We start from the raw sequence: 286,111 nt of genomic DNA, 5'->3' as shown, positions 1-286,111 counted from the left end.
AAGGAAGAGAAGGAGGGGGAAGAGGAGGAGAGTTATATTAATTGAAAACTCAGTGCATAGCGATAACCACTATATTTTTTACTATCTGGCTACAGTCCAGTGGGGTCTCAAAGAGTCAATCACGGTGGAGCGACTGAGCACGCACACATGCCCAACCATTCTATATGCAGATACAGGACAAATGTATACAATGCTATTGTGTAAACATAGATTGTATTTAAGTCTCCCCCATGCAACTGGACAGAACGCATCATATACAGCCTTAAACCCAAGCAGAGTGTCTTCAGGTTCTTGAACAATCCTTGAGTAGTTCAGGTGACCCCACCTGACAGCTGACCGACGGGGCAGGTTCTCCGGTGGCAGATACTCGGCAACATCACTAGGATGCACCGCCAACCCTCACAGTGATGTCTGATCCAGTAACTTCTTTCCAGCGCAGCTAAAATGGACACACACAAAGAAAGCTTTGTCACACATGCACACAGACACACAGGTGAATGAGCACGTGCAGGGCAGCTGCCTCTCCCATCCTGGGTTCTCAGATGCTGCTTGAGTGGGAGACATACTTCCCGGGTCTAATGGGAAAACCTCCAGAATCCCGACTCATCTGTGTACTTCCTCAGGGTTTCAGTGAGCTACAGCTGGGGAATAGTTTTCTAAGCACCACATCAAAAGAGAAAGTCGGTGGGACTCTTTGCTCTCCTTCTCTTTAAAAGTTGTTAGAGTTTTGTAAAAGTAGAGTAGGTCTGTGGAAGCAAGTTAAACACGACATCCTTTGTTGGTTTGTGGACAGGTGTATGTCTCACAAGTAAATGGAGTGTAGAATGTAGAATCTTCCCTGGAATTGCCCCAAATCCACGGATCTTCAGTATTTAAAGCAGGGGTTATGTGGCCACTGGAAGGACTAAGGTTTTACAAAAATGCTAAATACCTTCTGTTAGTGAGATGGTCTTGCTTGAGCTGGTTTGGGTTTTACTTTTCCCGTCCCAGAGGCATTGGGGAAAACCGTTAGAACATCATTTACCCTCCAGGTATATGGATCACGAGGACCAGAAAGAATGATGGAAACTCCCCCTGCTTTCTGATTTTCAGTGCACTGTGATTGGTGGGCTTGGCGTGGAACAAACGTGAGTTCAAACCCTGGTTCGCAGCTTGCTGTCTGTGAGATCTGGAATAAGCCATGTCCTTCCTATGAAGGCGTCTCCTTCCTCTGTCCTACGGAATAAGAAAAGAAAGCCTGATTCCAAAATCAAATCTCCACAACTAGTGCCAACGTCCTTACACGCCAACATCTCACAGACCCAGTGCCTCTTCTCCCCAGTGCAGAAGCTTAAACTGTTCACAGTGGGTCTTGGAGTCCTGGGATGCACCTTCTGGCTCTTCTGCTGAATCGTCTGGAAATCTGCCAGGGACCATTCCGCAGCCACAGCTGTCCCCCGCCCTGCTTCCGTCTCCTGCTCGGCCCTTGGCCACAGCCTCTCCTTATGCTCCGTGGCTGGGGACCTGACAGCCCTTTGACAATGATTCGCTATGACACAGGCCTTGGTGGGGAAGGGACCCCAGATAGGAAATGAAAGAGATGGTGCTGGTACCTCCCCTCAGTCCTCCCTGGCTGGACTTGCCAGCCCATGTCCCTGACCCCAGGACCCCCAGCACTCCGTGGGCACTGCAATTTCCCACAGGGAGCCTGGTTCCTTCCTAGGGACATACTTCGCTGTGTGATTTGTCTCCTCCCTTGATTGTGTGAATGCAAGTGAAAGTCACTCAGTCGTGTCCGACTCTTTGCAACCCCATGGACTATACAGTCCATGGAATTCTCCAGGCCAGAATACTGGAGTGGGTAGCGTTTCCCTTCTCCAGGGGATCTTCCCAACCCAGGGACTGAACCCAGGTCTCCTGCATTGCAGGCAGATTCTTTACCAGCTGAGCCACCAGGAAAGCCTGACTATGTGAGAAGCAGATCCAAATTTGTGCAGCTACCTCTCGGGTCCTGTCCCCCACTCAGCAGATGGCAGCTTTTTACTCCACAGCTCCATCAGCCAGCTCCCTACATTCCTCCCCAGGTCCCTCCTAACATGTATTTGGCTCAATAGAAGGCAAGTTATTGGTAGCTAATATCCTGTGTATAAAAAACTTTTTTTTTTTTTTAAATTACTAATTTCAAATGTATGCTCAGTTGCTTCCAACTCTTTTTGACCCTATGGGCTGTGGCCCAGCAGACTCCTCTGTCCATGGGATTCTCCAGGCAAGAATAGAAAATGGGAGTGGGTTGCCATGCCCTCCTCCTGGGGATCTTCCATACCCAGGAATCAAACCTGCATCTCTTATGCCTCCCACATTGGCAGGCAGGTTCTTTACCACTAGCACCACCTGGGAAGCTATTCTTGAAGACAGAGCATTGGCTGGACTAGGCAACCTTTGGAGAAGGAACTTCAAATTGTTACCATAGAAACATTCATTCACAACACTGCGGTTCTTCAGCCTTGGGGAGAAAAGAGTCAATGTAGCTGTGACTCACCTTCTAAGAGTTGGAAAGACTTTCTGATAATTTGGGGGAAATATTTCTTTGATGCTACCTCAAAATTTTGAATGAGGACTATGAGATTCAAATATCAAAAGCAAACTTCTTATTTTGAAGAATAACTTTTACCCCCTAAAATTAAAAAGAAATCTAATAGGTTCCTTGGGAGGCAGTGAGCTTCCTGCCACCTTTGATTTTTCAAGTAGAACTGGGATGGGCACCATGTAACTCTTGGAGGAAAGCCTTTGTTCATGATTCATCTATGTTACCACCTTGTAGCAATTCTCGCAATGTTGACCTCTTTAGAAACATTACGGAAGGGTGTAAATGATTCAGTCATTGAAGCCAGACAATCTGAATTCTCCTTGAATAAGCTCTAAAAATGGGTTATTTCAGGTGTACACCAGGGCTCTAGACAATGTCCTTGCTAAACCTCAAGGTGCTTGTCCATAAAAAGAGGCTGCACAGGTGCCCCTCTGGTCTCTGGCTGACGTTCTGAAGCTGTTCTCACTCCCTGCTAACCTGGAACGGAACTCATCCTCATGGGCGGCTCTGAAATAACCCATCTGCACAGAAGCCTCACTGAGCACAGCAGACTTCCCTGAAGTGTCAGGGTGGAGGAAGGCTTATAGGGCATCCTCCGTACAAAACAAGTCACAGAAATGGACAAACATCTCCCAAACTCCCTTCTCACCCGTGCCTCCTCACAGGCTGGTGGGCTGTCTTTGTTTCTCCTCGCTCCTCTTTCTACCTCCCCCCTCGCAGATACTTATTCCAGCTCCCCTTTCTTTCCAGATTCCAGCCCCACACCTACCTTCAAATCCCTCTGCTCTAATGCAATTCCACTTTCATGGCTGTCTCAGACCATCAGATGCTCTTCAAAGAAGGGATGTACAGAGGACTCCCTCATCGGAGAGTTTTGTGCATGCATGCTCAGTCATGTCTGATTCTTTGTAGTCTGCCAGGCTCCTCTGTTCATGAATTCCCCAGGCAAGAATACTGGAGTGGGTTGCCATTTCCTTCTCCACAGGATCTTCCCAACCCAGGGGTCAAGCCTGCATCTCCTGCATTAGCAGGCAGAGTCTTTACCCCTGCACCACCTGGGAAGCCCCTAGAAGGCTTTATACTGGGTTGTTTTTGTGATTTCACTTCTACCTCAGAAAACTCTTAAAAATATTTCTCCTGAATAAACATATTGCCATATTCATAAGAAGACTTTTCTTTCTTTTCTTGATTCAGTGAGTTAATACTAAGATGCCTCAGCTGTCTTGTTCATAATATGATTCATTACTATAATTGAATCCTGTAAAATGCACAGCACCCATTGTTCTGTGCTCCTTAGAAGAAAGAGATAAAAAAGGAGGATGACGATATGTATAAGTGCCAAAAAAACTTTCTGAATAAATGAGTGAATTCATGAATGCCATGAGGAAATTTCAAGTCAACCAAGGTGCTCTGGACTGAATTATACCCCTTGCCTCATTCATTGTTGAATCCCTAACTCCCATTGTGATGGCATTTGGAAATAGAGTCTTTGTGAAGCTATTAGGCTTAGATGAGGGTGGGGCCCTTGGGATGGGATTAGTACCCTTATCAGAAGAGGAAGAGACACCAAATCTCTCTCCATCCTATGAGGACCTCTTGAGAAGGTGGCCATCTGCAAGCCAGGAAGAGAACTCAACCATGATGGCTCCTTGATCTTAGACTTTCAACATCCAGAACTATGAGGAAAACATGTTGTTTGTTGTAAATCAGTTATACTTCAGTAATTTTTTTAATGTCTGTCATTTAAGCCACCCAGTCTATTATATTAAAAACTGCTTGCTCCTTGGAAGAAATCCATGGCAAACCTAGACAGCATATTAAAAAGCAGAGACATTACTTTGCTGACAAAGGTCTGTATAGTCAAAACTATGGTTCTTCCAGTAGTCATGTAGAGCTGTGAAAGTTGGACCATAAAGATGGCCAAGCAGAAGAACTGCTGCTTTTGAACTGTGGTGTTGGAGAAGACTCTTAAGAGTCCCTTGGACAGCAAGGAGATCAAGCCAGTCAATCCTCAAGGAAATCAACCCTGAATATTCATTGGAAGGACTGACACTGAAGCTGAAGCTCTGATACTTTGGGCACCTGGTGCAAAGAGCTGACTCATTGGAAAAGACCCTCATGCTAGGAAAGATTGAGAGCAGGAGGAAAAGGGACGACAGAGCATGAGATGGTTGGATGGCATCACCGACTCGATGGACATGAGTTTGAGTAAACTGCGAGAGATAGTGAAGGACAGGGAAGCCTGGCATGCTGCAGTCCACGGGGGTTGCAGAGAGATAGACACAATTTAGCAACTGACCACTCATTCAAAGGTTGAGGAGCAGTATCAATGGGATAATCCCATGTGTCTAGAAAGAAAAGTCTTACCTGAAAAGGTCCAGAATGAAGCACAGGAAGCTGGGTGAGTGACAGGCGTGGCTGGCTCATGTCAGCCACCAGAGGAGGCACCACAGGACTGACATGGCCTGCAGCTCTGGAAAGGGTTGGATCAGCCTGCATCTGTGCATTTAATTTCCTGGCGAAAGGCACCTTTCTACTCATCACATTTTCAAACACACACATACAGACCAGGGAAGTATTTGTAGGGAGTTGCTGTTCAGTCGCTCAGTCACTCACTCTTTGCGACCCCATGAACTGCAGCACACCAGGCTTCCCTGTCCTTCACTGTCTCCCTGAGTTTGTGCAAACTCATGTCCGTTGAGTCGACGATGCCATCCAACCATCTCATCTTCTGTCGCCCCCTTCTCTTCCTGCTCTCAGTCTTGCCCAGCATCAGGGTCTTTTCCAATGTAGGGAGAAGGCATGCTACTCCAGGGGGCCGACCCCCGTGCTATGCTGTCTCCACGTGGGTTTGATCGTGAAGGTCTGCAGCTGCTCCCAGGCCTGATAATCAGATTATTCTGGAAGAAGGACATTTCATTGCTAATTAGCACAAGGAGATCTTCCAGGCTTCTCGGGTTGGGGCCTGGCGGATGATAAAAGGCCTGGGTCCTGAATGGTGCCCTTTGAGATGTTTAAATGGGTTTGGGAGAGAGCCTGTCACATCTGGTTGCTGTGATAATTAGATTATGAAACAGGGAGGGAGAGAAGGTGTCCAATATAATCTGCAGAGACTCTGCCAGAGCCTGGAGCAGGAAACTGGCCATGAAGTTGACCTCCAGAGGGTCACAGTCAACGTGGGCCCCAGGGCTGGAGCTGGGGGCACCAACTCAAGGAAGCTCTTTTTGGTGTCTAAGGGCTGTTGAGGACATCTTGTCGAGTGACTTCCAAATATCAGGCACTTGGTGTGTTCATTTGAAAATATAGGTTTCCAGGCCCTGTCCCTGCAAATTCTAGGTCACTGGACTTGGCTTTGAACCAGGGGTGAGGCCTGTATTTTTTAAGTTCTTAAGTAGCACTTTTTAATGTCTACAGTTTAGTAGTCCCTCACCTAGTTCAGCATTGACATTTGGCAGATGGAAATGAAGAGACATCCTGGAGACGGTGGTAACAACGGAACACACGTATGCTTCCTGGCAGCCCTGCAGTGGTGGCTGCGTTTGCCCAACTTGACAGATGAGGATACCAAAGGTCTGAGAGGACCAGGGACTTGTCCACAGTCATCGGCCAGTCAGCGATGAAATGAGACTCAGCAGTGCCTCCCAGGGGGGCCACTGAAAGCACTCGGGCAGAGCCCACAGGCTTATCACCATCTGGTCCCTGCAGGGTTGCCGAAGGTAGTCACTGGACCCCAGAGGGAGGGGGCGCTGCGTGGGGAACAGCATCTAAGATGGGCTGTGGTTGCCAAGGACACCGTCGACCTGCAGAGATCTTACTGGGAGAGGCAAAAGAAGGAAGACCCTGATGTTGCCACCTCCCTGTCCTCAGATCTCTGCCAGGGCTCCCCTGTGAGCTTGGAGCAAAGTGAGAGGAGTAGAGAGAGCAAGCAGGGAGGGCGGTAGACAGAAAATTTACAGCACACAATTTGCAGGAGACATCAGAATGCAATCAAGTAGAATTTTACAGAGATAACCTTGAATTGCTCTAAGTTATTTATAAAGTCTGTAATTTGCAAACCTCAGCGTGTTAATGGTTATTAGTCTCAAAGTACTTGGGGCACATCTCTGCATCATTGGAGGTACATCAAAGGAGGCTCACCATGTTTACCAGGATCATCAGAGAAGCAGAAAAAAGATCATTTAACCAGAACACATATGACCTGCTGTGTGCCTGACAAACATTTCTACAATGTAAATATGTCAGTTGGAAAGAGTATAATTATCTAAACAGTATAATTCACTTGTAGGATCATCTGCATATATCCTGTTAGGTTCTCCACCCATTATAGGAAATGAGAGACATGACATATAACATATATTTACACAATTTGCAATTCAGCGACTCCAAGGGCTTGTTATTTACTGACCACAGAAGCACCTGAAAACAATCACAACCCTTGTATTACCATCAAAACTACTGTTATGTAATGCACTTTATAGGATCTAGCCTGCCTTGTCTTTACTGAACGATTGGATTAATGGGGCATGGTGTCCAATTACTCAGGAGATTTCAATCTTATCGTTCTTCCAGTCTATGCCATTCACGAGGGAAAACTGTTCTTCAATTATATTTGCACCTCTGATGTGAAAAGGCGTTAGGCCAACACTCCTTCCAAGAATACCAAGAAGAGTTTAAATATATATCATTCCATTTCACATTGCAATTCTATGAATGTGTAATAAACCACCCAATATATTCATATGCACACATACACACATATATTCCATGAGTGTATAAGGAACTACTCCAAAATTTAGAGGCTTAAAATAAACAAAGGAATTCATTTTCTTGAGCGCTTCAGCTGGGCACGTGTCTCCAGCTGGGGGAGCGTGAAGAGTGCTGGAGGGTTTACTCACAGAAGGGTTCACTCCCGGGGCTGGCAAGTTGTGCTGGTTGTTGCTGGAACCTCAGCCAGGTCTTGGGGCCTGCACAGACTCTCCAGATGGCTGGGTTAGCTTCTCACAGCACCCCAGCTTCTCCTAGGTTTGAGAAGGAAGCATCCCAAAGTCAGTGTCCCGGGGACCAAGCATCAGACTACATGATTTTGCTGTTTCAGGAGCTAAAAGTTAGCCTCAAGGCCAATCCAAGCAGGAGTCAATGTGACAGAGGCTACAAAGAGCATATATTCCAGGGAGCACAACGCACCGGATGAGTGTGTATTTGTTGATTTACTGGCATAGATAATTTGTCAAGGAAGTTAGAATTTGGGGCCGTAAATCATAGGAAAATTAAAAACAAAATGAGGTGAATCCAAAATCAAATCGCATATTGCTTCTTTCATCTGACTCATTTTTATGTAATTACAAGTGATAAAAATAGCCAAGACAATCTTGAAGAAGTAGAACAAACACGGAGAACTTTTATTACCAAACACTAAGATTTATATAAAATTAATACTTATGACAGTACACTAATCGATGCAGAAATGGGCAAATAGAGGAATGGAATACAATAAAAAGTTTCACCAAACACACACACACAAATGTAATCAAATAAATGAATTATTCTGGATAAATTGGATATCCATATTTTAAAACACTGAATATTGATTCCTTCTATGTTGGATCCATAAAATTCATTCCAGATAGATTATAGATCTAAATATAAAGAGAAATTGTTATAAATTCTAAAAGGTGACTTGAAGAATGGCTTAATGCTATGATACAGGCATCTTAAAAAAGGATTTTTTTTTAAAGCAGGAAAAACATGCATAAACTATTAAGTATTTTTTAAAGATAACTTGTCTAGGATGTAATTAAGAATTTCTATTCATCAAAACACTCCAGTAAGAGAACTGTGCAAACCATGGATAGGAGGAGATGATTATATCTTCTGAAGGACTCATACTCAGAATAAAGAAATCTTTTAAATCAGTAAGAAAAAGAAAGAAAATTCAATAAAGAATGAGTAAGAAATTAACTAATCAGTTTGCAAAAAATTCTATCCAAAAGGCGAATAAGTATATGAAGTGTGTTCAACCTCTTTGCATGCTCTGTTGCTCAGTCATGTCTGACTCTGTGACCCCACGGACTGTAGCCCACCAGGCTTCTCCAGCCATGGGATTTTCCAGGCAAGAATAGGGGGTTGCTATTTCCTACTCCAGGGATCTTCCAGACCCAGGGATAGAACCCAAGTCTCCTGCATTGGCAGGCAGATTCTTTATAGCTGAGCCCCCTGGGAAGCCTTCAACCTTTTTATGAAAATTTAATGTGCAATGAGATCCCAGTAAATGTCTTCTCACCTCCCAGAAGATAAGACAAAAATGACTGACAATACTAAACTCTGGTAGCTGACTGAGAATTTGTCAACTGCAATCTTCACCAACAGGAGGATAAACACAATTGCAGAGGTCCTCTCCAAGGAGTGAGGGGTCTCCAACCCCCACACTGGGCTCCCAGCAAAGGGATCCTAAACAAGGAAGATGAGCCCCTGGAACATTTGGCTTGTGAAGGCCAGGGGGCTTTTGTACGATAGATCTGGTGGGCTGTAGGAAAAAGAATCTGCTCTTGAAGGGGCTACACAAAACCTCATGTGCTCTGGGTCCCGCAGAAAAGCAGTAGTTTGAAAGGACCCTGGGTCAGAGCCACCTGCTCATCCTGCAGAGACTTTTGGAGGGGAAGGAGGCAAATTGGGTTCCCCATTTTAGGGAGCACGTCCTACCCCAAGGACACTGATGCTGGCAATTGCTATTTTAGAGTCCTCCCTCTAGCCTATAAGAGCCAGGAGCTTGAACTGAGACAAGGATTCTAAATATGGAAACTCACAGGATTGGATTAAAGAAACATTTAGAGATGACAAATTATCAAGCTACAGTGATTGGCTGGATATGAGAGGCTTAGAAGAGAAGACAGATAAGGGATGAGTTTGGAGATGAGATGATGAGTGTGAAGGGCCCTGGACAGACTCAGAAAAGCCTGAAACTCAGAGAACAAAGAGAGGCACTGAAGAATCACAGAGAGGAGAATTAGATCATCAGGGATGTGGTTTTATCCTAAAGATACTGACAGCTCCTGCGAAGCAGTCCTCCTGGTAGACTCCGACCTAAAGCTCCATTAGAGTTTTAAGGTCAGTGGCCTTCATGAGTGATCTATTTGAAACAGCAACATATTTCTGCAAAAAGAAAAAAAATGGCTCAATTTCAAAATATCTAGCAGTGAGATTCAACACATTTGCATCCTAAAGGAGAGGAAAGGACTGAGCAACTTAACAAGATTAAGGAAATGAAAGATGTATTCATGTTGAACACTATCTCTAAGGTAAGAGTATATAGGGGAGGAAAACTCATTTCCCTCCACCCTCCCAGGTTTTTGGCTGAGAATCCCATAAAAGACACTAACAGGAGAAAAACCGATGTTTAGTAGTGATTTCTCGTGAATATATGGGAGAGACCCAGGAAAATGGAGTAACCTATTGAAATGGCCCACCCACCACCTTCAGTGCTGTGCTTAGGACAGTGACCATGGCTTAGCGGTGACGAGCATTAGTGGCCATTGACGTTATTGTGTGTAAGTCTCCCGTGTGCACAGGTTGGCATTTAGGACCTTTGTAAATATGGCCTCAGCCGGGCTCCCAACTTCTCCTTACCCGTCTCTGGCACCCACCACTGGCTCCTCTGCCCTGCCCGTTCCTGGGGTCCCTGCAGCCGGGCCTCTGCCTGCCCAGGGCTGTCCTTGGCGTGTTGCCTGGACTGTCTCCTTATCCGGCTGCATCGTGCCTGACTTCTGTGCCTTCTCCTTGGAAACCTGCCTCTCCTGACTCCTGGGAGGCTGTCCTCACCTGTCCCCCTCACACCGGCCTAGGCTCACCTGTCTCCCCTGTACCTGCCCAGGGGCCTTAAACCCTTGAATGGGCAGTTCCTGTCTCACTGTCCTCTTCTCCACCTTCATTCTAACCCACCATTTACTCATCTGTTCGGTCATCTCTCTGGGTGACTCTCATGACCCTCTGGACATAGGCTCCTTCTGGTCACTGGCCACTCTCAGACCCAGTCTCCCTCCTCAGGTGGATGGGGTCCTAGGCGGGCCTGCCTGCCCCTGGGGGGAGCAGACTGTTGCCTCCCTGCAAACCTGATCTGTCTGGTCTTGGAGAATGGCCCACCCACCTCCCACCTGGCGTTCAGCCTCTCGCCACCATCCTGTGAACCAGACCACAAATGTCTCTGTAATTACAGTGAAGATATTACTAATCGTTAACACTTAATCAATAGTTAAGCACTTGGCAGACATCACACTAAGCACTTTAAGTGGATTAATTCATTCAGTAACAAGTATGAAGTGGATCCTATCACTCCTCCCATTTTGCACCTCCCATTTGGCCTGGAGGGGAAGATGTTTGCCCGGCAGAAGGAGAGGAAGACCCTTCCTAACAGGCTACCCCCTCTCCCCAACCCACCCCATTTCATTGCCAGAACCTGCCCTGCAACTGTTACAGCGAGCTTCCGAAAACAAGAGAGGGCTATTCTGTTTAGGAACTCCCCATCTTCTGCGACTGAAAGCCCACCTGTGACCTGCCTACGGACCAGCCTCCAACCGATGCTCCTAGGCGGTCAAGCCCAGAAACGCCCCGCGCGATGCTTCCACCGGCTCCCATCACCTCCACACGGCGCGGAGGATGTCGACACATGGAAGCTCTTTGCTGCCCCCTGCCGGCTGCCGGCCGCTATAAGGGAGCCCCATGGGAGGAAACCTGCAAACCTCCGTAACCATCCCGTCCACGGGGGTTTCAGCCCCAGGATTCTGGGGGGTCTTACTTCGCACCCGGTTCCTGTAACATCCTCCAAACATGAATCCCAGAATCCCCAGCTGAAGGACCCTAGCATCTGTAAAGTGCCTTGGCTGATTTTTTGTTGTTGTTTTAAAAGTGCCTTTGCTGACTTTCATTATCAGGCAGGTTTAGAGAAATCCCGTTCCAAACACATTTGAGATCCAGACGAATGGGCTTCGCCTGTCAGCTCTGCCCCTCCCGCCCCCCATCGCCAATCTGAGCATCTCTCTTAGTGATTGCTGTGTGTGCAAACAGCCCCTGATTCAGTGGGGAAAAAGAGGTACCCACTCTTTGAAAAGTATAGTGTTGCACACACAGGGGTTTATATGTGCATATTGAATGTTAGCTGTTATTACTGTCCTCTGGCATTCTTGGGGGGGGGGTGGGGGGTTGCTTAGATGATAGTGGGGAGTTTGACTCTTAACATTATAGAAAGGAATACAATTGGCTAGGTGGGGGAGGGGGTCTGGTCCCCTTTGGATGGATAGCACAAGATTTCTTTGTTTCTTATTTCTTCTCTCATCTTTGTCTTCCTCCTTTTCTTTTCTATCTCCTTCTATGGAAGACCAGCCTCAGGGCCCAATACAGGCTGAGGTCACATGGCGGAATGAGACCAGGTTCCTCCCATCAAGAAACTTCCCATCACCTCAGGTGGAAGAGACAAGGAGGAGTCAGTGTGTGGTCCTCCATGGAGGACACCCAGCTACTCCCCACCTGCTGCTGCCCCAGGAGGACCACCCTCTACCTCAGCCACAGTGGACAACCCACAGTTCCCAGGGTGAACGTGCTCCCACCCCATGCCCTGAGTCAGACCCAGACATCCAGAACAGACACTCATGCCTACAATACGAAACTTTACTTTCCCCCCCAAACTATGTTTAAGGCTGTTAAAGTAATTGGGTGCCCTCGCTTAGACTGGATTACAAAATTTTGAAGATAGGAGAATAGTCTTTTTAAAAAAAGTGAGTCAATTCTTTATTCTGAGAGGAGACCAAATTGACCATTTTTAGGGCAGACTCGACTTTGTTCTGTTAAACCTACTACTTGGTGGTGCATTGTAGAGAATTTCTTATCCTCATGCCTTGGGAAAAATTTTTAATTCAGCAAAGTGACCCAAATGAGTTCTCTGAGACAAAATGAAAAAGGACAAGTTCTGCTTAGTTATGGGAATTAATTGGATGTGGTAATTGGATGTGGAAGAATTCCTGCAGACTTTGTTGCTTCAGTTGGAGCAAAGTCACTTTTCTCTGCTGGGTTAGACTGCCGTAGGCCTGAACTTACGTTGTGTTCTTACAAGACTGCATGGGTTCTCACAAAATGAGTTGTGAGGTGAGACCTTGAGGCCCCAGAAAAAAAATCAGACATGTTTAAGATTCAGCGCATCATGCTGGAGGAGGAATTTAGGCAAAGCATCTCGAAAGATCTGTGTGGTGCTTCTTCTGGTTGAGCGCTGGATCAGTGGGCCTGGGGTGCCTAAGGTCTGAAGTCAAGGCCCTTTACATTTTTCATCATGAGATAGCCCTAGCCTTGAATCGAACCCACAAATAAGAGGCGCCATAAACTCCAAGTCTCTTAACAGGAACTCAGAGCTTATAACCCCCGGCCCAAAACAATCTTTGCAGCTTTATTTCCCATCGCAGCCATAATTGTTTCAAATTGTCCCAGTCAGGACCACGGCCCCTCACTGTAGTCTATTTCCAGGTGGCTCTGGTGGGAATGACTGTGCCATTACTTCTGTTTCTCTTGGTTGTTTGAAGGTTACGTGAAACGCACATCTCTGTGATGCTTTTTCAGACTTGTCCTGCTCTGTGGAATTGCAGGTCTCCTTGCGTCCCACCCCTGCTGGCATGTCACATCCTTCCATAAGAGCAAATCACATTTTGGAAAACAGGGCACAGTGAGGCAGGTGAGCAAAGTGGTTGGCAGATCCCACTGTGGAGCAAAAGCGCTAACATTAAAATCTACGTTTCACAACTGGCTGGGAATGTGATTTCGAGCCATTTCCATAAACTCTCTAAATCTCAACTCCCTCTGCACAAACATTCAGATAATTGTGGTAACTGTTCTAAGCGTTTTGAAGAAAATGCAGCAAAATATGTAAATATCTAAGAAGAGTGCTTGGCACTGAAGCTATGCTCAATTCCTATCCACTATCATCATCACCATCACATCACGATCGTCATCATCAAGATGCCATCATTCCCATTAGAAGCAGCAGCAACATCATCACCAGTAACATTATCATCATCCTCACCATCCCCAGCATATCATAATTAACATCACCACCATCATCACCCTCATTGTTATTCCTGTGATGGTCATCATCTTATCACCATCATCTCATCATCCCCATCATCAACATAATCATCAACACCATCATCATCGTCATGCCCGTGATGGTCATCATCTCACCATCTCCATCATCTCACCATCTCTATCATCTCCATCATCTCACCATCTCCATCATCTCATCGTCTCACCATCTACATCATCTCATCATCTCCATCATCTCCTCATCTCCATCTTCTCCATCATCTCCTCATCTCTATCATCTCACCATCTCCATCATCTCATCATCTCACCATCTACATCATCTCATCATCTCCATCATCTCCTCATCTCCATCTTCTCCATCATCTCCTCATCTCCATCATCTCATCATCTCCATCATCTCCATCATCTCACCATCTCCATCATCTCATCATCTCCGTCATCTCACCATCTCCATCATCTCACCATCTCCATTATCTCCATCATCTCATCATCTCCATCATCTCACCATCTCCATCATCTCACCATCTCCATCATCTCACCATCTCTATCATCTCCATCATCTCACCATCTCCATCATCTCATCATCTCACCATCTCCATCATCTCATCATCTCCATCATCTCCTCATCTCACCATCTCCATCATCTCATCATCTCCATCATCTCACCATCTTCATCATCTCACCATCTCCATCATCTCACCATCTCCATCATCTTACGATCTCCATCATCTCCATCATCTCACCATCTCCATCATCTCATCCTCTCCATCCTTCTTGTTATCATCTTCATTAATGCCATCATCATTCTTATGATGCTCCTCATCCCTATCATCTTCATCACTGTCATCAGTATCAACATGACTACTGTCATCATCTGTGTTCCCAGGTCTAGTTCAGTTCTTGGCCTTAGGATCTCCTTGAGGTTGCCATCCAACAGTCACATGAGTGAACTTGAAATTTGAGATGATGGTGGCCACGCACTCAATGGTTACCTCCTGAGGGACCTTTAGCCAGAACTACCCAGGGAAGCCACTGCAGATTCCAGGCCCCTGGAAACCGTGAGATGATGCTATCATCTCTCTTTTCTTCAGAGATAAATGAGCCTGTAATTTCCTTATTGTCTGATATATGGAACATATTTTGTATCTATTTTTTTATAATACCCTTTTTTAATATAATACCTATTTTTAATACCCTTATTTTTAAATAAATATCTAAATATATTTTAATTAAATTTCAGTTACTATTAAATATTTCTATGTTAATTTTTATTCTCTTAAAGACATTTGTACATTTTTAACTTCTCACTGAACACCCTTCTCCCATCACAGTATTCAAGTGTTTTTTTCATTTATTTTTAAACCTAAATTATAGTGTGAAGTTGAAGTGAAAGTGTTAGTTGCTCAGTGATGTCCGACTCTTCACGACCCCATGAACTGTAGCATGCCAGGCTCCTCTGTCCATGGAAGTCTCCAGGCAAGAATACTGGAGTGGGTAGCCATTCCCTTCTCCAGGGGATCTTCCCAACCCAGGGATTGAACCTGGGTCTCCTGCATTGCAGGCAGATTCTAAGCCACCAGGGAAGCCCAAATTATAGTGTATAGCCTCCTAAATGTTCTCATTTAAAATCATTTTGCACTGTCCTATAGGAATAACAACTAGAATGGGCAGTTTTTGTTTACATTATTGATTTTGCTGGCCTTCTCTCTTCGCTTGGATGAACTTCGTTTATTTCTTGTTTGTTATTTAGTGAGCTGTTTTACTAAGGAGCTGATTTTGATCCAGTGTAGCTCATTCTACATAGGTTTACAGTCTCCGTGTTCACCCTTACTAAAAAGTCAACAGAAATGTTCTTATCCTCCTGTTTGCCGTCATGTTCCTATTAGTTATTTCGGATTCTGACCTTACGGCCCAGCTCCCACCCCTTCTGCTGGGCTTTTCTCTTCCTTCTTAGTCCCCCATGTCCTTAAGGAGAAGTTAAACTGAGAAGATACATTGGTGGCAGCTTCATTTGGCTTAATTCCCTGAGTGCCGCAGGAGCGTGCTTGGGAGTTGGACTTGTCTATCAAAGATGCGTTTGGTGCCCCAGGTGGCCTTGTCTTTGGCTCTGATGTCAGCCTCACCTGTAGAGACTTGTGAATAGCAACACACCTTGGAGTCTTTCTGCAGTCTGCCTTAGGGCCTTCTTGGAAGCCACCGGAGTTCACTCAGCACTTTTGTTCTGTACAAAAGTGCTGTCAGGAAGTGTCTGTGGGTCTGGCTTTTCATCATTGATTTTTTAAAGTGTTCTTTATTGTGTGGATTTTCTCAAAGACTTAAGTCTTTTGTCATGTAGGCACTGCCTGACTCTTTTTTCCCCAGCCTGCAGCTTACCCATCAATTTACTTACAGATGTCATTTGATGAGCACATTGAAACAACAGTGTGTTGAAGCCCAGTTTTTCTCTTGATTTCTTTTATAGGGCTGGTGCTTTTGTGTCCTCAGAACCCTTTGCCTATGTGAAAGTTGCATATATATGACATGTGTTCTTTTGCAAGTTTTAATGGCTCTAAAAATTTTTTAATTTAGTCTATGATTCATTTAAAATGTATACTAGATAGTGTGTATGAGGTAGAGATTTCATTTTTTTTATTATGGATACTTGATCATTTAGCAAGTTGACCTTATGAAATTCACTTATCTGTTATATTCTTCTTTTTTTACAGCCCTTAGATTTTTCTGTAGATACAACCATATCCTTGAGAATAAAGAGTTTGAATTCCTTCTTTGTAATGTTTGTCTTTTTCCTGTTCCTTGCCATTGCTCTAAGATGCCCAGTTCAAGGTTGGGTATAAAAAGTGAGGATGGGCATCTCTGCCTTATACACAATGAGAGAAGACAAGCATTCACTATTTTATGATTAAGTGTGATGACAGTTGTGGGGTTTTGTAGATGCTTGCTATCTATTTCTTATTGATGTTTATTATCATAATGAATAGTTATTAAAATATATAAAATAATTTTTATTCTTTCATTAAAATGGTCAGATGATTTTTCTTATTGATACTCTTTTATAATTGAGGTATAACTGATTGATACTCTTAATCTGGTGAATTACCATGGATTGTTTCTCAAATGCTTGAAAACACCCCAACAGTCCTGAGATAAACTTCTTTTGGTCATATTTTATATACTTCTAGATTCATTTTACCAACATTTTGTTACAAATTTTTGCATATATAATCCATTCCTTCCTTCCTGATTTTGTGCTCTATATTTCACTTACAGATTTTACAGACTCTACAATACTGTGTTATTTTTGCTTTCTACAGTCATTATGTTCTAATGAAAAATGTACAGAATAAGATTTTTCATATATTTATGTACATACTTATAGTGTCTGATATCCTCTTATTTTTCCTGTAGATCTGAATTTCCATCAAGTGTCTTTTCTATACCTTTTCCACTGTATTTTCTTCACATATTTTTCACAGCTGTGTTGAAGTCCCCATCTGCTAATTCCAACCTCTGAACTACCTATCCTGCTTCGATACAAGGTTGTGCCACCTGATTTGGGTGGGTTTGCTTCTTTATGGGGAGGGGGTGCTTCCCAAGTGGCTCAGTGGTAAGGAATCCGCCTGGCAATGCAGGAGGCGTGGGTTCAACCCTTGGGTCAGGAAGATCCTGTGGAGAAGGAAACGGTAACCCAGGGGGCCGCAAGGAAATGGTCCAGGGGGCCGCAAGGAGTCGGACACACCTGAGTGACTGTGAACAGCAGTCTGGGTTTGTCATGCTGGACTTGAGTCATCAGTAGGAACATGAGTTGGTAGACCAAAACAGATCCTTAGAGGTCAGCAAGACAAGCCCCCTCACATTTTAGAGTATAGAAAATTGGCTCAGAGAGAACCAGTCCATGTTTACCCAGGAATTAGCTACAGGGTCAGAACTCCAACTCACCATCCATCCATCTCTCTGCTTTTGAAGCACCTGCCTCCCGGAGACTTGGTTCCCTCATTAGTAAACTAAGCGAGTTGGACTAGGTTAACAGCCGGTCCCTTCCAGCAACATGATTCTATTTTTACCTTTCATTGTGCCTGTGAAAGCTTTCAAGGGTGTCAAGGACATGATCCATGTTACATCATCAGAGGACCTTTTCTATTTACGCTTAAAGGTTTGTCAGACCATGTTTAGATCACAATTCCAGGAAAAAAATAATAGCTTCATGTAAAAAAGTAATAAAAACTAAAAGCGAAACATTTTTTAAAAAATTGATTCTCATCAAATCCAAATGTGTTCGTGTGAAATATTTATTAGGCATTGTCAAGTATAATAAAAACACTATAATTTTCTCCTCCTTCCATCCCCAGATATAACCGCTATAAAGAGTTTGATACACAATTCTCACAATACTAGGGGCTTACATTATATCTATGCTTTATTCCTTCTACATATGCTCACTGATGTCCTCCTGTCTGCTGGAATACTCTGGTAGATCCGAGAGTAAGGCAACAAGACTCACAGTCTCTCCTCTCATGAACTTCATATTCCAATGATGAAGGCAGACAGGAAGTAAGCAAATGAATAAACGGCAGCCTCCCACAGGTGCAGAAGGGGGCAGTGTCTTGGAAGAGGGCTGCTCTGGAGAGGGTGGTCAGACCGCATCTGTCTCCAAAATTGAGATCCAATGATACAGAAGAGTTAGACGTTACAAAGCGTGGGGTAAAAGTAAGCTGATGAGAAAAAGCTAACGCCCCGAGGAAGATCAAGCTAAATGCATTCAGCCCCCAAGCAGAGCCCCCTGGAGTGTGGAGGGCAGGGAAGAGTAGAATGAGGCGCAGGGCAGCTGGGGTCCAGGTCATGCAGGGCCTCAGCCAGTGAAGTAGGTGCAGTCTAAGTGCAGCACAAAGTCAGTGAACAGTGTTAAGCAAAAACCTGAGTCTAATTCATAACTTAAAATGTGGTTAAATATAGACTCACACATAACACACGCTTATACCAAAATAGATACATATTCATTCACACATCCATTTCATTGCAGAGATGATTCCTTCTTGTTTGAGGAGGGTAGGACCTTTCTACACATGCCCTCTGACACAACTTTCAGTCCATGTCTCTCAGACTCTTCACTTGTCAGCATCTAAAGGTCACACATGGCTCTTTTCAACAGCGTTTCTCTGTTTTTAATCACCTTTGCAGAGCTGATTTGCAAAGGTTTTAATCACCTTTGTTCCTTTGTGTGAAATGACCATGTGTGTATAATTTCAATTTGCTTATTTTAGTCACTAACGACTCACCTATTCAGTTATCCAGCACATGTTGTTTGAGCCTCTACAGTGCCTAAATCTCTAGGTATTCATAGGAATACGAAAGAGAGAAGGGTCCTTGCCCTTAAGAAGCAGCATTTGGGGGAAAGGGTGCAAGGTGTATGACCACATCCTGGCGGGTTTCACGAGGTCTGGAGGGAAGACTGCACAGAATCACAGAGGAGCACAGGTGGGGAGGACTCCAGTCCCGGGATGCTGGGGGTCGGGGGGGACCTTGCAGAGTGGCTGGCTCCAGAGGGGTTCTGAGACGTCAGTAGGAATGTGCACCTCAGAGCCAGCAAGGGGAAAGCGCGGGGCAGGATGCAGCCCCACGGGTGAAAGGCATTGCCATTAACACTTGAGAAGGCTTCACAGAGAGGAGGAAAAAAGGACTCGCCCTGGTGGTCAGGACACCTGGGCTCCGACTTGCTTTTTCCTCTAATCCCTGTGTCTTCCTCGCTCAGTCCTTTCCCTTCTCTGTGCCTCAGTCTCTGCATCTCAAAGGAGCACCCTGGCTTTCACATCCTGGGGCCTTAAGTAAAAATATGACATAAGCAAGACAGTTGTGGGGTGGGGAGAATCTGTTTTGATGGCTCCCGAACTCTGAAATGCTGCCAAGTCTTTTTCCCAGCAGGCAATATTGAAACAATTAATGGAATGAAAAATACTGATCTCACAGAGGGCATCTTCGACAAACTAAGGGGAATCATTAAATAATACTGTAGTTAAAGTTTCAAATTAGCAAGGAGGTTGTTTGGTCCCACGCCCAGTTGATAATTTGTTAATCCTCAACAGCGCCACCTAGTGGTCATCCAGCTTGGGCTTTAATGAAGGAAAGTGTCCCTGGTGGCTCAGTGGTAAAGAACTTACCTGCAATGCAAGAGATGCCAGCAATGGAAGACACGGGGGTTGGACCCCCTGAGTGGGGAGGACCCCCTGGAGAAGGGAATGGCAACCCACTCCAGTATTCTTGCCTGGAGAATCCCATGGACAGAGGAGCCTGGCAGGCCACAGTCCATGGGGTCACAAAAGAGACAAGACATAGAGACTAAACAACAGCAATGGAGGAAGCCCACCCTCGGCAGGATTTGTTCTAGGTGCCTGCCACAGCCGAAACTCTGCTGAGACCTTCTCAGGCTGGAGCCCTGAGCTGGGGTGTTCATGATCTTTACAAAGTGACTCCCTACAATCTGAGCCGAAGCAGCCTGGACCAGGGAAGGGTCCTTCCTTGGGGACATCACCCTCCAGCCTGTAGAAGAGTTCAAACAAGGGTGATGGAATGTAGCTGAAACGGGTTCCTTCTTTGAAGAATTTGAAATGGGGATGTAAACAGACAACTGATGAGAAGAGCAGAGGTACAGACGTTCACCATGCAGGACACCGTGTTTGCCCTTCCGTTACCCAACCTGCTTTGACATTGGGACTGGAAGTGAGTTTGCAACTCTTTCCTAAGCTCCAGGGGCACTTAACTGGAAAGATTATTTCTCCCCTCTTCACTGTGTTGACCAGCATAGGCCAATAGATGCCTTATTTCCCTCCCAGACACAGGGAGTGGCTTATGAACTTAGGATTTTACAGGCAATTTTGAGAAACAGTCTCCTTATCTGGGGTTTAAAAATGCAAGACTTGGAAACTGAATGGCTGCCATTGCCTCCCCATTATGAGAAAAAGCAATATGAGAAGAAAGCAGACTTGCAGAGATGAGCAGAATACAGGAAGCTGCAGAGAAACAGAGGCAGTGCTCTTCCTCTGGTCCTCAATCCACTCTCTCTTATTGTCTAGGCCAGTTTGATTTGGAATTTCTGTTACTTATTAAAAATGTATCCTCAAAAACAAAAAAAGAAAATAAAAACAGTGTCCTCTCTAAGACACCAAGGCAGGGTGCATGTACTGTCAGAATCCTACACCCCAAGTTCTCCCTGCGTTGGGGGCGTGATGATCTGGACCAGACTTTTGTGTTAACTCAGACCTTGGTCATTCCAGACCCAGGAACCTGCTTGTATTCCAGATTCCAAGTTGTATCTGTCACTATCTTTTCCTGGTTACCTTACTTCACAACATATATTTGACTACATCTGCCATCCTTGCTTCTGTGCCTGCTTAGTCGCTCAGTCGTGTCCAGCTCTTTGCAACCCCATGGACGGTAACCCATGGGCTTCTCTGTTTCTGGGATTTCCCAGGCAAGAATACTAGCATGGGCTGCCCTTTCCTTCTCCAGGGGATCTTCCCGACCCAGGGATTGAAGCCAGGTCTCTTGCATTGTAGACATATTCTTTGCTGTCTGAGCCACTAGGGAAGACCATCACCCATCTTCACTCCTGCTTAAAACCTTTTCTTTGGGTTTTCAGTGATCTGAGGATGCGGAGCCAAATCTCTCCTCTGGCCCGTAGGGGCCCCGCGTGGTCTGGCACAGAAGCTCACTCCCGGGTCTTCTTGACCGATGTCGCCTCCTTCTCAAAGCTCAGTGCTCTGGTCGCCGTGCAGCAGACACCCCCTGCCCCTAAGACAGCCCCTCCCGTCTCCAGCTCCTGGTGTGTCAGAGGATTCTGCCAGTGGGTGTGTTTGGGGAGCCCTGTGCATGCAGACCCCGAATCTGCTTCTGCTCAACCATTGCCTTCCGTCTCTGGCAAAGAGGAGGCGGGACAGAATTAACAGACACGTGAATGAATTCCTACCACTAACAGAAAGGGTCAGTTCTCACTAAGCCGAATCTCTGCAATTAATCCCTTCCAGCAAGTCAGAACATGATATAGAACTTCTCGAACCACCAAATCAGGTGTCATGATGTCCCCAGGAGTCTCACACCATCAGAGTGGGGGGTGGAGAGCACTCCTCCTCAGTGGATACGAGCAGGATCAGCTGCTCAGTGATGCCTTGAGAATTGCCAAGGCATGGAGTTACTGCTGTTGTTTCCACTGGATTGAGGAAAAGACTGCAGCAGACACACGCCTCTAGCCTAAGAAATATGTCTAATTGATTTCAGGGGTGGTGTGGGGGTGGCTTTTATAAGATGCATTGCCAAACCCTTGAAATATATGTATATTTGAAGTGACAAAGTGTGCTGTGCTTCCCAGGCAGCTCCCACCCCGTCTGGATGGATGGAGGTCGCGCTGAGCCGCAGGTTGCCTCAGTGGTACCAGCGCTGAACTGTGCAGTCAGAACCCTGAGTTTTAACTCCAGCCTCACCACTTGGGAGCACGGATTGTCACACTTTAAGCACACATTAGAAGCTGACCTATCCTCTCCGCTCATCTTTAGTAGATGCTGATTTGGCTGGCTGGCCGGCTTGGCATTTGGTTAGCACTCTTCCGTGTGGCTCAGACAGCAAAGAATCCATCTGCAATGCAGGAGACCCGGGTTCAATCCCTGGGTTGAAAGGACCCCCTGGAGAAGGAAATGGCAACTCACTCCAGCATCTTGCCTGGAGAATCCCATGAACAGAGGAACCTGGCGGGCTACAGTCCATGGAGTCACAGTCAGACACGACTGAGGGGCTAACACACACGGATACTTCCCAGATCACAGATCACAGTGGAAGGTATCCCTTCATGTGAGTTAGAGCTAGGCTCTGGCATCAGGCTAGTTTGGAGCCCTGACTCTACCCTGCGCTTGGGTTAGAGGTCTGAGGCATCATTAAACTCTCAGCTCTTTCCCGATCTATAAGGAGGTGTGGGCGTAGGGGGCATGGAATCTGCTGTAGGCCTCAAACAAAAAGCAATCAGCAAGACACCCTTCAACAAGTGTTGAATATATCTTCCCCAGTGCTTTTCCCCATGAAGTCAAAATCCAGCTCCAGGTCTTGTTACCCAGCTCAGAATTCCACATTCTACATCACAAAGACAGGCCTGCCTGGGAGACCCACTGGAGGCAACAGCCAAAAGCGGAGGAGCCACGCACATTTCTGACATTGGAAGTCTTGCCAACCAGAGGAGAGGGCCCTGGGATCTGCTGCCTGTGCTTCTCCATGGGCTGAAGGGAGCCCGGGCTGGGGTCAGACCCCTCCATCCAGTGGGTTCCATGTCTCCATGGGCTGGAGGAAGCCTCAGATGTCGGGCCAGGCCCCATTCAGTGGGTTCCAGGTGTCTTCAAGGCAAGCAGCCCAAGACCCATTTCCTCTCCCTGAAGCTCGGCGGACACCTCGTTGGCCTCTCAGGGTAAATGAGAATGGGCGATGGTATCGTTTAGCTCCCATGACGATGTCAGACACATAAAGAGCAAGACATTTTGTGAGATTGGAGAACAGGTTCTTTGCTGAACTGAAACCTAAACTGCTGAAGTTCAGAGATGGAAGGGATCTTAGAGAGACTTTTGTGCTTTCCTGAGGCCAGAGAGGGAAAGGAGTTTTTTCACACAGTGAGTTGGAGGAGTGACGGGAGAAAAATGCTCATCTTGGCCCTGAGTTCAGTTATTTTCCATTATCCCACACTGTCTTTGCCTGCTCCCTCGGATAATTTATACCGCAGCTATTTGTGAGAATTAAATGTTGGGGATAACTGCAGGAGGCCTGCAGTGAGAAGGCCCCAGCTGCTCTGACTGTGTAGCTTGCTGGGGGCAGCAGGGATGCTGAGAGAGTCAGGAGGGCTGGTCCCCACCCTGCCTCTGCCCAGCCCTGCCACTCTGAGACTCTGGGGAAGTCACTCTGCCTTTCTGCATCCTTGTTTCTAGGTTAACGGGGGTGGATGACATTCTGAGGCATCCATCGATTCTGAAATACCTGTGGTCCAATTCCCCCAGTGATCAGAGACTAAGACGACTGGCTTTCTTCCAAACAGCCCATCCTGGACATAACAGTAAACACTCGAGAGAGATTTGAGGATAAATTAACAAAGGACTGAAAGCTTTTTTTTAAAAAAAAAAGCTGCACCAAGTGAAAGAAGCCAGCCGCAAAGAACACAGAGCTAGCTTCCATTTGTATAAAATGTCTAGGAGGGAAAAACCCACAGACAGGAAGTAGAGCAGCGGTCGTCAGAGTGGCCGTGCTCAGAGCAGCGTGGTGTCTGAAAGGACCGCCACGTGTGCATCTGATAGAAGCCGCAGAAGGACGGTGCATGGAATGCTAATCACCGGTGTTTCATCCCCACAGAACTGGGATCCGGAGACGAGAAGTGACTTGAACGGTGACCCGCATACCCCGACAGGGGCAGAAGGGGGAGAGGGACCCCTCGGTCTCCCCTGTGGCTCTCCACAGCCCCTGACCACACCCCCCAAACCCAGGCACCATCTAGTAAGAAGAGCCAGAGATCCTGGACAAAGGCAGGAGGTGGTGTCTGCCCTTCCCTTGCGGGGTTCTACGCCGTCTCCAGCGCTGCTCGCTCGGCACCCCCAGAGACACTTGACCCCAGAGTCACTCTTCGCCCCCCTCCCCAGCGCCTTCACCCTGCAGCCCCTTGGTTTTCTGTTTCCAGCCTGTTGGCGACCGGTGCTCTCAGCCCCCAGACAGGCCGCTAGGGATATCTCCCTCCCTGGGGGACCCTTCCTGGGCTGCGTTGGGCTCTCTCTCCAGATTCTCCCCTCTCACGATCTCTGGTCACACCTCTCCACATGCTTCCTGAATTTCAACAGCTGCAGGGCCCAGGCCCATGTCAAACGCAACTTCCTCAGTGTCTCCTCCGCTGGACCATCTCGGCCCCCGCCCTGGAGGGTGCAGGAACCTCAGGTGCAGAGAACGGGACTGGCTATGTTACTCAGCCCCAACTCGCCAGCATCCGCAGCAAACGTCGCTTCAGGCTTGTGCTGGCCTCTCTGCTCTCTCCTCTCCCTGCTCCCCATCTTCTCTCTCTGTCTCCATCTCTCAGCGTGTCTGGCTCCTCCTCTGGTCCTTGCTCACGTACAGCCCTTGTCTCCCAAGGGGTAACTGCTGGGTGTTTGCTGTCATCCCCTGCAGATGTGGGTATCTTCGGGAAATGTGTCAAGTTGTTTTCTGCGTACGTAGTATTTCGAATGTGCATTAACGATGTCTTGCTGACGCTTCACTCAGCACGTCTAAGACGTAGCTGTGTTATGGGGTGTTCCTCTGGTCTGCGTTTCTGACTGCCCCGTGTCCACAGTGTGTTCACACAGCTCGCCTGTCTGTTCTGCACAGATGGGCAACTGGGCACCTTCTACCCCCTGCTACCGCAAATGGACAGCCGGCCACGCGCCGTCTTATTTCTGCTGGTTCGCCCGCCTTCCCGCCCTCAGAGGCCGTCAGCGTCCCTTCCCCCACGCTCCCTCCCACACGCCCCATCATACCTCCTTGTCGTTGTTGTCAGGATAAAAAGTTGTACCTTTCCTTCCATTAGCATTTTTAAATTACTGAGTCTCGATGTTTTCACTAAACACGTTAGTAATTTTGACTTCCCCATCTGTCAGTAGCCCTATTTATAGCCTCAGCTCATATCTGTACTCCGTTTAGTGTCTCTTTTATTTTCAGGAATTTTACCTTTTATTACTGATATTAATCATGTGTCTGTTTTGGAAGTTGGGGAAAAAATCTTTTCCTGGCCTGTCGTTAATTTAACTTTTTTTTTTTTTTGAGTGGGGATTGTTATGTTCATGTTGTAAGACCCATTCTTGCTCCCCTGAGGCTGGGGCTTCCTGTGGCACCTGTCCTGTCGCTCTGCATCCTAGCTGACCGCCCCAAAGTGTCCTGTCTCAGCTAGGCACCGCTCGCTGTCCTCCCCGAAGGCCCCCTCTCCCCCGCCAGCCCACCGCCGTCCCCGCCGGCCGTGCGATCTCCTCTCCCGGCACCATCGATGCCCCAGTTTGTTGCTCAGCGGCTCTCACCTACACTGTCCGCCGGCCCGCTCTCCCTGCCCCGGACCCCACCTCACCCCACTCCACGCTCCCAGCTGCTTTAGGGAAGTAGTGCTAGTCAGTCAGCTGTGTGCACTCTTCGTGACCCTGTGGACTGTAGCCCACCAGGCCCGTCTGTCCTTGGGATTCTCCAGGCAAGCATACTGGAGTGGGTTGCCAGGCCCTCCTCCTCCAGGGGATCTTCCCAATCCAGGGATCAAACCTGGGTCTCCTGCATTGCAGGCAGACTCTTTACTGTCTGAGCCACCACGGAAGCCCCCCAGCTGCTTTAATGCAGTTTAAAAAAAAAAAAAAAACCCAAGTTAATTATTACTGCTACTACGACTCGTAATGCTATGACTTCTGTTGGTCTGGGGCCGAGTGGACTCAGTTAGAGGCTCTCACTGGGAGGTAGCCACTCCGCTGCAGCCAGACGTGGCTGGGGCAGTCTGTCTGGAGGCCCCCTCGCTCCTGTATCTGCTGGCTGGGGCTGCTTATCGGCTGCAGCACCTACCTGAGGGCTCTCTGTGTGGCCTGGGCTTCCTCAAGGCATGGTGGCTGAGCTCCAAGAACGAATGGCTCCAGAAAGAGTTAGGAAGAAACTATTTCCTTCCACAAAAGTCACACGGGTCACTTCTGCCTCAGTGTCTTGGTCCAGGCAGTCACCGAGATCCGCCTGGCTTCCAGGGGAGGGGACGGACACTCCTCCTGCCTGGGGAGCCGTGGGTCACATGGTCCAGAGAGCACATGGACTTTTGTTATGACCCACAGTTGGAAACTACAAGCTGCCTCACCAGGAAGCTGGTTAACTTCTCCGAGCCTTGGCTTCCCCATCTGTAAAATATGGACACCAGCACAGACATCACGGGAAGGCTGGCTGAAAGGCTTTTCTCCAATGAAACCTGACTTCTCTTAGTAAATACTGAGCATATGCTGAGTGAAAGCAGAAACGGATTGAACACGCCTGAGGTTCATGATCTTAACAAGCCCACAATAACTATTAGCTTCAAGTTCCCTGTAGAAAATGACAACGTGCAATGTTCCAAGTCGGTATCTCCATTTGGGAGTGGGCCTTTGTGAAAAACATCAGAGCAGGAAATTGCCCGCCTGTGTACTTTTCCCCAAGCCACTACTTACTGCTCCCTGTCTTCCCTGTTTTCACCCTTGTTCTGAGCTGCTTTCAACAGATCTGGGCGTATTTCCAGCATCCAACACCCTTAACTGTTTTGTCTTCAAATATTTCATTTTGGAAGAAATCCATGTTTAATTAAATAAACAGCCCTGTCTGGGGTAAGGAAAAGACAAAATATTCCCATTTTTACTACAAGAAGCCTTATGTATCTCTCTTCTTTTTATCTGATTATGCCTCTCATATTCACAAATTTCCCCCCATTAATGTCACCATACAACATGTACAAATTTTATGAAATACAAGGCTTAATTTTTTTATCCCCTTCCCCTTTCCCCTTTGGTAACCATAAGTGTGTTTTCTATGCCTCTGGGTCTATTCCTGTTTTATGTATAAGTTCATTTGTATCACCAGGGGGTTGAAAAGAGTTGGACATGACTTAGCAACTAAACAACAACCAATCGTTTTCTTTAGATTTCATATGTCAGTGATATCATATGATATTTGTCTTTCTCTGACTTACTAAGTGAAGTAAGTCACTTACTTAGTATGTGACTTCTTAGTATGATAATCTCCAGGTCCACTCATGTTGCTGCAGATGACATTATTTCATTCTTTTTAATGGCCAAGTTATATTCCAATGAATATATATGTACCACATCTTCTTTACCCGTTTATCTGTCAATGGACATTTAGATTGCTTCTATGTCTTGGCTATTGTAATAACTGCTACTATAAACAGTATGCAGTGTGAAGCCAGAGGGAGTATGGACTTTGGGGTCAGACAGATAGAAGTGCAGTTTAAAGGGATGGAATTTACTTGTTGGCTTTACACACATCACCTTGCCCCCTGGGTCTCATTTTTCTTATCTGGAATGATTAGTTAGTAGTTTGTTTTTAGTGCTTAAAATATCAAAATCTATTCCAAGAAATACCAGCTCCATGATGCTAATAGATATTGCACATATTAACTGATGCATTATCAAACATGGTTCAACATCTCTAAGAAGAAACTATTCTTTTAAACTTTATGACTCCTAAAGGGATCTTTCTGGTGACTATTCTAAATCTCCAAGGAAATACTAGAATATTCAGTTTTTCAATACATCTCTGACATACTGGAAGCATTTTCCACAGAAAACCCTAGTGTTGTAGGAACACGCCTGGCACAAGGATGGTGTAAGACAGAACACACATTCTAAAATGCTCCCTCCTATTATTATTACTACTACTATTATGGCTAACATAACTATTATTCAGTTATTAATTATTACTTAGCAGCAACAATAATAATGCAAGAGGCCCAAATCTGAAGAAATCCAAGTTACAGTTCAAAATTCAGAGTTTTCCAAACAAAATTTTGCATGTTGGACTTTCCTTGGTGCATCTCCTCTGAATTCTACTGGTTGTAGAATAGACAACTTGAAAACAGACAAATCCCTCTTCCCCTTGCTAATTAACAAGTTGGATTGTTGACATGGGACTGCTCCATCACAGCCGAGATGATGCCATTGTTTTTAATTAACCATACAGGGACTTGAATAGATTCAAAAAGAAAGGAAAGTTCTGAACATGCCCACTACCTGGGTTAAGGACCAAGGAAGTCAAAGAAATAGCAGCTGTGGGCATGCATTTCCTATTGAACTCCTTACATGACAACAAATTTACACATACAATCCATGGGGTTGCAACGAGTCAGACACGACTGAGCACCATCACCACCACCATGACTTTGAATATTTATAACCGTCTGTGTTTTCATAACATGGGGCTAATGATAACATGGACAGAGAAAGTGGTACACTCACATAATTCTGCAGTGCCAGCTTTTTTGTCTAGTGCCTTCCTGGATTATGCTATTAATTCCTTGAGAAGTGTGAATCACACTAGTTGCTAGGTGATGAGTGATTTTCCATTATTCATGAATGCATTCTTGTATATAAACAACAGCCTCTTTATTCACTGAGACAGAGGCCCCCACCCTCTGCACTCTGGTTCTAGCCCTCCAGCATACCTAGGTCTCCAGGATGAATGGAAAACCAGAAAGCACCCAGGCCTTGGGGTCTTTCTTGCCTCTGAGTTCTTGTCTAGACTCTCCCTGTGTGGGAGTCTGGGCAAGATTCACCATCGTTCCTCTTCTCTTTCCTAAGATGAGCTAGATGCCTTCCGATTCCAAGACTGCATGACTCCATGGCTTCAGGTTAAGAGAAAAATGAAATCCTTGGGTTGGATGGAGAATACAGGAATATTTACTTTGTCACTGGCCCTAGCTATCTTTTACAACTACTCAGCAGACATTTACTGAGCACTTAGTTACTAGGCTGTGGGCTGGACGCTGGAGAAATAGAGCTCATGATCAAATTGGGGAGAAAAACATATGCCAATAAAATAACGTGGTTTGTGGTATTCAATCCTGATGTGGACATGCTACCAAAGAGATTACAAAAGTCAGGGTGGTCGCAGCAGGCCTCACAGAAGTGCTGTTCTCTCTACCCAGAGCTCCCATCCCTACTCAACTGCCAAACACACATTCAACCGAAGGTAGAATAGCACATGAAAAAGTGCTGTGAGACTCAATATAGAAAAGGAAATACACACACACAGAGTAACTATATATAGTAACATCAATCTACAGGCCATCCAGAAAGCCAGCTCAAGGGCTTCCCAGGTAACTCAGTGGTAAAGAATCCGCCTGCAATGCCGAAGATACAGGTTCAATCCCTGGGTTGGGGAAGATCCCCTGCAGAAGGAAATGGCAACCTACTCCAGTATTCTTGCCTAGGAACTCCCATGGACAGAGAAGCCTGTCAGGCTACAGCCCATGGGGTCACAAAGAGTCAGACACGGACTGAGCAACAACAACAAACAGGAAACCAACCCGCGACCTACAGGAGGTCAAACTACTGTCTCTAGCAACCAACTCAGGAAGCCAAACAGTAACCCCATCACAATCAGCCCCACATGGCCAGGTCTTGTTTAATAACTGACAGCTTCCCTAATTATTGCACCCATTTCCAGCTTAGGACCCAGTGGAATAAAACAATAGTCACCCCTAAACTGTCCCACTGGAGGGAGGTAGTCCACCTCCAGCTTCTCCAGGCCAACAGCCTCCAATCAGGGGACATCTGAACTTTTGTGTTTCCTCCACTATAAAGCTTTCCCACTCCTCTGCCTTGATTCTCTGCCAAATGTAAGAGATGGTGGTTGCCTCCCTTGCTAGAGCAAGTTCAAAGTAAATAGCCTTTGCTTATTTTCATTTGGGAAATCTTCTTTTAATGTCAGAGCACAGAAGCATGAAACCATATGTTTTCTGTAAAGAATGAAAATGTGTATTTACTGTAGGTGGCTTTGTGTGTGTGTTTCTGTGAATGTTAATATGCACTGGTTGAGGGGAGGATGATGGCAGATGGGTTTGGAAAACAGGCAAGACCAAAGCCACTTAGACTTTTGTATAATGTATCAGTTAACCATCGCTGTAGAATAATATTACCACAATCTCAGGTGCTTCAAGCAACACACATGTACTATCTCCATTCATGGGGCTTAGGAATCCAGGCGCCCTCAGCTTCAACCAAGGTCTCTGTTGGGACTGGACTGAGGCTGGTCTGGGGACGGTTCTGCTCCTGGCCCACGCGGCTGCCTGCAGCATGCTGTTCCTTGAGGACTGTCAGCCTGAGGTCCTCAGTTGCTTCCCAGCTAGTGGCTAGAGGCCACTGGAGGAGGCAGGGTAATAGTCCCTCAAAGATGCCCATGACTTCATAACCAGAATCTTGAATATACGCCCTTACATGGACAAAGAGACTCTGCACATGTGATGACAGCTAAGGAACTTGAGATGGAGTTGGGGGTGTTACCCAGGCGGGCCCAGTCTCATCACGTGGATCTTTAGTGCCAGGGAACATCTCCTAGTTATAGTCAGAGAGAAACGTGAGAACACAAAAGAGACGAGACTGTGGCTGGACTTGAAGATGGAGGAAGAGGGTCATGAGCCGAGGAGAGCAGGCGCCTCCAGGACCTGGAAAAGGCAAAGAACAGATTCTCCCCCAGAACCCCTGGGAGGAACCCAGCTCCTGATCTGTGCACTGCACAAAGATGCCCCCAGCCTGAGCCTGTGGCCACTGAAATCCTGCCTGTGCTCTGCTCACCAAGCAACACCCTGTTAAGGGGTGTCCACCCATTGTGAGTCATCTGTCTAATCTGTCCAGCTGAAGATGGTGCCACTTCCTGAATATCTCTAGAAGGAGCATCCCTGTGGACTCTGACCAAGGTACCAGACAGCAAGTTCTCTGTTTTCACAAATGCCTCCACAAAGTTACTGTTACTTGCTCCCTGGGAACGAAGCTTAGAAATAAATGACATTTTGCTCTTAAGTCCAAGGGATCTAGGCTCTAATTTTAGAGTCCAAGCTCACTCCTGCTTCACGCCGTTGAGCCCCTGTGCGTCCCCAGATGGTCATTCTCCCTCCCTGCTGAGTCTATGCCTGTGCTTCCTCTTCCCCGGCTGTCTACTGAAGCCACCAAACTAGCCACTCAGCTGTGACCTCAGAGCTGAGAACCAGGCAGGCAGCCCCTGGCCTCAGGCAGGCCGTGGGCTTTCCTGCTGAACCCAAACATTTCACAGAATGTCCACTTTAGGCAAGGCCACTCTGCCCATGATGGATCTAGACAAACAAGATCATTGGGCAATCATTAACAAGAACTTTGTCGAAACCACAAAAATGTGCACACGTTCCCCCACCCTTGTTATCAGAGCAACTGCTGCTTTTTTTGAGAATCACAGTTGTAGCTGTCACCCTCCCGGCCCCTGAGAGCTGAAGGAGCCTTGCCTCGATTTACCTCTGTGCTTGTTCCAAAAGCACCTGGGATTTGATAGAGATGTTTGCAGCCGGACTGCAACTGCTCTGAACTGACTCCGACTTGACCATAAGAAGAAGCCTGTGCAGACCTGAAGGTGTCTGAAAGCCCCAGAACAGAGCTCTCCTCACCTCTTTCCACCCTGTGTCACTGCAAAGCCCATGAACAATTCCAGGGAATAGAAACTTAGTCTTGGTGATAAAATAAAGTCTAACCTTTTCTTTTCCTTTGTGCTTGGTCTAGTTTCACTGGCTCACAGGGGGCCACGTGCAGAGGCCTTGCCTTAGTCCAGAGTTCCTGATGAAAGATGGACGTGTGTAGGATGCTGTGTGTGACACCACCTTAACCAAGATGGTGGCGGCGGTGGGCCATGTGCAGAGACGCCACACCTGGCCCTGCAATCTGGGACATCAGAATTCTACTCACCCTCCAGGGCCCAATTCAAACGGCACCTCCTCCACGGAGTCATCTCTGGAATTCGCCTTAAGAAGGAGTCACTTCTTCCTCTACCTGAGGAAGAAAGCTAATCCTTATGGAGAAATGAAGACATGGAAATGAATGAAGACCAAATCCCTGGTATGGAGACACTTCTAAAAAGCTCACCTTGATTTTGCCCTTCCGTTCCCTTTCTTGCCCAGGTAAAATAATAAAAATGAAAAATATCATTTTGTTTTGGGGGTTTGCCCCTTCAAGAAGCAGCTGGTAAACAGTAAACCTCATTACATAACACACATTCCAATTAGAAGCTTAAGGCCCAGGAGTGGAAGGATGGGTCAACCCCCTGCCATTGTGAATAAACAAACCAGTAATAAACCCAGCTAGCCAAGAGGAATGGGACTTGAATATCTCTACTTACTCTTTCTAGCCCTGCAAATGGGCTTGTGGGGTTGGCATTCAAAAGGAAAAAAATAAAGTCAGTTTAAATTTGCAGTGATTTATGTCTTGCCAGGTAAGTTATTTTAAATTGCTCAGGAGTAACATGAGGGCAAGTAATTATAAAATCAGAAAGGTTATAGCTATATATCTATAGCTACACATCTATATGACAGTATCTTCTTATAGACAACAAATACCGATATAATAGAAAAGTCAAGAAATTTGTTGTAACCAGATCTGGTGTTTATAATTAAATTAATTATAGTAATTATAATTATTCTATCACTTTTCAGATGGATGATATCAATCTGGCTTTTTGAACCTAAATGCTGTCATCCTGTAGAGTGGTGGTGGTTTAGTCACCAAGTCGTGTCTGACTCTTGCGGCCCCATGGACTGTAGTCCACCAGGCTCCTCCATCCATGGGATTTTCCAGGCAAGAATACTGGGGTGGGTTGCCATTCCCTTCCCCAGGAGATCTTCCCAACCCAGGGACTGAAATGAGATCTCCTGCATTGCAGGCAGATTCTAAACTCGATCAAGGCCTTTCTCAAATATTTTTTTGTGCATGTGTCCATGTCACTGCTCCCTACTGGAATGCCTTCTCCAGTCACGAGCCTCACAAACCGTCCCCATCTTCCCAGACCTGGGTCAGAGCTCATCCCTGCCACGGAGCAGCCCTCAGCCCTCCCTGCTCTGGGCCCAGGGAGCCCAGGCAGCTGTCACAGAGCTTTGACGTCAGGTCATCCTCTGCCCTCTGGGTTGGCAAAGGCAGAAATGTAAACAAATGATTACAGTGAACTGAGACAGTGTTCTGAATGGAGATGAAAAGGAGTCATTCTGTCTGTGGTTAATGAAGGGACCGCAGAGCCTCGGGTCCATTGAAAGGGGGTGGGGGGCGCTGTTTATAGGAAAATGGAATCTGAGATGCCTGTACGGTGATTGGTGCTGACCAGGAGCAGGCAGACCACCCGGAGGGCCCTGGGAGGAGCAGAGTGTCAGCTTGGTCCAAGACCCACAGCAAGCGTCGCCAGTGCTTCAGTGTGACCCCGGCAGGCAGTGCCCGGCAGCCCTGAGCTTGGTGCTGGGCAAGATGACAACAGGGTTTGGTCTGAACACCACATCACCCCTCCCTCAGCCTTCTTGCTCCTGCTCTGCATGGCCCGAGGCAGGGCAGGAGGTCCCGAGAGCCAGCTAGACAGGCAGGCAGCCCCACTGGACCCGGGGAGCAGGCAGATCTGACCAGCTCTCTGCTCCCACTGGGCCAGACCTTAGCCACTCTCTGGAATCGACTTGAAAACTTGGCCGGAAGAGCATCACCCAGGCTTATGCAGTGGCTGGCACATGGCTTGGATGTCAGGGACAGGGGAGGCAGCATTGTAGCTGGAGCTTTAGAGAAAAATGCTTATACTGAGGACAGTACAAAGAGCCGTCAGCACACGACCAGGTCCGGTCCAGCCTCCCGGACACCACCGCCTCCACGCCTCTCTCCAGGTTGGTCATAACTTTCCTTCCAGGGAGTAAGCATCTTTTAATTTCATGGCTGCAATCACCATCTGCAGTGATTTTGGAGCCCCAAAAAATAAAGTCTGACACTGTTTCCCCATCTATTTCCCATGAAGTGGGACCAGGTGCCATGATCTTAGTTTTCTGAATATTGAGCTTTAAGCCAACTTTTTCACTCTCCTCTTTCACTTTCATCAAGAGGCTTTTTAGTTCCTCTTCACTTTCTGCCATAAGGTTGGTGTCTAAAGTAATTAGCCTCCAATTAAAATAACTTAATTAATTTAAAACAAAAATACGGACTTGATTGCACGTACTCCTCCTTCACCAAAATCACATGTATACTGATCTCCCTGCCTCTTTGGAGCAGGTCTTCAGAGCTATCTCAGGTGCTTGCTGTCTGTCTCCTGGGCTGTGGTCCTCATTTTGCACCAAACAAAATTTAACTTACACCTCTCATTATGCATTTTTTAAGTCGACATATGGTATATGGATCATATCTCAATAAAAAAGATCAATTTCTTTCGACATTCAGGCTGCACATTGGGCTCCAGACGTTTATGTGCTTTAATTTTTTTCGTCTACCCTGGATCTGAGGAGGAAGGATAAGGGAGGTCAGGCTCTGGCACCTTAAATCCGGATTTGTGTCAGCATTTCCCCACACGTTAAATTGTTAAAACTTGGCCTCAGATCTCTGAGCCTGTATAGTGGTTCTAATTTTATCTGCAGGAACCTGAACTCGGAGAGGGGTGAATTTAGCGGAGGGTGACGTGAAGAAGCAGCACTTGGCAGCCTTAAGAAAACAGGCAGGTGTCAGGGGAACTGCCCGTGACGGTCATTAACAGCAAAATCCTGAGAGCGCTGCGGTCACGCTGACCCGACAGTGTGCAGAGGGTGCTGTATTCCCCAGACCTGTGGTCACTCCACACCTGCTGCTCACCGAAGTGTGTGGATCAGCTCTATGAGGCAGGAGCTGTTCTCATCCTTTCCTTCTTTTTTTTTTTTTGGTTTTCTGGGTCTTTTATTTGAACCTGTGTATGTCTGTCACCCCATGAAAGGGCCTAGGAGAATCCGATGACCTCCCTGAACACTTCATGCAGTGAGGGGATGGGGTGAAGAAAGAAATAAATAAGTGATTCTCATGAATAAGTGATTCTCACCCTCAACCCCTCTTTACTGGCGTGGTGGGTAGGTAGGATCCTTTCCTTCTGAATGAGGCTCAGAGGTTCCAAGACTTAGCTAAGGTCACAGGCCCACCTGGAACCTACAAGAATGTGTAGCAACAGCGTGCTCAGAGGATCCCGACTTCAAACATAGATGGGTGTCATGGAGAACGTACACAGTTGGGAAGACAAGGCTCTGTGGGTAAAACCACAGAGGAACCGCCCTCTCCAATGAGACGCATCACTTTCTGGCAGCTCAAGTTGCCCCAGAAGGGAGAGGCTGTCAAGAAAAGAACTGAGCTCCCCATTCCTGGAGGCATTCAAGCTGAGGCCACCCAGAAAGGGAGGCTGAGGAGCAGACTCCCAAGGAAGGGGTATAGGTTGAAGCAGATGAGCCCTAAAGCCCCCCATCATTCCTGCATCCCGGGATCCCAAGACAATACACAGATGTCTCTGGGTGTCTGAGGCTCCAGAGTCTTACATATCTCAGCGGGCCCCGTCTTCTGTCCAAGTGAAGACTGCGGTTCGTCCACTGGTTATGTTGGCAGAGCAGCTGTATTCATAGCTTCCTTTTAGAAAACACAAGAATAACAAAGTCCAGCATGACAAAGGGACACTTTTTCTTAAGGAAATCAGAAGCTCTGCTTCACAATGAAACCCCAAGCAGAAGACTGGACGGTGAATTTACGGACTGTTCTTTGTGGCTGTGAGCACTGGCCTTCTTTGGTGGGGAGCTGGTTGTGTGTATACTGAAGGGTCTACATGGGGGCTCATTGTTAAGATGGCTCATTATGTTGACCTCGCAAACAAAGAGTAAAATCACAGTGACCCTTCAGACTGACCAAATTGCCCAAACAACATTCTTTTTCTCACTGGCACCTACCTTCTCAAAGCTATGAGACCTCCAGATTCCAGACCTCCAGCTACGTGGCCACAGGACTCAACTGCAGGCTAAAAATTAAGCATCCCTTCAGAGAATTTTTCATTAGTGGGGTATAAAGAAAGACCTCATCAGAAAGGGAGGACGCTGGTTCTCCTCAAGGGCCAGTTGCCCTCTCATTTCCCTCTAATAAATTTCCCTTTTCTTGCCTGACTGCACAGTTCGCTGTCTTTTTCTCTGCACTCGTCTTCCATATGCAAGCTCTGAATTTTCCCCAGAGGCTGGACAGACAATTAAACTGTAAGGGTATCTCTATGCACCAAAGCTACACCAGCAGATCCTGGGAACCAGGGCTTTCGGGAAGCAGCCAAAGCCACGGTAGATGCCCTGGGACAGGAGAGGAGACACAGCGTGGCCAGTCTGTGCCCAAAGGAAGAGAAAGGGGGAAGCACCCGGCCTCCCCTCCTCCACCTGCCCTCCAGGCTGGCTCTTGGGGCCTCGGGGCACGCCCCCACTGGTAAGTCAGGACCAAATCTGTCCGGGGAGTGCAGGTCCCCGCCCCGCACGTGAGGGTGTGCCGGGGTGGGCGGACGCGGGAGCACGCAGACCCCAAGACCACAGCCGTGCCCACTCTCACACGCGTGCTCCCACAACCCCTGGGGAAAGGACCCACAGCCCCGGGGTCACACACAAGGAGACTGAGGCTCAGAGCCGAATGACTCACTCATTCAACTCCCGCAGCTGGGCGGCGTCACAGCAGAATTCCAATCCTCGGATCTTTCTGCTGCAGCCGTCGGCCCCTGAACGGCAGGGTCGTGTGTGGTTCACTTTGTCATCCCTCCTGGGACCACAGCATCCAGCCTACGTCTGACACCCGTAAACACTCGCAGGACGTCAGTGGCGGCGGATGAGTCACGACCGCGTGGGGAGCACAGGCTGAAGTGGCCCGGGATTTCGCGACGACAGGACTGTGACAGACCAGCGGCTTCGGGCCCTGGAGTGTGGGATTGGAGCCGAGGCTCGAGGGATGCAGAACCGCAGAGTCAGCGGCCTGGGGTCCAGGTCAGCTCAGATGGTCCTCACGGTCCCCGCCAGGCACTCATCTCCCCCACGGGATACAGCAGGGGTGTTTCAAAGCAGCTGTTGCAAACTCCAGTGTACAGAAGGGCCAGGTGCCGCCCGAGGGTGGGGAGACACCGGGGCGGGGTGGGGGGTGCGCCACGCCCTTCCTCCTGGGGCGGGGGCTCCTCGGCGCCAGTCCGTCCTGCCCGCGGGGGACGTGCGTGCTCACTGTGGCTTCACAGAGAAGCTAGGTAGGCGATGCGCACGTGGGCTCACTTGCTTCAGTTGTGTCCAACGCTTTGAGACCCCATGGACTGTGGCTCGCCAGGCTCCTCTGTCCATGCGATTCTCCAGGCAAGAAGACTGGAGTGGGGTTGCCATGCCCGCCCCCAGGGGATCTTCCTGACGCGGGGATCGAACCTGCATCTCCTGAGCCTCCAGCATTGCAGGTGGGTTCTTTACCGCTCAGCCATCTGGGAAGCCCTGGGTAGGCGAGCTTGAATGCGAAATTTCAAGATGTTTAAATGGTAATCGTGAATTCAGATTTTTGTTTAATACCACACAGCTAATAATAATAACAACATTGAGAGTGAAAACGTTAAAGGTGGAGTCTGACCAGCAGGCCACTAGTTCTGTCCTTCCGCCCTGGAGAAGCTGACCAGGCTCCAGGTCCGCAGGCCTGTCCTGGCCGTCATCCCCCGGCCCTGCCAGCAGGGGGCGCTGCGCCTTCTGTTAACGTATTTGCTTTCTGCCCACCTGTGCCCCTCCCCGGGCAGCTTTTTGGGGGGCACTCGTGAAAGGCCGTCTCCAGCCGTGGCCTTCCCTTTCTGAGAAGGCGGTAAAATCAGAGACGCCGAGAGCCGCTCTCAGACCAAGGGAGTGCGGGGAGGCAGCCAGGGCAGGGGCCTGGGGGATGCTCGGGGGGCAGTGTGGGGGTGGTGGTGTGTGTGTGCTCGCGTAGGCGCACGCAGCCCGGGGGCAGGGACGCGACATGCAGGGGACTCTGGCGAGCGTGTGTCTGTGCCCTGCTCCCTTCGGGGATCTGCACTCTGAGCCCGGGGCCTCCTGAAGCGGAGGGGACTCACCTGGGTGGGGGAAGGCTGGGAAGGAAACTCAGCTGAGAGTTGTTTAGCTGACACTGTCGGCTTTCCACCTGAGAGGGGAGAGAGAGAGAGAGAGAGGGACAGAGAGAGACAGAGGTATAGAGACAGACAGACAGACAGACAGAGGGAGACAGAGGCACAGACAGAGATACAGAGACACAGGGAGAAAGACCCTCCAAGAGGGAGCACTCCCGGGGAGTGAGACGGTGCCGCCTGGAGCTGGTCCCTGGGTTCAGCTGGCCTTCAAGCGGCGATCACTGGTCTCTGGGCCCGGCCCAGGGAGCACTTGGCTCTTTGCTCGCTGCCAGCTTACAGATTTTGGACGCGTTCTCCTTGAGTGGCTCAAGCTCAGAAGGCAGCCTGGGCTCAGCGTGCGGGCGGCCCTGGTGTCCAGGAGGGCCCGGGTCAGGAGAGAAAGCCCAGGAGGACCGGCGAGGCAGGCAGGAGGAAGGACGTGCGTGGCAGGGCCTCGGCCACCAGCAATCCTGCTTCAGCCCGCTATCCCCGGGATGGGGTGCCGGCTCCACGTCAGCCCACAGCCCGCGTCACCCTGGTCAGTCCTCGGATACTCAGGCAGCCCAGGCATTGCTATCACCCTCCACTCCCCCACCCCGACTGTCCAGGGGATGGAACGAAGGGCAGAGAGGCTAATGCTGTGCCCGAGGAGGCACGATTTCTAACTAGCAGAGCTGCCAGGACGAGGCACTCTCATGATCGCCAAGAGGATTTGCAGTCTCAGGACGCTGAGTGCTGCCCTCAGCAAGATGCTGGCCTGGGCACGGTCCTGCCTCCCCACATCCCCGCCCCGAGGCCCGCCTCCCTCCCAGGCTGCCGAGGGAGTCCTGGGGGAATGAGTGACCCCCTCTCCAGCCCCAAGGAGCGTGGGGTCCGACCCTGGCCCCTCCCCTCACTCACTGAGACTTCGTAATTGCCTCCCCCTCTCCACTGACCCTTTTGTAACTGTTGGTTATTCCTCTTATTTCATTTTTCAAATTGATATTCAACGTGCTCTGAGTTTTTGAGTTCTCCACATGGAAGTTTGGGTTACTGCTTTGACAGTTTTCCCCTACCTCTTACTGAACAGCGTTCTTTTCTGACTCTCTGTCCACTGAGTTTTTCGATGAAAGAAACCACAGCTGGTCCTCCGCGTGCCCCCAGAGCCTAGAGTAGCACCCAGCACCCAGCACCCAGCACCCAGCGCCCAGCACCCAGCGCCCAGCCTGTGTTGAGGACACACTGGAGCCACAGGCCCAGGGGTTTGGGGCAAGATGAGTTATCAAGGGGTGTCAGAGCCTCAGATTTATAGACCCTGCTGAATCAGCCTTTCAAATTGGCTTAATAAGTTGGTTGTCTTAAAGGTTTGAAGTCAGATTTAATGCTCACTTTTTATAGAGCAAGAAAGGAAGGGAACTATTAAAATAATGACAAAGGAAATCTCAGTGAAGTGACATTTAAAGGGCACTGTCAGACATCCAAATTGCACAACAGAGCTCCTCGTGTGACATTATCAAGTTTGCAGTTGCCTGGCCTTAGAGAACTAAACAGGGCCTTGATGCTGGTTTTTATCCCATGTCAAGGATGAGAGGAAGGCAGAGAAAGCAGCTGAGGGACCCTGGGCCATGAAACCACAAGACTCACTCAGACGCTGCCTACCTCCAAGCTCCGTAGGAAAAAGAGCCTTGTCCTTTGGTTTAAGCCTTAAATGCAGGGGAAAGCAGTCAAATAATGTAATGTTTGTGATGTTTTTTCCTAATATTGGAAATCAACCAAGATGGAGAATGATTTGCTAAGATGATTATATAATTTATACTCTAAATAATATTTATATCAAGTGGGACTTTTTAATAAGAATTTGAAATAATATTTAGGACATGTTTGTAATGATATTGGCCAATACTTATAAAATTAAGAATCAAACCATAATATAGTTGGACACTTCCTGTATATTCTCAGTAACATTCAAAATGGCTTTTTCTTAATTAAACAAAAGTCTAGATTAAAAATACTCCAAATTGTTCATAATGAATATTTGCAAACTTATTATTTGGGAAGATTTTAATTTTAAACATTTTAGTAGACTGTTTTTCTACTAAATATGCATAGACATATTTTCTATGGCATCTGTTTTGCAGGAAGAGAAAAAATAAAAGTGTACACATATGAGAAAACTAAAAGCAAACATCTTCCTTGAGTCTCTGCAGATTCCTGTATTTCTTCTGGAATTTATTTATAAATATGAATCTATCAATTTAGTTGTCATAAAATTAAAATATAGATATTTATAAGTTACAGATTTATAACTTGTAAATAAATATATGTTATAAATTTACTCATAAATATAAATTCAATAATGCCTTCTTAAAGCAGACTCAAAAATAAATATAAATAAGAAACAATTGAATTTCATACTATAACGTGGAACTGGTTTCTGAGAAAACTGAGGTAGCTTTTGTGACCTGAGTCTCATACCGTGTTGGTCACACAGAAAACTTTCCACATTGGCTTCTTGGCCTCCTCTCGTCCTCTCACTGACACCAGTGAATTATCATCAGGTTTGCTGTGTTGCATGAGGAGCAAGTTATTTTCCTACAGAAAACCCCTCTATGAAGCCGAGTGACTGCAGACACCCCGGGCCCTGTGCTAACATCATTCCCCAGCCAACCTGTCCTGACCTACCCTAGGTCACCACTCTACTCCTAACTCATGTGACTGTGAGAACTGGTTCATGTAATTACAGAGACTGGCAAGTCCAAAATCTGCAATGTGGGCCGGCAGGCTGGAGATGCAGGAAGAGCTGCTGTTGCCATTCAAGTCCCAAGGCTGCCTGCTGCAGAATTCCCTCTTGCTTGGAGGAGATCAGGCTTTTGGTCTAGTCGGGCCCTCAACTGATTGCACAAGGCCCACCCACACGAGGGAGGGCAACCTGCTCCCTCAAATTTCCACCAGTTTAAATGTAATTTAAAACATCCCCAAATACCCTCACAGAAACACTCAGAGTGCTTGACCACATATCTGGGCACCATGGCCCAGCCACACTGATGCAAAGGTAATCATCACAAGCTGAAAACATAACCAAGTGCATCTCCCCAGCCTTATGCATGCCTCCCTGTCTGCACATGGCTCTTCAAAATTGGTACCGGCAACACATTGCTTGGTCCCAGCTGGGCTCTTGAAAGAGAGAAGCTAGCTGGCTGGATATTGGCAAGGTCAGCTGCCTGGACCATTGGGGCACCCTGAGCCGGCCACAAGCAGTGCACGTGTCTGTCCTGACTGGAAAATGTGGTGGTGGGCAGGGTGGTTGTGGTGGGCACTTCCCCTGTTAGCGTGGACCATGAGCAGAAGCTGGCCCTGACTGGAAAATGTGGTGGTGGGTGGGGTGGCTATGGTGGGCACTTCCCCTGTTAGCATGGACCATGAGCAGAAGCTGGCCCTGACTGGAAAATGTGGTGGTGGGCGGGGTGGTTATGGTGGGCACTTCCCCTGTTAGCATGGACCATGAACAGAAGCTGGCCCTGACCGGAAAATGTGGTGTTGGGCGGGGTGGCTATGGTGGGCACTTCCCCTGTTAGCATGGACCATGAGCAGAAGCTGGCCCTGACTGGAAAATGTGGTGGTGGGCGGGGTGGTTATGGTGGGCACTTCCCCTGTTAGCATGGACCATGAACAGAAGCTGGCCCTGACCGGAAAATGTGGTGTTGGGCGGGGTGGCTATGGTGGGCACTTCCCCTGTTAGCATGGACCATGAGCAGAAGCTGGCCCTGAAGGGGGCAGGTGCCTGCAGGAGCACGGAGTCCTGAGCACCATGGGAAGCAGGTGGTGGTGAGAAGGTTCAGAAAGAGTCTGCCAGTCCCTAAGGGTGCCCATGTACTGCCAGCCTCGTCTGTTAAAACAACGTGCCCGCCGTCAGGAGTCACAGTGCCTACCATGCAACAGGGAGAGAGAGCCATTCACTAGGTCTGCAGCTTTGGGCCTGAGCGTGACTCAGTCTTTGACATCAGAAGTCAGAGCCCAGCGTGGGAGACAGCAGATGTCCTCGTGAGCAATGGAGGGAGTGAGGAGTCCTGGGAACAGAGGGTGGATTTCCGGGAAGAGTCCACTCCAGAGTCCTCGGGGTGGGAGTCCGTCTGGGTCTTCGGAATACAGCAGATTAACCTCCTCCCCTCCACAGTTCGTTCTGGTGGCTTGTACCTTTCCCCGTCCATCGTAATAACGCATGTGCTTTGGTATCTAAGAGCGCACCGGGCAGTCAGACCCAGACAGACCAGAACGGGGCCGAGTGCGGGGCCGGGTCATTACCCGAGCCGGCCACCAGGGGGCGCGCTCCTGTCGGGAATCAGCCCAGGCAGAAGCATTGGCCCCTTGTCCAGCACTCACTCCCTTTTACCCTCTTTGCTGCTGTCTTTTGGGATGGACCTTTCCCCTGCGGCTCCCTCTCCCGGCCCACCTGTTGCCCCTGCACTGGCTTGACTTCCGGTGTGAGCCCAAGGAAGAGCTCCACTCTGGGGGCCAGCCTGTGGTCAGAGTCCCAGGCTGGACTGGGTCCCTGAGTGACAGGAGGGAGCCCAGAAGCCCCCTTGAGCGGGGCCCATCACCTCCTCCCCTTCATCACCCCCCTTCCCTTCGCTGTGCTCACAGGCTTCCTCCAGGCAGCTCACTGTATCCAGAGGCCGCTCCACCACAATGAACTCTGAACTCAGCAGCTTCACCCTTTCAGGTGCAGCCATTCAAAGGGTGAGTGGGTGATTAGCGTGGTAATTGATCATGTCTGCGTCTTACAGGCAAGAACCTGAGGTTTGCACTTGTTGAGGAAGTGGCCCTCAACAATTGAGGGAATCGAGAATGCTATGATTCAGATAAAGATTTGCCAGGATTCGTGCCTCGCCTGTGTGATCCTTTGTCCAAATGCTTCCTTGTCCATGTGTTTGAACCTGCTTTCTCCTGAGCGGACGCCTGTCTCTTCCCAAGGTTCAGGTTCTCCCCTTGGGAACCAAATAAAAGAGCCCAGGCCAACGTTTTCCCATATCATTTAGCACTTCATCACGGGATGAATGTGCTGGATAAGAGCTTCTGGCTCTTTCGTTTTCTGCGTACGGACTCTGAGGCTCACCGAGGGGCAGAGAGCTCACTCAGTCTCCCCAGGTGCTGACGTGAATGTAGAGCACCAGGCAGTGCCCTGGGCTCCAAGGGAGGAGAAAGAGAGTTTCTTAGAGACAATGGGCCAGCAAGAGTGCCACCAAGCGACCGGCCACTTTCCTCAAAGACAGCGCCTTCCCAAAGAAGTCTGGGGCAGGGGGAAGGTCCACGATGCCCGCCCCCGGCCCCAGGATTGGAGAGGACGGCTGTGGGATGCTGTGGACTTTGCCCTGCGAGGAGAAGGCATCTGCTTCTGCAGAAGCAGAGCCAGGTCTTGGGAGGACTGGCGAGCTGACGGGGCAGACATCCCTGGACTTGGGCGGGGTGGCTGTCAGGCTGGCGTGGGAACTAGACGTGGCCCTCCCGGGAATGCCCCACTGCCTCTCATGTTTGATGTCCCTGCCAGCCTGGCTTCTGCGGAAGGTTAATGACCACCTGCAACCCTGCATCATCAGATGTGGCACCCACGCCAGCGTCTTCCCCAGAACAGTGACCTACACGGCTCCTAGCAGGCTGCCTTTTCCTCTCCTGCTTTCAAAACTCTGGGTCCCTCCAAGGGGTGTTAAGAAGGGGCTCCCCGCCGGCCCCTGCTCCTCTGCCTGGCTAGCCCAGACGTCCCCACTGAGGGTCCCAGCCTCATCAGAGCTCCATGGTATTGGAGTTGCCTAACTATGCTCTGCAAAGTGTTTTCCAGAAAATGGTGCCTGTGCAGATGGGTCTGGGACTTCCTGTCGGCAGTTCACAAAGCTCTGGAGTCTAATAATGATGCTGTGGGTCTCCATGTATAGAGTTTGTTGAAATTTAACTTGTTATTCTCCAAATCATCATGCTGCTTTTGTTGTTACTGTTTCCCTCCTCCCCCCTCCCCCTCTCCCCCCTCTCCTCTTGCTCCTCCACCCTCTTTCACTCCCTCCTCCCCTCCCTCCTCCCCTCTCCCTCCTCCCCCTTGCTCTTCTCTCCTCCCCTCTCCCTCCTCCCCCTTGCTCTTGTCTCCTTCCTGTCTTCCTCCCCCTCCTTTCCCCCATCTTCTTCTTCCTTCTTCCCTCCCTCCTCCTCCTTTTTCCAAGAAACGTGTATTTTCACCTCATGGAAGACAATTAGAGAAGTATTCCTCTAAGCCATCCTGACAGGGAGCAGGGCTGGACAGATGAACACAGTGTCAGCAGGAAGGGGTCCAGAAGCCATGTAGCCCCTCGTGCTTAACATCCGACGCTGTCTGTGGTGGGGCCGGGAGAGTCTCGGGCATCTGCATCCCTAGCCAGGGTCTACACCCGCCATCTGGTTTCGAAACTGAATTTCTGCCTCAGTTTTCTGTCCAGCACCTCAGCTGTGTGCAGGGCTGGAGGCCACTCTAGGGAGCCAGAGAGACAGACTGGGATCCTGCAAGCTGCGTGGTCCCCGTGAACTTGGACAACTCTCTGATCCCACCTCAGATCAAGCTTTGGAACCATGCCTCTGCCCTGCCTGACTCAGAATCACTACAGACCCTGGGCGCTTGCTGTTCTTCCCCACGCGCCTGGGGAGATGCTCTTACTTAGGATAATTATTAAAGCAAGAGTTGCAGTATGTGCCAGATATTTTACAGGTATCGTCTAGTTTAACTGTCCTAACAGCAAAGAATGTTCTCAAGGTGAGGAAACAGGCTCAGAGATCCCGCCACTCTTGCATGTAACCCCCACGACTGATGGAGTACTGTCAGGAGCCCCATCTCGCAGGTGAGAAGGAAGATGAAACTCAAGTGTGCAAGGCGTTTGTGTAAGGCCTTCCAGCGCTGGGGGGATGTGTGTGTCCTTGTGGCAGCCGGTGCAGGGCCTCATACAAGCCGGACCAGACAAAGCCCCCAGAGGAGCAGCAGTGACTGGCACCAGGGGCCGGGCCAGCCTCACACAGGACCCCACCGCCAGAAGGGCCTCGTGGTGGTGGATTTTCTGTACTGACCTGGCTGGACTGCAGATAGCCTGCTATCTAGTTAAACGTTATTCTGGGTATGTCTGGGAGGATGTTTCTGGAAGATACTGACATTTGAATCCGTGGACTAACCTCTCCAATGTGGGTGGGCATCACCCAATCCACCGAGGCTGGAATAGAACAAAAAGGCAGAAGAAGGGACAGTCTGCTCTGTCTGACCCCTTGAGCTGGGCTCTGGGTCTCCTGCCCTTGGACTGGATTTGCACCACCGGGTTCCCTGGGTTGGTATCCAACTTCAGACAGTAGGTCATGAGACTTCTTAATCTCCATAACTAGTAAGCCAGTTCCTTGACAGATAGAGATAGATAACAAGGCACCCTGCGTGGGTGCATGCTAAGTCACGTCCATCAGGTCCAACTCTTTGCAACTCCATGGACTGTAGGACTGTAGCCCACCAGGCTCCTCTGTCCAGGGGATTCTCCAGGCAAGAAGACTGGAGTGGGTGGCCATGCCCTCCTCCAGGGGATCTTCCTGACCCAGGGATTGAACTTGCATCTCTTATATCTCCTGCATTGGTAGGCGGGTTCTTTACTGCTATTGCCACCTGGGAAGCCCCAACAAGGCATCCTACATTTTCATCTTGAGCTAGAATCTGCATAAAATGTAGCCATTCCTGAGCAGCATGTTTTTTAGTTGAAAGGGAATTGGAAGGACTTTATTCTAACCCTCTTTTCACAGTTCAGTTCTCTCGCCCCAAGCAGTCCGGGCTCCAGCCCCACGCATGCCCTTCCCAGCCTCTAGGGGGCTCACCAGCTACCCAGGCCATGCCCAGGACACAGGCTCTTCTGGGAAGCTGCCAGGGGCTCCAGCCAGGCTGGCCTCCTCTAAGGCACAGGCTGTGTTTAACTGTTTTCTGAGAAAGTCCCAGAAACTCCCTGCTTCTTCCCCAACAAAGTCTCTCTGGCCACGTGAAGCCCCATGCTGGGAGGCCCGTGGCCCACGGAAAGCCCCTCATTGTGGCCGGCACAAAGCCTGAATGCGCCGCCCGGCCCGGAGTCCCGGCCTCATTCACTGCATTGTACCCAGAGAAAGACGGGTGCCTTGAAGTGTGCAGAAAAGGGGGAGCACGTCTCTCCTTGAGCATGGAGTTGGCGTCCACCCTCTGGTTTGTGGGGCCTCCACTTTCCCACGGCAACTCCCCCAGACCCCCCTGCTTTGGCCTCATCCTGCCGGCTTTGAATCCAAAGGTCATTTCCAAGGGCCAGCCGATCAGGGCGTCTCGGCTCAGTGGAAAGGAAAGGTGCTTCTGCGGGGAGGCGACAGGACTGTGGGTGTCGGAAGCTGGGCTGGGCTTTGGTGGCAGAGGGGCTGGGGGCTGGGCGGGCAGCAGGCCTTGGAAGTGCTCTGATGGGCCTGCAGCTGGACGCCGTGCAACTGCCCTCTCCTCAGGAGAGCCTTTCCTCCCAGGTCGGAAGCATTGCGTTCATTCTGCCCCCAACTGAATCTGGACATGCCTTAAAGTCGCCCACCCTCGCCTCTTCCTTCCCCCACCTCACCAGCCTCCTGCGTTTGGTTGACTCAAGGCAGCAAGGAAGGGCTTCCCAGGTGGCTCAGGGCTAAAGAATCCACCTGGCAATGCAGGAGATGTGGGTTTGATCCCCGATCCAGGAAGATCCCACATGCCTCAGAGCAGCTAAGTCCATGCGCCACAACTATTGAGCCTGTGCTCTGGAACCTGGGAGCCGAAACTACTAAGCCCACATACCCCAGGGGGTGTGCTCCGCAACAAGAGAGACCTCAGTGAGAAGCCGGAGCATCCTGACTAGAGAGCAGGCCCTGCGTCTGCTCCTAACTGGAGACAGGAGCAGGTCTTGGCTCCAGCCGACCCTGCATGCTAACTTCCATGCTGTCAGGCTAGTCAGGCTTCCTGGCTAGTCTGGTGCTGACCCTGGGCCTTACCTATAACATGTACTCACTTAGCCCTGACCCTTGAGCGGGTGAGAATTGCAGGTACCTTGCTGGCTCAAGGTGGTAAAGCATCTGCCTACAGTGCGGGAGACCCGGGTTCGATCCCTGGGTCAGGAAGATCCCCTGGAGAAGGGCATGGCAACCCATTCCAGTACTCCTGCCTGGAAAATCCCATGGACGGAGGAGCCTGGTGGCCTACAGTCCATGGGGCCGCAAAGAGTCGGACGCGACCGAGCGACTTCACTTTCCTTACCTGAGAGCATGGGCAGGGCCGGGAAGGAGCACCAATCACTGAGTTGCATGGGTTACCCAGGGGTGTCTGAGTTTTCCTTGTACCCACAAGCATCTTCTCTTTCATCCTCAGGACCTCGCACATCCCACGTGCAGACCACTCTCCTGAGACTGTATGGCTCAATAGAGGACCATGACTAGCTTTTCTGAGCACCTACTAAGTGCGGGCACTTGTGGCTAATTTCACAGAGGGGATGTCATTTACGTGAGGGAACTACTGAAGCCTCGTAGTCACCCTCGGGCAATTTGCATGAACCCACGGGACGGGTGCCACAAGGCAGGACCTGGGAGATGGTGGGTGTTTCAGCCAAGGTTACGCAGCCGGGTGAGCGGCAGCACAAGGGTTCCGGGTGGTCTCCCCTCTCTGCCCCGTGTCCTTGAAGCGGGTGATACTGAGACTTTAAGGCGTCTCTCTGAGACCATGTATGGGTCCCCCTCACCAACCCCTGCAGACAGAAGGCGGCTTCTTCCAACCCTTTCCTTGTCCAGATAGCCTGAGGGTGGGGCGTGTCCCGCGGGCAAGCTCCAGTCCACTGCCGCTCTGTAAATATGTGTCTGTGCCTTTCTCACCGCCTGCAAAGGTGGGTGAGTGCAAAGCCAGACAGGGCCTGTGAACACAGGCAGTTTGTCAGCATAATTGATACTTCGAGGCCAGAGGCCCGGCTCAATGGATGCCTGCCGAGCAGATGGGCGAGGATGTGTAATCCCTATAATACAGGCAGGCGTGTAATTTAGGAAAGTGGATTTGTTTTTCTGGAACAACGGGGACAGATAATGCCACTCCACGCGGCCAAGACGGTCTCTGGAGAATTCAGACCCGCACCGCTTCTCTGGCCTGCATTTGGAACGCTTGCTCCGCAGGCATCCATCACCAGATGGCGGCCCTGTGAGTGCGCGCTCTGTCCTCGCTTGTCTCCCCTGCCCCCTCCCAGCTGCCCACAGGGGGACACAGACTGACCTCTGGGTGGCAGCGGGGCGTGGAGGAAGTCGTAAACCAGCTTCTGTTTCTCCTCTCTGCAGCGGGGACGATGGTGCCTCCTGAATCGTCACTCATTCAGCCACATCAGGCATCCTCGTGGAGCCCCTGTCTGCCCACTGTGGGCTGGGCGTAACCAGTTCTGACAGTGCCAAGCAGATAGTAGACGCTCCACACACGCACCTTCCAGACTTTTCCTTCTTTCCTAAAACTCCAGTTTATAAAGCAGCCTCCCGTCTCCAAACCCCCTCCCCCCCATCACTCTTGTCCTGTACAGAGTGACATCCCTACTTCTTTATTGGGCTCTAACATTGAAGCTATCCAAGAAAAATAAGTATCAGAAAATATGGCGTACACATCCTGTAAGCACCTGGGAGCATTTCTAGGACCCCTCCTGTCTGATTCACAAGCACAGGTGGAGGACAGAGTGAGACGTACATACAAAGATGTTTACTGTGGCATGTTGTCAGTGAATAAAGACTTGGGGATAGCCATCTATCCGTTGAGGAATCATGATGGAAATGACTGTTCTTCATTCACTAAGCTTAGTGAAATTTGCTCGCATGTGACGGCGTCTAGGGTGTGTGTGAAATGAAGGAACAGATGGAAAATCAAGGTGGCCGTGAGCAGAGTAAAGTCAGTCTAAAGAAAGTGACGCTGACAGGCGCCCAAGATGCAGGGTCAGACGGAAAAATAACTACACAATAGGGTGTGTGAGGGGCTTCCAGGTGACGCTAGTGGTAAAGAACCCCCACCCCCACCGCTGATGCAGGAGACACAGGTTCCAACCCTGGGTGGGGAAGATCCCCTGGAGGAGGGCATGGCCACCTACTCCAGTATCTTGCCTGGAGAATCCCATGGACAGAGGAGCCTGGTGGGCTACAGTCCCTGGGGTCGCAAAGAGTCGGACACGACTAAAGTGACTTAGCACACGTGCAGGGTTTGTAAAGAATATGTTCTCATTTTACAAAATAGAATGTAGAAAATATTGAGAAAGCTACAGAAGCATCTCTTCAATAAAGACTTTTGGAAAGAGAAAGGGAAAGCCTGCTTTTTACTTCCTCCAACTCTTCTCCTGCTTTATTCTCTCCCCCATTTAACAGTGCAGCACGGGTTTCTTACCTCGTAATGAGGTAAATCTCATTAAATTCCCTAAATCTCCACTTGAATGATTTTCCATCATTTGTTTCGTCCGATCCCCCAGCGTTGGACATTGTGACTGTTGCCCATCTTTCACTTTTGTGGACAGTGCTGGTCTGAACACTCTTGGGAACATATCTGTGCTGATGAGGAATGCATTCCGGGAAGTACAATCACTCCCATTTTTACTAATGTTCCTTCCAGTTGTCTTTGACCCACTGCACATGATTTAACTGATTTCACAATCAAGGAATGGTTCGACCTTTACTAGCTCTGACACAGAGCAAGTGACCCTCCGAAGCTCACTTGCCTCACCTGGAAAAGGGAAGTTTGTGGCTTGAGATGCTGCCAACCAACAGAGAAGATCCCTGGACGTGGGCAGTCATATCACCTGGGGTGCCCAGGAATCTTAGCAGGGGTCTTCACAGAAAGAAGGAGTTACTGATGTTGGTGTAACTGGCTCAATTTCTGAAACAGGGAAGCCTGGGAATGGGGTGTGAACCCAAGGGCAAGCAACTGACCCAGGACTTGCCTAGGTGGCTTTGGCAGGATCACACCGTGAGTGTGATGGCCCTGGTTGAAATCACCCTGAATGGGACACTGGGCAAGACCCAGGAAGAAGGAGGTTCTGAGTTGCCAGGAAACCAGCATTTGATTTCTCAGCAGATAACTGCGACCCACTTTTCAGAAATCAGAGCATTTTTGTGCTAAAAAGGGAAAATTTCAAGTCATATTTCAGGCTGGGATATGTAGAAGAAAAGCTTCTAGAAGAAGACCTAGATTCATAGGCAGGTGGACAACTCTGGCAGGATTCTCAGCCACCAAGCCTCTGTCTCATATCCACGAGAGCAGGCTGGCCCTGTCACCCTGCCAGTTGTGCTCAAAGTGACACACGTGTGTCTGGAAGTGTTTCTAGCACACAGGTACCTAACTCACGGCCATGGTGGCTGACGTCATTGCTGTTTAGTTGCTATTATTATCTGTTGTCTCTCCTGCAGAATTCCATGAACAGAGGAGCCTTGTGAGGCTCCGGTCTCTGGGGGTCACAAAGAGTCAGACATAGCTGAGCGACTAACACTTTCAATTTCATTGGAGATGTCAGGGCGTCTCAGGAGGAGACATCAGCCCAGGGACTAAGTCCCCTCACTCACCAGCTCCTCTCTGCTCTGGACCAGGTGCTGTCCTCATCAAAGGATGCAACAGAATTTCCTGCCCTCTTGGGTCTTGTTTCTGGCTGGGGAGACAAAGAGGAAACACTCAAACATAAAATACACTGTCAGAAAGTACGACAGACCTGTGCTTAGTCGCTCGGTCATGCCCAGCTCTTTGCAACCCCATGGGAGCCTGCCAGGCTCCTCTGGCCAGGGCAATTCTCCAGGCAAGAATACTGGAGTGGGTTGCCATGCCCTCCCCCAGGGGATCTTCCCAACCCAGGAATTGAATGCAGGTCTCTCTCATTGCAGGCAGATTCTTTACTGTCTGAGCCACCAGGAAGCCCGTGAGAACCACAAAGCCAAGTAGGGAGCAGGGACAGATGTGGAGCTGGTTTGCATTTTTTTTTTTTCAATTTATTATAGTCAGGACCCTTAACATGAGATCTACCCTCTTAACCAATTTTTAGGTGTGTAATACCATCCTGTGCGCATCACTGTAGAGACTAGAACTGACTTATCTTGCTCAAGGGAAACTTTGTACCCCATGAACAGGGCCTCTTCCTTCCTTCCTCCCCGAGATCACGACAACCACCATTCTGTGCCCTCCCTCTGTGCGTCTGACTAATCCAGGTGGGATCACACAGCGCCTGTCCTCCTGTAACCTGCCCGTTTCACCGAGTTGTCCCATATGGCAGGATTTCCTTCTTTTTCAAAGCAGAATGACACCCCCTCACATGTCCATACGGCACTGTCTTCATCCATCCGTCCACAGTGGACATTTCGGTTGTTCCGAAATAACCTTGGACATCATGCCCAATAAACGCAGATGCAGTGGGGAGGGGGCTTGCTGAGGAGGGGCCTCTGACCCCAGCCCTCTGTGGGGGAGCACTGCACGCCCAAGGTGGGCCCTCGTGGGAGGGAGGGCCGCCGAAGCCCCGAGTGCGCCGGGGGCGGGGGGGGGCCTCCAGGCGGGAGGGGAAGCAGGGAGGCCACTGGGGCTGGCTCTCTGGGACGAGTGTCCAGGGACAGAAGGTGGGGAGGACAGGGTCCTGGGCAGTTTGTGAAGGAACACGGCCTGGGGCCTTCAGAGCCGATTCTAAGCAGAAGGGGAAACCCACAGGAGCATTTCCAGCAAAGATAAAGAAACTGGATTCGATTTTCAAAGGATCCCCCTGGAGGCTGGTGGGTGGAGGGAGGGAGGAGGGTGCCCAGAATCCTTTCCAAACATGCCCCCCCCACGCCCTTCCAATCACGGCAATCTGGCCCCATTGCTTTTCTGCGCCGTTCATCCTGTCAATTGTATTTGATTTGTAACCTACAGCTGACCCCGTGAGAGTCATTTAGACCACCATTCCTTCATTCCTCCCCTCATTCATGCATTTCAGACATCGTTGGTACCTGTTACATGGCAAGCACCACGCTAGGCTTGGGGTCACAGCAGTGAACAAGAAGATGTATTACTGCCCTCATAGCTGCTGCTGCTGCTGCTAAGTCGCTTCAGTCATGTCTGACTCTCTGTGACCCCATAGATGGCAGCTCACCAGGCTCCCCCGTCCCTGGGATTCTCCAGACAAAAACACTGGAGTGGGTTGCCATTTCCTTCCCCAATGCATGAAAGTGAAAAGTGAAAATGAAGTCGCTCAGTCATGTCCAACTATTAGCGACCCCATGGACTGCAGCCTACCAGGCTCCTCCATCCACGGAATTTTCCAGGCAAGAATACTAGAGAGGGTCGCCAGTGCCTTCTCCGACCCTCATAGAGATTGAAGTAAAAAAGAAATGCAGGAAATACCCCAGTTTTTTTTTAACAGGAAGGAAAAGAATAACTACAAATTTCAATAAGTGCAGAAGTTTGATAAAAGGGCGTAGTGGGTCAGAATGACTTCTCCCAGTCTAACGTCCCTCTCTAACCCCTAGAACGTCAGCATGTGGTGGGATATCACTCTCGGGATTGTATTATGCTATGGGGCCTATTTGACAGTAATAGAGGGAGCTTATTGAGATTGTCTGGGGGAGCTTCCTAATCCCATGAGCTTCTGAAATCAGCCAAACTTTCTCTGGCTGGTGGCAGAAGAAGGCAGAAAGAGACATGAGAGTTGTGCTCCCACTGAGCTGGCCCAGGAAGAAACAGACGGCTGATGGAGAGTGCTGACCTCTCAAAGGGATGCTGGGGCCACGCTCGGCGCTGACAGGGAGCCAAAAAACAGGGATCTCTGTGCCGCAAGCCAGCAAGGCACCACAGCCAGCAACCCCAATGAGCTCGGCAGCCGACTCTTCCCCAGAAATTTCAGAAGGAAATGCGGCCTGCAGCACCTGAAGTGCAGCTCTGAGAAGCTCTGCATAGGTGATCCCGTGATGTTTCCACCCAGAAATGTGATCCATGACTGGCAGTCACCTTAAAGTTATTCCATATGTTTACCCATGGCGTTAATTATCACCATGATGGAATGGGCGGAAGAAATGAGAAGGAAATAAGTCACAGGGGACATTTTCTAACTCTTTGTCTAATGGATATCCATATACTTTTGTATGCGTAATGATGTGTGTTGTGTCTGACTCTTTACAACCCCATGGACTGTAGCCCACCAGGCTCCTCTGTCCATGGGATTCTCCAGGCAAGAGTACTGGAGTGGGTGGCCATGCCCTCCTCCAGGGGATCTTCCCGACCCAGGGATCGAGTCCAGGTCTCCTGCATTGCAGGCAGATTCTTTACTGTCTGAGCCATCAGGAAGCCCATGAGTAATGATACCCATGCATATTTTCTATTTCTGTTGAACACATCTTGAAAATGTGAGCAGCTTGGCATCAGAGTTGGACTCAGCAGAGAAAGAGTCCAGAAGGGAAGGAGGCGAGACAGAGCTTTCTGGAATTGTCTTTGCAGAGCCCTCTGCTCACTTCTCCAGGCTCTCAGCCTCCCTTCGGAGAGATGGAGAACAGAACAAGTACTAGTGTCCATTTCTCAGAGGAAGGGCATGACCTTGTGAACCCACGGATCCGTTTTTGTGAAGAGGTTTGGTTTGGAAGATCAGCAGCGAGGAGGGGCTGGAAGGCAGTGCCAAGGATGCCCAGGCTCCAGCCTCCTCTCTGGGCCTCGGGGTGCTCAGGTGGGAAGGGAGATAGAAGTGGAGGCCGCTGGTCTCTGGGGGTTTGTCCAGCCTGCAGAGGCCTTCATCCTGGTCTAACAGTGGCAGCAGGGATTTCCCTGGCAGTCCAATGATTCACATTACATGCTTCCATAGCAGGGGCAAGGGTTCAATCCCTGGTCAGGGAACTAAAATCCCATATGCTGCTAGGCGCTACAAAAAAATAAAAGGTTACAATTGCATTTGATAAAAATTAAAAAACAAAGTAATTAAAAAAAAAAAAAAACATTGGCAGCAGCAGAAGGGAAGATGGGAGATTGAGGGCTAGGTTGTGTGGTGGGGGCTGTGGGCTCTGGCCACAGTTGGTGGTCAGGACACACTCATCACGGCGAGGCCTGGGGCAGGGGTAGGGGGAGAGCCCTGGGCGCCAGGACCACTGCAGGGCAGGGTCCCAGAGACAGTCCCAGGGGTGGGAGGGGCCCTCTGTCCCATGAGCCAGACCTCCCTCACTAGGTCTCAGGGGTCTTCAGAGGGGAGAGGTTGTTCGGGGGACCCCGCTGGGGTTGCCCCTCAAATGTGCAAGCTCGTTTTCACCATGGGGCTTGGCACTAGCTATTCTAGGAGCGTGCTCTCTCTGATCTTGGATGGTTTCCCAGCTCACCTCCCTGCCGTGGCCCATGGGCTCTAGAAAGCCCCCCACTGGCCAAACCCCTGCCCCCCAAGCACTCCAGACACTCCTGATCATCAGGCTTGAGTCCACGCTCTTCTCAGGCCTCCCCAGCTCCATCAGTCACCTGGGCCCTGCTCCCCTCTCTAGCCTGGCCCCTGGCCACAGCCCGCCATGAACGCCAGGCCACAAGGGGCCCTCAACTCCAAGCTCAAGTCCTTCACTGCCTGGACAGCCTCTTATGCCCTAGTGACCTCTGGGCACCCTGCGAGCCTTGACCCTGGGTGCCCTCCTTCACCAGGCAGAGTAGAGGTGCTCTCATCTCTAGTCATGGTCTCCTGGTACTGATTCTGGAGCCCAGCTCCCTCCCCATTCACTCTCTAATTCATTTTCTTCTCTGTGTCCTTCACAGCACGTAGGACAACCTGGTCATTCAATGTGGTGGGCTGCATCCTTGTTTTCTGTCTCCCTGTGATGATGGACACAGGCAACCTGCCCCTCCTGACCGGGCTCACCATGATGCCTGGCACCTGGGCCCGTGACGCCTGTGTGTTAAGTGACTGGGCCCTCTAGTCCTTTCACGCAGGTGTGATGACTCTCTTCCTAGCCTCCCTACCCTGCCTGTGACTCTGATAACCAGGGCGCCCATCTCAGTTCCTTGCCATCTCATGCCAGGACAGCGCCCTCCCCGCCCCCAGCATGCCTCCTGTGTTCCATCTACCTGGCACCTGACACTCTGCCTGGTACCTGGTGGGTCCCCGGTCACCACACGTGGAATGAACTGCCACAGGGACAAAGAGAAACGAGGAGGAGAGGAAGGAAGCGGTTGGATGGCTGAGAATTCCCTGGGTCACAGATGAGCCCCACTTTGTCTGTTTATTAAATCCCTGCTGCCGAGCAGGAGGCCAAATAAAGACACCCCCGAGTTTGGGAGTCTGATTTGGGTCGAGTGGGGCTGAGGGAGGTCATTCAAATTAAGCCATGTTCTCATCTAGTTCAAAATACCCATGCCTGGCCCATTTTTAGGAACAGAGGTCAGCAAGAAAAAGTAGAAGAGCCCCTGGGGCCAGCACCTGTTCACTCTCTTCTTTTGGAGGCTGGGCAGCCCTTGAGGAAGGAAAGTGTGCTCCTCACACCCACCTGGTCCCGCCCCCCCCCCTCCTGGGGGACCCCGGCGGGCGGATGACAATGGCTCTCCCTGAACCTTCCTAGTCCTCATCTCAAAATGAGGACATCAACCCACCCCTCTCCCAGGATGTGCTGAGAGCCGGGAGACGGGCCACCTGTAGTGAGAGGCAGGCAGGTGCTGGGCCAGGAGAGGGGCTCACAGAGCGCGGCAAAAGCGAAGCCCCCACTCCCGGCCCCCTGCCCCCCCAAACTTGCAGGCAGCTGCTGCCTAGCGAGGGGGCTATTTCAGACCAGGCTCTAAAAGGGACCGAAATACCCGCTGAAGTCTATAATTGGACGAGAGTTGTCAGGCCCTGTCCGGGGCTTCTGAGCGACTCCTCTTTGCCGCCTGGAGCCCGACGCTGTTCCTGCTGCCCTGACCCATCCCCAGCCTCCTGCCCCCCAACCCCGCCCCACCGCGACCCCCAGAGGGACACCCCATCCCCCCTCTGCTCTTTCTTCCGGGAGCCTCCCGCCCCTCCCGCCCCTGGCACTCCAGGGGACCTGGCAACTACTTCTCCGCTAGCCCCACCCCCGCCCTCCTCGCCCCGCCCCTCCCCGCCCGCTGCCCACCTCGCCCCGCCCGCCGCCCTCCTCGCCCCGCCCACCGCCGGGCCCCGCCCTCCGCGCTCCGGGCTGGGGATCCCACCGCTCCGGTTGCTTCGCCCCTGGGGGGACCCGAGTAGCTTTGTTCTTGGGCAGCAGCTGGACTGGCTGCCGCTGCTGCATTTTTTTTTTTTTCTTTCCAAAGGAGGTGTCTCCTGTTTCCTTATTTTTCTGTTTCTCACAAACTTTCTGTTTTATCCTCTAAGTGCCAAGCCTCACCTTTTTTTACGGTATTTATTTAGTTAGTGGTCGGATAACTAGCTCTCTCTCCGGACCCCCGGCCGGGGCCAGGGCGCCAGAGCTATTACAGGTCTAACCTAGGGAATCAGTTTGCTAGATTGGGGGGAGGGTGGGCGGGGTCGCTGGCAGGTGACACCCCCCGCCCCGGAGGGGGCTGCCTGGGGCCCGCGGCTTCTCCAAACTCGCCTCTTCTGGATCCGCCTGGACTGGGACTCTGGCCGGCATCCCCCTGAGCCTCGCCGCTGCCAGGTAAGGCCGGCTTCTCTTCTCTGCTCGGGGCTGCCGGGGGTCACAGGGCCTCAGGCTTCCCCCATCTCCCCGTGACCAGCAGGGGAGCGTCCTGGGGGCGTGAGCCCCGGAGGCAAGGCCCTCTCCTCCCTGGGATTTAGCTCCTTCTGGGGAGCCAGCACACTGATCTCCTCAGGCAATGACCTCCGTCCTGACAGGTGGGCCGTTGCTGGGCCCAGGTTCAGAGTGGGATGGAGCAAAGTCAGTGAGAAACACCTGTTTGATTCTAGCCGAGCGGCCCTGGGAGACACGAGCACAGGGTGGCTGACGCCTGGCAGCCTGTCAGATGTGGGTTGGTTTCTGAGTTGCTACTTTTGAGTTGTTGAGACATCCTAGCTTCTTTCAACTTTCCAATAAGAAATTTGGAGCAGGAGCCAGAAAGATTAAAAAAAAAAAAAAGACAAACAAAAGATCACAAAGAGAGTGAAGTGGGGAAGAATAGCGTCCCTTTGGTTTTGCATTCAGTGTCCAGGAGCTTTTTGCCTGTTGGTCTCAGCTGACAACATCTCTTTCCTATCTGAGCAGTGTGTCTCCCTCTCCCAACTTTCTCTGGCCCAGGAAGGTGTTTTTGTCCCCTTTCTGCAAAGCCAGTCTCTGCAGCAGACCTGAGCTGCTTGTCCCAGGTTATAAAGTGTAATTGGAATTAGTCACATTTTTGGAAAAATGTGCCCTCCCTTCTTCCCACTCAAGTCCAGACTCAGAGATGACAGACAGGGGAGAGGCTTATCAGGCATGCCCTGAAGGGGGCGACCCCCCGGCCCCTCCCCAGAACATCATTCCATTATTTGTCATCTTCCAGCACCTTGTGCAGCACCCCTGTTGGAACACAGGTCATTCCAGCCCCGTCTGTCTGTGTCTCCTTGAGGATATACAGCCGGCAACATCCGAGGAAGCCAGACTTGTGCTGTGAGAGCCCCTGGTGATGGGCTGCATCTTCAGACCCTTCTAGTTTATTTCACCGAGTTGTTCTGGGGAAGTTCTAAAGCCCAGAGCTTCTGTGTTGCTTGCGGCTGGGCTGAGTGGGGTGTGCTGTCTGGTTGGCACCGATGCTGGTGAAGGGCAGGAGCCTTGCTGCTCATCTGGCCTCCTGGTCTTAACTCCGTTGCTCTCTCTGGCTGCCGTGAGCTGGAGGAGCTGTGCCCAGGGAGGTTTGGGTTCCTTATCTGCCAAGTGGACATGATGAAAGCACGCAGGGAGAACTCTGAGAGTGCCCGGGACCTCTTCGGCATGTGGTGTATCTAAGTTAGCTTCTGCTTCACAGACTCAGGGAGGGGGTGGCATCAGTGATTGTATCCCCAACCCATCCTGCATCTACTTGTCTCTCTGCTGCTCAGGGGCCAACTGCGTGATTTGGAGGAAATTGTCATCTTGTGTCCGTTGGGTGTGTCTGTCAAGAGGCTGGAAGGGCTGAGGGGTTCCTTTCCTGGGGATCCAGAAGTGACTCTGGGGATCCATGGGGCCTTGAAGGGGCTTCCAAGGTGGTACTAATGGTAAAAAAATCCACCTGCCATAGCAGGAGACACAAGAGACTCGGGTTGGATCCCTGGGTTGGAAAGATCCACTGGAGTACGAAATGGCAACCCGCTCCAGTATGCTTGCCTGGAAAATCCCATGGACAGAGAAGCCTGGTGGGCTACAGTCCCTGGGGTAAAAAAGAGTCAGACACAACTGACTGTCGGAGCACATGCACACCTCCCTGGGGCCTTGAAAATGTTGGGAGCAGAAATTTGTAACTTTTTTTTTCCTGGAGCTTCTTCAAAGTTTCATCAGATTCTCAAGTTTTTTCATATTGACAAAACGGTTAAGGAAGTGGCGCACAGGCTGATCCAGCCCACAGACAGTCTTAATGCTTCTTAGGTGCATTTTGCATTTGTTTGAATTACTTTTCAACATGAACTGATCAGGAGATTTCTTGTACACATCTCAATTTCTGGCTTCTCTTGAGAAATGAGAAGATTGGACAGCCTTTGCTTGTGTCCCAGGGAGGCCGTCCATGTGGCCACCCACCAGCCAGGCAGATGCCCCCTGATCATCCACGGTCATTGGTGTGACCAGCAGGGGGCTTGACCCCTCTGGACTGGCAGGTCTGGGTTATCTCTCTCCCTCTGATTTTATTCTAAGAGGGTTGCAGATAAGCGGAGTCACTTTCAGAGGAGAGAACGCAGGCTGCCCTGGGAACAGAGCTGTGGACTATAAGAAAGAGCCTCTGGTGTGGAGGAATGAAGACCCGTGGCCAAAGGAATCTGGGGGATGCCGTGGAGAAGAGACAGCTGACCCACTCTCTTGGTCCCCAGAGGGTGGAAGCAGGAGAACCGGTGGATGAAATTTCACTGGACGCTGGATTTCTGTCCAGTGGGAAGGAAGATCGGGTCAGAGACAGGAGGGGTCCCCTGGATCCACTCACTGGGGGACGCGGCTCCAAAGCTGGGGGTATTTAAACAGAGATTGGATGGCCATTTCACAGGGCCGGCAGGGGTGCTGATCTGAATGTTGATGGCCAGGTGAACATTTAAGGTCTTCTCCCAGCTTGAGGTTCTGCACTTCCTAAGTGCTTCCTTTCCACCCCTAAAATTCTGCTCATCCACTCTGGCCCCCTGCTCTTCTTCCTTCAGTGCTGCTGCTGATGGAGGCCAGCAGGGGTGTGTGGTCACTCGCGTCAGGACTGTGAACTCTCTGTGGGTCATTTGTTTCTCGGTTTTTGTGAACAAGAAATGGAAGGTGAGAGTCTGAATGGCTCACCTCAGGACAGGTAGAGGGAATACAAGAGCCAAGATTCAAAGGCACATCTGGGGATCAAAGCCCTTATCAACCAACAGAAGGAGCTACCGTTACAGATGAAGGCAGCTGAGGAAAGACAGAATGAGAAAGGGCCACGGGGACCTTCGGCGTGGGAAAGGTCCCTGAGGATTTCCTAGCCCATCTTCCTACTCAGGAGTGGGAGACATGGTGGCTTGCCTGACAAAAACAACTTTAATCATTTTTATTAAACAAAATGAAGTAAATATTTTATTAATAAAAATCCAGTGACAGCAGAAATCAAGGAAGATATATCTGGTAAGATGAGAAGAGTACAGTTGCCCCATTTTACAGATGAAGGAACAGAGTCCAGGAGAATGTGAGTGACTTGACTGTTTTGTATTTAGAGACAGAGATGGGTCTCAAATGCATGTCTACTGAGAGATACCTGCGCATAGAGGGCTTGCCCTTGGTCTTCCTGCTCATTGTGCATGAGTGTGCACGCGTGTGCACGCGTGTGTGTGTGTGTGTGCATGTGTGTGAGTCAAGGCCAGGCGGCCACACTGACCTCTCCTCCTTGCACTTTGCAGTGAGTAAGTGAACAAATGTCCACAGGAATTGCAATGTTGAATGAGTGAATGACATGTACCACTCCTCAGCCTTATGATTTGGCAAAATTGGTCACTTTCTTTGTGGTTAGTAAGCACCATTTTTTATCGCTTCTTTGAATCCCTTCTGTGGATGCACCCTCCATTCCCACTTGCTGCCTCAGCGAGCATCTTTCTGCACGTGACTTCTGCCCCTCATAATGCCATCCCTGAGATTATTCCTAAAGAATAGGCATTCTGGGTCAAAGGGCATTTTAATGGCTCTCAGGAGGTTTTGGGGCTGAGCCTTCATGAGAAGCCGAAAGCTGGGTAACACTGTTGCCTGAACAGAGGGAAGTCTCGGCCGAGATCCAGGGAATGCGCCGATCAGCCTGCCCGCTGTGGTCGTGGAGCCTGTCAGAACCCACTGGTGACAAACCCCATCTGATGGGGTTAAGTTCTCATCTGCTGTCCGCCTACCTTAGCTTGGACACTCCCAGTTACTGGGCGCTCACTACTTCTAGCTAATTCTGCCTAAGTTCTGATAGAGATGAGAATATCATTTTAATTTTTTAAAGTTGGGTTCATAATACAGTTTTGGGGAAAAAAAAAAAAGCAATTTGCACATCCTTTTTGGTTGGAGCTCTCTAAAGAGAAGACTTTCTTTTAACTGCATCCTGACAGGAGCCAGTTGGAACTGGCCTTGACTGCCTGGCAGCCAAGTGGCTGAAGCCAGAGTGTGCTGTATACAAACAAGAAAAGGCAAACTGAGCTCAACAATACAGTCAACAAAATCTCACTTGAAAATCAAGCAGTGCTGCAAGCTTCTTTGGGGTGATAGATTCATGACCACGCAGGGCTTTATCAAATAGCCATTCCTTTAACAGGCTGTTTCATCTGAAGACTGTGAGATGACCATCAAAGCCACCTTGCCCCATCTCCTTATCCTGTGCCTGACCCATCTCTGTCCCAGCCTTTGCCCACCTCCTCCTGTCCTACTCCCAGGGGCAGGGGAACTGCCATCTTCCAAGGGGAACCAGTGGTTTGTTAGTGGATATCTCGTTAAAATGAAGGCTTTCTCCCTGCCACTCTGTCTGTCAGCCCTTACTTCATGATTTTGGCGGTACTTAGAATAATTAAAGGGGATTTCTCTGGCAGTCCAGTGGTTCAGACTCTGTGCTTCCAATGCAAGGGGTTAGGTTCCATCCCTGTTCAGGGAACTAAGATCCCACATGCCATGCGGTGTGGCCCAAGAAAAAAATCAAAAAGAAAAAAAGTAGAATAATTGAAATCTCCTTTCCCATGACATTTTTTCGGACCTCTGTAAAGACAAACTAGTGTGACCCTGAGCCTGAGATTGGACCCCAATTGGTCCCAGGCTGTATAATCTGCATTCTCCCATCACTCCTGGGGACCAATTATGCTGCTACCCGCTGTGCAGACGGACGGCCTGTCCATCCCAGGCTTACAGATGTTTAGTCCCACAGTAAGTAAGAGGCAGAGCTGGGACTCAAACCCATGTCTTCGGGCAGAATCCATGGCCTGAACCAAAATTCCGATCTGCCTTAAGTGTGTAAGGTAAATGTATAGACTTCATCCAATGAGGCATACATACCATATGGACAATCTTTGTTCTTTTTAGAAAATATTTTTCATTAGAATGTCTTAAATTATGAAAGCATGTTTTTTAGCATTTAAATACATGAATGTTTATTTTTTTATTAGTGTACAGTTGCTTTACCCTTGAAAGTGTATTTTCACAAGGGCAAAGATACTGACAATGCCCCTGTGTCTTCATCTCCCCAGCTTATCATATAGTAACATTCTGACAAATACCCTTTCAGAATCTTACCCAAACATACACATCAATCAAAAATCCAACATTTGAACAGACTACTACAACAAGTTTACCTACCACTGTGTCTGGCTCATAGGAGGGGCTCTGTTAATAACTGAAAGGTTGAATTGTCTGTTTGCCTGGTCTAATGGCTCCTCTGAGGCCGCTGGGCTGTGGGGCAACAGTCTCCATTGGCCTTCAGCAAAATGGACGGGCAGGAGAAGACCCTGGATGGCATGTTTGCAGGTCTCTGAGGAAACACCTAATGCAGCTCAGCTTTTTCTCTTGCTCCTGAGTTGCTGTGGGAGAGTCCGCATGGGCTTTCCTTGCATCTCGGTCCCCCCCGCCCTCCCGGCGTTCCTCACCCCCAGCCTCCCATGCTGCCGACAGCTTCACATCCTCAACTTCTGTAATCGCCTGAGGGCTGGTCTGTTTCTGCCTCTTGCCAATGAGATCCTGGAGTTCATGGGTTTTGTGTTTCTTATCTCTGAACTACTAGTGTCTGCACAATGGTGGGCAGAGTAAGGAACTCGATAAATCTTTGTGGAAGGAAGGAATTTCCAAATGGTGATAATCAAGTGCCTGGCACATAGTATCCGATTAATAAAATTACAGCTTGGTTTAAATCACAAATAAGGGAGTGAGATATCAAGATTGGAAAAGTGGTACCGATATTTGCAGTGTCTGGCACAGCGTTTCACATACAAACATGCATGGCAGATGCTAGTCCTTCCCCATCAGCGGTGGCATGGTCGGTGGCGGGGGTGGGGGCGTGGGTTGAGCTTTGAGTGATGACCAGGCAGCTCTGGACCTTAGGCATTGCTGGGGGTCCCACTGAGCCCTAGGGGCTTGGATTCATGGGCCGGGCTGTGTTGGTGGGTGTAAGTCTGGCTTGGGTCTGAATTTGGCCCTTCTCTTTCTTGGCTGTCTGTGTGGTCCAGGGCCATTTAGAGCATTTCTACCGGAGCCAAGGGGATGAACTCAGAAAACATGGTGAGGGACAGCTCAGGGCCCAGAAATCTCTGGTCAGTGAGTAGATCTGACATCCTTAATGCCTGGTAGGTCAACTTGCTAGAAAGTTTAGAAGGTCGTACAGGCCCCAGGATTCCCTGTTAGCCACACCAGCCTGTTCTTATGCTGGAAAAGAAAGTCCTCACCACCTGATCACCCCTCCCTCAGACGATGCCCTGGCCGCAGAGCGCATATTGAATGTACTGTGCTAAGTCAGTCACGTCTGAATCTCTGCAACCCTGTGGACTGTAGCCCACCAGGCTCTCTGTCCATGGGAATTCTCCAGACAAGAGAGTGGGTTGCCATGCCCTCCTCCAGGGGATCTTTCCAACCCAAGGATCGAACCCAGGTCTCCCACATTGCAGGCGGATTCTTTACTGTCTGAGCTACCGGGGAAGCCCAAGAATACTGGAGTGGGTAGCCTATCTCTTCTCCAGGGGAACTTCCTGACCCAGGAATCCAACCAGGGTCTCCAGCATTACATACTGAATACAAATACCTATATCTCTTTCCTCTTTGGTTGGTCATTTCCTGAGAGCCCTGCCCCCAGGTCTCTGCCCTGAGGGTTGATGCTCTGAATGCCTGCTGCGGGTCAGATGTGCTTGGGGCATCAAGGGGCAGATACCCCAGTGCCCTGAGGCCAAGTTGCCCCCGGTGTGTTCAGGTGGGGGTTCCTAGCCAACCACTCACCATGCAGCAGTACTTACTAGAACACAGACCATTGGCATTTTGTGTTTACATACTCCCCCCAGGGAATTTTTGCAAAATACTGGAGGGAGTTAGTAATCACTTTATGTAGGAGAAGAGACCTAGAGCCTTAGGTGACCTGTCCAGGGTCAAGTGGCCAGATAAGAGCAGAAGCCTCTTTCCTTTATGCTCCCCCCACTGTCTCCTCCCCGCCCCTCCCTTCCCTTCTCTGTGTCAGCGTGTTTTCTGTTAAGGTTGGGCTTTCACATCCGACTTCTGAGAGGGTAAACGCCGAGTCTTGGAGGAAAGTGGAGTATTCCCCAAACTATTTTTATCTGTTTTTATTTTTTTAATTGGAGTATGATTGCATCTCAATGTTGTATTAGTTTCTGCTGCGCAATAAAATGGATCAGCCGCACAGACATATCCCCTCCCCCTTGAGCGTCCCCCTACCCCACCCCTCCTAGGTCATCACAGAGCAAGCACCAGCTGAGCTGCCCGCACCATGCAGAAGCTTGCCCTTAGCTATGTACTTTACCCGTGGTAGTGCCTATGCGTCACTGCTCCTCTCTCAGTTCGCTCCACACTCTCCTTCCCCCGCAGTGTCCACACGTCCGTTCCCTGTGTCTGTGTCTGTCTTCCTGCGCTGCAAACGGGTTCATCAGTGCCATTTTCTAGATTCCACATATACGCATTAATATATGGCATTTGCTTTTCTCTTTCTGACTTTCTTCACTCTGTTCATCCACATTGCTGCAACTGACCCACACTATTTTGAATGCATTGTTCCTCTTTGGGGCTGTCTTCCTACCATGTACAGTCCCGGAGGCAGGAACTCTGCCTGATTTATCTCCATTGCTGAAGCTCTGGTGTGGGCTTGGGTGGGAGTGGGGAGGGTACCGGGCCTGCGGTGTGAGTGAGTGCCTGTGTGGGTGAGTGGTCGGTGGTGATGAGGTGGGGACGGAGGGAGGGGTGCAGAAATGCGTGACTCCCTGGTGGAGGGCGGGCGAGAGAGCCAACTGGTGAAACAGTGAGTGAGAGGCAAGCCCGCGGGTGGATGGGTACACGAGGGCCTTGGGATGCATTGACGTCACCATGTGTTGATCGGCCACGTGTGGACAGTTCTCAGGTGAAAAGGAAGGAAAGAGGATGGGGTGGCAAGGTTCAGTCCTCAGAACCTTTCAAGAGCCTCTTCTCTGTCGCTCCTGCGAATCCTCCCACCGAGAAATGCTCAGACTGGGTTTGAAAAGCCTGACTTCACTGGACATAGCAAAGCACAGAGGTGATGAGCTGAGCCCCTCCCACTGCCCCACTCCCAAAGGGGAGAAATTCTGGGCGCTTCCTCTCCGCTTGGTCCTGGAGTCCCCGCACAGTGATGCCAAAGCAGCGGGTCCTTTGAACAATGAGCCGGGGCCCTGGGTCACGCTGGCCACGGACCTCCCTGGTCCCACTGTGTCAGGCACATTTGTGCATTGATTCTCTGAGAAGGCAACTCACCCCTTGGGCTCTCTGTTCCTAGTTCCTTCCCAGGCATCCCTGCCCCCACCCCCTCCACCTACTCACACCTGCAGAGCAGTGGGCCGTGGAGATCTGAGACGCTCTCTTAGAAAAAAAGAAACGCCCTTCGGGACGAGACACAGACAGTAGCTCCTGTGCCCATAAGCCACGTGCTTGCTCTGTTCTCAGGACATAGAAGTTTTAAGATTATATCTTTCAGTATTTTTTTCAAAAAAATAAAAGAGAATGTGCTTTTATTATCTAAGTCAATATAGAGTTAAGTTAGTGGAGAACTCTACCGTTGTTATGCTGATACATGGAGCGCCTGCTCTCTGCCTGCCACCCTCCAGGCGCTGAGACAGGACCCTAAGTCCAAGGAGCTCCATGGAAAAGACAGACCAATACGTTGTTGTGTTTAGTCACTTAGTTGTGTCCAACTCTTTGCAACCCCATGGATTGTAGCCCGCCAGGCTCCTCTGTCCGTGGGGATTCTCCAGGCAAGAATACTGCAGTGGATTGCCATGCTCTCCTGCGGAGACCTTCCCAACCCAGGGATTGCACCCAGGCCTCCCGCCTTGCAGGCAGGTTCTTTACTGTCTGAGCCACCAGAGAAGCCCAGGAATGCTGGAGTGGGGAGCCTGTCCCTTCTCCAGGGGCTCTTCCTGACCCAGGAAGAAGAAGGAGAAAAAGATCACAGGGAATAAGATAAAAGAACATAAACACTAGATGAGGGGATGGGATGAGTCAAAGCTGCCTGAGCTCACCTCTGCCCACCCACAGAGGCCTGGCCAGAGGGGAAATGCCTTAAGTTCAGCTCAGTCACTCCTTAGGCTCATGGATTGATGGGCCAAGAGAGACAGAGAGAGAGAGAGAGACAGCTATGCTGGAGCCCATCACAATACAACCTGAAATCAACCCTGAATATTCATTGGAAGGACTGATGCCGAAGCTGAAACTCCAATACTTTGGCCACCTGACGTGAAGAGCTGACTCACTGGAAAAGACCTTGATGGTGGGAAAGCCTGAAGGCAAAAGGAGAAGGGGGTAACAGAGGATGAGATGGTTGGATGGCATCTCATGGACATGCTCAATGGACATGAGTTTGAGCAAACTCTGGGAGATAGTGAAGGACAGGGAAGCCTGGCGTGCTGCAGTCCATGGGGTCACAAAGAGTCAGACCCAAATGCGCTACTGAACAGTGACAACACACTACAATATCAGCTTCCCACTTGACAGGATTCAGAAGATAAGTAGGTCAGTTTTAATATTGTTTGTGAGATGATAAAACAATATCACCCCGGGGCCTGGGGGAGCCTGAAGAAGGTAGTGACACTCTCTTCGTGGGAAATCAGGGAAGCCTTCACAGAGGAGAAGACGCATCCTAGGGGTTTTGAAGGATGAGTAGGAGTCTGCCTGGCAAGGAGAAGACTGTTATCATCTCAGAGGTAACGACGGAGGCAGTAGCAAAGGGTTAGGGCAATGGTGGGGTATTAGAGAAAGAGAGGAAAGTCGCCGAGGCTGGAGAAAAAGGCTCATGAGGAGTCGGTGGGGACCATGAACCTGGACAAGGAGATGGGGACCAGATTGAGGAAGGCCGGAAGGAGAAGGCTTTCTGCTGGGGATGATGTGAACAGACCTGAACAGACCTGTGTGCTCCAGGACACATCTGTGCCCAAGGCCCTTTACAGACTCACAGAGCTTAACCCACAGGGTTACAACCTGCTTCAGATGTCGGAGTCTCACCCTCAGAAGGAGAAGTGTCTTCAGAGACTCTGGGGTCCTGGGTGCCCCCAGGGCTGAGCCAGGAGCTTGGGTGCTAAACTACAGCATCTCTTAAAGTAGGGGCTCCAAGCGAGGGCTTGATCCTCCCTTCAGCTTCCTCACCCGAAGACGGTTAACATCTCTCAGACACCTTCCTGCTCCTAGAGTGCAGGATTCTGAGATGTTCTTAGTGCCTTGTGAGGTTGCCAGCACCTGGTTACTGGGGGCACTCAGGCTTAGGTGGAGGCATGAGAGGGGCTAGAGTGGATTCAGTTCAGTCCAGTTCAGTCGCTCAGTCGTGTCTCTTTGCGACTCCATGGACTGCAGCATGCCAGGCCTTCCTGTCCATCACCAACTCCCGGACTTTACTCAAACTCATGTCCATTGAGTCAGTGACGCCATCCAACCATCTCATCCTCTGTCACCCCCTTCTCCTCCCACCTTCAATCTTTCCCAGCATCAGGGTCTTTTCCAATGAGTCAGTTCTTCACATCAGGTGGCCAAAGTATTGGAGTTTCAGCTTCAACATCAGTCCTTCCAGTGAATATTCAGGACTGATTTCCTTTAGGATGGACTGGTTGGATCTCCTTGCAGTCCAAGGGACTCTCAAGAGTCTTCTCCAACACTACAGTTCAAAAGCATCAATTCTTTGGTGCTCAGCTTTCTTTATTGTCCAACTCTCACATCCATACATGACTACTGGAAAAACCATAGCCTTGACTAGACGGACCTTTGTTGGCAAAGTAATGTCTCTGCTTTTTAATATGCCCATCTAGGTTGGTCATAACTTTTCTTCCAAGGAGTAAGTGTCTTTTAATTTCATGGCTGCAGTCACCATCTGCAGTGATTTTGGAGCCCCCCAAAATAAAGTCAGCCACTGTTTCCACTGTTTCCCCATCTATTTGCCATGATCTTAGTTTTCTGAATGTTGAACTTTAAGCCAACTTTTTCACTCTCCTCTTTCACTTTCATCAAGAGGCTCTTTAGTTCTTCTTTGCTTTCTTCCATAAGGGTAGTGTCATCTGCATATCTGAAGTTACTGATATTTCTCCTGGCAATCTTGATTCCAGCTTGTGCTTCATCCAGCCCAGCATTTCTCATGATGTACTCTGCATATAAGTTAAATAAGCAGGGTGACAATACTTGACAATACAGCCTTGACATACTCCTTTTCCTATTTGGAACCAGTCTGTTGTTCCATTTCCAGTTCTAACTGTTGCTTCCTAACCCACATACAGATTTCTCAGGAGGCAGGTCAGGTGGTCTGACATTCCCATCTCTTTCAGAATTTTCCACAGTTTGTTGTGATCCACACAGTCAAAGGCTTTGGCATAGTCAATAAAGCAGAAATAGATGTTTTTCTGGAACTCTCTTGCTTTTTCGATGATCCAGCAGACGTTGGCAATTTGATCTCTGGTTCCTCTGCCTCAAGCATGGGGCAATGGGGGAGTTTGGAGTGGACCACTCTCTCAGACAGAGGTCTTATATGGTGGTACAGAAGGTACTGGCAACTTGAAACAAGTGCTAAGAAGGGCTCCCTGGTAACAACAACTTCCTTCAATTGAGTGCTCGTAGTCTTTTTGTTTTTTTAATTGACTGGCAACCAGGCATTGTGGTAGGGACCCTAATCCTTCCCATAAGCTGGTGGGGTAGGCTAATCCCCTTGTTACCGACGAGGCGCAGAAGCTTAGACAGTAGCTGAGATCATGCAGCAAACCCGACAGGTGCTGGACCCGGGAACCAAACTCCAGTCTGTCTGGCCCATGGCCCGTGGCTCTCCGTCGACTGTCAATCTCAGCTCTCACTGCTTATGGCTCCTCACTGTCCTTCCCCCCCAAAATGGGGACTCTACTGGGTCGGCACCTCCCAAATCAGAGTGGGTGCTGCAGCACTATTTATATGCATTGCTTCATCAGACCAGATGCTACTCAAAATAAGTTAAACAGAAATATCTCTCTGTGTCCTCAGGACCCTGTAATCTGAGATACTCTCTTGTGAAATGAACTGCGACAGTCTATTTGGGGTGGGGCGGTGGAGAGAGAAAATAACAAAATCAAGAAGAATTCAGTACTGAACATGAAAGAAAGAAGAACGAGGTTACGACAGCTCTCGGATGTTTGCATAGACTCACAGAACCATCACGAGCGATGAGTGGTTTCTGGTGCGGATGGTGGGGCTCTCTCAAGGGATGGCATCCTTCTCTGTGCCACCCCATTGGCCCGGGAAGGATGCAGGGGTGGGGTATCTGGATGGACTTTGGAAGTCAGCCCTTGGAAAAGGATTCTGGGAAAGCCAGTCTAAGCTGAGTTGTCAATCAAACATGAAAGGAGGAAGAGGGGAAAAGACACAGAGCAAGGAAGGAGATTAAGGACCCGGAATGGGGAGGGCACTTGGAAGGGCCTGGGTGAGCTCCAGAGATGGAGCCGTATAAAGTCCAAGGCCTGTCTGTGGTTTGCAAGTGAAAGAAGCCCAGCTCAGACTGGCTTAGATTTTTTTAAAAATGGGGCTGGAGAAACATTGATCCCCAACGCAAAAGCTCTGAGTGCTTGTGGACTTTGGGCAACGCTAAGGTGCTCAAGTGACAAATCTCGTCTCGTCCCCCTCAATGGTGGCTTCCTTCTCCATCAGGATCCCCCCCACCCTGCCCCGGGTCATGGCAGATGGCCCTCCACATCTCCAAACTTAGCATCTCTAGCAGAAACACATCTCTCTTCCCGGAAACTCCAGCAGAGTTTCCAGAGATGCCGTGGCTTGAGTTTCATTCACAGTTTTTAGCAACTGGCAGAGAAATGCGACTGGCATCTGGACTCTTGATAAAAAGAACTGATAGGAAATATTTTTGAATTCCACAGCACAAAGAAGGAGGTTAGAAAAGCACATTTCTCATTCTATTTCCATCCCCTGCAATGAAATTAATCCTGCATTTTGGTAGCCTGGGGTTTAAGCAGATTCCATGTAAGTCTTTCAATGTCTGAATGGAAGGAGGGCTGGGTGGATGTTCTTGCTGGTAATTAGGACCAGACTCCTAAAGTCCCGAGTTCTTTGTTTCCTCCTCTCCTATGAGACATCAAACTAGTGCTTTCAGTCTACAGAGGACAGGGAGCAATCCTCTGTGGTTACGGATGACATCTGTCTAGGACTGAATCCTAGTTCTGCATGTTCCTGGGTGTATGATTTGAGACACATTTGTTAACTTTCCTGAGTTTGAGATTCCTCGATTCTAACCACCGTTTGGTCAGCTTGTTGTGAGGAGATAAAACAATTCAAGTGAAACTACAGCACGGCTCTGGCTACTGTTTACATCATTCATGCCGCTGTATGTTCACCACATCTGTTATCGCATAACCTGTTGAACCAGCTGTCATACTGTGAGTTTGGACATGTATTTTCACTGCCCTAAAAATCCTCTGTGCTCTGCCTGTTCATCCCTCCCTCCCTCCCCCCACACACACTCTTGGAAACCACTTAATTTTTAGTCTCCATAGTTCGGCCTTTCTCATAATGGCATAGAGTTGGAATCATACTGTATGTAGCCTTTTCAGATTGGCTTCTTTCACTTCGTAATATGCATTTAAGGCTCCTCCAGGTCTTTCCATGGCTAGCTGGCTCATTTCTTTGTAGTGATGAATAATCTTCCATTGTCTGGATGGACCACAGTTTATTTATTGATTCACATACTGAAGGCCATCTTGGTTGCTTCTACATCTTGAAAGTTATACACAAAGTTCTATAAACATCCATGTGCAGGTTTTGTGTGGACCTAAGTTTTCGATTCCTTTAGATAAATACCAAGGAGGGTGGCTGCTGGATCATATGGTAAGAACATGTTTAGTTTTGTAAGAAAGCACCAAAGTGTCCTCCAAAGTGGCCGCGCCATTCTGCATTCCCACCAGCAATGATTGAGGGTTCCTGTTACTCCACATTATCACCTGCATTTGGTGTTGTCAGCGCTCTGAGTCTGGACCATCCTAACAGGTGTGGAGGGGTGTCTCACTGCTGTTTGATTTTGCATTTCCCCGATGACGAGTTGATATGGAACATCTTACCATGTGCTTATTTTCCCTCTGTATGTCTTCTTTGGTGAGGGGTCTGTTAAGAACCTCAGTTTGTTTTTAAAATCAGGCTGTTTTCTTATTGCTGAGTTTTAAGGGTTTTGGGTATATTTTGGAGAACTGTTCTTTATCAGGTGTATCTTTTGCAAATATTTTCTCCTGATCTACGACTTATCTTTTTATTCTCTTGAAGATTTTGTTTGTTTGTCTTTAGTTGAAAGTACACAACAGAGGATTCTCCACCATGAAAGTCACAGGAAAACATTAGATGACAGGAAGCAAATCAAAGGCACGGAAGTACCCTAGCACTTCTGTGACTAAGTGCAATAGTTGAACGTGAGGCTGACACTAATATGTCAGCGGGGCAGTGGGGGCTGGCACTTGGCTTCTCTGCCTGCCCCCACCCTGGCTGCACACTGCTTTTCCTCAGGGCTCTGTCCTCCACTCCCTCTTCACTTTTCCAAGAGGGTCTCCTGCCCCAATTTCTCTTCTGAGCTTTGACTTCTCCACCTGGGTGTCTTCCAGGCGACTCAGACTCACTCACAATGTCCTGCTTATCACCCCCACCCACTCAGTGACTGGCTCCCAGATGTTCAAACTGGAAGTGTAGTGCCATGGAATCTGCAGCTGGACCACTTGAAAATGATAGCATTAGTTGCTCAGTCGCGTCTGACTCTTTGAAACCCCGTGGACTATAGTGTGCCAGGCTCCTCTGTCCATGGGTATTCTCCAGACAAGAGTACTGGAGTGAGTTGCCATGCCCTCTTCCATGGGATCTTCTCAACCCAGGGATCAAACCCTGGTCTCCTGCATTGCAGGCCGATTCTTTACCATCTGAGCTACCAGGGAAGCCCAAGGACCACTTGACCTCCTTACTGTCTTAGGAAAGATTGTCAGCATCTCTTTGGATGTTGCACTAACTTCCTTGTTGGTCCCTCTGCTCCATCCATCCTTTCTCAATAGGGTTTTCGAAATTGCATCAATGTAGGCCACTCCCTTGCATGAGGACATCCACTGCTTCCAAGGGCAAAGTCTGACCCCTTTTTCTAGGTCACTGCCCAAGTCCCTTGACTGCCTTTATTAAGATGAATAATTCTTATTAAGATGAATTATTCTTGCCTTCTGCTCCAGCCTGTTGCTTTTGCTTCCTCATCTAAATTCTTTTCTTATTGCTCATAAGTGATCCTGGAAGGGAGGCAGGCTATTCCTGGTAAAGACAACCCTTGTCTCCCTGCCTGCTCTCCACCCATCTTTCCGGGCTCGGCTCAGGTGTTACCTCCTCCAGGAAGCCGTCCCTGACTCTCAGGCCTAAATCAAGTGCTTTCAGAGCACTGACCCTAAAGAAATGGAAGCATCTACTTGCTTCTCTGTGTCCACTATTGGGTCGGAAGCTTTTTGGACAGTGTCCTGTTCTGTGTGCCTGGCACTTAGTAAGTGCCTGACCTGCCTTCAGGGCATGATTGAATTGGGGAATAATTGGACCTTAAAGGCCTGGGACCCCTATGCAGTTAACACTGGCCTGTGACATAGGTGTTGTTATACGTGAATGGGCTGAGGTCCAGAGAGGTTAAGTGACTTCCCCGGTTTGCACAGAGAGCCACAAGCAGAACTGGACTCTGAACACAGGGTTCTGAAACAGAAGCTCTGGTCTATGGCCATACCACCCTGAATGCGCCCGATCTCATCTGAAACAGAAGCTCTGTCATCGTGCCAGCTGCTGCAGGAAGAGTCAACGCCCCTGAAGGTGCTCGGTCTGTGTGGTGACTGAGGAGGACTTGTTGCAGGTCCTACAGGGCAGGGATTTGAATCCGGGAGGCAGGCTCCCCAGCAACCCCCTGGGCTCTTGGGCTTCCATAGCGACAGAAGCCAGCCAGCTCCCTCTGCCCCTCTGCACCTGCAAGTGCGGTCTTCATCAGACAGCACAGCAGAAGCTCAGAAGGACCCGGCTCAGTGGCCTGGGCACAGCCACGCCAGGCTTTTATGTCTCCACCAGATTCCTGCCCAAGAGCTTCGTCCGTCGCCCCAGCAACACATCCGCGGTGCCTCAGTCCATGCAGTCTCTGCCCTCCGTGGGCAGCGGCCAGCCCCTCTGCAGCAGGCAGCGCTTGCACTTTGCCCAGGCTGCCTCGCCATGTGCCAGATCTCATTTTCTCCCTCTAAATTGCCTTCTGCTCACTGTCTTTCCTCCCCCACCTCTGAGTCCCTGAATAGGGAAGGCTGGTTACTATGGCAATGGGCTGGCTTGTGGAAGGAACTCAGCTCAGTAAATTAATTGCTGGACTTTTGGAGACTAATGGCACAGCCCTGCCTCCCAGGGACAGGGTGTGGCCTGCGTCGTGCCCACTTGGCAGCCAAGTCCTAGACAGAGCTGATGAGAGAAATGGAATCATGGTACCCATGCTTGCTGCTGGGGAAGCAGGGCACACAGATCTCACCAGGTACAGTGGCTGTGGCCCTGGTCTGTGCCGGTATCTCTGCCACATGCTTTGCAGAAACTACTTCATAGAACCCTCACAGCATCCCCTATGGAGTAGGGATGATCCCCTCTTATGATGGAGATTTAGTGGCTCCTGAGCATAAAGGTGCCTTACCTGGCCTGCCTCCTCAGTGGGCATTTTGCTATAAACATTTCATTCATTCTCTTCTCTACAACATCTTCCAGAAGTAGAAGCACAGGGAACATCTATCTCATTCTGTGATGCCAATCACAGATGATCCTAATCCCAAATAAAGCCATTCGAGAAAAGAAAATAGCAGACCAATATCTCTCGTGAGCCTCGATGCAACAACTCTCTACAAAATATTAGCAAATAAATATGACAGTGAATAAAGGGAATTCTAGGTCATGGCCAAACAGAGTGTATCCCAGGCATGCAAGGCTGGTTCAATGTTTGGAAATCACTTAATGGAATCTATCACACCAACAAGCAAAGAAGACCCTTCCTTCTCTGTCCTCTGGAGGATGCATGGCTTGGTTTTGGCTATATCCTTTGCTATATCCATGTTGTTTCTGTGCTTAAGAAAGAGGTTTTGCTCCAGCCAGATTCCAACATCCTGAGAAGCTCTGTTATGCTTGATTATACCCATGGGCCTGTGATTGCCTGGGACTGAATCCTGGCTACTGGGTGTGTGTCAGGGGCAGTTTCCTGAGCCCTTTGTGCCTCAGTTTCTTAATCTGTAAAATGGGCCTCATGATATCTGCCTTCCAGATTAAATGAGTTATTATTTATTAAGTCCTGGGAATGACTCTTGGTGTTTAGTAAGCATGTGATACATGTTAAAAAGGTGAGTGTTGGAGAGTGTGGACTTTGGTTATTCAGGCCTGACGGCAGGTCCAGCTCCAAGTTTACTGGCCTGGGTGCCTAGCAGAATTGTCTGTGCTCCCTGATCCCAGGCTCATCTTCAGGAGGGTGGGGCTTGCAGTACTGCCTTGCAGAGAAGACGTTGCAGAGGGGCCCGGCTCGCAGCACACACGTTTCCTCAGCCTTTTCTTTAGAGGACCAAACAGCAAGCCTGTGCACTTTCAACTCCACACACACACTCACCGGGACAGAGGTCGGCACAGACTGGCCCTGGGGGGGCTTGGTGTGCTGCTGCTGCTGCTGAGTCACTGCAGTCGTGTCCGACTCCACGTGACCCCATAGACGGCAGCCCCCCAGGCTCCCCCGTCCCTGGGATTCTCCAGGCAAGGACACTGGAGTGGGTTGCCATTTCCTTCTCCAATGCATGAAAGTGAAAAGTGAAAGCGAAGTCACTCAGTCGTGCCAGTCACTCAGTCGTGCCCAACTCTTAACGACCCCATGGACTGCAGCCCACCAGGCTCCTCCGTCCATGGGATTTTGCCATGGAAAGAGTACTGGTGTGGGGTGCCATTGCCTAAGGAGTAGTTATTTCTGAGTCCCGTGGACCTGCTTTCACATGCAGCTCTACCCTTCGCCAACGGGGTGTGCTGGGGGCATCTCCCTGCTTGTCAGCCTTGGCTTGCTGGCCTGTGAATGGGAGGCGCAGGTGTCCACACCATGGGGCTGCTCTAGAGATGGGCCCTATGATATATACAGCGTGGAGGCTCTACAGTGAGGCCGGGTTTTACCCAGGTACAGGGGCCCGCGGGCTTCCCAGGTGGCGCTAGTGGTAAAGAACCCACCTGCCAATGCAGGTAGATGTAAGAGACACAGGTTCAGTCCCTGAGTTGGGAAGATCCCCTGGAGGAGGACATGGCAACCCACTCCGGTATTCTTTCCTGGAGGATCCCAGGGACAGAGGAGCCTGGCGGGCTACAGTCCATGGGATCACGAAGAGTCACACTTCACACGACTGAAGTGACGTAGCATGCACACACGCACAGGGGCCCTTGGATGGTGATGGGCTGAAGAAGCAGGTGTGGTTGGAGTCCCTGCCCTGGCTTCTGTTACTGATGTGGCCTTAAGGTCGTGCTAAAGCTTTACTTGCAGGTTTCTTTCTTTCCTTTTTTAAGATTTATTTGTTTATCTTTGCTTTCACTGAGTCTTTGTCACTGTGCGCCAGCTTTCTCTAGTTGCAGTGAGTGGGGGCTGCTCTCTAGTTGCGGTGGGCTGGCTTCTCATTGCCGTGGCTTCTCCTGTTGCATAGCACAGGCTCTAGGCACACGGGCTCAGCAGCGGTGGCCCTCCGGCTCTAGGGTGCTGACTCAGCAGTTGTGCACATAGACTTAGTTGCCTCGCAGCATGTGGGATCTTCCCGGAGCAGGGATTGAACCCGTATCCCCTGCATTGGCAGGTGGATTCTTAACTGCTGGACCACCTGGGAAGCCCTTACTTGCAGTTTTCTTATTTAATCCCCTTGCAGCAACCCTGTAAGGTGGGTTCTGTCTGTATCTCACTCCTCAGTGAGGATGCTAAGGCGCGGAAAAGTTAGGTCGCTCTCTGAGATTGCAGAGCTGGTGACTGACGGGGATTCACACCACCAGGCACTCTGGGTTGAGGCTCCACCCTCCTGACCTCCCTGCAAGATCTGATCCCACCTACATCTGCCCCCATCAACGGAAGCTGCTTTTCTCTTAATGGCGCTGGCGGGTGATGGAGCTCTGAGAGGGCTGAGCGTGCTGACCTGTGGCCTGGGATGTGGGGTCAGGCGGTCCTCAGCCCCGGTGTGGGGATGCTCCTGGGTTGTTACAGAATCTGCTGCCTGTTTCACAGTCAGGCCAACCAGTCCACCCTCACTAGAGAGAGCCACTCCTGAGATCTCTTCTTCTCATAAGGACACTAATTTATCGTGGGGAACACAACCTCATGACCACCTGTAAACCTGCGTATCTTCCAAAAGGGGCTTCCCAGGTGGCTCAGACCGTAAAGAATCTGCCTGCAGTGCAGGAGACCTGGGTTCAATCCCTGGGTTGGGAAGATCCCCTGGAGGAGGGCATGGCAACCCACTCCGGTATTCTTTCCTGGAGGATCCCAGGGACAGAGGAGCCTGGCGGGCTACAGTCCATGGGATCACGAAGAGTCACACTTCACACGACTGAAGTGACGTAGCATGCACACACGCACAGGGGCCCTTGGATGGTGATGGGCTGAAGAAGCAGGTGTGGTTGGAGTCCCTGCCCTGGCTTCTGTTACTGATGTGGCCTTAAGGTCGTGCTAAAGCTTTACTTGCAGGTTTCTTTCTTTCCTTTTTTAAGATTTATTTGTTTATCTTTGCTTTCACTGAGTCTTTGTCACTGTGCGCCAGCTTTCTCTAGTTGCAGTGAGTGGGGGCTGCTCTCTAGTTGCGGTGGGCTGGCTTCTCATTGCCGTGGCTTCTCCTGTTGCATAGCACAGGCTCTAGGCACACGGGCTCAGCAGCGGTGGCCCTCCGGCTCTAGGGTGCTGACTCAGCAGTTGTGCACATAGACTTAGTTGCCTCGCAGCATGTGGGATCTTCCCGGAGCAGGGATTGAACCCGTATCCCCTGCATTGGCAGGTGGATTCTTAACTGCTGGACCACCTGGGAAGCCCTTACTTGCAGTTTTCTTATTTAATCCCCTTGCAGCAACCCTGTAAGGTGGGTTCTGTCTATATCTCACTCCTCAGTGAGGATGCTAAGGCGCGGAAAAGTTAGGTCGCTCTCTGAGATTGCAGAGCTGGTGACTGACGGGGATTCACACCACCAGGCACTCTGGGTTGAGGCTCCACCCTCCTGACCTCCCTGCAAGATCTGATCCCACCTACATCTGCCCCCATCAACGGAAGCTGCTTTTCTCTTAATGGCGCTGGCGGGTGATGGAGCTCTGAGAGGGCTGAGCGTGCTGACCTGTGGCCTGGGATGTGGGGTCAGGCGGTCCTCAGCCCCGGTGTGGGGATGCTCCTGGGTTGTTACAGAATCTGCTGCCTGTTTCACAGTCAGGCCAACCAGTCCACCCTCACTAGAGAGAGCCACTCCTGAGATCTCTTCTTCTCATAAGGACACTAACTTATCGTGGGGAACACAACCTCATGACCACCTGTAAACCTGCGTATCTTCCAAAAGGGGCTTCCCAGGTGGCTCAGACCGTAAAGAATCTGCCTGCAGTGCAGGAGACCTGGGTTCAATCCCTGGGTTGGGAAGATCCCCTGGAGGAGGGCATGGCAACCCACTCCAGTGTTCTTGCCTGGAGAATCCCATGGACAGAGGAGACTGGTGGGCTCCAGTCCATGGATCGCAAAGAGTCGGACATGACTGAGCAACTACCACACACACACACCTTCCAACGACCCCATTTCCAAACACCATCACACTTGGGATTGAGGTTTCAACATGTGGATTTGGGGGGACATGATTTAGTCCAGAGAAAAGGGCCTGGACAAACATTTGTAGATGGTAGGTGAAGAGAAAGGGAGGGTGGGAGGTTGCCAGGAGGGACCACTCAGCACGCCCCAGGATCCACTGGGCCCTCCATTCCCCTAAACTGTCCTCTGCATTCAGTGTCCTGTGGATGCTGTGACAAATCATAGAACAATTTAAGCAATGCAGATTTATTATCTTAAAGTTCTCAAGATCAGAATTCCAAAATGGGTCTCACTGGGCTAAAATCAAGGGGTTGGCAGGGCTGTCCCCTTCGAAGTCCAGAGGGGAGAATTCATTCCTTGCCTCTTCCAGCTTCCAGAGGTCACCTGCATTCCTTGGCTTGTGGACCCTTCCTCTGTCTTCAGAGCCAACAATGGCTGAGCAAGTCTTTCTCAGGTTGCCGTCTCTGTGTTCTGACCCAGATTCTTTCTTTTGTAAGGACCCTTGTGATTACATGGAGCCCACCCAGATACTCCAAGTTATCTCCATGTTTTAAGGTCAGGTGATTAGCTATGTATATTTTTTAGCATTAACTTATTCTTTTTTTTTTTTTAATTTCCTTACGTATTTATTTGCTGTGCTGGGTCTTCGCTGCGATGTGTAGGCGTCTCCAGTTGCAGCGCACAGGCTCTCTAGCTAATAGGCGTGTGGGCTCAGCAGTTGTGGCACACAGGTTTAGTTGCCCTGTGACATGTGGGATCTTCAATCCCCAACCAGGGATTAAATCCATGTCCCCAGTGTTGGAAGACAAACCCTTAACCACTGGCCCACCAAGGAAGTCATGATCTGCAATCTTAATTCCACCTGTAACTGTCATCCTTCCTTGCCAGGTAGTGTAACATATTCACAGAGATAAGGATATGGACATCGTTTATTAGGTTTATTGTAATAAAAAGTATATAACTTAACATTTACCATTTTAAGTGTGTGACTCAGTAGCATCAGGTTCATTCAGATATTGTATAAACACCAGCACTATTTCTGGAACATTTTCATCACCCCAGACAGAAACCCTATAACCATAAAGCAGTAACAGAAGATGTCTCACTGCGTATTTAGGCCTTTCTTTAATTCCATTCAGCAGTGACTTGTGGTTTTCAGTATACAAGTCTTGCACCTCCTTGGTTCAGTTTATTCCTAAGTATTTTATGCTATTTTTTGATGCTGTTGTAAATAAAATTCTTTTTCTTAATTTCTCTATGGATTGCTCAATTGATATTGGACAGAAATGCAGCAGATTTTTGAATGTTGGTTTTTTTTTCATTCTGCAACTTTGCTGAATGTGTTTATTGGTCCTAATGGCTTTTTGTGAGTTGTTAGGGTTTCTTACACGTGGGAACCATCATCTCACCTTCTCTTGAAGTGGTCACAGGGCGGTCCCCCTCCTGTTCCTGAGCCCCGTACCCACCCCCTCCCCATCAGAGTCATTGAGCCGACCTTGCCCTGGCCTATGTCTTACCTGTCTCCCAGGTGTCAGTGGGCATGGATTTGGTGACATTCATCTGCCTGCCCTGAGAACCTGGCACTTGAGGGCCACGGGCAAATATTTTTGAATGAATAAAGCAGTGGTAACATCTATAAGCAGTTTCCTTTTCCTGGATCTTGGTGTCAGCAATGACAAACAGTTTTTGAAATGGCCATCCACATGAAAATAAAATACACAAAATGGGAAATAATTTAGCTAATAAACCTCAATGGATCAAAGAAATGCGTTGAAAGCAAGAAGGGATGTTGAGTTAGCAAAGATGAAAGGAGTGGTGCCACTCTGTGCGGCCAGGTACGCAGTGAGGGGGGCACCCACACACACCCCTGGCCGGAGGCAGCAAAAGCAGTGCAGCCTTGTTGCAGAGCAGTTTGACAGTTCTTACCAGGGCCCTTTCAAAACCAAGTATTTTCCTACAAATACTTACAAATTTCCTACGCCCCAAGTATTTTCCTACAAATCTATTGTAAGAAAGTAAGTGAGTATGAGCAAAGAGATGTCCTCTTGTGACATGCTAAACAAATAAAGCAGCCTATTAATGTCTAAAAGTAGAAAATACGATCAGAATAATGATGTTAGTGTCACAGGTCATAGCCTTAGGGAGCAGATAACATGAGGCCTGTAGGTTCTTAATTAATTTGCATCTGCTAATGGATGGATGGGGACGGGAGAGATGGATGAATCAGGGATCAGGAGGTAACACTGAGCTTTGTTCTTAGAAAGTCACACCTTTGGCTGTGTGAAAAGTTGAGTCTCAGCAGTGAAGAGGGTTGGGAGGCTGGGTCTGAGGAATTCCTCCCATGAGGGGATCCAGAGGTTATTTCTGCAGCTTCTCAGCTCAAGGGCCCTCCTGTAAAGGTGTTCTTTCTCCACACAGGACATGTTCCAGTAGACCCTCACAGCGTCTCTTTCTGGCCAAGAAACGCTTGTTTCCAAGCACGAGAGAGCCATGGGTTGCCCGCGAGGGAGCTTCGAGGCCTGCCTCCTGTGGATGCTGCTGCTTTGGAGTGGGGACTGCGGCTGTCAGGCCCAGAGGGCAGGTGGGGCTGTAGGCAGCATACAGAGCCGTGAGTGTGTGTCCATGCGTGTCTGGGTGTGGGCCGGGGCTGAGCTAGTGTCAGTGTGTGTGAGAGTGTGGGTCATCCCAGGTATGGTGTCCACTGTCCCCCAGCCAGTGGGAGTCACAATCAGCCATGCCGCTGGGGCGTGTGCACTTGTGTGAGAGTGAACACACGTCTGCAGTCGATCACATAACATGTTGTGCCACAGCCTGAGGGGCACTGAGTGCCCTGGAGTCCAGCCTAAAGGGGTGGCTGGGCAGTGAGCGGCCAGGAAGTGGGGAAGTTATGGGAGCAGAGACAGCCCGGGTGGGAGGGGTGAGAAGTGACGGGACGGCTTGCCCACCCGTCTGAGGGCCTCCTGGGAGGAGTCACGGTCCGTGGGGGACCTGGGGAAGGAGTCCGGGATGGGAGCGGGTCGGTCTATCATGGCACCCAGCCCCGAGCCTGCACGCCGCGTCCTCAGTACACAGCTGGACCTGGTGAGACCAGGGAGAGAACTGTCCTGGATGGCTGGGTGTGAAACGCTGCCCCATTTTACAGATAAGGAACTGAGGCAACACATGCACAGTATTGGATAAAAACTATGTAAACTGCAAGGATTTACTGTGCAGTCCAGGGGACTATATTCAATATCTTGTAGTGACTTATAATGGAAAAGAATTTTTAAAAAGACTATAGATCAATACATAAATATGCATAAGCAGATCACTTTACTCTAACCCCTGAAATGAACACAATATTGTAAATCAACTATACTTTGATGTTTAAAAATGTTGGGAAAAAAAAGAGGCCCCCCCATACCCCACCCCCACCCCTGTGAGGTTGAAGGAATGGGCAGGGCTGAGCTAGAGTCAAGCTGTTTATCTGGGCCCTCCAAGGAAGAGGAAAAACAAACAACAAGCCCCGAAGGCTTGCATTTCTCCATCACTTTACAAAGGTCTATTCTGCCTGCGACTCACAAAGCCCGGGTAGCTAGAAAGACAGTGAGGAGTGTGGGCATCCTGTTTTCCATGTGGGGAACACAGGCCTTCTGAGGAGATTTCTGTGCCCCCCGGAACAGCCGCAAGTACCCAGTTGGCACCAGGATTATCAAAGTTAGAAGTGGGAAGGCCCGAGGACCTTCTGTCTCCTTTCCCCTCAGAGTGGAAAGCAGTCTGCGGGGTCACAGGGCCCCTGCGGGGTCACAGGGCCCCTGCGGGTGGCAGGACCAAGGCCAGAAGCCAGGGCCCCTCCCGCCGCATTGCCCTTCATTCTCATCTGCCTGCAACCCCGCCTGTGCCCTGGCCTCCAGGAGAAAGTGGCCCCGTGGTGAGGCCTCCCGCACGAATGAATCTTCTGCTGCCTACAGCCACATCACCTCAAGGGTTAGAGCCGTGGACAGCAATCATCCTGATCAGGCTGGGACATCACGGTCCCAAAGGCAAAAGGATGACCTTTTGTGTCCAGGGGAAAAACTCCCCAAGAGTTTTCTCTGAGTCCACACATCTGGGCAAACACACTTCAAAAGCTCTAATCCTGTTAGGGGATCCGTTCTGTGAAGGCAGGGGATCACCTCGGCTTCTCAGCCAATTGGCCTTGGATTTTAAAAAACTAGAGGGGAAGGTAGACGTGGCAAATTCAAAGGGAGCATTAGAGCAGGGTGGGATAAGGACGTATGTGTGTGTGTGTGTGTGTATAAATATACCTAGCTTTATTATTTCTGTTTTTTGAACTCAATGCATTGTGTGTAAACCTAGGATCATAACTACACAGAACTACAAGGTAATACAATTCACTCATGGCTCTGCTTGCCAGAAAGAAGCAATGGTTCTTTTTGGAGCTTCTCTCCTCAGTACACAGTTGTATACACACACACACACACACACACACACACACATGCTTTTCATACCTAATGATAGATGATAGAGTGGAAAATGTATCCACGTTGGTAAATACGGCAATGATAGAGTGGAAGGTGTATCCACGTTGGTAAATACGGCCATCACTGTGGTGGCCGCCTGGCATTCCACTGAATGATGCAGGCGGAATATTATTTAAGTGGTCCTTATGCGTACCCATGAAGGCAGGCTCCAGGATTTTGCTTGGCAATGCTGCCATGAACTTCCTTACAGCTTTATTGTTGCCCTTTCTATTTATCTGCTGGTTTTCTTTGAGTAAATCACTGAACCTGGAACTGGTAGATTCAAAGATACAAGGCTTTTAGGACTCTGATGATGGGGGTGACAAACCCTAGTCACTTCTTGAGCCCACAAAGGCATTCTCCTTACATCCTCACTGGCCACCACAGTTAATATTTACCAACTGGACGTTTTAACAAAGCGAGATCTCACTTTTTTTTAAACTTTTATTTTCACTGATCAACTGTCTGTGCCAGGTATTTCCAGAAGCCTGATCTGCTGCTCCTGTTGTCATGGCCAAGACTCAGATTCTGGAAAAATCGAGGCAAGGGCATGTTGATGATTCCCCTGTCTACTTGTGCAGCACTTTGAAGTTTAGAAAACACTTTTCCTCCTATTATCTAACTGTAAAATGGGGACCAGCAAGCTCTCCACACAGGGCTGCCCTGTGGATCAGAAATAAATTATAGTGCTGCATTTTATTTAATCAAAAGTGTCATATAGCTTATATAGAGTTTATATTTGTAAAAATATGAGCATATTTTTATAAAGCACCGTAGACTTTCTAAAATATATGAATGCAATCCATTTTATATGATTTCTAATAGTGAGACACTGTGAACTGTTTGACTATCTGACAGGAGAGGACTGGCTAAATAAATTATGTTCATCCCTGTGGCGGAATCTCTGCAGCCATGGAAACCAGCATTATCACACTGGAAATGGGCTCCTGGCCTATCGAGGGATGCTGGGAACCAGCTTATATATCAGTGCCACTGGTACAGGCCCACTTCTGCCAACAGCATAAATAAATACACCGTGGGTTAGCAGTAGCTATCTCTGCCCAAATGGAAATATGAGCGTTTGAAGATTTTTTGGATTGCCTTCTGCAGGTTTGAAAGACAATGAAGTCACTTTTGAACGAACATAGTAGGAGGAGTTAAAGAAACTGATAACAGTAGTCAGTAGTGTTACATGACTGTTATTCACTTACATGAGTATATCTATAAACTATATATAATCACATATACTTATGTACAGTAAATAATATATAATACATATAGTTATGTTATTCACTTATATAAATACATATTAACTATATAATTATCTATGGTATATAATATATAATTATATGTTATTCACTATATATATATATGTGAGTGTACATATTAACTATATATGTAGTCAGGTGAACTTGACAGCAATCTTGGGGAGACTCCCCATCACATGGCCTTTAGGGAACCGAGGTTGGAGCTTTAAGGCTGCAGCCCAGCCCCCCTCCTTTCCCTCCGCCCCCTTCACCCCGCAGAGTGCGCGGGGCCTGGAGGCAGGTCTGGGGGACCCGGATGACCACGCCCCAGCCCCCCGCAAAGACCCTACCTTTCCCGTTGCCCCTGTAGGTTGCAAAACCGTCCACTACGACCTGGTGTTCCTGCTGGACTCCTCCTCGAGCGTGGGCAAGGAGAACTTCGAGAAGGTCCGGCAGTGGGTGGCCAACCTGGTGGACACGTTCGAGGTGGGCCCGGAGCGCACGCGGGTCGGCGTGGTGCGCTACAGCGACCGCCCGGCCACGGCCTTCGAGCTGGGCCGCTTCGGCTCGCGGGCCGCGGTGCGCGCGGCAGCCCGGCAGCTGGCCTACCACGGCGGCCACACGCACACGGGCGACGCGCTGCGCTTCATCACGCGCCACAGCTTCACGCCGCGCGCCGGCGGCCGCCCCGGGGACCGCGCCTTCAAGCAGGTGGCCATCCTGCTGACTGACGGCCGCAGCCAGGACCTGGTGCTGCCCGCCGCCGTGGCCGCGCGCCGCGCCGGCATCCGCATCTTCGCTGTGGGCGTGGGAGAGGCGCTGCGCGAGGAGCTGGAGGAGATCGCCTCCGAGCCCACCGCGGCGCACGTCTTCCACGTGTCCGACTTCGACGCCATCGACAAGATCCGGGGCAAGCTGCGGCGCCGCCTGTGTGAGAGTGAGTCGGGCCGTGCCCAGGACGGGCGGGGCAGGGGGAAGACCCGGCTCTCGGGCAGAGGTGGGCCTGAGGATACCCGGCGGCTGCTCTGCTGCTCAGAAACCAGGAAACCCATGCGCACCCACCCCCAGGGCCCCCTGGGCCCTGCGGCTTGGGCCCTGAGTCCAGGCAGTGGGTGCGCACCCACCCCCAGGGTCCCTTGGGCCCTGCACCTCGGGCCCGAGTCCAGGAAAAGAAAATTCAAGAGGGCTGAGTCCTAAACCCTGCCCAGTCTCAGAGTTTGGTTACGTGTCTCTGGTCGGAGCTTCATGCATACTCAGAGTTTGGTTACGTGTCTCTGGTTGCAGCTCCATATCTGCCATGGGGACCATGCACTGGCTTCTCTGGGCCCTTGAGTCAGAGCAGGTGCTTGCAGAGGCCTCGCCCAAGCACCTGCTCACAGAGGTGAGAGATGTGGGGTCCTGCCCCCCTCCTGAGGTGTCACAGTGAAAGATCATGGAAGAACGGGGCACAGACCGCCTCTAGGAACTGTCCCCAGGAAGCCCGAGGCAGCCATTTCAAGATGATGGCGCTGCTGGTCCCAGAGGCCAGGGGCTCTTAACCTGTTGCTCTCTGAGATCACCCGGGGCCTCCGAGTTATTTGTCTGGAATCTTGACTGTGGCTGGGGCTGGGGGGATGAGAGAGGGAAGAGTATGTGGGTGGGGGGGACAACTGCGCAGAGAGCCAGTGGCCCCTAGGGCTCTGACCTGGGCGGCTGACCTCAAGATTCTAGTGGGGTCATCCTGAGGCCAGCCCCCTCTCCAGGACAGGAGGGGCTGGAGTGGGTTTCTCCTGCGCCAGCCTTTCCCCAGCTTCAGCCTGTGCCTGCTTCACTGGGGTGACGTTCCTTCCTTGCTGATAACTTCTCCCTCCAGGGCCCCGGTGGGGGCAGGGAGCAGTGTCAGCCTCTGTTGTACTGAGCCCTGGATCAGAGAGCCCCGAGGGTCCCACCTAGGCAGGGGCAGGAGTCTGGGGCGATGGAGGAGGGACTGACAGTGGGAACAGCTGGCTGGGGCTGCAGGGACCTGGTCTCAGGGATGGGCTGGCCTTGCAGCTAAGCCATGTCTGAGACTTGATGCTTCTCTCCGTTTCTTTAGCACTCTGTGGCGTTTTCTCTGTGTTGACTCTCTTAATCTCTACTTACTTATTCATAGTTACTTACCGGGAATCTGTTTTTTGTATAGCTTTGTGCCGATTTCTGGGTCGCTAAAAAAAGATAAAACACAGCCCTTGCCCTCAGGCTTTCCTCATCTGTTGTTCAGTCTCTTAAGTCATGTCCGACCCTTTGCGATCCCATGGACTGCAGCACGCCAGGATCCCCTGTCCTTCATCATCTCCCGGAGTTTGTGCAAACTCATGTCCATTGAGTCGGTGATGCCATCCAACCATCTCATCCTGTCATACCCTTCTCCTGCTGTCTTCAATCTTTCTCAGCATCAGGGTCTTTTCTAACGAGTTGACTCATCACATCAGGTGGCCAAGGTACTGGAGCTTAAGCATCTGTCCTTCCAAGGAATATTTAGGATTGATTTCCTTTAGGATTGACTGGTTGGATCTCCTTGTAGTCCAAGGCATTCTCCAAAGTCTTCTCTAGCACCACAGTTCAAAAGCATCAATTCTTCGGTGCTCAGCCTTCTTTATGGTCCACACATGACTACTGGGAAAACCATATCTTTAACTATATGGAACTTTGTTAGCAAAATAATGTCTCTGCTTTTTAATATGCTGTTTAGGTTTGTCATAACTTTTCTTCCAAGGAGTAAGTAAGCGTCTTTTAATTTCATGTCTGGAGTCACCACCTGCAGTGATTTTGGAGCCCAAGAAAATGAAGTCTGTTCCTCATCTAGATGTTGGTAAAGACACCAAAAAAAAAAAAAAAGAAATGTGGTGGGTGAGGTCCTGCTGTGGTTTTGGTGGATAGTGACCTTGAGAATGAGGGAGGGCTTCCTGGAGGAGGTGGTGCTTAGACAGTGTAGAAGAAAGAGTGCGAGCTTCAGGATTAGATGGCAACGTTTAGTCAATGAACTATAATGATTGGAGGAAAGGAACAGAGTGGGGGCTGGTGGCTTTGTGTGATTGTCAAGGCCTGGATAAAGGGGGCCTTGTGTGCATGGGGAGGCATTGAGGATTCTGGGCAGGACACGACATAGTCAGATCTTTGTGGAGAAAGGAATGCTGGCTGGATAGCAAGCCCACTCACAAGACAGCTGTGCAACTTCAGAGAATGGTGTTAGGGGTGGATGCCCAGGCCCATTTTTACAGATGAGGAAAGGGGTGCCCAGAGGGTTAAGGGACGCTCACCTGCTCCATAGGGTGCAATTCACTGGCCGTGGACTTCCATTGTGACTTCATTTGACCCTCGTTACAGCCTCCTAAGATACAGATGCTCCCCTTCTTGCAGAATGCTGAGATCCAGAGGGGCATAGCTGCAAGGCCTATGGGGCCCTCAGCAGAAGTCCAGAGAGATGAGTGCACCACATGGGGAAGAGGAGGAAGGGAGGATGAACTGCTCCGGCAAGGCCGGGTGGAGACTTGATCTAGGTGCATATGGCATATGGCCAGAAATATGCTGACAAGAGGCAGGCGCTAGGACCCAGGTCCAGCCAAGTTGCAGTCATCCAGCCTGGTGGCTCAGGGTCTGTGAGCACCCAACTGACCCCCCACTCTGGCATTTCTTCATCCTGGCAGCCTGGGTTCAAAGTGGTTCTTTATCTTGGCAGAGCAGAATCTAGATTTTGAAGAGGTTCCCCCTCCCAGGGAATGGTTTGAGGAATGGTTTGGAGAACCCTGGAGAGGTCAGGTCACTGGATCGTGTTGCCCAGTTAATAAAATGGCAGTGTGGGCCCAGAATCTGGGCCGTCAGCCTCTGCCCTCATCCCCCGGTGCCCCTGGAACACAGATTTCACTACCACTGACCCTGGGTCTGAGTCAGGGAGAATGATCACAGGTAACAGCAGACCCTGCGTTAACTTGCTTAAAGAGTAAGGCACATGGACGCCACCCAGGATGCAGAGGCTAGCGGTTGGGTGGCCCCGAGCAGAGACCAGACCCTCTTTCTCTCCTGTTGCTCTGCCCGCTCTCCGTGTTAATTCTGTTCTTGGCAGACTTGTGTGTCAGGGTCCAGCAGTGACCAGTGTGGACGGAAGAGATTCTGATGAGGTTCTGTTTGGAGAAGACTGAGGTTGGGGGGAGAGAGGGAGGCCCCAGGAACCAGCGGCGGGAGCGGGGACAGCAGGGAGCCGGGGCCCCTGGGTGGGGAGGGCCTGCCCATCACGAGCTCTGGTCTCCTCGTCTCGGGGAGGATCGTGGCTGCCCACTCAGCAGTGACCCAGAGGGAGCAGGAAGGGGGTCCCTGCCTCACTCCCTCCTGCCTGGCTGGCTGACCTCATCCCATAGCAGCCAGTGAAGGGGCCAGGTGACATGGGCCCTAGCAGGACAGAGAAAGAGCGGGTGTGAGTTGGACCCAGGAGAGGAACGGGTGACCCCACAGGCCTGGAGTCACCTAGCTGGATGCCTGTAGGCTCTGTGACTGTCCCCAGCCGATCATCGTAACCTCGGAGTGAAAGCAGGCTGACTCTCTGGGCCTGAACCACAGGACCCTGTTTGACATTGTGGAGTTACCACCTCTCCTTCCCCAAGGAAAGGGACAGGAACACCAGGGACCAGACCCCAGGGGAAAGGATGCCGGTCCAGCCCGCCAGCATGTCGCACGTCTGCTGTGGAAATGTCAGGAGAAAGTCAGGACTCTCCTTCGGCAGGCTTCTCCACTTGCCTGAATGGAGGGAAGAGTCGAGTTATTCTTAGTCATCTGAAGGGAATCCGGCTTGTAAATACAGCTGGAGGCTGAGAGGGTCCGCTCTATTCTGGAGACTCAGGAAGCAAAATCTCTTCACAATTGCTTCAATTAGAAACAAAGCAAAACAAAACAGAAGAGCGAACAGTAACATAGTGGAAAGCATGTGGTGGATTAATCAGGGAGCCCCACAGCGTCCAAACAGCCAGAAGCCCCCTTGGCACAGGGAGGGCACCTGCAGGTGATTCATGGTCTGAATCCGGGCTGTTCCCACAGGGGCTTCTCACTGATGACCTGGGAGATCTGAGGGTAACGATACGGGTTTCCAGTGTCGTGATCATTCAGTCTGTCCAATCCACTCATTCATTTATTCATTCAACAGCCATGGTGGATTCACACTAATCTGTCCATTCATTCAGCTTCAACCCAACCATGCATTGTAGTCTGCATTGGTTCACTTTAGTCCATCCGTCTGTCTGCGCATTCATTCATTCATTGAACAGTCACACGCTGGGTGAGTCCTCTGCCGGGCACATACCAGGTACCCAGGATGCGGTGATGCAGCTGATGTCCTTCTTGTCCTCGGGAAGCTTTTTCTCCTGGAGGCAGCAGGGAAGTGACAGATTATTATACCACAGACTGTGCATGCTGGTTGCCTCCTGCAGTTTGAAATTTCTGTTAGTTTGTCTGTATCAGAGCTGCCTTCACCCACGGAATAGAATCCTCACCAGGGAAAGGCTGTTCCTAGGGGTACCAGTGCCTGGAACGGAGCCTAGGATGGGGGAGGAGCTGCCTGAATGTTGTTGAAAAAGAAATCAGGGGCAGCAGCCTGCAGTGGATTCTGTGCTGTGCATGTCGGAAGCAACTCACGCAATGATCTACTGCCTCCCAAATGCAAAGATGAAGCATATTCAGCAAATCTGAAATCATAGCCAACAATAACTGTTTCCCTTGTGTGTATGTTGGTGAGCAGAGAGGAATGACTAGATGCTGAAGGTTGATGAATGTCTGGAAAAGGCAGGCTGGGGAGTTGCGGGGGGGTGAATCATACTTGCTCCCTACAGCAGATTAGATCCAGGGGAGAAGGACCCCAACCTGACTTCCCAGTGTGGGGGGAGAGGTGAACAGCGCTCAGAGAGCCCGCTGTTCTCTGAGCACCAAACATTTTGAAGGCTGGGGAGGATATTCACGTTACACTCACGCTGTGTTCTCACCCAGCCCAGCTGGGGTGGGGGAAGGGGCGGTGTCAATGCTCACATTTTGCATGTGGGGAAACTGGTGCCCTAGTCCCGCGCTGACCATCACGTGTGGACAGTGACCAGTCTGGGGCTGGTCCAGACTGAGAAGTGCCTGAGTGACATACCCACCGGATTTTGTAGACAAGGTGTGAAAAAAGAGAGTAAAGCATCTTATGTGTATTTTTATATTAATTACATATTTAAATGATAGTATTCTGGAAATTTGGGGCATCCCTGGTAGCTCAGTAAGAGTCTGCCTGCAATGCAGAAGACCTGGGTTGGATTCCTGGGTCGGGAAGATTTCCCCTGGAGAAGGAAATGGCAACCTACTCCAGTATTCTTGCCTGGAGAATACCATGGATAGAGGAGCCTGGCAGGCTACAGCCCATGGGGTCGCAAGAGTTGGAAGTGACTGAGAGACGAATCACACAGCACACACACATTGTAGAAATTTAGGCTTCAATGCAACATATTCCTAAGAGTAATTTCACCTGGTTCTTTTTACTTTTTTAAAATTGTGGCTGCTAGGAAATTTAACTTTATGTATGAAGCCTACATACGATGTTCCTCCGTCTTCTATGACACTGATGCTGCAGGTGGGAGCTGAGGTCTGACTGCTTCCAGAGCCGGTGCTTTCCAGCCAGCCCGGCTACAGGAGGGAGGCAGGGCAGTTCGAGGGGACAGAGGGGAAGCTGAGTCCCAGCTCAGCGCACAGGAGGTGAGGGGCCAGTGTCCGGTGGGTGCCCAGCCCCGGCCCTCAGGCAGCACGGGCTGGGGTGTGGGGGCCGTGGCTGCCCTGCTCTGGTCTGGGAGCCCAGCTGGGAGTGACCGTGTGAGCAGAGGAGGGGTGATGCGGGGACAGGACCAGCCCTGGGATTAGACAGTGCTTTTTCAGAGTGGCCGCTGCGAAAGCTTCTCTTTGTCCAAATTGCTCCTGGAGCAGCCGTGGATCCGAACTGTCCTTCTGCTTCTCAGGCCTCAGAATGCCATCATCCCTCCCTGCTTGGAGCAGAATTCCTGTAACCTGCCTCCTAAATCACAGCAGCAAATAGGATAACTTAGTGTCGTCAGCTGATTTCTTTTTTCTAATGCATTTATGGTTTCCTTTCTGCGTCCGTCCTTTCTCAGAGTTCATATTCACAACGCTTAGGTATGTATGTTGGATTTTACCGCATGGCCCCTCCTGGTCCCTTGGTGAGGCGGCTGGTTCAGGTCACTCCTGAAGTGGCCCCGCGGGCTGGGAGCAGACCTGGGAGTTTGACCTCACTCTGTTTGACCGCAGGGCCTGAGCTCTTCCCACTAACTTTGGATGTTCAGGAACCATCTTTAAACTGACCATGGCTTTGAAGTCTCACCCCAATCCCCTCAGTAAGTTTTTCTTCTGTCGCTGATGGCATTGAGGTGCTGAGTGGCTTATCCAGGGTCACAGGGAATCAGGCCTTCGACTCTTCACCCAGCTCAGCACCCAGTGCCCGCAAGTCTGAGCTTTTCCGAGCTGTCCTTCCTTAGTAATCCTATCAGGTGTCTAATTATTGAACCCTACCAGGGCCTGGTCCAGCCCCGGCTCCTGCATGGTGACCAGTGGCTGTTTGTTCAATAGACAGATGAAGGTCATGGTAGCTGAAGAAATCTTTATCCTCATTTTATCCTCATTTTATAAATGACAGAGCTGATCTGCAAACTCAGGAGTGGGCCAGCAGCAGCAGCAGCAAGCAGGCATGGCAGTGTTGTCAGAGACGTGTTTCTAGCATCATGACCTCCGTGGCCTTGCCCGGTGACCTCCCCTGAGGTCTGCTCTGGCCTGTGGCTCACTGTCCCCCTGGCCCTGCGCTCACCCAGGGAAGCACCTCCGTGTCAGGGCGTCAGCTCCTGCCCCTCCGTGGCCCGACGAGGTCCCCAGGGGGCTGGATCTCAGCCTGGCTTCCTGCAGAGTGTGGGGCGGAGGCCCAGCCCCAGAGCCGCGGCTGTAATTAAGAGCCCTCTCCACCCCGGGCTTGGCCGTGGCCACGACACAACCTTTATATAGCTGGTGGTGTGACCTTCAGTGATCCTGTGGCCTGCCAGTGTCCACAGCCGGGGAGCCTCCGCCTGCTTCTATTCTGGGGATGCTCTCTGGGGGTCCTGCCTCCCCTGGGGAGAGGGGACATGGCCCTGGACTGTGTCCTTTAGCTCTTGGATGTTGGCGAGACTGAGGGTTCAGGAGGAGCCTCTCGAGTCTCTGGTTCATGACACGCAGCCTCCTCTCTCCCTCCCTCCCCTGTGCTGTCCCAGTGGGTTTTGACTACTGGATGCGATCCTTACCATGACAACACACACACAGACACACACACACACACATACGCACACAGAGGGGCTTTCTTATGTGTGAGGTGGAATGCATGTTATTGTTCTCCTGCAGATCTCACTGGGAGCATGCTAGCATCCCCTCCCCAGCCATGCATTTCACCAGTTGGTGATTTTATGCATGTCCTCAGCCCCTGCAAGAAGGGTCCCAGCATCCTGTACTCGTTAGACCTGCTCACAGACTCGGCTGCCGTGAGGATGGGGAAGGTGGGCCCGGGGGCTGGGTGCTGAGATTCCTTGTGAGGCTCTTTCTTGCTTTTGACTGTATTGGCCACAGGCCACTTCACCTTCAGGTGAGGGAATCACTTGAAACTTGGTTCTGTGCTTTTTTTTTTAATAGCAGAAAGCAGTGTGAGTAAATCACAGGACTTGCTTGTGTAACTGGAAACGGACCAGGTAGGCCTTTGAAGACAGCAGCTCACGGCAGTGCGAGTCTCCAGGCCTCTGTATCATACTTGTGGGTTACTTTCTCAACACGCATTTTTTGTTTCCCTCTAATCTCCTGGGCTTTGTTCTGAGGCAAGGGGATCATGATGGTCAATGATCGCATCTGAGATTCTACTTTTAGGGCGATACTTTCCAGAAAGGAGATGGAGGGGAAAATATATCAAGTGAACATGAATGTGATTTCATAGAGTGGTTAAGTGCTTTGAAGAAACGAGGAAGGGTCACATAATAAAGGGTCTTAAGTGGGAAGGTTATAGGAAGGCCTTTGAGAAGAGAAGAGCTGAGCTGAAGCTGGGATTACATGAAACAGCCATTCACGCCAAGGTTGATGGGCCCAGAGTTCCAGGCAGAGGCAAGTAGGAAGCCAAGGGCCTGCAGGAGGTCTGGGCCTGATGCTGGTGGAGGAGGGGCTGGGCCCGGCGGGCGCAGGGCAGTAATGCTGCCCAGGAGGGGAGCATCAAGGGCCTTACTGTGAGGGGCCCTTACCGTCGAGGGGCCCTTACCATCAAGGGGCCCTTACTGTCGAGGGGCCCTTACTGTCGAGGGCGGATGCTGAGGCTTGACTCGGGGGCTTGACTCTCCAGAGTCCACCCAGCTGGGAGGGGGCTGAGAACCAGCCAAGGGCAGAGCGCACCTCAGTGCCCAGGAACGTCCCCTTGAGGACCCAGAGAGCCTGTCCAGGGAGAGCCTGGGCCCAGCTGATGGCATGTCTGGGCGGCGTGTCCGGGCTGGGAGTTTGTTTGGGCCTGTATCCCTCGGGGCCTGAGTCTTGTGGTCATCAGAGAGGGCACAGCCCTGCTGGTGGCCTTGTTCCCAGGGACCTAGTCCTCCTGTCTCCACTCTGTCTCCTTTCCCACGTCCCTCTGTGTGGCCCGGAGACTTGGAGGTGAGCTCAGCGCATGCTTGCACGCGTGCACACACACACACACACACACACTTACATACACCCCATAAATCATACATACACCCCCACACTCTTCACCCCCACACACACACTTACAGACACCCCATAAATCATACATATACCCCCCCACACTCTACACACACACCCCCCCCAAACACACACTTACAGACACCCCATAAATCATACATGCACCCCCAGACACTCTGCACATGCCACACACACACTCACATCTGGGAGCACACACGTGCCCACGAGCCGACCCGCCTAGCTCGTCCCCCTGGGTGGATCTGAAGCCGGGGCAGAGCCGGCGGCCGCCCCAGCTGTGGGTTTGGAGCTGCCGCGTGGATGCCTGTGGTCTGGCTCCCGGACCACATCGCCCTCAGGAAGCGAGGCCGGGGGTCCCACCCTTTGCCTGAAGGTCACTGGGAGGTCCTCCCCAGGAAAGCTTGTCTTGATCGAGGTCACACCCTGGAAACGGTCATGGGGTTGCTTAATTCTGATTACGTGCTGGGACATTTTATTGGAAAATTACTGAACGTGACAGAAAACTAAAAACCACCCATCACTCATTCTTGATTTGTGTGCTTGGGGAAGAAGGCAGAGTGGCCCAGCCCGGCCCTGCCCGACGAGGCCCCTGCCTGATGCCTCTGTTGGCTGCATCTGCATGACCCACATGTCCAAACCCCAGAGCTTCTGCCTTTAGCCTCTGCTGAACCAGGGAGGGCAGCTCGTGTCGTCCACACTTCCTGACGGGTGTGTTCCGCTGCACAGAAGGAGCAGGCCCCCTCGCGTCCTGAGTGCTCCCCACCTGACCATCGCTCACTCCTGCTCGGTTCTGGGGTCTTATGATGGTTGTCCTGCCTTTTTAGTCCTGAGCTCTCTGCGGATTTATGCAGGCAGGGAGGCTCCTAGAGCAGGCTTGCACACGCCCTGTGACTCCCCCGGTGCAGCGTGGGCTGCTGGCAGGCCTTGGCACCCAGCACCCTGGGTGAAGCGTCAGGCCCATTAGCTCACCTCTTCCTGTCCTGTTCATTGGTACAAAGAGGATGATGGTGACATTTCTACCTTGTCGAGTGTCCTGAGAATCTGAGGGTTGGGACATGGAAAGTGCTTGACACAATAATGGCCCTGAGCACACACTCGGCAATTGTCTAGTCTTACTGTGTACGCTCGTGTGTGTCAGCGTGTGTGGACTGTACCCGCCAGGCTCCTCTGTCCTTGGGATTCTCTAGGCAAGAATACTGGAGTGGGTTGCCATTTCCGACTCCAGGGGATCTTCCCAACCCAGGGATTGAACCTGCATCTCCTGCATTGGCAGGCCAGCTCTTTACCACTGAGCCACCTGGGAAGCCCCTGTGTGTATATTTATTACTTTCCAGAAAGGTGATTGAGTTTATATGTTTCACTCAGGGCAGTATTTCTCGACCTTTTAAAAATAATTATCTCCCTTGAAGGGAATTTATGTGTTTTGTTTCCTCTCGTTGCCTGCTTCTCTGAAATTGTAATATTACACCTACTATTTATGCTGTTTGGGTAAGTTGAACTTTGGAGGGCCCCGTCTGAAATCTCTCAGATTTTTTCAACCCCTCCCTGAAAGCCATTTTTGCCTCTTTGGAGGCAATATTACCCGCTTTGAGAATGCGTGGTTTCTGGTGTGTGCTAGGATTACAGAATGAGAGTTTGGGGACGGCCTGCGTTCACAGCCTGTCCTCGGTCCCTGGGGAGCTACAGTGTTGTAGCATCCTGGTTGAGCAGATGGACTGAGGTCTAAAGGCTCCAGTTAAACACAAGTTTCTCTGTTTGACAGGTTCCTTTTTTAACCTTTAGTTTTCACTATAAATTGAGGACAGTACTATTACTACCTACTCTCTAGAGCCCAGGGGACATGCACATGAAAGGCTCCCTTCGTAGCCTGGCACAGAGTTTGTGGCCATCATAATTAGGGCACGGCCTTGCCAGCACTTCTGAGTTGTGGCAGAGACTGGATGGAATCCCAGCTCTGCCCCCTGCCCACCGGGGGTGCTTGGGCTGGAGTCTGCGCCTCTCTGAGCCTTGGTCTCCTCATCTGAAAGAATGTGATAGTTACCAATCTGGTGAACAACTTACTGTGGCTCTTGTTGTTTTTATTGCACTGTTTATTATCTTACTTAATACCATGATGCTGGGAAAGATTGAAGGCAAAAGCAGAAGGGGGTTAGCAAAGGACGAGATGGTTATAGCATCACCGACTCAATGGATGTGAATTGGAGCAAACTCCAAGAGATAGTGAAGGGCAGGGAAGCCTGGTGTGCTGCAGTTCATGGGATCACAAAGAGTCAGATGCAACTGAACAACAGCAGTATTTTTATGGCAAATCTATTAAAAAAAAAAAAGTCAAAACCGAAGTTCTCAGGTATAACATGACTGAATCTGAGCTCCTCATCACAGGAGGGAATCAAGCAGAGTCTAGAAGTTCTCGCACTTTGAATTCTGTAAAGGGAACTAGCCTATTCAGGAAGGCAAGCCCATCCTTGACCGAGTGCACGGGCTGGCCAAGTCCAGCCCGCAGGCCGGATCCGCTCAGGCACTGCGTTCACACGCTGGGTTTTATTGGAGGGTGTAGCTCATGTCAGCTTGTTTACATACTGTTGGTGGCTCTGTTCACACAACCACAGGCTGAGCGGTTGTGACGCGACCACATGGCCTGTGAAGCCTGAGGTGTTTACTCTCTGGCTCTGTAGAGGGAAAGATCGCGGACTCCCGACGGTGAGTTCTGATGCAACGGTTGGGAGAATCTGAAGTTGCTGCCGCTGCCTCCTGGGGTGACCCTGGAGAGGGCGTTTCATGGAGTGCTAAGCGGGATGCATGGGGTTCCCACCCACCCATTATATTATAATTTAATATATATTTTATATTATAAATTAATGTATAATATTATAAGTAATATACAATATATTATATACAATCCAACCCATTACACTGTAAATTATAAATTATCCAGAAGGCCTCTTCCCTTCTGTGTCTTGATCATCATCCTGCATAACCCGCTCTCTCACCCCGGGAGCTGTTGCTTTATAGGTGCTTCCTCGCCTTGCCATTTTTTAGGGGTGACTCGTGTATCCTAAAAAGTCCTTCTGCCATCCCAGGTCTTAGACAAGGATTCACACCCCGGTACGACTAGAAAGGACTCAAGGTCAGCTGTGGGTCTGTGTGCTCCCTTCGCACTGCCCGGCTGTGGGATGGTCCCAGCCACGGCGCTGTTTGTCCCTGGGGCCATCCCAGACAGAGTGCATGCACGCAGGCGTGACCGTCTCATTTCCTGGCATCGTCTCGCCAGGAGTTCCGGCTCAGGGAGGGAGGTTAGACTCTGCACTTGCCACAGTGGCTTCATGTTGCATTGGTAAAGGGATGAAATGTAGCGGCCACAGTGAAATTGGCACTTGCAAAACGTATATACACGTATACACAGTCTATATATACACACGTGCCTGTATATAAGTATGCATCTATATAATTAACTCCGTGGAGGAATCCTGCCTTCTGAGTGTCTCTCATGTCCTGTAGCTAGCCTTGACCTAGCTGAACTGGATTCACACTTGTGGGAGGGCGAGCGGGGCACAGGGGTTACAGGGTATCTGGGGCTTTCCAAGAAATGCGGCTGATTAATTGCTATACTTCTGATACAGTCCCACGCTTCCTGGAAGGCTGAAGGAAAACTGTCGTCAAAGCAGCATGTTCTTGGCGACTTTTTGGCTGTAAAATGTGTCTGTCTTTGTCCTTTTCATGACACAGATTCTGGTTTCTTTGAGTTTATCCACATATAAACACAACAAATCACAGACACACAGTCACACAAGCACAGATACACATATGCACTCTAACACACAGGCACGAAAACACACATGCCCACTCATAACACACACATAGATGCATGTATGTGCCTACACACACACGAATCTAGAGAGGGGTGGTCCGTACAGCAAAACCCCCTTCCTCCTGAGCCTCATCCTGGAAGTTATAAAATTACAGTTTTATTAAACATCAGTGCATTTTGGGGCTTTCCAGGCGGTGCTAGTGGTGGTAAAGAATCTGCCTGCAAATGCAGGAGACTTAAGAGATGCAGGTTCAATCCCTGGGTTGGGAAGATCCCCTGGTGGAGGTTATGGCAACCCACTTTGGTATTCTGTCCTGGAGAATCCCATGGACAGAGGAGCCTGGAGGGTTGCAGTCCATAGGCTTGCAAAGGGTCGGACACAACTGAAGTGACTGAGCACACACGTACGCGTGAGAGAGAGAAGGAGAAATGACATGGGGAATAGAAACAAAAAAACCCAGTGCATATGGAGTGTCTCTGCGCTTCTGAAATACCTACATATATTCTGGACGTAGCCAGCGTTGCTTCATCGAGTAGTGAACACATAGTGGGTTTTTTTTTTGTTTGTTTGTTTGTTTTCAATCAATCTCCTGTTCCTTGCATCAGTCTAACAACCGGATGTAAGGATGAGTGACCAAGGAGGTGGGGGCAGTGATGACAGGAACTCTTGGAGGGGCCCCAGCTCCCCTGCAGGGCCAGCCTGGCGTCCCTCAGCGCTTGCTCAGCCTGGGTGTTTTATGCTGCAGCCGTGTCTACCTCGGGCCCCAGATCCTGCCCTGAGCTCAGGTTGAACCAGAGGAGCCTGTACTGGTGGACTCTGTGGGACCCATGGTTCCAGGGGTTGGGATGCAGAGCTGAGCACCTCCAGTGACCTCCGCCTTGACCAAAGCCTACCCAGCACTGGGGAGGCCCTGAGCCCCGAAGCCCAGGCAGGAGAACAAGAGGAAACCTGCCCACTGTGCACTCTGTGTTTCATGTAAGTCCCCGGAAACGGGTCCCATCCCCGCAACGTGGGCCTAGGAGGCGGGCAAAACCCCCTTCCCGTGGCATCTGGGACACGGTGGCCCAGGAGGTCCCACCCGGGAGGTCCCCCCCGGCCCCAGTCTGCCCAGCCCACGCCCAGCCCCTCCTCTTCACAGCTTCTGCTCAGCTGGGCTTGCCTCAACGGTGGCCTTGTAGGGGCAAGGACGCCCCAGGATGCAAGGCTGAGTGCTGTCCACAGACCCCACCAATGGCTGCCCCTCACGGCCCTGGTGCCCCCAGGCTCAGGGTGGAGCAGGAGAGGGAGCTGGAGCAGAGCCCAGCGCCCCGGGCAGGTGGGCTGGGCGGAGCCCCAGAGACGGGGTGGGTGTCCCCGAGAAGGTGGTCTGAGGGCAGGCCTGGGGTGAGCGGAGGTTCGACCAGAGAGCCCAGCACCTGATGATGCCCTGGGGAAGACACGGGGCTGGAAGGGACGGGGCAGCGGCCGTGGTCAGCTGGGAGGAGAGGGCCCCTACCCGCACTCCCTGCGTGAGGTCGGCAGGAAGCCGCACTGCGGGAGGGGCTCCGCAGCCCCGGGGGGCCCGCCTGCCAGTCCTCAGGGGAGGCAGCCATCTGTGGCGGGCGGGCAGCCCAGATGGGGGTCCCCGCACCCTGGACCGTGTGACCTCATGCCTCAGCCTTCCTCCCGGCCTCAGCCCTGGCTCCGCTCAGCAGGCTGCCTCCAGCGGGCTGGTCTGTCCGGGGTGGAGGGTGGCAGCCAGGCTGGCCATGCTGACCCACCAGCCTCCCCACGGCTCCCACGGAAATGCGGCTGGTGGCCGTTTCAGGAACCCACCGCGCTGACCCTTGGGGAGAGGGGCCAGGGCCAGGTGGGCCTGGGGGCCGGCTGTGTCCGCCTCCACCTGGTGCCCTGGTTCCCACCTTGCCACCCGCCCCCTGCCCAACACACACACAGGCGTGCAGTGCTGACACGGTGCATGGCTGAGCCGGGCCCCACTGTCCGAAGAGGGCTCCAGGCCTCTGTCTCTGTTCCCTGACTGGGGACACGACCCAGAGTTTGGACACAGCCTGCACAGTCTGACCCCAGGCCACCTGCTAATGGAGAGGCTGTGGCCGCAAGTAGAAGAGGCTCAATATCTTGCTTGCTCATCCGCCCTGAGACTCACAGATGCTGGTGGGTGGCGGTCGGGGGTGTGCCTGCGAGGAGGCATTTGCGCTCCCGCAGCCTGTCCTCTTTCCTGAGGTGTAGCGGGGAGGTGGTGTGTCCCGGCCACGTGCCGAGGGCCTCGGGTCAGCGCTGCCCCCAGAGCCGGGCTCCCGGGGCCTCTGCCCGCCGTGGGTCTCCCACTTCTCCCCCCACCCCCGGTCTTCCCAGCCCAGTCTCAGCCCCTCTGCCCGGGGCCAGGGGGACATGTCTTGTCCACCCTTCTCTGGAGTCATGTGGTAATTTTGCCACTTTTTTGGTTTTCCTATTTCTCCATCTCCTCAGACTCCATGTTGGAAGGAAAAGAGGGTTCGTTTTGTTTAGTTTTTCACATGGGACCCCTGCCCCGTGTGAAGCCTTGGGGCTGCTCCCCCTCCTCTCTGATCCTGCAGAAGCTCGGGGTTTGGGGGTGTGGACGACAGGCTGGGCCGGGTGACCCCTCGCTGGGCACCTGCATCCTGGGGTGAGGGGGCCGTGACCCCGTGGGGTTGCCGTGACCCCGTGGGGTTGCCGTGGCCCCGTGGGATCGCCGTGGCCTCAGCCCTGAGTCTGGAGCCTCATGTTCTTTCTCTTGTCCAGTCCCTCTTGGGACCCTGAAGCGTGGATGCTCAGGGTGTGGATTCGGTTCTAGAACTGAGGAGACTGTCTCGGAGGGTTGGAGGAGATGGAGGGTGCCTCGCACAGAGAGCACAGCTTCCCCCCACGAAGCCTCCCCCACCCCTGGCCGTCCACACGGCGCTTTTGGGGTGCAGGGCGGGGCCGTGCTGCCGTCCTGCCTGGGGCGTGAGCTCTGCCTCCCAGTGGTGAACTCTGTCACTCGGGGGCCAGTCGCCCGACCCTGTCCTCTGAGATGCTCCCTCTTGTAACCTCCAGGCCTCCTCCCTGCCCTGGGTCCCCCTCCAACCTCATGAGCCTCCCCTTCTCAGCCTCCTTTACTGGTCAGTTCTTATGTCCCAGCGTGTGATGCAGGAGGCTGGGACCTACTCCGAGACCACCTCTCTGCCCTCTTCCTCTCCAAACCATCTCCTCCACTCCCAGCACGTTAAACGCTGTCTGCACACAGGCATCTCCCATATCAAAAGCCAGGAGCCTTGTCTTGGAGACAGAAAGCCAGGCTTATAGATCTGGTTGCTTGCAAACACAGGGTGGCGGGAACTGGACTTGGGTACTCTGATTCCCAAATGGGTTCTTCTTACAGGTTTCCGAACACTCAGAACATCCTTTCTTTCTGGTTCACTCCTCATTTAGTCGGCCACCCGCCTGCCCACTCTGCTTGGCAGAGAGGCCGGGGCCTGACTGCCTCTGCCTGCACACCCCCGTGGCTCTCAGCCACCTCCTGGCTACCCCCCCCCCCGCCCCCATCCTTGCCCTCCGGCATCGGGGCCCTGCCCCTGGCAGAGTGGGATCTCCCACAGGGCCTGTCAGTCTCCACCCCTCCTGGACCACCCCACCTTGTTTCATAGTTGCTCCTCCCTGTTTGCCCCCGGCCCTGGCCCGCGCCTCCGATGGATCACCCTCCTCCTGCTCCCACCTGCCTGCCTCCGCCTCAGACCTCAGACCTCAGTGGAGACACCCTGACCCTCCAGCCAGCTCCGATCCCGCTGTTTGCATCCCCCACTGGCCTCCGCACCTTCCAGGGGTTATGATCACACAGTTCTTGGGGACATCAGTGCCTGACTTGACCGGTTTCCACCCTGTCTGCTGGACGGCAGCTCTGTCAGCACCGAGGACCCCTCACCACGAGCCCTGGACTGGCTCAGCGCCAGGCGCGTGGTGGGCGCTCGTCAGATGTGGCGTGAAGGAGGTTTGCGTTCAGGTGCTTCTCAGATGCCAGGTGCTAACGGTCACTGCTGGGCTGAGCACCTGGGTGCTGGCCGAAGGCTCTACCGCCCTCCTAACTTCCAGCCTCCCCAGGCTCCTCCCTGCCCGGCCTGTAGGAGGTCCTCGCAGTCTCTGGTGACACCTACTGGTGCTCAGCCCACGGGACAGTCCCCAGGAGGAAGGAGGTCCAAGGAACAGGGACAGCTTGAATCACACCCTCCTGGTTGGAGACTTCCAAGGTCACCATATTAACCTCTCTCCCCTGGGCTGGGATTGCCCCCTTCCTACCCAACTCTGTATCCCGGGCAGAGTCATTTCCTCATTGCCCTGAATTGCAGACCCTGCCTGGGGTTAGGAGGTGTCCCCTGTTCCACCTCTGCCCTCTCCCCTCCCTGGACTTCACTGCAGAGCTTGGTACTGCCCCCCACACCCCCCACCCATCAACCCTGGGCCGACCGAGCGGCTTCCTCCCCGGGGCTCTGCCCTCACTGGGACCTTCTAACCCTCTGCTCTTCCTGTGGCTGCTCACTCCCTTCTGAGCTCTCAGCCCAGAGGGCACCAAGCCTGATGTCTTCTCAGACCCCACGTGTGTCCTGGCCCCCACGCCCAGCGCCCCTTACCGGTCAATTTCCTCCGCAGACTGATCACGTGTGACGACCCCTTGCTTCTCTGTGTCTGTCTCTGCCTTTGCTCCCGGCGTCCCCCGTGTCTGGCCTGTGACTCCGGCAGGGCAGGGCTGCCTCGTCTGTGTGTTAACACGTTTGCTCCTCGTGGTGGGATGTCTTGGGTCCAGAAGTGCATATGAGCCCCACGAGGTCCCTGCCATCCTCCAGGCCTCCTGGGGAGGTCCCGGCCCGGCTGCCCTCTGGGACTCCAGGTCATCCCTGGAAACAGCCCTTGTACCCCCCTGCCCATCCCTGGCGATTCTGCTGCCCCCTGCCCTTACAGTCTTCAGCTGCCTAAGCATCCAGGGTACCAGGGCAAGGCTCAAGCCTCCTTCTAGAAAAGTATAATATTGATAACCTGCAAATACTGTACTAGTGAATCACCTTCATAATGTTAAGGCCCATGTGAAAATCCAGAAAAGAAAAAGGAGGCAAAAACCACTTCAAGTTCTGCCCTTCCAGAGGTAGCCACAGTTTAAATGTTAACGTATGTTCTTCCCCATTCTGTATGTATATGTTGAGTTGTGATATCAAGTGTGAAAATGCTGGGGTTGTACTGAGTCTGAATCCTGCTTCTACCGCTAACTAGAAATGTGCTTGGAAGAGGTCATCTAAGCTCTCTTAGACTCAGTTGTCTCATCTGAAAAATGGGCATAACACTACACTGATAGGTGTCACAGAGGAGGCTGAACACTGGCCTCTGCGGCAGAGCATGCCTCAGCCGTGCTCCGGGACCTGTGAGTGTACAGTGTGTGCTCCTATGTTGGGGTCTTACTCCTTCCGATCTTCCTCTCCTGGGTGAGGAAGCTGCTGGAAGCGAGTGATGCTAGCTGGAGATGGTTGGAGAGAGGAGAATGCTGACCATCTGGAAACATCTAACCCGCTTTTGTGAGAGACAGTGGGACCATTCTGGATTTGGCACCAGCAGAGGGTACACTGAAGGGCAGGGTCTTGCCATCTGCCCACCCCAGGTTCCCCAGTGTCCTGCCCAGAGCTGGGTGTAAGCGGGCCCAAGCATTCGGGCCCGATGGGTGGACATCAGAGAGCAGGTGAACCCTCTCAGTGCAGAGTGAGGAAGCCCCGGGTTCATGTCGGGGCGTCCAGAGGCAGAAGGCATGCCCCCGGAAGCAGCAAGCTGGCTGGCTGTCCCCGCAGGCTTTGGAGACAAGACAGACTTGGGTCCTCTGTGCTGGGTGACCTTGGGCCGGTGACCTTGAAGAGAAGCTTCGTGCTGTCGTGGTCCCGAGCCAACGCCGGGGCCAGCGTGCTGGCTTTGCCTCCTGCTCGCTCTGTGGCCTTGGACAGCCTGCTGACTTCTTTATGCCTTCATTTCTGCATCTGTGAACCGCTGCACCTGGCCTGTAAAGCTGGAGGGAGGAGTTGGTCAGACTTGCTGATGGTTCCAACGTGCCTGGCGCAGTGTCTGTGCAAAGCAAGCTGTCTCCCTCTGTCTGCTGACCGCAGGGAAAGCTTGGGCCCCAGGCAGAAGCAGCCCACATTACACGCCCTGCACAGTACTTCGACGTGTGGGCTCTTGGCCTTGGAAGCCCGTGGTTCTAATCGTTATTCCTTTCATCCCTGGGACCTTGGGGCCCAGCTCTCTGGAGCGGGGGTGTGTGGACTGTTTTCCTGGCTGGCCTCCTGGCCTCGGAGGAATGACCCCCTGAGTCTGCTGGGTGTCTGGCCCATGTCTGTCCTCCCCCGCCTCCTCCCCTGCCCACTTGAACCATTGTCATCCTGTCTGTGGTTCACAGCCCTCAGCAGCATGGCCGCGAGGTGATGGATGGGCAGTGAGCGCCTCCTCCCTTGGGCTCTGCTCCCAGCTTCTCCTGGTGCTTCTCAGCTCGGCCGGGGAACCACCCCTGCTTGCTCATTCTAGACAGGTGGCCCTTTATTCAAACCCAGACACCCTTCCTACCTGGTGAGTTTCTTAACCTCTCTTAGCCTCAGTTCCTCCATCTATGTCATGGGAACAGTCTGCCTCCTTGAATGGCTGTTGTGAGTCAGATCTCCAGCGTGACTGGCGCACAGTAGGCACTTAGTAATTGACAGCATCCTCGCATTGTCCTCCCGCTGGAGAAGCTCTGGACTGGGAGCCAGGGGACTGGGAGGCATGTCTGGGACAGCCTGGCGTGTCTCCTCCATACAGAGCTGTGGGTGGGTCAGCACGAAGCAGAGGACGGTAGAGACCCTCTGTGATAACCCTCCTCCCCTGATGCTCAGATACACGCTCCCTTTTTGCAGCTTGGTAAACTGAGGGCAGGTTGAAATGTTTTTCTTCCTGGGAAACTGTAGTGAGTTCCTGGCATGTGTCCCAGGGAGCAGCAGCTCTGATCAGCCAAGACTCAGCCTCTGTTGCGGCTTCTGATGAAAAAGAACCCATCCTGGGGAAAGGGAGATTACATGCCCAGGAAGTCTAGAATGTTCTACCTTCCTAAAGGCTGAGGGAATACGGACATCAATGGGTGAACTGTGGGGGAAACAGGGGCTTTGTCATCAGCCGTATCTTTTTTGTGCTCTCACACTTTCAAAAAGGAAAAGCAACCAGCTCACTGGGAACTAATTAAATATACATTTTGACTGCTGAGAACTCACTCTCCTCCTTAATTCCAGAGCGGCTACTTACATTCATCCTGAATGATAACCTGAAAAGTCTGTATTGATTGGATATGTGATGGTAATCCAGTCTCTCAGTAGCTCCTTTGCTTTTTCTCAAGCTTTTCGCTTGGACTTGGAGGCAGCGGAGTTCCTCTTTCTTCAGTTCTCCTAGACAGTCCTGCAGACGTTCTGTCCTGCGTTTGAAGGAGGACGACGTGAACGTGCCCCTGCCAGCCCCTTCGGCCTACCTGTCCCCGTCCGTCAGGGGAAGTGGAGGCTTTCTCGGACCCCAGCCCGCCCCCACCCACCGCGCGCTGCTGATGTTTATGCCTTTGACCAGAACTGGGTCACAGGTGCATCTCTAGTTGGAGGGGGCGGCTGGAAAGGTGGGGACCATAGGAGTCATAATTGGCTTGGACGTACCACTCACCACTTTTCTCCCTGGGCTGACAATGCTGCTCATCTGAATAAAAGTGACATTGTTTTCACCAGGAGGAAGTGAGGGATGGGTGTTAGGGCGGCAGCTAACAGTGCCTGACCCACTTTGGTGGCTGGGGTCCTGGACTCTGAATTCTTCTCAGCTGGATGTCCACACAATGAAGCCCTTTCCTGGGAGGCATCTGGTCTACCACTCAGCATTTACCTCTTGGCTCAGGCATCCACTGGTCCTTCCGTTCAGCATGGACTCACCTCCCGTTCTGAGCCTGGAGCCGGGAAGGCAGTGGAGACAGAGCTGGACTGAGACTCAGCCGGGCCTCTAGACTTAGTGGGGAGGCAGCCACGCTGGTCAGCACCTTCAGCACGGTGCCACCAGCTCTAGGACACGGGACCCTGCCGAGGGGTCCTCACCCAGGCTGAGGTGAGTGGGAGCAAGGCCCAGGGGGCTGCTGATCAGAGTCTGGAGGGTCAAGCAGGAGGACGCTATGAGGCAAGGTGACACAGGGTGTCAGGGCAGCCCTGGCACTTTCTGGAGCTGACCTATCCCAGGCCCTGGCCACAGTCAGCCCATGAGTGCCCTGAAGGCAGGGATGCCGTCTTACACTGTTTTCTCATTTGTGGGTCCTTAAAACTAGCTCAGGATCTGGATTCTTTCTGGACCTCTGTAAGTATTTAAGTTCCAATAAGCAAGTTCATGTGGAAATAAATAGATCATTATCCAAGAGGTGGACATGTCTTGGCCAAAGGTATGTAGTTATGGGCTGAGAGTGACTTTGGGTGCTCTTCCCCACTCCCTGCAAAGAGGTGATCCTCCAGGGCCCCCTCTTCCCTGGGGAGCCTGGATGCAGGGTGTATTTTGTCCTGCCATTTGTAAGCCATTTGTCCTGACTTATTAAGTCAGTTATAAATTCCCTCTTGAGGCTTTGGCGTATATGGGGCTTAGTGATGGCTCCCATGAGGGGACTGGCAGGTGGTGTGGGGACTGATGTGTTAGGCACATGCTGACGTCTCTGAAACGTTTCCATCTTCTCTGTGTTCGTGGCCTTTGAACTGTCTTTGACCATCCAGTTTCGGGAATCAGGGCCTCCCCCTGGGATATTTGCAGAGACAGAGGCTCAGTGGCTTTGCCTGCCCTTAGCTCCAGCTGTCAGACTCCGGGGGTTTGCTCATAATCAAGGCTGGAAAGTTCTGAGTCAACTCATTTTAAATGATGCACAGTCCCAGCCCATCCCTCTGGCGGCCTGCCAACCTTGAAGCAGTTGGTTGTCACCCGCAGCTGCCGCTGTCCTGGGTGGCGCGGTCTGTATTCTGCACAGCGCCAGCATACACTTGCATATATGTGGTTCTAGACATAGACAGCTCTGTGCTCTTTCCAAAATAACGCCTTCCTTGGGGCCTGTCAGACCTCTGGTGCCTTCCGGGATAAATGTTAAAAATACCTCCTCCCAAATCAGGGAGAATCCCATTCTTGCTCCTCACTTCTGATTGGTAAAGGGGCCCACAGTGAAACACTTGGACTGAAAAGAAATCATCGTACGTGAAATCTGTGGGATGACAGAACTGCCTGATCAGGTGTGATTATTACAATAATGTATGTTACCAGATTGCTTCCAGGGCAGGGTGGCGTCTATGCTGAGTTGCCTCTGATGATAAATTTAAGTCCTGTTATGGCTTGATCTTGCCCATCCTCCAAGCTACCTTACGACAAGTGTGTTCTTTGAAAGGTGTCCCATGTCACAGACGCTAACATGGAGAAAGAGATTAGGGGACTCGCAGGGAAGCCAACACTGGGGCCCTAGACTTTAACATTCACAGTGGGTTCCCTGTCTAGGATTTTTAAAAATTGAAGTATAATTGATTTACAATGATGTGTTAGCTTCAAGTGTGCAGAAAAGTGATTTAGCCATGCACATATATGTATATATACATGAATTCTTTTTCAGTTTCTTTAATATTCTATTGTAGGTTATTACAAGATATTGACTATAGTTCCCTGTGTTATATGTACAGTATGTCCTAGTTGTTTATCCAGTATATATATGTGTGTGTATATACATATATATATAGTAGTTTGTATCTGCCAATCCGAAACTCCTAGTTTATCCCTCCCTACCCTTTCCTCGGGAAGAGAAGGGGACGACAGAGGATGAGATGGTTGGGTGGCATCACCGACTCGATGGACATGAGTTTGAGTGAACTCTGGGAGTTGGTGATGGACAGGGAGGCCTGGCGTGCTGCAGTCCATGGGGTCGCAGAGAGTCGGACATGACTGAGTGACTGAACTGAGCTGAACTGACCCTTTCCCCTTTGGTAACAATAAGTTTCTGGGATTTTTAGGGCAACTGAAAGAATCCCTTTTCCTTCCCATTTTTTTTTAAAGTGAGAAGTCATGAAGATGTTTAGATATGTAATGCCATATATTGACATATGTTTTACTGTGTGACTTCCTCCATTGCTTCTGTATAACTGAGCAGTCTTGCTTCCTCTGGGATTTGCCTGGAATGGCACCTAAAGCTCCCTCAGGCAGCATAACAGACACCTTGCGGGTGGGCCCCCATCACGTTTCCATTGACTCCTCTCTGACCTGGGATTCTCATCTATAAGTTCGTGCCTTTGTGAGTGACAGTCGCTCTCTGCCTGGGTCCCTTTTTGCTCTTTAGTCCGGCTGGCTGAGTCTTACTGTTGCTTCAGGAGACACCCCAAGCGTTGCCTTTCCGGGAAAGCTTCCCTGACCTCCCAGGCTGGGCTGGGTGTTGGATCCTGAGACCCCCCCAGGAGCCCAGACCCGCTCTGTCACTTAGGACCCTGTTGATCCTGTGGGCATCGCTCTTTGGCTCCCTCTAATGGACACACTGTGAGCTCCTTGTTGGGACCCTGCCTGCTCCTCTGTCACCTCTGGGCACGGCACTGGCAGGAGGGCCCATGCTTATCAGCAGTAAACCAAACTCCCGATCAATCGGTGTGGCCCTGCTTCTGCCGCTGCTCCTGGCTAGATGCCCCACGTGCTGGGGGTGGGGCGGGGTCTCTGCCTTGTCACTTTCCACGGAGGGAACGTCATGATTGCTCATCAGTCTCTTTCCTCTCTCCCTTCCCAGATGTGCTCTGCCCCAGCGTTCGCGTGGAAGGAGATCGCTTTAAGCACACCAATGGCGGAACCAAGGAGATCACAGGTACGAGAAACCGCCATCCAGCACAGCTTGCTTTGCGATGCCATTTGCCAGACGTGAATCTTCCCTGGTGGCTCAGACTGTAAAGAATCTGCCTGCAATGCAGCAGACCCAGGTTCGATCCCTGGGTTGGGAAGATTCCCCTGGAGAAGGAAATGGCAACCCACTATAGTATTCTCACCTGGAGAATCCCATGGACAGAGGAGCCTGGCGGGCTACAGTCCATGGGGTTGCAAAGAGTCAGACACGACTGAGCGACTGACACTTCCACTTTGTTCTTTGCCGGACTTGACCATGACCCTCCTGGACTCAAGGGTGGTAGCTTTGGTGGTCCGGTCCTCATCCCCGTCTTTCACCAAAGTCCTGGGGTTGGTTTGAGCTGTGCAGGTAGCAGCTCCCCTCCACGAACCGCCCACCAGGGGAGGCCATTCATGTCTTCCATCTGGGAGTCGGTGGTGATGCTATAGGTGTCGGTAGAGAATGAAGTAGGATGAGGGACGTGGGGAATGAGTAAGTGATGGGCAGCCCGAGTAAGAGGGTGAATAAATAGCTGCATTTGGGCGTGAAGGAGAGAGTGAATCAGAGTTATAAATATAGGAGCAAATCAGTGGATGAGGGAGCAGAGACACATGACTGCAGAGCCAGCAGCAGAAATAAACACTGCAGGGGCTTTCTCCGTACACGACGGGGTGACTGGGGGTACGCAGGGGCGGCTGAGCCAGCTTCCCCTTCGTCCTGGCGGTGACGAGTGTCTGTCTACTGCTGCCTGTGGCCGGGTGTCCTGCAGACACCTTAGGTGCGTGATCACAGGGGAGCGTTCTCCCCCTCCAGGACAGCAGCCCAGCTCTCCTCACCAGTGCCGGCCGGGTCGGGAGCCCCATCTGTCTACCCCAAAGCGTCTCGGGTCCAGTGAAGTCTCCCTCCCGAGGCAGTGAGCCATGGGTGATGAGGACCAGGTGTCTCGTAGGTGCCGCACTCCCCTGCTCCTACCCCAGGGACCCCACCTGCCCACGTGAACGTTCCAGCATCTGCATCTTGGTGCCTGGGGGATGTTTCTAGAATGGCAGGAGACTGTGCTGCCTGTGTGCACAGCAGGTGAGATGAATCAGGGGGTTAACCCTCTTTGGGCGTCACGGAGTAACCCAGCCCTCAGCCAGTGACCACGGGTGAAGAAACACTCAGGCCCTCTGACCCACTTCCTAGAGCGTCCCAGCGGGGTCCCACCACAGCTGCTCGCCGGGGCTGAGGCTGGAGTTAAGGAGAGAAAGTGCTGCAGACCTGCCAAGTTCAGCGTAGCCGGGTAATGGGAGCAGCTTTTGTAAAAGATGTGGTTCGCAAAGGCTCATCTCCAGGTGTTTCCTTAAGTGGCTGCAGCTAGTCTTCCGGCTCAGTGGGGCTGGAGCAGCGAGGACGGGGTGGAGAACAGATCAGGCATTTGGAGGCGGCGCTCTGGGACTCAGTTTACCCACTTCCGACATAATGTCTCTTAGGACCCCTCCCAGCTCTGAAAACTGAACATTCTGCAGATTCTAGCACCTACAATGTTATGCAGTGCTCTCTGGAGTTTTTTTAATGGTGAAAGAAGGTGCTGGGCACGGTTTTACTTTGAAACTTGGCCACAGACGTTCTGATGGGTCTCTCCTTCTGCCTGCTCTCTGATGTCCAGATAATCATCACCGAGTCCCAACTGTCTCAGACGGTCCCAGCCCAGTGCTTCTTCCCTCCCCTCCTCGCCAGCCCCGGGTTTCCAGTCCAGTCCTCCCTGGTCCCCCAGCTCCTCCATCCCTGTGGTGAGAGTGACCTCTGAACACAGGCGCAGAGCTGTGTTTCTCCCTGCTTTAAAGCCCTTCCTTGGCCTCCACCTCCTGCAGAAAGAAACTCAGACTGCCTCATGTGGCCGTCGGAGCCTGGCCTGATCTGCACCCACCTCACTCACTCCTTGGTCCCCCTCTCGTTGTTCCTGACATCCCGAAATAGTGGGGATTCTCGGAAGGAACCTCGCTGACTCAGGTCCGGTGACCTTTGCACATCCAGTACAGGTGAGCTGAACAGGCACACCTTGGATGCCCTTCCCTCCTCCTCTCCCCAGATTTCACTTGTTCTTTAAATTCAGGCCAGGCCTTGCCTCCTCTCGGGAGCCCTCTTTGATGTCTCCTCAGCTGGGCCAGGCAGATACTCCATGTGCTCCTATATAAGCCTAGACATCTCCCTCCTTCCCATCTACCCACTATACGGACGATGCTCACCTCTGTGCCCATTTCTCTGTGGACAGTAGACTTCAGGCAGTGGGAGGCACATTGGGAGTTTTGTCCTGTTGATTACTGAAATCTGAGCAGCCAATGGGGCATCTTAAGATGTAGGAAAACTGGAGTGGTTTAGTGAATTCCTTTCTTCTCTCCTTCCCTCTTTCCACCAGTGGAGCCTCAGTGAAGAACAACAGCAGATTCCATCCTTTTTGGGGGATGGAAGCATGAATCAGATCAGTCCCCACCCCGCCCCAATTGCTCAGCTTCCTCCACGGACACAGACACTGTGTGCACCTTGGCCAAACCCACTGGAGACTGGGAAGTGACTCTCATGCCCGGGGCGTCCACCGAAGCTTGGTCCCTCGCAGACCTTTGAAGGACTCCGGGCGGTGGTCACGGTGTCCCTGATGCCATTTGCTTTAGCTGAGTCCACGACTTTAGGGAGGTGCCCCCTCGCACTTTCTGCATTAAACCATTGCCTCTTTATCTCTCGGTGCATCACATCCGAGTCCGCTTACCTCAGGAACATTTTTCATTTTCCTTCCCAGCCTTTATTTACTGCAGGTAATTCATCTTTCTCTTGGTGCCCTTTGCTGCCACCTCATTAATTGCTTGTTGTTCAGTTTCATGGTTTTTAAGTCTTTGTTTTTATTCATGGAAACCAGTGAAAGTGGAATTAGGCAGTAGAGCATATGTTTGCTTTTTGAAAAGTCTTTTTTTTTGTTCTCTCACAAATAACTGCTACAGGGAAGCCCAACTGAAGGTGGAGGTTTCCAGGAAGAGGGATGGCACTGTGAAGGGAAGGAACAGGCCTCTTTCCTGTTCAACCCTGGCACCGTGCTGTGTGGGCATCGGGCACGTGCCTGTGGGATTTTGAACCCACTCTGTTGAGTGAGAGCTGGTGCTCCTTGGAACCTCTGGGGGCCAGTTCTCCCAGCTTGCCACCAATGCTGACATGTGCTTGGCTCAGAGTAGGCTCTCAAAAAATACCTCTTGAATGAATAAATGAAATCCATGGACAGAGGTAGTGGGATGGGAGATTGCAGTCATTGTCAGGGGAAGTAATTAACATGAAAAGTATTTTATGGATTTTTCACTGCATGTCAGGCTCTGTATGATGAGCTTTGTATCATATCGTTCAAGCTTCACCACAAGCCTCGTGAGTTGCATGCAAAGACAGTCCCCTTTCTACAGATGAAGAAATGGGTGCTCAGAGAAATCAGGCACCCTGCCTAAGGTCACATAGCTAGGACCTCATGGTCAGGAGGAAATGGGAAAACCCACTCCAGTATTCTCTGACCTGGAGAATCCCATGAACGGAGGAGCCTGGCAGGGCTGCAGCCCATGGAGTCTCAGAGAGTCAGACACGATGGAGAGACTAACACTTTCACTTTCAGGGTCAGCCCAGGTGGGTCTGGCTCTACTACGAATCAGACTCTCGGTCGGAGCTCTGTACTTTCTGTCCTTGCAGCTCCTTGCGCAGAGTTCGGAACAGACAGGCTCTCAGGAATACAAGTTGGATGACTCAGTCATCTCTTAGGACAGAATTTCTTGGTAGAAGATGTTTTAATCATCCTAACGTGAGAGTTCGTTTCCTGTTTTCCGTGGCCGTGCTCCAGAGTGTTGGAGCCAGAGGAACCTTCCTGGCGAATCGTGGGTTCGGTGCTGCCGATGCTGAGCAGCACTGTAGCCCTGGGGATATGGAGACGGGAGAGGCCCGGTGCCTGCCCCGGGGTGGGCCTCCCTTCACCGGCCGGGAGCACTTCCTTCCCCAGGGACGCGGTGTCAAGCCGATGCATCCCACTGATGCGTCCGTGTGGGCGTTGTGGTTGGGCTTCTCTGAGGACCGTATCTGCAGGACTCAAACCAGCCCCCCATGCTGGTCCAGGCGGTTTTGTAGAGGGTCGTGGGTCAGGGTGTGTGGCTGGTGGTGCAGAATCCCAAGGAATAACCGGCCTGCTGAGTCAGCTTCCTACCCTGTGTTGAGTGACCACCTGGGGTCCTTAGGACAGCCTCAGGTGAGGTGTCAACCTTCTGTCACAACCAAGCGCCGAGGCTCCTGTGGGTTATGTCGCTGCTCAGCATCACAGATACGTGACTGACCTGGATGCCCCCCGCCCCGTCCAGCCTGCTCCCCTGAGTCTCAAGATCATGTTTTTCCCATTACTGCCCATGACGAGTGAGCGAGGTCCTCTCTTGGAACCAAAACAAAGCGAAAGACACCTTTCTGTTACTGCAGTATCACAGACAGTCGTCTTCTCTCTGATGTGTCTCGTCTCTTTGGACAGGTTTTGACCTGATGGACTTGTTCAGTGTGAAGACGCTCTTGGGGGAGAGAGAGAACGGGGTGCAGAGCTCTTACGTCCGGATGGGATCCTTCCCTGTGGTGCAGAGGACCGAGTGAGTGCTGGCTTCCCCCGCCTCCCCCAGACCTGCCCCGGACGCCTCAGCAAGGGCGGGAAGGAGCCGGTGAGCTTGGTTGCTCGCTGAGCACTGGGTAGGGGTTTAGCCTACAGAGTGCCTGGTAAGATCACCCTGAGATGAGGCATCCATCACTGACCCTGGAAATTCTACCTGTTTCTTAAATGATCTGTTCCCAGTGATGTTACTGGTCCCCCAGTCCTCCTACACTCATCTCTCTATATGGATTTGGGGCTTCCCTGGTGGCTCAGAGGTTAAAGCGTCTGCCTGCAATGCGGGAGACCTGGGTTCAATCCCTGGGTCTGGAAGATCCCCTGGAGAAGGAAATGGCAACCCACTTCAGTACTGTTGCCTGGAGAATCCCATGGACGGAGGAGCCTGGTAGGCTACAGTTCACGGGGTTGCAAAGAGTCGGACATGACTGAGCGACTTCACTTTCTCCATTCACTCATGCATGTATTTATTTATTTTTTTTTTGTCTCAAAATGGGACAGTAACTCGTTCAAAATCTCATAGTCCCTAGGAAGCAGAAGTTGGCCTCAAACTCCGGTCCTCCAACTCCAGTCCCTCTACACTCTCCTGTATTTCTGTGTATGTATGAACAGCCAAAGAAAAAGTCTTAGTCTCTTGATAGATTTACAGGAAGGTAGTGACAGAGATAGAGATAGGAGCATGCCCTTAAGTTACTGTAGGTTTGGTTCCAGACCACCACAGTAAATTGAATGTCGAAACAAAGCAAGTCACACGTTTTTTGGTTTCCCAGTGTGTATCAAAGTTACGTTTACATCAAACTGCAGTCTGTTAAGTGTGCAACAGCATTGCGTCTAACAAAACAATGTACATATCTTAGTTGAAAAAGAGTACTGTGTGATAGTGACCCCAGTGGACTTGCTTGGTGCAGAGTAGTCACCAGTCTTCCGTTTTAAAACAACACAGTATCTTCAAAGCTAAAGCAGTATCTAAACACAGTATCTTTAGTAAAGCTAAAGCAAAACGAGGCATGCCTGTGTATTGATACACAGATGTAGATATAGTTATAAATACGTAGATACAGCATATACATGGGCTTCCCAGGTGGCTCAATGGGTAAAGAATCCACCTGCCAATGCAGGAGATGCGAGAGATGTGGGTTCAGTCCCTGGGTTGGGAAGATCCCCTGGAGAAGGAAATGGCAGCCCACTCCAGTATTCTTGCCTGGAAAATTCCATGAACAGAGGAACCTGATGGGCTACAGAGTTGGACACAATTGAGCGACTGAACACATACACACCATAATATATCTGTATGTTACACATACATGTGTGTTGAGATGTAAGTGTATTTGGAGAATCAGTGGCAGAGTTGGCCTCATTGATGCAATAAGATAAAAAAGGAAGTAAAGGGCAACGTCCGTCTGAGGCTCCCAAGCCCATGTGCATGCAGACCCTCCCATGGGCAGTGATCGGGGGTGGCCCTGACTCCCGGGGAGGCCCAGGGGAGTGATGGGCGCTGCTCCCACCTCTGGGGTGTGATCCAGGGTGGAATCTCAGCTCAGAGAATGACTCTGAGCAGCTGGGCCGACTCTCAGCTTGGATCTGAGACCTGAGAATCAGAGCAGGAGGACCAGTCTTTGCTCGCAGCTCCTACAGCCAAACCAAGGGTCCCTGAGGGTCCACGGGTCTGAGAACCAGGAAGCCAGACACCCCCTCATTTCCCGTCCTGGCTCTTGGGCCAGACAGCCTCCACCCACTCCAGTGCAGAAGCAGTGCCTCTGAGCAGGGCATGCAGGGCAACAGCTGATGGTGACGAGGGGCGCTCTGGAGACCAGCTAGTCTCTAGGGGGCAGCCTCTGCTGGGCCGCTGAGCACCGGGAGTTTTGCCACGACAGCCGGCTGCCCTCAGCTGGGACAGGAGTGTCACATCTCTGCACGCTCCTGACCCCTGGCGGGGAGCCGCTCCCTCGGGATGCTGTCGGCAAAGGGCAGTGTGCCTGCCGTGAATGGCTGTCTGGGCTGGAGCTGATGGGGTTGAGGGACTTCACAGATAAGAGCTGGCCCCCCACGCTCTGCAGGAAACCAGTGCTCTATGGGGACGGAGGGTGTCCTGTGATGTGGGGCAGCGACCAGGCAGGATAAGACACCCCTGTGTGGCCTTCCTGGGGGGCAGCAGGCAGGGAGAGGTGAGGGCTGGCACACTCAGCTTCATCTGACCCCAGGGCGGGAGGCAGTGTAGCGTCTCATTGATTTTGGAGAGATGGAAGCGGAGAGCACGGAGGGGAGGTGGATTTGAAGGGACAAGACAGGGCTCAGAAAGAGTTGTGTGGAGGCCCTGCTGGAAGGAAAAGGCAGTGAAGACAGGTGACAAGGTAGACTTCTGAAATCCACAAGGTCAGCGTGGCAAGACTCAGTGACCCCGGGGTGCGTGGGCTTCCTTTGCAGCCTCCGCTCTCAGCCTGGCGTCTCTTGTCTCCCTCCAGGGACGTGTTCCCGCAAGGCTTGCCCGATGAGTACGCCTTTGTCACCACCTTCCGGCTCAGGAAATCGTCCCGGAGAGAAGACTGGTATATCTGGCAGGTCATCGACCAATACGGCATCCCGCAGGTGTGAGCCGCATGCCGTGTCCCGGTGCGGGCTTCTATCTCCTCCTCACGGGCAGAGCAGCACCCCCTGTGTTTTCTCCAGGGGTCCTTGTCTTGGGCCCTGAAAATGGAGAGTCCAGTGTATCCAGGCCCAGGGCACCTGCAGGGACTGGGAGACCCCCGGGGATCCCCCGGGGACTGAAGCCTCCTTTTTCCCCTGATGGCTAAGTGCCCAGCACCGTGGTGGGCTGAAGGCCTAGTTCCTTTCTCAGGGACCCTCAACCCAGCCAGGGAGGTGGCAGCCAGCACCGCTGTCCTATAGCACGTGTTGTTAGCAGCATGTTCATGATGTAGTGGAGGAAACCGGCTCAGAGTTGGCACGACTAGGGCTCAGACCTTGTGTCTGGTCCTTTCTTGGTGTGGGCTCTGAGCCACATTGGCTTTCCAAGTCCTCATGTTCTCAGCTGGGACACAGAGCACCTCCCGTGGAGGCATCGTGTGGAGTGATGTCTGTAAAGCATCTAAGATGCTGCCTGATGTGTAATAGAGTTTTTATGATCGTCCTTGGTTTGACCTTCAGTGGAGCGCTGCAGCCTGTCTTTGCCCACATCGGGTGCATTCTGGTTCTCGTCCCTGTGAAGCTGGGACAGTCCAGCAGCAGCAGGCAGCCAAGTGAGGGCCCACCTCTCTCGAGACCCAGACCATCAGCATGATGCGTTCACCTGAGATATAACTCCCAAACCCCTCGTTCTCAGAGCTCATGGACCAACGGTGTCTGTCATTCACCCTTGTCCCCTCTTGATGTACGAGCTGTATCGAGACATGACTCATCTTCATCTGGGAGACACTGATGTATTTTCATTTGGGGTTGAAACAAAACAAAAGCATGCTCAAGCCACAGGACCACAGCAGCCACTCTCATGGGCTGCTTGCTGAGAGGGGACTTGCTCCGTGGTGGTGAGGTCACATCCTGAGGCTGAAGCTGAGCCCTGACCCCGAGCACACATTGTACCCACACCCACACACAGTCAGTAGGAGCCCCGGCTTGTTCCGAGTGCTTCAGAGATCCTTCTGCAGTCCTCCTAACCACCCTGTGAAGACTGTGAAAGGGGTTGTTGCTCAGTCGTGCCTGACTCTTTGCAACCCCATGGACTGTAGGCTTCTCTGTCAATGGGATTCTCCAGGCAAGAATACTGGAGTAGGTTGCTGTTTCCTTCTCCAGGGGCTCTTCCTGGCCCAGGGATCAAACCCAGGTGTCCTGCATCACAGGCAGATTCTTTGTCATCTGAGCCATTGGGGGCGCCCCATGAATAGGCTCTGCTGTTTCCGTCTAACAGAGAAGAGGAGGCATCGCAGTGAGCTTAAGCGTCTGCCTGGCATTCGTAGGTCGTGATGGGGGGAGGTGGGATTGGAACCCAGGCCATTGAACTCCAAGTCTGTCTTTTGATCAGCATGCCCCACTGCCTCCGGTCCCCATCAGCTAGTCCTATGGAATGACACTGCTACAGCATCCCTGGTCAGACTGGGGTGCAGAGTGCAGTCAGGCTTGGCTGCCCGGCGCCCTGATCTCCTGAGCGCGGGAGGCTGGGCGGAGGAGGTGCGAGTCTGCTCCATAGGCTGTTTTTGCAGACAGCAGGCAGCGCACCGTGACCCCTGTGCACCATCTGCAGACACGCACATCTCTGGTGCTGTGGGCCTGGGCGCCTGCCATGGCATTCCTGTGGACGAGCTCTCTCTGCCCCCGCCGTCTGGGTCCTCTTCCTTCATGGCGTTTGCAGAGCTGTGTGCGCTTCCTCTGCCATGTCCACCCCCTCCTCTCCTGCTGCCAGAATGCACCCCAGGCTGGAATCCTGCAGGGCCATGCGCAGTCAGAACCTGCCTTTTCGGAGAGGCACCTGGCAGTCGCGTTCCGTCAAACAGGCCTCGGGATTGACCCTTCCCTGGAAATGTCACGATGGCCACCCCAAGCACGCCCTGGGGAAATCCTGGCCAGACCCAGGAAAAGTGGGCAGAAGCCAAGTGGCAGATGATCTTTGAGCAGAGTGTTGCGAGCAGCCTTCCTCTGTGCTCTTGGACCTGTAGACCTGGAACCGGACCTAGCTATATTTACCTCTGTGACCCCACGTAGGATCACAGCCTCCCTTGACCGTTGGCATGTCATTGGGAGGAACTGAGGGGCACTCACTCATTCCAGGTCTGATGAAGGGCCGGGGAGGAGACTGGTCCTGGAGCAGGGGTGGGGGGCACACTTGGAGTTGAGGCTCCTGACCGGGTGGGCGGCCAGTGCAGGGGCCTGAGACCAGGTGCTGGGAGGTGGGCAGGCCTGGAACACGGAGCCTGGGAGACCGTTGTCCTCTTGGCAAAGGATGAGGTTGACTCAGACCAAGTAGTTGTGGGGAACTGGGGAGAAATCGGATTCCGGGTATGTATTTTGAAAATAGAATCATCAGGGTTTGCTGATGGATCCGACCCATGGGCTGTCTTCCTGAGGCCTCCTGACTGAGATTGGTAGACACAGGACTCGGGCCTGACAGGCCTTCCTATGCTTTGTTTTGTGCTGAGAGAAATAGAAACATTGGAGAAAAACTCATGGCCTCGTGAAGCTCCCCAAGTCCTCAGGGGTTCAGGGCTCAAACAGGTGAAACCAATTTCAGGAACTAGCAGACCAGGTTTAATCACAAGTATTAGATTATATGTATGTGAAGTTTCAGGAGGAGGGCCTAGCAACACACTCCAGTATTCTTGCATGGAGAATCCCCATGGACAGAGGAACCTGGCAGCTACAGTCCATGGAGTTGCAAAGAGTCAGACACAACTGAGCGACTCAGCACAGCACATGAGAAGTTTCAGGTTATTAGTCAGGGGTTCATAGTTTTGTTCCTCACTGTCATTGTAACATACCACTAAACAGTGCAAAAAATAATAAATCTCAGGTCCCCCTTGGCTGGACTGAGCCCACGTGGAGCCCAGATAGAGAAACCAGAACACCTGGGTGGTGTCCTGAACACTGGCTGGTCTGCAGGCCAGTGGGCTCCTTCCTTTAACCTCAGCGCTCCCATTCATTCATTCCCTTTCTTTTAAGTGCTACTGTGTGGCGTGTGTTGTCCTAGCTACTGGGGTTAAAGAGATGAGCAACAGAGACAGAGTACCTGCTTAGAAAGATGGGGTGGGGCAGGCAAGAAACAGGTGGACAAAATAAGTGAATGAGGTACTCTCATATACTGACCCAAAGTGCTATGAGAAAATAAATCGACATGCCTGAGGATGTGAGAGCACATGACCAGGTTAGAATCCAGTTATATGTGTGTCTCAGAGAAGGCTGCACTGCGGTGATGTCTTTGAACTTGCTTGATTTATTATAGCTGATATGTAGAACGGCACTTTACTTATAACAAGTACTGTAGATGTTTTACATATCTGTAAATTCATTTAATCTCTGTAACAACTCTATGAAGTTGGCACTATCATTGGTGCTATTTTACAAATGAAGAAATAGCACAGAGAGGTTAAATAACTTGCGTACATAAATACATAGATGTGGCTCAGCAGTAAAGAATCTGCCTGCAATGCAGGGGACACATAAGATGTGAGTTTGATTCCCGGGGAAGATCCCCTGGAGGAGGGCACAGCGACCCACTCCAGTGTTCTTGCCTGGAGAATCCCATGGACACGAGGTCACACAGCTTAAAAGTGACTTGCCAGTTTGGGTCTAGGAGGAAAGTAAAACTTTGCTCCAGAATTTTCCAGGCATTTTGCAAAAGGCTAGGGGGTAATCCAGTGAACAAGATGGGCAAGTTCCCTGCACTCTGCTGGAGCTTCAGTTTCATCTCAAGGTGAGAGAGAGAGCAGGTTAGTAGACGGCTCTCAGACTGGCACCTGGCATCTGGAAACAGTCTTGTTCTCTGGGCTTTTAAAAGACTGAAACCACTCAGGGTTTCTGGTCGGTCTCACAACTCAAGCCCCATCCACACTTGCAGGTTCGCAAATGTGCTCTCACGGGCATGGCCCCTCTGGGCATTTGAGACCTTGATCCCTGGATTAACGTGTGAGCTCAAGTCTTCCAGTACAAGGTTGAGAACAGCGTACGAGGTAGATGTCAGTCATAGCATCGCAGTGAGGGGGACCCCAAGGCTTAGGGATGGGAAGCGATGTGCCTGAGGCTGACCGGCTAGGGAGGGTCACAGCTGGGGTCTGACTCTGCAACACCCCCTCCCCACTGTCGTCTCCTGCCTCTGGCCCAGGCAGCTCACGGGGCCCCTGGTGCTCTCCTCCCCAGGTGTCCATCCGGCTGGACGGCGAGAACAAGGCCTTGGAGTACAATGCTGTGGGCGCCATGAAGGACGCCGTCAGGGTGGTCTTCCGGGGCCCCCGGGTCCACGACCTCTTCGACCGGGACTGGCACAAGGTGGCCCTGAGCGTGCAGGCCCAGCACGTCTCCCTGTACGTGGACTGTGCGCTGGTGCAGACGCTGCCCCTCGAGGAGCGGGAAAACATCGACATCCAGGGCAAGACGGTGATCGGCAAGCGCCTCTACGACAGCGTGCCCATCGACGTGAGTTCCAGGGTCGTGGGGTCACTAGGGAGGGGCCTTAGGAGCTGGGTGCCCCCACGCCTGCCTGTGTCACTTACCAAGTCATCACCGTGGACTGTCTTAGGAGCGACGACCCCGACTCAGCACACTGCCGTGTCCCGGCATTCATTCACTCGTTCAGTGACCTAGCCACTTGCTCATTTATCATGTATACTGAGCACCTGCTGTGTGCCGGACACTGTGCTCTGCGCTGGGGACGTGGGTCATATATCTCAATATCACACTCACACTCGTCAAGCAGAGTCATGTCCGACTCTCTGTGACCCCATGGACTGTGGCCCACCAAGCTCCTCTGTCCATGGGATTCTCCAGGCAAGAATACTGGAGTGGGTTGCCATGCCCTCCCAGGGATCTTCCCGACCAGGGGTCAAATCCACATCTTCTGTGTCCCCTGCATTACAGGCAGATTCTTTACTGCTGAGCCACATCAACGTATATGTGGAGGCAAAATCGGTGGGTAGGTAGAGTTATATAGTTTCCTTTACACTTAAATAGATTCTTTCCCCTTCTCTGGTTGTTGGAAATTAGGAAAATATAGGCAAGTATGTGGGAAATAAGTGAAAAGCATCCTCAGTCCTCCAGCCCGGGATGTCAACCAGGAATGATTCAGTAGCTGGAAAGAGCAGTCCTTCCATCCTCATCCCATCATTCTTTTTTCTTTGTCTTCCCTCCTCCTTGTTTCTCTTCTCCTCTTTCCTTTAATGTATTTTCTCCTCTAGAGGTGCATTCCGACACCTACACACACACATACACACACTTACGCACTGTCTTCAAACTGAAGTCATTCTATCCTTCTGACTGGAAGGATCTACCCCCGCTTGCCAAAATGTAAACGAATCACGATCTGCGATAGCTAGCTCTTCCCAAAGCTGTTTCTTTTTTTTCCCATGTATTTGCATTTCTGTGATGGAATGTAGTGTTGGATGCGTGCTGTATATTTTGAAATGTATGTAATAATGTACAGCATGTATAGTCACATACTGCCTTTTTCCTCTCAAAATTATGTGTCTAAGCTTTTATTCCTTTTAGCTGCTTCATAATACTTTATTTTAGTGTATGTTTTGCTTATTTGTTCTCCTGTTGGTGGGTATTTAGGTTGCCTTGATGTTTTACCATCATAACCAACAGGTCTTGGGTTTTGAATATGCTGGTGTCTCTCCAGGTGCTTTCATGGAGAAAATGGGGTAGTAGAGCCCCTTTATATTAAGGGCGCAGTGGTATTTAAGACAGTGATAGAAGCAGATTTGTGATATGAAAAAATTTCAGTTAAGACACCCTGTGGAGATGCTGAAGAGTTGAAAAGAGGAACACGCTGAACCTTTGGAGACTGTTGGCGACCGCCTCACAGCCCGGCCTGTAGTGACCGCAGCGGCAGTGAGCGGGGAGCGGAGGGGCGTGCGAGGGGGCCTGACACATGGAAAATAGGAGACTCTGCTCCTAGCCTGTGCTCACTCGCTCTTTGCACACGGGGCTTGCACTTTTGGAAGGATGGGATGTCAGTAGAGGACACCTTGGCTCCCTCTGACATTCAGCTGGGGGTCAGACTACCATGCAGGACCCCAAGGAGGAAGTGGGCCAGATCCCTGAGCGGGGTCTGCCTGATACCAGGGGGAAGTCTGGGTTCTGAGCCCCCCAAAACTCATCCTCTGACCTTGCTTCCCCTCCCAGTTTGACCTCCAGCGGGTCGTGATTTACTGTGACTCCCGACACGCGGAACTGGAGACCTGCTGTGATATCCCCTCGGGTCCGGTGAGCAGAGACTCTGCCTGGCGGGGTGGGGGGGGTGGGGGGGGTGGGCCCTTGACTTCCTCCCCGTGACCCCCTGAGGAGGGGATGTCCAGGGCCTGGGAACAGAATCAGGACACCCGCCATCAGAGTGCGGCCTGGGAGGGAGCCCGCTGGTCATCACCGGGGCTCGAGTTCTGGGTTGGGTGGGGTGTGGGTTGGGGATGCAGGTCCCTCTGGCCTCAGTCAGCAGCCATGGGGGCTCAGCTCTGGGTAGTGAGGGGCAGAGGCTGGTGCCTGTCCCCAGGAGAGAATGGCCTCGGTACTGCCGGTGCTCAGGGCTCTTTAGCAAGACTGGGGAGGCAGCTTGGGGTCAGGAACAGTGGGCCAGACCAGACTGCCTGGTGTGCCTGGACCCTCTGTGCGGTTCTGCCTGTCCTGGGCCCTCCCCACCTCCGTCTCCACCCAGGTGCCTCCTCTGCACTCTCTTTACAGAGGACACATCCCAAGGATGCTTCAGTAATCTTGCCTTCCAGGGCTGAAGGCTAAAACCCCCGCACTGTGCTCGGCCGGCCCAGGTCCTGAGTATGGTGAGCGCCCGGTCAGCGTCCTGTCTCAGGACGACCGTCGGGCACGGGCCCCAGAGGTGGCCCTTGTCAGAGGTGGGGCTGCAGAGTCAGATGAGCCCGGCTGTTGAGAGGGGAGAGGAAGGAAGGGGAGGAAGACAGATTAAATCAGGAGAGAATGAGGGAAAGAAGGGGGGAGGCAGGGGAGGGAAAGGGAAAGAGGAAAGAAGGGAGGGAAAGGAGGGAAATAAGTCATTATCTGGCACTTGCCGGGCTCCTGGTGTCCAAACTCTGAGCTCGATACTTCAGTTCAGTCCCACCAAACCCTTCTCACCACATTATGATGGAAACACCCTTGTCCCCATTTTTCGGAGGTTAACACTGAGTCTCAGAGGTGTTAAGGAGTTCCCGCAGGCTGCTGAGAGGCCAGTGGAGGAGCCTAGACCCGTTGGCTCATCTGACTCCAGACGAGCCTTGCTCCATGCCCATCTGACTCTGAGGTCTCGGGGTGCCAGGACCTACCGTCAGATACTTGCCCGTCCTGCTCAGGCTCCGGCCTCCTCAGGGTTCCCTGCTCCCCCTTGCCTGGACAGGGAGGCACTCCAGGCTGCTGGACGAGAAGCCAGGTTCTGACCACTGTGCTTTCCTCCCAGTGTCAGGTGACCGTGCTGACGGAACCCTCCCCCCTGCCCCAGCCGCCGCCCACCTCCGGCAGTGAGCAGATCGGGTTTTTGAAGACCATCAACTGCTCCTGCCCACCTGGAGAAAAGGTACACAGTCCACCATCAGCCGCAGGCTTGGGGCCCCAGAGCTCACAGAACTAGCAGTGGAGGTGGGAATTTCCCATCATGCACGTGGGCTGCCAGGGCAGGATGACCCCGGGCTCCAGGTAACTCTTGGGTCTGGGGACCATTCTTACTCCTGGGACTTTTTCTGGATCTCTGTGGGCCTTGGGAGGGGAGCCCCTCAGACCCCACTGGGGTGAACATTTTCCTGAAGTTAATGACGTCCTGTCAAAGTCTCTCTGCCTCCTGGTGTCCTCGTCACCCCTGTGCAACTAAACAGCCGGATTTGCTTTGAGAATAAGTGTCAGCAGGGCAGCGGCAGAGGGTTCAGGTAGCTCTGTGGGGTCCACCCACATCCCTCTGTGCTCCGTTGGCCATACTGTGTAATCTAAATGCATATAGGAAGAGTTTAGCACCTCTTCTTTTAAAACCCAGTGTGTTTCTGACTACCACACCACCTCCCGTTTGTCTAGATAAAATGTCTTCTTCTTGGATGCCTGGGGCCTTCATCTGTTGTTTTTCTGTAGGCCAGCGGCCTTCTTAATAAGAAAAAAATTTCCACTGTTGGAGCAGAACAAACAAATAACACCAGGATGACAAATTGGAGTTGGTCTCCACGAGGCTCTGCTCGACAGGTGGCCCCAGGGCCCTCCATCTCGTGTTCGGCATATCCATCGCTCTTGTCTACCCCTCCCAGCTCGGGGCCGGCACGCGGCAGGTCCCCCCCGACTTTGCAGGGGTCTTGGGAGACAGGCCAGCATACAGAGTGGTGACTGAGGTTACTTGGAGAGAACACACTGCAGGAATTTCCCAACAGTTCTGTTTCAGTAAACCTGCCTGTCGTGGCAGCCTCTCCTCCCTACCACCCCTCTCCTCTGTTGTCCCTCACTCTCTCCTTTCCTCTTTCCTCCCAGAGGGCCCCCAAGGAGCTCTCCGTCAGGTGGGGTGGTCAGACCGTGGCCCTGCCTGTTGGGAGGCCTCGAGGAGCCAGCCCAGTCATGCTGCGAGCTGAAACTTTTCTGGGGAGTCGGTGAAGTGGGGCGCCTCTGGCCTGGTGCTGGGTTCTGATTGGGAGAAGCCGGGGAGGGAGTCAGAGTGTGTGCCCCCAGGGTGCCAGGCAGGGCTCCTCCTCCTCCACGGTGCCCTGGGCATGCTCAGGGCTTCAGGCCACAGACGATGTGCTGATCAGGTTCCCACCCGTCAATGTCATAACAAAAGCAGCCATCCAAACCCATTTAAATCCTTAGCAGTCTTTGTTTTCTGTTAAAAACCCCTAACGAGAAGGGTGACTGCAGCAGTGTGAGGTTTGGCCCACCTGCACGCAGACTGTGCCAGGGAGGGCAGCCAGTGGGGCTCTGCCCAGGTCAGGGTTTCCCCGGAGCCCTGCCCTGGCGGGGACCTCTGTGGGAAGTCTGGGGTCAAGCAGGCTTCCATCCTCTCTTCCCACCCACCTTCCCTGTCCCCAGCTCACAGACACCCGCTGGGTCGCCACTGATCTTGTCGGCTTGGCCTCCGATCCCCTCCCCCGGCGGCTGTCCCCCTCTGTGCAGCCCCTCGTGGCTCCCAGTTGCCCTTCTTGCCTTATTTCACTCCATGTTCCCCTCCCAGTTTCCAGGCAGGCAGGAGCGTCCTGTTCTGTGGAGGGGTCGTGATCCTCCTTGCCTTCTGGAGTGTGCATGTGTAGGTTCTTCTGCCTAGAACACCTTTTCCCCTTCCCTCCTTTTTATCTGGCTAATGCCTGTTCTTCTTTCAAGACTTCCGCAGAGAATCCTTTTCTCCTCACGCTGTTGTCTGATTTTCCTCCTTCTTTCTTCCTGGTTCCCCTTTCCTTCTCCTCCTTTCCCCTCCTTTCGACTCCCTCCCTCCTTTTATCCTTCCTTCCTTCTTTCACATCCATCTGTTCAGTAATTATTCGTTCAGCACCTGCTATTTGCGTGATGCTATGACCCTTTTCTCTCTCTCTTCTTCCATCTACCGTGGTAGTTATCACACTGGATGAAGACTGTCTGCTTGTCTCTACTTCCATAAGCTCATAAATTCCAGGTGGCAAAGACTGAATCATTGTTTGTGTATGTTTTCAGCCACTGTATTAAATCATGATTGAGTTGATGGGAAGGTGGGATCCAGGCAGGGTATGAAGCAATGGATAGAATGGATTATTGGGTGATGCTCCCCGGAGTTTGAGGCTGGCGTCTGTTGACTGATGGATGGCCTCTTCACCAGGAGCTGTATTTGGAGGTCAGGTCCCAGCTCCCCATGCAGGTTGGCAGTTCAGGATCAGGAGCTCTCAGCTGCCATGAACTCTGCAGCTTACTGATCAGCACGTGGCTTGCTAAGAGCCTGGCTTACGAGCCTGTGCCAGGGATCGCCCGCCAGTGAAGAGAGAAGGGGGAAATTAAGACAGAGCCTTACTTGTTTCTTTTGTCTTTCTTCCTTTAGGGTGAGAAGGGCTTCGATGGCCCCGTTGGATTCCCCGGCCCAAAGGTCAGTACTGGAGCCACAGATGAGTCCTTTGAGCCTGAGGATGTTTTGATTTGCTCTCTTTGTAAGAAAGGAAAAAAAAAAAAAAAAACCAAGACAGTGGTGTGTTAGTTTACTGTCCTGTGGGGTTTTTCTTCTGAGCTTGTTGAGATGGAAGAACAGAGCAAGCGCCATGAAGTTCGGAACCTTTGAGTCTCTTCACAGCTCAGAAGGTCCATTTCTCAGCTCGACAGTGTGAGCTGGAAGGAGGTGGAACTCGCACGCCCAGGCTCAGATCTTGTTTGTTCCAGCAGCCTCAGTTCTCTGTGGTCAGCTAGCCCTTCATCTATCCTTTCAGGCCTCTGTATTCCAGAAACTTTGGGGGTTGGGCTGTAAACAGTCTGATTAGCACCTGCGATCTGTCTGTTTAAATGGGTTGGAATTATTTCTGTGCACGTTTTCCAAGCTCACCAGTTGCTCAAAGCCAGGTCTCTCCCCGGGGGCTCCCCTTTCCTCATTCAGGGAGCAGCCTTTTCTCTCTCTACCACTGCCCAGGTTTGCAGCATTTATGGGGCAGGACGGGGCTGTCATCTCCCATCATGATTTTGGTCTCAGAAAGCTGAGACCCAGGAAGATGTGGATTGCCCCTGGGGGTGGGTCACACAGAGGTTGAGGGCAGAGGTCAGCGTGGCCCAGTGGCCATCACCTGGTCTGGTGTCAGAAAGAGGGGCTGAGTGTAAGGATGGAGACACAGGGATGCCTCTCTTCCATCCTCCCTACCTCATTCTCCCCTCCCCCTTTCCTTCCCTCTCCCCCTCCCTCACCTGCATGGATGATGGTCAAGTTCAGTGAACCGCTGTGGAGTGCCTGCTAAGGTCCCTTTTTGTCTTTTCCCTTCTTCCTTCCTCTGTGTGTATCTCCTTCATCTCCGCTCCTCTCACCCTGCTCCCCTCTGCCCCCAGTGTGCTAGGATGGAGAGGACACACAGACACACATGGGCATGTACACGTGTGCACACACAGACACACACACAGACGTGTACACATGTGCACACACACACAGAGGCATGCACACACATACTCAGACAGTCACATACACACACACTCAAGCAGCTCAGGGATCCAGGGTGCCCTGTGTTCTCTGCAAAGAGGAGAGCTGGGGTTTCTGCTCGGGCACCCCCAGGCTGTAACCTCGACTCCTCGGCTGGCTGGCAGGTGAAAGAAGGGAGCAGAGCCATCTGGGGCCGTGAGAGCCTCTAAGTAGAAAATGTTTTGTCTGAAGCAGTGACTGTTCACAGAGCGACCGTGCTGGGGCTCTGGTGGAACGGATCCGGGGTGTGCGGGTGGCAGAGCCTGCCCCCCGGCCCTGGGAGAGGAGGCAAGGTGACAGGGATTCCCAGGAGAGAAGAGGCCCCGCTGCCTGTGGGGGAGCCTGGCTGCCCCGTGGCTGGTCAGCTGTCCTGGCCCTTCATCCGTGTCCCAGCCTGTCCATGGGTAGGAGGCTGTGTGAACACTTGTGAGTCCCTTGGCTCCGTTTACCTAGAGGTCACTCAGGTCATGTCCACAGGCGTGGCCTGGTGGACCCGGGTGCCCAGGCCCTCTCTGGATGCGAGGATGTACCTGTGGGTGACAGGGAGCCGGGTCCCCAGGACTCGGAGGCAGCAGGAAAAGGCAGGGCAGGGCGATGGGAGAGTGGGTGGGGGTGCGGGGCCAGAGTGGGGCCCTGAAGCTGCCTGGGGGGCTCCAGGATGCCTGGGGCCCCCGCCCGAGCTGGGTCCAGTAGGATGCGTGGAATCTCCCATTCCCACTCCCAGCGACCAGCGTGCGAGGCTTTCATCCACCCGCTGTCTCAAGCTGCCCTGGGCTCCTGGAATTAGGAGGTTGGGGAAGTTATTCAGATGCTTTTCTCCTCTCCGGAAGTGGGAGGCCTGGCCTCACAGTGCAGTTGGCAGTGATGAAACCAGTTGCTTCCGGGAAATGGGGGCAAGGTGGGCCATGGGTGGCCAGTGTCGGGGAGCCTGACCGACCGGGGACCTGACCTGGTGTTGTCTCTGGTTTCCACCCCTCAGGGAGACGTGGGAGCCACTGGGCCGGTGGGAGCTCCTGGACCCAAGGGAGAGAAAGGAGACATGGTGAGTGGAGGCCTGTTCACCACGGCTAGGGAGGGGTCCCCTCTCCACGGGCACGGGGGGCCTCCCGACTGCTGTGGCCTCACCCCACACCACCCCACCCCCAACCCCCGGAATCCTGTGCTCCAGATGGGAGCTGCATCTCCTAGCAGCAATGGCACAGATTCAGAGTAGGTGGGCCCCAGCCACTGGCCTTGGCTCCAGACTTCATTAGCTGCATGACTGTGAGGTTAGTCTCTTAATCTCTGAAAATCTCATTACTCCACTAGCAAAGTAAAGAAAGTAACAACTTTTGTCTATAAAATGCCTGGGCCGTGGTAGGTGGTCAGTGAATGAGAGCCAGTTCCTTTTAGGTTCTGTGCTCAGGGGGTTCCCTGAGACAAGACAGGCAAGACAGAGTCACTCTCCTAGATGAGGTAGCCTGGCAGATACCACTGCTCACGTCATCATCTGAGAGCTCGAAATTGTAACTGTACCGCCTGCCCTTCGTCAGCAGTGCTTCATGGGGGTTCCCTCCTTACTCCTTGGAAACACTTGTTTTAAATTTTTATTGGAGTATGGTTGATTTACAGTGTTACGTTGGTTTCTGCTGTACAGTGGAGTGACTCAGCCGTACACATCCCTTCGTTTTTGGATTCCCTTCCTATTTAGGTGACCACAGAGCATTGATTAGAGTTCCTTGTGCTGTACTGTTAGGTTCTCACTGGTTATTTATTTTAGACATAGTATCAATAGCGTCTATATGCCAATCTCAAGCCTCCCAACTCATCCCACCCCAGAACATGGTCCCATCACTTCTCTGATATGAAGGATACAGGGTTTTCAGACTTGTATGATATGCTTGTTATCATGGAGCCTGCATGTGTCAGAGGTGAGATTTGAACCTGTTTTAACCTGAGTCTTGTGCTTACCTGCTGAGCTATACCTTTCACCCGCACCGTGAATACCTGTCTCCTGTAGAGGTGGGGAGCACCTGATCTGTGCAAATCAGCATGGAGGTAGGAAGACCTGCTGACTGAACAGTGTACGCTGTGTTCCACGGCTCTGTCCGCCTGAGTCTGTTTGACAGTATTCCTTCTCACTTAACCTTCAGCTCAATGTTATGAGGCGGGGGCTAGTGAAACACCCATCTCACTCCTACACGGGGAAAAAAGCAGGTGGCCAGAAACAGCCAGTGAGAGGTCTCAGATGTCAGATTTAACACACAAAGCCTGCAAAGTAGCCATTAAATTATATCCAAAGAACTAAAGGAAACTGTTCTGAAGGAAATGGAGGGGAGTGTTGTGACAATATCTCATCAAAACAGAATATAAAGAAGTATAACAGATTTGAACTGGCTGAAGAAAGAGCCAGAATTCTTGAAAATAAATCAGGGGAGATTACTTAAACTGAAGATCAGAGAGAAAAAATAATGAATAGAAATGAAGAGCCTCAGAGAAATGTGGGGGCCCATGAAGTCAATCAGAGGGCACATAATATGGTTACCAGGAGAGGAGCATAAAAAGTAATCAGAGAAATCATGTCTAAAGACATCCTAAACTTGATGAAGCATAGTCATCTACACACTCAGAAAGCCTCAGTGACTCCAATCAAGAAATGCAAAAGGAGATCCATCCTTAGAAACATCATCGTATCAATTTGTTGTTCCGTCACTAAGTCGTGTCCAGTTCTTTGCAACCCCATGGACTGCAGCATGCCAGGCCTCCCTGTCCTTCACCGTCTCTCAGAGTTTGCTCAGACTCATGTCCATTGAGTTGGTGATGCCATCCAACCGTCTCATCCTCTGTCGCCCCCTTCTCGTCCTGCCCTCAATCTTTCCCAGCTCAGGGTCTTTTCCAGTGAGTCAGCTCTTCACATCAGGTAGCCAAAGTATTGGAGCTTCAACTTCAGCATCAGTCGTTCAATGAATATTCAGGGTTGATTTCCTTCAGGATTGACTGCTTTGATCTTGCAGTCCAAGGGACTCTCAAGAGTCTACTCAAAACCATAATTCAAAAGCATCAGTTATTCAGTGCTCAGCCCTCTTTATGGTCCAACTCTCACATCCATACATGACTACTGGAAAAACCATAGCTTTGACTATATGGACCTTTGTTGGCAAAGTGATGTCTGTGCTTTTTAATATGCTGTCTAGGAGTCTTCCAAGGAGCAAGCATCTTTCAATTTGATGACTGCAGTTACCATCTGCAGTGATTTTGGAGCCCAAGAAAATAATATCAATAAAAAATGCTGGAAGACAAAACAAAAAATGGGAAAGCAGCAGAAGAAAAATGACTCATGATGTGGAAGCAGACCCCAATAACAGCATCAGCTGACTCATCACCAGAAATGAGGCAGAATGTAGGGGAATGACAACTTCAAAGCAATAATTATAACAATGTATCACTGGGTGCAAAGCAATAATTATAACAATGTATCACTGGGTGCTTAACAAATATTTGTAAGACAGTAGCTCAAAAAGGGGGCAGATGGAATAGGTCACATAGGAGTATATTTCTCAATCTCACTGGAAGTAAGTTAGTGTAAGTCTGAGGTTGACCTTGAAAAGTTAAGACATATACAGTAAACTTCAAACAACCTCCAAGAAAAATAATTTAAAAGTATATAGTGAAAATATCCTTAAAGAGGTTAAAATATTGCACTAAAAACGTACTCACGTAGTAAAGGAAAGAGTAATAAAGAAGGAAAAAAAGGAACAAAGTCAGGAAACATAGAAAACGGAAAAGTTAGATGGCATATGTAAATCTACCTATATAAAAAACAGCATTGCCTGTAAATGGATTATACAAACTAATTTAAAAAGTAGAGATTTTCAGACTGGACATAAAAGCAAGATCCAGCTGTGTTGTGTCTAGAGGAGACATACTTTAGATTCAAATATATAAATAGGCTGAAAATGAAAATGTGGCCAGTACACATTCTACAAATTGAAAACATTAAAGCTTGGAGTGACTAGAGCCATACCAGAGAAAGCAGGCGTTAAAAAGTTAATGGAAACAAAGGGGAGCATTTCATCACGATAAAGATGTTGATCCTTCAAAAATATGCAACAGTTATCAACATGTGTGCACCCAAGAACAGAACCCCTAAGTACGTGAAGTAAATCCTGAGAATTGAAATGAGAGATAAATAATTCATCACCAAGGATTAGAGATGTCAGTGCTCCACTTGCAGTAACGGGTGCGCAACAAGGAATGTGGAGAAATTGGAGCCCGCATGTATGCTGTGGCTGCTTTGAAAAACCGTTTGGCGCTCCTTAAAGGGTTAAACACAGAATTACCAGCAGAATAAGACCCAGCAGTTCCGCTCCTAGGTATATAGCCAAGAGAAATGAAAACACGTGTTTGTATGAAAATTTGTCCACAGATTTTCATAGCGTCATTATTCATCATAACCAAAAAGCAGAAACAACCCAAATGTTCATCACCTGGTGAACAGATAACTAAAATGTGTCTTAGCCATGTAATGGCATTTTGTTCTGCAATAGAATGAGGTTTGATATAGGCCATAAGGAGAGTGAACCTTGAAAACACTTTGCTAAGAAAACACTGGCTATGAAGCCAGTCATAGAAGCCCACATACTGTATGATTTCATTTATATAAAATGTCTAGAATGGGCAAACCTACAGAGACAGAAAACAGACTGATTGCTGGCTAGGGCAGAGGGTGGGGGAAAGGGGAGTGACGACTATGGATATGGGGTTCTTAGGGGTGTGATGAAACGTTCTAAAATTGATGGTGGTTGTGTTGCACAACTCTGTAAATGTACTAAATTGAATTGTAAATAAGTGAATTATGTGCTGTGTAGATTATATCCTGGGCTTCCCTGGTGGCTCAGTGGTAAAGAATCTGCCTGCCAGTGCAGGAAACTCAGGTTTGATCTCTGGGTTGGGAAGATCCCCCTGGATAAGGAAATGGCAACCCACTCCAGTATTCTTGCCTGGAGAATCCCATGGACAGAGGAGCCTTGTGGGTTATAGTCCATGGGGGTCACAAAGAGTCGGGTGTGACTTAGCGACTAAACAACAGATTATATCTTAAAAGAGCTGATGTGGAAAAAAGAATACTACCATCGTTTTGAGTCACTGGGAAAATGAAATAAAACTCATGAGAATCAACACTCAGTGATTGATAGACGACTTTCAGAGGTTCCTTGGCAGAGCTTATGAGAAAGCAGCCAACTGTTTTGAATCCCAGGTGCACTCGCCATGTGTGATGCCATGCTGTGGAGATGCTCTGTAGCAAACCTCTGTCTTCTGCTTTCCTCCTCCAGGGCAGAGGACCTTTTGTGCAAGGAGAAAAGGGCGAAAAGGTAAGCACCTCCCCATTGTCTCACTCCTCCAGGGGCCTTGGAGGTGGCCCGGACTAGGATGAGGGCCTTGGGTTCAGGAGAGTTGTATATGCCGTGATGCTGCTGGTAAGAATTGGGTGGGAGGGAAGCAGTCTTCTTGCTGAATGCCTCAGTGTGAAGTAAGAGGAGGGAAAGGCTTGTCTAGGTTGTGGATGCTCCACAATGCTTAAGTGCACAGGTGCTTCATGGGGTTCCTGGGAAGTGGGATACGGAGCTGCAGGTGTGGTTTGAGGACCAGCACGCTGGGCATTCAATATCAAAACCTGGCCAGGCTTGTTTGCAGTGATGGGAAGGACGGTCTGTGTGTGATCAGATGTGATGAGGAAGTTCGAATAGCAGGTACCCGTAGGAGGGGGGAGACCAGAGGAGCTTGGGGAATTGCCAGGAGATTGTTGCAGAAGCACAGAAGGGAGGTGAGGAGGGTCAGAGTGGCAGGCGGCAGCAGCAGGACTGGACAGATGGAGGGACGGAGGCCTGTGACGTGCTCCCCAGATACGAATGTTGCACCTTCTCTAACCTTCATCCATTGTGGTGATGATGCATACACTCGACAGATCCTGGGAAGGAGGGGGACGCTTTCTTAAAGTGCCCGCCTAGAAGAAGCAATAAAACAGTCCCTAAAAATGCCATCTTCTACTCACGCCAGTGATCAAAGCTGCATCTCCCGTTTCTCAGGAGAGCAGCTGCAAGACTTTGCAACATACATTCACGTTGATCATTTTGTCAGAGTCTGGGAACTTGCAGACTCAGGATGCAGAGCGCTGGACCCTGGGGGGCTCACATCAACCTCTTGCGTGGGGTTGATGATGTAAAGCAGGTGCCGCTCTGTCAAGTTACTATGGAAACAGAGCTCTCACATGCCCAGCCCGTTTTCTCTGTAGAGTACCTTTCATTTAGTTCATTCAGGTCTAGAGATTTACTCTCAGGAGATAAATTGAGGTTGTACACAAGTACACAGCCACACGTTTCCTTCAGCGAAATCTATAAGCTGGTCTGGAAACACCTATTGCTCTGTCGACAGCTACGACACTGTAGAATGAGTTGTTGTCATGCAGCTCCGTAACAGTGGAACAGCTCCGTAATGCAATAATACTTAGGGACACGTAGTCACATTTAGAAGGATAATTAATGACCCAGAAAATGAAGATATTTTGTTAATTTTTAAAACACTTCGCAAAATATCTATGCAGCGTGACCCATACATTGTGTGTATGCATGTGCGGGTGTGGAAGAGAGATTAATTCTGGAAGCAAATCCTCATTGTTAACCTCTGGTTGTCTGTGGGTGGCCAGGCTGTGAGGGTCTTTATTTTGTCCATTATATTCCTTTGTGTCTTCATTGGTTCCAAATGAACTTCTCTTTGTTTACCTGTATTAAAAACACAGGCACACGCACACACGCATGGTAACCACCGCACAAGAATACAAAGCCCTTGGAGAGACAGCGTGACCAGACGGCATAACGTGAGCTTTGCACCCGCAGACCTGGGCGGCCGGTGCTGCTCTCAGCTCTGCCGTCAGAGTCTCTGTCTCCCGATGCCTGAAGCAGGGCTGATGGACCTCCTTCCACGGCTCCATGTAGGCTCAAAGCATCACACCTGGAACTTGGTTTGATAGTTGCCAACATGCTGGTTCCTGAGGGCCCAGGGCCAGAGCACAGGGTATTAACAGGACACCCAGGTGCTCCTCGGGCCCAGGACTGGGACTGGTGGAGCCCTCTTGAAGTCAGGGTGCTCAGCCTGAGTCCTGGTCCAGCCTGAGTTCTGAGTGACATGTGGTCCATCTCGTGTGTTGGTGTCACCAGGAGAAACTGACAGGTGCCCCTTCTTCTGGGAGAAGCAGCTGCATCTCTGCCCTTCCGTTCTGGTTGCGCTCAGGTCAGGCTGCCTCCTCCCGATGCCCAGAGGCGCCTCCCTGGTGCCCCGGGGTCCAGGCTGCGGCACTACCCTCAGACCTGAGGGTCAGCTGCCGGGTCAGAGCCCCCGCGGGGGCACCTCCTCACACACGTGGCGCTGGCAGGAGAGACTCTGGTACGCCTGGCTCTGTCCTCGGATGACATTCTCTTGCAGTTGGACATTTTTAGTAAAGTCTGAGTTTAGATTCTGCCATATATGAGCTGTGCGATTTGGGGTGAGTCACCTCCATCTCTGGGCCCCTGCTTCCTCATCAGTGGAAACGAGAGAGTGGGTGTGATGATGCATAAAGGCCCTTGCAGGTGGCTGTTCTGAGGCTTGGTCATCAGCCCACCCCCAGCCCGAGTCCCTGGGGCCACCTTCCGTAACTTGGAGCCTCTGCTTCTCCTCCAAGGATGCAGGAGGCCAGGGTGAGTCAAGGGGATGATTGAATCCACGGCAGGGAGAAGGCCACTGGTGACTCACGCACTTGGAAAGAGTTTCACAGACTGGCTTTTTTGCTTGACTATTCTCTCGAAAGCAGTTGCAGAATACCAAACAGATTGGATGGACAGGAGCCTGATGTGTCTGGAAATCATATTGCTCTGAATTGTGCTTTTTTTTTTTTTAATTTTCAGTGACGCAGTTAACCAGTGTGACAATGTGCATGAGCCTCTGTGAAGGCCGCGCACCCTGTAAGCTGTATCCCATGCTGTATGTGTCAGTGTTCACACCATGCTTCAGGGAAAGCAGTCCCTGCCCTTTTCACAGATGAGAGAACTAGCTTAGGGGTCAAGTGACCTGCCCAAGGTCACTGCTAGTGAGATGGCTAGAAAACACAATCCCTGATGGTTACTAAAGTGAAGGGAAGCTGGGAGGCTGATTGAATGCCCTTTGTCCTATAGCTGAGCGAACTGAGACTCAGAGAAGGTGAGTGACTGGCCCAGGGTCACACAGCTGAAGCACTGCCCCTTGCCTTGGCCCCTTGACTCTCCCAGCCCAAGATGGGTGTGGTGCTCTGTTCCGGGGCTGCTTCTGCCCTTCGTTTTGGAAATTAACATCCTCTCTGGTTCCTGTTCTGCCCCATATTCGCCCCGGGGTTCTGCTCCCTCAGTGTTTCAATATGTATGAAGTCAGGCTCAGGGAAGGGAGAAAGCAGGCTTGTAGGGGCTGCCTGTGCCTCAGGCATTGGGGACATGGAGAGAGAAAAAGGGACTTGAGCCCTCCTTCACAGTGTCTGGGAGACATCTGCAACTAAATCCGTGCTTGTCTAAGGAGTAAAGGGGTGGTTGGAGTGCGGACCTCCATCATCCAGGACCAGGGGTCCGTAGAGGGGTCCCAGACTGCGGTCAAAAGGACTCAGCTTCAAATCCATGTTGATTGTGTGTCTCCCCTTGGGCTACTTTGAGCCTCAGTTTCCTTTTCTGTACAAGATAGGAAAGGAAATAATAGTTCTACCATGAGAGGTTGCTCAGAGGATTCATCCACTGCCGTTTGCCCTCCTAATGGGTGACACTGCTGTTCTTGTTACCCCATCATCGTTGGCAGTTCTGTCTTGGTGATGATGGTGATGTGATGGTGGTGATGATGGTGATGGTGATGATGGTGATGTGATGGTGATATGATGTTGGTGATATGATGGTGGTGGTGATGGTGGTGATGATGGTGGTGGTGATGATGGTGATAATGGTGATGTGATGGTGGTGGTGATGATGGTGATGGTGATAATGGTGATATGATGGTGGTGGTGATGGTGGTGATGTGATGGTGATGATGGTGATGTGATGGTGATCATGGTGATGTGATGGTGGTGATGATGGTGATGATGGTGGTGGTGATGATGGTGATAATGGTGATGTGATGGTGGTGGTGATGGTGGTGATGTGATGGTGGTGATGGTGGTGATGTGATGGTGATGATGGTGATGTGATGGTGATGTGATGGTGGTGGTGATGATGGTGATGTGATGGTGATGATGGTGATGTGATGGTGCTGATGATGGTGGTGGTGATAATGGTGATGTGATGGTGGTGGTGATGGTGGTGATGTGATGGTGATGATAGTGATGTGATGGTGGTGATGATGGTGATGGTGATAATGGTGATGTGATGGTGGTGATGTGATGGTGATGATGGTGATGGTGATAATGGTGATGTGATGGTGGTGGTGATGGTGGTGATGTGATGGTGGTGATGTGATGGTGATGATGGTGATGTGATGGTGATGTGATGGTGGTGGTGATGATGGTGATGTGATGGTGATATGATGTTGGTGATATGATGGTGGTGGTGATGGTGGTGATGATGGTGGTGGTGATGATGGTGATAATGGTGATGTGATGGTGGTGGTGATGATGGTGATGATGGTGATGTGATGGTGGTGATGATGGTGATGGTGATAATGGTGATATGATGGTGGTGGTGATGGTGGTGATGTGATGGTGGTGATGTGATGGTGATGATGGTGATGTGATGGTGGTGGTGATAGTGGTGGTGATGATGGTGATGGTTATGATAGTGATGTGATGGTGTTGATGAAGATGATGGTCATGATGATGGTGACAGTGATGACAGGGATGATGGTGATGATGGTGATGGTGATGAGAGGCTAGAGCCACTGCTCTGGGCTGGTTTGGGCTAGTTTGGGGAGAGTCAGGGAGAGCAGGGAGGGGCAATGACTTACATGCGCCTCCACCCTTGGTCCTTCCATGTTGACAAAATAAATGAATAAGCGTGGCGAGGATGTTGGTGTGAGGTTTGCTCCGGCTGGGCACAGTGGCTTTTTTCCTTGGAGATCCCACGGACAAAGATTTAGAAAGAAAAAAACAAGGCCAAACTGTGCGGTGTCCAGTGAGCCTCCTTTTTCATTCCGAGGGTCCTCCTGCTGTGGGGACTAGAGCCTTCAGGGGAGGAAACTCCGGCGAGGCTGCATTGTGCTCGCTTCCTGGACCCACAGCGCCCTCTGGTGTCTGGAAGTCAGGGTGTCGATCCAGTTTTCCTCTGCATGGCTTTGTTCAATTTTGGGGAGCTCTCTGCCCTTTCGGGGTGCCCTGCTTTTCCCTGGGAATCTGGCACATGGGGAAATAAGGGTAAAGGGAGCCTTTGTTTTGTGCTCAAATGTGGGCTTAGGTGTTGGAAAGAAAGCAGGTCTGGGGAGTTGGGCAGACCTGGTTTGGACCAGCTCTGCAGCGGCTGTGTGACTTTTAGGTGGTATCTCTCTGAGCCTCAGTCTCATCATCTGTAAAGTGGGGCCATTGATGCCCATCCCTTAGGGCTGTGTTATAAGAGGTTGGCACTGCCCATGACAGCACCTGCCTTAGTCCCTTAGGTAGGTGCATGTAAAAATCTGTCTTTTATTATTCTTCCTTTCATTTGTCTGCTAGAAACTATTGCTCAGATCCATAAAAGAGTGACAAGTGCTTCTTCAGGAGGCAGTCTTCAAGTACTGAGTACGTGGGAGAGAGTGGTGGGTTCATGGAGCTCTAAAACCTGCCCTGGGTGGCCCTCTGGCAGAGAGCTGCCCAGATCTGGTGCTGGGAAGACCCGCCCCACACACACCCAGTTTCTCTAGAGTGGAGAGTAACCAAGGACAGGGTGGGGAGCAGGCTTCACAGCCCCGCTCAGGAGTCCGGATCACAACTTTTAGATGGTGAGGGCCCTTGGGAAACATGGGATGGAATCAGGGCGAAGTGTCTCCAAGCCATGCTTGGGTCAGCAACTCTGTACTCAGCACGTGGTAGATGGGGTTAAAAAAAAAATCCAAATAACAACCCAAAAGCTCTTTCTTCAGCAATTTCACAGGAATCTTGTCTGGCGATAAATAAAACTTTGTATGGATTTTGTGCTTGGATTTCACAGTGCGGTGCCCCAGAAAAAAAATATGTGAGCAAGTAGAAGAAACTCAGCTGAATTTTATTGGGCTGGTTGGCTCGGTAGCAGATAGAATTTTCAGTTCAGTTCATTCGCTCAGTTGTGTCTGACTCTTTGCGACCCCATGGACTTCTGCACGCCAGGCTTCCCTGTCCGTCACCAACTCCCACAGTTTGCTCAAACTCATGTCCATTGAGTCGGTGATGCCATCCAACCATCTCATCCTCTGTCGTCCCCTTCTCTTCCTGCCTTTAGTCTTTCCCAGCGTCAGGGTCTTTCCCAGGGAGTCAGCTCTTCCCATCAGGGGGCCAAAGGATTGGAGGGCAGTGAGCTCAGGTGGAGGGGATCACCTTCTCTCTTTCTTGTGGAAAAGGCCACCGAGACTTAGGTAAATGCTCTTACACAGTGTAGAAGGTGCAGGAAGAGGGCAAAGTAGTCTATAATGAGCTCTGGTTTGTTCAAAAGTGTAAGAGTTACCTAGGGCCAGGCACTGGCAGGAGGGTGGGGGAAGGATGGCACGGTGAGGGGCATGAGCTTTAGAGCAGGATTAACCCGGCCTCCACACCTGAGAGTCAGGGTGGGTGGAGGAGCCAGGGTGGGATCGGGGTGGGTGACAGAGAGAGAGAATCACTGTGGCCCCTGCAGAGCTCGCGGGGCAGAGCCAGTGGTGGGTGGCAGTGTGGCTACCCACAGTCCTGATTAGCCCGCAGTCTGAGCTGGCTGGGAGCCCTTCCTGTGAGCATCACAGGGGTGCCTGGGGCCCTACTCCAGGGGACGGTCAGACCAGCTGTCACAGTGACAGTTCTCTCATCTCAACACGACAGACCCACCTTCTGCCATCACAGTGTGAAAGACCCGGCGTCTACCACCGCCTCTGGTTCTTTGTTTGGTGTCTTTCAAAGGCAGGCGGTCTTTGAAATTGTGAGATGAGAGGATTTTGCGGAGGTGGAGATGGACTACCCAGGTGGGTGGGAGTGGAGTGCAGGCTCTGCTACTTGATGGATTTTCTCCCCAGCACCTCCTTTCAGAGTTAGTGACCAAGACGGGTCCTCGGAAGGTCTCAGCTGTCTCTACCGATCATGGGGGTCTGGTGTAGGTGAGACGTGGGCCCTTGCAAGGGATAATGGATCCACTTTTATGTTACAGATTCTGTCTGAGAGGATGGCCTTGGGGCGTTAGCACTGGCAGCCAAGGTGAATTCAGTGGCCAGCGCTTGGTGTTTTTTGTCTGGAATTGTCTCAGAGAGATGCCTTGTGGTGGAAAGTATCATGACATCAGCCTTTTATTGACCACTTTCATCTGCCTGCTGTTCAGTTTATGAGTATCAGCCTCTGCAACTCCTTGAAGGAGTCTGGGGCACGCCTGAGGGCACAGAGTGGTGGGCGAGGGTGGCTGGGACCGTGTCTGACCCTACATGCCCCACTGTTAACACCACACTGGCCAGTCCCAGTTCCCTGCGCTCCCCTAGAGAGATGCCTTTATCTGGGATTTCTTGACCCTCAAAACCCATGTCCCTTGTGGGGAGGAACTTATTTTAGGCAATGACTACACTATAGAGCCTCTGAACCATAAACTATAAATTATATGTGTGTGTTTATATGTGTGAAACTTCTAAGATGTATTTATGCCCTTTGCCTCTAGCTCTGGGTCTCATCCACTTTGTTCACGACTGGCTTAATCAGCACCCCCATCTCCTATTCTTAGCTTGTGCCTTAATATGCATTATTCATGGTTATTGAGCTGGATAACTGTGGTCGAGTGCCTTCTATTTTTATCATAATTAAAGGATTTAGGGGGAAATAAGTTTAGCTGCCTGTGTGCTCTCAAATAGCCTTGTAGGTTGAGGCAGATTGCTGGGAGTTGGAATAAATAAAGGTGCCGCAGACCCTGTCCGTGGTGCTGAAGGACACACTGGGGAAGTTTTGAGTTCACGGGTTCTCACAGCCCCAGGCAGAGCCGGAATAGGAAAGTGCACTTTTTCCAGCTCCGTCTGACACTCAGGCTCTTGCCAAGTCTCATGGCCCAGTCACAGGGCCAAGGGCTTCATACAGGAGGGTGAGAGCATTTATTGGAAGGGTAAGTGCTGGACTGGGAGGGCAGTGGAGGCCAAGGGCGCAGACCCTGGACGCCAGCTGGCTGGACTCAGATCCCAGCTTGGCTACTTAGCAGCTGTGTAACCCTGGCGAAGTCAGTTAGTCAACACCTGCAACCCTTGCTTTCCCCCATCTATAAACTGGCGACTATAATTCTACTGGCCTCGGTGGGTTACAGCAAGGACGAAGTGAACTAGTGAAAATAAATGACTTCTATTGGTAAGAAGTACTCATAAATGTTAAGTATAATTACTGTTACGCCAGTGTAGTTTTTCACTTTTTACACCGAATGACATCTTCTGCGTCCCCTGCAGCAATGAGGTCTTATCCCTTGGGGTGGCCGACAGCTGGGAAATGTCAGTGTCCCTGCCTCCTCCCGCCCCGCCCCCCCACCGCAGGAGGACTCCTGCAACTTCCAGAGCCTCGGGAAGCCTGGAGGGTGTTGTTAGCGTGTCCCAGGTGGGCTGACATAGAGGTATAAGGTGTCTTTCTCTTTCTTCACTTCACCCAAAACAGCTTGCAGAGCATCTAGGAATAACAGCAATCCCAGGTACTCACAAGTGTCTTCCAGGACTGAGGCACAAGCTACTTACCTTGTTTTCAGGCCTGTTCACCATATGACCAGGTGTGAGTGACTCTATCTCCGTGTGGCCAAGCCACAGATTGTGCTCACGTACTCAGACATCACGGAGAAGTGGTTTTCAAACTTGAGCAAGCACCCGAACCACACGGAGGGTTTGTTGAGCCAGCTGGCCCGGACCCGCTCCCAGTCTGTCTGATCCCATGGCCCTAGGGTGAAGCCAGAGAACCCGCCTGTCTAACCAGGCCCAGGGGTGCTGCTGGGCCAGAGCCGTGCTCGGAGGACCACTGCGCAGAGGACCCTTGGTTCCACCCGCAGGGCCCACTCCGGCTCAGTCGGGGGTGAAGAGGGAGCCCAACGGGGCATCTCCACAGCGAAGCAGTGCTTTTGTCAGGATTTAGGGGGCAGGCTCTGATATTTAAGTAATAGAGCAGGAGACATTTCTGTTTTCTCTTTGTATTTTGCCCAGTGAAGTCACCATATGATCCTTGGAGCTCTGGTTCTGTAAGTGGGCCTGGGTGGGTAATTTCCTGCCAGACGTTACGCGCTGGGGCTTCCGGTGAGATCATCCAGGCAGTGTGTGTGTGGAGGGGCTGAGGTCAGAGCGTTGACTTGGAATCAGGGCCCAGATTTTGAGTCACAGCTGCCAATGTGAACCGAGGGGAAGCCCCTCGTCCGGAGCCCTGGCTGTCGTCTGTAATGGGTTTCATGTGCATTATTGACGGTCATCCTTTTGTTTGTTTTCTCACCCAGGTTTTAGTAATTCTATTCCATAATGACTGTGATATATCATGAAGATGAAGCGGAATGTATTTTCTTTTTATAATTTATTTTTTATTGATGTATAGTTTATTTGCAATGTTGTGCTAATTTCTTCTGTATACCAAAGTGACTCAGTGTGTGTGTGTATATATATTTTGAGTATATATACATAATTTTTTTTCATGGTTTGTCCCAGGATACTGGCTATAGTTCCCTATGCTGGTCAGTAGGATCTTGTTGCTCATACCTTCTCTATGTGACACCTTGCCTCTGCTAACCCCAGACTCCCACTGCATCTCTCCCCTTTGGCCGCCAGGAGTCTGTCCTGCATGTCTGTGAGTCTGTTCCATAGATAGGTCCATTTGTGTCATATGTTAGGTTCCACATGTAAGTGATAAGTATGGCATTTGCTGCTCTCTAACTTCACTTCATATGATAATCTCTACTGGCATCCATGTTGCTGCAAATAGCATTATTTTGTTATTTTTTAGGGCTGAGTAGTATTCCACTGTGTATACGTATAAAGTCATCTTAAGCTGAGTGATTTCTTTCTCACAGGTGAAGAGTGGAGGTTCCAGATAGTTTATTCCAAATAACAGAACCTGATGCCCCTTTCAGATTCCCCCGTATTCAAATCATTTTCCAAAGCATTGTCTCACGGCATCTTTCCAGCCACTCTGGGCCAGAGGTGCTGTTCCTCCTTGCATCGCCCCGCTCACAGGTGATGAAACTGAGGCCCAGGCGGGGAAGTCGCTGTTTCTGCTCAGCTGGTGCTCAGCAGAGGCGTCACGTGAACCCAGACCCTCCCCCCAGTCTGGTCCTCTCCTCTCCTCCCCTGTCTCTCATCTTCATCTTTCTCTCTCTTTCCTTCCTCCCTTCCCTGCCTTCCTTCCCTCCCTCTGTCCCCTTTCTTTTTTTCGTAGTTTACCGTGGATCCTGAGCTGCACATACTCCCTTTTAAGGAGCCCTCTGCGCCTGACTTTTCCAGTTCCAGGTCAGCCTCCAGTCTGTTTCCCACTCCTCTCATTGACCCGCCTTATGGACTTGAGAAAGTGTTCTTAGTTCTCCACAGAATATAAACAACTGACACTTCAATAATATTTTGTAGTCTACAGTTATATTCACGCTTGTTTTCTCATCTCAAGCAGCATGACCCTCTGTCTTACAAATGATGACACCAAGGCTCCAGGAGGCAATGTGACTTTGCTGGTGGCATGTCAGGGGGCAGCTTAGGGTGGGAACTTCTCTCTTCACAGCATCTGCAGGCAGCTGAGTTCAAGAGAAGGACTTTGGAAGGCGTGTTGTGAGAGCATGGTGGTGTTGTGTGATGCTAAGATTGTGTGACACTAGAATATGAAATATCTGGGCCAGGTTGACTTTTTCTTGGGCACCCAGCCTCCCGGGGCAGGAACCCATCTAATGAAATACCTGGACCTCATGATGACTTGAAAGTGGAGGTTTCTCAGTATGTGTCTTATTTCCAGTGCTGGCTTGGGTCTCCCAACCATGATTCAAATAAAATAATAATAATAAAAAAAAAACATGTTGGCTTCTTAGACAAAGAAAATATTCATTCATCTCTAAAGAGGCTGACTTTCTTAGACTGCAGGGGTAGCCCAGCCCTGAAAACAAAGCAGAAGGGATTGGTCCTAGGATGCGTGCTTGCTCAGTTGTGTCCGACAAGACTGTGGCCCACCAGGCTCCTCTGTCTGTGGGACTGTCCCAGCAAGAATACTGGAGTGGGTAGCCATTCTCTTCTCCAGGGGATCTTCTTGACCCAGGGGTCGAACCCGCATCTCCTGCATTGCGGGCAGATTCTTTACCACCGAGCCACTGGGAAACCCTGGCTCTGGGACACCAGTTCTCTAAAGCCAGTTTGCCGAGCTGTTCCCACAGATCCTGCAGCGAGGTTCATGGCACCTACTTACCAGCAGAGACTTGAGACTCCAAGCATTGCGCTGACTTGGCCTAGTCTGTCAGTACTGAGTGACAGAGCAGGATTTGAGGCTGCAACTTACTGGCTCTTGAAACCATTATTTTCCTGCAACAGCCTGCGGTTCAACTTTGCCCTGGGGTTTCATACTCCCAGGGCTAATTCTGAAGTAGGAAGGTCTCCCCTTGCACGCCCATGGGGCTTAGGAAGGGATGGATGCACAGCGAACTCCTGTGGGGCTCTGGGCCCGGTGGGCACAGTTCACACGGATGTGACCGAGTCCCGATTCCCAGCTCGTGGCGCTCCGGTCCTGTGATGAGACAGACTCACCCAGAAACTTGGTGGACAGCAATGACAGGGCTGGACGTGCGACAGCCGTGGGCACAGCGGAGGTTCCAGAACTCTCTGGAGTTCCCTCTGGCATTGTCTCTGGACTCCTCCCCGGCTTCCTTTATTACACGGTCCTGGCAGCTCCGTGCCCTGCTGCCCCTGCCGCCTGTATTCCCGCAGCAGAAGCCCCCGTAGACCTCCCTTCCCCACCTGCAGCCGCCAGGAGACAGACTGGCCTGTGAAGGACTGGGTAACTGACCCCCGGGGTGAGCTCTGTGCCACATCACCCCAGGGGGCCTGATCTTGAGGGTGTCCTTATTCTTTCTGATGTTCCCCTTTTGGGAAATCTTGAATTTCTCTCTCGTGTTGTAGGGAAGCAGGATTAAGTGGGTTCACCCTGGCTACCTGGAAACACACCGCCTTTTGCTTTAGCTCCGAGCAGATGAAACATGGGCATTGGAGACAGACAGGGCATCTGGGGAGCTGAGCCCATGCTGTTCCTGACCCCCAGCGTGCTGGCTTGAGCAGAGCGCCTGCCTCCTGAGAGGCCTTCGGGGAAACTCTGATGCTTCCCCAGGGAAGGGGTGCTGGGGAGGGAGAGCGGGGCTGGGTGCCCAGGCTTCCGCTGCCCCAGCCTGCCTCACCGGGCCATGGAACTGCTGGGAGGCCACCAGAAAGCCAGGGTCCTTGTGTGCGCGTGGGCTGCATGTGACGTGAGCGTGAAGCACGGTTGTGCTGGGGGGATGAGTTCAGCACCCTGATGAGCAGAGAGCGCTCAGAGCATGACAGGTCGGGAGTGTGACGTGAAGACAGGCTGTGAGCAGCACAGCTGTAATATCCTCTTAATATTGTCTTTAGTATCCTGTTCTTACTGCTGTTGGCTCTGCCATTAACGCTAATGAAAGCAATGCTAGCTGGTGTCTAGTCGCTGTTCCGTATCAGAGAAATCGCTTGCATCTGGACTGGTTGCCTCGCTCAACCTCAGTTGAGTTTCAGAATAGTCAGATGGAGGCACAGGCGGGCAGGGGGTTCATCCCCACTGTGCAGCTGTGGGATTAGAGGGTGAGGAATCTCTGGCCACAGCTGCCCTTCCCTTATAGGGGTGGACGGGGAGGACAGTCTGACCCTAGCGAGCACCCCGTCAGCTCCCAGTTGTCCCGAGGAAATGGCCACCCAAGGCAGTTTACTATGCACATTGCACATGAGTTGTGGCATCCTTTGCTGGCCGTGGGGGTGCCCCGTGTGGTGTGTGCTTTATCCGAAACCCCCAGTCACCCTCCCAGTCATCCTGCCAGTGTCACTCGGCACACTTTGAAGAGAGATGAGTGACACACGGCCTTCCAGCGTGGCTGCCTTTGGGGTCCCATGGCTAGAAAGGTGCAGTTGTGGGCCAGAGATGTCTGTCTGTTTTTCTCTCCAATAGCAGAACAACTTAGAATGTTTGCCCATAGAATGCACTTTGTAGATATTTTTAAAGTATTTGTGTGTGCGTGCATGCGTGTGCACACATGAGTGCAAACATGCGTGTATCTTAATTTCTAGGTAAAACTAGAAATGTGTGATGTTTCTTTGAGAAAATAAAACCTATCCCATGGGCTTATTATGAGAACTAAATAAGAAAATACTTGTAGAAGACTTCCTACAGGGTTTAGCCCATAGTGTTATCTAGATATTACTTACAGGTTCATTGGTTCATTTATTCATTGAATGTCCGACATCCTCATTTCACAGATGGAAAAGCCCCCAAAAGAGGCACTGACTTGCTCTGTGGTCCTTGGAAAATTGATGGAGAGTGGGGAGCGGGATGGAGGTCTTGGTGGAGTCCTTTGATTTGAATGAGACGTGTGGGAGCTGGATGGGAGCTGAGGGGTCCCCGGGTTCCCTGTTCCTGAGTTGCCCCCTCCTACATCTCCAGGGAGCGTGGCGGTGGGATGAGGACGTCCCCACAGCTGCTGAATGAGCATGTGTGCCACATGCTTCCTCTTGATTCACTGGATCGGAGTTTGCTCCAGCTTAAGGAGCACTTTTGATACCTAGCCTAGCCCAGCGTTTCTGGTGTGATTTTTCCTCCCAGGGACGCTTGGGTTGTCACACCCGGGGAGTGGTACCTGGCACCCAGGGCCACTGGAGGACACCCTGCATCACCCAGGGCAGCCTTTCCGCCCCCAGCAAAGGCTCACCCGCCCGGTGCTGGGAGGCCCAGGTCGAGAACCCTGCTGCAGCCAACGTTCTGCTCGCATGTGTGACCCTGCCCCGGAGCGGGGCGGCCACGTGGCGAGTTACCGAGAGGCAGGGCCGGGGCATCTCAGTCCCACCGTCAGGTGCATACAGACCACCCGGCGGTCTTGTTCAAACGTGGACCCTGAGGCAGGGGTCTGGAGGGAGATCCGAGAGCCTGCATTTCTTGCCCTCCCCTGGAGGCGTCTGGGCTGCAGATCTGCATGTTGCCACCCTCTGAGTAGGAGCGTCACGGCCATGATTCCCGCCTGGTGCGTCCTCCGCTGCCCCGCGGAGAGCCCGTGTCCAGTGCGGTCCTCACCCCATCCTAACCGCTCCTCTCTCTCTCCTCCTAGGGCTCCCTGGGCCTGCCGGGTCCCCCTGGAAGAGACGGCAGCAAAGGCATGCGGGTACGTCTGTTCCCACAGGCCGCCCTGGGCTGGGGGCCTGCTGATCAGAGCCCGTGTCCTCGGTGGTGGGAGCGGGGGGGTGGTTGGCCTTCACTAGGCCAGGCTTTAGCTGGGCCCCTTTGTACCAGGATCTTCCCGGGTCACTGGAGGTTGGCCTGGTAACTTCACCACATCAGCAGCTCCGGCCACCAGGCATCACCTGGTTGCCCCCGGGAGCTGCTTTCATAGTTGGTTGACCGTCGGTTCTGGGCTCTTGTCCCAGTGCCTGGAACTTGGAGTGGAGCCAGAGGACCCAGTTCTCAGGTCCTCAGTTCGTAGCTCAAGGAGTCAGTGGGGCCCCAGCAGCCCCCGAAGCCCAGCCGGCCTGCCTCCAGTGGGCACCTGCCTCTCCCTCTGCCTCCCCGGCCTCTGAGTCAGGACCCCAGGTGGAAGTGATCTCAGCTCAGGAGGGTCCATCTGACCCGGGATGAAGAGGTCCTCTTCGCCACCTAGAACTCGGTTTGGGTCCTCAGTGGCTCCTTAGCGTCAACGCCAGCCACAGTGCTTTCTCCGCTCTTCCGTCCAGCCCGGTTCTGTGGACCAGCAGAGCCGGAGCCTGTTGGGGGTTCTGGTGATGAAGGCCTGCAGCGATCAGCTCCTTTGCTTGTCTGAGGCGCCTCTGGGGGGAGCTCAGGTCTCAGCTCGCCGGCTGTTAGGACACCATTTCCGTGCTGAGATCTAGTTCTGGGAAGGACGCCCCGGGGCCTGGGCCTGAGTCCCCCGGGTTGTGACCTCACACTGTTCTCTGTGCCACAGGGGGAGCCAGGAGAACCGGGCGAGCCGGGGCTGCCCGGGGAGGTGGGCCTGCGGGTGAGTGTTGCTCTCAGCTCTTCCTCTGATGTTTCTGGGTTTCCCCTGTGGCTTAGCTGGTAAAGAACCCACCTGCAATGTGGGAGACTTGTGTTCGATCCCCGGGTTGGGAAGATCCCCTGGAGAAGGGAAAGGCTACTCACTCCAGTGTTCTCGCCTGGAGAATTCCATGAACCTTACAGTCCACGGGGTCACAAAGAGCAGACGGAGTGACTTTCACTTTCTGATGTTTCTAGTGCACAGATCTCAATGCAAAACCAACTTTTATGGGCCCACTTGATGCCCTGCAAATGCTTCTCATGCAGCCACACACCTGCTTGTGTGTGTGTGTGTACACACCCCTGATGTTTCCTAAATTCTCACAGAAAGTGAATCCTGCCATACTCTGCCATTTAGCTTTTCTAACAAGAGACGTGTCTTTCCTCACCAGTACAGATCGATACCTCCGGTTCTCTTAATCAGTGCTTGCTGTTCCATGATATGGATGCATCATGATTTACATAACTTTTCCTCTATTTGTGGCCCTCCAGGTTATTTCTAATTTAATTTGTTTTCCACAAAAATAAGTAAATGCACGCACCACTGTATTTTTTGTTTCAGTAGACTAGGTGACAGAAATTGGGGTATCTTTGGCTGAGGAAAAGCACTTTTTAACATTAATGGGTTTTAACAAGTATGGCCAGTTTAGCAGCCTTAAAGTGGCAGCAGTTCATGGTCCAGGCAGCAGGGGCTTCTGGGCTCGGGACCCCAGGGGGGCTTTGTTGGGACGTGTCCAGGCTGTGCTGGCTCCACGTGAGGTGTGTGTGATGAGTCGCAGGAAGCCGGCCTGTGACCAGGAGCTCTACACGTGTTCAGCCCAGGTCCCGGCATGGCCACGGGGCGCGGCCACACCAGATTGCGGCGCCAGCCTCATGAGAGCTTAGAGGCTGCTATGGAAGTCGAGCCGAGCTGCATGTGAATCCTGGCTCCCCCAGGCAGGGGGTGACATGGGCTCTGCGTGGATGGGAGCAGCAGAGGTGGGGGGTCCCTCTGGGGGACGTTGTGTAGGCGGTACATGGTGGTGGGTGAGGAGCAGCTGTCTTAGCCCCTAACACGGTTATTGACTGCGTCTTCCCTCTGCCCCTGCCATTTTCTCTCCATCCCCAATCCTCTGCTCTGGGAACTCTCTTCTGCAGGGATCCCAGGGACCTCCTGGACTTCCGGGACCTCCCGGCCCCATCGGAGCTCCGGTAAGTAGAGGCTGCTGCTGGAAGGGGCTCTGTTGCTGTCCTTGGGGAGGGACTGGGACCTGGGCCCGGGGCCCTGTAACAGCTCCCCACCCCACATCTGTGCATAGATTGGAGCGTGTGGTCAGAGAGGCCCACACACGTCTCCATCACGTCTGCTTGCAGAGGGGAGAGAGGCCTTTGCACAGGTTCTGGGTGCTTCTCCTAAGGATGGTGGGTGGATGCAGGGCAGGGCAGCGGCCCTCTCCCAGGGGAGGTGGAGGAATGTGGCTTCAAGGGGCCCCGAGTCTCAGGTTCAGTTCCTCGGTCCATGATCGGATGGCAGTGGGGACTGAGTCTGGGGCCACCTTGCTGCGCTCGGCCAGGTGAGCTCAGGTCTTAGCTGGGAGCACCTGGATAGTCCAGGGACGGGGGGACCAGCCGCAGGGGCTCTCATCCAGGCAGGGGCCCAGCTCACCACCCAGGCCCGAGGGAGGAGCAGGCTGCTGGGGGCAGTGAGACACACAGGAGATAGACCTTCACCACCATCCCAGGCGAGCAGGCTGTCCCGGGGCCTCAGGCTCAGCGCAGAGAAGCTGGACGGGGCTGTCTGCATGTTACTCATCCTCCCTTCCTCTCCAGGGTCTCCATGGAGAACGAGGGGAAAAGGGAGCCCGGGGAGAAAAGGTATTTACAGCCTGCTTCAGTTAGTCGTGCAGCTTTCTGTGGACAGCACGTGTGTGAGCGTGTGTGCGTGTGTGAACGTGTGTGTGTGTGTGATCATTGTGTGTGTGTGTGACCTCTGGTGACTGAGGGCTGGTGCAGAGGAGGCATTAGCTTCTGACCCCAAATGTAAACTCTGGGCCCGAAAGGGCATGGGCCCGGTACCTGCAGGGGTTGAGATCCCCTTGCAGAGAGAGTTTGGAGTTTCTGGTCCCTGGGTTGGGATTCAAAAAGTTCCAGTTGCTGCTGGGTACTCACATCTTCCTTAGCAACTGGCCTGAGCTCTCCACACCTCAGGGACGCTGACTCTTAATGGAGGGAGGGGGCGTGGGGACACCTGTGGCCCTGGTAACTCATGCTCAGCCTCGTGGACCGAGCGCTGTGACCTGACCTCAGCTGAGACTCTCCACGCCGAGGCTGGCTGTGCCTTTATATTGACGCCACCGGGTCACAAGTCATCCGCAGACCAGATCCTTCCGTGGGTGGAGTGCTCGGGGCTCTGGGGGTGTGAGAAGGATGGCACACCCCCACCACCTCCTGGGACAGCAGCGGTCATCGAATTCTCAGGAATCCCAGGCCCATCTGCTCACTGGGCTCCTTCAGATCAAGAGCTGGAAATTGGGTCTTGCACTTAGCCGGGTTCCAGCCCCCTTTTCAGCACCTGCCCTGTTCCGTCTTCCTGGAGTACATGTTTCTGTCATTTATAGAAAATGTCTAAATTATTAAGAAATTTAATTTTATTTCAAGCAACTTCACACACACACACACACACACACACGTTTGGAAACAGGACAAAAAAACCCCCAAAAAAACAGCCTGTAATTGCACCATCCCACTGCAGGTGCAGTGACCACTATGGCTCATTTCTTGATTTCTTGCAAGACTCACTCCTGTGTCTCTGACATCTTTCATTTTTTTTTTCCGACGTCTTTCTACACCGTCACACATGATGTGTTCTGCTTTGCATCCTGTCGTGTTTCTTCTTCCTCCGGGTAGCATCTCCCCTGCCCTGTGCCGCTGTAGACCTCTATGATTTATCTTAAATGGCTGCACAGCGTCCCCGTGTGTGAATAGACCATGATTTATGTGCTCATTCCCCTATTATTGATCAGTGAGGATTGTTTCCAGTTTGTCATGATTAAAAAATACTGCTTTGGTGAACATTTTCACACCAATGCCTTTATTTATTTATTTTTCCCAACTTAGGATGGTTTCCTCGGGCCGCTCCCTTAGAAGGGAGACTGTGGTCAAAGGAAATGAACGTGTCGTGTGACTTAGGAAGCTGTGGCCCTGTGGGTCCCCAAAAGGCTCCTCGGAAGGAGGGGGGCAAGAGCCAGGGTGACGCCCCTCACCTCAGGCCCCAAAGCTTGGTTTCTGTTTGGTCAGATATCAAAGTCTCATCACTGTAGCTCCAGTAGTGGAATCCCTTGCCCCGTGGTGGTTGGGACTGGTGTCTCTCGGTTCTCTGAAGAGAGTTCTTGTGGCTCCATGTGTGGTTTTGGGTGGAGCACCTCTCTGTGGCCTTCTGCTCCCCCTGTACAAGGTGGGGACGGGAAAGTGACCCTTTGGGTGAATGAGGGTCCAGGCAGAGGCTTGATGAGCAGCCCTAGTGCATGGGGGGACAAGGGTCCGATGGGAAGGCTCCCCCCTGGGAGCAGGCAGGGTTTGGAGAACAGACGTGGCAGGCGGGCTGAGCCACAGCCCAGCGCCCTGCAGCCGCCGCCTGGCAGGGAAGCTGGGGGAGCAGGGGGTCACCTGCAGGGCAGGCCCTGGAGAGGAAGTCCAGCCGTCAGCCGCCAGCCTCCGTCTATAGCGTGGCCCAGAGGAAGCCCTGCATGGTGATTCCAGAGCCAGCTTGCCTGGGTTTCAGGCACGGCTCTGGGGCCTGCAAGCGGTGTGACCTTTGGAGAGTTGATTTCACCTCTGAGTCTCATGTCTCCTCAATGTAGAGAGTAGCTGTTATGTAAGGCTGCTATGAGGGTTAAATGACTTAATGCTTGTAAAATGCTTAGAGCAGCGCTGGCAACAGAGGCCGTGTGTGTGGAGGGTGGGAGACGGAGGAGGGGAGAGGCAGAGTAGAAACAGCAAGGCGTAGAGGATTGGCAGGGAGGCATAACCTGAGCGCGCAGAGCTCTGCTTTGAGTCTGATCCCCCACTCCCTTGACAATGTTCTCGGCGACTCTGGGGGGAGCTGGTTCCTTCTCTGCACCTCTGTCTTCCCATCTGTCAAACCAGACGCTTGGGCTGCATGATCTCTTGGGCTCCTTTCCAGTTCTTATATCTGATGAGTATTTAGAACAGTTTATTTTCTCGCGAACCTCTTAAATTTCTTAAATCAGCAAAAAGGAAGTTTCTGTCTCCCCTCGAGACAGGCTCATCCCACTGCCTGGCCTCCCAGACATGGAGTGCAGCCAGAGAGAGCCAGTGCCCGCCCGCCCACCACCGAGCCCAGCTCTGCCAGCGCCTTTCAGGACCTTCTCTGCGGGCGTGGGGCGGGCGGGCCAGCCTTGCTTTCAGCATCTTCCAGAAATTGCTTGCCAGGCGCAAGGCGTGCAGGCTCCATTGGCAGAAGGACCTCCTAGTGACTGAGGGGCAGTGAGGCCCGAATGGGTTGTCCATAGGCCGCTGGGCTCGGGACAGTCGGCAGAGTGTACAGTGGGTCTACTCAGTCACAAGGAGGGGTGCCCGCTCCCTGGGGGCCAGGAGCTGGACACAGCTGCCCCTGCTCTGTCCGGAAGGGTGTGCCCCTGGACGGCTTTGGCGGGGGGATGTGGTGGTGAGCTCCTGCAGTCCCAGGGGGACGCCCTGGGGTCCGGCCCTGTCTGGGGATGGAAACCCGGGCCTTGGAGCACCAGCTTTGGGTTCAGCAGCCCGAGTCTCACCTCAGCCCCACTGGCAGCAACTCGGGAACCTCACTGCAGCTTCTGGCCTCTCTGACCTTTGTCTTGTGCTCCCTGACCCCCAGTACACTTAGAGGCTAGGCTGCTCTGTGCGTGTGTATCTGTCTCTCTCCTGGTGTGTATGTGTGCGTGTGTGTATGTGTGTGTGCGTGTGTGTGTTTGGGGGGCTATCTTCTGGTGTGTGTGTCTGTTGTGTCTCTCTGTTGTGTGTGTGTTTGGGGGGCTCTCTCCTGGTGTGTGTGTGTGTATGTGTGTGTGCGTGTGTGTGTTTGGGGGGCTCTCTTCTGGGGTGTGTGTGTCTGTTGTGTCTCTCTGTTATGTGTGTGTTTGGGGGGCTCTCTCCTGGTGTGTGTGTGTCTGTGTGAGTGTGTGTGTCTGTGTGTGTGTGTCTGTTGTGAGTGTGTTTGGGGGGCTCTCTCCTGGGGTGTGTGTGTGTATGTGTGTGTGCGTGTGTGTGTTTGGGGGGCTCTCTTCTGGTGTGTGTGTTTCTGGGAGGCTCTCTCCTGGTGTGTGTGTGTGTGCATGTGTGTGTGTGTTTGGGGGGCTCTCTCCTGGTGTGTGTGTGTCTGTTGTGTCTCTCTGTTGTGTGTGTGTTTGGGGGGCTCTCTCCTGGTGTGTGTGTGTCTGTTGTGTCTCTCTGTTGTGTGTGTGTTTGGGGGGCTCTCTCCTGGTGTGTGTGTGTCTGTGTGAGCGTGTGTTTCTGTGTGTGTGTGTCTGTTGTGAGTGTGTGTGTCTGTTGTGAGTGTGTGTGTTTGGGGGGCTCTCTCCTGGGGTGTGTGTGTCTGTTGTGTCTCTCTGTTGTGTGTGTGTTTGGGGAGCTCTCTCCTGGTGTGTGTGTGTGTATGTGTGTGTGCGTGTGTGTGTTTGGGGGGCTCTCTTCTGGTGTGTGTGTGTCTGGGGAGCTCTCTCCTGGTGTGTGTGTGTGTGTGCATGCGTGTGTGTGTTTGGGGGGCTCTCTCCTGGTGTGTGTGTGTGTGTGTTTGGGGGGCTCTCTTCTGGTGTGTGTGTGTCTGTTGTGTCTCTCTGTTATGTGTGTGTTTGGGGGGCTCTCTCCTGCTGTGTGTATGTCTGTTGTGTCTCTCTGTTGTGTGTGTGTTTGGGGGGCTCTCTCCTGGTGTGTGTGTGTGTGTGTGAGTGTGTGTGTTTGGGGGGCTCTCCCCGGGTGCCTGGTGGAGAGCAGGGCCCAGCTGACCACGGAGTGCCTTTGCTGGTCCTCGTTCCTGTGACACTGACCCTGGGCTTGTCCCTCTGTTGTTCATCTCACTTCCTTCATTTGCCAGGGGGAGCGAGGCCTGGACGGGTTCCCCGGGAAGCCGGGGGAGACTGGTGAGCAGGTAGGTGGGCAGGACAGGGTGGGGCCTGGGTCGGCTCGTAGGGCCCGCGGGCTTCAGTCTGTGTGCTGCTCGGCCGGGGGGCTCCGGGAGGCTTAATGACCAGCCCCCAGCTTGCCGCTCACGGACTCCTCCACGCCAGAGTGGAGGGATCCCAGAGAACACACCGCTTTAAAACTGGTCTAACCTTAGTTTCACGGCAGCTGGTCATTAATGGAAAGACCGCAGGTAATGTGCGTATGTTCAAAGTGATGCATGAATTGCAGTCCTGTCCCCAAGACTAAAAGATTACAGATAGCCCAGATGCTCATAAATAAGAAACAAGTTGAGTAAATTAGGGTCTGTATTAAATAGACAGAGGTAATAATATGAAGCTGTGCAAATTAACGGAACTCTTAATGTCCTGATACGGCTGTTCTGTGAGATGCATCCGTGAGTCCAAAGGGGACCACATGGAGATGTGGGCCTGGGTTAACTTTATAGCAACAAGTGCAGTCTGGGAAAACTTGTCAAGGGAACCTTCTGGGGGAAAGGCCAGGACCAGATCTGGAGGCGTGTTACCCTCAGCCCTGCCTTCTCCACTCACTCCCCTGACTTGACCACGTGTTCTTCTCTCTCTAGGGAAGACCCGGTCCTCCCGGCGAGCCAGGGCCCCAGGGACAGAAGGTAAGCCAGGTGCTGGGGTGGGAGATGGCCCCTGACGAGCAGGTGTGGAGCTGCTCCCTGGAACAAATCGAGGCCTGTGTTTTGGGGGGTGTCCGTGCTGGAGTTCTGGGAACAAAGTGCAGACAGAGGTGGTGAATCGTGCATTAGAACTCAGCCTACAAGAAACTTCTGGTTATTGTATTTAAACATTATTTTCTATTTAGGGGAATAAAAATCCATCTAAAAAACAAATGAAAATAACCCATTATATAACATCTGGACATATTAAAATATTGTGCTTCTTAAATGGCTTTTCGGGCTAAGGCAGAGGAGGAACAAATCCAAAAAAATCTTACAAACTCCTTTTCCTCTTTCTCCTTCTCTCCTTTGCAGCATTTACATTTTTTTTAAGCCAGAATTATAATTCTGAAAATGTGCTGGGAATTTCATATATAAAATAGAGGTTGCATCTCATCCTGCTGGTCATCTATGTTAGAACATTTTCACAACAAGGCTTATTAACTCAGTGAATTTGCTGCTTAGGACTTCTGTAATGCAAAGAACTGCATGTAAAATTGTGAAGTGCTATGAAAATGTATGAAGATGATAACCTTGAAAGGCCTTCAGGGTCACAAAGGAAATGGAGAAGGCATGCTGTGCTCTGGATTTATAGCAGGAGGGGTGATGAGACCTAGCCCTGCATTTAGTACAAGAGAAAGTTTCTTTCAGATGCTTAGGCCCTTAAGAAGGACATCAGACTTTGGGTCTGAGAACAGCCAGGAGAGAGGTGGGGCAGTGGGGGGAACCCAGCTAAAGTGAGGAGGGCTGGACCAGAGATGCTTGCATGCGCTTAGCGCCTCCCTGCAGAGTGCAGGTCAAGGTCGCTGCCCGACTCAGATGCCCTCCCAGCACAAGCTGAAAATAAAGGAAAAGAAAAAGGCTGCTCTGACTCCTTCCAGAAACAGGGTATAGTTATAAATAAATAAGACACCTGTGGGCTGAGAAAGCCTCTCTTTAGCAGTGATGGCTGGAGAAGGTTGATCTCTTCCAGACTTGCTCACTTGAACTTCAGTTCTTGCCTAATTATTCTCTCTGTCTAAATATTTTTAGAGTTGAGATTTATATTGTTCTGTTATCCTGGTGTCAGGATTTTAATGTATTCTTGCAGTTTTCTTGACACTGAGGATGCTAAATCCTAAAATAAGTGGTTTATTTCAAGTCACTAAGAGGGGATGGTTCTTAAAGTTTGGATCTAGGTGACAGCTCTTTCCCACTACTGCATGTGTGTGTGTGTGTGTGAATTATAAATTCCAACACCCCCCCCCCCATTTATAGAGGTGTTTGGCCCCTCCTGATTGGGAGATAGCTGAGTTTTCATTGCTTATTATGATGAATGCAGCAGAAGTGGGAAGACAAGGTCCAAGGGCCATGGTGTGATTTGGAGCATTTATTGAAAGAGTCTAGAAACCAGAGGTTCTTGGGTGATGATACAGTGACTCTCAACTCATGTTGAAGGAATGTTACTGGGACAGATCTTGGCTGCTTTGCAATTTGAAACAGTCACTGGGGCCATAGCTCAAAATCACAACAGTCCCCTATAATGAAATGTCTGTCATTTCTCCGCAGGGTGCCGCGGGTCCTGCAGGCCCCCCTGGGGTTCCAGGCTCTGTGGTAAGTGGTGCAGCCCCTAGAGGTTAAAATCCCGGACTCGGACCCTGATCGGATTGTGTAGTTGGGAGAGTTGTTGCCTCTGAGAACGAGGTGGAACTCTTCTGATGACATGAGCTGGCTCTGAGGCTCTTGCACACTGAAAATGGGATAAAATCAGATAAAAGTCAGAAATGGCTGTACAGATGCTCCCCGTGGAGTGGAGTGAGGGTGCCTATTGAGAAGAGGCCACCAGCTTTCTGACGTCTGGTTTGTCCCCCAGGTGCAGAGAGAGGGCCTGAAGGGCGAGCAGGTAAGCGGGCTGTGCGTTCTCTTGCCGTGGGGCCCCAGGTGGTGGTAGAGATAGAAAGGCTGCCAGCGTGGGGGCTAGACTGCTTGCTGAGCTCAGACGGAGCCCCTCAGAGACGGGCCGGATTGACTATCTGCCAGGAATGCTGGTTCCCACCAGTGTCTCTGCGTCCCTGCCGGGAACTTGGGAAGAAGACAGTTGGCAGAGGGTCCTGGTTGGAGGCCTGGAACATGAGGAGGGGGCCTCATGGCTAATTCGTGTTTGGCTTGTGTTACCAGGGAGCCCCCGGACCACGGGGTCACCAGGGCCCACCTGGGCCACCAGGCGCTCCGGTAAGTCTCCGCCCCCCCCCCCCCCGCCGCAGCCTGGGGTCCGCTCTGAACACCTCTAAGTCTGCAAAATCGTGGCCATTCTTGTTGCTGAGTGCAGCATTATTTCAGAGGCTCATCCCATCACCTTGAGTGACAGGGGTTGTTCTCAGCATCTAGCACAGGAGACGCTGGGCCTTGAAGACTGGAATCAGTGGGCACGAGTCAGGCATTAGCAACTTTGGACCTGGGGTCAAAGCTCAGGCAGCCTGCCTCCAGAGTCCCCAGGCCCAGACTGGTGCTCAGTCTGGTGTTTTAGTTTCCTTTTAGATAAAATAGAATAAAACATTGGGCACTTCAACGCCAGTTGAATCATTTCCAATGCACATTTGCTCTTTGCTTGGTTCTAATTAATACTGACTCTGAAGTGACTTGGAACACTTCAGCCTTTGGTTTTTTCCTCTGTTAAGAATTTAATGTTAAGAATAACCATTTGGGAAGAGGCCATTCAAAGGGACTCTGTGATCATTTTTGATGTGAGTTCAGATACTAAGGATAATGAATATGAATCGGTCAATTCCACATGTTGGTGGTTGAATCAGGTCCCTTTTGGTAACATACTTCTGCTTCTTTCAAGTAACTATTTCATTGAAGTAAATAAATCTTATTTTGAAATGCCCATAGATCATATTTAAAGTAAATCAGATTTATAATTCAGATTTATAGTCAGATTTACAGTAAAGCCCATTCCTCATTAGGATAAATGTGTTAAAACTAGAAGAAACTTAGAAGATGTCTTTTGCTGTTATTCAGTCACTCAGTCATGTCTGACTCTTGGCGACCCCATGGACTGCAGCACACCAGGCTTCCCTTTCTTTCACCATCTTCCCAGACTTTGTTCATACTCATGTCCTTTGATTTGATGATGCCATCCAACCATCTCATTCTCTATCACCTCCTCCCACTCCTGCCCTCAATCTTTCCCAGCATCAGGATCTTTTCCAATGAATTGGCTCTTCTCACCAGGTGGCCAAAGTATTGGAGCTTCAGCATCAGTCCTTCCAGTGAACATTCAGGGTTGATTTCCTTTAGAATTGAGAAGATGTTTAATTCCAGTATAATTAGAAAAATTTCACATCAAAAAATTCAGAATTTTTTGATTCTGAATTCAGAAGAGAATAACTTCTCTTCTGTCTCTATAACCTTAGATACCTTGCTTAAGCCCTTCTGAGACATGATTTCCAAATCTCTCCACCATTGTCAGTATGTTGAGAGATTTTAAGTAGATAACATGGGTAATATAGTGTGTTCAGATCAGTAATTGGCAAGTATTGATCATCTGTGTTGTAGTACATCTTGTATGCAAACATATGCATAGTAAGTTTGGAAGGGTGAAGTTGTTTTTTAAATCAGTGAAACTAAGCCATGCCGTGTGGGGCCACCCAAAATGGACGGGTCATGGTGGAGAGGTCTGACAGAATGCGGTCCACTGGAGAAGGGAATGGGAAACCACTTCAGTATTCCTGCCTTGAGAACCCCACGAAAAGTATGAAAAGGCAAAATGATAGGATACTGAAAGAGGAACTCCCCAGGTTGGTAGGTGTCCAATATGCTACTGGAGATCAGTGGAGAAATAGCTCCAGAAAGAATGAAGGGATGGAGCCAAAGCAAAAACAATACCCAGTTGTGGATGTGACTGGTGATAGAAGCAAGGTCTGATGCTGTAAAGAGCAATATTGCATAGGAACCTGAAATGTTAGGTCCATGATCAAGGCAAATTGGAAGTGGTCAAACAGGAGATGGCAAGAGTGAATGTCAAAATTCTAGGAATATGCGAACTAAGATGGACTGGAATGGGTGAATATAACTCAGATGACCATTATACCTACTGCTGTGGGCAGGAATCCCTTAGAAGAAATGGAGAAGCCATCATGGTCAACAAAAGAGTCTGAAATGCAGTACTTCGATGCAATCTCAAAAATGACAGAATGATCTCTGTTCATTTCCAAGGCAAACCATTCAATATCACAGTAATCCAAGCCTATGCCCTAACCAGTAATGCTGAAGAAGCTGAAGTTGAACAGTTCTATGAAGACCTACAAGACCTTTTAGAACTAACACCCAAAAATGATGTCCTTTTCATTATAGGGGACTGGAATGCAAAAGTAGTAAGTCAGGAAACACCTGGAGTAACAGGCAAATTAGGCTTTGGAGTATGGAATGAAGCAGGGCAAAGGCTAATAGAGTTTTGCCAAGAGAACGCACTGGTCATAGCAAACACCCTCTTCCAACAACACAAGAGAAGACTCTACACATGGACATCACCAGATGGTCAACACAGAAATCAGATTGATTATATTCTTTGCAGACAAAGATGAAAAAGCTCTATACAGTCAGCAAAAACAAGACTGGGAGCTGACTGTGGCTCAGATCATGAACTCCTTAGTGCCAAATTCAGACTTAAACTGAAGAAAGTAGGGAAAACCACTAGACCATTCAGGTATGACCTAAATCAAATCCCTTATGATTATACAGTGGAAGTGAGAAATAGATTTAAGGGACTAGATCTGATAGACAAAGTGCCTGATGAATTATGGACAGAGGTTCATGACATTGTACAGGAGGCAGGATTAAGACCATCCGCATGGAAAAGAATGCAAAAAAGCAAAATGGCTGTCTGAGGAGGCCTTACAAATAGCAGTGAAAAGCAAAGGAGTAAAGGAAAGATATTCCCATCTGAATGCAGAGTTCCAAAGAATAGCAAGGAGAGATAAGAAAGCCTTCCTCAGTGGTCAATGCAAAGAAATAGAGGAAAACAACAGAATGGGAAAGACTAGAGATCTCTTCAAGAAAATTAGAGATACAAAGGGAACATTTCATACAAAGGTGGGCTCGATAAGGGACAGAAATGGTATGGACCTAACAGAAGCAGAAGATATTAAGAAGAGGTGGCAAGAATACATAGAAGAACTGTACAAAAAAGATCTTCATGACCCAGATAATCACAATAGTGTGATCACTCACCTAGAGCCAGACATCTTGGAATGTGAAGTCAAGTGGGCCTTGGAAAGCATCACTATGAACAAAGCTATTGGAGGTGATGGAATTCCAGTTGAGCTATTTCAAATCCGGAAAGATGATGCGGTGAAAGTGCTGCACTCAATATGCCAGCAAATTTGGAAAACTCAGCAGTGGCCACAGGACTGGAAAAGGTCAATTTTCATTCCAATCCCAAAGAAAGGCAATGCTCAAACTACCACACAATTGCACTCATCTCACACGCTAGTAAAGTAATGCTTAAAATTCTCCAAACCAGGCTTCAGCAATACGTGAACCGTGAACTTCCAAATGTTCAAGCTGGTTTTAGAAAAGGTAGAGGAACCAGAGATCAAATTGCCAACATCTGCTGGATCATCGCAAAAGCAAGAGAGTTCCAGAAAAACATCTATTTCTGCTTTATTGACTATGCCAAAGCCTTCAACTGTGTGGATCACAATAAACTGTGGAAAATTCTGAAGGAGATAGGAATACCAGACCACCTGACCTGCCTCTTGAGAAACCTGTATGCAGGTCAGGAAGCAACAGTTAGAACTGGACATGGAACAACAGACTGGTTCCAAATAGTAAAAGGAGTACATCAAGGCTGTATATTGTCACCCTGCTTATTTAACTTATATGCAGAGTACATCATGAGAAACGCTGGTCTGGAAGAAGCACAAGCTGGAATCAAGATTGCTGGGAGAAATATAAATAACCTCAGATATGCAGATGACACCACCCTTATGGCAGAGAGTGAAGAGGAACTAAAAAGCCTCTTGATGAAAGTGAAAGAGGAGAGTGAAAAAGTTGGCTTAAAGCTTAACATTCAGAAAACTAAGATCATGGCATCTGGTCCCATCACCTCATGGGAAATAGATGGGGAGACAAGTGGAAACAGTGTCAGACTTTAGTTTTTGGGCTCCAAAATCACTGCAGATGGTGATTGCAGCCATGAAATTAAAAGACGCTTACTCCTTGGAAGGAAAGTTATGACCAACCTAGATAGGCATATTAAAAAAGGCAGAGACATTAACTTTGCCAACAAAGGTCCATCTGGTCAAGGCTATGGTTTTCCAGTTCATGTATAAGTGAGAGTTGGACTGTGAGAAAGCTGAGCACCAAAGAATTGATGCTTTTGAACTGTGGTGTTGGAGAAGACTCTTGAGAGTCCCTTGGACTGCAAGGAGATCCAGCCAGTCCATTCTAAAGGAGATCAGTCCTGGGTGTTCATTGGAAGGACTGATGCTGAAGCTGAAATTCCAATACTTTGGCCACGTCATGTGAAGAGTTGACTCATTGGAAAAGACCCTAATGCTGTGAGGGATTGGGGGCAGGAGGAGAAGGGGACGACAGAGGATGAGATGGCTGGATGGCATCACCGACTCGATGGACGTGAATTTGGGTAAACTCTGGGAGTTGGTGATGGACAGGGAGGCCAGGTGTGCTGTGATTCATTGGGTCGCAAAGAGTCGGACATGACTGAGCGACTGAACTGAACTGATAAGTAAGTAGCTTGCACAAAGTCACATACCTTAAAAGCAAGACTGAGGTTTGATCCCAGATCCATCTGACAGTCTAGCCCACGCTTTTTTCAGCCCTGAGTGCACAGTGCAGCAATACCTCCTCCAAGTTGCACAGAGCAGAGTGACTTTCCTCCCGGTTCCCACTAAGGATTGAGAAGGTAGCAATGCCCAGGCCTGCTTATTCCCAAGGCAGCCTTCTTGATCTCTCATTCGGGGGTCTGGGATGTACTAATGGCAGTTTTCCGTTGTATGTAAAATTTGTTAAATGAGGGAGGGAAGGAAGAAACCTCAAACATTTTGGTCATGTGCTTTATATCAAGTGAAATATTTGAGGCTAGAGATGCAGGGATGAAAGCACATGGACTGATTTCATAGTTTAGTGAAAAGAGTGTGAAGAAGAAATAATTGTGAGTTGACACTTGTACTGAGGATTCAAGTATTTTGTGTCATTCCTGCAGGCCATTTTCTAGAATAAGGAGAGGGTCCTGAACCCATGGTTCTTGCAAATACTGGACTACTGCAACCCTGCAGTTCAGTGGAGCTGTCCGGGGTCCTGAAGAGGGTTTCGGGGCTAGATGCTCTTGACAGAATGGGATTGAGTACAGTGCATGGTGTTAGTGATGAAGTTCCCTTGGAAGGAGTTCAAACAGCCAATAGCCTACCTAAAGACCTTGTGAAAAATGAGGAACAGTGATGAAAGGCCTAGAGTGTGAGGTTCTTAAGGCCAGGGCCAGTATCTCTCCCATCTCTCAAATCCAGTTTATCACATGGTGGGAATTAATGCATGTTTCTGGAGGAGTGACCCACAGCAAGTATTTAAGAGGGATGTCAAAGTGAGACCTGATTCCAATTTGAGCTCATAAGGAGCACTATGGCCATGGAAGACACTTGGGGTTAGGAGCCCCAGAGCCTTGGTTTCATGTCCCAGTTCATCCACTGAGTAGCTTTGGGTCTTGATGACATCACTCTACCGTCTTATCCTCTTCTATTTTCCTGACTTGGAAATCATCATCATTGATGTCACCTCCTACATTAATGTGCTGTGAGAGTTAAATGGGTGATTGTAGGAAGCACTGCTCTAGGAAGCCTTATTAAGCCCAATACAGAGATCAGTTGTTATTTCTGGCTTTTCTGAATCCCCAGCAGCACCTGGCCCAGGGCCTTCTGCAGAGCAGTGGCTCCCTAAGTATTCATTAGATTGAATGAGAGCAAAAGCTTGGCTTCAGCAGCTTCTGTTGAGAAGGGAAAACTTTGAGTTTGTGACAAGCAATCCCAGAGAGCGGAAAGTACATCCCATTCTCTTAGTGGAAACAGCATGCAGCATTCCGCATCCAGATGCTGGGAGTCACTGAGGAGGAGTGCATCTTTCATCCTTTCCCCAAGATGAAACAGGTTCTGGTAGTTGTATCAATGTTTGATTGAATATAATAAAGAAGGACCAGCTGGGCAGATCAAATGCGAGACATTTCTTGATGCTTCATGAAAACTCACCTCTGCAGGGGCTTCCCTTGAAGTGTGCCCTGATCTCACTGGAATAATCCTTGTGAGAAAGGGATATTTAAACCTTTAATTACTATAGTTGGTACAGTCATATGTTCGTTTTAATGGTGTTATTAAGAGAAAAGACCTTAAACCTCAATACAGTTCTATCACTTAATAGTTACGCAAAATGTGGCAATAATAGCTGTCTCTATGACAGTCACAGACTTGCTTCCCAGGTTCAGGGGGTAAATAATCCCCTGCTTGCCAATGCAGGAGACGTAGGAGACATAGGTTCAATCCCCGGGTCAGGAAGATCCCCTGGAGACAGAAATGGCAGCCCACTCCAGCATTCTTGCCTGGGAAATCCCATGGATGGGGAGCTCGCAGGCTACAGTCCATGAGGCTACAAAGAGCTGGACACGATTGAGTGAACAACAACAACAACGTTATTATTGAAAAACGAGGAAACTGAAGTGCAGAGAGGGAGTTGTTGGCCCAAATTCACTGATAAAGTTGGTGATAGGGTCTCAGAGCTGAAGGTTTCATTTTCCAATCCACATTTCATGCCGTGTTCTAGGCGATGTCATTATGCGTGTGAGTATAAACCAGGGTGCGGTCAGGAGATCCGGGTATGTGTCAGGGCCTTTGTACCCATTCCTCACATTGTCCTCACGGCCACTCAGTAGAAGGTATATTATCCTCACGTTGGAGATGAGCTGACTGAGGTTCAAGGATGCCCAGTGTACACGTCTGAGATCAGGCGGGAGATCCATAGTGAGGGGTTAGAGGGCAGGACTTTAGTTCAGCATGACCCCTTCCTGTGCCAGTTTTCCTCGCTCAGTGGAAATTGATCGTCCTTAGACAATTTCATTTATTTATCCAGACAGTCATTTTGGATATCACTGTGGATGGAGGGTCAGATAGCCCAAGCCCGTCCTTGCCCAGCCAGCAAGATACAGTGAGAAAGGCACCAGGCTTAGAGTAAAAACACTTGGGTTCCGGACGCTGTCTTGTGTGTGCTTGACGCGGAGCACCGAGGCCGGGCTTTTGGTCCTTACTGTACTTGTCTTTATAGTGTGAACGATGGTGCCTACGACTTGGTTGTCAGTCACTCTTAATTACATCACATAGGTGCATGTGTTTAAGTGTTAGAGATTTAAGGGAATAAGATTTTTTCCCCCTCCTGACCTCCTAGGTTCCCCATTTGAATGGGGTGGTATTTTCCTATCCAATGAGAGTGTCCAGACAAAGTATATCCTGTGATGTTTACTGTGTGTTTACCATGATCCATCTCCGTTGTTTTTTTCCCCTTTCTCTTTCTCCTAAAGGGTCTGATGGGTCCAGAAGGCAAGGATGGACCTCCCGGTTTGCAAGGCCTCCGAGTAAGTAAACTGTTTCTTTCCTGGTGCCCCAGGTCAACCACACGAGCCCCCTATTTTAGCTGCTCACACAGAGGAGGTAGTTCCAGTCTCCTGAGCTTGAGATGAATACTGGAAGCAGATTGAAGGGTTAGCTGAGTTCATCGATAGTGGCTGAGGATGGGCTGTGTGCTCAGCCTCGAGCTGGGTCCTGGCTCATCTCCTGCAGACGTGTCTGTGGTTTTCCATGAGTCGTGTATATAGAAACTCACATCTCTGTGTGATCAGGGGACACTCAGTCCTGAGAGTACTGACCCAAGCTGGGGGCCAGCCAGGGCCTCCTGAAAGAGGTGATGCTTGAGCTAAGCCTTGAGGAGAGAATAAGAAAAAGTAGCCACGAGATAATAGAGGTCTGCCCATAGGCTCTTAGCTACTCTTGAGTAAAGAATCCGTATGATTTTTGAATCTCATAACTTCTTATGGTATTTCACTTAACTTAATATAGCCCCCCTTTTCTTTTTGTCTGGATTGTACACAGCTTACAGGTTTGACTCCTGTATGTAGATAGAAAGTGTTGTAGCACACCTGAGCTGGCTGCCCACCTTGGTGCCCCCCACCACTGGAGACTTGGGCTGGCCCTCAGCCCTGGGCCCTCGCAGCGTGAACACTCAGCTCGCATTTCCTGACCTCTGGCTCTAGTCTTGGAGCGTCACAGTTTTTTTTAAAACAATTATTCAAGTCTAGTTGATCTGCAGTGTTGTGTTACTTTCTGTTATACAGCAGAGTGACTCAAACATGCACATATATGCGCTCTTTTTTAACATTCTTTTCCATTGTGGCTTATCCCAGGCCGTTGGGTATAGGTCCCGGTGCTATACCGCCGGGCCTTGTTATTTATCCGTCCTGTGTGTTTATTAGCAGTTTGCATCTGCTAATCCCAGACGTTTACTCTGCCCCTTCCCCCACCCCTTGGAAACCACAAGTCTGTTCTAAATGTCCGTGAGTCTGTTTTGTAGCTGGTTTATTTGTGTCATGTTTTAGATTCCATGTCTAAATGATATGAAGTGGGGCTTGTCCTTCTCTGACTTCCTTCACTAAGCACGATCATCTCTAGGCATTGTTGCTTTCTTTTTGTAATTGGAGTCACAGGGCAGGGTGGCGAGAGTGTTAATAGAGCATGTGCCAGGGGCCCAAAGGAGGGCGCCTGTCTCTCCCTGCATCCGCGGGGGAACAGGGGGTGATGACCACGCATGTCCTTGGGGACCCTGGCCATGCAATGTTGCTGACTTGAGGTGCTCCATCCCGTGGGCACTGCTCGTTGGCGGCCTTTCCTGTGGACACGCAATAGAGACGGCGGCCGATGTCGGTGTGGCTGGGAGGCGGCTTCCTGTTCCGTCGCCTCTGGCTGAGTCAGGGGGCCCTGAGACAGGGTGACGACTCGCTCACAGCCTTATCCCTCCCCTTGCCGCGGGTGACCTGCCTCGTCAGCGTCCACTGAAGCGTCGCTCTAAAGAGCTCCTAGGGTCAGTGCTCAGGCTGCGATGGGGGAAGAGACGAGACAGAGATGAGCCACAGGGACCTGGGAACTGAGACCCTGAGACTAAAACATGGGTTGGGGAAAGGGATCCAGGCCCTTTACTTTAGAGATTAGTGACAGGCAGACAGCGTAATCCCCGGCGAGGCGAACACATTCATTTTGGAAAAAGCTGCTGTTTTTCCACAATGAGGACGTGAAAGGGAGGGGAGGTCGGAGCCGGGCACCCCCTTCCCCATCCGCGTCTCCATACCTGTCTCATCCCGCTGCCCTCTGCCGGCGGAGGAGCGGGTGTTGGGCACTCACTGCGTGGCTGGGTTCCTGCATTAGACGGAGATAGAGGAGGTTCTCTGTCACACCCTCTCCTTCTCTAGCCATGTCCACACGTCCGTTCTCCAGGTCTGGGTCTGCATTTCTTCTCTGTGGGTAGGTTCATCAGTCCTAGGACACATGGGGAAAGTAGCATGCACGTGTGTACACGGTCATGTGTAAAGGAGAAGATTAGCAGGAAGCTGTTAGCACAGCCCCCTGATAACACCAGGAGCCCAGCCTGGTGCTCGTGACGACCTAAAGGGTGGAATGAGAGGGGAAGGAGGCTCAAAAATGTATTTTTATATAATTTTATAAATTTATAAAAATAAATTTATATTTATAAATATAAACTTTATTTATATATATATAAATTATACAGAGAGTCATGACTGATCCGCATTAATGCACAGCAGAGACCACCGCAACGTTTTAAGGCAATTATCTTCCATTTAAAAGACAAAGAAATAAAGGTTGGCAATTAGAGCAGACTGTTAAAAACAGTGATGAATGCAAAGATCAAGTGTACTTAGGGCTTTTCTCTTTTTTGTGAATCTGGACAGATATGCTCTTTTAAATGTCATGTTTTTTAAGTTAGCAGACCTTGATATTTTAATAAAGAATACTATGCTGTCAGAAAAAGAAAGAGGAGGTGCTCAAGCCTGTCTGCGGTTCTGATTTCCTTGTGCTCATCCGAACGAGGAACTGGGGAGAGGGTGGTCAGGGGAGCGCTCTTAGCTGGAGCTGGCAGTGCTGCAGACCATCTGAGCCCAGAACGTTCCAGAGTGGAGGCAGCCTGGCTCCAGGCCACTGAGGCAGTTGGACACACAGGAGCTTCCATGAGGCTAAGTTTTTCCCAAGAATATTCTCTTGTGCCCTAATCATCCATCCCCAAATAGACATCCTGTCACTCTCACACCAGCCTATTTTAATTTGCTGTAGAGAACTTGTATTTTTCTTATTTGAGAATCCATTTAGTTTTGTTTTTCTTCACTAAAATGTAAGTCTGTGAGAACATTATTTTTGTATTTGTAGCACTTAGAGGAGTGCCTCACATTTATAAATATAAGTGCATAAAATATGCCTAAATGTATAATATCATTGTAAGATGAAATTTATAGATGCTTGCTCCTTGGAAAGAAAACTATGACAAACCTAGACCACATATTAAAAAGCAGAGACATCACCTTGCCAACAAAGGTCCATTTAGTCAAAGCTAAGATTTTTTCAGTAGTCATGTATGGATGTGAGAGTTGGACTATAAAGAAAGCTGAGTGCTCAAAAATTGATGCTTTTGAACTGTGGTGTTGGAGAAGACTCTTGAGAGTCCCGTGGACTGCAAGGAGATCCATCCAGTCAGTCCTAAAGGAAATCAATCCTGAATATTTGTTGAAAGGACTGATACCGAAGTTGAAGCTCCAACACTTTGGCCACCTGATATGAAGAGCCACCTCGTTTGAAAAGACTCTGATGCTGGGAAAGAGTGAGGGCAGGAGAAGGGGGTGGCAGAGGATCAGGTGGTTGGATGGCATCACCGATGCAATGGGCATGAATCTGAGCAAACTCCTGGAGATAGTGGAGGACAGGGGATCCTGACAGGTTGCAGTTCATGGGGTCACGAAGAGTAGGACACGACGTAGCAACTCAACAGCAGCATAATGTCATTAGTGAGCATCAGATACAATCAGGGTTGCAAGAGTGAAAGGCTCATGGATCAGGCATGAGTGCTGCAGTCAGGCAGCGGACACACCTAGGTGGTGTGGGCAGGACAGGACCCAGGACTAGCCATCTGGTCACCTGGGTGACCTTCCACAGAGAATTCCAGGTCTTTTTTTTTTTTTTTATCCCTTTTACCACCTTTACCCATTTCACCCACCACCTACCCCCTCTCCTCTGACAACCACCAATCTGTTCTCTGTACCTGTGAGTTCAATTTTGTTTTAGATTCCATATTAAAGGTGAGATCATAAGGTACTTGTCTTTTTCTGTCTGATGTATTTCACTTGGCATAGTGCCCTCAAGATTCATCCGTGTTGTTGCAAATAGCATGGTTTCCATCTTTTTATGATACTATTCTATTGCATATGTAATACTATGATACTATTCTTTATCCATTGTTACATCCTCGGGCACGTAGGGACCTTCCATGTCTTGTCCACTGTAAATAATGCTGCATTGAACATGAGGGTGCATATGTCTTTTCAAGTTATTTTTTCATCCCTTTGGATAAATACTCAGAATTGAGGTTGCTGGATCTTCTTCTTCTTCTTCTTCTTCTTTTTTTAGCAGCCTCCGTATTGTTTTCCACAGAGGCTGCACCAATCTTCACTCCCACCAGCAGTGGACTTCCCTTTTCTCCACACCCTCACCAGCACTTTTATTCTTTATCTTTTTGGTAATAGCCATTCTAACACGTGTGACGTTACATCTAAATTGTGGTCTTGATTTACGTCTCCCTGATGGTTGGGGATGTTGAGCGCCTTTCCATGCCTGTTAGTCATCAGTGTGTCTAGAATGTCCAGTTTTAAAGAAGAAAACTTGGTTCCTTCTGTACCTTTTACTTGGCTTGTATCTTGCTCTGTGGTCCTAGCCCCATCTGAAATAGCCTAGGTATCTTCTTTCCCCTTTGGATAAAAACAAGGTGGTGAGGGTGGGACGATTTACTTAAGAGAATTCCATGTTGCCAGGCATTTAAACAATGTCAAATTTGAAATGTCTAAATTGGAGACTCATCATGGTGGAGAGAGTCTCTGAGATTGATAGTGAGAAATTTAATGTCCAGAAATATTAAATGACCTCCTTGCTCAGGGTCACTCAGGGCTCCTCCCACAAGCTGGGGACAGTCTCTTTGGTTCCTTTGATCATTTTATCAATATTTTCTGGCTTCTTTCCTCTCTTACCAAGAGGTGAGACCTGAAGGAGTGATACTATCAAGTGTTATGCTATTTTTCTTACTGGAGATGGAGTGATCCCCAAGTGTCTTATGGTGGGCCCGATTGTGTCAGTTGCTTTAAAAACAATTTTAAAAACAGAATCTATCCATACATGTGTATAACTCTAGTATAAGATAGGAAGGAGGTAACATTGGTTGAGTCATTGCATAGCAGGCATTTAGCTGTGTGTTCATTTGTTGTTTTTTGAACACATGATTTGCACTTAATTCTCACAAGGATGCTATGAGGTCTGGCAGCTTCAATCCCATTCTGCAAATGAGGAAACCAGGACTTGAAGGTGTAGGTCAGATTATGCAGCAGCACACAGATTACAAACGAGGAGGCAGGGACTAGAATTCAGGGCATCCTGGATCCAACCGTTCCTGCCTTTGCTTTAGGATGGGGTGTGTATGTGTGTGTGTCCACAGACACACCAGGATTCTAAGCTGGACATTAACAGGCTTTTCAGTGGAAGCTTTGGGGAGATGTACGACCTCTTAGTGGACTTCCGTGGTGGCTCAGATGGTAAAGAATCTGCCTGCAATGCAGGAGACCCAGGTTCGATCTCTGGGTGGGAAAGATCCCCTAGAGAAGGGAATGGCAACCCACTGCAGTATTCTTGCCTGGAGAATTCCATGGATGGAGAAGCCTAGCAGGCTGCAGGCCATGGGGTCACAGAACTCTTAGTAACTGATAGCACCTGGACCTCTTAGCAGCTGGAAGCACCTGTTCCGGCAGATGCACTGAGCACCCGTCACTTGCATCTCTGACCGCTGCCCTTGGAGCCAACGGTCTCATGTAGCTGAAAGTAGTCAGGCCCATCAGCTCCAATTTCTGGTAGATCTAAGAGAGAGAAGCATGAGAAGTCTTTTGTTGGTGGCAACCTGAGTTTGTTTTACTTTTCAATTTTTAAAGCCTTTTTTTCTTGCCTTTCCCTGACCTGTTACCAGATGGTAACAGCATTGTTTGGATCACAGGCTACTGTTTGATTCCTGTCATGGCACGGAGCCGGGTTTATTTCAGGACACTCTAGGTTTTCCCTGAGCACCTGGACTCAGCTCTCACCCTTAGAAAATAATCGTGTTTGACATTTGGAGGCATGGAGAGCAGGAACAGAGCAGAAGGACCACACGGCTCAGATTAGAATCACTGGCACAAGCAATCTTTCTATCTGATAATGGTCCCACACCTGGCCGTGTTAACTCATCCTGCCTGGGAAGGAGATGCTGTTTTCAATGTATCGACTTCTCTCTTCTATAGGCAGACAGGTGGCCTTGGAAATAGTGGTCTTGCTCAGCATCCAGACATCCAGAATAGCTTGAGAACTCTGCCCTCCTTGATAAACCACGGACATTTATCCAAACAATGTGTCGGGTGGCAATTTTAAAAGAGAAGAAAAAATGACAGGGAACAGGCCTATTGTGAATGAATGGTTCGTTATTGATGCATAGCTTGCACTGGCCAGCACTTCTGAAATCGCCACACCCAAGTATAGGTCCAGAACGCAGAGGACACATAGCTGCTGCTACATCCAGCACCTCTAGTGCTGCTGCCTCCACCAGTGACTTTACCATCAGCGCCAGTAACAGTATCACCACCACCACCACCACCAGTACCATCAGCGCCAATAACAGTATCATCACCACCACCAGTACCATCAGCGCCAATAACAGTATCATCACCACCACCAGTACCATCAGCACCAATAACAGTATCATCACCACCACCAGTACCATCAACACCAATAACAGTATCATCACCACCACCAGTACCATCAACACCCATAACAGTATCAGGACCACCACCACCAGTACCATCAGCACCAATAACAGTATCATCACCACCACCAGTACCATCAACACCCATAACAGTATCAGGACCACCACCACCAGTACCATCAACACCCATAACAGTATCAGGACCACCACCACCAGTACCATCAGCACCAATAACAGTATCATCACCACCACCAGTACCATCAACACCCATAACAGTATCAGGACCACCACCACCAGTACCATCAACACCCATAACAGTATCAGGACCACCACCACCAGTACCATCAGCACCAATAACAGTATCATCACCACCACCAGTACCATCAACACCTATAACAGTATCATCACCACCACCAGTACCATCAGCACCAATAACAGTATCATCACCACCACCAGTACCATCAACACCCATAACAGTATCAGGACCACCACCACCAGTACCATCAACACCCATAACAGTATCAGGACCACCACCACCAGTACCATCAACACCAATAACAGTATCATCACCACCACCACCATTTCCAGCACCACCACCATCAGCGTTATCACCATGATCACCACTATCACCCCCACCGTCACCACCATCACTACCATATTCACCACCACCACCATCACCCCCACCATCACCATCACCCCCACCATCAACACCACCATCATTCCCACCATCACCCCCACCATCACCTCCGCCATGACCACCGCATCACCTCTGCCATCACCACCATCACCCCCACCATCACCACCATCATCACCCCCACCATCACCATCACCCCCACCATCACCCCCACCACCACCACCATCATCACCCCCACCATCACCTCCACCATGACCACCGCATCACCTCTGCCATCACCACCATCACCCCCACCATCACCACCATCATCACCCCCACATCACATCATCACCCCACATCATCCCCCCACACAACATCAACCCCCACCATCACGCTCCGCCAGACATGCACCGGCCATTCACCTCTGCCATCACCCCTGATCAACCACCACACCACCACATCACCCCACCATCAACCATCACTCCACATCAACCCCCACCAGATCACCACCGATGCCGGATTCATCAACCCCCACCTATCACCTCCGCCAATGCACACCGCATCACTCGCCATCACACCCATCACCCCCCCACACCACATATCACCCCCACCATCACATACCCCCTACCATCACCCCCCATCACCACACATCACCCCAACCACACCTCAGCAGACTACCTTGCATCACCTCTGCATCCACCACCATCACCCCCAACACCCATCACTCCCACCATCACCACACATACATCACCATCCATCACCCCCACCATCACCCACCCATCTCACATCAACGCGCCACCACACCCACACCTCACGCATCCCTCCGCATGACACCGGGCATCACCTCCGCACACCACCATCACCCCCATCACCCCCCCACGCATCACCTCCCAACATCCCCCACCATCTCCACCATCACCCCCACCATCACCCCCACCATCACCCCCACCATCACCCCCACCATCACCTCCGCCACGACTACCCGCATCACCTCTGCCACCACCACCATCACCAGCATACTCACCACCATCACAGTCACTGCCGCCATCATGACCACCGTCTCCACCACCACCTCCACCATCACCACTAGGTACTTCTTAATGTCAGATCCTGTGCTACGCACTTTGTGGACATTATCTTATTTAATCTTTGCAGCGTTCTTCAGAGGTAGTGGTTTTAAAGCCAGATCTGCTTGACATGTGGTCTCTCACACACTTAAGGACTCAAAAGGGCCAGAATTCTGCTATTAGCATTTCTTCTTCAGTCACCATCATCTTCCTTCTCATCCTCATAACTATCAATTACATTTGCATGATGCTCTTTTATGCTTTTTAAATCATTTTCTCAAATATTGAATTATTTCTTCTACTATTGTCTTTTCACATAATTACAATGATTATAATTTTCCACATGAAGAAACTAAGACTCAGCAAGTTAAATGGCTTGCCTGTCCTCATCTACGTTAGGTTTAGAACTCTTTCTTACAATATTGCAGAGGAAGGGGCTTGGGAAAAGAAAAGATCAAAGCCCTTTTTGATCACAGGGAGTGACCAAATCCTCATAGTCACTTACTTAGAGCTCCATGCCCCACCCCTGGCGATTCTAACTCCTGAGTTCTTGAATGACACCTGGGAATCTGTCTCAAATATGTTTTTGCCCTATTTTGCCAATATTTCTCATTATTGCTGGGACTTCATGAAAGAGGAGATACTGGAGTGGTGTAGGACTTTGACACGTTGAGATGGAGTGTGGGTCCTACAGACAGAGGTGGCTTGGCAGGCCAAGTCCTTGGGATCTTTGGGGCCAAGCTAAGCAGCGCACGTGAGCTGTGGTTTAGGGCTAGGAGCAGGGCCACCAGACGCCAGACTGAAAGGGCAGGTCAGAGGGCTGGGCTGGCACAGTCCGCGGTCGTAAAGACACCTTCCCTCTGGGGGTTGGCAGTGCATGGGGACAAACCCGAGTGTGCAGGTGCAGAGAGGGGGGCGCAGTTTAAGGAAGAGAGGAGATGCTGATGTCATCCAGCTTCTGGGATCCAACAGACTGTTAGAGACGCTTTGTCGCAATGATCTCATCGTCAGAGCCCTGGGAAGTAAGAGTCACATGTACAGGCCCCGCACACACAGCCCTGGGGCTGGATCTTAACCTCATCAGGTTCTGGCTGGGTCACCGGTGAGACCTGACTCTGAGCCTCAGTGTCCATGCCTCCCAGGGGGACTGAGAGCGCCTGCATCCCAGAGCGAGGGGCTTCCTGCAGAGCGGAGACACAGGGAAGATACAGGAAACCCCCCAAGAGGGTTTGACACAGCGCAGGTACCCAGAGCAGGTGCTTGAGGAATGCGGTTCTGATTCAGAGTCACGCCTTCCTTTTGTTTCTCGTTGCACTGCTCTGACCTTGTGAGGATGACTGTAAGGAAGAAAGCAGACAGGCGGGCCTTCCATCGTCCACGTACACGTATGGTAGGGTACATGCTGTGTGTCATGAGGACTCACCAGCACACACCTCACCCCTGTCCAGACGGGTAGACTCCGAGGCTTAATGATCACACCCCCACGGGATGACTGGCCTGGGTCATGCAGAGTAGCACGGATCCTAATGGCAGAAGCGCAGAAATGGTCCACGTGACGTGTCTGCCCAGAGTTGAGATGCATCACCTTTTAATCCTCCTGCTGAAAGGTCTGTAGCTGTGAGAAAGAATGGAGCTGCTCCCCATGTGCTGACCCAGGAGGCATCCGGGTTAAATCCTTAAGTGAAATAAAGCAGTTTATCAGCAGATTGAATGTTATGCCATAGTTTCTAAAGAAAAAAGGGATAGAGGGAGAGAATGTGTGTGCATGTGTGGGCGCATTTGCATATGTGTGTGTGTGTGTGTGTGTGTGTGTGTGTGCGCGCTTGTGCAAAGCTTGCTTAAACAAAATGCCTCTGGAAAGATCAACCAACACCTGGTAGGATTAGTTACTGTCTAGGAAAGGGAATGAGTGGCACGGGGCAGGACAAGGGCATTTTTCTCAGGTAAACCTTGCGGTACTTTTTAAAGTGTGGGGCCATGTGTTGCCAAAGTCATCCACGTTGCAGCGCTGACATCCAAAGGGGAGGCTTCCTGGCCCCAGACTCCCCCCCGACCCAACTCTGCCTCCTTGCAGGGTGTCTCGAGGGGGACAGTCTGTTGTCAGGGGTTTCCTCCAGACGTGTCATTAGACGGGCTCTGGGTGTGGGCTGCCTGTTAATCCTGGCTTCTTCTCTTTGTCTTCAGGGAAAGAAAGGTGAGGCGGGTCCTCCTGGAGTCCCTGGCTTGCTGGGGCAGCAGGTAACTACTGTCTTCCAATCCTCTTCTTTAGCCACACTGCTTTCTCTGATTAAGGAAATGACAGGGTAGCAGTTCTTAGGTTGTAACCAGACTCTTGCATGAGTCTGAGCAATACTCATCAGAGCATTAAAAACAACGCCCTCCCTGCCTACCCCCTCAGGTGCTGGGAGAATGGCTATTCAGTCTCCTGGTGGGGGTAGGCCTGGAGGAGGGCAGACCTCCTCCTCCTCCCTCCTCCCCTTCAGTGTTCAGACTCCTCCCTGGTCAGTGTCCTCTGGCCCCAGGCTGGTCCAACTCCCCACTCCCCCGTGGTCTCATGTGTGCCGCCCCTGTGGCCCCCCATGGACCCCTCCAGCCACCCCGGCAGGTGGGCAGGCTCAAGGTCACCCTCCCCATTTCACAGACCAGGTGGGGGTGCGACTCCCTGATACACAGACTCGCTGGGGGTCACCTGCTGCTCAGGAGACCCCTCCCCCCATCCCGGGCCACATGGGCCCTGACCCCGCTCAGTCCCCCTTTCCTATAAATTCAGAGTCACTGTGACACCCTCCCCCGACACACATACCTCAGTGTAGACAGAACAGGGCGCTCAGCACTGGTAGCGGTCACACCTCACTTTGTCTCTTTGCTAATTGCACCAAAGCTCGCCACCAACCCCCAGTCCCAGTCTTCCTGGGATCAGGGTTGGTAAATTCCTGGAAGCACTGGGGGGATCACAGTTAGGGAGGTGGAGGTTAGGAGCTTAGGGTCTTAGCCTCGGCCACTTGCTGGCTGTGGCATCTTGAACAAGTCCCTTCTGAACTTCGGCTTCGTCATTTGTTGCAAATGCCAATAAAAACAAAACAGGGTGATGATTTCAGCAGAAGGTGTGGGGCTGTGGTCCAGGTGCCGGGGTCTCAGTGAGGGCACAGTGAGCCCCGGGCGAGGTGCTGTCCCATCCTTCTGGCTTGGTGGCCGCAGCAGGCGGGCGGGCTCGATCTGGGCTTGTCTGCTGGGTCCCCGCTGCAGTAAGGCTCAGCTCTGGCGCCCACTTGTTCCCGGCCACACCTCCTCTACACCCAGCTCTGCGATGGCAGCCACACTGTCCTTTAACATCTGGGAGGCACCCACCCAGGGCACGCTGCTGACCATGCTTCCAAATGGCTTTTCCCGCTCTATGAAGTGTGTGCAGGGCACCCCGCACGCGAATCTCAGGTTTCATCATTCCCTCACATGCCAATCAGGCTGTAACACAGGATAAGGGGCTGTAAAACCAGCCATTATTCATGGTCTTCTAAAGATGCCACACTCACTGTGACATTTTGATGTTAATAGTACAAGATAAAGAGTGTTTTTGCATTTGTTTTATGACCTTGTTTCCTGTGAGCAAAGCTTGTGTATTTCAAAAATTCACCATAAATACGGCTCCGTCAAAATGCTTTAAGTTACAGAGTTTTTCCCCTATCACTGTTTTCTTGGCTACCCTGAAAAATATATTTCTTTGTTTTGTTTTAAATTTTGAAGCCCTTTTCCCTTCAACAAAATCTATACTGAGTGCCAGGCCTTGAGCTGGATGCTGTAGACACAAATAGGATCAGCTTTCCCAGGGCAGGGATTTTGCCAGAAATGGGGGAACCTGATAAACTTGGGGATCTTAGTGGTTCAGAACGAGATGGTGTAGAGTGTATGATAGGTACCACCTAGCTCCCTGCCTTGGATCACCACCCCACGGATGCAAAGCTGCATTCAAGCCCACCATGCCCACGCCAAGAGCAGTGTTTCTCTGCTGGATCCCTGCCCAGCTCCGTAACTCACTCTCCCTAACTCACCCACACACCCACCTGCCCTGGGCCTGGCCAGTTTTCTCCTGCTTGCCATCCATATGTTTGTTCGCTGATCATTCAGCAGGTGGTCACCTAACCCCCACTGTGTGCGGGTGCAGCCCTGGGAAGGGTAACTAGCAGCCTCTGTCCATGCTTAGAGGAGCCAGATGTGACGGAGGCAGGGAGAGATGCCGAGAGAGGGACGGTCCTCCGAGCTAAGACCTGGGAGAGGGGCAGTCAGGGCTCTGGTTCTGGGGGACAGGTCATCAGCCTCTTGGAACCAGAGGAGGGTCCCTGAGCTGATCTGGAAAATCTGGGTTGATTCTGTCGCAGCAGAACGTAAGTTCCTGGGCTTCCTGGTCTGATGAGAAGGCCGAGGGTCTGTCTGTTCAGTTTCTGCTCTTGTCAGATGCTCTCCCTGTGTTAGTATACAGTTGTGTCTGTTGTTTACAACCACCTGTGAGAAAAGAAGGCTTATCCCATTTCCAATCCAAAGAAATGGAGAAGTGAAAATGAAAGTGTTAGTCTCTCTGTCCTGTCTGACTCTTTGCGACCCCAGGGACTGTAGCTCGCTAGACTCCTCTCTCTGTGGGATTCTCCAGGCAAGAATACTGGGGTGGGTAGCCAGTCCCTCCTCCAGGGGATCTTCCTGACCCAGGAATCAAACCAGGGTCTCCTGCATTGCAGGTTGAATTTTTACCATCTGAGCCAGTAGCGAAGCCCCCCAAAGAAATGGAGCTTAGAGTTTAATTAGTTTTGCTTTTACCAGGAAGAGGCAGCCTCAGGGTGAGCCAGGCCCCAGGGCAGCTGGCCTTCTGGAAGATGCTTTTGGTGCCTCTTTATCAGGATGAAAATGTTCACCTGCCAGAATGTTTTAGGCTCAGTATACACAGGTGGTGGCTCCTGTGTCCTGGCAGTCTTTTAGGAAAAAGTGGGAATTTGTGTCTGGTCTGGACAACTGTTTATGCGAAGGTATTGAGGTCAGCATGACTGGCAGACCCTTGAGTGGGTGGGAACACAGCCAGGGGAGGGGCCAACCCCAGAGGACTGAGTTTCTCGGACCCCCTCCCCTGAGAGGGGGCAATCCTTGTGCCCCTGGAGCTGTGTCCTGGAGGAGGACTCACCACCATGAAGGAGGAGGACTCAGATCATGAACAATCTCTGAAAACAAACATTTCCAAGTTGTGCAGGAAGTGTGACTACGTGCTAATTATGCAAGTAATTTTCATGCATCTTCAGATTCCATCCAATTTCATAAATCTATTCCAGTTGGAATGAGGTGGTTGTTAGGAATAGTTATTTGCCTTTCGTTATCATTAATGCTGAATTAGGTTAATTGGTTATTTACACGTCACTGCGGAAATCACTGAGCATGCTGTGTGCAGTCACCATCGTCCTGAGAAGGATAAAACATTCCAGTAATAATAATTAGGCTTATTGGTTAATTGATAGAGTCATTACTCAGTTGTTTTTATTCATAATAATTAAAACAGCTATTTTGTTGTTAACATTTAGATCTATTGGCTAATTTGTCACTCTCTTTAATAATTAGGTGAATTGGTTATTTAGATATTGGCTTCCCTGGTGGCTCAGACGGTAAAGAATCTGCGTCCAGATTCTATAGAACCCCAGAACCCGGGGTTTTATCCCTGGGTTGGGACGGTCCCCCGGAGAAAGGAATGGCATCTCGCTCCAGTATTCTTGCCTAGAGAATTCCATGGAGAGAGGAACTTGGAGGGCTACAGTCCATGGGGTCACAAAGAGTTGGGCATGACTGAGAGTAGCATTTTCACATTGATGGTAAGAAGAGAAGAGCGTGAGCTGAGCTGGTTTCACACATCTTCGTTCATCGGATGGTATGAGGCCCCTCCTCTTTTTATCATCACCCTCTCCCTCTGTGTTTACGCCTGCAGCCTCCACTCCCCGAGCTCACGGGCATCTCCACCCAGTGCCTCACTCACTGAAAACACTCAGCCGGTGTCTGCTCCACCCCAACACGCTCACCCGCTGCATCCCCACCGCAGCGCAGGGCGCCATCACAGGTCCCCTTGTTCTGGTGACCCCGGTCTCTTCTTGCCCCTTCACTCCACACACCTGACCTGCTGTCGAGTCTTGTCAACTTCTCCTTCCAAATGCTATTACAGCCGAGTCAAACCCGCTCTTGTGTTGCTTCTCCACTTCTAAAGCCAGGTCCCGGCCACTTCCCAGCAGCTCCCCCTCCCACCGCTGTGCCCCCCGCCTTCCCGGAGCCCTGCCTCCTGCCCCACACCCCCATTCTACTCCTTCACACTGACTGTCGGTCCTGGCAACACACGGAGGTCTGCCCATTCTCAGGCCCCTGAAGCTAGTGTTCTTCCTTCCCTGGACTTCAGCTCTCAGCTTAGACGTGGCTCCTTCTGCAGGGCCATTCTTGACCAGCCCCAGCCAGGATGGCCCCTCATTACAGGCGCAGTGATTTCATCACCAGGACTTCCAGTCCCCAGAATGGTCCCTTTGCTTGCTCCATGTTTGTTCTCTCCATTATCCCAGCCCCCCACCAGCTTCTAAGAGTGTCATCAAGGGGCCTGGTAACCTGTTTTTACAGGGAGCTTTCCAGGTGGTTCTGTGGCAGATGAACCATTCAGGATCCACTGCACGCGAGGGCTGTGTGACAGGCGGGGCCCTTACCCTCTCTGGGCCTCAGTTTCCCATGTTGTCAAATAAGGAGGTTTAATTTCTAGTTCAGTTGCTCAGTCATGTCCAACTCTTTGTGACCCCCAGGGAGCCTGCCAGGCTCCTCTGTCCACGGGGTTCTCCAGGCAAGAATGCTGGAGCAGGTTGCCTTTGCCTTCTCCATTAATTTATAGCAGAGGATCACTAAACATCTGTCCACTCACACAGGCTGTGAGGCTGAGACAAGTGGTCAGCAGCACGGGAGTCTCTGCAGCACGTGGAGGAGGGAGGGGGATGGGTTCAGACCAGCGAGCTGGTCGGGAGGCCGGCTTCCTGGAACGGCTGCTTTGAAAGAGGCCAGCATACTCCAGGGGGCGTCGCATCACGGGAGGGATGAAAGCCAAGTGTGTCCGATTTGCCATCGGAGGGAGAGCTGTGTGTGGTGGGAAGGGGCCTCGGATGAGCTCCGCGGGGCTGAGGTCCCTGTGAGAACCTCAGAGGTCAGGGTGATGTAAAAAGTTCACCTGGAACGTGCCTTCCAGAGAGGTGGGTCCTGGGAGTGCCGCCTGCAGGACTCCTGCTTTGCCTGGAGGTGAGCAGAGCTGAGCTGGAGCAGACAGGAGTGGAGGGAAGTGAGGTCACCAGCCACTTCTGGTGCCTCCATCTCCCATCCCTTAGAGGGACCCTGCTTGAGTACCTGCCCAGTCCCCCATCCAGCACTGTCCGGACACTCAGTCGCTCCAGGTCCAAGCAGATGTCTCTCAGTAAAAGCAGACGCTACCCACTCCCCGCCCCCCCACCCCGCAAAGACTCGCCAGCACTCAGCGAGCCACGCAGAAAGCCAGGTCCAGGTGCCACCCGCAAAGTTCTGTTCCATTCATGTCTTCTTCGCTGCCCGTCGTTGACTCAGCAGTGCCCCCAGCGGGAGAAAAGGGAAGTGTCCGCAGCGGCGGCAACGGTGGCCTTTTTTTGGTGTTTACCACCCTCTAGTGGGCATGGGACGTTCTTCTCCGAGGGCACCGCCCACTCCCCAGCTGTTGGCAATCAAGCTGACCTCAAACATTGAGTGAACATCTGCTGTGTTCCACGCCCTGGGCTTGTCACTGTGTGAGCAGAGGTGCAGGGGGGTGCAAGGGGGGACCCTGCCTTCAAGGGCACGTGAGTCAGGTGAGCACCGTCACGCTGGCCTTCAGCGTGGGGGACGCCGTGATTACTTTGCCCGGAGAATTGCAGAACGTTTCAGAAAGATGGAGATGTCCTTCTGAGCAGGGAGACGGGAGGGAGGGCATATGTGGAGAGACACCTGGACAAAGAAAGGCCAGAGGTGTGTCTCCCAGGACATGTGTCGTGGTGAGAGGTGTGGCTTAACAGATCTCTTTATTCACCCTAGGTGATCCGATGCTGAATAATGCTTGGGAACAGCTGTTCTAGGAAATTTTTGTTAATGAATTAACTCCGTTTGTGTGTGTAGTCACACACAGACATATTTATTTTAAATGCACAAATATTTTCAATAAATATCAGATACTGCACCAGTTATATGCCCATCACCCAGATAGCACACATGTTATCATGGTACAAGTTTTACTTCAGATCTTTTCTTTCTGCTTTTGTTCCTTTTTTTTTTTTTTTAAATAAGGTATTTCAATAAAACTGCAGCCCCGCCCCCATCCCATCACTTGATTCCCCATCTCTCTCCTCTCTCGAAGGTTGGTGCCACCGGGAGGCTGCTCCACACACCTTTGTCACCCAAGCCCCCCTCTTTCTTTACAGGGCCCCCCAGGACCACCTGGCGTCCCAGGCCCCCCTGGACCCGGAGGCCCCCCGGTGAGATTGGTTTTGACTTTCTCTTCCCAGGGCATTTAGATGGAGGGTTCATGGCCCCGGGAGCCAGGGGCATCGTCGTGTGGAGCCGTCTGTTGGCTCTTTGTCCAAGGGCAGAGCAAAGGCATGAACGAGGAGGGCCCCGCCTGCAGCCAGCCCCAGAGCCCCTTTAGACTGGAGCTCACACAGCTCCGGCGCCCCTTAGACTGGAAAAAGCTCCTGAGCTCATTGAGCACGTTCATGGCTGCTCCTAGAGAAGTGTGCGGGAAGTGTGGGGTCTCCCTTCCTGGGGTCTTTCAGCAGTGTGTGGGTTGGCTCCCCTCCCCCAGTTCAGGAGCAGCTGGGAAGGTTCCTGTGGGCAGAAGGGAGGGTGGGGGCCACAGAGAGGTGGTTCCACCCACCCCGCCAGCGGGGTGTGAAGGTGCTGGTGGTCCCGACTGCAGCCCAGCCCAGCCCCGTGCTGGCCGGCCTGGGAGGCGTGTCGGCTGCTTGGTTCACCGTGGCCCATACCATGGATGGCCAGATGCCCCCGAGGGGTGTCCACCCCGGGTGCCCTCGTCAGAGCTAAAGATCTGGGCTCCTGCCAGCAAAGGTGCTGGGAGAAGGGAGCTGATGCTCGGAAGAGGTCAGACTAACGGTTTCCCTGTGGTTCCCCTTGGCAGGGTCTGCCTGGAGAGATCGGCTTCCCAGGAAAGCCTGGGTCCCCCGGGCAGGCGGTGAGTGGCCGGGGCACCCCTCCCCGCTCTCCCCTCTCCTGTCCTTCCACGTGGGAGGGGCTGGCCCTTCCGCTGGCCACCCAGGCTGCTTCCCAGTGGGTGACGCTCCGTGCCCTTTCCTCCCTGTTCCTGGCACCCGGCCTCCTCCTGCTCCCTTCCGTGGTGGCTGCCATGTGATGTCTCCTGGGGCTGCCCCCCGAGGACCCCCAGCAAGGCTGCAGATCAAGGCGCCCGCTCCTCAGGCCACTGCCTGTACTCTGTAGCTCCGAGGCACAGTCGACAGCCCTCGGCTGTTTGAAGTGTGGCTTCTAGTCTGTGGGGACACCGCCGGGGGCCACGGAAGTAAAGGGCCTGGAGACACGAGGCTCCGTCCGGGACGCGGCAGGGCGTGCCTGCTGTGCTTCCTCTTTCCCGGTCAGCAGGATCCAGGGACCAGGCCTTCTCGATCCTTTTAGGTCCTGAGGGTGGAGGTCATCACACCTTAACATCCGCACGAGCAGGGTGCAGATTCAAGCTGGGGGTCTCCTGCCTCTTGTCCGGCAGCTCTTCAGGGCAGGGTGATAGAGTGGCCTTGGGCCTCTGAGACCGTGTGACCGTGATGGGCGTCAGAGGTGACGGTCCTCGGGAGGCCCCTGCTCACCCAGAAGGAGTCTCCTTATTGCTGCTTGTCGGGTGGGGGAAGGTGTGGCCCCCGCACCACTGATGGGGGCTCAGGACGTTGGAGAAGGGTGATGGAGGGAAAAGTCAGGCGTGCAGCGTGGGCAGTTGTCCGCCTGTGACTGGGCCCCGGATCCACGGAGGCCCCGGGATGCAGACGTGCTGGCTGGGTGCCGGCGTGCTCAGCTCTGTGGAGCTCCGGGTGCCACAGCGAAGGCTCTGGACATAAATCATAGTTGTGATGTCCACTCTCAGCTGAGGCTGTCCGAGCCTGGAGCGCACGGTGAGCTGCCATCCACAGATGCTCCTGAACCCCCACCCACACGGTTCCACCCACTGACAGTTTCCGGCAGTGACAGCGCTCCCGGAAAGCTGGCACCCAGGAGCGGTCCTGCGCGCCAAGCCCCACGCCGACCAGCTTCTGGCTGCAGAATCCGCCCCTGGCTGGGGGCAATTCAGCGCAGTGCTGCCCTAACCGCGCCTTTTATGTTGGTCTGTTTTTTCCCTCTGCCCAGGGGCCGCCTGGAAAGGACGGGCTGAATGGACCCCCAGGCCTGCCAGGACCCAAGGTTAGTATGAGTTAGGGAACCCAAAACCCAGAAGCCAGAGAGCTCTTTGATGGTTGGGTGCCCCGGCTGTGGATCACGTTTGGATCCTGAGTCATGCAGGGCTCGGAAATGTTTATATTCAAGGTCAGATATGGGTGAGCCCCTGATTCCGACCTAGGTAACTGGTGGAGGACTTGGAGGCCGAGGACTTTAAAATTATTCTATGAGAAATATGCATCTATTTTATTTGCAAGGAGGAAACCTTTTCAGAGACTCTTACATAGTAAGAGACTTCAACTTAAAAATATTCTGGTGGGGCTCATTACAGTAAGATCATTAAGAGGAGTCAGAGGTTAACTGTCATAAAATTAGGAAGCAAGTTCACAGTTTACTCACTTCACAGGGACAATTAAAAAACCATACAGCCAACTGTTTAACAAGTGAACTTCACCTTTTCATGGCAAAGATACAGAAGCTCAAGGATGAATGTCAGCAGTCCTTGCAAGGCAACTTCTGGATGTTACAGGAGTTTTCACCATCCCTTTCAGTAGGCAGATTTAGAAGCTCAACTTTTTCATGACAGAATACAGAATACATACGGATTTAACTTAATTTAAGAACATGTTATGTAAATATTCTCCATTCTCCTCTCTTTTAAAAACAAAAGATAAGGGCTAACCAAGTATTTTGTCATCTCAAAAGCACTTAGGCAGTGTCTCCCCTGCTCTGAATCCCTCATTCCCACTCCCTTGAGTCCGTAAATCAGAAGCAGAGCCGCTGAATCTGGGAGGTGGTTGGAGCTGCTGTTTTGGGCCACTGCGGTCTCGCAGAATTAAAGGAGTTCAGTAGCACCCGAGTCCGAGTAGCTTTCCTGCTTCCAGCCCGGAGCCGGTGCTCGGTGCTCAGTGGCTCCCGTCCACTCCCAGCTCCCGCTGTTGACTCTCCTCTGCCTTCCTTGCAGGGAGACCCAGGAGACAGAGGGGAGGATGGTCCCCCTGGACAGCGCGGCCCACGGGTAAGGACTCGGCCTTCCTCCTCTCGCGTCTGTTGTTGTAAGCGGGGTGTTCGGCACTCTGTGTGAAACCCCGCTGTCAGAGCCGTGTAGGCTGGGGTCTGGCGGGGCACAGCCAGGGCCATCACACAGGGGCTGTCTGAAAGGCTGGGGCAGGTCGGGGTCAGTGGCGACACGCCCTGGGCTGACGACCGCCCAGAGCCACATCACGGCATGCCCAGGGAGAGGACCGGGAGTTCCTGGAGGCAGGGGGCCCTGTAGCTGGAGGAGAGGATGCCCCACGAGAGAGCCTTGTCCTCGGGAAGAGGGGCAGCCTTGCTGACCAGCCTGTCCTGGGAGGGGAGGAGCCAGGGGGTCAGTCCCCCCACCCTGTCCCCTGAGTTTCCCCTCCCTCTGATGTCCCTTCATACCTGAGCCCTGCAGAAGGCAAGGAAGCCTGGGGCTTCTGGGGGTGCCGACGTGTGGAAACTGGATCTGCGGGGGGAGCGGAGGCAACCCACGTACTGTGTGGAGGGGGCACCTCCTGTGGGTAGGGGCCCAAGTGCTGGATTTGGGTGACTGTCTGTATGCGCTGTGGGTGTGTATATGGTGTGTATATGGTGTGTGTGGGTGTGTACATGGTGTGGGCGTCTGTTTGTGGTGTGGGTGTGTGTATGCAGTGTGTGTGTGTGTACATGGTGTGTGTGCTGTGTGTGTGTGGTGTGTCTGTATGTCGTGTGTGTGTGTTGTGGGTGTGTACATGGTGTGTGTGTCTGTATGTGGTGCTGTGTGTGTATGCGGGGTGTGCGTGTGTGAGCTGTGTGTACATTGTGTGTGTGTATGTCGTGTGTGTGTGTATGTGTCTGTGTGTGTTGTGGGTTGTACATGGTGTGTGGGTCTGTATGTCAGGTGTATATGTATGTGAGGTGTGTGTGTGTGAGCTGTGTGTACATGGTGTGTATGCCTATATGTCATGTGTGTGTGCATGCAGTGTGTGTGTGTATGTGTCTGTGTGTTGTGGGTGTGCCTGTATGTCGTGTGTGTGTGTTGTGGGTGTGTACATGGTGTGTGTGTCTGTATGTGGTGCTGTGTGTGTATGCGGGGTGTGCGTGTGTGAGCTGTGTGTACATTGTGTGTGTCTTTTGTCATGTGTGTGTGTGCAGTGTTTGTGTGTATGTGTCTGTGTGTGTGTTGTGGGTTGTACATTGTGTGTGGGTCTGTACGTCAGGTGTGTATGTATGTGAGGTGTGTGTGTGCACGTGTGTGCATTTGCAGGCGTCTGTGCTTCTGGAGGGGCCTGTGCCCAGACAGAACCTCGGCGGGGGCCCTCTCTCTCACACTCTACTCGGGTAAGAACTAGTTAAGGGCTGTAACTGGCTCTTGGAGACCACCCTCCAGCCCCAGCCCACAGCAGGCACCTGCAGGCTCTCAGTAAGGGCTCCCTGCTGGCCGACTGATAACCAACAGCCCAGAACGGGCACAGGTATGGCCTGGACTTGGCCCAGTGGTGACCCTGCTGTTCCAGGAGGCAGGACCTGGGTCACCTCGGTGGCCAGTGAGGGACTGATGGGCAAATCCCTGGACCCTCAGTTCCCTGTGGCCTCGCTTTTTCAAGAAGTGATCATTCTTTAGTGAAGTCGCTCAGTCGTGTCTGACTCCTTGCGATTCCATGGACTGTATAGTCCATGGAATTCTCTAGATCAGAATGCTGGAGTGGGTAGCCTTTCCCTTCTCCAGGGGATCTTCCCAACCGAGGGATCACACTCAGGTCTCCGTCATTGCAGGCAGGTTCTTTACTAGCTGAGCCACAATTTAGACCAAATTAAAATGGAGCAGAACACGCATGGATTATCACTGCCCGCCCTGCTTAGGATGCCCGATGGACTCCTTGTGGAAAGCATCCGCGAGGAGCCGCTGCACCCCAGATTCCTCAGGGCTGCATGAGCCAGCTTATCGTCACTTACAAGCACAGCACCCTCCATCTTTTAAGACTCAACGTTCCTGTTTTTAAAAAATATCTGTGATTGAAATGTAATGATATGTAACTGGCTGTGTTTTGTCCCTCCATTGCTCTGGGGTAAATCACGTGGTCTTTTAAACATGAAAGGCCACCTTCCTGTTTTTGATTGATTGGCTGAAATTCGATCATCTTCCAGAAATAACTTAAAGCATTTGCATAGGTCACTATTACTTTTCATTTTTGACTGCTAGGACTTATGGAGTCAGCCAGACCTGTGAGCTGTGTTTCCTCACATCTGTGAGTTGGCTTATCCTTCTGAGCTTACAGTGTATAAATTCCCACGTTCCATTCAGCAGTCTTCAGAAGAACCTGTTCCCATCGAGTTCCCTGTGCGGACAGAGTCGATGGATCACAAGTATTGGGGTGAATTTGTGGTGCCGTTGGGGTTGTCTTTCATCTTTCCATCTACATGTTCGGTATTTATGCTCGCCCCGTGACTGAAAGTTTCAGAGAGGTCCATTACTACAGCTCATCTGTTTTTGTATGATTTCTAGTGTAGTGTAGTGCATTTAAAAATTCTCTCTGGGAAGTTGGAAACAATTTCTGTAGTTACGTTGATTTTAGGATATACTTTGTAGCTGCGAAGGAGACCTGGCAGGAGGTCTGTTGCTTTATTTTGACATCACGCCTCCTAAAGATAAGTATCTCCAAAGAAGGTCATGGACGCATCCTGGACGACGGGTCTCGAGTCCACTCGGAACAGACTGGCTGCGGGATGAACGGGTGCATCGCCCTCTTGGGCTCATGTCGAGGATTCCAGGAGCCGTCCAGACCTTCGTGGGTCATGCTCTGGCTTAGGATTCACAGCACGGATTCAGGAGGCACTTCAGGAGGCCTTCAAAATGCTTGCTACCCAACCTCAGCACCACCTCCCACCCAGCGCCTTTCCAACTGTAAAGGTTGTCTTGTCCTAGCAGATTTAAAGTGACAGTTTGTGTAGCAAGTGTTTGCACAGATCCGGTAAGAGCAGCTGTTACTAATTGTGCTTGTGAACACTGGGAATTGATGGGAAAAGTGGAGTGCAGCTAGAATTTCTATATGCACCGACTCAGACACCAGTGGCCCTGGCGGCCCCAGAACTGCAGGATAAAACGCGTGCTTCATGCTGAACAACGCTTTTAGTTTCTTTACTTTCTCTCTTTTTCTCTCTCTCTCAATATATGGTGTAGCCTTCATTACCACTGGGGGCTGACACAGCCGCAGGGAAGACCTTTATGTGTTTGTATAACCGCTCATTCATTCATTCATTCATGTGTCCACTTACCAGAAGACCAAATTTCCTTATGGAAATCTACATGAAGATTTTAATAAGGACCATACTTAGCTTCCCTGGTGGCTCAGACGGTAAAGAATCTCCCTGCAATACAGGAGACCCAGGTTCCGTCCCTGGGTCAGGAAGGGCCCCTGGGGAAGAGAATGGCAAGCCACGCCAGTATTCTTGCCTGGAGAACCCATGGACAGAGGAACCTGGCAGGCTACAGTCCATAGGATCACAGAGTCAGACACGACTGAGCGTGCGTGCAAAGACCACATGGGGGATGGAAGCATCTCTCCAGAAATGCTCAGTGCCCGGGGCTGCGGGGCCTGTGCTGCTTGTGTGAGAGTCGAGGGTGTGGGCGCCAGGTGCCCTGAGTCTGTGGGACCGCCTGGGGATGACAGCCATCTCTGCAAACGTGAGTGGTCAGTGACGGGGCATCTGTCATTATGTCTACAGGGTGAAGTCGGGGAGCAGGGCCTGGCTGGCCGACCTGGAGAAAAGGTCTGTTCATTCATTCATTCGTTTGTTTGTTCATCCAATGTGTTCGTTTGTTAGTATCTGCTGCCCTGTACCGCTTGTCTCCCTGGAGCTCACAACACGCCTGTGTGCCTTCGTCTGTTTTCCCTGTGACCATCAGCACGTCCTGTACGTCCCTTGCTGTGTTGGGTACCAGGGTCGCCACCGTCAGCCAAGGGCAGTTGAGCCGGTGCAGCGAGTGGTGCCATGCAGGTGGCAGAAGGGTCCCAGGAGGCCCCCCACTCAGGCTCGGGGGATGTCAGGAGAGGTGGCCAGGAGGTGACATCGCGGCTGATCCAGAGGGATGAGGAGTCGGAAGAGAGGGGAAGTAAGGGTTCCCGGGCGAGGGAGCGCAGAGTGAGCCCGCACCTGGGGCCGCCCCCGGAACCGCGTGTAGAATCCCCCTCTCTCCGCTGCTTTATTTCCACGTTACCCTGCTCCTTCAGGGGTCTGGGGGCAGCCTCCTCCCTGGGCCCACCGACAGTGGCACTGTGTTCTTTCCGCAGGGAGAGGCAGGGCTCCCAGGCTTCCCAGGACTCCCAGGTGCGAGGGGAGAGAAAGGAGACCAGGTGAGTGGTGGGTGCTTCTTGCCAGCGAGGCCACGCGCCGCGCCCGAGGAGAGAGCCCCCTGTCCTGGCTTGCACGCTCGAGGACGGGCTGACCCGGGATGGGGTTAGAGCATTTTCCCCAGTGTTTATGGAAGAGGAGAGGTGGGGCATGGGGCCACCGTGGGCCATGCGCTGGAACGAGGGGACAGCGGCCAAGGGGTCCATCTGGAAGGGCGGGTGGAGTAGCTTCAGATGAAATTTGTGGGAACAACGGGGGGCGTCAGCTGTCAGGTGCCAGATGGAGCATTTGCCCCTTCACACAACCAACACGTCCCTCGATCTCAGTCCTCACCGTGGCAGGGCAGGCTGGGGAGATGAAACAGTATTTTGCTCAGGGTCCCCTTGCTCTTGCCTGGAAGAGGCAGCCGTTACACTCAGTCATGTTTTAATGTCTTCTGGTTTTATCTTTTCTCTGTAGGGAGAGAAAGGGGCCCTGGGGCTTCCCGGCCTGAAAGGCGACCAAGGTGCAAAGGTAGGAGCTGCTGCCCTCGTCCTGGGCGTCGGTGCCACGTGTCGGACAACCGCCCGTCCGTTGTTCACGTGCAGGGAGTCCCGTGCCTGAAGTCGCAGCGGTGGCCCGGGTGGCGGTCCTGGTTCTCCCCGCTGCGGTCCTGAGCATCCCATCTGATCCCCGTGTCTCCCTTGCTGGCCCGAAAGCAGAGCTGCCTGTATAGGCTGGCATCCACGGGCAGTTGGCTGCAGGAGCCCTTGCAGATAACTGAAATCCGTGGATGCCTGAGTCTCTCATATAAAGTGGTGGAGCCTGAGAACTGTGGGCCTCCAGGAACCAGCGCCAGGGAGGTGGGACCTGCCACAGGCCAGGGTCGTCATCGCAAGCACAGCACACGTAGTGACTCGGGTGATCCTGGCGACATCCAGAGGCGGGTTGGATTATCAGCAACACCCCCAGTTTATAGATGAGGACACTGAGGCACGAAAGGGCCAGGCTGCTGGCCCGGGGCTGTGTGGATGGAGGGCGGTGGGAGTGAGACCTCACCACAGTCTACGCCCAGCATCCAGGCTCTGAGCGGGTCCACATGGCACACTGGCCTGGCCCCGGGGGAGCCCGGGTAGCCTCACACCCAGCGGGGCCCTGCAATCCCCCCTCTGCTGCCTGGGGGGCCACCTGGTTCTCCTAGTTTGAGCTCCGCACCCTCCTGTGTCCCACTCTCCTGCCCACCATCCTGCTCAGCAACCCCCATCCCCGCTCCCAGGCTGAGGGCCAAGGTCTTTGTTCCGAACGGACCTGCAATCTATAAATAGAGATCCTGCAATGGAAAGGGCTTTGGTGGATAAGCTGTTCAGGCCCGCGGCTCTCCTGGACTTCTCAGAAAAGCAATTTCTATTTGAGAAACTCATTTCCAAGATGCAGAGGACTCAGCGAGGCCATTAAGCCCTTTTATTGCTTTGGCAGAATTGCCGGGGCCACGGCAGAGTCGCATTCAAGCTTCCGAAGAATCTGGCCTGCTTTTCTTTGCCTCTAGAGAAATAAGTCATCATAGACAGTTCTGGGTTTAAAAAAAAAAGTGATATTGAAGCAACATCGCCCCCTGCTGGCCGTGCCTGGGCGTCCCTTCCTCAGCGGTTTGGTCCACTTCCTCCCCACCCCACACTGAGAGCCTTTTGATCCCAGGGCATCTCTGAGGGGAGGGTGATAACGCCCCTGCGTCAGCTGGGGCTGAGACACTTAAACTGCGGAGAAGCGGGGATGGCAGCCCATGCCAGCCGCATTGACTCCAGAGCTCAGAGACCCTTCCCCAGGCGGGCATCTTTCTCCAAGCCAGAGAGCTCCTGGGCTCTGCCCCGCCAGCTCGCCCCACAGCATCGAAGGCGGGCAAGGCTCCTCCAGAAAGGTGGTCTTGAGGTCCTTGGGGTTGGACACACATCTCTCCTCCAGCCCCCTTCTTGTTTATGTCCGTTCATACCTTGCACTGTCGTGCTAATGGTAAAGAACCTGCGTGCCAGTGCTGGAGACGCGGGTTCCATCGCTGGGTCGGGAAGGTCCCCTGGAGGAGGATGTGGCAGCCCACTCCAGTGTTCTTGCCTGGAGAACCCCATGGACAGAGGAGCCTGGTGGGCTACAGTCCTCGGGGTGGCAGAGAGTCGGACACGACAGACTGAACTCGCTTGCATGTGCATTGCAGTGGGAAACCCTGAACTTGGATGGTTTGGATGAGACTGGTTTTGGAACATGTGGTCAACAGTGTCAAGAGGAGAAGTGGGTGGAGTCAGCACTGGGAAAGGTGCTGTATTCTCTCTGAAGCTTCTGCAACATGGTCAGGGGAAGGCCTCGCAGTGGCTAAGGGCGTGGGCTCAGAGTTTACCACCAGGCTGCCCCAGCTGCTGTCTGTGTGGCTTTGGGCAGGGGCCCGAGTGTGGCCCTACTTCAGTTTGCTCATCCGGAGAATGGGGCGCACATGAAGCACCTCTGCTCCAGGCATCTCGGTGGCGATGAAGGGAATTAACGCACATAGAAAAGTGAGCTGCTACCTGGGATTAAATCCTGCATAACCATAGAAACAAGCATAGAAAACAATGTAACCACTTAAAAAACTTTTTAATTGAAGTATAGTTGATTTACAATGTGGGGGTAATCTCCGCTGTATATCAGAGTAACTCAGTTACACACATGTAGACATTTTTTAAAATATTCTTTTCCATTATGCTTTTCCATTATCATGTAACTACTTTTCATTATCATTGTATTGTTGTCACTATTAATAAGAGAAGCCTAGCCCATCTCTCAGTCAGCTTTATTCATTCATTTGTCCACTAATAACCACGTGTGTACCCAGGCCTGCACGCATGGACCCTGGGCTGCTAGGACACACATGAGCAGAGATATCCCTGTCCCAACACCATCGTGACTCACATGGAATGAGAGGCTTTGGGGACCATTCCTCCTGATGGAGCAGCCCAGTGACCTCCTTTCCTCGAGGCAAATGGAGTAACAATTTCCTCCTCATTGGGACTGTGCTGAAAGTCTGAGTCCCCAGAGGACGCTGTGAGCTGTGTGTACCGTCACCATTATTTTGCACAGAGGAAAACACACCATCAGAAGTAAAATAATGTGTAAAATAGCATAGTTAGGTTTCAAGCTTGGGTGAGTCGACTTCCAAGCCTGTGCAGTTCACAGGAATGTAATACCCACCCCTTAGGCCCCTGAGAAGAGCCTGAGCCCTCCGAGGAGGGCAGGGTCCAGAGGAGCCTCTCAGGGGCTCAAGCCTGGGCTCCAGGACAGTGTGGGGACGTTGGCTGCAGCAGGTGGGAAATCACGTCAGTGTTGTCAACGGGAGGGTGGTCACTTTATCTCCAAGTGCACCATGGAATGGTATAAATGACCCGCAGCATAGATGTTTCTCAGAACAGAGTTCTGGTCTGTTTGAAATATTTTATAGCTTGGATCTATATATCTATCAATTGCAGTAGAGGCAGACTGGGTGAGTCTGTCTTCTTAGGAAAAGTATTCCAGGAAAAGAAGGACTGTGTGAGCATGCTTAGTCATGTCCGACTCTTTGTGACCCCATGGGCTGTAGCCTGCCAGGCTCCTCTGTCCATGGGATTCTCCAGGCAGGAATACTGGAGTGGGTTGCCATTCCCCCCTCCAGGGGATCTTCCCAACCCAGGGATCAAACCTGCGACTCTTACATCTCCTGGATTGGCAGGTGGATTCTTTACCGCTGTTTCCATTTCTTCATCTAGGGTGAAGTGGGTCCACCGGGGCCCCCTGGATTACCTGGCACTGTAAGTTACTTTGCTTCTAATCCTTTCTCCTCTTGCACACCGGCCACATAGTTATAGACGTTTTTTTAAGGGAGTCTGCCAATAGCTGACCCATCCCTGGGTCTGGTGATCCAGAAAGTACATGAGCTTCTGTAAGAACCACCTTGTACTTATTGACTTAGTTTATTCAGTGAACATGGTTAGTGTTGATGAGAACACTGGCTAGACCCTGGGTGTCCGTGCCCACCTGTTGCATGTGTGGATGAGGTTAGAGACAGGAAGCAGTTTGTCCAGGGTGAGGCTGCAACGTGGACATAGACCCAGGACTCACACCTCCACCCTCTGCAGGCCCGAGGGTGGGCATTGTGAGTTGGGGTTCACGCGTGAGCAAAGAGCAGGGGCCTTGGAGCCAGAAGAAAAGAGCGGGTTTGAATCCCAGCTGTGCTGCTCACCAGCATTGTGATCTTAAACATGTTATTTAATGTGAAAAAGACTCCATCTTCTCATCTGTTCAGGAAAAAGAATGTTATACGGAGCTGTGCTTTATACATTTGTAGTGAAAATTGACTGAAATATATAAGGTACATTTTGTAGTTTCTGGTACATAACAAATGCTAATTAAAAAAAAAAACAAAGGCTATATAAATATGTGAGCATAGTTTGCATTTATTTTTTCACTTGAATGTTTCTTTCCAGCCTTGATATTCTGTGCTTTAATGAATTTTGGGGTGGGGGGCAGGAAGGGAGATGAACGTGGCTCCGGGAACTGGCCTTGCCTGGGCACGTAGGGATTGGTCAGTTAGTAGCTGAGGCAGGGGACGGCCTCATGTGGAGGGCAAGGGCTTTAAAAGGAATGTGTGATTCTGTTGAGAATCATCCTTAAAGGAGCCCCCGAGGCTGCGTTCTCCCACCGTAAGTCTGTCAGAGGCAGGTTGCTGATGTCCACTCACGTCTGTCTCGTTTCTGCGGTCTCCTTTGCAGACGTCCCTGTTCACACCACACCCGAGAATGCCCGTAAGTAGCAGCGGCGCCTTGTGGCTGCCCGGTGCCCCCTGGCCTGGCTCGCGATGCCCCTGGATGCTCTGGGGGGCGGGGGGCTGGGCTGCGTCCTGACCCTCGGCCCTGACCTGCCAGCCGCTGTCAGGCCTCTGGGTTCCCGACCTCGTCCTAGCAGCTGACGGGGAGCAGGCCGGGCGAGGGGCCAGCTTCAGGGGCAGACGGGACCTCCCAGGTCAGGGGCCGGGAGGTGGCCTCCCAGTAGCCGCGGGCGAAGGCCACCCCTCTCTTTGGGTAAAGTGACCCCTCACTGCACAGGGTGGCCGGTTGTTCCAAGCAGGACAGAGCCCTGTGAACGGCAGAAGGTGAAAAGGCAGAGGGGGCAGGTCGGGGGGGCCCCGCAGAGAGGGGGCCAGCCTGGGGGTCTTGGAGGCCAAGTCTTAGAGAGGCCATTCAGGGGCCAGTGGGGACTGAGCTTGCTTGGGGCAGTGGCTGGTGGGAGAGTGTGTGGCTTTTTCTGAAGATGGAAGCCCTTGATGGAAAAGGACGCTCAGCATGGCCGCAGCCTCCAGAAGCCTTTCCCTCCTCTTTCTTGAGGGGCTTCTGTGAAAACGAGTGTATCCAGGGTCTCTGACGTCACCAAAGTCGCCTCCTTTGTTGGTTCACTCTTGGGGACGCGGTTCTCCTGTGGTTAGGACTTGACCCGCTACACCACGTGTGGCGGCCAAGAGGCTTAGGCGAGGACCATCTCCACATCGCTGCTATTAAGTAGCTACAACTTGAGAAGCTAAGAGATCCTGGATGTGATGGAAAAGAAGGGAGCAGAAAGGGAGAGAGACTGAGTCGGTGCCGAAATCATCGTGGAAGGAGAGGGAGGATTTTGAGCTGCTTTGGAGGAGGAACGGGGAGGAAGCGAGGGCAGAGGGCTGTCCCTGGGTGGTTGGAGGAGGCCGGGGACCACAGGAGTGTTGGAGGATGCTGAGGGGAGAGCAGGTAGGGCTCCCGCTGTGTCTCCTCTCTCGAAGGAAGGGCTCGGAGGGACAGAGAGGAAGCCTTGAATGTGGCGGGCGCAGGGCAGGCATCGCTCCGACCAGCCCTGTGCCCGGCTCACAGATGATGGCCCGAGGCTCGAGGAGCAGAGCACCTTGCATAGGGCCTTTCTGGAATCAGGAATCGGGAGGTCGCTGTCGGCCTGGGCCCTGGCCGAGCCGCTGTCCCCACTGGTGCCGAGGTTCAAGGTTCCGTCACACTGCCCCGCCGCCTCCCTCTTCCAGAACCATGTCCCCCTACACGATGTCTCAGCCCTTCATCCTCTGGGACTCCTCCCTCTTGCCCACCCTGAGTCCCTAAAGCTTGTGGCAAACCTACACATCGAGCCTCTCTGTAAAGGAATCACTCCATCCATAAAAGATGATGTCCCAGGTGTTCCCATGGGAAGGGACTGAGAGGGGCCAGAGGTCTGCCTGGCCACCCCTTAGAATCGCTGGTGGGGGGGACACCTTCCTGCAGGGTCTGAGCTCTGCAGAGACCAGGAAGCCACTTCCAGATGCAAAGCAAGGAAATTGTGTCCACGGGAGAAAAAGATTCATTGGGGATCACTGCATGAATCCCTCTGGGGCTGCCTCGTTGCTGTGGTAACCGTGTTTGTATTGATGGTTTTGGAAGCCGTTGTTCTGTTTGACTTCTCCCTGCTCACCTCAGCAGGCTGCCTTTGAGTCCCTGCACACAGCAGGGGCCGGGAGATTTGGAGGGGCAGCCAGGTCCCTTGGACAGAGGAGCCTGGAGGGCTATAGTCCACAGGGTCGCAAAGAGTCAGACATGACTGAAGTGACTTAGCATGCATGTATGCACAAGGTTTGCAGCATAATTAAGAAGGCGACTAGGAAGGGGACGAGGGCTGGAGGAGAGCCCCAACTCCTGTTGCAGGAACAAGAAGCCTCCTGGGGATGTCGGGGACCCCAGCTGGGGAGGCCGCGAGGCAGTGTGGTGATGACAGTGAGAACAGAGCTGTTAGCTGGCGTGCGGGTCCGATGTCAGAGAGGAGCGTGAGCCCGCTCCTTGTCTGGAGGATGGAGGGACAGGCAGTCTCAGGCTGGGAGACGCTACAGCTGAGAGCTTTTGGGGGGCGTTGTAACTGGTTCAGAAGCCGCTCCCTGGAAGAGCAGCCTGACCCACCCCCTCCCCCTGCAGAGGGTTCCGGGAGGCCTGGCCAGTGCCCTGCAGTTGCTGAACCCAGAGCGGGCATCTCCCTGGGCTGGCATCACCAGCAGGGGGCAGTGGAGAACGAGGCTCCCGCGTTCAGCATTCAGCAGCTGTTGACGGGCGCCTGCTGAGCACCCCTGTGGTGAAGGCTCTGCTGTTGGCTCTCAGGTCCGGGTAGAAACGCCCTGAGCATCTTGTCTGAGAGCCTCAGGGTCACCCTCCTGACCCGACCCCCACAGTCCCTTCCCTCGCTGGCAGAAAGCATGCACCGCTGCTTCCCTCTGTGTCCCCCAAATCCACCCCATCTGCCCTTCCATCTTTACGGGTCGTGTCTAGTGGCTTGAGGACCAGACAAAACGCTTTTGCAAATTTCCACCATGGGACGTTTTCTAGGGGGAAAGCGAGCTAGAGTAAGGATATTGTCTGAGGAATGGAGCCAGCGTGTGCTCTTCTGAGCTGGTGGGAGATGGGGATTCTGGAAGGAGGAAGGAGCTTGCCTTTGTTGAAAGCCTCGTTGTTGGGGGGGCCTCACTGAACCCCGGCTTTCTGGGGTAGAGTGTGCACATTCCATCAACGGCCGGTGCAGGGGGAGTGGGGCCCCAGCCCAGGCCGTGCAGATGCTAACTCAAGGGCCAGTGATGGGCGTGGGTGGTGGGGGGCGGCAGGAGCCTGGGGGGCAAGGTCCGTGGGTGGAGAAAGCAGCGTGGAAACTGCACAGGGCGGTACCGGCTTCTGCCGGCTTCTCCTCCAGCGCGAGGTGCCTGCACAGGCCGGGAAGGTCCCTGCGGCCGACCCGAGGGCGGGCTGGGCGCAGATGCCTAACTCTGTGCTTCTCCGCCAACAGGGAGAACCTGGGCCCAGGGGAGAGAAGGGCGATCCCGGCGCGCCTGGGGAGCCGGTGAGTGCTCTCTGCTCTGCGCCCGTGCCCCTCCCCTCACCCCTGCCCTCACCCCTGCCCCTCACTCCTCCCCTCACCCCTGCCCTCACCCCTCCCCTCACCTCTGCCCCTCACCCCTCCCATCACCTCTGCCCCTCAACCCTGCCCCTCACACCTCTCTTCACCCCTCCCCTCACCCCTGCCTCCACCCCTGCCCCCCACCCCTCCCTTCACCCCTGACCTCACCCCTGCCCCCACCCCTCCCCTCACCCCTGCCCTCACCTCTGTCCCTCACCCCTGCCCCTCACCCCTCCCCTCACTCCTGCCCGCACCCCTCCCCTACCCCCTGCCCGCACCCTTGCCCCTCATTCCTGCCCCACACCCTGCCCGGCACCCCTCACCCTGTGCGTCTGCTTTCCTGAGACTGGACACCTTCGGGCCTGTCTGAACTGCACACAGGAGCCCTGCTGAGCTGAATGTAGCTCCTTCCTCCTCCCTCCTCTCTGTGGATCTCAATCCCTTCCCGTTGCCCATGTTCATGCCTCCCCAGAGCAAGGGTGTGACCTCGTCCACTGATGGGTGGTTTCATTGCAGGGATTGCCAGGTCATCCTGGAGAACTGGGGCCTCGGGGGCCTGTTGGACCACCGGTAAGAGACCCCTCTGTCCTCTGTTGGCTCCCAGAGCAGAAATTCCTGCTAGGCCCTCGCAGTTCCCTCCACCTTGTCATTCTAGGAATGTCCACCAGGGGGCGCCACAACAGGCGCTGCTAGGACTGAGTCCAGGGCCTGGGGAGAGAGGTTCTCCCAGGAAACCCCAAAATGCAGCCCCTGGAGCCCAGGCGGTCATTTCTCTGTCACTGAAGTGTGGGTTTAGGAGAGCTGGTAACCTGCTGCACCTTCCATCCCCGACAACTCTTAAAATCCGGGTGGTCCTGGCTCCCAGAGGCTTTTCAAATGCAGGAAATCTCCAGTGCCAATATAAAGGATACCTAGAGTGTGTTTTGGAGAAGGCAATAGCAACCCACTCCAGTACTCTTGCCTGGAAAACCCCATGGACGGAGGAGCCTGGTGGGCTGCAGTCCATGGGGTCGCTAGGAGTCGGACATGACTGAGTGACTTCACTTTCAGTTTTCACTTTCATGCCTTGGAGAAGGAAATGGCACCCCACTCCAGTGTTCTTGCCTGGAGAATCCCAGGGACAGGGAGCCTGGTGGGCTGCCGTCCATGGGGTCGCACAAAGTCGGTCGGCTGAAGCAACTTAGCAGAGTGTGTTAACATTTTGATTACATTTTGATTATATTGGCCTCTTAACTGGCTCTGTGCTGGGCAGTGTTTCGTGAGATCTGAGTGGCCTGTCTGGGCTCAGATCCCAGGGGCCCCTGGCTGCCTGTGTGCGCCCGGGCAGGCCTGTCCCTCTGCGCCTCACATACGTCAGGATGAAGGGTAGGGGCTGCGGCCTGTGTCCTGGGGGTGAAGACTGAAGAAGTTTAGGGAGCCCGGAGCTGTGATCGCTGGACCTGTGAACGTGCTCCCTGTCCTTTCAGTTTGGTCGTGGTGGTTTAGTCGCTCAGTCGTGTCCGACTCTGCGACCCCATGGACAGTAGCCCACCAGGCTCCTCTGTCCATAGAATTCTCCAGGCAAGAATACTGGAGTGGGTTGCCATTTCCTTCTCCAGGACATCTTTCCGACTCAGGGATTGAACCTGCATCTCCTGCATAGGCAGGCAGAATCTTTATCTCTGAGTCACCCGGGAATCCTGTTCTTTGAGTTTGGATCACCTGATTCTGATGACAAAGGTGCCCCCGCGTCGCTGCGTGGGGCCGAGGACAGCGTTGCAGGAGGCGTCTCACTTCCTTTCTGTTTCCCATGCAGGGTGCCAAGGGACAAGAAGGCGCCCAGGGAACGCCCGGAGCAGCCGGGAACCCTGTGAGTCCTTCCTGGCCACCTGCCTCCCGGGGCCCACGGGAGGGGGCTGGGCCGACCCCTGCCCCTGGGCGCCCAGCTCCCCGCTGAGTGTGCGGCCAGGCCTGGGAAAGTGCCGTCCACCCTGGAGGGCTGGCCAGGCCCAGGGCCGCCTCCTGTCCACCCCGCCTCACCGGGTCCTCTCTCTCGTCTCCAAGGCTTGATCACACCCTTACAGTCAACTTACATTATGCCAGAATGTGTGTCTCCATAGCTCAGATCTGCAGATTTTGTTCCATTTTCAGGGTTTCCATTCCCCCATGCTCTGAAGCTAGAGGCCACGCCCCACCTGAGACGTGTGCTTGACGGCACCTGGCCATCCTCTCTGCCCTCCCCCGACACCCACTCCTCCGCCTCTGCCACCTCCGTGCTGTGGTCTTAAGGATCGTCCCGGAGTCCTCCTGGCCTCCTGCCGCCCCCTCTGTGCTGGAATCCAGCTCCTTTGAGGCTTGGCTACTGGGACCCTCCTGACCCTCCTGGATAGGGGGGCCATCCTTCCTGTAGAGGGAATGTCATCTAGAAGCATTTTGAGCAAATCAGGGAGAGTTGAATAGGAGGCAAGTTTGGAGAAAGACTGGGGGAGCCGCTTGTAATCAATTCCTTGGGGCTTTCTGACCTTCTTCTGCCTCTCTACAGGGAGCTCCTGGACTTGTAGGTCCCCCTGGCCCCAGCGGCCCCCCAGGAAGTGTGGTGAGTGACTGGGGTGGGTGGGGAGGGCAGCGGCACCAGCACTGGTTGTGGATCCGCGATGCCCACCCCTCTAGTTAACTCATGTGTCCTCCACGACAGAACTCAGGGTGTAGACATCCCTGCTCCCATTTCACAGATGGAGAAATTGAGGTCCCAGCAAAGATACCTACAAAGTTACAACCTGAGGCTCTTGGTAACTCAGGAGGTCTGCAGGTGGTAAAGGAAATTGTTGGGGGCAGAAAGCTGTGAGCAGCACTGATGCTGGGATCAGTGTCACAGCTGGCCTTGGAGGAAGCAGGATGGACCTGTAGGAGCGGGACACACCCTAAATATTGGATTGCCGGGTCCTAGCCGCAGCTCACTGGCTGCCAGGCCTCTGCAGGGGTTCCTGAGGCCTCAGCTTTTTCATCTTCAGCCTGGAGCGCATGGGCTGTGTAGGCTCACCTTCGTGCCCCACTGCACTTGGCCTGTGGAGGCAGCCACCCCCTGGGGGCCCTGGGGTTTGCTTGTGGGCCCGCGTTAAGAGCCACCGTGGACATTGATTTCGATTTCAGTTGTGCAGCAAAGTGCCCAGTGGCGTCCAGTGAAGGGCACCGGAGAATTGTGCTCCTGGGGTAGGCTGAGTCCAGTCCTGTTCGGTCACCATCTTTTCTGTTAATGATAACAGCGGCTTAGAGGACAGATGTGGGTGCAGGTGTGTGCCAGGCACTGTTTTAAGTCCTTCACGCTCACTGACTCCTCACGACCCTGGGAGACGGGTGTCAGAAGTGGCCCCCTTTTACTCAGGAGGAGACTGAGGCACAGGGAGACAGCAGCACGTGGTCAGTGGTTGCCGTGGAAACCGCGAGACCCTGGCCCGCGTCACGTCACCCTCCCCTGCAGGGTCAGTGCGCTCTTCCCAAAGCCAACCCTGCGTCCCTTGGCCTGACGGTTTTCTCTGGCCTTTCGAGACCTCATGGTCCAGCCACATGGCACGTGGCCAGTAGCAGCAGCAGAAGCAGCCCTGGCCGACGGGTGTGTGAACGGCCCACCTCCTTCACCCCGGGGGAGCCGCTCCGAGCACCTGTCTGCCGTTGGACCCCGGAGCCCCCGGCAGGACCGAGCTGCATCCATGTGAATGTGTCCCTACCCGCCCGTCATCCTGTTTCTGACGTCCCTGCTGCTGCATCTGCGGGACGCCTGCCCTGAGCCCTGCCTGGAAAAGTCAGCCTCTAGGGGATGCTGACGACATGGGCAGGTCAATAATGCCAAGGCTGTGCTCACGACACGGGCGGATCAACGATGCCAAGGCTGTGCTCCTAGGTCACCCTCTCCTCCCCGAGGTCCCCTCCGCGCCATGCCCTGCCTGCCCTCTGAGAGCCACAGCCCAAAGTGGGCAGACCGTCGGGAAGCAGGGCCGCGTGGTTAGAGCTCTGATGTGCGAGGATGAGTGGCGGTCCCCGGGGGACAGGGAGGCCGGCGGAGGAGGAATAAGTCAGGGGTGGAGAACGAGTTGGGAGCCTCTGACCGGAGGGGGCCATCGCTCTTCTCTGAGCGCCCTGGGCCCTCTTGAACTTGAGCTTGTCAATCACCTTTCTTTCTCTAGGGTCCCCCGGGCTCCAGGGGCCCCCCTGGGAAAGATGGGGAGCGCGGTGAGAAGGTAAGACGCAGTGTGGTCTCTACCCTCCGTGGCGGTTCTCAGCTTTTAAGAGGCAGGAAAGGAGCCCGCTCTGCTCAGACCCGCTTCAGGACCCGGGAGGCCAAGGGCTCCTCTGCAGTCATCTCCTCTAACCCTCGCTACAGACACAGGGTCAGATGGGGCCCCGCCCGACAGAGGTGTAGACTGAAGCTCTATGTCCTGCGACCCAGAGCCGCAGAGCTGGTCTGTCTGCCTCCTAAGCCCCTCTTTCTCTCAATTCAGTGCTCTAGCATAGCCACCCCACACTATCACGTGCGAAATTAAACCTTCCTGGGCTACAAGAAAGAGCTTTATTCATTAGGAAGCAGAGAGACACAGTGCCCCCCCCAAAAACGCCAATACTCCGAGGGCAGAGGGGCAGGCTCCCCGACCTTTTGGAATCCCAGGTGACACGTCCTGACCTCACATTCTCGCACATGTCTCCCATGTTTATTCCGACTTCTGGCATCTTGTGGGTGGAGACGGGGATTCTGAACACCCCCAGGACAGTGCCCCTTCTCAGTGCAGACCGTCCCCTGTGAGCATCAGCAGTGTCAGGGCTGAGGAGCCCGGGTCTCGGCTTGCGCCGAGCCCACATAGGCCTCAGGACCACACAGGTGGCAAGAGGAGCTGAGGCCCTGACGTGCGGCACAGAGCAGATGGTGAGGGGAGAAGGGGGCTTGCTGTCTCAAGCCCCCACTGGAGGCTTCTCATCCAGAGACAGAAATCCCAGTGCCCCGCCCCACCCTGCTCCAACTCCTGATGCGTCCTCCGCAGCCAACCCCGACCCAGCTCTCCTGTCTTTGAACTTAACAATGCAGATTCCTTCAGGTCCACTTCACCTGGGACCTTTGGAAGGCGTGCTCATTTTGTCTTTTCTATTTTGTCAAAATGTTGTAACAGGAATAGATACAAACTTTTACAATTTGATGGGAAGGCTCAGTTTTTAAATGCATCCCTCAGAGAAGGATTTGCTATGAAGAAAAATGATCGACCAGCCTGTGGAAAATCTTAAGTGAGGGAGGGAGAAAAAAAAAACAAAACCTGACCCATCTGTTTTGCTTTGATTGTACCATGTGCAAAGGATGGGCCTCTACTCTGGGACACATGGGCACTGACAACTTAGAAGTTTGTCAAGAGGGTTGGTTAGAAGGGAATGTTGAGGATTAATTGAGCAAAAATGAGAATGTCTGGGGCTTCCCAGGTAGGAGACTCAGCTTTGATCCCTGGTTCAGGAGGATGCCCCGGAGGAGTAAATGGCAACCCACTCGAGTATTCTTGCTGGAGAATTTCATAGACAGAGGAACCTGACAGGCTACAGTCCCCGGGATCGCTAAGAGTCATGACTTAAAAAGACACAACTTAGGGCTTCCATTATGGCTCAGCTGGTAAAGAATCCGCTTGCAATGTGGGATACCTGGGTTCGATCTGTGGCTTGGGAAGATCCCCTGGAGAAGGAAACAGCTACCCACTCCAGTATTCTGGCCTGGAGTATTCTATGGACTATACTGTCCATGGGGTCGCAAAGATTCAGACAGGTCTGAGCAACTTTCTCTTTCACTATTGACTAAACAGCAATAGCAGTTGGGTCATTCAGCCTCTAGAGGGAGCCAGACACCTCTGCTCTGATGAGCAGAAGAATGCATTTGCAAGGGGCTTCCCCTCCGGTGCTGTACAAAGTGGTAAAAATACCTGACAGCAGGACCTGCTCTTCTCTCTGACTGTCCAGTGGTGGCCTGAGACTTGCAGAAGCTGATCCTGCCCCGTGCCTGGAGAGAGCTCCTCTGCATCCTTTGCTTTGTCCTCCGTGGGACATGGTACCTCCCCTCACTCCTGCATCAGGAATGTCTGGTGCAGGTTGCAGCTTAGGTCCAAGTGAGCCCTACCCAGAAAGGGACTTCCTGTGGCCCACGTGATCCCCTCCCCGCAGCGTTCCACAGCTGGGGCTGCATGGGGCTCCTGGCTTGTGGTCAGAAACGGGGAGCAAGCTCCAAGCCCAGCTCCCTCCCTCATCAGATCCTGGTTCCCTCTCTCTCACCCCACTTTGGATCTCCAAGCGGTGCTCACGTCACTGAAGGCCTGTCGTGTGAAGAGGAATTGGATTTTTGTCTGCATAGCCCCAAGTTTGAGGTCAAACCTCTGGAAGATTTCAGAGAGGACTGTCTTGGCTGAACATAAAGACCCAGTGTCTAATGGAACTGCCCAGTAAGGAAATGAACCGCCTGGGGAGGTGGTGAGCTCTGTGCTCTGAAAGGAGTCCAGGCAGAAATGGGGAGGACTGCCTGGAAGAGGTGCACCTGATGGCTTCCTGCAGTGCGTGGGAGGTGGGACTAGAAAACTGCTAGTGTCCTTCCCACGCCCATGTTCCACGGCGTAACTAGAGTGTCACACACTGGGAGCCTCAAACCTCAGCAATGTGCCGTGTCGCCATCATCAGCGTGTCGGGAAGTCCTAGGTCAAGGTGTCAGAAGGGCTGGCTCCTCCCGGGGGCGGTGAGGGAAGGGTGTCTTCCAGGCCCCTCTCCTTGGATTACTGATGGCTGCCTTCTCTCCGCGTCTTCACGTGGACTTGCCTCTACACAGGCCTGTGTCCAAACTTCCCTTTCTCGTGAGGACAGCAGTTGTTTTGGGGCTAGGCTCCATGCTACTCCAGTATCAGTATCTCTTAACTAATTACACCCGCAGAGACCCTGTTCCTACACTGAAGTGCGGGGGTTAAGGGCTTTGGCATATGAATTTGGGGCTCGCGTTATACGGTTTGTCCTCTGTGCCTTCAGAAGGGGTGGGCTTTCTGAAACAGGGCGTCACCAGGAAGCCCACCCACCCCTTTCAGATGGTGCTGGTGGTTTAGTCACTAAGTCGTGTCTGACTCTCTTGCAACCCCATGCACCTTGCCAGGCTCCTCTGTCCATGGAATTTTCCAAGCAAGAACACTGGAGTGGGTTGCCATTTCCTACTCTAGGGGATCTTCTTGATCCAGGGATTGAACCCTCCACTCCTGCATTGGCAGGCGTTTTCGTTACCACCGAGCCGCCAGGGAAGCCCTCCCTTTAGATTGCTTCTCAGTTGAAAAACTTACTCTCTGCATCTCGTTGACCCCAGACACTGTCCACTTGTTTTTCCAGGGAGCAGCAGGAGAAGAAGGGAGCCCTGGGCCAGCCGGCCCCAGGGGCGATCCTGGTTCCCCCGGGATCCCCGGGCCCCCTGGAAGAGGGAAAGATGGAGACCCGGTAAGTGTGAGGGGCTTCGGTGACCATAACGACCAGGCTGGAATTAGAAAAGGAAAAAAGGGTCCGCGGTCAAACTCTGCAATAAAGCAGCCGGGCTGGGAAAGGGCCCTCGTCAGGCCCACCTGGCACAGGGTGCAGACTGCTGGCTGTGGGTCAGGCTCCGGGGACACAGACCTGGGTTAGAGCCTGTGCTGTGGAGATGCTCACGAGACAGCGGAGACGTCCAATGACCATAGCTCGGGCATCCTGGAGAAGGGCTTCCCTGATCTGTGTAAGCTGGGGAGGCCTCGCACAGGAAGTGGCATCTATGCAAAAAGTGAAAGTTGGAAGAAATTACTTTTTAGATGGAATAGCACAGAGCAGGTGTTGGTGACAGGTGAGCTGTGTGTGTAAATGCACAGTGAGGGTGTTAGCTCACGGGGACTTACAAACGCTTTAGTGTGTCCTGGACAGAAAGCGGTAAGGAAGAAAAACACCAGGCTTTGGGGTCAGAAGAGCCCCTACAGTGAAACCTGAAACCTGGCCTCGTCCTTGAGGGAATCTGCAAAATAAGGATCTTGCAGGGAGGGATAAGTTAGGAGGTTGGGATTAACACATACATACTACTATAAAATAGATAGTCAACAAGGACCTCCTGTAGAGCCCAGCAAACTCAGGTTGTAATAACCTATATGGGAAAATTTGAAAAAGAGTGGATATATGTATATGTAATCCTGCCAACACAGGAGACACAAGAGACGCAGTTTGATCCCTGGGTTGGGAAGATCCCCTGGAAAGGAAACGGCAACCCACTCCGGTATTCTTGGCTGGAAAATGTCATGGACAGAGGAGCCCGGTGGGCTACACAGTCCATGGGGTCACAATGAGTAGGACATGACTGAGCACACAGCACATGTGTATGTATTTAACTGAGTGGCTTTGTTGTACCCTTCAAACCAACACAACACTGTACACCTCAATGTGTACAGCCTTGTTGTACAGTCAAAAACAACACAACACCTCAAGTATACTCCAATATAAAATAAAAGTTAATAAAATGAAATTCACTACCTAAAAACCAAAAGGAAAAAAAAAAGGATCTTAAATAAGAAAGCAAACTAAGAGAGACCCGAGGGGTTTGCTTGAGGTCACACTAACTGGTAGGCGATAGAGTCAGAATTCACACCCAGGGGTCCTGTGTCTCAAAACCAGGTGGTTTTGCTTTGTACGCAGCAGGTCATGGTGAGAGTCCGTCCTTCTGTGTGTCCCCAGAGCACAGGGTAAATGGGTAGATCCTCACTTGTGGCTCCATGATCATCTTTCTTCCATTCCTTTTCTCAGGGACTTCGTGGCCCACCGGGATTACCAGGACCTATGGGAACCAAGGTGAGTATTAGTCTACCAAACTGTAGATACTGTGGGTTGTACTTAGAAAGTGATCATGCTGGATGATCATCTCTGGTCGCCTCTGTCTATTTCCATGTTCATCACTTGTCACCTAACAAAAGCTTCTGCGACTCTGAACTGTGAGATGGAAGTGGGTGCCACATAGTTGTTTGTTAATATTCACAGTTAAGTAAGTTACCAAAGACGCTTTCAACCAGCGAAGGAGTAGATCTTGTCTTGTACTGGGGTCTTCACTGGTGGCTAAGTGGTTAAGAACCCACCTGTCAATGCAGGAGACCCAAGTTCGATCCCTGGGTTGGGAAGAGCCTCTGGACAAGGAAATGGCAAGCCACTCCAGTATTCTTTCCTGGGAAATCTCGTGGACAGACAAACCTGATGGGTTACGGTCCATGGGGTCACAAAAGAGTTGGACATGACTTAATGACTAAACAACGACAAGTCTTGTATTGTTGGTTTGATTGGGGACACAAAGGGTCCTCAGATTTCAGGTGATTAACATAATAGAAGTTTATTCCTCATTCATGTTAAGTCTAATGGGAGTTTTGGTGAGTGGAGAGTCATGACCACATGGCCATTCAGGGACCCACATTCCTCCAGTCGCATGCACTCGCTTCTGTAAGACTTCAGTGTCTCCTGCTGAGTCCTCTATGCAGTGGTAAACAATGGAAGAGACGATGGAGGACCTTGTGGGAAGATTTTGTGGGCCAGGCCCGGAGGTGGTCCGTCATTTCCACCAACCTCCTGACCCTGCAGGGGAGGGGGTCGGTTGTCATCTAGCCAAGCCTCCGAGAGGAAAGGCAGACACTTCAGTCAATAGCAGGCGTCTCTCCTTCAATTTGCTTGTAACCACTACTCAGAAAAGGAGACTTTGCCCATGAGGGAGTATTGGTAAGAGCACTTTCCTGGGTGATGAGGACAGTTTTCCTGAGGTTATCCTCATACTGAATCATTGAGTTCATTGAGTCATTCATGCATCCGTTAGCAGCGTGCTTATTATCTCATTCATGGCGGATCCACTGAGCCTCTGCCGCGTGCCTCATCTGGAGGTGGGCGGGGAAATGTCAGGGATGAGTGGCACGTATCCCCAGCCCTCTATCGGCTCAGGAGCCGGGGGAGAAGCAGATGACCAGATACTGGGGTTGAGGGAGCCTTAGGCACAAGTGCTCAGAGGGGGCTCCAGGCCCAGCCTGGTTTGACTCTGGAAGGCTTCTTGGCAGAGATGATGTTTGTCTGGATTCTAAAGTGTGTTGTAGCAGCCGAAGGGGAAGACAAGGAAGGAGTTCTCTGCAGGGTCCTAACATGGGAGGACTGCGGGTGCATGAAATAGAATGTGTTCAAAGCAGAGTATGTGTTGTACAGGCATCCACAGCCAGTGAACGACTGCTTGACCAGCTCAGATGCATAAATGTGGGTGACATAGTGAGGGGCATTAGAATGTTCATTTTTTGCTTTAGTTTAACAAATCTATTCAAAGTCACTTGAAGCATTACTGTACAGTTACCGTATTTTTATCCACTTGCATATATTTTTGAAAACAGATTTTTAAAATTTCCTTTTATGTGCCTTTGTTGTCACTGGCTGTCTTTCCTGGACCCACTTTCTGAGTCAGCCAGCACTTTCCTAAACCACATCCCCACCACCCAGCCCGGTTACTGAAGATACAGCACTTTGGGAATCCTTTATGCTACTCTTATAGGAAGTTTTATCTGAAGGCCCAGATACTCATTCTTTTATTTCTCCCCTTTTATTTTTTAGCTGTGTTTTTGGGATCTTGACCACAAAACCACAGAGTATATTGTTTTTATTGTATGTAAAAGTCTTGGTTTACAGTAATAGCCAGGATATGGAATTTGAGAACTCAGGAGTAATTGCTAGGGGCTTCCCTTGTGACTCAGCTGGTAAAGAATTGGCCTCCAATGCGGGAGACCTGGGTTCAATCCCTGGGTTGGGAAGATCCCCTGGAGAAGGGAAAGGCTACCCACTCCAGTATTCTGGCCTGGAGAATTCCAAAGACTGTATTTGGAATACAGTGAATACTCTTTGTGACTCCACAAAGAGTCGGACATGACTGAGAGACTTTCACTTTCACTTTTTAGGTTAAACTTGCTGCCTGATTTTTTCCACCCCTCAGGCAGGTGACCTCTGCAGTGGTACTGAGCTTGTACTGATGAAGATCACGTGTGTTCTCCTAATGGTGATTTTGTTGTTCATGATGAAAGGAAGAAGAAATGAGGGAGTTCTTTTGAGTGATCTGAGCAAATATTTGGCAACTCCCTAGTTTCCCTGGTAGCTCAGGCAGTAAAGCATCTGCCTACAATGTGGGAGACCCGGGTTCGATCCCTGGGTCGGGAAGATCCCCTGGAGGAGGGCGTGGCAACCCACTCCAGTATTCTTGCCTGGAGAATCCCATGAACTGAGGATCCTGGTGGGCTACAGTCCATGGGGTCGCAAAGAGTCGGACACGACTGAGTGACTTCACTTTCACTTTCACTTTAGTTTCTGAAGGAAAAAAAAAAAGGAAGCAACTTTGCCTCAATTTGAGGGCCTGTAAAATAATTCCTTGTGCCCAGAGCAGTGGGCATGTGTGGAGCAGGGAGGCAGGACCAGGGACTGGAGGGCCCCTGGATTCACAGCCAGTTCGGACGTGTGTCTGAGGTTCCTGCATGATGCTGTGAGCCTGGCATCTGCCCAGCAGCACTTCTGTGCCCTCAGCTCCCCCCAAGAGGAGGAGTCTCAGGATCTGGGAGAAATCAGTTGCCTCTGAGAAGGCAGGGAGGCAGGGGCACTGTAAAGGGCGCCAGAAACGGGAGATGCAGAAATGGGTAAAGGCGTCCTTTCTCTGGGCTGCTTATTTATGAGGTTGATAAAAATCTACCTCCCAGGCAGAGTTTGGGGAAAAAATGATGTAATGCAAATAAAGTATTTGTGTGCCTAGCCTTATGTTCGCCACACATACGTGCCCAATAAATATTAGTGATCCTTATGATTAAATCACCCTGTGGAGTCTGCTTTAGGGTTCAGCAAGAAGGTGAGGGGTCTAGAGAGACCTGACTCATCCCTGTCGGCCTGTTGTTGGAGAGAGAAGCCCCGTGGAAGTGCGTGGAGGCGGCAGTGAGGCGTGGAGAAGAGAGGCTGGAGGAGACCCAGGGTGAGATGTGCAGAGGGCCTTGCCCCAGGTACAGTTGACCAGCCAGTTTCAAATCCGTGGGAGCCACGGTAAGCTGTGCTCTCTCCGTTTACATACGAGATGTGTAAACAGAGGACACTTTCAGTGTTAATACTGTATACATTTGCAAGGTGGAATGTAGTGTAGAATAAAGGTTTCCCTAGTCAGCCAGCATTGGGAAGGTAAATTGGAACCAGAGAGATCTTTAGTTGTAGAATGCAGGGCTCGTGGGGGGACAAGGTGGGAGGAAGGGGAGAGACACCCGTGTTCAGCTGTGGGCCTTGCCCGGGTGCTGTCCCTGGTGCTGAAAACTCCTGGGCACTTAAGAGCACCCTACCAGGATTTTCCTTGGTGCTTTCTCAGCCCTTCATAATGACTTACAGCCACAAAAAGACTCTTAAAGATGCCGTTCCTTCTCTTGGGTGGACTCGTTTCTAGTGAAATGAACAAGCTTTGCCTTCCGACGGAGCTGGGTTAGGATCCCAGTCCAGCTACCTGTAAGACAGATGCGTGCGTGGCTGTCACTTTAGTCCTGACGGAGTCTTTGCGACCCTATGAGCTATAGCCCTCCAGGCTCCTCTGTCCATGGGATTCTCCAGGCATGAATACTGGGGTGGGTTGCCACGCCCTCTTCCAGGGTATCTTCCCATCCCAGGGAGTGAACTCACATCTCTTATGTCTCTTGCCTTGACAGGCGGGTTCTTTACCACCCGTGCCACATGGGAAGCCCAAGATCTATGACAAGGGCAAGTGGCTTCTTGTTTCTGAGACTCTGTTCCTTTTCTGTATGAAGGAGTAAAACGTGGTTAACCCCCAACCGGCTCCCGTGGATAAGTAATCTCACGGCACATAGTTTTTCAATAAATGACCTCCTCCTTCCATGACCTCACACATTTTCTCCATAAACACTGTTGAACTGGCTCAGAGTGTCTTGCAACCAAAACAGATACCACAGTCACTATTATAGATTAGAGCTCACATGCCCATTTCTTCTAATCAGTAACCTTCTTGCGTTTTCTGACCAAGCTTTAAGGTCTTTGGCTCTTTTTTTGGAGCCATTTTCTCCAAGTTTCAGTCCATTAAGCTGTTGCTTCAGGGAAGTGTTAGCATCACAGAGGGCCATAAACATACAAATGGAGCCAGGCCAGCGCCCCTGCAGCAGAGATCAATCCTGACTCAGATTCTTGGCAGGACTGCCAGAGGTCATTCATCATGTTCCCTCCTGAGCAAAAAGTTGATTTTGGTCAACAGCAAAATTTAGTACCTGACAAAAGGCGAGTGATGATAGATTCGGTCATTCAGGCATTCAGGAATTTGCTGTTAAAGGGCTGTTCCAGGCCCAACACTAGGCATTGTGGATGCAGAAGTGTGTAGATATTGTGCCCGGCATAGGGTGTGACTCCATTTAGGTACTTGACAAATATTTGTTGAACTAATGGATGAATGAATCAATGGATAATTTATTCTTTTAAGATACTTAAATAAAAGTCAGAGGGTCAGATACAATGGGAGGGCAGTGTGTTAAAGTTAATGACGATACATTCAAATGTCTTCTGAAGGCTGAGAGGCGGGCAGGCAGAGGTGGGTTTAAGGAAATGAAATGATTGGGCTGAGTTTTAATTGGTGGGTAAGTATTTGGAAATAATGGAAATTGTGAGAGACTTTATTTTGGGGGGCTCCAAAATCACTACAGATGGTGACTGCAGACATGAAATTAAAAGATGCTTGCTCCTTGGAAGAAAAGCTACGACCAACCTAGGCAGCAATATTAAAAAGCAGAGACATTACTTTGCCAGCAAAAGTCCATCTAATCAAGGATATGGTTTTTCCAGTAGTCATGTATAGATGTGAGAGTTGGACTATAAAGAAAGCTGAGCACCTAAGAATTGATGCTTTTGAACTATGGTGTTGGAGAAGACTCTTTGAGAGTCCTTTGGACAGCAAGGAGATCCAACCAGTCAACCCTAAAGGAAATCAGTCCTTCGAATATTCATTGGAAGGATTGATGCTGGAGCTGAAACTCCAATATTTTGGCCACCTGGTGCGAAGAACTGACTCATTTGAAAAGACCATGATGCTGGGAAAGATTGAAGGCAGGAGGAGAAGGGGACAACAGAGGATGAGATGGTTGGATGATGGCATCACCAACTCGATGGACATGAGTGAGTAAGCCCTCGGAGTTAGTGATGGACAGGGAAGCCTGGTGTGCTGCAGTCCATGGTGTCACAGAGAGTCGGACACGACTGAGTGACTGAATTGAGCTGAAGTATTTGGAAGCTTAGAACCTGGATGAAAGAAGACCCCCATGCAGGGATCAGCTGGTTCAAGAAGCAGGAGCGTGCCCAGTTACTTAGAAGAACACACGCTGCGTCCTTGGTGTGTTTAGCTGCAGTTGTTAGTGTTTTATGCTGTGCATAGTATGCAGCCTTGGGAAGAAGAGAGGAGGCAAGCTAAAACAAAGTACAAGGGAGATGTACGTAAACTTTCAGTTTTGGTTTGTGTTTATTTCTGGCTGGGCCGGTCTTCGCCGCGGCACTTGGGTTTCCTCTGGGTGCAGTGAGTGGGGACCGCTCTCCTGCGGCGCTCAGGCTCCCCCCGCGCTGGCTGCCCTGGCTGCAGAGCGCAGGCTGCCGGTCCACCGGCTCAGTAGCCCTGAGGCACGCGGAGTCTGCCGGAGCCAGGGACGGAGCCCGTGTCCCCGGTTAACCACTGGGCCACGAGGGAAGTCCCTACATTAACTATTTTAAAGGAGAACCTGGGGTGCAAAAGAATATGGATTTTTCTAATATGTATTGTGCTTAGTTTATTTTTTGTTGTCTAACTTGGCTGATAAAATATAATATACACCTTTTCACACTCCATGTTATACCGTCTCTTACCTTGTAAATGAGTCTGCAGTAGATATGTGGGAATTTGGTAAAATGTTCTTTTGTTTCCTCATTGATGAGGGTCTTAAGGGTGCCAGAGAGGTTATGGGATTCATCCAAGGTCACAGGACCAGGCTGACGTTGTTCTGTGACCGAACCAAACGCGAGCCAGCTTGCCTGATGCACAGCAAAGCCGGCCTGCTGCCACGGGGTGAAGGAAAGCAGTGTTTGATGCCTGGAGAGAAGAGAATGGGGAGGCAAGTGAGACTCGAAGCCCTGGCAGCTTTCAGACAGGGTTTAAGAGCAGCATTTAGATGAGGGTCATAGGGTGTGTGATCAGTCAGTGGACATCTTTCTGACCGGTTGGTGGTGAGGCAACAGGGTGATGTTGGAAATCTTAATCATCAACCTTCTGGTTCCAGTCAGTCTGGGATCCACATGCTGGTCAGCATCCTCTAATTTGAGGGGATCTTGGTTTCTGCATCACAGCTCAGAAGTACAAGGCCGATTTTTATGTGTATCCCTTCAGGAGAAACTAGGAGTCCTGTGACTCTGTTTCATTGCTCAGCCACTGTTTAGGTCATCATTGCTTTTCTTGCTTGACTGCTTTTCCTTTGTTTCTGCTTTTCTGTTCTTGCTTCCCCTCTCTTCCGTAATCAGTAACTGCTTGAGTCTGCTCTTTGGGACTTGGGGAGGCCAGACAAGAAGTGAGGACAGGGCGTGGGGGGAGTTACACCCAGGAAGACCCTGCAGAGTCCTGCTCAGTCTCAGCCCTGCCCCCCTTTTCTTTGATCCTCTTCTATCCTGGGGGGAACGGGCAGGGCAAGAACAGGAGTAAAGTTTTGGATAGAGAGGTTAGTCGTGAACCCACAGGGGAACGTGGTTTTAAGGGGATCCGGTTTCAGTCCTGAGACTGGACTTGCGGTCACTTGGCGGCCAGTGTGAACTCCTCTGCCTCGTCCTCTCACTGTCCAATGTGCTGGTGAGAGACCCAGCACTGATCATATCACTCTTAGTTCATTGTGCTTTTTTCCACCTTTGCCTTATTTCTTGACTTCCTCCCCTCCCACCTTCCCCATGCACAGAAATCAGATTTTCTGGCAGTCCCAGGCATCTTGTACTCCCCAGAATCAGCCACATCATTTTATTCTAAATAAACAGGATGCACCATCTGGGGCACTGAAGAGGATTTCTCGGGGACTGTTTGCAGAGGTGAGGGTGGGCCAGAAAGAGGCTGTGGTCCTCAGGACACCGCGGACCTGTGGGGAGGAGCAAAAGAGACAGTGTTACCAGGGTTTAGGGAGAGTTTAGACTGTGGTTCATCTCTTTCGTGAGAACTTCGCAAACCTGTTCAGATCTCTCTCCTGAATTTAACACAGAGCATTGGAAATGGGCAGGGCCCCTGAATGAGTCATCTTTGGTCATGGAGCCAGATTGCAGTTTGCTGTGAATAAACAACCAACATTTGTTGAATGAATATATAACTTACAAACTCGTCCAAGCAACAGTCATGCTGTGGGAAAAACAAATCATTGAAGCATTATTTTTCTAAAAGGTCCAGATGTAAAGTTTTCAAATTGAGATGGTGGTTGCAGGGTAAGCCAGTTATTAATAGGATTTTCATTTAATGCTTAAAAACATAAGCCTTGATGAAGCAGTGTTGCCTAGCAATGTCAGGTTCTACCTGAAATGAATTTGCTGCACATTATCTAATTGACACTTCAGGAAGACCTCCTAAGGCTACTTCCATTTGTCATATAAATTAACTCACCCTGGAGATGGTAAGTGTTTGACTAGGGTCACCCCCTATTTCAGTATTAGGCTTGGCTGCCATCTGCTGACCTAATATTGGGGTACAGTTTCTTACGCAAAGTTGTGTGGGTCCTGTGTGCTTTGGATTGAGTTTATTTTGGAATTAGAAAAGTAGTAATTTATAAGTGATGCAAATAGCATTTACTGTGGTATGTGGGGCAAAATTCCTTGTCAAACTCATTATAATGATGCCATAGAAATGTGTAAATATCCACGAAAAAGGGGATGTCTAAAGATTGTAATTAGCCTTCGAGTCAGTACAAGTCAGCTTTTGCTGCCCGATGAGTTAGGGTAAACACTTGTTTTCAGAGGTCGAGAATTTTGAAATTGTGAATATGAATGTATGACCGTCTCAGTGTCCTTCTACAGAAAGTAGCAAACAGAATTCCTCCCCTGCTGTCCTTTCCTTCTCCGTTCCCGCGTCTGATCAAAACCCAGAACGATGGGCATCTGCGAGCAGCAACAGCCACAGCAGTTGACGCTCAGTGACTGCCATGCCAGGCCCTCTCTCTGTGTGATCTCCGGACACACGTGGCCGCTGCTGGCCCGGCAGCTCCTGGCATAATCTGTCCTTTGTAAATGAAGGAACTTGTTGCCCTCTGAAGCCAGCAGTCACCAAGTGTTGAAGCCGGAGTGTAAACCTACACTCTATTAACCACCATGCTTGAAGGCAGAGATTATATCTCAGTCATTCTTGCCCCTTGCAACCCCTGGAAAAGTGACCCACAAAATATAGGTACTTGGCACGTTATTGGTAAAATGATGAAATCATTTATTGATGATGTGGAAATTGGGTTGAAATGTGGATACATGGTCGAATCTGGGGTAAATTCAGGATGGGGGCAGGAGAAAAGTGGAAAAAGCACAGTAAAACTTGGAATTGTGGTCACCTGTGGTGGGGGTCCTATTGTTATAATCACATCTGGAGCCATGGGCAACGCTGGGTGGTCATGGTTGGTGCCGGTGGTCCAGGCATGTTGGACTGAGTGTGGTGAGGGGCAGCTTGGATGAACTCGAGTGGGCGTGCAGGGTGGGTTGTGGGAGAGATGCTGGCTGGAGGGTGTGGTCCAGAGCGGGGGAGGAACAGAACTGTCCTGCACCTTTGCTCTCCCCTGCCCAGAGCTGACATCTTGACTGTGTTGTTTTCTCTTTCCAGGGGGACCGCGGTGCGCCTGGGATTCCCGGCTCTCCTGGCAACCGTGGAGAGCCAGGCGTGGCGGATGCCGGCCCTCCGGTGAGTCTTTACCCATCCAGCACCTCCTCGCTCCAGGACACACAGCCGGGGCCTGCTGCAATGGCTGGGCCGCTCCTTTCCGGGCTGACCTGGTGGTGGGTCACTGATCCCCGGGTCAGTCAGGCTGTAGGTCTGTCCACTGTAGCTGATGCTGTTAAAAACCTGGTGTATTTCTTACGGGAATAAGGCTTCTGGGGAGACCAAGACGTGTCCTTTCAAAGAGGAGTGAAAGAACAATGCTTATTAAAAAAAGAAAAGGGGGAAAGAAAGGACTCAGTGGTAAGACTTTGCAAAAACTGAGTGATAACCAGTGAGCTTGGGCTGGTTGGGGGAGGGGTGTGGTCTTGGAGAAGTGACTTGCCTTCATGCTTTTTCAGGCAAAGGTGAGTTCATTATCCCTCTTCAATTTATATATCAGTGAGGACATAAATGGAATCAAGAAAGGGTTTTTTTAAAATAATTTTATTTTATTTATTTATTTCTGGCCTTGCTGGGTCTTCATCGCCATGAGGGCTTTTCTCTAGTCCCGGCAAGTGAGGGCTACTCCGTAGTTGGGGTGCTCAGGCTTCTCCTCGCTGCGGCTTCTCTTGGTGCGGAGCGCACGGGCTGTAGGGCACGCAGCCTTCGGTAGTTGTGAGGGTGTGTTCAGTAGTTGCAGCTCCCAGGCTCTAGAGCACAGGCTCAGTCGTTGTGGGCCATGGGCTTAGTTACTATGGGACATGTGAGATCTTCCCAGTTCAGGGATTGAACCCGTGTCTCCTACATTGGCAGATAGAGGCTCAGATTCTTTACCACTGAGCCACCAGGGAAGCCCCCAAGAAAGGATTTTACCTGCAAATAAAATCTCTGAAGTGGTCTTTGGATTGGTGGTTTTGGTGGATAACTCACAGCAGTCGACTAGGAAGCTCTGATACTTAGTGGCTTTCTGATATGGTTGCTAAGCCTCATCGAATCCAAACTGCCTGTGTATCATGGATGATATTGTTGTCATCGTCATCATCTTAACCCAGAAGCACAATCAGACTTTACCCCCATTAAACGTAATCTGAATATAAACTGGAGCAACGCTTGACCTGGTCTCTGCTCGGTTCCTCATTCAAGAAACAAAGTTGCACCGTGCCTCATTTGTCTCAGAGGATTTGAGAGGAAGCCCAGTGTATTATAGTGTGTGTGTTCAGCCATTAAGTCGTGTCTGACTCTGCCACCCCGTGGGCTTTCTCTGGATTTCCCAGGCAAGAATACTGGAATGGGTTGCCATTTCCTTCTCCGGGGTTATCTTCCCGACCCAGAGATCGAACCCGTGTCTCCTGCTTCTCCTGCATTGGCTGGTGGGTTCTTTACCACTGAGCCACCTGGAAGCGCCATCACCCTCAGCACCACTTGTTAAGTAAACCCCCTCTCCTTGCCCCAGTGCTGCTCTTACGCCCTCTCACTCTCTCCCTGAAACTCCCCCCAGAACCCTCGTCTGTGTCCTCTTCCTCCCGGAAATGACTGGAAATGACCCCCTCGCTTCCACTCCACCCCCAGCAACGGGGCTGCCTTCAAGGTGGGAAGACCCGTGCCCTTGCATCTTCCTAAAGGTCCCTGGGAAACAGGGAGAAGGCAGGTGATATCCTCTTGGAAATGCCCAGATGTAATCTGTTTTTCTTAATTTCTCTGCTAAAATTGCTGATGGTAAAAACCCCTCTATTGCATCAGCTTTATCTTTCATCTTTGGCTGTCTTTTACAACCTGTTGGTAACTAGAAGAAACAATATGGGAAAAGGTGTAGTGAAAAAATACAGCAGGCTCAGGCTTTCTTTTTGTTTCTGAAATCCTGCTTTTAACAAGGCCTTCTCTGTTGGAGTCAGGATTCTGAGTCCTGCTGGCGTTGGCCGCTTAGAATAGAAACTGACCTGGAGTGGTCCCGCCGTCATTTCACGGGTCTCTCCATGTCCCGTCCACTCCCCAGGACTCACCGTAGGAAAACCTTAACCAGAAAGCCAGGCAGCAGAGGGGGACACTTGCCTCCCCACCTCCCACGTCAGAGCCATGAAATCACCCCTGAAATACGTCCCCACCCAAGCAATTTCACCTGAAAAGGAATTGGCTTCCTCCAGCCGAGAGGCCACAAGTCAACCGTTCAGGGTCCTTCCTCCACTTGCACTGATTAAAAGCTTCCGTGGTGGGTGAGACCTTATCGAGCTTCCATAAATCCTGTCTTTGGCTGCTGGCCCGGGCTCCTTCCTGGTGGCCGGGCTGTCTGTGTGAGGGTTCAGGGGGTGCGGAGGCGGGGCGGGCTAATGACAGGGTGTCATCAGGGGGCTCGGCAGCCCCCTGCCACGGGCTGAGTGGTCTGTGTCTGGTGCTGGGTCCAGAGCATCCACGTCCTCAGTCCTTCCGTCCTGTGAAAGCTGGTTTATCCTTTGTTGAAGGCTGGGCTTCTGCATTAGCATCTCCCGAGATCAGGGTTCGAGGGCTGTGGATTTATTGGGGGAATTATCTCAGAAATCACCCCTTGGGAGTGGCATCCTCCCCTGACAAGGCCCTGGAGACAACAGGGGGCAGCTGCAGAGGTGTTCTACAAAAGTCGGGGCAGAGCCAGCGTCGACTCCTGGTGGGCGTCGGTGAAGGGCTGCTGGGGGTGGGTGGGGGCTGGTGCTTGGGCCAAGCATCCCCCCGCAGCTACAGATGCCCCAGGGCAGGCACCTCAGCCAGGACCTGCCAGGTGGGTGCATGCCCAGAGGTGCTGGAGAGGGTCACTGAAGGTGTCTAGGGCTTTCCTGGTGGCTCAGTGGTAAAGAATCCTCCTGCAATGTAGGATGACGCAGGCTCTATCCCTGGGTCGGGAAGGCCCCCTGGAGGAGGAAATGGCAACCCGCTCTAGGTTTCTTGCCTGGGAACTCCCACGGACAGACTAGCCTGGTGGGATACAGTCCATGGGGTCGCAGAGAGTCAGACACCACCGAGTGATCACACTCGCACTGAAGGTGTTTTCTTCTTCAGTGTTCTCCAGGTAAACAGTCTGAGGTTCAGAAGGGGAGGTGACTTGGCTGATGTCACACAGCTAGTCCAGGGCCAGGGCCATCGCTTCCAGTCCTCCGAAGCCAGCTCTCTTCCTCTGCTCCACTGGCCTGCGGCTTCCCCTGTGTGGGTGGGACTGCTCATTTCCATCACCTCCTCACGTTAAGGCTGGATTCCTCTGGTCCATCCTCCTGTGGCTCTGTGCTCCAAGGCTTGGGCAGCCAGGAGCAGCACTTACCCCTGGAAGGGAGCCCATGGCTTTCTCTGCCAACCTTTGCACATCACGGGCAGGGGAGTGGATGGAGAGAGAGTTGTTTGGCGTTTCTACTTCTCCCTTCAAGACATTAACAAAACATCCCTTTTACCTTAAGGTTGCCTCTGATCTTCCTTAGCAGGGTCTGATAAGCTTAAAAATGACCCAGTTAGGCCTGAGGGCAGATCAGAGTGCTGTTGAACTTCACTGAGCCTCTGAGCCTGAGGTCAGCGAGGGCGGGCCTCCCCATGGCAGCCTGCACTCCAGGACCCCAGCCTGAGCAGTAGTTTGTAGATCAAGGGTGTAGGGAGGGTTGCAGCGCAGTCGTGTTGGTAGTGACACCTGGGAGCTTGCCTTGAACCTTTAAACGCCATAAAACTTCCCCCCCCCCCCCCGCCCACCGCCCCGACATCTTTCTCAGTCTCCGTTGCCTGGAGTCGCCTCTCCCTTCTCTCTTCAACGTTCCCTCTCTGGAGTCACTTGTTCTGACTTTGCTCAGTCACTGAGGGTTCACATACAAAGAAAACGAGCTCACAGCCCTTTGTAGACCTACAGACAGAGAGCGAGAGGAAGCATGGTGCTGATGGTGTGTGAAAGCATCTGTCAGGGGTCCTGAGTGCAGCCGTTCTTTTCCACACTCCCCCCTCTTCCAGGGAGTAATACAGCAAGACTAGAAATGAAAGCCACTAAAAGCTGGGGCGGTCATGACCACAGCTCACATGGCCTGCTCACTTGCAGCATCCAGCTCTGAGCAAGATACCCACACTCATCCCATCCCCTCACTTATCTCATGGGCGTCCTCTCATCCAGTCCTCCCAGCCACCCTGCCAAGCAGATCCTGTTCTGTCTTTCATTTTACGAATGAGGGAATCCACGTAAGAGATGTGACCCTTGCCTGAAGTCACAGGATGTCGGGGAGCTAGGATTGGACCCCAACGTCCTAGCTCCAAGCAGATGCCCTTAGCTGCTCTCCAAGCCAGGGCAGCAGTAGAGCAGGGGTTCACGTTTACATAGTCCTTCCTTGTGCCAGACTTGCCAGGCGGTGCTAGTGGTAAAGAACCCACCTGCCAAGGCAGGAGTCTCAGGAGATGCGGGTTCGATCCCTGGGCCGGGAAGATCCCCTGGAGGAGTAAATGGCAACCCACTCCAGTATCCTTGCTTGGGAAATCCCATGGACAGAGGAGCCTGGCAGGCTACAGTCCATGGGGTCGCAGAGAGTTGGACACGACTGAGTGACCGAGAACACACTTTGCTCTTGCCAGGGTCGTCTCACGTTCTTTACTGCTTTTGACCTACTGACTTGCAAGTCTCGCTGTTGTTTCTGTTCGTATGTCTTGTCTCCGGGTTTAGTCCAGTTCCTTTGTCTCTAAGAACCGCACTGCTGCTCCTACTGACCCCAGGTCAGGCTGGCCTGTTGCCCTTCTAAAGGAGTGTGTGCAGACAGTAGCCCCATCTCCCCCGGCTGCTACTTGGGGCCCCAGGCATTTCTGGGCAGTCACCCCAAGGACTTCAGACAGAGGCTGCAGCTTCATTCACCCCAGTGCTCTCCTGTTCTGTGCTCAGTGCGAGGTCCCCTGGGCTGCAGAGGAGGAGCTGTCACCGCCCGGGCCCCAGAGCACGTGCTATATCACTTCAGTCATGTCCGACTCTTTGTGACCCTGTGGACTATAGCCTTCCAGGCTCCATGGCAGTCTGCAAGCAAGAATTACTGGAGTCGGGTGCCAGGCCGTCCTCCAGGGGATCTTCCTGACCCAGGGATTGAACCCATGTCTTTTAGGTCTCCTGCATTGACAGGTGGGCTCTTTACCACTAGTGCCACCTGGCCCTTTGTATAACCAGGAGCTGAGTATCCCAAATATCCCAATCTTGGCTTTTAGATTGAAGTCTCAGGGGGACTCCTCTGTTGTTGGAAGTAAAAAAAACGTTTTAAATAAATTTCTACTCTCACTTCCAACTGAAAATGCTCCTTTCTAATCTCAACAAGGCTTTTTGTGGTTCCTAATAATAATTCCCAAGGCCTACTGAGCGCTTACACAAATGGGCAAGGCTCCAGTGCTGGCTTTTTAATGCATTACCTTCTCAGTCTTCTCAGTGGTCCTGTGAGCCTGAACTGTGATTGTGTCCAGCTTACAGATGAGGACACTCAGGCTTGGAGAGGTTCGGACAGTGGGCCTGGCTCAGTCTGCTGAGAAGGGCAAAGCAAGTGTTTGAACCTGCCCTGGGAGCCCAGCACGTAGCCTGGTACCCATGAGCCCTTCAGATAAAAGATGATGGAATAAAATGTGCTGTGTCTTCAGATAGATATCTGTGGGAGGAGGAGCAAGGTAGAGGGGATCAAATTTCAAGTTTAGATATCTATGAATTGCAGTTTTTTAATTGATGAAAAAAGATTTTTTGCTTGGTCTTATGGAGCTTCCCATGGTCTGGACATCGCTCGCAGAGTAGCTCAGTGCTTCCTGGTCCCTGTGTTTCCTGTACACCCATACTTGGGCCTCAGGGTTGGAGCAAATTCCGGTTTGCTCTTTCTGGCAAGACTTCACAGGCTGTGTGTCCTTCCAGCAGGAGGTATCTGACATCTGGTGGTGTCTTGTCATGATCTTCACAGCCTTTGATGTCCAAGCCTTAGATCAATTAGCACATCAAGGCTTGCAGATTGGTTCAATCAGTTCTTTTATGTATTAGCTCCAGTCCTTCTATATGGAGAGGTGTTCCCTCATTTACAGTTTGGATACCCAGTGGAGCCCTTCCTATGGAAGGCTGATTATAATGTTTTCCCGTTAATTATTTTCAAATAACGACTTAGTTCCCTGGTATCTTGCAAAGATGATCAATGAGGTGTTTTTGGTTTTTATCAATAATTTTGAACTCAGATTTAAACACATTCAGTTTGTTTTAATGTGTGGCAGATATTCTTCCTTTTACTGTCCAGATTGTCTTATTTGATACAAATCAGAGTCTCCTCAGGGTGGCCCTAAGTACTTTTGACACACGCCTAGCAGTCTTTAGGCTTCCCAGATGGTGCTAGTGGTAAAGAAAAAGTGGAAGCGAAAGTTACTCAGTCATGTCCAACTCTTTGTGATCCCATGAACTATACAGTTCATGGAATTCTCCAGGCCAGAATACTGCAGTGGGTAGCCTTTCCCTTCTCAAGGGGGTCTTCCCAACCCAGCAATCAAACCCAGGTCTCCCGCACTGCAGGCGGATTCTTTACCAGCTGAGCCACAGTAGTGAAGAGCCCGCCTGCCAATGCAGATGTAAGAGATGCTGATGGGTAGTTTCCCTGATCTTTGGAATGACAGGATGTTCCAGATTTGAATATACTCCTTGACCAGCTCTGGGATCAGTCATTTCTCCAAGGAGTTGTAGTTCCTTTTAAGTGGGACACGGTATCAAAGGCCAAAATATGTGTGTTGGGTAAAGTGACTCTTGAACAAACCCATCAGAGGGTGTGATCAGAGAAATAGGGTTGTTATTGTGGAACATGTGTTTAGGTTTCAGATTTCAGACTGACATTGGGAAGTCGTTCCACAATCCCTCCTCCACAGCACACTCCTTTATTTCTTAAAAGTATAGTGTCAAGACAGCTGTGGGCATGCCTGTTACGGGCCAGGCACTGGTCCTGTTCTCTACTTCGAGGATCTGCTTCTGATCATAGGAGCCAAGGCGATCTCCCAGCTTTATGTTATAAATAAGGAAGCTGAAGCTCAGAGAAACACAGTGATGTGCTCAAGCTCAAACAATTAATAACTGAGAGAACTAAGATTTGAAATGAAGACCTTTTTGACAACCAATTCCATCCATCACAAGTGGATGTTATATTAAATGACAGATGAGAGGAATCCAACACTTAGGCTGATGAACAAGTCAAATGCTTGAGGTGGATCTTGGAGTTCAATTTGGAAACAAAAAGTGCCTCTAAAATCTGGCAGCATGCCCCAGGCCAGTAATAAACTGTCCTTAGCCCTTTCCTTGAGAAGTAAGTATTCAGCCTCAGTAAGGAGCTACTGTGGTAGGAATGAAATTTGGATGTATGTATATTGGTCCACGGGTGCCATTGACCTTCATCTTGATGAAAGCTCATGGAGGGGGAAGTGACCTCTGAGTCAGGGAGATTCCGGGTGGGATTCTGAGTCCATTGTCTTCTCTTAAAAAAAAAAAAAATACTTATTTATGTTTAGCTGAGCTGGGTCTTCATTGCTGCACAAGGGCTGTCTCCAGTTGCAGAGAGTGGGGGAACGCCCTGATTGCAGCGCTTGGGCTTCCCTTTGCGCTGGCTTCCCTTGTTGCAGAGCACGGGCTCGACATGCACGGGCTTCAGTAGCTGAGGCTTCCGGGCTCTGGAGAAGAGGCTTGGTAGTTGTGGCACACGGGCTTAGCACGTGGAATCTTCCCAGACCAGGGATTGAACCCGTGTCCCCTGTCTACCATGCTTGGTGTATGTGAGGCTCCCAGTAAATATTTGCAGAGCACAATAAGGAAATTATTTCATGTATTGCTCTTATAGAAATCTTCTATGAGGGTTAAAAGGGCTGTTTGTGTTTCTTGGGAGGATTTTTTAGGTTGATACGAGTAACGTACTGGAGTAGGAAATGGCAACCCACTCCAGTATTCTTGTCTGGAAAATTCCATGGACAGAGGTGCCCGCTGGAGCTCCATGGGGTTCCAAAGTCCATGGGGTTGCAAAGAGGCCCACTACTGAGCACACACACCGCCCCCCCCACCCCCGATCCCTGCATCGAGAGGCAGATTCTTGCCCACTGGACCACCAGGGAAGCCTGGAGCCCGCTGTCTTCTTACCTTCTTGACTTAGTTCTCTGGAAGTTTCTCCTACTTTAGTGCTCAACTCTACACTGAGAACGATGCTTATTTTATTTTATCAGGAATTTCTGGGATGTATTTAATGGGCAGGCTTTTAGGTTACCTGGTCTGTCGTACTGTCTGGGGCCTGTGCCTTTGTGTGAAATCTCTGCTCCCTCTTCAGATATCTCGGAGGTTCTCCTGGGTGCCTGGGACCAAGAACAGGTGGTGGGACTCACCCCACTTGGAGAGGGACTCGTGATGTGGCTTGGGCTGGTTCTTTGTCTCTTCTGGCCTTAGTTTGATCATCAGTGATGAGGATGATAACACTTGATTTTCAAGTTCTCATACCATAAAATTTTAATTTTAGCAGCATGCCGTGTGCTGGGCTCTGCTGTGTCCCGGCTGTTCCCGGGACTGAGTCCTAGAGAGTGCGTGCTGAGCGCCCCCAGGGCAGAGGAGAGAGGACAGACAGGCCCGGAAGCGCTGGCAGTACCAGGCCACCCGTCCCAGACGGGGTGACCCAGGGGCTGGGCACCGGTTCTAACGAGCCCCCTGGCAGAGGCCTGGGAGACATCCAAGGGTGCCGACATCTGCACTGAGAACCCATGTGTGGCAAGGAGAACGTGTCCAGGCAGGAGGGCAGGGCGGCGTCTTCTCTGCAGATGCGAAGGCCTGGGGCCCAGGGCCAGTGCCGCTGACTCGGGGCCTGCCACTCAACACTAGTGCCTCAGGCAGTGTGTGCCTCTGCAGTGCAGCTCGGGAAGCCAGGTTGTAGGCTGGTCCCACGTGTGGGAGGGCAGATCCTGGTGTGTGTGTGCACACGTGCACACGTGTGTCTGTATGCATGCGTGCGTGTGCAGGAAGGGGCACCACTGCAGCATCAGCCACACAGCCCACTCTGGGGAGTCCAGACGTGCCCCTTCCCCCGCCCATCCCCCCCAAGCAAGCAGGGCACGCAGCACAAGAATGCTGAAATGCGGGGTCCACTCCACACCAAGGCTAGAGATGGGCTAGGCATCAGATGCCCGCTGGGTGCCAGGATGGGGCAGCACCAATGCAGGGCAGATGGAGAAGGTTCCAGAGGGATCCCCACACACAGCGGTAGTGGGTGCGTGAGAGAGGGGGTGACGTTGTGCCTTACAGATGCAGGAAGCCCTTAAAAAGAATGACTATTGCCATTTACAGCAACATGGGTGGGCCTAGAGAGTGTCATAGTGAGTGAAGTAATTCAGAAGGAGAAGGAGAAACATCATGTGACATCCTTTACATGTGGACTCTAAAAAGAAATGATACAAATGAAGTTACAAAACAGAAACCGGCTCACAGACTTATGGTTGCCTGGGAGAAAGGATGGGAGCAAGGGACAGTTAGAGTTTGGGATGGCCATGTACACACCGCTGTATTTGGAATAGATAGCCAACAAGGACCTACTATACAGCACAGGGAACTCTGCTGAAGGTTATGTGACGGCCTGGATGGGAGGGGAGTTTGGGGGAGAATGGATACGTGTACATGTGTGGCCGAGTCCCTCTGCTGTCCACCTGAAACTGTCAATCAACTATTCCCCGAGACAAAATAAAAAGTTTTTTCTTAAAAAAAGATGGGAGGGCGTTGGTTCTTCCTCAAGGACCTAGCCTCAGAGATAAACACCACAGCACGTTTAAACAAACGTTTCCCTTCCAGTTTGCTTACTCTCTTGTCTGTTTGTTTCTTAGGGCCCCTCTGGACCACCGGGAGAGAAAGGTCCTCCGGTACAGTATGACTTAAATACAGGGCTGTGTCTTGATGGGAGAAATTATGCGCTAATCAAAGCCATTTGAAGTTGGAGGAGCCAGCAAAGACAGTAGTTAAAAAAAATCTTTAACGTTACACAGTGCAGACTCTCCAAGACCCAGGCACTCAGCTGTGGAAAGGTGGAGGCGGGAGGCGGGTTGTCCAGTGCCGTGAGTTCAGTGACATCCGGGGAGACCGGCGCTGTCTTTGCTTTTTGCCACCTCTGCTTCCCTCTAGACGGACAGCTGTGGTTTCATGCATGTCATCACGTTGCCAGAGGAAGCAATTTTGAATCCTGGCTTCACTGCCCCCAGCCACAGAGCCAGGAGCCCGTGAGGGCGCTCTCTTAATCTGTGAGGAAGGTCTAGGAAGATTTCCTGTAGGAAGTGAGATCCATAATTGAAAGATGATTTGGGCCGACTCCTGATACCGTCTGGAAATTATCAGTAGGATGGCAACGACGTTCCAATAAAAAATAGTTAACAGTCACCTGAGTGCCGAGCTCTGTACTGGGCCTCTTGCAGGTCAGTCTGTCCCGCCGGCGGGCCCCCGAGGCTGGTAACCAACGTGCGCCCGGGGTGAGCTCAGGCCCGTCTCACTGCAGGAGTAGGAAGGGGGCCTGCGAAGGGGCCTGGGCAGTCGGGCTCACGGGGGAGGTTTTCCGGAGTGTTCTCTCTGTGTGTTGAAGACAGCCGCTCCTCAGCCCAGGCTGCTCTCAGGTATCCACGTTCCATCAGGCTGCTCAGAGCACAAATGGTTGGACAAGGAGAACCGACCCCAGGAAAGGGGGCCCTTGGTTTGTGTTTTAACTGTTGGGGGATGTCTTCTTTTTCTTCAGGGATCTCGAGGCCCACCTGGTTTTCCCGGCCCCCAGGGACCAGCTGGCCAGGATGTAAGTAAAGGCAAGGGGTGCAGGTGACCCCGCCATCCCCTCTCCCTGTCTCCCTTGACCAGGAAACCCCTGGAGGAGCTGTTTTCTGCACTGAGCCCCACCCGCTCCCCCAGGAGCTTGTTGTGTGTCTGGCTTCTCCGTTCACTGTGACCTCCAAGCGTGTGCTGTCTGCTTGCACTCCTTTTGCTTCTGTGTGATGCTCTCAGAACCTTGTAAGTTCCTGGGTGCATCCCACACAACACCTCCTGCTGTTTCGCCCTCCTCTTTTTCAAAGTCGGTCCTTCTGCCTGTGTTTGAAAAAGACGGCCGGAGTTGAAGATTAGATGTGTGAGTGTGTGTCCACATGTGCACACACACGTACGCACTTTCAATTTTGTGTTTTGGAAAGGGCTTCTGAGCGGGGTAGCTCACTGCTCTGAGCATTGGCCCGGTTGATGTACCCTGAGAGGCTCGGGGTCTGAAGCTGAGGTCAGAAGCCGTGGGCTTTGTTGGCGCCAGTCTTGACGGTCGGGCGATCTGTTTTCTCCTGAGCTGTGCTTGGCAGATAGAGAGGTTGGGGGAAAGGCTGGGCAGAGTGGATCAGGATGACGTGTTTAGCAGAGTTAATGTTTGCTTTCTCCCTTCTTTTAGGGTGCACCAGGAAATCCAGGAGAAAGAGGGCCTCCTGGCAAACCAGTATGTCATCTAACTCTTCTGGATGAATCTTGACCATCAGGGGTTCAGCTAGAATAAAATGCAACTCGGATGGCTCAAGAAGCTTTAAGAAGGGGCTTTTTACAAAGCTGTGGGCGGAGGGAACTAATCAGAGGTGGCTGTGATGCCCAGAGATAAACATGGAGGGAAGCCAGAACCACCTTGCGCTCATCTTCAGAGCCAAGAGAAAGCCGGAATGGTGGGGAAGGGACTGCCAGATGGGAGCGGAAATTGCGGGTTCAGAGCCACTGCCAGGAAGCCTGGCCAGAGGCTGAGAGGGAACAGTGCCCCCCAGCCCCGGTTTCCCTGTGTGCCTCTCTTTGGTCCAGCTCACCTGAGCGCCAGAGGCAGGTGAGTCCCCTGATACACCCCCAGGACTTGGAGCAGGACTGAGAGGGATGGATGGGGACCTGGGGGTGAGCAAATGGGCAAGAGCCACTTCTTGTCCATGGCTAGTTCCTCACTGGCCCGTGTCCTGCCCTTTTTCTCAGTAATGTCAGTTCCTTCTGGTTTCCCCCCTTTTAGAGTAGAAACTTTCTTCTCTCATAAGGAGAGCTGCAGGGGCTTGTGCAGAACGAGACAGTCCTGAGCGTCTGGTCCCGGGCATCATGGCCGTGCACTCGGCTCCTGCAGGCGTCCCTTGTGTGCAGTGCATCAGCTCTGGGAACCCAGCCCCCAGATTGTTACCAACACCAGAGATGCTCCGAAGGCTTAGCCACCTAACCAGGCTACCGGTGGGCCCTCCAGGGAAGGAACAGTGAGGATGAGCGGGTCTGGGTGGGCAGGAAACCGCTGGGAAGACACAGGAGAAATCAGCCCTTTGAAACCTGCTGCCCAAGAAGGAAGAGACAGTGGCAGCCACGACTGGGGAGTCCCAGGCCTCGAGACTGGCTCCGGAAACCAGGGAACTCCCCTGGGCAGAGGCTCGCCCTCAGCATGGCTGGCTGTCTGCTCTGGGAGCCCAGCCTGCCGCAAGTGCCAGTCAGGCAGAGACCCAAGGCCTGGAGGCCCCTGAGGGTGAGAGCGTCTGTCTCTGCCTCGTCCAGGCTGCTGGGCGCAGCAGACACCCGGAGGGGCATCCTGGTCTCCTAGAAGGGTCCTGAAACTTCATTAAGACCTGCCAGAGGGATGACTGAAAAGTCTTGCTGGAGGTTGGGGGTACTTATTCACATGCTCCTCCTCCTCCACGGAGTCAGATTTACAGCAGCCAAATAAAACTCCAGAATCCGCCCCGGTACCCAAGTGCCAGGCCCTGGTGAAGTGAGTGGAAGAGTTAAAGTTCAGGCCAAGGGCTGAAGGGTGTCCAGATGACCTCTGCCAAATCCAGACCTTGACACCTCTGCAGAGAGAAGTGTGTCCGCAGAGTCCAGCGGACTGGATGGGCTAACCCTGACGTCTCACAGCTGGTTTCCGGCAGACAGAGAGCATCACTCTCTCTTGACTCCCTTTAAGTTCACAGAACACACTCCCCCAACATGGTCCTGGGTACTGCTGAGTCACTGTCAGGGTCCCTGGTCTTGATAATCAGACAAGTCACATTCTCAGGGGTCTCCAGGACTCCCCTCAGGTTCAGTGACTCACCAGAAGGGCCCCCAGAGCTCGGGAGAGCTGTTACACTCAGGATGATGGTTTAGTCCAGGAAAGGAGCCCCTGAGACACAAGGCTGGACCTCCACATGTCCCCGCCTCACACTCGGCTTTCCCAAAAGTTGTGTGTAATCCGAGTCCACGGGGGTGACCCTGAGTGGTCTTGAAATTCAGCAGGGGTTGCCATTGACGGACGCTCACCCAGACCAGGCTTGCCTTCCTGGGTGGTCTTGGTCACGCCACCGTCTCCCGCCCTCCCAGAGGTCAGACTGACACTCCCTGGCCCCAGGCCCCCACCTTAGACGACATTGTTAACTGCATGGCCCAAGGCCCTAGGTAAACAAAGGCACTCTTCTCAGGCAGGGCATTCCAAGGACAGTAGTCATCTCTCCAGAGCAGCTGGGACCATTCTTTGGGATGTGCAGGGTTGGGACAACCAAGGCCTCTCCTGCGGTCACCAGCCCTCCGAGGGTGGACAGTGGGCCCTGGGTGGGGTTCCTCCAGGGCTGCACCCCTAGAATCCCTGTAGCGGGAATCCCCTGTCTACACCCGGCTGCTCTAGAAAGCCTCTGGTGGGGATTCTTGTGCTTAATGATTGATTAAGGTGACGCCTGTTAAGATGGAAGGAAGCAGGGCATGGTGGGCGAAGAGGCAGTTGAAGTTGTGGGTTCAGCCGGCATCCAGCCTCGGCCTGACCCCACTGGGAGCACTCGGGTGTGAGCAGTGAACAGAGTTGGCCCGTCGGGAAGCGGCTCTCACTCATCCCCACGTCAGCCCGTCAGTGGCTGTAGCTGGCGTCTCTGTGACTAGCCAGCCAGCGTCCTGGCAGCAGGTGGCTGGTGCCCAGGAGGTAATGAGGGCCTGGGCAGGGCACAGACTGTCTCTCTGCACCCCTGCACTTCCCACCCATCAACCACCGACTGGCCACGGCCCCCGCACTGGCCTTACTCCTGTGTGTTCAGACCTCTCTCAGGAGGCCCACAGAAATGGGTCATAACAGGGTATTGATTAAATTATCCCCCAGGGCACACTGTACCTAGACGGGAAATCCACCCCTTGTTCTCGCTCTCCTAACTGATGCCCAGCCGTGCTCATAGAACTCTAACAACTCTGCAGAGGGCTCAAATGTCAGCAGAAAAATAGCCCCCAGAATGCAAGGCCAGCAGTATAAAAATATCCCAATTTGTAAAAGAAAAAAAAAAAACCTCCCAATTTGGACAGTATGAATCTTATGTTATTAACTTGCCAGGGGAAAGCATGCAGTATCAAAATAAAACCCCTCTCCCCTTTTAAAGTTTTACTCAATTAGCATGTGGCACAGGTTGGCCTTCTTTCCCGGGGTTGGTCTCCGATAACTAAGGGTGTTCTAGGCTTTGTCCAGCAGTTGCAGCCTAGGCGAGCTCTCCCTGCAGGCCAGGGGCCCCTTCAGAACCTCTGACTCTGACTCAGTCCGACCCCAGTCTCTCTCAGGTGGCGTCCTCTTGCAACCCAGGGCAGTGATTGAATACTTGAGCATTTCAGCTCAGGAAGCATGGCGTACACCCAGCCAGTGCCAAGGTTATCCTGTGCAAACGTACACAATGCCTCTGCCACTGTCTGCAGCCACAGGATGAGGCAGAAACCCCATGGAGTCAGGGAAAGTGGGGCAGCCAGGAAATTGTCTCTGTAACAGGCTAGACTGGATTCACAGTTCATAAACCTGACTCAAACTTAATCAAAAGGAACCAGCCACCACAAGGCTGATTGTGGTCACCGGCTTCCCACGTTCTGGAGGAAACCTGCCCCCTTCCCTCTGGACAGTGGGCTCTTTGGCACTCCTTGTCCACTGCAACTTGCAGAAGTTTGCAGAGTAGCACGCCAGTCTCCAGTCCTTACTTAAGAATCCCTCTTCCCCCAGCCTCCACTCCACTTGGGCTCCAAGCTGGCCACGGTCATTACACGCCACTTCCCAACTCACCGTGGGTTTGAGTGTGAACTCAGTGACCTGCAGACTCCTTCACACCTTCAGAGGCTTTGATTTCTGAACTCTCCTTCCTGAAGTTAGAGACTTCCAACTCATAAAGACGAATGAGGCTTAAAATGTTATTTCACCTGGGAGAGCTGAAGGAATTGCTTTAGATTTGTACTAGATTGTGAATGACAGTGGCAGCTATTACCCATCTGGAGTAAAGGACAGCCTGCCCCTTTGTCTTCCGCAGTACCCATAGGACCTGCTGGTGGTGATAGAAGGGGAAGGAGGGGCCAGCAGGAGAGAGAGAGGCCCAGAAAGACCAGGACCAGAAAGTCTGATGTTAGTTAGGACTGCTCAGAAGAGTCTGCCTGTGGTTCCCAAGTGTGGGGCATAGACCAGGCTCTTTGTGTCCTGTGTAGATGGGTCACCTGTAACAGCCACATTTTGAAGTCTGCTCACTGCAGAAACATGGGATGTGCAGTGTGCACGCATGTGTGTGTGTATGTATTTATTTATTTTTACTTTGACAGGGCCCCTCTTCAGTACTGTCTCCAGGGGACGTAAATCTCTTGGTGAAGGTAAAAACATAAATGTGCATGCGTTTTGAGAGTTGTGACGGGGAGACTGGCGATGTCAATAATATGGTCCTTTTTTTTTTTTTTTGGTCTGAGCAACTACATTAGAGTATAAACAACTATAACAACATTTCCTGAGAACATGCTGTGCCAGCAATGCGCTAAAATCCACTGTCCAGTGCAGAAGCCACTGGCCACATGTGTGAATTTAAATTTAAGTTTAATGAAAAAAATGATTCCAGTCTTTGGTCACACTAGCTACATCCTAAGTACGTACTTGCCACCTGTGGCTCCTGGCTGCTCATGGTCTGCAACCTGCCAGGCCCCTCTGTCCATGGGATTCTCCAGGCAAGAACACTGGAGTGGGTAGCCATTCCCTTCTCCAGGGGATTTGAAGACTATCCTGGTGTCTCTGCGGTGCAGTCAGTCAGCACATCTGGCAGTAAACCGGAAGGTTGGTGGTTTGAGCCCACCCAGGGATGCGTGTCACCCTTTATAGGGCTTCCCCGGTGGCTCAGACAGTAAAGAATCTGCCTGCAATGAAGGAGACCCGGGTTTGATCCCTGCATCGGGAAGATCCCCTGGAGAAGGGAATGGCAACCCACTCCAGTGTTCTTGCCTGGAGAATCCCATGGACAGAGGAGCCTGGTGGGTTATAGTCCACGGGGTCGCAAAGAGTCAGATAAGACTTAGTGACTGGCACTTCGTTTGTTAGAAACCTGAGTCACCATGAGGGTCAGTGACTTTCTGGGAATAGAATCTTGTCCTCAGTGAGTCCAGAGACTGACTTTGGACCCCGCACAGGACTGCGTCCTGGGGTTCTGAAAAGACAGACCTGGGCAAAATCCAGCAGGTTGGGTGGGGATCCTGCTGGTGCCGGGTCCAGGGCGCAGGTGCCGAGCGATGGAGTGAGCTGCTGGGCCCTTGGCCAGGCGGAGTCTGGATCCGAGCACAGATGGAGTTCATTGTCAGAACCACGGCACCCTCTCCCCGGGGCAGGGGACGTGAGCTGAGAAGAGCTCGGTTGAGATAGGGCGTGGAGAGTTGGCTGCCTGGGAGCTCGGCCAGGGACCTCGGGTCTTGGACGGAGAAGAACGGGGGAAGGCAGGACCGAGCGGGTGTGAGATCTGTTTCTGGAAGAGCCGTCTTGTGGCCGCGCATGTGGGGGACCATTTGCTGCCTCTCTTCTCAGCCTTGGTCTAAACTCTGGATGGAGCCTGGCCCTGCCTTTTGTGTGACCGCCCCCTTCCTCGTCTCCTGTCTTCTAAAAACCTCTTGGGAGGCATCTGAAAGCACCTGGTTCTTGCGTGAGAGCCAGGGAGGAGAGCAAAAGGAAAAAGGAAACCGCAGAAGCCTGGGACTTTTCATCTCTCTGGCACATTGAGATGCCTTGATGGAAAATGATACATTTTATTTAAAAATGAGGAGTGGAGCAATCTTTCTTGATTTTTACTGACAAGAGGGAGATTTTTTTTTTTTACAACCAGGACATGGCAAGAAATCTATCTATTGATTCAAGTCTTGTTTAGTACAGGCTTTTTAGTCTACGTGGTTTCTCCCTAATTCTGTCCCACTGGAAGACATTGGGTTTGCCTTGGTTCTTGCCCCCCACCTCCCCTCAAGGATTCCAGCCTCAAAGTGTCCCAGTCTTTAAGGCATGGATAGCAGGAGTGACCGCTGTATGCTTTATGGCTGCAGCATTGAGACAGACGTTTAGTCAAACTGATACTTCTGTCCTGCAAAGGATGTAGCCCTGATCCTCTGAGCAGCCAGGAACTGCAGAGAGAATGTGAGCACCTACCTTCAGGGAAGTACCTGAGACTCCCTGGCCTTCCAGAGCTGCGCTTTGCCTGGAAACTCTGCAGACGAGAGCCTGGTCCTCGTGGTTTGCCCAGGTCTGCAGCGTCACTGCCCTGCCTCCCTAGTGTACAATCACCCACTGCCATCTTGGTGTCGGTTAAAGCCTGATGGGCTGTCTGGTCCAGGTGGCTGGTGGGGGAGACCCTCTCTTGCTGAGAAGGCATCTTTGATTACAGAAAATTTGCCTCATTCTGGTCATTGGAAGACTGCCTGAGTAGAGACTTCGTATTCTAAGAGTTCCTGTTTACTGAACTTCCATGGTTGGATCTGTGCCCGGGAGGTCATCCTCAAGGATGATACCTCCCCGATGGATGCCCCTCTGTTAGACAAAACCCAGGATAAATATTATTTCACCCAATTCCTGCCAACAACCTAGTTATTGTTGTTGTTCAGTTGCTCAGTCATGTCTGACTTTGTGACCCCATGGACTTGCAGCACTCCAGGCTTCCTTGTCCTTCACCATCTCCCAGAGTTTGCTCAAATGCATGTCCATTGAGTCAGTGATTCCATCCTACCATCTCATCCTCTGTCGTCCCCTTCTCTTCCTGCCCTCAATCTTTTCCAGCACCAGGGTTTTTTCCAGTGAGTCAGCTCTTCACGTCAGGTCGCCAAAGTATTGGAGCTTCAGCCTCAGCATCAGTCCTTCCAATGAATATTCAGGGTTTATTTCCTTTAGGATTGACTGGTTTAATCTCCTTGCTGTCCAGGGAACTCTCAAGAGTCTTCTCCAGCACCATAGTTAGAAAGCATCAATTCTTTGGTGTGTAGCCTTCTTTATAGTTCAACTCTCACATCCATACATGACTACTGGAAAAACCATAGCTTTGACTATATGGACTTTGGGTACTATTACCTGTTGCCTTTTGCAGAGCAGGAGGTGGGCATGGATGGGCCAGACACTTGTTCAAGGTGACAGAGCTGGACGGTGGCAGAAACAACGCTCACTCCCAGTGTGACCAGCTCCAGTTCCTCATGCTCTCAACCCCTCTGCTATGTGCCTTCATCTTTGCGTGTATCCAAGCTTCCTGATGCAAGACAGGCAGGTAGTGAGTTCCTTGGCTGTCAGCTAGAGGTTTGAGGTGTAGGCTACACACTTGACATGAACATGCACTGAGGGTTCAAGAATCCAGCAGAAGTTCAGGTGAGATGATCTAGAGATGGTTTCTGTGCCTGGCAAGAGATTGCAGAATCCCTGCAGGTTTATGCAGTTTTGAGCGCTTGCTTTGTCTGCTGTCCTGCACCAAATACAATGACACAAGGTTTGCTGAAAATTTCTCAGGAAATAGGAAGGGGATGGAGGCAAAGGGGAGTCTGCATTGACACATTGGAGCTCGCAACATGCTAGATGCTTCACACGTATTAAATTTTGTGCTGTCTCCTAAGGTAGGAGAAAGAACCTTGTTAACAGATATGGAAGTGGACTCAAAGGAACTAAAGTGGCTTGCCTGAGATGACTCAGTTAAGTGGAAGAGTTGGGAGCAGAATTGATGATCAGGTCATCTCTCTGATCTGCCAGTGGGACAAAGGGAGGAAGATTAGAGCTGAAACCACAGGGATGCACATGGCAGCTGAAACTCCTGTGTTCTCGCCATGGATTTCTCCCAAGAATCCGAGGTTCTCATCTCACGGATAGGGAGACTGAGGCCTGGAGAGGTGTAGCTGTGACTGCAAGTAGGCAGAGGCTTCACTGTGGTCTGGGTGAGCCCATCCAGCTGGACACAGAACTCTGGCTGGTGATGGGGAGGGAGAAAATTCCACCTGTGGGTCCTCTTGAGTTCCTGTGGTGGGACTAAAAATTGACACAAGACATTAACAGGAGCAAAATAAGTTTTAATTTGTGCACATGGAGGTCTCCTAGAAATGAGACCTAAAAAGTGGCCAAAACAGGCAGCCTTTATACTTTGTAGATAAAGACATAAGACATTTGTGAGGAACTGACAGGGCAAAGAAACATAGGCTGTGGGTGCTTAATTAGTGAAAACTTTAAGCAGAGCTTGGATTCAGGGTAGTAAATGAAAAATGAAGATTTATACAGGCTTCTTGGCCCTGAAATCCCTGTTTCTGGGGATAAAGGTGTCCTCCCACCTCCAAATGCAGGGAGGGCCCCTTTCACATGAGAGGTTTATTTCCCATTTTTCAGTTTATTTCCTATTTTCAGTGAGACAGAAGTATCAATGTCTGTCTTACACTGGCCATTTCTTAAGTAACTTTAATTCACAATAATTTATATGCCACTGAGACATGTTTGGGGGCAGTCCGCCTGGGTCCCAGTGCCAGTATCAAGATGACTCAGGTGTCCCAGATCAGGAGGGGCTGGGGTCCCACGGGCACCAGAGCCTTGGTGGGAGAGCGGGTCAGGGGCTGGTCTCACCCTGTGAGCACTGGATTCCAGGACCAGGTCCGTATGTTAAGTCCAGCCCCACCTCTAGCAAGTCTGGGGCTGCCCTGGCCATCAGGGAACAGTGCTCACAGAACGTGTGACTAAGACACACTCAGGCTGACTTATCCGCACCAGAAATTGACAAGAAATCGAAAAGTAGTGAGGTTTTGTCTCAGACATGATCGCTTTGTGCTGTGGATCTCACTGCACCCTCCAGGTCCACAACATCTTAGTGTCTGGACGTCCTTCTGCAACCAGCCTAGCTCCGCTTCCGTGCATCCTGTTTCTGTGGGTGCTCTATTTCACAGATGTATCCGAAACAACTATAGAGATGATCTAGGAATAGACGAGTTTCTCCCTAGTCTGTCACCCTTCCAAACAACAATTGAGAACAGCGCCCTTCAACTTATCTCATTTGCCGTTTCTTCACATACCCAACATGTAGCAGCCTCAGCATTTCAGCCAGCTTCTGAAACCACCCACTAAAGGAAGATGGCTCTAAGCGTGCGGAGATCAGTGGTTGGTGGTTGGGTCAGCTGGGCCCCTCATTACAGAGTTCAATTTGCTATAAATCAAACACACAGAGATAAAGCAACTCTACTTCTTCCTCAGAGAGCTCACACTTTTTTTTTTTTTTTTCGGCATGGAGCTATAAAGAGACCACCTCAATAGTGAGACAGGAATATCCCCAGTGTGAAGCAATCAGGAGGACTTCTTGGAGTAGGATACCTCTAAAGAAACATCAAAGACTGAGTAGGCGTGAGCACCTAAAAGGAAGGTGGACTGCTCAGAGTTGCTTTTTTGTTGACGAGAGCCCGTCCATCCTGAATTAGAGATCAGGATGAGTGCCGGGTCACCTGAGACATCACCCCCGTGAACGTGAGCAGGTCTTTGCCGACCTCTCCAGTGGAGCATCCCAAGGGCCCGAATTAGCGTGTTTGCCTCTGTCAGTTGCTGCCATGGATCCATGAGCTCTTCAAGACGCTGTTTACTGTGGTCTCGAAGCAGAAGAATGCAGCGCCCAACAGCAAGGGAGCCACTGGCTGAGTACGTGAATTCATAACAACAGCCGAATGCTCTGGAAGTGATCTGGCATTGTTCTGAGAGCCATCCTTGTTTTACTTTATTTAACTTTTGTCACAAGGAGGGAATAGGGGGAAAAGACAGGAGTAGAGTGAAGGCATGGAAGGAGCACCATGGTAAAGAATCGCCGGCAATGCAGGAGACATGGGTTGGATCCCTGGGTCCGGAAGATCGCCTGGAGGGAGACATGGTAACCCACTCCAGTATGCTTGCTTGGGAAATTCCATGGACAGAGGAGTCAATGGGGTCACAACGACAGCAAAACGAAGGAGCAGTCCAAGACGCTGGGGTGTGAGTTGGACGAGAGGGTGGTCAAGCCAGTGAATTTCATTTGGAGTTTACTGTGCTCTGAACTGTAAGATCTGGGGATGACACAGACAAGCTCGAGAACTGGTTCCCTGGGCCTTAAATTCACTCCAGGAACAGAACTCACCTGCCACAGAGCTGAGGAGCAAAACTCCATTCCAGAGAACCTTAATTAAATACCTACTTTGGACTGAGAAGAGCTTCCTTTGTGGCTCAGCTGGTAAAGAACCTGCCTGCAATGTGGGAGACCTGGGTTCCATCCCTGGGTTGCGAAGATCTCCTGGAGAAGGGAATGGCTACCCACTCCAGTATTCTGGCCTGGGGAATTCCAGGGACTGTATAGTGCTTGGGTTTGCAATGAGTCGAACATGACTGAGCAACTTTCACTTGGACTAAGAAGAATGACAGGTGATACTTGGTGTGTGTTACAGTGAGCAAGACCTTGCGGAGCAGGGTTGCCTCTTGCGTTCTTTATTTTGCCTCTTTGTTCAGAAACCACTGAGATAAACCTGTGAGACAGAGAATTCAACTTTCAGCATTGTTTTGGGACAAAGCATGCTGTTTCTTACAGTACTAAATGCTTGCTTTAAATCTGTACCGTGAATATTTTAGATGTTCACAGACATCGATACATGTACTTTCGACATCTTGGTCTTGGGCTACATTTCAGCCATCTGGTTGGAAGTAGAGAGACATGCAGTAATAATACAGATATATCAATGCTGAAACCTAGTTTAAGAACAAGAGAGAAGAAAGTTTGACACAGCCTGTGTGGGTAATGACTCCATCTACCCATTTGCTTTTTCATCATTTGCTGGCTTCCTCCAGGGGTTGGAGCTATGGGTCACCTTTTGTTTTATAAGTAACTGTATTATTGTGTTACTCTTTCTCTCAGGACGTGTGCAATGACTGTCCCCCGGGCCCCCCAGGCCTTCCTGGTCTTCCAGGTTTTAAAGGGGACAAAGGTCTCCCAGGAAAGCCAGGGAGAGAAGGCACAGAAGGGAAAAAGGTAGGAACTTAGGAGGAGACTTAGTTTTTATCATTGGGATGAACTGAAACGTCTTGGAAACTCCAGCACTGCCTCTCTGGTGCCCGTTGGGAGGCGAGGATCATTGGGGTCACCTTGGGGACTGGTTCCTGCACCAGTCTCCACTTTGGGGGTGGCTTATACCTGTGAATGCACAGCCACATACCCTATCACTACCCGCCTATATTCTTTGCTCAGACATGCTGGGGGGTGAGCAGGAACCTGGGAATCCCATGGGAAATCAGTGAATGATATGGACGTGGACGTCATGCTGATGATGCCATATGTCAGGTCCAGACACTTACTCCTGCTGTTTTTTTTTTTTTTTCCTCCCTGTTCTTCCTGCTGCAGGGGGATGCTGGACCCAGAGGCCTCCCAGGGCCCCCAGGAATAGCTGGACCACAGGTCGGTGAACCGTCATAAAACTCATGTGTATCTGTTCTCATCTCACTGGTTAGCCTAAGTTTGAGGAAGAGTGATGCCCAGTGTAAAGGGATCATGGTTTTAAAATCAGAAAACCCATGTTCCAGGTCTCTCCTTTGCACCGGCTGTCTCAGTGACCTTGGGAATGGGCCCTTGAACTTGCTGAGTCTCAGATTGCTTATCTACAAATACCCGAGTGGTTGAAAGTACAGATGAGCTACTGGATAGGAATGTGTGGTGCTGGTTACAAGGTGAACTTTGGGGTCAGATAACTCTGAATTTGAGTTGAGTCACTGCTGCTGTGTGACCTTAGGCAAAATCTTTGACCTCTCTGGGCCTCAATTTCTCCACCCACTAATGATGTGAATAAAAACAACTGCGGAGAGAAGTGAGAGTTGAACATATTGTACAGAAAAAGAACTTAGCACTCGATAAAAGGATTATTAGGGTGCTTGCTTTGGCAGCACATACACTAAAATTGGAACGATACAGAGAAGAGTAGCGTGGCCCCTGCATAAGGATGACACGCAAATTTGTGAAGTGTTCTGTATTTTTAGATGTATGGAGAGAGTAACATGGAAACTTACATTACCATGTGTAAAAACAGATAGCCAACAGGAATTTGCTGTTTGGCTCAGGAAACTCAAACAGGGGCTCTGTATCAACCTTAGAGGGGTGGGATGGGGAGGGAGATGGGAGGGAGGTTCAGAAGGGAGGGGATATATGTATACCGATGGCTGATTCATGTCAGCGTTTGACAGAAAACAGGAAAATTCTGCAAAGCAATTATCCTTCAATAAAAAATAATTTTAAAAGAGAGTGTTATTAGGAGAGTGCTATAGAAACGCAGTGGGCATCATTCACTGTGCCGTGAATGACGAGACACCTGCCCGGAACAGGCAGCGTGGCGCCGCAGTTTCACAGAGCTCGGAGGCTGGCATGGGAGGGGGAGCTGGGCATGCAGCTGCGGGACAGGCAGGTGTCGGGGCCGCGGCTGTCGGGCGCTCGGTCATGACGGGGCTCAGGGCTCAGGGGGAGAGCGTGTCGGCTGGCGTGTAGGCAGGGAGCGGACATCCTTGTTGCCCTGGGAGCTCTCTGCCCCCGCCAGCTCTGTGCTGCTGTGACCTCTGCGCATCCTCTGTCCTGGCGTCCAGGGACACATGTGTCACCCTGCTTCTCTGGGACTCGGTGTGGCTCCTCTGATGGGAGTTGCAGCATGAAATTGTCAGTAGGAGAGAGACCACAGGAACAAGACCTTTGGGGCGGGAATCCAGTCTCAGCATGACCGTGGGCTGGCTTCTTGCCTCCTGGCCCTTCCTGTTCCTCCTGGTGAATGAGGGACTGCGAGGGCAGAGACCTTCCAGGCTCCTGGCCCAAACTGCTCAAAGATGCTCCCATCTGCGCCTGGCACTCTGTAAGCCCTCTGTCATCACTTGGGCTAAGATTGAGGTGAGGACCTGGGCAGAAGGTATAAGCAAGCCAAATCAGACTCTAGTGCAGTATTGCGAAATGTTTAAAATGATTGAAGTAACCCCTGAGGAACAAAGGACCAGAATGATGATTAAAGATGAGACCCAACCTACATGAGACCCTTGTCCTCCGTACACAGTGCTCAATCATGTCCCCTTGTCTCCTGGTAATTTCTGCCCCTTCGGAGCCCTGTGTTTGTTTACATTTTCATATTTTGTTCATCTTGCATTATTTTGCATTAGTTTTTTTATTAGAAAAGAAAAACATTTTTAATCACTTAAAAATTTAACGCTCAAAACATATAGTACAATTTGCTCTTAACTTTAATACAGACATATTCAGAAGTTCTCAAGTAGGAAGGGATATAGATTTATACTGAATAGGTGATGAAATTCTTCATTTTGCATTAATTTTGACTTTTAAAAATATGTCATTGAAATATTCTTTATTCTCCGATCTGAGGTTTATGGGGCCCCCAGGTGAGCACTCACTTGCCTCACCCTAGGCCCAGCCCTGAAAGATGGGGTTGGAGCTGTTATATTTGCTATTAAAAGGTAAGGAGGCAAACAAACATACTGAGGTGGGACACAACCTGGGAGCCTGTAGGGTATCGGGATGGGAAACAGCCAGGTGTCCCAGGCCCCGGCTGGCAGGTTAAGACAGCTCGTGTTTGTTGTGCAGAGACTTTGAAGTTGTATAGGGTTTTGACAAAACCAAGACTCCTGCTTCGGGAACTGAAGACATCAGATCTCAGTGTAGATAGAACTGGAGGTTCTGCCCTTAGCAACTGTTAGGCTAAGAGACACCAGCACAGCTGAGCATCCTCTGTGTTATTTCCTGAGAATTCCCCTTCTTTTCTGGGGTGGTAAGCAGCGGCTAACCTCCTTGCTTGAAGGAGTCTGCAGGTGAGTCATTTCAGCTGGTCCTCAGTATGCAACCTTTGCTGTCAGCTTGCCAGCATCTGGGTGCTACCTCTGCCACATGATAACCTTTATTCAGAGAAAGGAAAGCAGATCAATTAAACAGATAAGGCGTTCCCTCCACTAAGGAGGAACTGTTTTCTCAATCAGCCCAACTGCTCCGGAAGTGCTGGTGTCTTGGGACGGTGACTCTGCTTTTGTTCCTTTATAATTCCCTTCAAGGGAGGGTTTGCCTCCTTTAGAGTCAGAGAAAGTCAAAGAGAGCTTCCCTCCAGGAAAAGAACAGAAATCAGCGCTGCTGCTGAGAGACAGGGTGTTTTGTTTCTCCACTTGGGAGTCCGTGGTGGCCTTGAGAAGGTCTCAGGGTCACCCTGCAGAATGAGCTCCTGGGGAGCTGCAGGAGACATTCTACCTGGTGTGTTAAGGACCAAGGACATATATCCTGCTTTATAACATCTCCTGTGATGGTGAGTATCATCCTTGGAGGTAGAGATGTTCCGCTTTACAGATGAGAAAACTAAGGCATAGCAAGGTTAAATGCCAGTGTTAACAAAACAAGCAGGCAGTAGAGCCAAAGTGGATCCCTGGAGTCCAGGTCCCAGACCCCACTAGTTAGCATGTTGTTACACCCCAGTAGGGGCTTCCCTGGCAGCTCCTGCTTGCAATGCAGGAGATGTGAGTTCAGTCACCGGGTCAGGTAGACCCCCTGAAGAAAGAAATGGCAACCCACTCCAGTATTCCTGCCTGGTAAATCCCATGGACAGAGGAGCCTGGTGGGCTACAGTTCCAGAGATCCCAAGAGTCGGACACGACCTAGCAACTAAGCCACTCCCATACCCTCAGTAATGCTATCGGCAACACGGGCACCAAGGACAGTTCCCATAGGAGCACAAAGCTTCTATCTCTTGATCCCCTGCCTTGGTTACTGACTCTTAATAGCATTCCCTTTCTCACCACCTATTGCTGGGAAGATGACTTGCAGAGGAATTCAGTATCTCACCTGAGGACCCACAGGCTTGCCTTGGTTCTTGGCTTTAAACTCCAGCCTGTCTACAATGCTGCGTACAGTGGAGTGTTTGTGGTCATTGCTAGTGTCCTTTTATAACCAAAGGCTCTAGGTATTCACTGGTCACAGGCATCATCAGGAAGGTTTGATTGTTTGTGGTTGTGATCCAGCATCTGGGAAATCAGGCTTCCCAAGATTTTTCCTGCAAATTTGCAGCTGCCATCTCTGGATCTTGGGTCTGGGGAGGTTAATGACACCGTCAGCTCCAGAGCTTCCTTCTGGAGCTTTCAGACCAGACTGCATAAGATTCTGACTAAGGGGAGGAATCTGAAAACAGTGGCTTCCATTATGACTACCATCCATGTAGAGGAAGAAGAAGCAAGATTGTCATCAGACCATGATTTTCTCATGAGTCAGATGTAAAAGCCCCTTTGAGTTTGGAAATGCTGATTATTTCATCCTTTGTGAAAAACATGGTTTTCTTCTTGTCCACGTGTCCACCCATCATGTAATAGGTACTGCAGGCACCAGGGATGCTAGGTGAGTAGAAGACCTCATTGGAGGTTCTGAACAACTCTGGGAGGCAGAGATGACACCTCTTTTGCTGTTGTTAGAACTGCCAGAAAAGGCCCTGGAATCCCATTCTGCCCAGAAGGCAACCCAGGGCCATTTAGTCCATGCTCTCTTTAGGAGAAGTCTCTCTTCATCCACGAGTGCCTCAGTCCTGAGAGATTCCTGCCAGGCATGCCCTTAAACAGCTCCCTTCCAAGTCAGGAGGAATAGCGTTAGGTCGGATATGGGCCATGTCTTCTAGGGCCTGATGTGTTGGAGAAGAAAGATCTACAAGGTGATTACTCTTAGCAAAAATCAGACTGGGGCCACGGCCATTGAGAGCAGGGAGTCAGTGGTTCCCCAGCCTGGTTCTGCCTCTTATTAGCTGGGTGAATTGCACTGACTGATCATAAGACTTGGGGAACTTGGACTTTTCTGAAGCTGGGGTCCCTCATCTGTAAAAGTAGGACTGCATGGCCCATCTCACAAAGAGGACATGATTCAACAAGGAAACATTTACAAAGCCCCAGGTGTGGTGCCCAGCACGTAGGAAGTGTTAGGTGCGTGTAACTGTGGATGGTCCTCCGTACCGTTCCTTCTTTGGAGTTAATAACAACTACAACAGCTTGCCAGGAGGAGAATTAAATGATCTTAAGGAAAATAATGCCATGGGGCAGAGGTCACCAGTGAAGGCCATCTGGAGGAGGAGGTAGGATTTTTTAAAATATTTATTTATTTTTATTTATTTATTCAGGTCTCAGTTGCAGCACTGAGATCCTCGCTGTGTCCTGCTGGACCTTTTGTTGCGGTATACAGACTCTCAGAGTTGCGGCCTGCAGGCTCAGTAGTTACTAAGTCACTCTGACTTAGTTGCCTCTCGGCATGTGGGATCTTAGTTCCCCAGCCAGGGATTGAACCTGATTCCCCTGCGTTGCAAGGTGGATTCTTAACCACTGGACCACCAGGGAAGTCCCAAGAAGTAGGATTTTGCTTGCATTGACAGGCATTCTTGTGGAAAGGTTTTCTAACCAGAGAAACAGCACACAAATTTTCAGGGGAAAAATTTCTGAGAATAGCAGAGGCTTACTAATTTGAGAAAATTTAGGCCCTGCTCTCAACAATTTGTAAAATCCTAGAGAGAATTATCTGTTTGATGGATTCACAAAAGCCAACATCTTTAGAGCAGCCTCTGCTATGAATATAACCTCTAAATAATTGTTGTATTATGTACTTAGTACATGATGGCATGGGGGAAGTATATTTAAAAACCAAACAGAATCTTCTCCCAAACCAGAAAGTAGAATGGAAATAATTTCTTTTTTCACAAGCATTAAACCAGAATATTATAGGTATCACAGGCAATTCTGCCAAGAGCTTGTAAAGACAAAGAAACCTCACCTTTTTCTATGGTCAAGCAGCTATGACTGATGACGTTTGTGTCCTCAAGGTGAATAGTAATTAGTCCTCACGTAGCACTACATAGCACTGTTTGTCATGTTCATCCTAATTCACCTGGTAATTGGACTAATCGTCTGCTTTAGTGAATTAGCTTCAAACAAAATAAAAACAAACTGTTCACATCTTTTTGCCTGGAGGTTGTTCTGCAGCTTGGAAAAAAGGACCCAGAAGTTAGGCTCCTCCTTTCCTACAGCATCTGGCTGATGGGGCTTTATTTCCCTTGTTGATTACATTTCAAAGAGATGTTCCCAGATCCTCCAGAAATAGTTTCCTGGGTCCTTTTTGTTGTTTAGTCAGTCGATAAATTGTTTCCAAATCTTCTGCAACCCCATGGACTATAGCCCACCAGGCTCCTCTGTCCATGGTACTTCCCAGGCAAGAATACTGGAGTGGGTTACCATTTCCTTCTCCAGAGGATCTTCCCAACCCAGGAATCAAACCCATGTGTGCACTGGCAGGCAGATTCTTTACCACTGCACCACCTATGAAGGCCACTCCTGGGTCCTAGAACTGGCAAAAGTCTTATTGGCCTTTGAAAAGGACTGATACCATTCCCAGGAGACAGAGAAAGCACTCACAGTGTCGAGTTTTCTGAAGTCAGCGCTCTGATAGAAGGGCTTGTGGGCTTGTGGTGGGAGTTTCTTCTGTCCTTTTCAGCAGGAAAAGCGAAGCCCTTTCATTGCATCCTCAGTAAACGTCTACCACAGAAAGCCAAGTTTGCAAAATAGTAAACCAGTAATGTTCCCGGAATATAGAATCCAGGACGGCAGGTTGTTTCTTGGTTTGTCTTGTCTCTAATCTGTTTTTTCTTGACGGCTATATTCTTGGTGCATTGAAAGGTTCTGAGAACATGGTTAGCATAATCAGTCAGGCTTCCAGATTGAAAATCTAGTGCTCTTGACATTATGAAACCAGCAGGACAAAGCATTGTGACCTAAAAAAAAATAACCAGGAAATTAACTTGATCAGGAGGAGACAGTTTGGACACAGATCTGGATTAGGTGACAAATATTATTATTATTATAATTTTTTCAGCTGTGTGACCTCAGGTGAATGACTTAACCTCTCTGGTCTTCAGGACCCTTATCTGTATGCCCTGATAACAACCCCCTACCTCACTGAGTAGTTTTCCTGGCTGAATGAGATAATGTGGACACATTGAATGCTGTTTTGCATCAGCTCAGGATACAAACAAAGAAATACATGAAGTGGGACCCCATGTGGACACTGGCAGAGCGCCCAGCTGAGCAGGGCTCTGTAAATGTCAGCCCTCTTTTCTGGAAGGAAGTGAGTCAGGCTTGGGGGTGGCTGTGTGTGCTTTGATCGTGGAGAAGGAGACAAGGACAACTGTGGAGATCCTTGAGCTGCTGACATTTCAGTTGTGGGGTGAGGGTTAAAACCACTCTAAGCCCAGACTGAGGACTGGGAATTGAAAGGAAACCATTTACTTTTAAGGCAGTCATCCTTCATGTCGGAGAAACAGTGTGCTAGTCTGTCACTTTTTTTCATTGAGATTACGAAGTGGCCTGCAGACGGTGTGCTGGCTTTATAGATCTTAAAACAATAGACATAATTCCATGCAAAAATGTTGCAACAAATGCTCTTCCCCTCTGAACCTCTTTTTTTTCCTGTATAAAAAAGCGTTTGGCACTTTACAGATAGAGCATCTAACCCTCCCAGTATACCACAGAGAGGAGACTAGGGTATTACTGGGTAATTATTGTCATCGATAAACTGCTGGTGTGGTACAGTGTCTGGATGGAAAGAGGGCTGGGCATGATGTTTCAGTGAGAGAATTGCAGGGTTTGGGAGTCTGGAAGGACCCTCAGAGATAGGCCTGCCACCCACCACCTCCGCTCCTTCGTCTACTGAATGAACAAACAGGGCAAAGAAGGAACACGATCTTTCAAAGATGCAAAGGTAAGGGAAGACAGTCCTGGAACCATAGCCAAGACTGATTAATTGGCAACAGCTTTTAATGCATAATGCATTCTTGCAAAGGAACTAGAGTGTTTTTGTTTAATAACATTTTACTGGAATACACTTGTTAACCCGGTAAGCCTAAGTAGGTGACAGTTAAGAGAGGTCAGAACCTTTGAGTGTTACTTTCAGGACTAGTTTGTAAGACTGCATTTTTGGTAGGTTGCTTGCTGTGTCTTGACGACCATGATAATGAAGACGACGGGGATGTGAAGGAGGAGGGGGATAGAGGGGCCAGTAGTGAGTGATGTAGTGATGGTGGTGATGACAGTGAAGATGGTAGAGGTGATGAAGAAGGTGAGGATGATGGTGGTGCTGGTACTGATCATGGTGATGGATGATGAGAAGGAAGGAAAAGATGATAGTGACAGTGATGGGGAAAATGATGACCGTAACGACGGTCATGGTGGTGATGACAGTGATGACGGTCACGGTGGTGATGACAGTGATGATGGTCATGGTGGTGATGATTGATGAGTTGAGGAGAAGGACGGTGGTTGTGATGGGGATGCCACAGTGACAGCAACAGTGATGGTGACGATGGGCGTGCTGATAACGACCACGGTGATAACACAGTGAGACTGCTGAGAGGTAACACTGACCCGTCACTGGTCTAGGCACTTTGTAGATTCTAAGTCATTTCATCCTCACAGCAACCCGCTGACAAAGAGTCTACTGTTATTGTTCTCATTTTTTAAGTAGGAAACAGAAGAATTGAAACACCTTGACCAATGACACACAGTTAGTAAATGACAAAATCCAGATTCCAATACAGAATAGTAAAAAATAATAATTGTAGCTCTTACTATATTTTGAACTCCATGCTAAGTATTTCTTGTGTATTATTTGATTTTATTCTCCCAACATTTCATGGGGTGGGCAATCATCATTCTCTTCATTTTGTAAATTAAAAAAGCCCCACAACTTGGACCTTAAATGACCTGCTCAAGATCATGTAGCTATTTGGGCCCCCAGCACAAACCTGATAAGAAACTGATGAAGAATGAGTGAATGAATACAACACAAAATTTTTCTTTTGCAAAGGAGCTCTAGCAAAATTTTTTATAATTTTCTTTTTTTTTTTTTTTCTCTCTTAAGGGAAGTAAAGGAGAACATGGTGCAGATGGTGAGATTGGACAGAAAGGTGACCAGGTAAGAACTCATTTTATAATAAACTGTCCACCCTGAAGAAGCAGCACTGTTTTTTCCTAGGTAATTTTCACTCCACCGTTTGGGAAATCTTTTCTTGTTTCTTCTTTGCCTTCGGTAGGATTTTTTTTTTTTTAATCAGGATTTCATAGTTTCCACCTTGGTTCATTGTCACACTCCCCTTTCCCAATTATCTGAGGAGCCTACCTTTTTTGTTTATTTTTTTTTAATATATATTTTAAAATTTTGTGCTCATTTACCTTTAGTTCTTCTCGCTCACTGAAATGGTAGTCATTCTTTACCGAATGCGCAATGCCGCCGTCTTTCCTCCTGCCTGCCCTCCGCTTCTGTTGTATGACTCTCCCCATGAGGGCCTGTCCAAGCCTGCTGGACCACTTCTCCAAACGCCTTGTAAAATGGTCCCCATGACGATGTGATGCTCTTCCTGCGGATCTGAACACTGTCTCCCATTCATCGCCCAGCCAGAGCTGCAGCAGCCTTTCTGCATTTAAACCGACTGTTCTACTTGTGCTTTGCTTCTGCCACCCTTTCCCCCCTTTCCTTCTCCTGCCCCCTCTCCACGTGCCCCTGCCTCTCCTTCTAAGTCTTCCATCCATCTCTTCACGGTAAACCCGCTCCACGCCAGGCCCCACCCCTGGCTCTGAGGTTCAGGTTGAGCAGTGGGCAAATCCCTGACCCCACAGACCCTCAGTGACAGGTGAGGCTCGGGGGCAGAGACCCGAGGGGCGGGGAGATGAGCGCTGCATTCAAGGTCTGGTCAGCAAAAATGTCTGTCCTGAAAAACAAACCGTGTTTGGATTACTCTTAATAGTTTTCCACAGCAGTGCTCTCTAGACGGAACGTTGCAGCTTGTGTTTTCCTGGGGAAGGACATGACGGCGTAGGGCAGGGAAGCCGTTCCTTTCCTGGCGGTTGGCTTGGTTTGGTAACTTTGATGTACTGCATGAATGCTGAGGTGCTATCCTTTGCACCATAACCGGTTTAGCTCATTCTGTAAAACACATAGACTCGCTTCTACACGGGGACATGACTGTCTTTCTTAAAATAACTGTAATATTCTTACAGATTCTATAATTCAGTTAACTGAGCTCTTTCCATTGTGGGTATAAATTGTGTATATGCATTTATCTGCTTTTAAGTTTTTCTTATGGGATACTTCAAACACATCAAAATAAGAGTGTAGAGACTTCCCTGGTGACCAACTGGCTGGGACTCCATGCTCCCAACGTGGGGACCTGGGTTCCATCCTTGGTTGGGGAGCTGGATCCAACATGCCACAGCTGAGGGTCCCATGTGCCATAACTGAGACACAGCGGCCAAGAAAATAAATACATATTTTTAACAACATGCTTAGTCTCTCAGTTGTCTCTGACATTTTGTGACCCTGTGGACTACAAGTAACCTGCCAGGCTCTTCTGTACGTGGGATTTTTCAGGTGAGAATATTGGAGTAGGTTGCTATCACTTCCTCCAGGGGATCTTCCCTGGGCCAGGGATTAAACCCACATCTCCCATGTCTCCTATATTGCAGGTGGATTCTTTTCTCACTGAGCCATTGGGGAAACCCCATAAAACAAATAAGAGAGTATAATAAAAAGCACCCCCTTGGACCTCTCACCTGGTCACAGCATCTTCCAGCTCTAAGGCCACTCTTGGTTTCATCTGTATACGTCTTCCTTCACATTATTTTGAAGCAAATCCAGTTCCAGGGAAGATTGCTAGACACTCCCTCAGCCACATTTTGATATAAATATAAATATGTAGGTTTATGCACACACACACACACACACACACACACACACATATATATATGCAGAATTGTTATCTGAGTTAGGAGATGGCTTCTGACTTGTTATCTGAAATCTGTAGTTGCACAAAGTGAAAAGCCTTGGGGAATCATTTAAAATAATTGTCTTTTGTTTTCCTAGGGTCATCCAGGAGTTCCTGGTTTCATGGGCCCTCCAGGGGACCCCGGACCACCAGTAAGTAATTATTTGGAATGCCTTCGTCTTCTGGCCTTGACATTGGTATGCATTGTGGTGGCCACATTTGTGAACAACCTTGTAGGGAATTGATTAGGCTGCTATCATTTAATTTCATGAAAAGTTGGCTGTTTCAAAATGTATAATTTCATGTAGGAAATTTCTTTACACTCTGTTTGCCTGTGTTACTGGATCTGGTGACATCTGACGATCAGCAAAAAGAAAAACTGATCAAGATAGCAATAGTTTAGGTCATGGGAAAAGGCGTTGGCCTGAAGGGAGAAGGGACATTTGAGAGGCAACCACTGTCATAAAAAGTGCTCAGTTCATGAATGAATCATGATGTGGCCGCTTCTGTATTCCTGAAACTTTGCCCGCACCTGGGCCAATATAGGCACCCGATAAATATGTGAAACGACTGAATAAAGACTGCTGAAAGGTATAAATAAAGTACTGTGAAAGCTTGCTTATTTGTTATCCCATGTTTAGTTACTCCCTGCAATGGTCCTGGTTTGGGTTGGCCTCCAGACAGGCACAGAAAAAGACTATTGTCATCAGACCTATGATAACGGAAAACCCTCTATAGGAGTCTCTTAATATGTGCCTGGTACAGGTTAACTCTTTGTATGTATACCTTAGTCGGTTCTCTCAACAACTCAGATTAAATGTGTGCTATCTTTTTCTTTTTCCCCATTTTACAAAGGAACTGAGATGGCAGAGGAATAAAATAACTTCCCTGGGGCCATACAGCTCTCAGTGGGGACCCAGGACTTGGCCCCGGAGGTCTGGCTCTGAGAGGGTGCTCTCCTAACTGGTCCCCTCGAGTCTGTGCCAAGCGCATTGCGGGACATTGCCTCACGCACTCCTCACCCCCACTGTGCCTCGGGCAGTGCCACTGCCTCCCTTCTATGGACGAGGACAGCTTAGAGATCTGACACCTTTCCCTCAGAGCCAGTAAGCAGCAATGCATCCATTAATCTAAAGAGTCTCTGCCTTAGTCACCCAGCCAGCCCGGCTCCTCATTCATTGATTTACTGAAGAGCTGTTGAGTGTCTACTATCTCCAAGGCACCGTTTTAGTTCCCAGTAAACAAATACGGTGATAAACACTAGGAAGTCAGATGGACGTAAAGGCTGGAGAAAATATAAACAGAGAAGGGGTGGTGAGGAGCAGGGACTCGGAGTCTTGAATCTGGTAGGCAGGAAATATCTCGCTGAGGACCTGCTGCCTGAGCCATGATGAGGAGGGCGGGATCTGAGCTCTGACATGTGGGGGTTCTGACTGCAGGCAGAAGGAGCAGCGTACCCAGGAACCCTGGGGCAGAAGAGTGTCTGGGGCTCACTTCGCACCACTTCCTCACCTGTGTGGAACGCCTCCTCCCTTGCATCTCTTCATCCCTGGGTTGATATAGGCAGTCGTCTTCTTTAGCTCTCTGGAAGACATTATGCACCCAGTTGTATATTTCTTGTCTTGTGTCCCCAAATGTTCCCTGATATTAGCTGAAAATGTTCTCTCTGAAAGGAGGCCGTTTATTCCTCTTGCCTATGGATAACTGCCCAGTGAGTGCTTCGGCCTCTCCTGCTGTCTTCCCAGCGTCTCCGTGTTCCCAGAGGCTATCGCAGCCTGATGGGGGAGGCGGAGCACCTCTGAAATACTCCCAGCTCAGACAGCTGCGAAGGGGCATGGGGTGCCAGTTGTGTGCATTGCCTCATGCCCAAAGAAGAGGCGCTAATGACCTCTGTTCAGATACACAACCAACTGGCTTTCTGGCTTACCTTCCTTAGGGAGCAGACGGAATAGCGGGAGCTGCCGGACCACCAGGAATCCAAGGACCCCCAGTAAGTTCCTCAATGGCCAGGATCTGCCTTCAGCATGTGTTGGGAACTTCCCAGAAACACAGGTGTTTGCCAGCCGTGCCCTGGTCCTCCCTGGATCCCGTGGCCCACGTTCCAAGGGTCAGTTCACTGCTAGTTGACCATAGGAGGAGTTGCTTTCTGTTAGGACCCTGGTTACCTAGCCTGTAAATGAAAGGTTTGGATGAAATGACCTGGCCATCGACGGTCCTGAAATTCAGTTTACAAGCAGTTCACCCCGGCTAAAGGTTTAGCTCCACCTCTCTAGTCCTTTCTGGCGTGGTTTCTATTTGGAGCAGGCACAGGGGACTAGAAAGCCTGCAGCTGCTCCATTCTGAGCCTGTGGTGTGAGCGGCATGTCAGGCAGGAGTAGCCATGGTTATCCAGCTGTTCAGAAAACCCCGAGTGAAGTTAAGGGTGAAAATGGAAGTTGCAGGTTAGGATCCTAAAAACACACAGGTCAATTTGGTTGGAACCCAAGACTTTTATCTCAGAAACCAGCGTTAAATTCATTGCATGAAGCTGTGGGACCATTCTTGGTTTCAGCACCATAAAGCAAAGATGAACATTACTTTAGCAGACATTGTGTTTGTAGTCACTACATGCATAGTCTCTTGAAGGGATTTACAGTCCCCTAAAACCTCTTAATATCATCTGATGGCTTCTTATCAATAGTAATCATTGTCTCTATTTTATAGATAAGGAAAGTGGGCATCAGAGAAATGCGGCTACCAGTTCAGGGACACGTAGTGAGGAAGTGTCAGGGCCAGGTGCAGACCCCACTCTACGGAAATCTCAGGGTCGTGTTCTAGGTAGGACTATTGCTAGTAAGCAGGTCAGCCCTGCCCTGGTATCTCTGCGTTCTGGTGCCAGGAACACTTTAAGGGTCAGCCAGGAGAACTCCTCCTCCTCAGATGAGGAGACAAAGCAGACGGGGTGAGGTCACTCATCCAGGGTCATACAGAAAATTAATATCCAAGTTAGGAGTGAAGTCAGTTTGAAAATTCCCATTTCAGTGTTCTTTCTGTTACTCCATGCTGACCCCCTGTGTGGGATGGTGGATTAGGGGCAGGGGGATGTCAAGATTGAAAAGTAAGAGCCAGGTGGTTCTTTCTATGATTATCATCTGGCTGATCCTTTAGAAGCAGCCCGCCTAGAAGTTCCGGCTGAATAAAATATGAACCATACTGCAGGCAGCTTTTTATTGATTCTCAGACAGAAAAAGATTTCCCTGATAAAAACTAACTTACTGTTTGCCCGAGGAAAATAAGATTTGGGGCCTAGATGTAAATCCTCGCATTCCTAGGAATTAAATGACATTAAATAAGACATTGATTCTGTCCTTGCAAGTTACGCCTGTGCTGGAAGCTGTCCACTGTCCTCATATTTCAACATAAACATCAAACCACAAAGCAGCTGAAGTTTTCTTGGCTCAAAGCAGAAACAAAATTAAACAAAAAATTTACCCAGGGAGAGAAATCTAAAACATTCCTATTGCATTTTGAATTAAAACATAAAACACTTGCCAATTTTTTTGACATAGAGGGAAGGCCCTCATTTTTATTTCTGTTCGCTTGAATAGAGTCACTTGTCATTGTGTTGTAGAACGAACATCCACCCGTTTACTATTTGTTGTTTTTTTAAAAAGTAGTTTGGATATATAACAACACCTGTGAAGCAGTTTAAATGTAGGATCCTAGTTTGTTAGGACTTTTTGCTAATCTTTTATAGCTATCTTCTGATGGCACAGCCATCAGCTATCTGTTTAGACAGTGAGTGTCTAACCCTTTGTCAAGTATTTTCAATGTCTTAATTTTCATAAAACGATCATTGTTTTTCTTCTTTCCATCTAAATTTAATTGGGTAATCTAGTGAAAAATTAAATTGCATAATTTCAATGGCATGCAACGAGTCATGAAAGTAGGCTTAGGAACAACCGTACTGACTCCTTATTGAGTCTTCAACTCACCTGTTTGGAGCAAAAAGACCCTGAACAGTGGATGTTTTAGTCTTGTGGGCCATGTGGTCTCTGGTGCATATATTCAGCTCTGCCATAATAAGGTGAAATCAGCCACAGACAACGGGTGAACTAAGGGGTGAGACTGTGTCCTGATAAAACTTGGTGCAAGCAGGCTGAGAGCCAGAGCTTGCTGACTCTTGCCCTAGATCCCCAGTGTTTACATAGTAAGGTCTCTGGAATAACAAGCATCCAGGGAGGTATCTGGGAAGCTCTGTTATCTCTATTTAAAAATACCTAGTGTGATTGAATATTTGGCCCAAGTTGACAAAAAACCCACTTTATTTGTGAATGTGTTTGCAGGTGGTGTGATGCAGGGAGGGGGTGAAATTTTTTTGTTTGCTTTGTGAATATTTTACATTGGTGTAAGTGACAGTGTCTCTGGATAATCTCAAATATCATGCAACTTAAGTCTACAGAGATGTTTACAAGTTGTTGTCAATTCCAAATGTGGAATGTGGATTAGAGTGTAAAACCTGACATCAGTGTCTTATTGAAAAGGAAAAGCAATGACAGGAGATTCAGAAGTTATGAGGACTTCTAAAACACTGGGTGATATAAATAAGCCCACTGGGATAAAAATGTTAACACTGATTACCCCATCTGGTTGACTGTGGTGTGTGTTTTTGGTGACTAAAATGGAAAGGAAGTATTAATTAAGGCAGCTTGGTAAACAGAATCCTTCAAAGTCAATTTCATAGAGGAAAAGGGATACTGAGTGCCACCATGGATGGTAAACAGTGGGGAACCTCTGGATCAGAGGGCGGCAGTAACAGAACCATCTGTTGTCTGCGTCCCCGGCCAGTTCTTCTCTTGTCCTACATCCTGTGAGCAGAAGCCCTACTGGTGCTGTGTCTGTGCTGGGAGGCAGGCTCCTGAGACGGGAGCGGTTTGGGGACAGAACGCAGAGTGGGATCTGGACCCAGGTCTTGTGGACCCCTAAGCCTCTTCCCACTGTGCCTTCCAAGCCCTAATTCCCTCTGAGTCCATGTAATAAGGCCAAAGTGAGTCACAGTCTGCACACCGGCTGTGTGATTGTGCCCTGCTCAGGGCACCTCCCTGCCCCGGAGAAGCAGCTCCTGGAAAGGAACAAGGCGGATGAGATCCAGGCAGAAGCGTCTGATGCTCCTCACTGAGGACTCCTTCCCAACTACGAAGGTGATTCTGGGTGAGATCACTCACCTGCATAAAAGCCAGCCTGAGAAATTTAATGGTGTTCTGTGTTTTGGATCTTTTAGGGGAAAGAGGGTCCCCCTGGCCCCCAAGGCCCATCTGGATTACCCGGCATCCCAGTAAGTGGCTTTTTATTTTAAATTGAGTTTCTCTACTGCAAAAATATGCCAAGAAAATGATATTTCACCATTGTTAAAGCAAAGTGTATTTACTAGGGGACTTTTTGGTACAATAGAAAATTAGAAAAAAAAATCACTAAGCAAAGTCAGTCCTAATCTAATTCTTTCTGTATGTATATATTTGTTGTTGTTTACTTATGTGAATAAAATTTTCATCTCTCTCTCTACACACACACACACACACACACATTAACACACACATACACACATAACCCTGATAATGGTTTGTGATAATATAAACATTTTCTATTTTCCACACTGGTATTAAACGCTCATAAATTTTACATACACTCTACCCAATAAATGTATGAAAATATATATGATTATTCTTTATTGCCTGATAAAACTTATAACTATTTAAAAAATCTACAGTAGATTATTTTACATGCATAGCACTTCCCTTACTTGTGTAGGATGGTGCCCAAAAGTGAAGTCTACTTGTCAGAGTGTAATAATATCTAAGGTTCTTGAACCATACTGCAAAACTGAAGTGAAGTGAAGTGAAAGTCACTCAGTCGTGTCTGACTCTCTGCGACCCCATGGATTGTAGCCTGCCAGGCTCCTCTGTCCATGAGATTCTCCAGACAAGAATGCTGGACTGGGTAGCCACTCCCTTCTCCAACTCAGGGATTGAACCCCGGTCTCCTGCATTGCAGGCAGATTCTTCACCGTCTGAGCCGCCAGGGAAGCTTGCTGCTCTGCACTTTTCAGCTTGACATCGGGTTGGCCAAAATGTTCGTTTGGGTTTTTCTGTAACATCTTATGGGAAAATCGGAATAAACCTCTTGGCCAACCCAATATATTTCTCAATAGGGTCAGACTCTCCAGTGTGTTAGTAGAAAGGCTGGTCCGGGGAGGTCACCTGCTGCCTTCCCATTGAGAACACGTCCTTGTGTGGCTCCAGGTCTGGAGTGTGCCTGCTCCTGGCACCTCTCCTGGCCACAGGCCCCACCCACCGCCCTCCACCATGTGACCTTCTGTTCCAGCTGTGCTGGCCTTGTACTGGCTTTAAGTTCCTAAGCACTCTGCATCCTCTCCTCTCCAGGCCACAGGACCTTTGCATGTGTGTCTGTATCCCCCGCGAATGCCCTCTTGTCACCTCTTTCACTAGTCGATGCCTTTGATCTTTCCCATCTCATCCCAGGCATCACTTCCCAGAAGTGCTGTCTGCCCCCCAGGCCAGGATAGGCTTAGTCTCTTTCCTTTTTTCTCAAGTGTCTGCCTCAGTGGGTATCACATCTTTATGTCATGGTTTGATCCGTGGCAACCTCCCCCATTATTAATTGATTTGATTATTCAGCACACTCTAATTAGGCACCTACTAGTTGCTAGATCTGGGGACATAAAAGAAGAGCGCCTGGTAGTCAATGGGTTGTGTTCTGGGCTCTGGAGTCTATGACACCAGGCTTTTTTTTGCTCCCCACACGTGCTGAGCACATGGCAAATATCACTGAAATAAATATGTGGGTGAATGAACAGTTTTCGTGGAGCCCTTCCTCCTTGAATGTCTGATAAACGCCTCCACTGGTCAAGGAGGCATTTCCTGGGCATCGCCAGTGGGCCTCACTGCAGCCACGCAGCCCTGGAGATTAAGTCCCCTGTCCAGGGTGCCCAGATCTTAAAAGACAGGCTGGGATGTGAAACCGCTGTTGGTATAAGCTGCAACCATGTGGCCTAGTGTGTCAGAGCAACTAGGGAATGTCTGATTTCATTCCAACCATTGTAGAGGTAAGGAGAGACGATCTCAGTTTGAATTTTGTGCCAGAGTCTTATCATCAAAGTCCTGGGGTAACTGGAGAGGAAAGAAATGACCTTGGATATGATTCTGTGATTTAGAGGGATTCCTCCTACCTCCCCTTTTGCCGCCCTTCTTTCCTTCCAGTTCTTAACTCATCTGCTCGTGGTTATCGGCAGATGGGAGCCAAGATTTTGACCTCCCTGGTGCCTTGTGAATTGATCCCTGTTTTTCCCTCTGTGTCTCTTCAATTCTGTCCCTGTGAAACCCATCCTCAATCCACGGCCCTTCCTCCCGGCGACTCTACATTACTCTGCCTTCCTTTAACAAATCATCCTTATCTAGAAAACTCTTCCTCTCCCTTCTGCCCATGCGATAGGAGTCATAATCGTTTCTGTGTGCTAATCGCAGGGTGGGCTGTGGGCAAAGCGCTGTCCACACTTTGTGTTAACCCGTGTAGTCCTCGCCACAGTCCCGCTCCTCGGTTCGTGCCGAGGTCTCCAGCCTCCAGCCCCGGCCGCTGTCCTTGCTGTGCTAATCTCACCCTGTTCCTGGGCTTTCTCTGCTGTGCGTGGGTCTCTTGATCCTTCTGCCGGCCACTCCATGCAGGGGGAGAAACAGTTTCTGGAGTTAAACTCTTAGTTGAGAAAAGGACCTCCAGGCCTGCCCAGCTGGCTTGCCTGGTGTCACCACAGTTATGCCAGGGGCGGGGTCACTGCGGGTTGTGGACGCGCATGGAGCATTGGCTGGTGGCCCGGGTGGTCAGTAAACTTAAGTTACCGTCCGCGGTGCTTCCCCCTGGTACCTGGGCACCGACGTTGCGGGCACTGGTGAGGGCGCCGCGTGATGTCTGCATACCTGTCAGCGCGGGAGCAGCTTCACTGCTGGCGTCGTTTGCCGTCGCTGGTTGGTTAAGCATCTCAGGTGCCAGCACTGATTCTGAGCCCCGTCGTGACTCTGCCAGGCAGATTTGTCATCTCTGTTTCGGAGAGGGGCCGCTGAGAGCTGAGAATGTCAGCACGTCTCCCAAGATCATACGCGTTGTTGGTGCAGACGAGTTCTAACCTTGCCCGCTGTGACTCTGGCTCCCTCGGCCCTGCTGCCTGCTGCTTTCTTTCCCCGGAACTCGCCCAGTCTAGGTAGCCCCGGATTGGAGCCTAAGTCTGTGTGACGTATCGTTGTCCTGATCTGCGGAGACCCCTGCAACCTCACAGTCTCTTAGAGAAACATGAGGCTAATGGTGATTGGACTGAGAGCAGCGGCTGGGCTGGAGGGGGTGGGGAGCAGGTGGGAGTCGTAGCTTGATTTCATGGAAAGAAATGTGACATGTTGGTGGCCTTCCTATGCCCAGACGTGGCCCTGGCTGTCATTCTCAGCACACCTCTCAGGTCCCAGGAGTTCCTTGAGTCCTTGGGGTCCTTGTCACCTTCATAAGAAGCCGCATCTTCACCCCCTCATCGCTGTCATCAACACAGGAGGCCTGGAGATGAGTCTGTAGTGTCCTGAGTTAGAGAATGTCCAGGAGGGGCTTCTCTCCATCCATGGCAATAAAAAATGATGCCAATGCAATGTACTGCTTTCCTGCTGTGTGCCAGGCGCTGCCCAACAGAGGATCCAAGTCAGAAAGGTGGTGCTGGGGAGGAAACCTGGAAATGGAGCCGCTTCTGTCAGTCGCTTGTGGATGTAGCTGTACACCCAGCAAAAAAAAAACCCAAAAAACAAAAACAACCTCTGTCCTTCCCTCCCTCTTGGCATCTGCAGCCAGATAACCGGTTTGAATTTCTCTTGCAGGGAGAAGAAGGCAAAGAGGGCAGAGATGGAAGACCGGGGCCCCCCGGAGAGCCGGTAAGGGACTCTGGTTTCTTATCACTTACACGTCAGAGCAGCCGTTTTAGAAACGACCGCTCTGTGTCCGGAGCTTCCAGGACCCAGGCACAGTGAGAGTTCTCTTCTGTGCATGTCTTCATTTTCTTTCCCCAAGAGCCCAGCAGGGTATTATCGTTTTAAATTTTGCTTATTGGTAAAATTAAATTAAAATATTTTATGCCAAAATTGCAGCCGCCCCCAGAAAAAGGAACTGGCTTTGGGTGCTGGCTCCACTCCGTGCAGGCTTGTGATCTGGTGTGAGTCAGAGTCTGCACCAGGCTTCAGTCTCATTTCAGATAGGACGAGAATAATAGTAGCCACTCACTGGAGTTGCTGAAGAATCAGATGAGGTGAGAAACTGGTTAAACGCATCAGGCTTCTTTAACTGTTAATCAATTTAGTGAGTTACTTTTCCCAACTGCCATAGTTTTAACTCCTGGTGAGGTTAGAACCGTGGAGCCTTTAGAACTGCTAAGTGGAATTACGTAAAAATCTCTACAGCAAGATTTGTCTTCCAGCTGATTTGTCTGGTCATAACTATTATGATTCATTCTGTGTCTTATGTGACTCCCCAGAAGCATCTTCGTTATCACTTTTTACTCTTTGCCAGATGCTGAAAGCAGAATTCACTGCTGAGAGGAGAAAACAGAGCCCAGGGCAGCGAGCAGAGTCCAAAGCTCATCTGAGCTGCTGAAGGCTGATGCCCACCCAGCAAAGCAGCCCCAGTGGGCAAGGGGCAGGTAGCCAGGCTGAGGACCTGGCCAGGGAGAGAGAAGGACAAATGTCGCCACTGTGGCCGACAGCTGCTGTGGGCACGCTGAGGGCTAGGGGTACCGAGCACTCCCTTGCATTTTGTGGTGTAACCCCCAGAAAACCCCTGTGGGGTGTGGGTGTCATTATTGGTCCAGATGAGGAAACTGAGGCACAGAGCGGTTAAATAGGCTGGCCGAGGCCACCCAGCTGGGAAAGGAAGCAGTCGGGACCCACACCCTGAAGGCTGACCCCAGTGTTTAATACCGCAGAGCAGGCAGGCAGCTTGTTTGCAGGAAGTGGCAATGTAGGAGACACGGGAGATGGGGGCCGATCCCTGGGTCAGGAAGATCCCCTGGAGGAGGAAATGGCAACCCACACCAGTATTCTTGCCTGGGAAATCCTACGGACAGAGGAGCCTGGCGGGCTACAGTGCCAGGAGTAGCAAGAAGTCGGACATGCCTGAGCGGCTAAGCTCGTACTGTCCCGAGCGGCTGTGACTGACAGCACCGGATGCGTGTGTGAGGCCCTCGGTCTTCACACAGAAAGGTCTGTGCCAGGCGCTGGGTGTAGACGGATAGGAGGCCAGGTCTGCTCTGGGTCACCACTGGCCGAGTCCGTCCACGGGACACAGGGCCAGCTCTGCTGGAAGCAGGGGGTGCTCAGCGACTCCCCCCACGCCCGCTCCCCCACAGCACGCAGTCCAGAGCTCACCAGGCAGCTTCTTCTGGGGTCTTCGGGTGGCCGTCCTGACGTTTATCACTCTGAGCTGCTTGGGAGGAAACTGGCAGAGGATGGATGGCGTCAGAGATGTCCTCCGAGCAGACCGGGAGCCCAGGATGCGGGGCGGGGTCTGGGGTGGGGTGCAGACCCCAGGAGCAGGCACCGAGTGAGGAGGGGAAACCAGGAGAGGAGAGCCGCCGGCAGCCGGTGAGCGGGCGGCCCAGCGGGCACCTCGGGTCCGCTCCCTGGAGGCCCGCTGAGAGCGGCACACGTGCCCGCCCCCACCGTTGCCAAAGGACAGGAGGCTGGGCGTTTATCATCACCTTCAACTGCTTGGCTGGAGGAGCTCCAGGGGGCCTGGCCTCCCGTGCTCTTGGGCCCTCTGCACCCTCAGGGTCTGCGCACAGCCCCCTCCCTGAGCAGAGGCTGATGGACAGAGTGACAGGAGCCCCTCCAGGGGAGCCCGGGGTGGGGGTCCAGAAACTGCAGCATTGACTGTGGGTGGCGGCTGGTTGCTTTCAGTTTGCCCTGGTCCTTTAGATTCCGGTGTGCTGGGGGCACGGAGGAACACAGTGGATAGACAGACGGCGGATGCATGGATAGATAGATGGGTAGACAGGCAGCTGTTAAGAGTTGCCCATTGCATTATTTTTCATAGGAGGCACTGAGCGTGAATTACAGTGGAGGATGAAGCTCGGAGACTCTGAGCCAGATGACCTGCATTATAACCCCAGTTGTTTGACCCTGAGCAGGTTGCTTGACCTCCGTGCCGTGGAGTGCTGCCTGGGCGAGAATAGAGTGTCTCCTTCATGGGTTACAGTGAGGACTCACTGACACCACTGCGTGAAGCACTGGCTGTGCTGGTACCTAGGACACCCTCAGCTGTGGCTGGCGGTTGCGCTTTTCCTGCTACAGCTTGGGCCAGTGCTGGGTGTCCCACTTGACTGTGGGGCCAGGGCCAGGCTAGGTCCATATCCCCTCCATCAATAGGCCCTGTGGAGGGGAGATGGTCCTGAGTATACAGCTGAGAAACAGATCCAGGGAAGGCATGACCCCCAAGACCACACGGCTAGGCTTTGGGGAGCTGGGACAGAGAAGAAACTGACTTAGAAATCAGACCTTGGTGCCCCCTCCTCCTTCTCTCCGGAATTCTGACTCTAAACCCACGGCTGCTCTTCTGCCTCTCCTGTGCTGCCTCTTGGACCCCATCGGACCCTCAAGGTTATGACCTGTGGGATGAGGGAGGATTTGGGGGTGGGTGGGCCTCCTGTGCCCATCTCCCCATCAACCACACGTGGCCTCTCACCCACTTTCCCTGCTCCCCCAACCCTCCCCTACCTCTCACCACTTTTATCTGGACTTCAGCATCCACTGGCCTGTGTTCATTGCTCTGTTCTCTCCAGGGCCATACAAGACTGCTGGGAGGGGAGACTCTTGAATAGCAGGGTCTCCCAGTTACTTGCATAGAGTTAGGAGGAGGTAGGATGGGAATGGGGTGAGTCAGTTGAAGGCGTGCCTGTCGCAGACACTGCTGCTGGGGTGAGGAGAGCATCCTTTTGGCTGTCACTGGGATTCAGTCTGGCTCTGCTGTTTATTAACTCAGTGTAACTGTAACTTTGAGCCTCAGTGTCCCCTTCTATAAGATGCAGTTGTTAGTAGGTGCCTTGTGGTGGTTTTGTGAGTAGTATAAAGCTACTTCTGGCTTGGGTGTCTACATAATTTCTCATCCACACCAGAACAATCTGGAGAATTAAATAGGGGCACTGTGAATGGGTGTCTTAGAGATGAACCTTGTGTACGCAGCACTGTCCCAGGAAGACCAAGAACCTAATAGGCTGGACTACACAGTGCTGTTCTGTATGGACTGAAATGGACCACGGTGCCGGAGGGTAGGATTGGCAGGTGCAGAGACTGGCTGGTGGAAATGTGAAGCCTGGGTAACCAAGAATAGGAAGATCCTGAAAATATTGTCCTCAAATTTTTCTTTTCTTCTTTATCCTCAGGGCAAAACAGGAGAGCCAGGTCTGCCAGGACCAGAGGGTGCCCGCGGTCCCCCTGTAAGTGCTTAGAGTGTGTGTGTGTGTGTGTGTGTGTGTGTGTGTGTGTGTTATCCACAGTGGAATAAAGCCACCAGCCAGTTGCCTGTGTCACTGTGGGTCGGGTTCTCTGAAACCGCCCAGCCATGAATTCCAGAAGTACCTCCCTTCCAAGACACTGGTACTTACATGCAGTAAATCCAGTCACTTCCCATGCCATTGCTGTAAAATTTATTTTCCCACTTGCAACCATTGTCACAATGTTGTTACTCTAAACTTCCTTTGTTCTTATCCCATTTATTATATTTTTAATAGGCTTTCTCTGGATGACAGACCCTAAAAATGAGTCTTAATTTTCATTCTGAAACCTTTCCACAGCTAAAGTATTTTTCTTCAATTAGAAGTGTAACTCATTTTCACTGCATAACGATAACAAATGATGATGGTCATAAGAAGAATAAGAAAAGTAATGTTATAGAGAAGAAAATTGAGTTAACATAATTCTACAACACAGAAGTAATGCTGTTAATATTCTAGTATGAGTTTTAGTCTTCTATGTATGAAATCCAACATTTATATATCTAAATCTATACCTATCATTTATATATTTAGATCTATATCTAGCTGTTGAGCTATTTATTTTACACATAAATAAGCACAGACACCTTTTCTACAAAAATGAACTCTGTGTATTTTAGGTTTCTTGGGTTGTTTCTTTTTTCTGCTAAATGCTTTACTTCTTTATGATCTCAAAGTTGTTTACACAGTTCCTTAGATTTTCTTTTGGGAAAATGTAATTTTCAATGAAAATCTTAAAATCCAATTATCTAGGTATAATTTTGCCAGATAGCAGATTGCCAGAAATCGCCTACTGGCAAGAAGTAGGAGATGAAAATGCTAGTTCTATTTCCTTAATTTGCTTCTCTGTTAAAAAAAAATCAATAACTCACCTGGCTAGTATTCAATAAGGAGATAAAACAAAAAAAAGTACTTTCCTCTTTCCTAAATCTCCCTGCTTTTCACCTGATTGCACCAGGAGAAGAAACCCAGGACCACACAATATCACCTCTTTGGAGGATTAAAACACAGAATTAGTTATTATTTTTTTTGAGGTTGTTACTGGCTTATTGGTGGAGAAAGAATGACAGCCCACTCCAGTATTCTTGCCTGGAGAATCCCATGAACAGAGGAGCCTGCTGGCTACAGCCCATGGGGTCCCAAAGAGTTGGACGCGACTTAGAGATTAACTAAACTCACCGCCACCACTGGTTTATTGGAAGGAGGGGTTTCTTTGTTTCTTTGTTTTTTCGACCAAGAAGATCCATTTGCTGGGAATTGTGTTGGGGCAAGGCCCATCTCTCAACTGAGAGTTGTAAGGACTCTGACTTCAGTGCAAGGATAGAGGTTAGAGACCCAGGCAGGTGATGAAAGACCCGCCTCCTCTGGCTGGCACTGCGTGAATCAGAGACGTGTAAGCTTTGAGATAGACAGACCTGGGCTCAGCTTTTGCTTTGCCATTTAATAACTCTGTGACCTGGGTCAGGGGCCCTTTCTGAACCTGCTGCTTCTCCTATGAAATGGGCATCAGAGCAGTTCCCATTTCTGCAGGGTAGTGGTGAGTACTAAAGGAATTTCCCCGCCACGTGTCAGGTGCATTGCGTGTGGCTTCCGTTACTGGGTGCTTTTGTCCATGATTGTTTGGGAGGAGAACAACCAGGGTCCCTGGCTCCAAGCATGGCTGGATTTGGGACTCTAGTGAGTATCCCAGGACCCGGGGAAAGGGAACTGGCCTATTTTGAGCAGTGGAGAGCACGGTTTACCTCTTTCTCAATCCTGAACAACAAGCCTGCAGAAGTAGATTCACCCTCACTTGATAGATACAGACACTGAATCCCAAGAAAGAGACGTAAAGCTCCCAAGGCCCGCAGCTAGAGAGTGGGGCCCCAGACCAGGCTCATTTTCTGACCTGGCTCCGTCACGCTTACTAGCACAGAACACCCCTTTCTGCCGATCTCCGGCAGAACTCTGCCGGGTGGGTATTTTTATTATCCTCATTCCTTAGATGGTGATGTCAGGACTTCAGGGGGTCAGCTGACTTTTCCGAGGTCACAGGATTGAAACTGGAGTCAAATCTGAGGGAGTGCGTCTTCCTCTCCCCGGCTCCTCCCGTAGTCTCGAGCTCCCTTCTGTACTGCACTGCCCCACGGCCTGGGGAGTGACCCTCACGGCCTCCCTCCGAAGTCCCATCCTTGTCCCTGGAATGGGGAGGAGTGGGCAGAGAACACGTTTCCAGGATGACAGCCATAACCACACAATGGCGGGCCCCGCAGGTCAGGGCTCTCATCTAATGGCTGAGCCCGAGGGCTGGTCTTCTCCCCAGAAGGGCCTTCATTTGCTCTTGAAAACAGGAGATTAAAGGAGATAAGGGCTTCCCTGGGGGCTCAGACGGTGAAGAGTCCATCTGCAATGCAGGAGACCTGGGTTTGATCCCTGGGTGGGGAAGACCCCCTACACATACCCAACGGGGGCTTACGGCCTCCTCCTGCTCCTTCCACCCCCTGGAGTCCACCTGGTCCTGCGTTACCAGTCTGCTCCCTGGTGGGATAACGTCATCCTTTTTCTTCTAGGGCTTCAAGGGACACACAGGTGACTCTGGCCCGCCTGGCCCCCAGGTAAGTGGACATGTCGTCGTCAGGCGGTCCCCCTGCACCCGAGCGGGCGCTTCTAGACCCAAGACTCCTGGGCCCTGGAGGGACGGGCAGAGCTGTGTCCCGAGAGAGCACAGAGGCAGCCACTGGAAGCATCGTCCCTCCCCAGTTAAGTGTTTCTAGACGTTTCTCCAGGGGCCTCACACTGATGTCCGACCAGTTTGACCAGGTCAGCCTGGAGTCCGGTGCGGTCACTGCCGGCCGGAGGATGGTGGTGGTTTTCCTGAGGTCCCAGAGCTTGTGTGTGGACACCTCCAGCTTATTTCAGCTGGGAAACCCCGGGTCCTGTCTTCCTGTGCTCCGCCTTCCTCCGTCTCTTCTGAGTGCCCCAAACAGAAGGATCCCTCGCAGGGTGGGGGGCGGGTCCCCCAGTGAGGCCGCTGCTCTTTACAGCGAGGAGGAAGCCGAGGTGCAGGGAAGGGCCAGCGGGTCAGCATGTGGGGAGACGGCACCCCCAGCAGTTTGCCTGATCTGTCAGCTGGTGGTTCCCCGCAGCTCAGAGGGCTCGCAGCTGGCTTTGGGGGCACTGCAGACCCCACTTGGGGGCCAGAACCGGGGGGGAGCTGCTTTCGGGTGGGCGGTCCTCCTGGTCTTCCTCCCCACATGCTCCGAGGCAGGGCGGCTGGGACACTGGCATTCCGCATTTCTCTCCATAACAGCAGCTATTGTGTCTCTGCTTCTTCTAGGGAGAGCCCGGCGCCACGGGGCCCCCTGGCCGGGAAGGGTCACCAGGAAAAGATGTGAGTGTGGGTGTCTGGTGGGGCCTGGCAGGGCCTGTGGGAGGAGGGGTGTAGATAGTTTAGACAAGGACCAGGAGACGCTTAGAACCTGGGCAGGGGAGTGGGTACCACGATGGAGGGAGTCACAGGTGAATTCTGGGAATCTCTTGGCCACGTCTCACCTGCCGGCACTGCGGGCCTCCTGAGCCCTCCCCGCAGGGCAGTCCGATGTGTGTGGACGTGGCTCAGTCTCCCGGACATGGGTGTTTGGTCAGGAGCACCGGCTCACGGTCCTGAGATCCCAGCTGACCCCGTGCCCAGCCCCTGGTGCCCTTTAGGACCTGGCTTTAACCCCTGGTGATGTGTCCCCCCACCCTGGCTCTTGACGTGCATTGTCATCTCAGCTGATCTGTGGTCATGAGATGCTGGAGCTGGAAAGGATCTAGCTCTTCTTGTGCTTTTCATTAGCAGTGGGATCCATCCCACAAACCCACCGGCCTGCCCACCTGCAGGCAGATCAAGGCGGGCAGCTGCGTTGGCTGGAGCGAGGCCTCTCCCCTGCTCTGTTCCCGAAGGGTGCCTCTCGGTGCTGAAAGGCAGGCTGAGAATCTTGGGCTCACTGACCCCTCTCGCTCCAGTTCACAGGGGAGGGCGTGAGGGAAGCCCCCCGGGCAGGGGGTGGAGGGTTCAGCTCGCCCAGCAGGTCAGGATTCAGCGGGGACAGGCTCCGGGGCCCGCTCATGGTGTGAGTGCCTGCCTCCCTCCCTCTCAGCTCTCTCTTTTCATTTAAAACCCTCATTTTTTTAGGGTGTTGTACAGTCTAATTTGTGTAGGAGTATGGCCAAGCTTCTGTCTTTCTCATTTATAATATGAGGAGATTTACACCCCGATTAGGAGGCTGCCGGGAAGGCTGTGTGGGAAGTGGTGGCGAATCTTCGCTGCTTGGCACCCTGGAAGCTTCTGTAGACCTTTCAGTGGCATTTTTCTTACTGTGGAGACTGAGGCAGGAGTGGCCACAGGTGACTGACCAGCAACTCAGATGTGGGACCCCAAGGAAAGTTTTCTTCCCTGTCATGTCCCTTGGCTCCGGATGGAGCTCCCGAGGTCCCCATGGGTCCGGGTGGCCCAGGTCTACACAAATAAATTAAGTCAACAAGTGTACAGATGAGGACTTACCTGCAGGAGGTGAGCTGTTCCCGTGAACAGCTGGTGATTGGTGATGAGACGTGTTGGGCACCATTTGTTGGGTCTCTAGGGCACCTGGGGGAAGTCTGCTCCCACCATTTTCATGCAGTGACTCTGGGGTGACGTGACCTCTCTCTGTTCCAGGGTGACACCGGACCTACAGGGCCACAGGGTCCCCAAGGACTGAGGGGCCTACCGGTGAGTTTTGCCTTGAGGCCGATCTGCTCCGTGCTTTGGCAGGCCTGTTACCATGGTGACATTTGGTTGGTTCATCCTGGTGCAACCCTGTGTGTCATTAAAAAATGACAAAATGTCTTTGTTGTTGTTCAGTTGCTCAGTTGTGTCCAACTCTTTGTGACCGCATGGACTGCAGCACGCCAGGCTTCCCTGTCCTTCACTTTCTCCTGGAGTTTGCTCAAACTCATGTCCATTAAGTGGGTGATGCCATCCAACCATCTCATTTCAAAACGTCTTGAAGTGAAGTGAAGTGAAAATCGCTCAGTCACGTCCGACTCTTTGTGACCCCATGGACTGTATGGAATTCTCCATACAGAATACTGGAGTGGGTAGCCTTTCCCTTCTCCAGGGGATCTTCCCAACACAGGGATCAAACCCAGGTCTCCTGCATTGCAGGCAGATTCTTTACCAACTGAGCTGTCAGGGAAGCCCTCAAAACGTCTTAGCAGCTGGTAAATAGCCGCTGCCCTAAGGCCACCTCGTAGCCCAGCACACTTCCCAGGCTCTTGTCTGGGACCACCGATCCATAATCCAGATACTAAAAAGGTGCCACTTGGCATGGCTGGGGCACTGTAACAGCCCCCAGCCCCGAATCATGAGCCAGCTTTAGGAATCTTAAAGTTAGTGTGCTGGTGTTCGGGCGTGTTCTGTATTCATTCACTAGGGCTGTCATAGCAAAAGGACCAAAAATACAGTGGCTTAAGCAACAGAAATGCATTGTCTTTCAGTTGTGGAGGCTAGAAATCTGAGACATTCATCGTCTGTGTTCTGTGACCTAGGGGTCCAAGGTCAAGATGCCAGTAGAGTTGGTTCCTTCCGAGGCTGTGAGGGAGAGCCATTTCAAGACTCTCTGAACCTCTGGTGGTTTGTAAGCAGCCTCTGATGTTCCTTGGCTTCTAAAAGCATCAGCCCAGCCTGTGCCTTCATCTTCACGTGGTTTTCTCCCTGTGACATTCCTCTGGTCCAAATGTCCCCTTTTTATGAAGACCCCAGTCATATAGGATTAGGGGCCCGCCCTATTCTTGTGTGACCTCACCTTAATGAATTACATATGCAGTGACTGTATTTCCAAACCAGGCCACCTTCTGACACACTGGGGATTAGGACTTCAGCCTGTGGATTGGCAGGAGCGGGGACTGTGAGATTTGGGCTCCCGAGGAATTTGTCTGCAGCTTAGGAGCATTCTCGAACTTTCTGATTTTTATTCTATCAAGGATCTTACTGGTTATATATATTCACCTATATTACAAATGGGCACCAAATACCCATCAAGTTAGAGCATGTGACGGTTGTGAGTCTGTCCTGGAATCTGGAGTGCATGGACCTTCCATCCAGCAGTCACGTGATGCTGCATCTGCCGTGTTTCCATGTCTGATATCTCTATCCATGCGGTCAGCAGTGCCCCTCACAGAGAAGGAGTGGGCCGTAAAGGCAGGAACATGCATCCCCAGCTGAGACCAGGCCTCCAGGGATGTGAGCACTTTTGTTTGCTCCTTAAGTCAGCATCTGAGTGGGAGGATGAATGGATAAGTCAGCAAATGTGGTCCCGATGATTTACCATGCCTCTGCTCCGGGCAGCAGTCAACAGCCCAGGATTTTTCATGCACGTGAACTCATTTAAGTGTTTATCATTTATTATGAGTTAAATATCCCAAGCTCCAGACTCCTCTGTCCATGGGATTCTCCAGTCAAGAATACTGAAGTGTGGGTATACATTCCCTTCTCCAGGAGATCTTCCCAGCCCAGGGATCGAACATAGGGCCTCCTGCACTGCAGGCAAATTCTTTCCCATCTGAGCCACCAGGGAAGCCGCATAGGGTTGATAAGCAGCCTCTAAGTAAGGACGTGGAACCATGCTGGTCCGAGTCACGGCTGTGTGAGACCAGCCCTCCTCGTCTAGCAGTCTCTGTCCCTCCTTCCTTCCCTGTGGTGCCCTGGCAGAGCCTCCCAGCAGAACCCTCACTTCTGTTCCTTCCATCAGGGTAAGAATGGATCACCTGGATCACCGGGAGAGCCTGGCACCCCAGGAAGCCCCGTGAGTACTGTTCCTCAGCTGTGATGGAATCAGGGCAAGCTTTGGAAGGGTGTGTGGTTTACATCGCCCTGTCTGATCTCTGTGCCCAGAAGCCTCAGTGGGAAAACATGGTATTTGGATGGTAGGAATAAGCTGGAGGCAAGAGGATCCAGGAAGGACCTCTTTCATGTGATTACGCACTTAACTCTGTTGTCTACAACCATAGGCATCCAATAGGAAAAAAAAAAAAAAGAAACTATTAAAGAGTTTTTAAAATGTGTATTCAGAGTGCGTGTTAGTTGTTTGATGCCTTTAGAGGATGGAAGGACAGGGTCAGGCCCACGACCCTTAACATATGAGAGAGGGTAGGTGCCATGCATCGTGGGGCTGAATGTAACCCAGAGTTGGCTGAAGGGGATCCTCCTGCTGGGTGGGAGGTGGGGACAGGGGAGAGCAAGATGAAAGAATGGGCAGGGAGTAGGAAGAGGGGGGCTTGAGTAGTTCAGCAGTGTCCTGATCCCTGGATAGTGGATTAAGGATTTAGGGTTCAGGTCTGGTAGATGGCCAGACATGGTGGAGAAGGCCTTTGATGAGGCCTAGGGTTGGATAAGTCAACACCTGTCCACTCGTTTCCTCCCACCCCGGCCTTACTGTAGATTTATCAGCTAAAACTGGCAACCCTCTTGAGAAGGACATCCTCATAGTTTGGTACTCAAGCAGTAATTGCACGGGGCAATGGGCAGACCCATCTGGCCGGCTAGCTGTTGTCACTGTGGAAGTCAGGATGAGCAGCCCATCCTGGTTTGCCAGGAACCCCCGTGGTCCAGGGAGAGCCGTCATTCCCAGGCACACTGGGCACCTGGGTGCCCTGTGAGTGCCATCGTCCTGGTGGACCAGGGACGGCCATGTAGGAACCATCGCAGGAGTCTTGTCACCTGTGCTGAGACGTCGCAGACAGGAAGGATTGCGTCACGAGGCTGATCCACCCCCAGTGCAGAGCTGGCCGCAGAAGGGCTGACCCACATTTGGTGGCTTCCCAGAAAGGTTGCAGCTGAAAGATTCCCACACACTTTACCCCCAAAAGTGAGCCAAACCGTGAGAACCGCTGGCCAACTGGGAAGAGGAGCACCGCTGCTCCGGGCAGGTCACTTAGAGGGGCCCCATATGTGTCAAGGTGGTGGCTTAGTCACTGACTTGTGTCTGACTCTTAGGGCCCCATGGACTGTAGCCCGCCAGGCTCCTCTGTCCATGGGATTTTTCCCAGGCAAAAATCCTGGAGCAGGTTGCCATTTCCTTCTCCAGAGGATCTTTTCGATCCAGGGATCGAACCTGCATCTCCTGCTTGGCAGTCAGATTCTTTGGTGCCCGAGCCACCAAGGAAGCCCATACCCATCAAGGAGTTTTGTTTGTCCCTTTGTGTTTCTGTTGCTTTGAACGCGGAGGCCATTGACTGTTCACAGGAAATTCTCCTCCTGTCCCCCACCAGTGGGAGAGATTCTCAGAACAGCTTCTGTCCCTATCCCAGCCCTTCCATGCCAGGAAAAGGGTTGTCTTTCCTTTTGTTCACGTGCTCAGAATAACAGAGGGGCTACGAGATTTCTGAACCTTCTTGAGTTGACCCTTAACCTTGAAGAGTGAATGCCCCGTTTTCCCTCTGCAGGGCCAGAAGGGAACCAAAGGAGAAAACGGCAGCCCAGGGCTCCCAGGCTTCCTGGGTCCCCGGGGGCCTCAGGTGAGCATGGACCCTGCTGGGATCTCCGTGGCTGGACCCTTGATTATTGTCATTGCTAGAGACGACTCAAGCGAAAGTGTCTGTTTTAAAGACATTCGTGTTACGTGCAACATGCTAATGCTATGCAGCTAACTGATACTTGTTTTGTATCGTAGGGGGAGCCAGGAGAGAAAGGAGTCCCAGGCAAGGAGGCAAGTACTACACCCCTCTTCTCCTGGGGACCCTTTCCTGTGGGAGACATAGATCACTGCATGGGCGGGTGATATGTGCTGTCTCACATGGCCCTGGGCTTAGCAGGGCACCTGCACTTGCTTCTGTGTTCTGCTGTCACTGTCCTGAAATCCTAGTGCATTCTTTTTATTTTATTTTTTAATATTTGTTTATCTGGCTGACCTAGTCTTAGTTACAGCACGTGGGATCTTTGATTCATAGCTGCAGCATGTGGGATGCAGTCCCCTGACCAGGGATCAAACCCAAGACCCCAGCACTGGGAGCTCAGAGTCTTAGCCACTAGACCACCCTAGTGCTTTCTCAGCGAAGGTCCGTGTTTTCACTCTGCGTGGGAGCTGGTTCCAGGGTGCCATCTTGATACATCTCTCACTTATCTATTGCTGTCTGCACCCAGCCCATCAGCAAGTCCTGTCCATTAACAAGACGTGTCCATTCTGACTCCCCAGTACCTCTCAGCTCTGCCCAGCTCTGTCCAGCTCTCCCGCTAAGAGACCTGACTGAGATCATCATCATCTCTCACCTGGGCATTTGCAGGGACCTCCCAACTGACTTCTCATGTTCAGCCTTGCCCCCCACAGTCCTTCCACCCAGCAGCATGATGCCAGTTTCCAGATCATGCCTTAGCTCTGTCCTCCCCGGGCTCCATCAGCAGAGATACTCCAGCCCTGGTTACTCCCAGACCTCAGGATGAGCAGGGGCAGGGGTGGGAAGGGATGGGGGAGACAGGTAAGGGCTTTTGGAAAAGATCGCTCGGCACATGTGAAGCACTGGGGAGAGAATGTGGCATGTTTCAGGAACTGACAGGCGAGGGTGATGGGTGCATAAGAGTTGGGGGCTTATGATCAGACAAGAGCAGGACTCTCGGAGGACCTCCTGTCCTCCGCAGGCAGCAAGGACTAAGAAGGGCAGAGATGCCCCTGGTGAAGTGACTGCCCTCTTTTGCTTTCATTGCAGGGAGTGCCTGGGAAGCCAGGAGAGCCAGGACTCAGAGGAGAAAGGGTGAGTGGGACACGTGGTCACGTGCAGGCGACCTTCCCGGGGGCAAGGGGCCTGTGTCCAGGGCTTTAAGAAGCTGCCTAGCCAGGGGAGCAGCTCCCGTGGGGGCTTCCCTGTTCTCTGTTGCCCCCCCAGAAGTTGTGAGCTCACAGCAGGAGGTTTCTTCCATTGTTGGGGTTTTGTTGTGGTTTTCATGGTTGTTATTTTAGGGAGTAAAATCATTGCAATTACACATTCGGAGGCAAGCATGCCCAGACTTTGACAAATCTCCCTGTCTCCTCCCCGAGCGCGAAAGCCTGTGCATGACATGCTTGGAGCCCAAACTGCCAATTTGCCAAGAACCAGCTTTGTCCCTGGAGGTGACAAGGGAACAGATTTTCCCATAATGAATCGTCTTGGCACTGTGCTCAGAAAGCTTTTCTTTACATTGCATTCCTTCAAAAAAAAAACAACAGGGTAAAAAATCAATTCTGTTTTGGAAGAAACACTGGTGGGGGGAGGGGGCGTTCTCTCACCCATAACAACCCCTGATCCCTCCAGAGAAATTAAACAGTCCTCCACATGACTGGCCATCACAGGCTCCCGCTGCTGCCCAACCCGGAAGGCACTGCCACCCCATACCCGCCCTGGGTTTTTTTCCTGTGGTCCCGCAGAGTTTATCTCTGCTTTCCTTGCAAGTTGGATGGGTGCGGACTGGTTTCCCCTGCAGACCAGAGAGAAATGGAAGCTGAGAGGTCAGGGATTCTCGCCCCACCTCCATCTCTCGCCCTTCTCCTTCCCAGTGACTGTGACTCTTGTGGTTGTTGGCCCCTGAGGATGGACCCAGGGGCTGGAGCTGTGGCTGTGAATACAGTGAGGGTGCTGCCAGCCAGGAGCTGGCCAGAGCTGTCACACGCTGGAGTTTTGGTTGGGAGCCGCGGAATTCAGACCATGAACCTTCTCTAATACTTAATCAATAAATAGAAGCTTCTCTAATACCCAGTCAATAAAGGAGAGTTGCCTTCACCCGTTAAGTGGTTTCGTGGAAGGTTGCCAGACAGCGGTCAGGCTCCTCATGCCTTCCACTCTGGAACATTTGAAATGTGGGACAGGTCCTCTCACCGCAGAGGGATGTAGAGACGTGGAATAAATAGGAAACACTGTAACACAGGCCTTGGCACTGAGATGCATGAAAGGGACCCTCCCAGACCCCCACACTGGAGACCACCCACGGATGACAATGTCCCCATAAAACCCATCACGTGGGAGAAATTTAGGAGACCCCCCTCAAATCTGGCTGCATTCATTTTTAAACTCATTGTTCTTACTGTTATTGTTGAAAAGCGATACAGTTAAACAATGTCAATTGCACACACAAAAAAAGTGAATGCGGTGAAGACCAGGTGCCCATCCAGCACGCTTTTCTTGGGTCTGTCGCTGTGCACTTGCTTGTGTCTTTCTGGAATCCATGAGCTCAGAACCAGGTGGGCGTGCACGTACATATACTTTTTATGTAAACCCCCCGAACCTATCAGACTTTTTCCACCATTTTTCACACTTTCCCACATAAATGTGTTAAGTGGCAGATGGTTTCATCACTGCACTGGCCTTCTCTGCTGGGAGGAGACGAGACTGGGATCTGAAAGTCAGATTCTGCGCCTCGTCCCCAGCAGACCTCCTGCATGACGCGAGCATGCAGCTTTGTCCTTCTGGGCCCAGAGTCCTGTCTGCACCAGTGCAGAGTCTCAGGCCTGCAGGACACGGGGCCGGGGGTCCCTCCTGCAGCCTGGGGCTCGTCCAGCCTGGGGGTCCCTTCTAGGCCTTTGCTCATTGACGCTCTTCTTGCCTCCTCTAGGGAGATCCTGGCATCAAAGGTGACAAAGGCCCTCCCGGTGGGAAGGGCCAGCCTGGTGACCCTGGGATCCCAGGCCACAAAGGTTACACAGGCCTCATGGGCCCCCAGGGACCACCTGGGGAGAACGGGCCGGCCGGTCCCCCAGGGCCTCCAGGCCAGCCAGGATTTCCAGGGCTAAGGGTAAGCGTGTGGGCGATGCTTCAAACTTGGGGCTCCTTGGGATTTCAAGGGAAGCCAGAGGGGTGTGTGGGCTCCAGAGGGACCAGGCTGCAAGTACCGGTGACCTGTGTGAACCGGGGCTGACTGCTGCTTGTCCTCTCTGAGCCTGCCCTCCCATCCCTCCCAAAAGGGACGAGGATGCCTCTCTCTCCCGACAGGCTGGCTGTGATGGTTAAATGAAATGATGCATGTGGCTTATAATGGGCTTGAGGATAGAGTCCCTCTGTCCCTGTGGTCCAGGCTTCACTCCTGGGCAGTGATGCTCTTTGCCCAGGACCCCATGCAGCAGGCAGTCGAGAAGATGCAGAGGCTCCTGGTGACCCGAGCTTCCCCATGGGGACGGCTCCCTCCCCGTCTGCCCGATGCCCGGCTCTGGCTCCCTCCTGTCTACTGTCTGGGGTGCTGGGTCTTCCCTCTGGGTCTTCTGGGTCTAGCTGTTCCCAAGTGCAAAAGGAAAGGCTTGTTGAGAGCAGTTTGTTTTTTCTCTGAACACAGTTATTCTTGTGGCCAGGCTCTTAACTTGACAGTCTCACAACACAGGGACACGCTGGCCGTAGTGTGTCGGGCAGAGCTGGGTGGGCCGGTCCCTGGGGGCTGGTTGGCAGGTCCGTGTGACCGCCCCACCCCTGCTCTGCAGCCTGCGTGGTCCTCGGGGGCCCCTCCTGTGGCCCAGAGCACAGGCCCGGGGCCCGTGCCCCGCCTGCTCTGAGGCTCTGGCCCTGTCCCTGCGGGGCTCTGTGGTCAGCCTGGGTTTCACCCCCCTGAAGAGGCCAGGCAGCCAGGTGCTGTCCCTCAGCCAAGGGCAGGTGCTGGCGGACTCAGTGGGCTTCCAGAGCACCCCCACCCACCGAGTCTTTGCTGGGTGTCCTGCTGCTCTGGGTAGGAATGGGAATTCTGGGAGTAACATAAAAGATCATTGGCCAGAAAGGAAAAAAGGGAAATAAGACAATAAGCCTGATGCTGGGGCTGCAACAATGAGCACAGTAAGCCCACCCACCCTTGGGAGTGGACACCTCCCTGAAGGGCTCTGACGACCAGGGAGGAGCCCAGCGTGGCGTGAGGTCTGCTCTCACCGATCACCCCAAGAGCTGCATGTCACTGTGGGGGCCTGGAGGCAGGGCTCTGCTCCGCTGACCCACGGCTCATCGTCTGTGTGGGGCCAGCAGGGCAGGCCAGACACCAAAGCCGCCAAGTGGCCGATGGGAGGAAGCAAGCCCGAGATAGCGCGGGGCAGCCTGCGAGCTGGCCCTGCAGGTGGGGGGACTTCAGCCCTGAGAGACTCAGCGCCAGGCCTCCTGGGTCCAGGGCTGGGGAGGGGGTTTGTGCAGGAAGGAGAGGGAGCAGGGGCTTCAGGGGGAAAGGCGTCCAGGTCGCCATGCAAGATGCAAGGATGCTGCCTGCATGGTGAGGGGAGGGGAGATGGTTCTAGGTGTTAAAGGGATTGGACTTGGGAGCTGTGGTCTGCATGGCAATGGCCGTCTTGGTTTCCTGAGTGCTCTGGGTCTCAGGAGGCAGGCGGTCCTGGGAAGGTGAGTAACTCTGCTTTCCCACCCTCCTCCCAGGGTGAGTCTCCATCCATGGATGTCCTGCGGCGGCTCATCCAGGAGGAACTGGAGAAACAGCTGGAAAGTGAGTCGCTGGCTTTTTTACAGCATCGGGTCCTAGATGCTGTGTGAACCCCGGCGGTAATCCGTTCACTCCTCCTTCGGGACCTCTGCAGCCTGGCTTGGTAAAGGCAGCCTCAGGGCAGCTTCTGCAGAAGTCAGCAGAGAGGCACACTTTGCAGGCTCCTGCCAGCTTCTGACACAGACCCTGCTCCAGGCCGCTCTCTCAGGACGCTTGAGCTATGGCTGCTTGATTACCTCCAGGAAGGGGAGCTCACCACCTGCAGGACCAGCCTTGCCATCAGCCCTTATCTGTGCATTCAGTTGTTTATCTAATCAACAAGGAGCTCTGGCAGGCCTGCAATGGGCCTTGTAGAACTCACAGCCCAGAACAGGAGACAGAGACATAGACAAGATGACTTCGGTATAGTAAGGAAATGCCTGTGATTTTATGTGATGTGGAGGGCACAGAAGAGGACAGGGGAAAGAACCTAAGATGGCAAAGAGGGTGGGGAGCAGGTGAGGGAAGGCTTCCTGGAGGAGGGGCCATGGGAGCTAAAACCAAGGACCAGACTCCAGAGCTTGGACACAGCATGTGCAGAGACCCTAATGGGAGCTGGAACACACTGTGCTTTCAAGGAACTAGAATCCTTGTACTTCTCCTATGTAGGATTTACTGTGAAATCCCAGTCTTGCATGAGCCCTGTACAGAGCAAGGACTCAGGAAGGGAGGGTTGGGAAAGTAATAGTCATAGCACCAGCGTGTAGGGCCAGCCCCATGTCAGGTGGAGTTCTCAGAACCCAGACGTGTTTACTGACGTAAGGAAGCCTCTGTGAGCACGTGAGCCATGTATGATGGTTAAGATCAGAGACGCTAAGTAACCTACCTGAGGCTGCAGAGCTGGTGAGTGTCTGACCAGGGTTTGCATGCAGGCAGCTGGGCTCCAGAGTCCAGGCTCTTAGCCACCACATCCTCTCCCATCTCATTCCCCACCGCCCTCTGTGTTGGAAACTGTTAGGAGAAGAAAGTCGCAGGCCACTCTGGGCTCAGGAAGATCGAAAACCCACCACCATTCCCAGGCATGGGTGGGCAGCGGGGACGGGCACGCTTATTCACATGGTCAGGTCTCAGTGAAATTTTCCTCCTGGCACGTTTGAGGCTCTGCACTGGGTCTGTGGGCGCAGCACGTAACACGATGACTCTCTCACTTCCCTCTTGGGGTGTCCAGGTGAGTGAGCATGGTCCATCTCCCTGCCCAGGAGAACCAGAGACCGTTCCCTGGAGAGGACAGCACAGAGCTGGGCTGGTGGTAAGGAGGGTGAAGAAAGGAAGGATCTCAGAGGCTGGAACGGGGACTCCTGCCAGGCGGGGTGGTCCCGAGATCTCCTGTGTGCAAGCATGCCCATCGACAGCCTTTCTTCTGGGTGTTAGATTTGTCGGGCACATGAGGAGTTTCCAGTCCCTGGGCAGAGATGAGCCCTGTTTTGAATAAGTTCAGACGGAGCATCTGCTGAGCTGAGTCCTTTCTTCTAAACAATCTTGTGAGGAGGAAGCATCAGAAGCATCCGCTCCACATTCAAGATGAGAGCGTCTGGGCTGTGAGCCAAGCAGCTGTGTGCCCAGGTCTCGGGTCGGCGCACGCCCCACCCACTTCCTCGAGTGGGAGGGTGGGGAAGGGGCTGCTCGGGAGCGCCCCCCCACTAGGCTGTCAGAAGACCCGACTCTGCTTCAGTTTTACCACCGAAACCCAGGAGGGTGTCAGGATTGCCTCTCTGGGCTGGGTCACTCCCCCTGCCAGGTGAAGGGCTTGGCCTGATCGTCTGGAAAAAAAAGGAAAAGCCCCCGGTGGCCCTGGGGTGGGCTGTGTATTCCCAGTGCATTAGGAGGGCATGGAGGTCAGCGGCTGGACCTCTGGGGTTTTGAATCAGCCTGTGATCTTCACGATTCACACACCTAAGGATCAGTAATGACATCACGTCCAGCCCTTCATTTATAGATGAGGAATTCCACACTTAGAAGTCCCTAAGTTGCTCTGTGTAAGCCACTGAAGTCTCACCCTCCCCCATGGGCCTCAGTTTCCCCAGCCTGACAGCTACAACAGTTTCTGCTGCTGTCATTGCCGTCTCGAGGGAGGCAGCGACGTCCATGCCCCACTTAGGTCTCGTGCTGGGGGCCGTTGTGATGCCTCGTCTTGTCGGCTCCATCCTCCCACCAGCCCCACGGGGTGGGGCTCGTTTCATTGCCCCCGTTTTGCAGAAAAGGCAGAGAAGGCTAAGAGAGGGTAGGTGGCTTGCCCAGGGCCACGCCGCCGGCAGTGGTGGCACTGGGACCCCAGCCCAGCCGCCTGGCCCCGGATCAGTGTCCACATGGACACGCGCCCTGCAGCGCGCTCTTGGTGTGTCTCTGTCACTGCTGTTTCACAGCTGTTACTGCCTCGAGCTTTGCAGTGCGCTGCCAGCCTGTCTTCGGTCCTTTATCCCTCCTTCATGAAACGTCTCTCTGGTTTTCTTATTCCACAGCCAAACTCGCCTACCTCCTGGCCCAGATGCCCTCTGCGCACACGAAGGCCTCTCAAGGCAGACCCGGGCCCCCAGGGCCTCCTGGAAAAGATGGGCTTCCAGGTCGGGCAGGCCCCGTGGGGGAGCCAGGAAGGCCAGGGCAGGGGGGTCTGGAGGGACCCTCTGGCCCCATCGGTCCCAAAGGTGAGTGAGAAGCTGGGAAGAGGTGCTTCGTAGAGAAGGAACCAGCATGCACAGCACATGCTCCGCTGAATATGCACGAGTCTGCCCATTCTGCACCCCTGCAGCCTGCTAACACCCTGCGTGTAGACATTGTGGAGTTTCTTCATCTGCCTAAGAGGTTTTCATACTTGATGTTTTTGCAAAATGATGCTTCTGGCAGGAGGAGCGTGTCTGTTTCCTGCTTCCGTCTTGGTCTCTCTCCGTCTCCACTGCTCACGGTCCAGGGAATACACATGATGTCTTTTTCCTCTTTCGAGAAGTCACTAAGAAATATGGCATTTAATCTCCAGGCAAATGGGCACTAGATGCCAGCTGTCCATGGGCTTCCCTGGTGACTCAGATAGGAAAGAATCCGCCTGCAATGGAGGAGACCAGGGTTCAGTCCCTGGGTGGGGAAGATCCCCTGGAGAAGGGAATGGCTACCCACTCCAGTATTCTTTCCTGGAGAAGTCCATGGACAGAGGAGCCTGGCGGGCTACAGTCCACGGGGTCGCAGAGAGTCGGACATAACTGAGCGACTAACGCTTTTCCATGGGAATAAAATGGTTTGAGCTAAACCTGGATGTGGCTGCCAGCTCTCCGGCTCTCAGGGGCATACCTGACCTGGACATGGCTGTGCTGGACACAGCGAGCCTCTCCTGCAAGGACGGCAGTGCCTGCCGCCGTCAACAGCGCCCAGTACACAGAGGAAGGCATTGTCTTTGCAGGCGGACAGATGTGGAAGGGCGGGGAAGGACCTGGCCCCAAATTCAGCAGCCTGGTCATTCACCCCTCTGTCCGGCAAGGAATAATCATGGGGTAGGGGACAGGCGGTGCTATCATCTCAGCGGCCACATCTCCCTCCTTCAGTCTCCCATTCCTTAGTTCTTTTCTGGGGCGGGGATGGGGGCGGGCACCACACTGTGGGATCTTAGTTTCCCAACCAGGGATTGAACCCACACCCTAGGCAGTGACTGTGTGGAGTCCTAACCGCTGGACCGCTCGGGAATTCCCCCTTAATTTTCATTCACTGAGAAGCATCACCTTGTAATGTTTCTCCTTCTGAGCTTTTTTAAAGTCTGTCTTCTGTTGGTTGATGAAACAAAATATACTAAATAAATGCCAATAAGAAAGTGTAAAGCATAGAAAAGTCAGACTGTGACAGAAGACTGACCGAAAATAGTAACTGGAACAATAGATAAGAATGGCCTAAAATCTCCATGAACTGGCAAAATTTCAATTTGGATTATAAAAGATAATACAGGAGATATTCTAGAGACAACATATCAAAGAAAAGGAATGATGAAACAAAAAAGCTGAGAGGCAGTTTAATCAAGTTTGTATAGTATTAACCCCAATATCGTCTCAGATATGCTCCCGGGGGAATGAACCCTCTTTCTTCTGAACATGTAAGGGTTTTAAATTCCTGTGATTATTAACACTTACCTGATTCTGCTTCATATTAGAATGTTCTTTGTGTCCTGCATCGTCTGTCTTAGAATTCACGCTTCTCAAGAACAGGGCTGTGTCTTATGTATACTGAGGTTTGTTTATCTCCCAGCTCCTCCTAGACAAAGGCTCAGATAGAATGCTTTGAGAACACAGGGACGTGTAGGCATGTGTCAGTGGGTGTGTGTGGACATATGTGTTTGTATAGGAGAGAGTGTGAACATTTGGGTGTCTGATGTGTTTATGAGCGTATGCATGTTTGTATAATGTATGTGTGAATGTACATATGTGCATGTATCATTGGGTAGTTATCACACTGGAGTGAATGTTTACATGTGTGTTTGAGCAAATGTTTTGGAGGGGCTGTCTATTTTGGTATTCACATGGGCATATTTCTGAGTGCAAGCATGTGCTTGAGTGTGAGTGTGCATGAATGAGTGTGTGAACAGAGTGAGGCATCTGACACAGTGCTGGCCTTGCCCCCAGCCCCATGGTGGGGCCCCTTCCCTCCACCACCATTGTGAGTTTCCATCATCAAAGACACATATTTTTCTCACCAGGTGAGCGAGGAGCCAAAGGTGACCCAGGTGCACCTGGAGTTGGCCTCCGAGGCGAGATGGGACCCCCTGGGATCCCAGGTAGGAGTGGTTCGGCTGGAGTCTGGGGTAGGGGAGGGACCAGGCCCCAGGGTGTCAGACGCAAAGGGCAGCCGTTGCCTGCACAGTATCTGCGGGGACCGTTCTCACCTCTCCAGGCAGAGCGCCCAGGCCATGGGCTGTTTCCTCTGAGCCTGTGGCATCCTCAGCTCACTAGTGAATGCAAGTAGTGACATCAGGGCTCGTGTGCGCTCCGGACGGAACTTGAACCACCGTCTCTTTCTTTTGCTCCTTGGTCCAGGTCAGCCGGGGGAACCTGGCTATGCTAAAGATGGGCTTCCCGGGAGTCCCGGGCCTCAAGGAGAGACAGGACCAGCTGGACATCCTGGCCCCCCGGGCCCCCCCGGCCCCCCGGGCCAGTGCGACCCCTCGCAGTGTGCCTACTTTGCCAGCCTCGCTGCTGCTCGACCCGGTAACGTGAAGGGCCCCTAGAAGATGCCGGGATGCCAGGAGACGCTGGTGGATTTCTGAAACTTGAACGCAGAGCCCGATGGGAAGCCAGAGGTCTTAAGACATTTCATCCACGTGTTTTTTTTTTTCTTTCTTTTATCATGTGTGGTTTTTTTTGTGTCTTGTTTTTCTTAAGAGACCTCAACATTATTAAAACCAACAGATGCTGCCGGTCGGTCAGATTATAATATTATTATTGTTAATTATTATTATTGTTATTTCATATGGTAATGCTTTTCGAGTTTTTCCCCTCTGCTCCGAAGTTGGGGAAACCTGATTTGTGAGGCAGAGGACGTTTCTCGTTCTCCTGACGGTCCCCGATTGAAGTTTAGCTGCCAATTCTAAGGAAACTCTCGGTGCTATGAAACCCTGACCAGACTTGCCAAACTTACCTCTTTCCTCAAAAGGAGACTTTAAGAAAATGAGGACAATGGGCTTCTATTCTTGGTTGTGCCCAGAGGTCGCCCAGGGAGATTAGCCGACAATCGCTGCTTCCCAGGAGAAGTAAGTGAAGCAGAAAGAGAAGGAAGGTGCAGCCTCTGCTCTGGATGGCGGGTGCATGCAGCAGAGGGCAGATCCGTCCTCTGGGAGCAGCTCAGTGCCTCCAGGCCTCAAGCCTGCAGAAGGGACACAGTGCACATGGCTGGAGGCTGCTTCCTGGAATCTTGCGGCATCTGCACCAAAAATGAGGGAGCTGGCGTGGAAAAAGACACCCCTGTTTGTTCACTTGGCTTCTGAGCCATGGATAGGCTCCTCCCTGCCCCCTCTGTTGGTTTCACTCACTTTAATTTTGAAATGAGAGGGTCCAGAGACCACTCCCGTGTGTCTGATGCTGGGCAGTTGGCCGGGGTGCTGGCCAGAGCCAGGACGCATGTGTCTCCAGCTTCTGGCGTTGAGTGTATGTCTGTGAATGACTCGCCCGGCTCAACAGGTGCTCAATAAATCTGAGTTTCCTTTTCTTTTGCTTCCTGTTATGGTTCCTTCCTTATCGCCAGCATCTGCCCCCATGTGGACCCCTCGAGGCCAGGGAGGCATCATTTTTCCCCCAGGGAGCACAGAACAGAGCCGCCATTCAGGCCATGTGCTCGCTTTCCCCGTGTGTGAGCAAGCGTGTGTCCCCCGGCCCATTCCTGGATTCAGAGCTGGGGCAACTCTTAGGGGGTGTGGACCCTGCAGCCTCAGGGGCACAGGCCTCCCCATGTGCTCACAGCAGATGCAGGTGGGTGGGAAGGACCCAGGTCTACAGCTCTGCCTGGGGAAAGCTTGGGGGCCATTTCCAGCCCCTGGCCTGAGGACCACCATCATTATAGGCGCCATCATCCATCATCCCCTGTTACCACCCTGGGGCTGGTTCAGTGAGAGTCCAGACCAGGGCAGGAGTCACCCCATGACCCCACCCTGACCTCACACCCACACCCAGCCTCACACTCACACCCCTGCATCACACCTGCACCTCCAGCCTCACACCCGCACCCCTGGGTCACACCTGCATCTCCAGCCTCATACCCACACCCCTGGCCTCACACCTGAACCCCTGGATCACACCCACACCCAGCCTCACACCCACACCCCCGGCCTCACATCCACACCCTGGCCTCACACCTGCACTCCCACCTCATACCCACACCCCCGGATCACACCCACACCCCCGGCCTCACACCCGCATCCAGCCTCACACCCGCACCCCTGGGTCACACCTGCATCTCCAGCCTCATACCCACACCCCTGGCCTCACACCTGCAACTCTGACCTCACACCTGCACCCCTGGCCTCACACCTGAACCTCAGTCCCACACCCGCACCACGGCCTCACACCCGCACCCCTGGATCACACCCACACCCAGCCTCACACCCACACCCCCGGATCACACCTGAACCTCAGCCTCACACCTGCACTCCCACCTCACACCTGCACCCCCGGATCACACCCGCACCCCCGACCTCACATCCGCACCCAGCCTCACACCCACACCCCTGGCCTCACACCTGAACCTCAGCCCCACACCCGCACCACGGCCTCACAGCCGCACCCCGGATCACACCCACACCCAGCCTCACACCAGCACCCCCAGCCTCACACCCACACCCTGGCCTCACACCTGCACTCCCACCTCACACCTGCACCCCCGGATCACACCCACACCCCTGGCCTCACACCCGCACCCAGCCTCACACCCGCACCCCTGGATCACACCTGAACTTCAGCCCCACACCCGCACCACAGCCTCACACTCGCACCCCCGGATCACACCCACACCCAGCCTCACACCCACACCCTGGCCTCACACCTGCACCCCCGGCCTCACACCTGCACCCCTGGCCTCACACCCACACCCTGACTCACACCTGCACCCCTGGCCTCACACCTGCACCCCCGGATCACACCCCCACCCCCGGCCTCACACCCACACCCTGGCCTCACACCTGCACTCCCACCTCACACCCCCACCCCTGGATCACACCCGCACCCCCGGATCACACCCGCACCCAGCCTCACACCTGCACCCCCGGATCACACCTGAACCTCAGCCTCACAGCCACACCCTGGCCTCACACCTGCACTCCCACCCCCACCCCCGGATTACACCCACACCCCCGGATCACACCTGAACCTCAGCCTCACACCCACACCCTGGCCTCACACCTGCACTCCCACCTCACACCCGCACCCCTGGATCACACCCGCACCCCCGGCCTCACACCCACACCCAGCCTCACACCTGCACCCCTGGATCACACCTGAACCTCAGCCTCACACCCACACCCTGGCCTCACACCTGCACTCCCACCTCACACCCACACCCCCAGATCACACCCGCACCCCCGGCCTCACACCCGCACCCAGCCTCACACCCGCACCCCTGGATCACACCTGAACCTCAGCCTCACACCCACACCCTGGCCTCACACCTGCACTCCCACCTCACACCCGCACCCCCAGATCACACCTGCACCCCAGCCTCACACCCGCATCCAGCCTCACACCCGCACCCCCGGATCACACCTGAACCTCAGCCTCACACCTGCACCCCCGGCCTCACACCTGTACCCCCGGATCACACCTAAACCTCAGCCTCACACCCACACCACGGCCTCACACCCGCAGCCTGGCCTCATATCCACAGTGCAGCTCTGAGAGCCCTTTGGCTTCGGAGTCACCTAACGCATGGATGAAGCCCCAGCATGTGAGTGAGGGAAGAGGAAGTCACTACCATTAGTTCTAAACTGAGATGGATATAAACCCCGGGTGCTTGGAGGGTCGGACAGAAAGTTCCAGATTGTAGACACACCATCAGAGTCAGGAGAACTTCCAACATACCTTTGTTCCAATACCTGCAGTGCACAGTCAGTGGGGCAGTCCCTGCTCCCACGAGTATCACCTGGTAACAGAGCAGACCCCACGGCATGTGGTACGAGGGGCCAGGACAAACTATGGTGGGCTCCAGGGGGGTAGTTTCCGTCTCCAAGCTGGGACCTGCCTGGGGCCACGAGCTGTGGTGTGGGCTCTGGTCCCAGATCTCGTGTGTGTGTGCTCAGTCGCTCAGTCGTGTCCAACTCTTTGTGACCCCGTGGACTGTAGCCCGCCAGGCTCTTCCGTCCATGGGATTCTCCAGGCAAGAATACTGGAGTGAATTGCCATTTCCTCCTCCAGGGGATCTTCCCGACCCAGGGATAGACTCGCATCTCCTGCATTGCAGGCGGATTCTTTACTTACTGAGCTACCTAGGAAGTCGGATCTCAAGACCTGCAAAGATGAGATGCTTCCTCCTCAGGGTCTGAGGATGCTCCAGTGTGTTTGGAAGGAACAGAGAGTGTGAATAAGTGGTCCAGATAATTAGGCCCCAGCCTGCTGTTTCTGGTGCTTTCCAGCCAACCCTCAAATTTCTGCCTGCTGATGGCTGCAGCCCAAGGACCCATCTCCATGAACCTCTGTTCTTTTCTTGGAATGCCCTGAAGGAGGTGCAGGAGAGTTGGTTCTGGTCCCCAGAAGGAACAGTTATCTAAATATCTAACTGCATTTAGATAGTTGATAAATGATGACAGACCAGGGGCTTCCCAGAGGCCTCCAGAACCTGTGCTTCTCCTGTGTGGAACCAGTAATAAAGCTCACCTCTCTTCCAGCCAGAGGTGGGCAGCAGGAGTGGATTCAGCCACACTGGTATTGGCTTGGAAACATTCTGTCCTCTGCTCAGGGCACAACCGTGATCGTTACTGGAGGCATGTTGGAAGCTCCCTGATCAGCAGCCTTCCCCTTCTGGGAGCCAGGATTTGTGAGAACATCCCTGGATTGAGTTCAGCCCAGCGTCAGGGCAGATCTGCCCCTGGTCAGCTGTTAATCAGCGACCCTCACTTCTGGTCCCTCGTGAGCTGTCCAGGTGAGAAGATCCCCTCTGCACTGCACCTGTGCCAGCCTGGGGATGTCAGCTGCATCATTGAATAGCCCACATTTCCATTTCCTCCTTTGTGAAATGGAATTAACAGGAGTTCACAGGATTTCAGTGGGGGAGGGGGGGCGGTGCTTCCTTGGTGACTCAGAAGGTAAAGAATCTGCCTGCAATGCAGGAAACCCAGGTTTGATTTCTGGATCGGAAAGATCCCCTGGAGAGGGGAATTGCAACCCGCTCCAGTATTCTTATCTGGAGAATCCCAAGAACAGAGGAGCCTGGCGTGCTCTGGGACCGCAGAGGATCGGGCATGATTGAACGACTAACGCTTCTAACTTCTTCACAAGATGTCCATGAGGCTCATTTTTTTCTTGCAGCTTTATTAAGATATGATTGACATGTAAAATGGTAAAATTGTAAGGTGTGCAACAGAATGATTTGGTATATGTATGTTTTAAAATGATGACCACAAGAAGGTGAGTTAACACCTAAAAGCAGGGCACATGAATCCGCCCTTTACAACATCTCATTTTGTCTTCCATCAAGAGCAATTGAGGGATTTCCCTGGTGGTCCAGTGGCTAACACTCTGTGCTCCCAATGCAGGGGCCCTGGGTTAGAAGCCTGGTCAGGGAACTAGATCCAATATGTCACAACTAAAAAAAAATCACCAAGATTCCATGTGCTGCAACTAAAATCCTGTATGCTGCAAAAAGACCCAGCACAGCCAAATAAATAAATATATAGAAACAAATGCTTTTAACAAACAGAGTGATTGAGTCCACTTTGCTCATCTGTTTACAGTAATCCAAGTAGAGAAACTTTTCAAACCAAATATTTGCTTCATATGTTTTTCAAAGCATATTCCCCTAGGTTTAGATCCAACCAGTCCATCCTAAATGAAATCAGTCCTGACTATTCATTGGAAGGACTGATGCTGAAGCTGAAACTCCAATACTTTGGCTGCCTGATGTGAAGAACTGACTCATTGGAAAAGACTGTGATGCTGGAAAAGATTGAAGGCGGGAGGAGAAGGGGACGACAGAGGATGAGATGGTTGGATGGCATCACCAACTTGATGGACATGAGTTTGAGTAAACTCTGGGAGTTGGTGATGGATGGGGAAGCCTGGCGTGCTGCAGTCCATGGGGCTGCAAAGAGTTAGACATGAGTGACCAACTGAACTATTTATCCTGTAACACATCTATGAGGGGCTGGGCTTGGTTATTTCTTCCCATGGTAATTTAGAAACAGTGGCAGAACTGTGAACCCACCTATCGCAAATACACACACAACACGCTGTGGGACTACACGGAGCCGTCCAGGGAGCTGGAAACTGCAGCCTTGACCCAGGTCACCTTGTTTCCTTCCCCGGTGTTTTCTCATGATGACTGCTTTCTCCTGGCTCTGTGCAGAGGTGAACTCCAGACATACATTTGAAAGAACGCTCCAGTTGGGGAGAGGAGATGCCACTTGTTCAGTTACTAGAAGGGGGCAGGTGGCCTTTCTGGCTCGTTGGCATATGGTTGGGAAGATGCTATTTCAGGGCAATTGTTTTGTAGCTCTCCTTTCCTTTGCAGCTGGGAACATCTTGCTTCAGGTTTCTTTTGTGGTGCTATTTTATGAAGTCAGGGTTCCAAGTGTGTGCCTATTTATAGGAAGTTACTAAAACCATTGACAAACCACAAATCTGGCTAGGAGGTTCACCTAGGGAAGGAGAGAGCGTGAAGTAAGGGATGTTTCTGTTGTCAAGACACTGAAGACCTGGAAAGGGGCTTAAGACAAAGCAGTTGCAGATGCAGACTGCTGACTGCCAGGCCGATTTCCCATTTCAACAGCTCCTGTCCTCACCTCTTAAAACCCTGATGTTTGGAAAGGGAGTGAGCCGATGAGGCTAGCCCTGTTCTGAAAGACAGCCTGGCAAGGAGGCCATGTCCTGGTGGCGTGACCTCTGATCACATCATTAACCAAGATCCTTTGTGTGGAACAGCACTGTGGCTGTTGCTATGGAGATGCTGGAGAGGTGGGCTGTCCCAGTCTCACCTTGACTCCCTTCCAGAATATTCCCCACAGTCAGCGAAGAATGGAGAACTTGGCAGGAATCACCCAGCCAGCTGCCACTCAGGGCACATCTGATCCTCTGATGGTCTGAGCGTGTGGGGACCCTAAAGACAAAGGACATCACAGAGACCAGGCTGGAGGACCTGTGTCCAGCCTCAAGAGGGACGCTGGCTTGCTTAAGCTCAGCAGATGTGGTGCCAGGCACTTTGGATGGTAAGTTGAAAGAACACAAGCCCATCTGATGGATGGAGGTCACAGTCTGGAGAGATTTAAGGTAAATCTATGTCATCATATGTACGTAATTATCTCTATGACAGTATTTCTGGGCAACACAGAGGGAGCCAGACATACAAGCAGCAGAGCCTTACAATTTAACCTGTTCAGCGCTGTGGAAGAGAAATCTGCAGAGATATGGAAGACTCCACAATAAACATAAAACCAGTATCATCTGAGAATGATGGCCCCCACTGTGTGCCCGCAGCCTTGCTCCCTTTGTCTGACAGCCATCGTGGGGGCAGGTGTCCCAAGCCTTGTTTTATAGGTGAGAACACGGGGACTAGGGAGGTGTGATGACTTCCTCCAGGTCACCTGTCAGCGGCAGGTCAGACGCGTCCTGGTGTGGACGTGGGCTCCGGGGGCCCTCCTCCTTCACCGGCCGCCCATCAGATGGGGGGGTGCGGGTCTGGGTCCCTGGAGACTTCTCTTTATCGTCGCTCAGTCTTCCAGCAAACTGGCGGTTGTTTTCTATAAGTAACCACCCTGGGGAACCTTGGATTCTATTTTTCATCCTGTTTCAGGAGACAAGTGTGGTCTGGTCTGGACAGAGGTCTGCAGAGATGAGCTGTCTCAGACATGAGGAGTCCCGTGGGACAGACATCCTCCACCCCCAGCTTGGGTTCCTTTGGGGGCTGTGGGTCTCACGGGATGGAGTCGGGACACGCAGCCCCCCTGGCCGTCCCTCCTGCCAGCCCGGAAGGGGTCGGGAGGCCTCTCAGGAGGAATTAAACCCACAGCGGCCCAACAGAGAGCACTGGTCTGGACCTATGCCCCGATGTAAAGAGAGCTGGTGACCTTCCACCTGGAGGGAGGATGCAGGGGCCGCCCAGCAAATCCAGGTGCCAGAAGGAGATCCCAGGAAAGGCACAGGTGAGTCAAGTTAGGAAGGGGCAGATATAAGTACCATGGTCTTCAGCATCTGGTCCCAACCTGAAGTTCCAGGTGCTGCGGAGGAGGGGGTCACACCATGGCACGCAGTCAGGCTGGAGGCTTTGGGGGAGTCACTACTTAGGGTTCAGGGATGGGACATCCTTATGGGAGAATGATGAGAATAGGGTGCAGGGACTAGACAGGTTACCAGGAGAAAGACTGGGAAGAAAAGGTCACAAGCCTGTGTTAGAAAGAATTTTCTCTGTCAGAGGTGGGCAGGAACGGGGCTGGGGGCTGCTCATGGTGGGAGAGGAGGGACAAGATAGTTATGGATCCCCTTGGAAATGGCTAGTATGGGTTTGACGCCTGTCTCTGCTCTCTCTCATCTTTCTCTATGCATCTCTGATCTCTGACAGTCCAGCCTCTCTCCCTCGACTCTAGAGTCTGGCTCTCCTTTTTCACCCCTCCTGGGCTCTCTGCCCTTCTCGGTCTCCTTTCCCCTGTGTCCTACACGGGCAGCCTTGCATCTTTGTGATTGCCGGCTGGGCCCTCCCTTGCCTTTTCTCTCCCACCTCCTCCTCGTTTTCTCTCTTCGCCCTCCTCCTCCTCCTCCCTCCCCTTCCCAGAACCCGCCACCCTCTCCCCTCACCCCTGCTCTCACTCTGAGCCTCCTCCAGGACTGCCCTTCTTGGAAGCTTCCAGCTTCACAGGCCCTGTTTTCATTCCTGGATGCTCCACGCCCAAGAGGAGAAGCCTCAGTTCTCTGGGCAGTGGTGGCGGCCCAGGGGGGTTTATTTATCCAATGGGTGGAATGGCTCTTCCAGTCCAGGGCAGGGGGTCTCCCCTGCAGAGAAACGTGGAGTCCTCCAAGCCCCCACACCTGGCCAGCCCTGCAGCCTCTTATTCATTGCAGGAGGATGCGGGATTCCCTTCCAGCCTGGAGCCGCAGAATCGGCTTTGCCTCCTTAAGTCGGAGCTAATTTTGTTGCAGAGTTAGGTGAGGGTTTCTTTGGCCTCTAGTAAAAAAGCAGAGCTATTGGCTTTGTTTGTTTGAGTGGATGCTTGTCAAGGGCTTTTCCCCGTTTAGAATCCATCTGTTAGCACCTACTGCTCCGGAAGGCTCAAAAAGCTGGTCATTAACAGACACGTTCTCTGTGTCTGGAATCTTAGCAGACCTGATGATTTCCTTCTACATAAGCCCTTTGGGACTGATGGAGGGAGAAGGGGCTTCCTCTCCATCTTAAGTTGGTCCAGCCTCTTCCTCTCTGAGGCCACCCCCTCCCCCAGTGAGGAGGCC

The 286,111-nt window shown here is 51.4% G+C and overlaps 1 protein-coding gene and 1 non-coding gene across 2 annotated transcripts; both read left to right on the top strand.

Annotated features, from left to right (window-relative positions):
- The first annotated feature begins 56,390 nt into the window (after positions 1-56,390).
- On the top strand, positions 56,391-278,182 carry COL22A1 (collagen type XXII alpha 1 chain). The gene is made up of 64 exons (XM_043483931.1): positions 56,391-56,848; positions 80,196-80,358; positions 83,897-84,463; positions 107,884-107,958; positions 112,490-112,601; positions 115,078-115,201; positions 119,456-119,731; positions 121,439-121,519; positions 122,715-122,831; positions 125,286-125,330; positions 127,375-127,437; positions 131,708-131,746; positions 145,817-145,870; positions 146,666-146,719; positions 147,895-147,948; positions 148,567-148,611; positions 152,828-152,881; positions 153,500-153,544; positions 155,150-155,194; positions 155,454-155,483; positions 155,759-155,812; positions 163,161-163,214; positions 173,549-173,602; positions 179,830-179,883; positions 180,543-180,596; positions 181,769-181,822; positions 182,763-182,816; positions 186,527-186,571; positions 187,093-187,155; positions 187,613-187,666; positions 190,897-190,938; positions 191,899-191,931; positions 194,960-195,013; positions 195,587-195,640; positions 196,866-196,919; positions 197,592-197,645; positions 199,231-199,284; positions 202,427-202,531; positions 203,852-203,896; positions 212,919-212,996; positions 222,768-222,803; positions 223,664-223,717; positions 224,348-224,392; positions 228,478-228,525; positions 235,047-235,160; positions 235,530-235,583; positions 244,086-244,139; positions 246,084-246,137; positions 247,922-247,975; positions 251,246-251,299; positions 254,886-254,939; positions 258,437-258,490; positions 261,097-261,141; positions 261,864-261,917; positions 263,226-263,279; positions 265,300-265,353; positions 266,993-267,064; positions 267,220-267,255; positions 268,250-268,294; positions 270,126-270,305; positions 271,907-271,973; positions 274,469-274,651; positions 276,679-276,756; positions 277,016-278,182. The coding sequence occupies exons 2-64, from the start codon at positions 80,268-80,270 to the stop codon at positions 277,204-277,206; spliced, it is 4,818 nt and encodes a 1,605-aa protein (XP_043339866.1). The 5' UTR covers positions 56,391-56,848; positions 80,196-80,267; the 3' UTR covers positions 277,207-278,182.
- Positions 236,050-236,156, top strand: LOC122451585. The gene has a single exon (XR_006272479.1). It is a non-coding gene; the product is annotated as a U6 spliceosomal RNA (small nuclear RNA).
- Positions 278,183-286,111: the final 7,929 nt, after the last annotated feature.

This window comes from Cervus canadensis, chromosome 12, assembly GCF_019320065.1.
Source record: "Cervus canadensis isolate Bull #8, Minnesota chromosome 12, ASM1932006v1, whole genome shotgun sequence".
In the NCBI taxonomy this organism is placed as follows: Eukaryota; Metazoa; Chordata; class Mammalia; order Artiodactyla; family Cervidae; genus Cervus; species Cervus canadensis.
The sequence above is the reverse complement of the archived record's forward strand: the minus strand, read 5'-3'. Positions and strand labels throughout refer to the sequence as shown.

Coding starts and splice junctions, on each gene's coding strand:
- COL22A1 (XM_043483931.1), top strand. CDS start 80,268: ATGGGTTGCCCGCGAGGGAGCTTCGAGGCCTGCCTCCTGTGGATGCTG. Junction 155,195..155,453: donor CTGGGGTTCCAGGCTCTGTG/GTAAGTGGTGCA, acceptor TTTGTCCCCCAG/GTGCAGAGAGAGGGCCTGAA. Junction 235,161..235,529: donor AAGGCACAGAAGGGAAAAAG/GTAGGAACTTAG, acceptor TTCCTGCTGCAG/GGGGATGCTGGACCCAGAGG.